The following is a 288,358-nucleotide window of genomic DNA, read 5'->3' on the forward strand; positions in this document are numbered from 1 at the left end:
TCTGCGCTCAACTCTCCAATACTCAACCATTTGTTTGACGAAAATTTGTCAACATACGTTTGGTTGAGATAATTGAAGTGTTTTGCGTGTAAAATTTTATTTGACCAGGAATCTAATAATTCCTGGTTGGGATTTATAAAAATGTTGGCATTCTCATCGTATAAATTAAGAGGTGTAATATTTCTATCTGCCTTGCAAATTATTTTGTGCTATGTTATGAGCTTTCCTATGGAAAAAAGTTCTTAGCATTTCTACCTGATTATGTTTCAAAGAAGTTATTTTAACTATACCTCTACCTCCTAAATTTCTAGGTAAATTAATTCGTTCTATTGCTGAATTTGGATGATGGCAATTAAATTTTGTTAGCGTAGTTCTAATTAATCTTTCTAAGTTATAAAAATCTGTATTAGACCATTTAATTATGCCAAATGAGTACGTTAATAGAGGTATTGCCCAAGTATTGATTGCTTTTACTAAATTTATAGCAGATAGATTGCATTTTAAAATTTTCCTGATCCTAGTTTGACATTTAATCCTAATATCATTTTTAATACTAGTATGGTCTAATCTATTTGATTGTGGGTATCCTAAATACTTATAAACCTCATCCCTTTTCATACTAGTAATTTGGAAATTTCTAAATATACTCTCGTCCCCATCTACAATTTTGCCTTTCTCTATATGGATCGTTCTACATTTATCTTAACCAAAAGTCATTATGATATCATCTGAAAAGTTTTTAACTACCTCGATCATTTTCTCTAAATTTTGTTCAGAATTCGAAAATAATTTTATATCATCCATATATAATAAATGCGAAATTGTACTACTCTCCCTTGTATTACCCTTAACTTTTATTCCAAACTTGTTTTTAATTAACATTTTAGATAGAGGATTCAATGCTAAGCAAAACCAAAGAGGACTCAATGAGTCTCCTTGAAAAATTCCTCTTTTAATTGAGATGCCCGGTATTAATATTTTCTTACCTTTTAAATTGAAAAGTAAATTGGTATTCCAAAAGGACATAATATTTTACAAAATATTTTTTTAATTTAATTATAATTATTATTACAAATTATTGGTATTTTCCATATCTTCGTCATCTGACAGAGGATACTCTGGCATACTGGCCTTATGACTTAAGATTTTGTAAAAAAAGTGCAGTGGCTCTGGTACCCACTGTAACATCTTTTGTAGATCACCAAAATTTGGTGTATTTAATGCGATTGGATTTGTATTTACCTTGGGCAATACCTCTGAGGTGCTCAAAACGGTTCCATGATAAATCAACACATCGACAATTCAACACACCTTTAAAAAGTGATATAAAGTCATTAGAAACGATGAAAAAAAATAAACCTAACATAACCTACTTAACCCAGTTAATAAAGTTTTTGTTTCATCACTTCTCATGACTTTATATAACTTTTTAAAAATGTGATGAATTATCATTTTGATGATTTATCCGGTCACCGCTCAAAACACCTCTCCTTTTTCATCTAATATTTTAAATTGAGTTTCCTGAAAACCATTTTTATACAGTAGCATCCCCGACACATTTACGTCAGCTCGTAGCCATAATATCGTTGATATTAGAAAACCCCCACCATTAATATTCTTCTTTCGATATACAAAAGGTGATTGTGAACCATTTTAAAGGGAATTTAAATATTTGAAATTTTCTAAGTTTTAATTTTTAATTTTCTGATTATTAGTTTTGCAATATCTGATGAATTGTTACGGTTAATTTTTTTTGTCGTGCGGTAAAACTATTTTGAATTGGGTAGTTTTTTTTGCCCTTTCAATCGCCGAATGGAAAGAGTCTACTTCCAGGTGAGTGTGACCACGTAATAAAAAAATATGAAAAATGATCTTGAGGTTTTTAATTTTGTTGTAAAACCAGCCATACGTAGAATATGGCTATTGTTATATTTCTATTTTGACCTGCACAGTTGTCAGACCATACGGTTATTTCTTCAACATTATCCCCCATATCGCTGTATTTCCACTTTAAGAGACAAGAAGCTACTTCATTTGCCTCTTGTTTTCCATCCCTATATAGTCCATTCAGTAGTATAATGATGAGGTAAGGTAAATGTAAGTAAATAAATAAATTAGTGACATGGTCAGGTCTTCAATAATAATATCACCACCTACAGTGGGTGGCCAAATTATTATACTCAAACAAAAAAACGTCGCAATCTGTGAAAGTGGTGGCTATAATTAATTTATTATTGGAAAAATGTTATGGTTTTTCAATTTACTGATTAGCCACTATATCTGGCAACACTTTCATCAGTGTGGCAACACATAAATGTTTTTTTTTATCAAAATGGCGGCTGCTATTATAAGTACATGTCGAAAATTTTACTGTGCTGGCTTGTGAGAAGTCTTCGAAAAACATCTTGGCTTCAGTGTTATCGACTTATTCATTATTAAGTGTTCGATTTTTTTACATTAAAATTATTCTAGTACTCGATCAATACATTGTGATCATGTTTTAGTAAGTTTTTGTTTTTTTTTGTTTTTTTATTGGTTGTCAACCGACCTAACCTAAAAATGTTTAAACAGATATGGGGAAGTGTGCTGACCTCACACTAAGGAAAAAAGCACAGATTTCGACAATGTTACGGCATTGTCAATATACCCAGCGTCAAATTGCTGATTTGTGTGATGTATCACAGTCCAGTGTGTATGCAATATCAAGCAAAAAGTGGACGCCGAAATACCGATCAAGGAGGATCGAGTCGGTAAATGCGGGCGAAAACGCATTACAACACCTCGAACTGAGCGAGAAATACGTCGCATTACACATGAAAACCGTCGAAAGCCACGGATCGTCATAAAACAAATTCATAATGATAATGGAGTACGAATATCAGAGCGGACTCTCAGGCGAAGATTTGTAGAAATGGGACTGAAATGTTGTCGGCCACTAAAAAAACCAAAACTCACTCCTGCCATGAAGGCCAAACGTCTGGCCTGGGCCAAGGAGCATCGACACTGGACACAGGAAGACTGGAGCAAGGTTTGAATAACCCTAATACAAGAATACACATGCTTAGAGTATCGTTTTTTACACATATATACAAAAACAATTTCTTGCAGGTTTGTTTCTCGGACGAGTCGTCAATACAGATTCTCCAAGATAAAACTGAGTTTGTTCGTTTGAAAATTCAATGAAGACTGCATTGTGGAACGTGTAAAGCATCCTGCTTCAGCGATGATATGGTCCGTCATCAGCAGTAAAGGGACTGGAAGGCTGTACATCGTCCAAGGAACTATGCGTCAGGATCAGTATAAGAAAGTTCTGGAGGAAAAACTGATCCCACAGGTAGCAGAATGGTTCCCTAATAGGAATTTTATATTCATGCAAGACTCTGCTCCCTGTCATAAAGCCAAATCTATCACAGAATACCTAAAAAACAAACAGATTAATACCCTGAACTGGCCTGGAAACTCACCCGACTTGAATCCTATTGAATATGTGTGGGCAGTCCTGAAAACTGAAATGTCAAGGGATAAAATTATAACAAATAAAAGAGAACTGAATGAGAATATCATTAGAGTATGGCACAACACTCCAAAACTCCAAGAAGTAGCCATATCATGCATTGAAAGCATGCCACGCCGCGTTCAAGCCGTCATAGAAGCTAAAGGCGGAGTAACCAAATACTGAATAATATGTATTTCTCTTTTAATAGACTATTCAACTTATCTACACATGTTTAATTTTTATTCCTAAATACACTTACTAGTATTAAAACAATATATACTAGTATATATTGTATATATTGTTTGTTATTTCATAACAAACTGACAAAATACAAAGAAATAGTTTTGAGTATACTAATTTGGCCTCCCACGGTATGTTTCCATCAGTCTCTTCAGACGAATTCTGTTTCTTGAGCCTTGTCATCCATTCATACATGGAAATACTCTTTTTCATCATTATTTATTGCATTCCATACTAATGTATGACAGCTCTGAGCACTGGGATTGACTGGGATTCATCTGGGATTGTTGCGATTGTTGTGTTTAGTTCCACAGAAAACATAGAAATTAGAGGCAGAAGGACGCAAAATGGACTTGAGTCTACATTCGAATGTTTACTTCCATGGAAAGCGTAGTAATGTTAGAGGCAGAAAGACACAAGTCCAATGTACATCTTTATGCTTCTACGATGTAATGGTTCTTGCATCCTTGTATATTTTTGAAAATACCATAAATATTCAAGATAGGGCTTGCATCTTTCTGCCACTAATGAACATGATAATTTACTTCATGTCTTCATCAAAAACTCATTTCTTCAAATTTTGGACTTGTATGCTTCTCGGGTACAGAAATTATGCATTGATGTTGCAGAATCAAAGTTATTTATTAGCCTTTTGTACATATTGCCTTTGAAAACCATGAAATTTTATTTGAAAGTCTTATTTAGCAAACGATCACGACAAGGATATGACAGGGAATGCGGAGAATAATTGTATTTATGCAAAGAGTCGCTAATGGTGGCAGATACTCTCATTATGGCCTTGGTGACAGTCGTGAAAGACCACCAATCGAAGCGTTGCTTTAAATGGCTTTATCCGTGTTTGGTGACCATATTTTACTAGCCAGGTACTTCCTCACCTTTCTCTTTCGCCATACTGAAATGCAATGTAGCCCAAACTCTTTTCATCACGACTAAATGGAATAATACAATTTTTTTATAATACAACATAATATTTAACACGTATTTTTTAACACGAACTCCGCACAGGAGGCCTCGAGAAAAATACATTCTTTGGGCCTATGTCATTTTTGGGGGTGCTGTGCAGACGGTATTTTTGAGAAGATGAGGTTGTGAAAACGGGTCTTGAAGAGACCCATATTGTAGGAGAGAGGAAACATGAGAGTCTTTCCTCAGCCGAACTGTAGAATTCACGAACGAATCGTAGAAACTACCCGTTCTCCTGAGATAAATAAAAAAGCCAAAACGTCAACCAAAAGGTCAACCAAACCAATAATGTCAACTAAAGTCAAGGGTTTTTATTCAAGTATTTTGGGGCTCCAGACCTACTCAATTTATGTAGTGGTCTGCCCAAACCAACATAAGTGCGTGGATAGACATACCAAAATTATATTTAATAGCTGACGTTTACCCGGTGATGCCCAGGTTAAGAATGGTTTGGAGAGTAAATAAACCGCTCACTGGATCGCTATCTTCGGGTTTTTTGGACGAAACAAATTGGTCCTAAAAATCATAGATATGCCAATATATAGACAGTACAAATATCATTCGGAGCCTACTTATTATACTATACACCAATGAAAAACTCTGAAATTTTATTCCATAGACTTTCAGAGTGTTTCATTGGTGGATATAGTTAGACAACAATATGACGTCACAATATTCACGGCTCTAATTTTCGATCGGAGTTATACCCCCCTGGTTTGGAGTAAAGTTTAGAGGTTGTTAATTCCAGTGTACATACTTGAAAGCTGGGTGCAGTTAAGTTGGAAATTATTTTAGAATTTAAAATTTTTTTTTTAAAGTATTTCTTTCACTTGGTCGCGTCCTCAACTTTTTCTACCATTCGCAAATTTGACTTTTAAAAGCATCATTTTATCGATTTTAATAAAAAATACAGTGTGTGGCAAGCCTACGCACGACGGAAGTGAAACTTTTAGTATTCTTCTCTCTCTCTTATCATTTCATTCTCTCTTTTTTTCTGTCTACTGACATATTTATAAGTGGCATGTGATAAAAAAATTAAAAGTTATAAAAAAAGAAAAAAAATAATAATTAAAGCGGGGATCGAACCTCGGTTCTTCACGATGACAGTCGGGCGCTCTGCCTCTAGACCGCGAAGCTGAGTTTGGAGAGTGACCTAAACTAGGTATATAATATTAGCTAGGCTCCTATAGCGAAATGATCACGGTTTTTCGTGACGGTCATGAGTCGGTTTTACTCCGGTCCTCGAAATTGCATGACGCGCGTAAAGAAGTTTCACTTTAAAAAAAGTAAATAAGTGCGAGGTAATTAAGTTAGACCTACCAAAAACTAATATTATATACCTATATAAGTGAAGCAGGTCGTTCCTTTAGGACTCCAACTGGTCTTCGATCTACGTCACGAGCTTGCGAGTGATGCGGTTTTATTCGAAATAATTGCTCTATGAGCCAACCTTGTAAAAAAACATTTTCTACGAACCTTGGTATATGGGCTTATAATTAATTAGGTAGGTATTTAAGTACCTACTTACAAATCTTATGATTTCAGAGGAAATTTTGGTTTTGATTTATTAAATAAGATAAAATTAGGTACATACTTTTTTAAATGCTAGGTGTACTGTTAACATAACTATTATGATTTGGTTTAGAAATTCGTTTGAATTAGGAAAACTTTAGGCTTAGGAACTTAAAATAAAATTAATAAGTATATATATTTTTAAGTGAAACTGTTTAAGAATCCCAACTGCTCCCAACCGTCTGGAGCCAGTAAAACTATGGCTTCCCCATTTACAATCTAATTCTCTACCTATGGGGTGTGTTGTGAGGCTGAAGGGCCATTTCAAGCAACGTTTCAATTCTAAATGGTAGCCTTACAACAGGGCGATACTGAGAGTATTTTCCACTCTGGAACGTGCCACTAACGTAATATATATTATATTAAAGTAGTGAATTGTGAAATAAGACAATTTTTTTTTTTGCGTACGCCGGGATTTGAAATGAGAATTTCGCTTCACTCTTTATGTGCACAAAGTATTGAAACAATATTTCGTTTAAACTTAATTACTTTGTGTGTGTGTGTGTGTGTGTGTGTGTGTGTGTGTGTGTGTGTGTGTGTGTGTGTGTGAGGGTGAGGGTGTGTGTGTGTGTGTTTGTATATTATAATGCTTGAGATAATGGGGGACTTACTTGCGAGAGGCGGAGAATCAGGACCGACGCGTTGCGACGCTTGGAGGAACCCGACGCGTCCTATGTTCTTCTGTAGCCGTCATCTGTTAGTCTCTTTTCTATAATCTCTTAGTAGGTATGTAATTGAAAAACTGTTGAAGCCGTACGGAAGAATAATATGTTGGCGGGACTCGGTGAATTATATAAATAGGCTTTCCTTCATCACACCTCAGTTGCCAGCGCCGGAAGATGTTTTCATTGTGTCGGCGATTTGTTTACAAATAGGTCTTTTTAGTCATTCAATAGTTTAACATGAAATGCTATCAATTCCGAAAATTTGAAAAATATTATTTTTCGCCCACGATAGTGGTGAAGAAAAACAGTATCTGTAATACCAATAATAATTGTTGACTTCTTAATTCACAGTATTTTTTCAGATCTTAGATTTCAACGAATACTTTTTCCAATGGCGAGCTTGGTAACGAAATGTTTCATTAGGACGTTTGTGAAGATCATCATCTGTGCCATCGGCAGAGGGCGAATGAGCGAGACCTCTCCTTACATTTTACTCTCCTGGCATTTCCAGTTTGACTTATTTTTGGTAGCCATTTTTTTATACTAGTTTCCAATATGTTAAGACAGTGTTTGTGAAATGATACTTTACATTTGTTGCAGGTAATGAAAAGGCCACTGTCCCAACACGTTTTAACTATTTTCACAGTTTATTTGAAAGTAGAAACGCTTTAAATGAACATTTAACAGAGAAAAACTTTACATCGAAGCTCTAAGCAATAAGTCAAAATATATAAGTCAGAACATTCCTAGCGGCGCACAGTGTTTCGTTTCATACAAGCTAGACGGAAAAAACTCTTATATAATAATAATGTGTTTGGAACCCTCTTAAAAATTTGGGTTGAAAGTGATTAATATAATTTTTTTTCTTAAAAAAAAGCCGTGGCGTGAGGAACTGTTATTATGTACTACAAGCAAACCATTTTAAAGAGGACAAGTTTAAATGTACTCGTAAATGTGTTATACTATCGAAAGTTTCAAAAAAGTTTTTCGCATTTGGAACACCCGCCCGCAGTACCCCTTTACCCCACAGATGCGCAAAGACTTGTATTATATAAAATTATAAATTACTTTTTTGATTCGTCAAGTTTGCCACTACACAAGCGAGGGTTTCTTTAAAATTATCTACCTGTAACGTGGTCCCGAACGTAACGTTACAAGTCAGTAACTCAGTCGCCTTAAGACATTTCGTCTCTCCTCTGGCTTGAAGATAATTTATTAACTCCCAATTTATTATAGTTTCCATAAAATATTCAGATCCAATCCCGTTCTGTATTCCCAGATGGGCTGGTAGATTGGCTCGCGTCAGTCTAACGCTGGCAGGAGCCGGGACCGTGCGTGCTATTTGTGTACCAAATATTGTAAAGTCGCGAGTGTAATGTGTTCGAGAGTGTCTCGTATTGCGTGATGTGGCCCAAGTGGCTCGTCGCCCCACGGCCCCGGGCCTGGGCCCTGCCCCTGCTGGCCCTGGCCCTGTTCGTGACGCTTCAGCCCCAGGGCTCCGACGGCTCCCTCGAAGGAGAGATGTTAGTACCGCGCAAGTGTTTAGCTTTTCTGCGCGTGCTATTTTTACGTAGCTTTATTTATACTAAAGAGAGTGATTCACGGGTTAAGCCATGTGTTTTGGGGGAAACCACTTGCATTCGATGTTTTTCTGACATCTGTATAATTTCGTACGCATTGTGTATCAAAATATTCTCTTGAATATATATTATTTTAATATTTACATATTATTTTTTATCTCTTGAGAAAGTGTTCGGAAATATGGTTAACATTTTTTAAGTTAATTTTTTACTACAATTTATTGTTTTCAATACAAGCCGGTGACTGTACCTATACACTATACATATCACTGATAGCTCCGTTGTAATATCACACTCTTCAATAGATTGGTATGCATCAGAAATACAATAGGTTACCATGGAGCTCTCAGCGACAAGAACTATAAGAATCTTATTAGATTCCAAGCAGAATAGTTTTATAAATAGTTATTAAAAGTGAGAGTCCATTTTTACTCGACAGTTTTACATTTCATCTGTCTGTAAATTTGTTTCTACTTTCTGTTTCCGGTTCAAGATGGTGGCGGTTTTAATGGTTTAGCAGAGATTATTTTTAAAAATGTGAAATTGTCGCGTTTATTTGGACTTTCTTATTCGCATTTTTTTCAATATTATGGTGCCTACCGGTCTGAAGAAAGTTTGCAAAAAAGAATTGTCATTGAGATAGTGACGTTCCTTTGGATAAAATGCATAATATATATTTTTTAATAAATGCTACATAAAATGTACCGTTTATTATTAAGTGGGTAGGTATTTAAGAAACTTCTTACAAATCTTGTTGTTTCAGAGGAAAATTTGGTTTTAATTTATCAAATAAGAGAAAATTACTACAAAAATACTAGCGAAGTTTAAAAATTGTACGAAGTAATGTTAATAATGACAGAAAACAATTGATTTAATTTAGTTATGGTTATTGTTGCTTTCTTAGAATTGGAGAGTGGGCTGAAACTTTTGGCGAGGAGCTATGGATGTTGGGACAGTGAATAACAAAAGCTCCTGATATTAAGTTGTTGTAATTGTTGCTTTCTGTGGAATTGGAGAGTGGGCTAAGACTTTTGGAGAGGAGCTGTGGATGTTGGGACAGTGAATAACAAAAGCTCCTGATATTAAGTTGTTGTTATTGTTGCTTTCTGTAGAATTGGAGACTGGGCTGAGACTTTTGGAGAGGAGCTGTGGATGTTGGGACAGAGAATAACAAAAGCTCCTGATATAAAAGCTGTGAGTTTTAAAAAATCCCGAAAGTTATTTGGTTAGTTTTATTTTCACGAACTGAATGCTTTGCGATACGCTGAAAATAGATCAGTTTTTATTTTATAAACTGACAACTGCTGTAAATTTGCGATGAAATGTCGAAAGTTGAGCTTTGTATTTTTAACTAACAGAAAGCTTTTGATTTATAGAAATGACCAAGTCAAAAGTTAAATACATGCTATTTACATAAGGAATATGCGTAGGTATTCTTATTTTGTCTATACTATCTACCCAATACCTACGTAGCAGTGGCGCTCCGAGACTTTTCAGTGAGTTAGATTTGTAAGCTTGAAAATTACGTAGCAAAAAATATTTTTTTTTTTGAAATTAGAATTTTACTATGAATATTTATTTTGATTTGAGGAAGCTGTGCTTATCTTCTTTTTCAGTAACTATTTATTTGTTTATCTATTATTGAAATAAATCTTCAATTCGTAGTCTCATCTATCTACACATTATGAGAGTTACCCTCATTATCGACTTGGTGAAAGATCACCACAATCGAAACATTCCTTAAAATAGCAAACATATTTTATGCCAACACCGCACAAAAGTCCCCTTTGCTTTCAAGATCAGATATGGTCACTAAACACGGCTAAAACCATTTCAAACAACGTTTCAAATCTGAATGGTGGTATTTTCTGAAAATATCTTCCACAAATAAACTAAGTATATAAAATTAATTAATTGTAAAATTAAATCAATAAATTCACTTGCACACGCCGGGACCCGCGAACCTCGCATTTGTATTCGAAAGCCTTACTCCTCGAGCACGGAGGATTTCACTTCCCCATCTCCCTAAAATTAAAGATTACAATCAAAACTGGCTCCGGCCAGTTAGGTACTTGATCAGTTCAACGTTTTGGTGATCTTCTTTTGCTTTTTCTGCTTTCCATTCTTCCAATTTGACTAATGACTCTTACTTTGATTACAGCGGTACAAAGCTCTCCACGTTCGTGTGGAGACAAAGAATGGGACGATGTTGCTGAAGTCCGCCGTGGAGACGGTTGGAAGGATGTTGACCAGGAAAATGGATGCCATTAAGGTATGATAACTAAATTATATTTTAAAGTACACATCGGATTATATGCACTATCAAAATGGCGAAATACGCATGTAAATATGCGCACTATTAATGCTCAAATATGCAATAACAAAGCCGAAATATCATTCTTGTATCTCTGTTTTCTATATTGGTATTTTTCATTATCATGCTTCATAATAATAATAATAATAATAATAATTGGATAATTTGTAGAGCGCCGTTTTTGTGAAAAATCACCTCAAGGGCGTAATTATTATTATTATTAAGACTTAAATATACGATACACACATGAATATATATATTTTTTTAAATGTTTGTATTTCGTTGCTTTATTTGGTAGATTTCTGAAAATTATTTCATTCCCCTCTTTTTTTGATTAAAAATTATGGTTTCCAAAAACCCAGTTCGTAAGAAAATTCAAGAATATCGAAAATTTCTAATTCAAACAGCTCATATTAATTTTGAAAAAATTTACGGCTAAAATAAGCATTTTTGAAGAAAAAAGCTCAAATATGCACGAACGACCAAAAGAGGCTCAAATATGCATAACGCGTAATATAATCCGATGTCTACTAATTTATACCTGTACGTTTTCTGTGGTGTTATGTTCATATAGCAAATTAAAAACACTCAAACAATACATAATTATTTTCTTCGTCTTTGCAGTGTATTCTCGAGGTTGCAGAGGCCCAAGCGGAACAATACGAATTCAATGAGACAGATACTAACTTGACGTACTACTCGGCCAAGTACTCTCAGGTGGAGGGGCAGGATCCTCCAGATATCCCCGAGACCCTCAAGAACAACACCTGGCTATTCAGGAACATGACCTTCAATGTGGACACACACTTCTACAATATTCCAGTTAATACCAGTTACAGCTCTGTTCATGTCCCGACCAATGTTTATGACAGAAGTAAGACCAACATATTAATATCATGATGGGTTAGTTGTAAGTCTTCGTTAGTGTAAGGTTAGATAAATTCAATTGAAAAGCGCCCTTGAGCTGATTTTTCACGAAATAGGCGCTACAGAAATAATTCATTTATTATTATAATAGACCTGTGAAATGCCTATTGCCTAATCTTATGTATAAATTATAAAATATTTATAATGACGTAACAAAATTCTGACGGAGAAAATAGTAAAGATTTTTATTTCTGGAATCTCTTGGTCAATACAGTTGCTTTTAGCTCGAATTCTCATTTCTATCGAGAACTACAATATTTCCAAAATATTCATTAAACTATTCGTATAACATCAACATTGATTGATCTACTATTGCGTTGAAATCAACCGGCAAAATACATTATCAAAATCCACCATAGTAAATAAGGTCATCATCCAATATCTATGTGATAAAATTTTCTATACATAATTAACTTTCTGGCCATTGTAGGTACCGAGATCCTGGAAACAATATCCTGGTCAGAGCAACTAGATAATGTGTTCGAACAAAATTACAACGCGGATCCAGCGCTTTCCTGGCAGTACTTCGGGAGTTCCACAGGGATCATGCGCCAGTACCCCGCCATCGGCTGGCCCAACACGGATGTGGACCTATTCGACTGTAGAACAAGGTCGTGGTTCATTGAAGCCGCCACCTGCTCCAAAGACGTGGTCATATTATTTGACAACTCCGGCTCCATGACAGGAAACAGGCAATTTATCGCAACCTTTACTGTAAAGGCAATCTTGGAGACGTTTTCGAACAACGACTTTTTGAACATTTTCACATTCTCCAATGACACGTTTGAAACAATTTCCTGCTTCAACAGTGAAATGCTGGTGCAAGCTACTCCAGACAATCTGAACACATTTAATAAAGCACTGAAGAGTTTGAAGCCGGATGGTCACGCCAATTTCACCCTTGCCTTTTCTAAGGCTTTTGAACTTTTGCAAGAAGTAAGAACAGAAAATTGGTTAATAGCATTATAACTATTTAATGTACGCGTTACATATAGAGCTATTTTGATGAATCGTGTATGTTTCAGTACCGCCTGAAAAGAGGCTGCAATGGAACCTACGTGGGTTGCAATCAAGCCATCATGCTTGTCACGGATGGAGTTCCTGGAAACCTAACCCATGTGTTTGATTACTATAATCTACAAGATAACGGAACTCATATTCCCGTCAGAATTTTCACCTATCTTATAGGCAAAGAAGTTACAAACGTACGAGAAATTCAATGGATGGCGTGCCTACATAGAGGTATTAGATTTAACAATAAAAATACATTAATATGTTTTTAAACAATCACTTAATAAATTTGTCAAAAATTATAGGGTATTACGTCCATATTCAGTCTCTTGATGAAGTAAGAGAGAAAGTGTTGAAATACATTTCTGTGATAGCTAGACCTCTGGTCTTACAAGAAGTAGAACATCCAATTACTTGGACTCATGCATATGCTGATATTACCGTAAGTTAAAAAGTACCTTTACACTAAATCGATTCCGTTATATAAACTGTTTGATATATCGCAGTTCAACATGTATTTTTTGATTAGGATGCCAAAGTTTCTACTTGGTTATGGGATGTAACTTCGAGTTTGAAAAAAAGACAGAGACTCTTTGAGCGCGTTAAAAAACGGTATCTTCCACTCGGTCCAGACGATAAAGATTTTGTTTCAAGGAGAAAGGTATTTTAGAGCCCTGCCCCCAGACTGCCCCATTTCAAGAGAATGTGTAGTGTGTCTAGATTTCCCGAGCACCGGCATTGTACCCATACTTACCTACAGGAATATCTTATTTGAAGCGACTGATCAGTGAGTTCATAATTAAATTAATGTTTTGAATATGAAAACAGTAACATATACAAATGCCTGGGAATAGGCAAAGGTTGTATTCACTTTAAAAATTTGAAAGGGATAAGAAAACTTGGTTGCTTCAGATACGGTTCTTCCAGTACCAACTTTTCTTTGGTTTTCGAAATAAAACAATTACAAACTCCTGTGCAAAGGATTAGGTACTTTAATGTATGATTTATCGTTTCCCCCTTTCCAAAAATGGTAAAGTGTGTTCCACCGTGTAACAATTTTCATTTGTTGCATTATTTTTCAAACTTTTATGTTAAAGAAGCATGTTCAATTTATCCAGAACCAAAGCATTTTAATAATACTTACCACATTATAGGTAAATAAAAAAACATTGTTCGATTTATGAATCCTTTCAAAGGTTTCAAAATAATGCCAAAATTTTAAACAACCCTTTTTTCTCAAATTTTTCTTCTTATGTATGTTTTCAGCACGGTGAAGTTGTAAAAAGTATTCAGTACGAGGAGTACAGGCTAATGACTTCAGTGGCCATTCCTTTGTATGATAGGAAAATCAACAAGAAAAACGACACGCGAACAGCCATTCTCCTGGGAGTTGCGGGAACCGACGTGCCCGTAGAGGACATTGATAAACTCACGCTGCCTTACAAGGTGAGTAATAAACAATGTCTCCCAGCCCGACCCTGAGCCAAATGGGACCTGGATTTGCTTGCGTTTTGGCAGCTTTCGATAAATAATAAGAATTGTCATAAAACCTTCGCTCTTTTCCGAGTGGAACTTTGAACAACATTTTTTAATAATAAGCCTTAAATCTAATTTATATATTTATTTTTTACAGCTGGGAGTCAACGGATATTCCTTTATTGTTAGCAACAATGGCTACCTTCTTTTACATCCAGATCTAAGGCCAGTGGTGAGAAAAATTGATAATTAATCATTTTAGGTTAATTTATTAGTAGATGTAGTACATTTTGCTCTAATTGCGTGCTGTTACAATATTCGCCCAACTATGCTCAGGCAGTGAAAAACAAAATTTAATGAACACCCAATTAAATCTTATATAATTAACATTAACCTACCAGTAGCTTAATTAATTGTTTTATTACTATGGCTCGTTTCCAAACAGATGCCATAAACACTAAAATATAAGCATTTTTATTATTACGATTACAGTACAAAGGAATTCTCAAAGAAAATTATAACAGCGTGGATTTGGTTGAAGTAGAAATGATGGACGATGATTTGGGAGTTAGAGAATTAGGCCCCACCGTGCTCAAGCTTAGAGATGCCATGGTGGGAGATTCCGAATCATCTATGGTGGGCTTAAAGGTTCGTTTCCATTACGATCATATGAGGAGGATATCAAGAGAGAAGCAAGATTATTACTTCGCCCCTCTGCCCAACACCCCATTCTCCCTTGGCATCGTTCTACCACACTCCTATGGAAACACGTGGATCAAGGTGGGAGATGAAATCAAAAGGAACCAGCACCTTGGATTGAAGGTGGTGGACTTCTTTAAAGGGAACAATTGGAAGGTGCATCCAAAATGGTGAGAAGAGAGAAACATTTTCGTAAATAGACAGGGGGTACTCAAAGGCTTGCATAATAGTCCAGGTTGTTTGATCCTAAGTGACATTGAACATTTGGCATCAAATGACTAGTAAAATTTTTACGTTTTTCAGATTTGTCACTTCAAATAACTTCCTCGTCACCATTTGGTCAAATTATTTAATCAAACAGCGGAATTAATGGGTGCGTTATTATTATTGGAGTAACCACAAACAAAAAAATTGATTTGCGTAATATTGTAATGTTTGAAGGGTTTACTGCAAGTATCACTATTTGGAAGGCCACGAGTTTGAGACTCCCGAAGACGAGTTGTTACACTTCTTGATGAAGATGGAAGACCCTGACTGGGAGTGGTCTGAGCAGTATGAGCAGGAACAAGAGCCAAAGGCAAACCAGGACCAGGGTGAGATGAATAATGAATAAAGAAAACATTATGTGTTATATACTTTTGCTCTGTAAACTAATATTATAAGAACTGTTTATTATAACATTATATTGGAACATAAACTGTGCGCTATTTTTGAAAGTTTCCAACTCCTAATTTTGATTAGATCGAAATAATTAATTTCACTTTAATGCCTGAAATTTATAAATGGTTATTGATCATATTTGATTAATGATTCTCATGAATTTTGGAGGGTTTTCATTGTTTGTTGACGTTGACTCAAGAAGATAGAGCCTAATCACGGCTCAATATCCCACAAATTCAACATTTGAAAAATTATTCTTCAGTAAATTGCGGCCGGAAAACGCACGAAGATGACGACTATTACTGCAACAAAGAGCTGGTGCAATTATTGGTGTTTGACGCGAAGGTGACGGACCCATCCTACAATACGTGGGCCTTCAAGGATGAAGCCGAGGAAGAACTGTTCTTGCGATACAACGCTTCCCTTAGATTCGCTGCTACAATGAGTGGACTTACCAGGTGGCAATTTGTCTTTGGAGAAGACGAAAGCAACACAGACTCGTGAGTATTCAGAGAAACTCCTATTCTATTCGTATCCTAAGATAACACAAATATCTTTTATGAAATCTATATTGTGTTTTGTGTATAATAGTGATGAATGAAAGAAAACGATAGAAATTCGGAAGTGTTCGAAATCTGATATAACTGTTAAAAAATGCATCGATCATTTGCAGAAGGCATTCAAATAAAAACAAAAAAAGAACTTCTAATAACATTACTTGTTCTGTTAGAACTTCTAGTAACTCACTTTCGAAGGGGATGTTGCGTTTCATTATTCACTGTCGAATATTGCCTATTTGGGTGATATCCCCGCCCATTCCAATGAGTAGTCCCAGGTGTAGGTGATACCGGTGATACCCCCTCAGCAGTCATCTGTTTGTAAACAATACTCGTACTATTAGATAGAGCCTAGGAACTCATAAATACTCTGATATGGGAGATATATTTCATCATAAAAATAATCAATATAAATATTGTTTATTTCAATTCTTTTATATATCGAGACACAAATAGACATCTATAATTTCCGCAATATATAAATATATTTTTTATTTTGAATATCTATTTATGTGAGACTTCTTATCATTTTTACTAATGTATCTTATTTTATTATATGCTTTTGTTGTAACATTTAATATTTTTTCTTTTTTCGTTGTATTATGTTTCCTTTATTGTTTTAATTTTGTAGAATTTATAATAACTGTGACACTCTACTATTAAACTTTGTAGTGTGTAAAAGCCCATTGGGGCGTGTAATAATAAATAAATAAATAATAAATTATACAGATACCTTGAGGTGATTTTTCACAAAAACGGCGCCATACAAAATGTTAAATTATTTTTATTATTATGAGAACTAACTAGTTAATGAGAACTAATAATAACTATTATAGAATTTCAGAATTACGTACCTACACATTTTGGACATGTGACAGTATTAGAATTTTTATGAACACGTGTTCCGACATCCCAATAACACATTCGTTTTTTACTGATAGTTTGTTAGGAAATCTGTCAATTCATTCGATAAATGATCGGTCGGTGGCCATGCGTAGTGTGTTCAATTCCTATGATAGCTCAAGTCCTCCATCACAACACAAATGACATTTTCCGCTTACTGTGATGACAGTAGGAGATTTTCAAATATTGGCAAGGAATGTTAAACTTTATTTAAAAAAAAAAAAAAATTAAAATGCCTGATTTCGACTAGCAAGTTGGAGGTCGCGGGTCAAAGTAAATTTTATTTGATTAATTTGTGTTTTTTCTCAAATTATTTATTAAAAATAATATAAAGTATACTTGCGGCACGTTCCAGAGTGGAAGCTACTCTCAGTATCACCCTGGTGTAAGACCACTATTCATAATTGAAAGGTTGCTTGAAATGGATTTAGACGTGTTTGGTGACCAGATTTGAATAGCCAGGTACTTCCCAACCTTCTTTTTCCCATCTCCTTCTCCTCTCCACTACATTCAACTCACAAGATACCGCAATTGGGGATGCCATAGTCTCACTGGCTCCCGACGGTTGGGAGCAGTTGGGACTCTAAAAAAAATAATACAAAATTGGGGTGGGGCTGGCACCAGGGGTATGCATTGAAGGGCTCTATTGGGACGGCGAGGGCAATTGGAAGACTTTAAAAATGTCAATTAAAATCATTTATACAGGGTGTATCGGCACTAACCCGACAAACTTTAACCAGCTATTCCTTAGCACATTTGGAGTAAAAAATGTTATGGGCACTTTGCTGTCCGGTAGCATTTTTTTTCAATTAAAAACAATTTTTTTTTTAATTTCCACACTACATCACTGTCATTGGCATTGCGTTTCGTGTTAAACAGCTGTTATAAGCAAGTATGTCAAAAAGCGTCTTCGCTCTTTCGCACACACTAAATAATAATAGTTAAAAATGAGACGAATGGTGCCGTGCTATTTCGTTGTGACTGTAAACGTGCGCCAATATAGGTATAGGTAACGCAACGAAAGAAGGAAGCAATAAAAATGCTTAGAATTGATGTATTGGTCTATCTGTGTGAACGTCAAGCGCCGCCCACTAACGCGATAAGGCTCTCTGTCTTGCTTACGCTCACTTATTGTAACTAGTTAGAAGAGAGGCAAGTTTTAACAATACCGTTACGGGGTATACTTACGGGGTGTCCTATTCATTCAGTTCGTAATTTGATTTAAACATACGTGCACCTACATATCGCAAGTGAAATAATTACCAATTTTTGAATTTGAAATAATAAATAGTTTTCATCATTTTTAATTCGAATTAGTAGATTTACAGAGTGTTTTTAAAGTGTGCAAGTGAATATTTATTACGACATCATGGAGTCCTGTTACAAAACGGGACGTGGCAAATCACTGAATGGACAAAGTCGTGAAATTTTATTCCGCGTGTTTAATTATTTTATGCATAATATAAAAAAACGGTGGTCAATTTTTAAGCATGACTGACTTATATGATTTGACGTCTAAGGCAACTGGAGTATCGCAGACTAGTATTCGACGTATCGTAACTGGAGTGGCAAAGGAAGCAGAAACACAACCGTCATCATCGTCAACTCAACGACCAACCTTCAGCACACCAGGGAAGAAACGACGCAGACTATCAACCAAATCAGATGTAGATGATTTCGATAAGGAAGTTATTAGAAGATGTGTGTATGATTTTCATTTAGTTCATAAGTCTTTGCCAACGATGAAAAAGATTCATAGAGTTCTGAAAGGGGACATCGACTACGCAGGGTGTATAACTACGTTAAGGAAAGTTGTTCACAATTTGGGTTTTCGATGGAGAAAAACAGAAACAAACCGAAAGTTGCTTATTGAAAAAAATGATATCCGACTTAAACGTACCACATATCTCACTAAATTAGAAGAATATAGGAATGACGGACGTCCAATTGTGTATTCTGATGAAACATACATTCATAGTACACATACAACACCGCGTGCGTGGACTGACAACTCCAATAAAGGAGCTAAAGTTCCTGTGTCTAAAGGCAAACGTCTAATAATACTTCATGCATGCAGTGAAAATGGTTTTGTACCCAACGCACTGTTAACATTTAAATCTGATCAGAGGACTGGCGACTACCATGGTGCTATGAATTCTGCCAATTACAGAAAATGGATCACGGAAAAGGTTTTGCCAAATCTGGAACCAAAATCTGTGCTTGTTATAGACAATGCGTCATACCACAATGAAGAATGCGAAAGGATCCCGACATCAAGTTAAAGAAAAGGAGTTATGCTGACCTGGTTGGAAAATCATGGAATACCGTATCCGATTAAAAACACAATACCAATATTGTATGATATTATTAAGCTCCACAAGATACGAGTCAAGAAATACATTCTGGACCAATTGCTGGAAAAGTATGGTCACTCAGTATTGCGTCTGCCACCATACCACCCGGAGCTGAACCCAATCGAACTCTGTTGGGGAATAATAAAAGGACGCGTAGCTGTCAGGAATGTTACTTTTACGATGGATTCCGTCCAGACTTTACTTGGAGAAGAAGTTGTCGCAATTAATGCCCAGACATTCAAAGACATTTTTAGAAAGGTCAAGGAACAAGAGGATAAATACGAAAAATTAGAACCCAAGATCGATACTTACACTGATGAATTCACAATACATCTTGGGGAATCAGATACCTCCGTTGGATCATCTTTGGGATCTTCAATCAGTGGGGAAATAAGTGGTATAGGTGAACTTTTAGATGATTCTGACTAATGTGCTAAAGGTCCAGTGGGATAGTTTTTATCGTAAATTATTGATATTATCTCACTGTTCTTAAAAATTTTGTTGCTTATATTTTCATTTCATTTATATACTTTTTATCTCCATCATAACTTTATTTATACTATTTTTTTCTCATGTTAAAGTATTTTATCATGTTAATATGTACTGCCTTTATTATTTATGTAAAAGCCCTCTGGGCGCAAAACAAAATAAATAAAGAAACAACTAACAAATTAATGTTCTCCAAAACGAGCTTGAAAAAAAAATCATTTGTCATATACTTGGTTTATAAATGTGTAAAATCTACTACTTAAGAAATTCTAAAAATTATAGTACTTTATTTAAAATTAAATATCTAGTCATATAAACATTGGGAACTCATATGTCATAAATATATTGGTTTATAAATGTGTACATTCTAATTATACAATTATAAATGTTCTCTAAAAAATGGTATGGAAAGAATCTCCTACTTATGATCTCACTGAAGAAACCACTCATTCACTCTGAATGCAATTATTGATGTTTTCCGAAATGACCCTGTAAAAAAAATCACATCTTTGCGATTCTTTCAAAGACATAAAGAAACCATCCCTTCGTTAAAATAGATAAATAAATATTCTAGGAAACGATAAAATTTTGGAAATGTGGGTTAGTTATACTTCTAGGAAATATATCAAATTAACATTAAACATGCTTTGTAAAATAAATATTTCTGGTCAGAATAATAATTATTCCCCGAAAAACAATTAGGTATAAATTCCAATTGCCGTAATTTCCGTGAATTAGGGTCATTATCGATGGAAGTTTGTTATGTACAGCATTCTTACATAAATGACTAAGAATTGTTAGCAATACCATTGTCTTTTTTAAGAATACCTACCCATTTGAATTCAATCCTGAAAATTATCACATTAGTTTAGAAAAAAAAATGATAAACTTCAATATTTCAATAACGATGTCGTAAAACAAAATAAGTTTTATGTGACCGACTTCAACACGCTTTGGCTTAGAGTTCTCAATTGTGAAATAATCATCAATTGTTTTTTTTTTCAATCTTAAATCGAAACACGCTGTATGTAAGTTTTGCATCTGTGTGAGTACTGTGATGAAGCCAACTTAACTTGCGAATACACACGTGCATTATTCAACGAAATTCGAATAAAATATTTGCCAGATGGGTTTTCAAACTTTATCAAAGGATAAAACAGTGGTGACATGTGGTGAAAATATGAATAATAAATTTTTTATTAAAAAAAAACGTTACCGGACAGCAAAGTGCACATAAGATTTTTTACTCCAAATATGCTAAGGAATAGCTGGTTAAAGTTTGTCGGGTACGTGCCGATACACCCTGTATAATATATTATAATCATCATAGCTACGAACCCGGGTAAACACGAATGCATGTGCTATTCTATTTGTCTTTGTGTATTTGATTTTGTCCAACCCACTACATGTCTAATTTCCAGGGAGTTTGGAGACCTTCACACGACCGCCATAGACGAGGTGTGGTACAAGAGCGCAGTGCTACAGCACCAGGTAGAGCCAGAGACGTTCGTGTTCTCGGTGAACTTCTCCGCGTGGCAACACTGGCGGCCCGAGGAGGTAGTGGTGACGGCCAGCCACGCCGTGTTTCCCCGGGACGGGGGGCTGCAGGCGCCCGCCGCTGTGCTGGGCTACCAATTCTCGCACCACCTGCTAGTGCGCAGATTTATGGAGATTACGTCCAAGGCCAAGGTATACAAAAGCGTTTGACGTCCGATTTCATTTTTTTCGAGAAGGCTTCTTGGATCTACCATTTACGACACGGACAGCTATATTTACAGCATTGGGTGTCATTGTGAGGAACTATTGGAAGAATTGTGTTAATACAGACCTTGGAGAGGTCCGGACTGAATGAAGAACACATTTTTTTCTTTCGTTGCCAGCTCGTACATGAAACCCGTTTAAGAAATAACAAGCCGGAGAGAGAACTCGTCCAGTTACCAGTTTAACTGTGGATGGGTGTTCTGCCAATGTTCGTACCAGGGTTAAATTTGGTCTACTTCACGATACTTATCTCCGTCAATTTCGTTCCGTAGCCATTTGCCTAGAGTTCGCAAGCCTTCCTATTCTGCTCGAAATTTCGTCTATGTTGAACGCCTTTTATTAATTGTGAGAAGTTATTACTATGTTCTACATTCTATAATTTTATTTATCCTTCCAGTGTGATGGCTGCATGAAGACTTGCGAATCTGACGAACAGGACTGCTACGTTATTGACAGCTCAGGCTACGTCATCATCTCCGAGAGCTTCAACGACACCGGCAAGTTCTTCGGAGAGGTCGAAGGAGCCATCATGGAGGCTATGGTCAACGCCGACATCTTTCAGAAGGTCAGCGTGTTTGACCTGCAGGGGGTCTGCTTCAAAGAGGTCATGGTCAGCAGCCTTGGCAGTATACTTTCTTCGGTCAGTAACACTATATTTACCTACTTGCTTTAAAATAATGAGGTGTTTATCCATCACGGTTGTTTGGTGTATGCAATAACCGCCACATTAGAGAAAATAATGTACTTAACAAGTTTGTGATACAAATACAATCTAATGATAGAGTCGTGTGCTGTGTTGAGTGGTTGCTGTACCCTTAAAACCAGCGATCTGGTGTCCCATTAGACAGGTGAATCCCCTGAATGTTGCATTTCGGTTCAAAAAGATGATTATTATGACGAGCGAAGAGTTTTAGACTGCAATAAACCAAAAAAATTGGAAACTCAATTTTTTATATTGACAGACTAGTTTATTAACGGGATCATGTTCAATTTAATGGATGTGTTCAATGGTCACATTCGTAATATTAAATTTTTCTAGTAATACAATTTTTTATATTTTCCAGCCATTCCAACTGGCCAGTGTGTTGTTGCACTGGCTTTGTGGGCAGTTGGCTTGGGTCCTGTTTCAGGCCAACCTATCCTTCCTCGGGGCAGCTATAGGAGTGTGCTCACAGCCAATGGACGACGATGATGGTAAATATAACACACACCACTTCTTGATGTTGTCAGCAATCATCAGTCAACTTGTCGAAAGGTACCAACCCTGTTTCAATCGGTGGTTTAACACCCCACACACAGGGGCAGGGACCCTCAAAAATTGTAAACAATTCCCAGGGTGGATTTATTATTTTGAAAACCGTACTTTTTATTTCCATGCCGATTTTTTTCTTATATTAGTAATTAAAACAGATTATTTAGGAGTCAACACACGTATTAGCGCATCGACAATATCACATACATTAGGTACTGGCCGATATGGGAATATAATACTAATTATTGAATAAGATTATAATACATTTAATGCCTACACAATCTAGCACAGATAATGTCGTCGTATATCATCTTTTTATACATGAATTCTGTCAAAACTGATTAAAATTACAAGTTGTTTCAATTCATACAACAATCAATTTACTGTGATTTATTATTGTCTCGTAGATCAAAAATATATTTTGTCTAAAATATTTATGTGCATTGAATGGATTAAAATAATTAATTTTATTTTTCTTTAAACAATTGTGTCCGTAAAGTGGCGTCGCAGATTGTTTGTGGATATTTCATAGTTATTAAATAATAACAATATTATTTGGGAAAAATTTAACTTTCGCAATAACACACTGACTGCCTATGGTAAATTGCACTACACTCTCTTGATATTCTACTTCTTTTCTTTCGCTTCTAAAACTATAATGAATCTGCCCAATGGGCAATGCAATATAGATCATCGCCTCGCAAAATTTATATACTCAACATGTTATTTATATTTCTCATAAATATTTGGTAATCACGAAAGTTGAAAATCTTCCAGGTATTTTAACGAGTCCAGTTCTGTTCATTTTTAGTGAAAAAATGAAGCTTTGTGATTAACAAGTAATCTTTATGTTCTTTCTCTAGAAAGGACACAATGAACAGCATTATTTAATCATCTTAAAAATATGGTCGCTAGTCCAAAAGCGCAAAGATTTGTTTTCCAATAGACTAATATCGTTACAAAAATTCAAATTATTGGAAACTTGGAATTTGGATAAATCATTGGTCTTCGCTAGTGATAAATCATTCGTCTTTTTATCTAAATATAATTATAATTACCATTAAATGTAGTTACAAATGCAAGTACGTTACCCGCCTCACTAGATGATGTCTGTTCTGAGACCCTATTACACTAGACAATGTCTATTATAATATACGAGCACATTATCCATGCCCAATTCTCATACCACACAACTTCAGGGGGTCATTATCAGAAAATTACAATGATCACACACTGTTTTGTGATACGACATAAAATGTTAAAAAAAAACATTTTGACGTTGTTTTTGAAATGTTTCATAAATTAACTGGGGGTCTAAAATTTGGAAAAAAATCTTCACTAGGAATATTCGTTGCGTTATTTTACTGATGGAATACTTATTTGCTTGTCGATGTTTTCAGCTAGATTTGTGCAGTTTCTACTTTAATCAATTTGTGATGTTCCAAATAATCAACAGGTAAAATATTTGATATTTGTGTATCTTCGTTAGTGTATGTGATTATAGTTTGCTTCTGAAAGGCGCAATAATGTAGGTAATTTTGTGGTTGTGGTGTCTTTTTAGCGATCGTCTCCAAAATAAAATTTACCCATCCTCACGCCATTGGTGGAAAAAATGAAAACCATTACAAGAGTCATGATTTTAAATTCTGCATGTTCCATTGTTGAAATTGTACTGATCTTATATTTTCACAGTCTTCCACTAGACTGAATAAATTTGCAATTGAAATATGTGCTCCAAAACACGATCTCTCTAAATAAACAATATATTTATTTGAAATAATATTTTTTTAACTAAACAAAAAGGTTGGCAATGCAAAGAAATCTTTAGTTTTATTTTTTATTTTTATACAAAACTCTCTTTGCTGATTTCCTATGAGAGTTGTGGCCACATCGTCAGGTAGTGTAAGATTTTATTGTTTTTCTATTCTTCTTTCCTTCTATAATTTCGCTTCATTTATGTAAAGGGCCTGTTAGTCAGCTCACAGACTAACGCCACTCACCAGTACGTTAGGTCTCCGTAAAATGGGATCTTTTTTAGAAGAAGCTTTATGAATCAATCAATCTTCTGTGGGTGGATATTTTAAATATTATAGTATCTTTTCGGTATTAAAAATCATTTCACGTCGTTTCATCGTTGTACTAAGCAATTTGCGATTCGGTAAAGTCATTGTCATCATCATCTACAATCCTCCACAATGGCTCCAACACCTAGCAATCTCCTCAAATCCTCAATTCTTCCCGTCCTGTTTCAATACTCTTCCACGCAGTCAGTCATATATCTTGGCATTTAGAAAAGAGTGGAGAGCTAACAAAGACCCCGCAACCAGAAGCATCCCATTTGTTGTACCGTGCTAACAATTCAGCCGGCATGGACTAACACTAACCGACTAATGGCATTAACATATGGATGTGTGCTCGCACGCTGTCTGGCAGATTACTACGACGCTTACGACTCGACAGGCGAGTACCCCGGCCCACGCATGACACCCCCGCCGAGGAAGATGCGCAAGGGTTTCGACCAGGAGGAAGAGGAATTCTTCAACCGTCCGCGCATTCCGGTTTGGGAGCAGCGCTCATTCCCCTGCGACCGCAAAGCCGACCTCTTCGTGCTGCAGCAGCACCGCTTCATACACGGGGATGGCTTCATGGCTAATGGACCCACAAACTGCTCTCGGTATCGTTACATTCCTTTTATCTGTGATATCTTTAAATGTCTATTGATTTAAATTCAACAAAATAATAGTATATTTAAGTGTAAAATAAACTAAAGCTTCTAAAGGTACCTATAACTATTACATTAGCCGCAACAAGGCTTGCCGTTTAAAAGCACCCTCACTGATGCTAAATATGTCGAAATTTGAATTGATTCTGTTCATCGGCAAGATTACCCCGCCTCTCCACCACCAGAATGACCATTGGTAAGTTAGACCTGCAGGCCCGGAGATAAAACAGTCTGCTGTTAGTGACGGAGACGGTGGTGAACCATATAGAAATGAATGCTGTCCGTGATGAGTTTTTAAATCATCCATGAATCACTTTAAAGAAATCGTAGCACTGTGTACATCCTTTCTGACCCGTAGATAGTTCATTCCGGGCACACTCAAGAGAAAGTCGAAATGATAGAGCCACAGGTAATAGCCGTACTCCCTCAGTAGAGAAAAATCAGTAATTTTCCTAAAGCGTCTTTTGATGAATATAAGTGAATTACGGTGAGGGGAATGGGAGAGGGTTATCGAGATTTATTAAACCTCCTAGAAAACTCTTTACAATAATATTTTTTTATTGTCCCTAAAAAAATAGACAACCAAACCGTTCAAACCAGCCCTTGTTTTTTTATCGATTTTGGTACTATTTCCACTCTCGTAATAACATTACTTACTTCTACCACAATTTTTATCATACCTTTTATCCGACACGCTGCAAATTCAACTTACTCACACTGTCCACCAGTCTAATATATAAGTATGTGTGCGAGTAGTGTCGCGATTCAAGTTCAGAGAAGTAATTTTCCTATTATGTAATTTATTCCAAGAAACTATTGCGTTAGTGCTGAAAGTTATTTCGACCCGCCTGAATCCAGCGATTGACTGAGTATTTGGAATAAATTATTAGGATTTTATTTTAGGTTTGAATGACGAATATAAAATAACTTAAGAGGCTTCATATTTGAATACTTTTGACATGATCAATTTCTTGATTTCCCAGGCCATACTTCGTGAAGCGAATCCCGTACAGCAACCTGGTGCTCGTGGTGGTGAACTCCATGTATCCAACGTGCTATCGGCGCATCCATGCGGCCGCCCGCCCCATCGACAACGGCATTGGGGACGGGCCCCCGTGCCACAAGTTGATGCTGGCGGGGCTGCAGAGACGCAGGCTCGAGGGTTGCTATACTGACCACCCGCTGGTAAACAAGATTATTATCCAATATTTTAAAAGTGGAATACATTACTTATTGAGTAAAATTTGGAATATTTATCTTTGAAGATAATATTACAAACGAAAAATCAGAAAAAGATTCGGTCACCTTTTCGTCCGAGAGTTGTTAATATTTATATATATATCATACGTCCTTGTAGGCTCTTACAAACATATACATAATAATTCAGTGAAACAGTAATAATTTTTATTAAATTATAAAGAGCCCATGCAAAAGAAAAGTATTATGCTAACCTTAATTGTAATTATTGCTCAGATATGTAGTTATAGCTTTCTTGTGTAGCGGGGAGGAGAAGGAGATGGGAGGTGGAAGGTGGGGAAGTACCTGACTATTCATATCTGATCACCAAACACGGTCAAATCCACTTTTCAATTCTAAATGGTGGTCTTAAACCAGGGCGATAGTAACAGTATTTTCCACTCTGGAACGTGCCGCAAATATACTACGTATTATTTCAAATGAGTAATTAGTGAAATAACACAAATTAATCTGATAAAATTTACTTGCGCACGCCGGCATTTGAACTCACAAACTCCAGCTTGCTAGTCGAGAGCCTTACCCCTCGACCACTTTTATTCTGTTACACGAAGCGATCTTTAGTAGTTCGATTTCTAATTATGCAAATTCAAAGGATTTAACTAAAAAGGTGTAGTATATGTCCTTATGTGAGTTTGGTAGATTGAGACAGGGATGCATGAATGACAGCGTGAATGTGTGGGTACCAGTTCTAATATACGGCCCATGCTATTTTGGGGTCACGCGTGACAGTTTACAGGTGTGAGTATATGACTGTGCGGCATATGATAGACGTATATAGCTGTGAGGGAGTAGTTTTTAAGGGTGGTTTTAACAAATGACGTAAAAAAAGTCTATTTAATGTGCATCAAAGTATGCTTATGATATTATATATTTGTCATTAATTCACCCTCATCTATCAAGGACAATAGAAAAGGGATCGATGATGGAGACAAAATATGTCACACGTAATCTAAGTTTATGATTTGTAATTATAAACAATTTAACAAAACGGTATAATTCGATGAAAAGGGGGGTATTGTTACCCCAATTCCCAAAGTAGGTACAGTGTCTGATAATTCCTTTTTTGATTCCAGGAAATTGAAGTCGAGGACTGTGGCAGAGCTGGTAATCTTCGTCTCTCCGTATTTGTGCTGGTATCCTCCTGGGTGGTGCTGATCTGGAAACGTTTACTGTTTTAGAGAAGTGTCCTGATGACAACACGCTTGTGTCCAAAAATTTCACTAAACAGAAATTATGTTGAAAGTAGACATGTTTTCAATCAAAGAACTCACTACGCAGAAGTTGTTGGAAACGTTGTGAATCAAATCTGTTGGAGTGACGAAGCATAATAAGTGAGGTGAAAGTAAGCTACAAATTTAACGATAATGAAGAACTCTAGCCAGCTTCACTTTTTCACAATATTCTATTATTTATTATTATTCTTTTTGCCTTGTTCGGGCACGATTCGATGAGAGCTCCATTTTGAATCAGATGACGACACAATGGTTTTCAATCTGTCCAAATTGCCACAAAATGATGCTGCGAACAGGGTAGAACAACGTCAGTGACGTTTAGATCTGTTATATTGACAAATAAATTGTCTACAACGATTTAAAATGTGCCATTATCGATTTGTCAAAACGACACGCCGGGCAGCGTTGTGTTTTCTCAGTCAGTGGCTTTCCAGCCAGTTGTGGTGTATTGGTATTAGTAGACATTAAAGTCCATTTTTCATTTGTCCGGTTTTGGATTAATAAACGTTGAAGGTTGTTGCGGAATCACAATATTTTCTTCATCTTCATCTTCATCTTCGCTATAATAAGCATATCTTCTTCTTTTAGGCGGGATAATGTTACTTCCACTATCTGAATCACTTGGATTGTAACCGACTTCTTCACAATCCCTTACAATACACACACTATCGTTGTAATTAGAATCCACATTATCAAATGTAAAAAGATCCTCATCATCACTACTATCGTTATTTTCACATTCATCATAACTGAATTTGGAAGTAAAAATTTCATTGTTTTCCATAGCGGTAAATTAATTATATCTTTTAAAACGTAATTCACTATTTATATTATTTTCAATTACATAATAATATCAATATAGCCAGCCAGTGGCTTTTTCTGCGTCATGATGACGTTGTAGCCAGTTGGAATTGTTTCGGAATGTTCGGTTTTGGATTGTTAATAATTAATAATGAAAATTACACATTTTTGAACAATGATCAGAATCAGATTTAAAAATTTTTTTTAACGATATTTGTGGCACTTTCATAATAAATAAATAATTTAAAAAACGTGTGATGGTGGCGTAAGGCCTTACGAACAAGATATAACATTCTCGTGGTTTATTTATCCCTCCTTCTCTTCCAAGTATACATTATTTTATACACAATGTATGCAATGCAAAACATACCATAATGGAAAATATCGGACTATGAATTATCATTGCAAGGATTTGTATAAAAGCCACTTTTTAACAATGTACAAATATAAAGTACTCTTGGTAGTTGTAAAACGCATTTATATTAAGTTGTTAATTTGTTCTTATTGTATATTATATTATCTTGCTTACATATCTATTTTAAATAAACAATTGGTATCAACGAGTTTGCTCCTAAATAAATTTAAAAAAACATAATCTTGCATCCTGTACCCATTTGTTTTAATTGTAGAGACTTTTTAAGACCTGTTTGTTTGTACAATGATGTTGTTATTTTTTTTATTTATTTTCTTAATAAAATATTGTGAACAAATTATTATTTTTATTTGGCTACATACTATCTTTGTTTGAAATTATTTAACTTTTGGTAAAATGGAAGAGATCAAATTTTTCTAAGGTATCACTAAACTTAAAGTAAAAAGTTCAGAGTACGAAGTTCAAAGATCAATGTTCAAAGTTGAAAGGAATAAAGATCAATGTTCAAAAGTCGATAAAAGTTCACAGGACGATGTTCAATATTCAAAAGTTTAAAGGTCAAAGTTCAAAGGATCAAAGTTTAAAGTTCAGAGCTCAAAGCTCAAATCTCAAAGCTAATACTAACCCAGGTATTGGAAAATAAACAGCTAATTCAAAAATATGCTTGGAGCATATAAAAAAATCTCCCTAGTTAAAAACCAATGCATAATTAGGCGGGATATTTTCTTCTAAACTAAACTAAAAACCCTGAATCTCATTTTCGAGGTTCCAATTTATTATGTGCAATTCAATTAAAATCTGATTTGTATTTAATAGTTAATATGTTAACGCTTGTACGGGACATGTTTGCCTGCACAAGAAAAGACTGTAAATAATAAGCACCGGCACACATCAGTCCTCAACCTGGGTAATGATTTAAGTAAAACACCGTGAGGTGTTCTATCCAAACCATCATAAAAGAAAGACGATTCGAATCAAAATTCACATTTTAATTACAAGTATTGCACTGGTATACAGAACGTACAAAGGGGCGTAGCTTATAGGTAAATCCTATTTTTTTTACAGCCAACCCAATTCACGAGAAAAAGTTATATGTATTTCAATATAACTGGGATTTAAAAAACAGATAGAAAACTGATACAACCGGAATTCTTTCAGCGATAACTTCAGATTGGAGCACATTGTGCATCATCGCGCCATACGATACAGCAAATGGAGTAGGCGACTGCTGGAGCAGTGGCCAGTTCAATTGGTAGCCAGCAGGAATCGGCCAGCCTCTAGGCTGCAGCATCAATGGCTAATTCAGTCGGTAGCCAGGAAGAATTGGCCGGCCTCTAGGTTGTCAGCATCAATGGCTAATTCAGTTGGTAGCCAGGAAGAATTGGCCGGCCTCTAGGTTGTCAGCATCAATGGCTAATTCAGTTGGTAGCCAGGAAGAATTGGCCGGCTTCTAGGTTTTCAGCATCAATGGCTAATTCAGTTGGTAGCCAGGAAGAATTGGCCGGCTTCTAGGTTTTCAGCATCAATGGCTAATTCAGTTGGTAGCCAGGAAGAATTGGCCGGCTTCTAGGTTTTCAGCATCAATGGCTAATTCAGTTGGTAGCCAGGAAGAATTGGCCGGCTTCTAGGTTTTCAGCATCAATGGCTAATTCAGTTGGTAGCCAGGAAGAATTGGCCGGCTTCTAGGTTTTCAGCATCAATGGCTAATTCAGTTGGTAGCCAGGAAGAATTGGCCGGCTTCTAGGTTTTCAGCATCAATGGTTAATTCAGTTGGTAGCCAGGAAGAATTGGCCGGCTTCTAGGTTTTCAGCATCAATGGCTAATTCAGTTGGTAGCCAGGAAGAATTGGCCGGCTTCTAGGTTTTCAACATCAATGGCTAATTCAGTTGGTAGCCAGGAATAATTGGCAGGCTTCTAGGTTTTCAGCATCAATGGCTAATTCAGTTGGTAGCCAGGAGGAATTCATCAGAATCTAGGTTGTCGGCATCAATGCAGCAGGGATTGGCCAGCCTCTAGGTGATCACCGGCAGTGGGCAGTTCAGTCGGTAGCCAGCAGGTATTCGTCAGCCTTTAGGTTGTAAGCATCTGTGGCTGGTTCAGTCGAAAAGCCAGGAGGAATTCATCAGCCTCTAGGTTGTCAGCATCAATGCAGCAGGGATTGGCCAGCCTCAAGGTGATCACCGGCAGTGGGCAGTTCAGTCGGTAGCCAGCAGGTATTCGTCAGCCTTTAGGTTGTAAGCATCTGTGCCTGGTTCAGTCGAAAAGCCAGGAGGAATTCATCAGCCTCTAGGTTGTCAGCATCAATGCAGCAGGGATTGGCCAGCCTCTAGGTGATCACCGGCAGTGGGCAGTTCAGTCGGTAGCCAGCAGGTATTCGTCAGCCTTTAGGTTGTAAGCATCTGTGCCTGGTTCAGTCGAAAAGCCAGGAGGAATTCATCAGCCTCTAGGTTGTCAGCATCAATGCAGCAGGGATTGGCCAGCCTCTAGGTGATCACCGGCAGTGGGCAGTTCAGTCGTTTGATTATAAGAGCCGGCATACGGAGACGCCCCATTATTGTAATGATTACAGATGCGTCTGATTCAGCTGATAGAGTGCCGGCCGTAAACAGTTCGTTAGAAATAGTTGTAATCTTTAAAATGATTGTGCCGTGATGGAGGATTCAGTTGACACTCAGGAATTTATAATTTTTAATTATAATTAACAGATCGCGATTTAACTGGAGGTTTTCCGTCCACTCGTGTTAATTTTTGAATTTTGACTGCCGAATATTGTAGTGTTTTTAGCTATTTATAATTTCTCTAGCAAGCCCTCTTGTGACGTCAATATCTTTACCACAACTTGTTTTCGTTTCAGACGCAGGTGTTTTTAGGTGAGAATAATAATTTCGCACAGCGACTGGTTTGTCAATATTTTGATTTTTCTCCGGCTCGATTCGCTTAGTAACCGATTATTGTGGTGCATTTTTCAACTCGTAAACATTATGGCTTAGAAAAAGGGGTCATCAAACTTGCCAGGTGTTCAACCTTAGTCGCAATCGAGTCAAATGCAGTAAATCTTGTTTTCACGTTCGATACAACGCTTTTACTTTGTAAGGAATGGAAACCTGGATACCGTGCAATCTTTGACTTGGTAGAAGCCTTTGGGATTAATACAGATGCATCCTCAGGATACGCTCACCTTGGGAACTGAGCAAATAGGATAACTAATTTAGGGGTTTTCATCGATGGCCGACAGTTACGCAATGAGCTCATCTCCTATAACAAAATTTCGAACGAAAGGGTTTTACAAATGTATCATGTTAAATAGAGCGTTCTGAGTACAGAATTATATTTTTTTGTAAAATTCTGAAGAGTACCGATGATATAAGCCGTCAAAATGTTGATTTTTGCTGTCGGTCGAAAAGCGTGTGACGTCATTCGAATTATGAATTGTAGGTACTGTATGTAACTTCATGAGATACTATTGGATACATTTTTAACAACGTTCACTTTGAAAGCTCATAGTTCCATCATTTTTTAGAGATATCGAAAACACGCGTTAACAGCTTTTTAAATATAATACATTTTAATCAAAATAAAAATAGGAGACGACCTCATTATATTAAATGTAAACAGAAGATAACTTGTCTTGGCCACACCATGAGGTGCGACGAATGAAAATGGAATGCAACATTGACTGTAAATGCAATGCAGGAAGTCGCTGTCAAGGTTTTGAAACCCACGTCACTGGTACCAGTGCATCATTTCGCTTTGTTGTTCCAGGCAACTGCTTGCAAGCTAAAGATTTATAGCAAACCACTGACAGAAGTTCAGAAAAAAGATGGAAGGAATTAAATATATTGTTTAGGTTCGATTAGGTTAGGAAAGAAGATGGAAAAAATTAAATATATTGGTAAGGTTAGATTAGGTTAGGAAAGAAGATGGAGGGAATTAAATATATTGGTTGGGTTAGATTAGGTTAGGAAAGAATATGGAAGGAATTATATATATTGGTAAGGTTAGATTAGATTAGGAAAGAAGATGGATGGAATTAAATATATTGGTTAGGTTAGATTAGGTTAGGAAAGAATATGGAAGGAATTAAATATATTGGTAAGGTTAGATTAGGTTAGGAAAGAATATGGAAGGAATTAAATATATTGGTAAGGTTAGATTACGTTAGGAAAGAAGATGGAAGGAATTAAATATATTGGTGAGGTTAGATTAGGTTAGGAAAGAATATGGAAGGAATTAAATATATTGGTAAGGTTAGATTAGGTTAGGAAAGAAGATGGAAGGAATTAAATATATTGGTTAGGTTAGATTAGGTTAGGAAAGAAGATGGACGTAATTAAATGTATTGGTTAGCAGCGAAGAGCACTCATCTAGAATATTTTAAATCAATGAGACCCAATGTCACAAAAAAACACAGACGTGCCTTGATATTTTAATCATTGCAATGTCTATTTATATACATCATTCCATTATCATTAAACAACAGTTTTAAAAGATCGATATTGAGTCACAGCAGCAAACTGCCAAACTGCTTGTACATGTAAGATAATAAGGGCAGAGTAAAACACTTTTCGCATCCCCCTCCTTATCTCCCTCTTTGTCTGAGTCCGGCGCCGCGACGCCTCACGAGGCGCCATCCAGTCTGGACACAGATTAAGCGAGGAGCCTGCTGGTTTCAGCTTTGAGCTTGTGCGTATGCGTGTGCGTGTGCAGACTTTGCTTCTGGAAAGGCTCTGATTCTCACTGCGCATGACCAGACCGACAGGCGCCGTTTTAGATTCAAAATACGAATGTTTTGTAACCCCTCCAGTCCCGATGTTGATATCTTTCTTAAATATTAAAAAAAAATTGAGAATCGATAGTCAAAATGTTTAAACAAATTTATAAAGGAAACATAAAGCACGCAAAAAATACTGTCACCACCTGATCCATACAACCGATGACATTCTACCAGAAGACTTATCGCGATTTATTATTGATCTTAATAATAAAGTTTTCACTGAAGGTTAAAGTGTTACATTTTTTTCTACACAAAATTACAGAAAAGGAAATTAAAAATATTCTGTTTGTTGGCCAATTTCCTAAATATTTGTCAAACGTTTTTGATCATGCAATTGGAAGATTATAAAACAGTAATTCAAAATGTTTTATTTGAATTTATTTTTTAATGTCCAATCCTGTGGAGCTAGTGACTCTTTGGCATCCTCAATAAATTGGGTTATGATGTGAGACTGAAGGTAGTGGGGAGCAGAAGGAGATCGCATCTAGTAGATGAAGTTGGAAAAGAACCGGGACATTCGGATTTGGTCACCAAACACGGTTAAAGTCAATTCAAGCAACGATACTCGTAAATTAAACAATTTATTATTTATCTTAGTAAATTGAAAATATTCATTGGCAAGCCGCTTTTTGTTGCTTTTATTTTAAATGTTTGCATAAAATGAAAAAATATGCGGAACTCCAAAAAAGTTGTAATACATAAATATTAATATTTTTGATACTGAAAATTCTTGGTGAAATTCCATTATAATGACATAATGAAACTATTTTAAACTTTTTTCCACTTAATCTATTTTTTGACCGTTTAGTTAAAAAAATCAAATTATAATGTTTAAAATTGTTTCAATATATTATTTAATATGTACATAAAAAAAATTTGATGTCCGAAGAGAAATATTTTTGTAGGTGTTGCTATTATTTTTTGTATCTGCAATAGTGAAAACAAAAAAAAAACTTGATAAATCTTTTCTCTCCAATATCTGCGGAATCAATGTACAAGCAATATAATAATATATATTTTTGTATAAAACTTTAATCGGTTCTGAAAGTGTTAAATGCCCCAAAATCTTGATTATTGTGAAGATCTGCAAACGAACAACGTAACTGCATGTCAGTATCGGCTTGTCGCGTCAAACGGACCGGGTCCACTCGTAGTCAACATGTCGCGATGGATTAAGTCTGACTGCTGTGATTAAGACAACATTAATTATTAACATGGAGAAGGGATTGCGAAGCTTTTTATTTTTTCTTGTTATTTTAATGGTCTTTCCTCCCCTGAAGACAACATACAGTGAAGAGGAAACTGTTAAATTTAGCCTGTGAGTATGCTTTTCAAAGTATTCTGTAAAATGTGGTAAAATTATTATTTATTTTCGATGGAATTGATCTAATGACTATTCAAATAGTTTAACAGTACATTTTTCATCCAAATAAAAATTTTTGTTTCTTTGGAAATAAATTTCTTAATATCAACCTTCTTGGTCTACGATATATTTTTTGAGAAGTGATTTTTAAATAATATTGCTGATACCTGAAAGTTTTTGTTTATTTTTAATTATTACAAAAGAAAAAAATTGGAAAACACGATCACATCGTGAATTAAATTAACTTCCTCGTTGTTTTTTTTTTATTTTCCCCGTGAATCAACGCTCATATTTCCAAACTATATCATAAAATTGTATTTTTTAACTGCATATATTCCTAAATTCTATTTCTAAAATGTATCACGGTGAATTAATACTTGATTTGCTCGTAGTAGGTACATCAATTATTATGGTATTTGATCATTTATGTATTTGAATTGTGCTAAATATGTTAACGCTTGATTAATATAAAATAATTTTTAATATTAAATTATTGAAGACGCGACTTTTTAACCAAAATTAAGTTATTCCCAAAATGAACGTTTAAATATTGTTTTTTGCCGTTCCTTGGCAATTTTTATTGGTGTTTGTATTATTAATTGAAAAATTTTTAAGTTCTCTTTTTTCTTACTTTAAGTGTTCGTTCCTGGGCAGAAAAGTTGGGGGCAGATTTATGGCACTTCGGAGATTACATCACAAGGAGAAAGGAAGTCCAAGAAGTATGTACCATCATAATATTATTAGTCATGAGTACCTACGATGTTGGGCTGGAATACGAAATAAGAAATACATTTTTTCTTTTTTGAGTACCAGATAAACCAATGTTTATCCTAAACCTCACCGCTCTGTATCCTGAAATAAATCCAGAATCTTAAAGACGTAAGTGAAGAAACCGTGCACAAAAATATGCGACGCGCGGTTTTGGTGTATTGAACAGAAATGCTGTTGAATTTGCCGTATCAAATAAGTAATTAATTCGTGTGAAAAAGCAGGCCAGGAAAATCGATATTTCAGATTCAGATCAAAATTATATTAATATTTATGCATATAACCAAAATCTCAGATGTTCCTAGAGGGAGTCATCGAGTAGTTACAAAAATAAAATGTGGCGCTCCCCGATAATTTTATAGTTAAAAAACGTTTTTTTTTTTTTTTCGTTTGGTTTTCGTTTTTTCGAACCGTTTTACATAAAATATTTTGATCGTAAGGTCCTGTTTTTATTCATCTTAAATATAAATAACTTACATCTACAGATATCCCTCTAGAAACATTTGAGATTTTAGTAATACGTTCATAAGAAATAATTCAAATGTGAGCGCTGAGCAAACCCCTGTTATTGGAGTCTTGTGTCGCCTGGACGCTTGTTAGATTGTATCATTGATCAGTCCAATCTTTAATTGCATCTCCTGAAAAACATTTTACCAGTCATCAAAACTTTCTCCTAGTTTAAGTTTTTGGTTGGTTCAGCTATGTATAACCAAAATCGCATATCTATTTATTCATTTTATTTTATCCTTTTGTGCTTCCAAGTTTACAAATGTCTAATTAATTATTATTTACATGCACACATTATTACATTATATTTTTTTTAATTGGCTCCTACAATCCAGCTTGAATCTATCGACTGGTGCAGACTTTATAGTTTCTGTCAGCGCATTGTAATATTGCATTCCTTTGTATAGTAAACTATTGTGTGTATTATATTTGTCCTTTTTTAATAGATATTTTAAGCCAAAGCTTGACAATCTGTTTTGAATGCCTCGCTTATCCTGAAGCTTTTTTTAAAATGTGAATATCGAAGTCCAAACAGCTCCCAACCGTCTGGAGCCAATGAGACTGTGGCATCCTCAATTGGGGTATGTTGTGAGGCTGAAGGTAGCGGGGAGGGGAAGGAGATGGGGAAGAGAAAGGTGGAAGGGGAAGAGTACCTGGATATTCAGTTCTGGTCACAAAAACACGGCCAAAGCCATTTCAAGCAACGTTTCATTTCTGAATGGTGGTATTACACCAGGGCGATACCGAGAGTATCTTCCACTCTGGAACGTTCCGAAAGTGTACTATATATTATTTTTAATTAAATAAAATTTACTTGCGCACGCCGGAATTTTAACCCGAGACCTTCGGCTTGTTAGTCGAGAGCCTTACCCCTCTACCACAGAGACCGCCATATGTCTATATGTCTATACAAAGCACCCTGAGCCTCTTTCGCTCCATGTATTTTAAATTTGCTCATAGCACTATTCGTCACTTACAGTGACAAATGTCAGTTGTTTCACAGAGTATGGACCCGTTGTTCCACATAACTTAAATAATAATAATAGAACTTGATTAGAACTTTCACAGAACTTGAATATTAATGAATTATTCAAGTTCTGTTCAACAAGTGGTACTAAGGGTGTACTTATATGGAAGTGATGCACAGCCTATTTAGCAGAATAAGCGGGCCACTGGTTGTGCCCCACTGGTGTACGGTATACAAACACGAACTGCTACAAGCAGTTGATAATGTTAGAAATACATGAACTGTCGTTTTGTTTCGTGTTTTTTTTTTCATAAGAATTTCACATAGCTGGGCACCTACTTGAAGATATCTGCTTGAAGCTGTCTGGTAACAACTGCTGGTCCGTGTTCCTTGACTTAAACTTAGGTACATGGACGCACGGAGAAAAATAAGTAAGAATATTGGAACACGTGTTCGTGCACCTGCATTTTTCCGGGCCTACATCCTGTTTTTAACCGGATAATGAATAATTTGAAGAGATTATTAATAAATTAGCAAATAGTTTTTTTTCATCCGCAAGTGTTCTCCGTGCAGACAATGACAGGCGTGCTAGGCTTTTCATTCACAAATTATGCCCAAAAACACATTCTTAAATAAGTATACTAGCGTGTAATCCATGACGAAATCGCAATTCGAAGCCAAAGTAAACATTATTGGCGGATAATGATGATTAATCGGCCAACATAACATATTTTGCCGTCGGCTTTAGATCGCGGTTTACGTAGATTCGTGGATTACTCGCTAGTGAAGTGCTGAATATTTTTATACATCACATAAGCCGTACATACAGCCTCAAAGCTCTTTGCAAATATATATATTATTACGTGTAAGGTCAGAATAATGAAAAACTTGGCTTACTCACCTGGCGTTTGTTTGATTAAAACGGATTTTAACCAGGCTCAAGGCCGGCTTTACCACACCAACGTTGAATGGGCGTATATGGAAGTATCTAATTGATAAGACTGTATATGTGCAAGGATTAGTTTCAAAGAATTTATTACCCTTGTCATCCGTTGATTGTTCTACACCGCATTTTCATGTATTTTTCTAATTAGACATAGGTATACTAATTTCGGTTGTCAATGAACTTTTAATTTAAGCTGATGAGCATAAATAATATCAGACAAGGGAATTAATACCATAATTATTTTTATTTGAAATGTGTATTTCTTTTGTTAAAATGTTTCACAAATGTAAATTATTAATAATATTATCTTCACAAATCCCACAATTATAATATCGCATAATGTTTATATCTAATAGTAATGTACATATATGATGCGATTTGATTAAAAAAATTTAATACATATGTTATTTCAGAGCTTTGAAATTGGAGAAATAGAGGTCCGCGATGGAAAAAAACTTGTGGAACAAATGGCAGCAGACATCAGCAACATGATGGAGCAGAAGGTCAGCGCCGTGAGGAGGATCGTGGAGGCCGCGGAGACAATGCGAGTGCCCCCCGGGGCCCCCTCCAAGTTTCACTACTGGAACAGCAAGATGATCGTGGAGCCCCACATCCCCAGCACCGCAGCCCCCGACGGGAAGACTGGCCCCAAGGAGCAGCAGATAGTGCTCACCCCACACCCGCACTTTGGGAATAAGTTGGTCAATATGAGCTTCAGCAGTGTGCATGTTCCGGTTGACGTCTATGACGAAGGTATGAAGGTGCATTATTAAAAATTAAAATAAAATAGTTTACGTGAAATACTAGTTAAATAATACTATGAGTTTTGATTTTTGTCACCTGATAGACAAACACCGTTGATTGTTCCTCAGTAACTTCTTCTCTAAGGACGGGTTGTTTCACAGAATTTGAACAATTTATCAAATTTCAAAGTTGAGTTTGAAGTTCTGTGAAGGTTCTATTCAAGTTCTTAATCCTTTTTATCAACGATGGGAGAATCACAAAGAGAGGTTACAATGTCATTTTCTACTAAAATCCCCTGTTGAATTTAGAAATTAAAATGTCCAAAAATATAGAAAATTATACAATATTTCAAAAAAATATCAGCAAGATAATATAATATAAACATTAAACTCATAAAATTGAACACTAAACATATTCAAATTACCTTCCTCTATCTTTTCAATAATCTTCCTTTAAATCTACAAATCGAAAATATTCACGAATTTCTGCTTAAATTGAAAAATTGCTTATCAAACGCAAACCTTTAAATTGCATTAAACGTAGATCTGAACAAATAGGCGCTGGATAATTATTATCTGCAGTGTTTATAATAAAGTAGGTGCACAAAGTATGCCTGTCGCCTGAAATTATTTTACAATCGTTCCCCAATGCACCTTAAATTAATTGAATTAATTAAAGTACCCACTGTTGGGCGATATTAACCCAACAACGAGTCCCACGGTCTTATGGGGAGCGAAGTTCAGCGTGTTTCTCTTACCCCATTCAAGAATTTCACGCATACCCTCTTCTGCTTTACTCTTCACTTCCTTTCTACTGTCCCCTGAGACCAAAATAAACTTATCATCAGCGTAGTCAACCGATATGAATCCTTCAGGCAAGGGTAGCCTGGAGGAGTCGTCAAAAAGGATGTTACACAGGTCAGGTCCGAGGACTGGCCCATGATGAAAACATCACCATACATCACAATAACCTTTTTGTTACGAAAATAATCACTAACAATTTTGAACAGTAAAGGCGGGCATTTACGACTTTTCAACTTAGTTAAAATCATCGGGCACCACGCACGATCCAAGGCACCTGAGATGTCCAAAAAGATTCCTATTACATACTTCTTGGTACAAACCCTCACACATTCAAGCGCATACTTGAGCGGAGCCTATGTTTGATGATTTTTCCAATATTTTACCTAAGATTGGAAGTAAAGTGATGGTTCTGTATGCCCCGATATCTGTTCTTGGCTTGTTGTTCCCCTTTGGTATAATCCGGAGCACGCCTTTCTTCCATTCTCTACGCAAGCACGTTTCCAACACTATTTGATAAAGCTCCTCTTTAGCGTGGATCCAAACATTCTCAGCTATTATGCCGTTCCATCTGTCAAAACCCGGTGTCTTCTTCGGACCCAAACCCTTATTTTGATTAGCTTTAATATTTGTTAGCTTTGTAAACAAACAAAAAATAGTAAAAAGTAGCTAGGTACCTATAAATTATTATGTATGTGTAAACTACTTAATTAAGCATATTTTTTTCCTAGCCGTCGACGTAATGGACGGGATTAGGAGGTCTGAGAGTTTGGATGCTGTGTTCAAAAGCAACTTCAGAGCTGATCCGTCGCTCTACTGGCAATACTTCGGCAGTTCCACAGGCTTCCTGAGGCACTATCCAGGTAATTTAAACTTATTCTGAAAACGCGTGATTTACCATCTATTAAAATAGATCAAACAAACAAACACGATCTTTATGATGCTGTTAAATTCATATGCGTAAGGTTCTTTAGAATTATTTACCTCCAAATATTAGTAGGGAAATATATGACCTGCTTACTGCGGCTTAAAGCCAGTGAATCCACAGAGATTTTACCGTTTATCCTATATTTTGGGTTTATAAAAATATAATAAAAAAAGATAAATTTATAAATAATTTTTATTCATCGCTCGAGTCGTTGCAACTCAAAAATAAATATAAATCCATGTTTTGCTATATTGTGTGGGAATCTAACCTCGAAAAATGTAGAATGCTTTGTAAATGTTAAAAAGGTAATCGAAAAGGCCTATTTTTCTTGTTCCGGTGTATGTAAAAATCTGAATATTTTTTTTCCGAACCTTACATGACGGTCACGTATCTCATCGGCATATTATGAATTGTTTAGAATGATATTTATTTGTTTAGCAATAATGTGGGACCAGGAACCTGCGGACCTGTATGACTGTCGGCTCCGCGAGTGGTATAACGAAGCGGCCGTTGGAGCAAAAGACGTCATAGTCCTTGTTGACATCTCTGGTTCTATGACAGGACACAGGAGGGATATTGCCAACCACATAGCGTCTAATATTCTGGACACTTTGGGGAATAATGACTTTGTCAATATCTTCACGTTCAGCAATGAATCCAAAGAAGTTGTGCCCTGCTTTGCGGACATGCTTGTACAGGTGAGAATCATGCACAACGAAATAACGGAAATACGCTTTGCCTTATCTAAAATGTTATTGAACATGAACTTACCTACTAAATTAATGATTACTTATCAGTATGTACCCACTTATCTAAGGGATTACTTATCCTTATCAGTAATCACCACTATCGATTGACTCAATAGAGAATGGACTGTCCCTTGGAATTCAATAAATTAATCACAAATTAAGCACAACGTACCTATCCTGAACGAGTTGCCCTCTGCTTGTTCTCTCAAATACATTTGAAACAAATTTTCCCTGCCAATATTAACCACATTCAGGCAGAGCGCGTAACGCGTAATATTTCATTTTAACCACATACATTTTTTCCTCTTCTTTTTTTCCCCAACCTAAAGATTAGTTACTCTATCTACACGGCATCCGGAAACTAGTGGTACAAACGGGAAACTGGTGAATCTACTTCACATCCAAAAAAAACTAACTTGAGAACTAATGAATTTAAAAAGTTTAGGAGTCGAGTCTGCGCTTCGACAAATTCAAAAAAAAAAATAAACAGCGTATATTAAAGATTATCTTTCTAGCTACCGCCTTTTTCAAATTTGACTCAAAAATATCAACTTTGGACTTACTGGAAAATGAAAGATTAAATCGAAAAACTTATACCTACCACAAAAACGACTTCAAATGTGATGTAGACATTCACCAGCTTCACTAGTTTTCAGACGCCATGTACGTTTATTTACTTCACACCATGTTGTAAACGTCAAATAAAAACATGTTTTTAAGAAATTGTCATAAAATTATCCAAATGTATTCTTTTTTATATTGGAAGATAACATTGCATAATGACATTGCAATTTCAGGCTACCATAGTAAATAAAAGAGAGTTTAAAAAGAAATTATCCAGAACCAAAATGAAGGGAGTAACCAACTTCCCGTTGGCTTTGGCCACCGCTTTCGAGCTTCTGGAGAGGTACAGGGACAAGCGGCAAGGCGCCCAGTGCAACCAGGCCATCTACCTGATCTCTGATGAAGTTCCTTACAACTTCAAAGACGTGTTTGAGACGTATAACTGGCGCGAGAGACCAAGGATACCCGTCAGAGTGTTTACCTACCTAATTGGTGGAGAGGTATGAGTTTTTTTTACTATCCCATTTTACTTTTCGTGCTTCTATCCTCCAATAATTCATTGAAAATACTGAATGTTTTTATTTAATTTCAAACATATATCATCAATTCAAAAGTCTATGGTTGTAACATAGGAAAACCATATAAATGAACTCGAATTTATTTTGAATTTAAGTGTCACTTTGAACGAATCGGAATTGATTGTCAAGAATTCAGACAAGCGTTAAAGTACCTACCTAGAATATTATATTTTAACAGAAAGTTACAGTAATTGCCATGTTCAAAATTGTTACTGAAGTAAAAAGTTTCTACATACATAATAACACATTTTTAAGCCGAACATTGTTTGAAATGTGTTTTTGTTTGCTTAAAATTTTTAGGATTAATCTTGACTAGTTAGTTTTCGTGATTTTTCAAGGTTCTGCGCTTTTTCCATTTTCTAGAAAGCCTTATTTACTAACCGAATAGATTCACTAATATCATTCTAGAATTATAAATAATACATTATTGAGTCACAGCTCCCATAAGTGTGGTCTTCATTCTGGTATCTTCTGAAACCCCATTGCTATGGCTACAAAATTGCCACCCGTAACGCTGAGCAACGGCCGAAATTTCCAGTATTTTCTATGACGGCCTAGGTACTTTAGCGCTTGGCACTGTGTACTAAGTAGTACTTGACACCGTCCGACTCGAGTAGTGGCTTACCACTACATAGCCATGAAGGAAATACATCGATCAAAAATCTTAAGGCGGTGCCATACGTAGTAATGCAAAATCATGTGTTTTTGGTTTGAAAATTTGGTCGCCTATAAATGTTTCAGATGCTTTAATTAAATACTGCGAGTAGAATATATCTTGGCTTTTGAAATAATCGAGTATTTTTTTAGATAAGTCTTTTTACAAGCCCAGAAAAAAATAATGTATCAGGCCTATGAAAACTGCTTTAAAGTTCAAAATCTCCTACTTACGAACCCATTTTCGGTTATAATTTTATTGTATAATGTGGAAAATTAAGTAATTTATAAAATGATAGGAAAGTTTTTCTAATATTTATGCTTAAACATCCACAAAATAAAATAAAATGCACTTTTTGGCCATGTTTTTTTCTTGCATAAATCAAAACAGGCGGATGGTGTTTAGCTGGAATTTAAACCTTATCGTCATCTACGTAAGGGTTGTTATTGATAGCGGTTCTATTTAAAATACTACACGACGTAGTGCATCGCCTTAAGTTGTTAATATGTTGACAAAATGTCAGGTGTATCGTATAAAACACTATTTTATTATAATATTATGTTAATCATTTTGCTACCCAATTCAGAAAATTTAAAAGTAGCCCCTACAACAATTATTGATAGACCGTAGGGAATCCTGTTGCAACTCGACCGTTTGGAATTTCAACCGTTTGAAAATTTGTTCGTTTCGTTTCCGGTTCAAGATGGTGGCCGTGTTGGATACTATCTTTTATACCGCCAGAGTTCGCACGGACTTGATTCCTACTATAAGCAACAAAATAATTATCATTGAGAAAGTGAGGTTTTTTTGGGAAAATTTTATAATTCCATAATAGAACAAAAATATTTTTTAGATTTATAATTAAGTAGGTATTTAAGTACCTCCTTATAAAGCTCATGATTTCAGAGGAAATTTTTTCTTTTGAAGGAGTCAACATAACATAACCAGTTTCAAATTAAAAAAAATCATGTAACAAACGTACCTACATGTAAAATAAAACTCTAATGCAACAAAATGTCTAGAAATTATTACATAGTTAATGACCAATAAATACGAAAAAAATACCAATAAATGCGTAATTTATAATATTAGTGGTATTCGTGGTATGGCTCCAAATATGCCTTTTGAAACCATAACATGTGTCGGAAGATTTTTTAATGTCAGTTTATTCTTACAGGAATTAGCCAACGCCAAGTATCTATTGACATAATATTATTTGTATCGTAATCATAATCATCAGGTGGCAGATATCCGCGAGGTGAAATGGATGGCTTGTGCCAATCAGGGCTTCTTTGTTCGACTGAGCTCCATGTCCGAGGTACGGGAGCAGGTCCTGAAGTATCTACCCGTGATGTCCAGACCATTGGTAACTTGGGGGGACAAACACCCAGTCACGTGGACACAGGTGTACGCTGATGCCATTGTGAGTACCCACACAACAATGTTTTTTAATGGGATATTTTAAAGCTCCACTAATTTTATTTTATTTTGTATTTTTGTTAAAAACAGTCTTTATAAGCGTTCTAAAGGAAGAATAAGATTACTGAAGGTGGTTTGAAAGCGCGATATGGAAATACGAATGATAGAGTGGGTTCCATGATAACTCAACACAGTGACAATTCAACACACCTTTAAAAAGTGATATAAAGTCATTAGAGGCGATGTAAAAAAATAAATTTTAAACCTAACCTAACCTAACATACTTAACCCAGTTAATAAAGTTTTTGTTTCATCACTTTCCATGTCTTTATATAACTTTTTAAAGATGTGATGAATTATCATTTTGATGATTTATCCGGTCACCCTTTTCTCGACACAGAATATCCTTAGTGAGACATGAACAGTAAAAATTTGTGTAAATCCTACTTATTAAATAAAATATTCAGAAACAACTTTTTCTTTTACTTATTTTGAAGGGTATACCATTCGATGTAATACATTATTGAAAAAGAATATAGTTCCAATAAATCTAAAGGAAACATGAAACATAAGATCGACAAATATGACAAAAAAAATGACGCTTAATAAATATGTCCCAATCGAGTGGTTTAAGACGCCTATCCCGGTAAGACAAAAGATCCTGAGATCGATTCCTAGTTGTGACTATTATCTTTTTATATTTCTGTAACTTGTTCTGTTTCATGTTTTGTTTAGATTTATTAGTATTATCTTCTTCTTTAATGATGACAGAACTAATGCCTGTTTTTTTCAGCCTCATTCAAGCGAGGAAATGTATTTAGTGCCAGTCAGATTTTCTTTTCCCTTCAGAGGATTTGTTAAGCTATTATTTTGATTAAGTTCAAAATATTTAACGTTTTCCTAGGATCCTCTAATGAGTGACTACCTGTGGGAAATGATGGAGTCGGATGAACAGAGAGACCTGAGTATTAGAATGGGTGTGAAGATGAACGCTACCACCTTCCATTCTTACTTTGTCAAGGATAAGAATAGGAGATATGCCATCAAGAGGAGGATGGTAAGTTTTCAATAATAGGCGCTAGTATTATTAAAAGTCATGAATTTATTATAGATACACGATTATTTACAAAATCATTTGGCGAAATAAAGAGAAGCAAACATTTTGGTACAAACAACGGAGCAAAAATCATTTTTAAAAGATAACATACAAATTATTCCAAATGCCGAGCAGGATCTCAATCTTAGGAGAAACAAAACATATTTTCAGTAATCGGCTAAGTGCCGTGTTACGCTATTTTTTATCCATGGGTATATTATTACAATTGCCATTGCATTTGTCGGTTATATTTAGATGGAGGATCAGGATTCAGGAGACTCCAAGAAATATACCATGATGACTTCCGTGTCCATGCCAGTGTTTGATAAAAGGGATTCTGTTGTAAGTTCACCATTCTGCTTTTTAAAAATACACACCTACTTACTTACTTACAAACAGCTCTTGTAGATTAGCCTCTTGGAGGTTAACATTTTCTTGTGATAATCCATTGCTCTGTGCTCACAGCCTACATTCAAATTGTTTTTTACTTACCGAATAATCTTTTTGTAAACAGTCTCCGGTCGCAAAAATACTAGGAGCGGCAGGAACCGACGTCCCTATTGATGATTTTAAAGCCCTCATGATGCCTTATCAGGTATGATTCTTCCGTTTTATAAAATCATTTCATGTAAATGTTTTCATGAGGATATTATCTAATCATTTTATTTTTTTTAGTTGGGAGTGAATGGATACGCATTCATAGTCACGAACAATGGGTTCATCTTGACTCACCCAGACCTAAGACCAGCTGTAAGTACATATTTGCCCATACAGGGATGTAGATTAGTCACCAACTGAGAAATGTTTCATTAATGTTTGATGGTTTTGTTGCAGTTCAAAGAAATACTGAAGGCTAGCTATAACAGTGTGGACATGTTGGAAGTGGAACTGATGGACGACGCTCGCGGTCCAAGAGATTTTAATCCAGAACTCGTTCAGGTAGCTAAGCTTTTTATGCATTTTAATATGTCTTTACGATACAGAACTGTACCTAACTGTATCTGTATCTAGTTGAAGTTTTCCAGTGTTCAGTCAACCGGGACTGCTATATAGCTTGTCCAAAACCCTTTAAGTGATAACTATTCCTGTTACCAAAATCTCCACCTTTCATTGACAATTTTGGTGTTTTGTCTCCTCTTTACGGAGCTCTCTTTCCTTGTAGTGTTCTTTTTTAGTACCATTCCGCAACCTCTTTAATCATCATACACGTATCAAAAAATGTATTTTATACAATGAGCTTGCATTAGACGTAAGAGTTTCTTACTAAATTTGACAAAAATAGAATTGTATTAGGTTTAATGGATGGACCGGTGGCGAAGTAATGAACTGAATGTCACGGGATCTCGTTCCTCTTTTTTTTAAGTTTCCTCAAGTTTTAAAAGTAATAAGTAATAGTTGCATTGTTTATTTCAGATCCGCAGCGATATTATCAATGAACCTACTGGTGGCAGATGGATGCAAGTGAAATATCATTTTGATAGAATGGTCAGTAAAGAGATTACCTAAACGTTAAATTTTGCAATTTCCTAAAACAAGTTAATACTGTTCAGTTGTTCTCTATTGTGTGGCCCTTTGCTTGCTTACTATAAGCCAACTTATAGAATATTAACGGTAATGAATTCTTCCAGAGACGCGTGTCACGAATCAGACGGCAATATTTCTGGACTAAGATAACGCATTCGCCCTTCAGTTTGGTGGTGGCCTTGCCGGAGCCCTACGGCCTGCAGCGCCTGACCCTGAGACCCGAAGACGATATACACCGCAGTCGGCTAAAGGGAAATAACGCAACATACTACTTCAGAGGGGAGCACTGGCGAATACATCCAGACTGGTAGGACTTTTCAATTAAATTCTCTAGATTTTAGAACGTAGTCTCAACGAGATGTGTATGGATCTGCTGAAAGAGCATGATTTGATCAGGTAGTGAGTGTGTCCTTTGCCAAATTAAGAGCTAGAGAAAGAGTTTTTTTCGTATATCACAAGTAGGTATGTAACCCTCAACTGTAATGATAAAATATTTATTCCCTCCAGGATATACTGCCGCTATCACCAGAAGTCGTTTACATCTCCAGAAAATGAGCTGTTGCATTTCCTGGAACGTCTGAGGCAACAGGGGTGGCACTGGCCTCTCAAACCTCGCCCATCTGAACACATGCACTGTGAGTATTACCTCAGACATCTAGAATACGCTAGCCAATTCTTGCAGATGCTGCCAATTGTGTTAGATCCTAGAACTGGAATGTTCCAAGCAGCACGCACGGAGAAAACTTACTGGTGTAAAATATAGCTATTTTATTAAAAATCTGGTCAAATTATACGTATTCCTGTTAAAAACGGGACTGCGAGCCGTTAACGAATGAATTGACAAATTTCATAGCAAAATCACTAGCACTAAGATGTTTTGAGTATGTCGTGTTCCTAAAAATTGTAATATTTCTACAATTCATTCATTATATTATAACCATTATATACAGTACATTCGCAGCTGCATGAACACGTATACATTGAAACTACCAAAGTTTGTTAGAAAGTGGAGTGCTATCACGTTTTTAACAGGATTTTAATAAATCAACTCGTTTTTCTCTATTCGCAACTTGAGAGACAAAAAATACTTCAGCGTAAATATTATACCCGTGTACCTCCTGAAACGTACCTTGAAGATATATTTATAATATTGGTCATAGCTTTCTGTTTATGGATGGGTTTTCGTTTGCTATTGTCGTTCACCGTTATCGCATGAACTCATAAATATTTTACCTATTATTTTTTTAAATGAAAGTTTTCCCTTTTTATAGTAATTTAAAAACTCTTGTAATTTTGTATTTAAATTGTGCTTATTTATAAGTTAATTACAGAAATTCACAAGCGTTGGCAAATCGAAGTTAATTTTGAAACAAAAAGTTTCCAAAAATTGTCACAGCCATGGAAAAGGATTCATGTTTCAGTGAGTAACAATAGATGATATGGAATGGATTTTGTACCACTTATTCATGTGCACATTAGTCTTTATGTCTTCAATGAAATGGAAAACCCATCCAAATTGGTTGCTGGCTACCAAAACCTGGAGAAAGGAAGTTTACCTGTTTTTCAAAGGAGATAAAATAAAATTCAATTAATTTCAATCATTCAATTAAATATCATTAAACAAGTCTTGGAAAACGCATGTTTCTAATGAAGACCCTTCGTTATTATTTCCCTACAAAATATAACAACACTTGACACTAATTAATTACACTGCATGTTTTTGCTTTGTAACATCTGGCTTGTACACAAAAGGTATTTTATAAAGTTAAACCATTTGCCTGGTAGTGCCTAAGAAATGTAACATATTGTTCCAAATAATAATTTGGTGAATTAGGTGTGGTGTTGGGATTATTTGCCACGTTTATTGTTTCTGCTTGTGTGATTATAATATTTTTACAGTATTACTCATAAAGAATCCCTAATAATGCGTTGTTATAGCTATACGACGAAGAGGGCAGTATACTGCTCGGGTAAAAATCTTTACACATTACACAATAATATTTACTTTGCACCACTTTGTTCCAAACCTCAAAAACACGGTCATTTTCGCCATTCGTTATCGAAATCTTTCCAAAGCCAAGCTGTTGAACTCAAGAACGAGTCGTAGAACCACCCGTTCTCATGTAACAAATATGTTGGGCGCGCGTTTGGCGTGTTTCCCGATTATGCACCGGTGCCGAAGGGTTCAATGACGCAAGTTCCTCGGAGCATCTTCATTGTAATACCAGCAGAACAAGGACAGCATACCTACCTGATGCCTGTGCTATAAAGATTGCAATTGCATCTAAATCCGACCAATTCGATTATGCATTTCGTATTTGCATTGGAAAATAGATATTTCGATTTATAATATTATTATTAAAAATGATATTCCGCGGCAGTTCCCCAATTGATCTGACCCCCTTTTCTGAGTAAGATTATAGCGAGATTAGTGTGTCACCCCAACATATAATACGTATATGCCACGTCCAAATTATGCGCGCATAATATAGCGTAATGCGTCTAAGGATTAAGTTGGTTAGTGATTGATCCTCTTGGCATTTTGTGATGACTGATTTAAGTTTTGCACGGAGTTAACTAGTAAATAAACAGACTCTCTGCAGTAAATATAATATTCTACTAAATAAATTAAAAATTATGAATGCTTTGTAGGTGATCGCAATTTAATTCAGGCCTTGGTAATGGATGCAAAGGTCACCGATTGGTTTTCTCAGAATATCACATCCAAAGGTATAAAAGGGTTGGTATTTATTTACATGAAAAAGGTAAAGTAAAACATATTATGTTAAACAAGAGTGATGTTATAACTCATTTTATTTCTGCAGGAAGGAATTTATCCATAGATATGGGATAACAGAAACATTCGTATCTACTCACAGTGGACTTACCCGATGGCAAAAATGTCCACATTCGAACGATCATTATAATTCAGAAAGGTATTTCAACATTCTTATATTATTATTTTTACTTAACACAATACACATTGAAACAATAATAACAACAAAAAACTATTCCACTGCAATCGGGATTCAAAGGCCTGCATTTACCACTATTTGGGTGACTGATTGTCAACCTTCATACCAACTGTGTTCCTCGAATTCGGTCTTTGAATATATCATTTTTAACAACGTGTTCCTAGCTCATACCGCGAAGCTTTTGGGGGTGAAAAAATGTTCAGTTTTTTTTCCATTGGCGCCCAAATAAAATAAATATGATAAATATCTTATTTTTGTGCGTTTTACAGAGCGTTCGTATAAACATACGGTTCAAAAACAAACGGGTAGTTATGAAACCAACAAATCCCAATTTAAATATTTAGCAACACGAATTCTTTCGAAATCATTTGTAAACCGTAGTTGCGACAAGTGTGCAAGTCTACCCAGCGCAAATTGCCGACCGACCCGCGAGTTAGCTGTGTAAGTTCTGTCAGAACCCGCCGACCAATCACAGGGCGTTTAGGTCTCTTGCATTTTTAATATTCATAATAATTGGATGATTTGTATAGCGCCAAGGCCGCTTTCAATCATTTTAAAATGAAGATTTATAAATTCTACGTATATTTGTAAAATATATTAAAAAACTAATAATCTGAAAAACAAAAAAACTCAGAATCTGCGTTTGTTTGTCAGAATTAATATAATCATTGAGTTGTAAATAAATAGAGTCTACATTCCTTGCAATATCAGCGTGAAATATTGTTCCCGTGCGGGAAGGGGTGTGTGGCGGCTGTCGAAGTCGCCCGAATCCTTCCTACCGCGAACGAAGTCAACGAACGCAAATGCTCCAAGAGTTTTTAATATTTGTATCAGACGTAATCGTGTGACACACAAGACTGTAAGGGGGCCGGTGATCCCAATCTGTGGAGGCGGGAGATGTCGTCCTTCAGTGGCGTGGAGGGGTAGAACGGGGCCGTCTCTGAAGCCGCTGTAGAGCTGGTCCGATTACTTGTCGCTTGTTCTTGATGCTGATTTCGGGTCTGGTCCGAAGGGGTAGGCAGTCCGTGGTCCAGGGTGAGGCGGGGGTCAGAGTGAAAGAAGGCGAGCAGAGTCAGAAGTCGGAGCGAGGTAGAGGGCAGAGCAGAGAGAGAGGTGTAGAGCTGGTGGTGGTTGCTGGCTATCTGACGTTTTTAGGGCCTGTTGCCCGCTTTATAGGCCGCCAGCGGGCGCGCGACGCGCATACGGGCCCACTTTCTCTTTGATTCCTGGAATCCGTGAGCCGTATTGCGACGCTATGGCGGCGCCCCGCCGGGCCGTCTACCGCCGCTCGGCCGGTAGTTTCGGGCCGTGGTCGAACGTGACCACGGCCTTCCTTTGTTTGGGCACGATCCTCAGAACCGCGCCCATGGGACGTAATGACGGCGTACCACCGGTCATTTGTGACGTTATGACGGCGCATGGCACACGGCACGGCTTCCCACTACGTTTTGGCACGGTTCTAACAATCGTGCCCGAATTAAATATGATTATGATTTTACCAGCTCTCACAATACTTCTCTGCCCGTGTACCTCTAGCCAAGCTCCGACGTTTCATTTATTGTATTGACATTACATATAAATTTTTACATAATTTTTCATACATTTACAGGCAGTTTATTCAATTTAAGGACAGGCAAAGTTAAGGTAAATAGCAGATTTTAATATGTGGCGACCGCGTCCGATCCTGGAGCAGTACGTCCGTTACAATATTAATAAGTTAATTTTCACGACTACTGATTACGGTAAAACCCCACACACCGATGAAAGGTTATACCACTTATACCATTGCTTTATTTATATTTTACAGTACGACTTGTACAATATCTCAGCGTGCATGTCGGCATTTTGAAGTTACCGCCAGAGACCTGTGCCCGGCGACCACTTGTAACCAACTGATGTCCGAGATATCTCACATCGGACAATGATCCTATATGCGAGGCCCATACTCTATCTATATATCTCTATCTCTTTGGAATGTAATATGTTTTAAGCCACATTTTTTTTTAAAATTGGGTTGTTTGTGATTTGTTTTCAGGTTAGAATTTGGAGAGATATACCCTCGCTCCATCGATGAGGTTTGGTACAAACGTGCGGTAGAGCAACACTATCTGGAGTCGTCCAGCTTCGTATACTCGGTGGACTACGATACAGGACAGCGCTACCCGGGACTTGATGATGATGAGGATGACGCTTCCTCTGAGACTCTGAGAAAGGATCTGCCCCTGGTGACGGCTACGCATGCTGTGTTCCACACGGTGGAGGGTAAATCTGCGCCTGCAGCTGTCGTTGGTCTGCAATTCCACCATTCCAGTCTGCATGCACTCTTTATCAATATCACTTCATCAGTAAGCAAATACTTTATTATGGCTGTATTGTTTTCATGATGATATTGATCATGTCTACATTTTATTATGTACGAACGTTATCTTTTCCAGTTTTGGAATATTTAGATTTTTTTTCAAGTTTATTTATTTATTATCTTTTCTGCACGAACTTCATAGGTATTTAGGCTCTAGCAACTTCCAAACGAAGCCCATGCCCGTATCTAGGCAGTAGTTACATAATACCACAGACATAGGAATTAATAGACGAGAAGATAATGGCGAGGGGTAAAATCAACTGTTGAAGAACGAAGGGCGTAAGGCTGACTGTGATTCGTCAATAAATCAATCTGACAGTAAATAGGCATCTCGCATTATAATATCACCATTTACTTGTTAAAAGTAAAATCTGCTTTTGAATGAATAGACATTTTTACATGGGAGCGCAAATTACTCGCCACGTTATACACAAATTTGCGAAGTCCAAATTCGGCAAAAAAATTCGGTTCTATTTTCAGAGTCGAATATTTCGTGTAAGTATTTAGTTAAGACACTTTTATAAATGTTCATAATTTACTTCCCAGCCACCAACCAGCTTTGTGTTTCGCGTCCAGACGTTTCTCGATGTGATAGTATATGTTTCTAAAGCTGATCTATATTATACGATGTGAATATGCTTAAAATAAAGTAAAATAATGCTTATATATGGAATGTAATACGACAATTGGGTTTATTCTCTTTTTCACATCTATTTTTACAAGTTTTCATAGTACAAGTCAACATTTTGCCGTGTTATTTCGTAAAATGAACCGATGATGCCTCGACCATAGTTCGCACAAGAATGATGACGTCACGTTTTCAAATTTCACTTGAGACTTTCACTTGACTCAAATACATTTTTTTTGTCATGAATATTTACTTACTGACTTGGTATCCCTGAAATAGCCATTGGGTTTGATGAGTTGAAAACATTGATAAAACATAACCACTAGACATTGGGCCCCATCTCTTATGGAGATCAAATGATTTCATAATTGACGGATGGGAGTGGAAGGGAGTGCATGGATCAGATTTTCTCATTGCGTATGGTCACTGAGAAGTTATCTGATAGTATATTTCATGTCGTATGCTGATAATGCGGTGCTGATTTGAACAGTATAGAAGATATCCAGTCTTTCGTGTCTAGAATGAATGAAGTATGTATGAAGGAGGTAATGATAAATGTAAGTAAGTCTTAAGTCATGGTGTATGGAAGAGAGAGTACGAAAACAGTGTGCAATATAGTTGTGAATGATGATTACTTGGAGCAGGTTGATGAGTTTGTATATTTGGGAAGTAAGTTTACGAGAGATGGGAAGGCTGATAGAGATATTGAAAGAAAGGTAAATGCTGGTAACTCTATTAATGGAGTATTGAAGTGGTTGGCGCTAACAAAAAACTGGCAAAAGAAGGGAAGTCCACAATGGAGGCATGGCATTGGCAGAGGAATGATGATAGTAGACTGAATGCTATAGAAAAGAAATACCTGAGGCGTATGTGTGGTAAAACCATGTATGATCGTGTGAAAATTGTGAACATCTGCAAATAATGCAGGGCTGATGTAAGCGTGGTGAGTAATTTTAAGAAAGGGACGCTCAGATGGTTTGGGCATGCAGAGCGAAAGAGTGATGAAAAGAGTGTAAGGAGAATATATGACGCAAAAATGAATGGTAGAGGTGGGCGGGGACGCCTGAGGAAGACATGGCATGATCAAGTGAATCAGATATTGGAGTCAGAATAATGGAATAGTATGTATGAGACGATGTATGAATGGTAATGAGGCAAGAAGTGTGTGCTAAGACAGAGTTGTCCTCTCTGCCTAAGTTAGTCTTAGTCCCAATTAGTCCCAGAAGTTATGTTGATTGGCGTCGTTAATAAACTCGTGACACATGTTTATCATATCGCTCCAACTCACTTTAAAATATATTTTACCTTCCAGTGTGGAGAATCAACTGCATGCATGAAGACTTGCAAATCTGATGATCTAGACTGCTACGTGGTTGATAATAACGGGTACGTGGTGGTCAGTGAGAACTTGTGGGACTCTGGCCGCTTCTTCGGGGAAGTCAGACCGCCCATCATGAGGCAGCTGGTGGCGGAGAAGATCTTTCGGCAGGTGCAGATCTCCGACTACCAAGCTATTTGCGGAGATTTTCCCGAAAAGCCCAATCCGGCCTGCAGACTTTTAACGGTAAATATGCATTTACTAACCATGTTATATTTAATTTGTTGAAATTTCTTTTTTAGTTTGTGGGAACTGGGAATCGAACCAATGATTTCTGTCTTACCGGGACAACGCCTTTAACTACTCGGCCATTGATATCTGATTATTTTTCGTATTTTTTGTTGATTTTTATATCTCAATATTAGAATAACCAATATTATCCTCAACTTATATAATATTATGTTTCCTCCTACACTCTTGGCGAAACCATCCGATGGGGTCAGATCGTGAGAATGTTGCAGATGCGTTCGCCAGTCAAAGGACGTGAGGCGAACCATCAACATGGAGGGTTGGAAGCGGCTAATGGGCAAATTTAGTCGTAAAACAACCAATAACGATTTAAGGAACCACTGAGCAATACGCTTTCTCGTTTTTTTATTTTTATTTATATTGTGAATTTATACTATATTTTTTGTTTATTTGGTTGCTATGTAGTTTTTTTTTTATATTCGAGTCCACTCATCAAGGGGGAATACAATAGAGACTGGGAATGGATAGGTGGGATTATCATCGGGACTTAAACGCCCGAGACATGCTATGCTCGGGTTTGCATGCATTTTGCATGAAATTTCGAGTAGAAGGATTTGGCTGATTCTACCATGTGGGTTTTCAGTGGGGGGATTTTCGCTCCTGAATTAATGATACTATTTAGGACAAATCAATGGCTTTTGGTGTATCTTCTAAGTGTGGCATTTTGGAATGAAGCAAGACGATTTGTGTTCCCCATGCCTCATATTCGTGAGACGTAAGACATGATGGGGCGTACCTGTGATTTTTAGATTAGAAGTTTGTTTTGAATTGAAGTTTTTGGGTTAGAGTTAAGTAGGGGATATAAAGCATTGGATGTCTTCCTAGCTTTATGTAGTGTGTTTTTTATATGAGTCGTCCATGTTAGTCGTTTGTCAAGGGTCACTCCAAGATATTTGGACTATTTTTGACACGGTATGACCTGGCCGTACATCGTTATTTCCTCTCTCGGAGTCAGGCCGCACTTTCTACGAGAGAAAAAAGAAGGCCATACTCTTTGAGGGATTCGCGTCTATACGCCATCTATCGTACCAATATTCAAGTATGTCGATATTACGTTGTAAACGGTAGGTGACCATCCTGGGTGAACAGTATCTTACCATAACTGTGGTGTCATCTGCGAACAGAGCTTTATGAGATGAATTTTCTGAGAGGGGAATGTCGTGAGTGTAGACATTGAAGAGGATGGGAAAAAGCAGAGACCCTTGCGGGACCCCTGCAGTCATGAAGCGTTTTTTAGAGAGCGCCTCCTTATTTCACTTGAAAAGTACGTACGATGCCTGGTTTGTGGAGTTTGAGAAGTAGGCCGTTTATTCATACTTTATCGAAAGCTTTGGCTATGTCCAGGAAGATGGCGCCAGTTGATCGCTTGGAATTGAAGCCTTCGATGATAATTTCTATGACTCTGAGGAGTTGATGGAGGGTGGAGCGTTTGGCTGTAAAACCGTGTTGCTCTTCAGGTAGTGTTGAAACCTCGTCAATGTGCCTGACGAGCAGTGTCAAAAAATACAAAAATATAGTATTTTAGCCCTATAAGTTGCGATAGGCAACCCACTCATCGGGTAGAAACAAAATCATCCCTCGGGTACTTACTTACCTCACCTCAATTCATAAAACATGGGGATCGATTTCCCCGAATCTCACATTGCACAATAAGATATTATTATACGCTTTCTCGTCTCATGAAGATTTGAATGAAGAGAGTAGAGAAAGCTTTTCGGATTACTTTGGAATACACAACATGTTATGCTGGCGGCGCATGATTATCAAATGAAAATATTTTTGTGTTGCAGCCACAGACATAGGAATTAATAGACGAGAAGATAAAGGCGAGGGGTAAAATCAACTGTTGAAGAACGAAGGGAGTGAAGATGACTGTGATTCGTCAATAAATCAATCTGACAGTAAATAGGCATCTCGCATTATAATATCACCATTTACTTCTTAAAAGTAAAATCTGCTTTGAATGAATAGACATTTTTACATGGGAGCGCAAATTACTCGCCACGTTATGAACAAATTTGCGAAGTCCAAATTCGGCAAAGTAAGGCAGCTTCTATATTCAGAGTCATAGTTAGTTCAGAGTATTTAGTTAAGACACTTTTATAAATGTTCATAATTTACTTCCCAGCAACCAACCAGCTTTGTGTTTCGCGTCCAGACGTTTCTCGATGTGATAGTAACAACTGATTCATATTATACGATGTGAATATGCTTAAAATAAAATAAAATAATGCTTATATATGGAATGTAATACGACAATTGGGTTTATTCTCTTTTTTCGCATCTATTTTTACCAATTTTCATAGTACAAGTAAACATTTTGCCGTGTTATTTCGTAAAATGAACCGATGATGCCTGGACCATAGTTCGCACAAGAATGATGACGTCACGTTTTCAAATATCACTTGAGGCCGTACGCGAGCCCAGCCGGCTCAATGGAACCGGTATGGGGAGTGGGGATAATACGCTTTTAATCACTTAGGGCAGGTCTACTAATATTCATATGTCTATGGTTGCAGCCTTTTATATATCTACAGCAACTATGGGGCTGGCTCGTATCGTCATTATTCTGGATGTGGCAACATTCTTCAATCCTAAGTTCCGATGCTTACAGTTATACCGAATTCAACGAGGAAGGTAAGAAGGTATTTGTTAGTAACCTGCGTAATCATCCTTCGATTATGTACCTAGTTACAGGGCCGGCTTGTGAAGGCGCGATTGGGGCAGTCACTTTCAGCAATATCCAAATTGCCCCGATTAATGTTTACACGTCTAACCACTTCCAGAAATACATACTTATTTTGTAGATTCGCCTATCCAAAGACTGTATAAACTGGAGAATTTGTATTGTTTCGAAGACGTTTTAAGATATGATAAGCCAAACAATGTATACGTGGATATTCGATATATCCACAATGATATGTATATAAACTAATCATGTCACTAATTTTTGTTGTTTTGTACATAATATCAAATTGTAAAGACTTAAAAAAATTACATTACACACATTTATATGTATACTTTAAAAGTGGAGATGCAACTGGGCTCTTGTAATAAATTATCAGTTTTTAACTGCTGTTTTTGGACCGAAGGATGACAATTAACACAATTTCATTTGTGAAGGGATTCACAATGCCATTTATTATAATACTCCAAGTTAGTTATTCAAACCATTATTTTATTATTAAAGGTGAACATATGTTTACAAGACAAGGTTTTGTGTAAACCACAAATGATAACCAATTATTATACGCAATAATTATTAGCTTGAAACACAAATATAAGTAAATTGAAAAAATCTTCCGAGAAAAAACCGGCAGTCAGAAGGTGCGGGTTCAATTCCCGTCAGCGGCATTTATTTTTTCTCGGAAAATTTTATCTGGAATATTTACTTATAATAATTTATTAAATCCAGATAAATCCGCCCATATATACCACAAACACAGTGTTGAGTCATACATGAGTGAGGTTATTAAGGAATTTACTTGGCTTGACTTCAGAGTTACCTAGTTGTAGTAATTACCCCACGAATATAATAAAAAATGCTTATGTGTACCTATGTAACATTTCCAGACATATACCCGAACTACGATATAGTCGATCCAGATGACAATGTTTTGGATCCAAATCTCAAGCGCAACGATAAACAGCAAGTCACTTATGTGGATACTAGAATAATCATCAACCGTACTGTACCCGCCCCATGCGACAAGGAGGTAAAATAACAACCAATTAATTATTTTCTATGGATAGTTCACTATGTGCAGATATATTTACCGGCAGAGACACAGTCTTAATAATCGAAATCTGCAAAACAATAATTTTACCATGCCGATATCATTATTTGCCCGACATCATTATGAAATCGAATAGACATTTTATATTGTCTGGAGCTGTGAATAATCTTCTATGTTCTGTATAAATAAAAATGTAAATATTCGTTTGTTAAAAATATTAAATATCGGAAAGTTTTTCACCGATTGCTTTGAAATTTTGACACAACTTTGCATTCAAATACGCGTGTGTTTTTATTTATCTATATTATATAGATGTCACATGTGACAGGTAAAAAAATGATTTTTTTTTCGAACAGTGCCTTTTGAACGTAAAAGAAACACGCGCTTTTGTTTATCTATCTGCATAGACAGAGTGAGTTACAGCAACGCGTGGCGAGGCACAGCTAGCATACAATAAATATTTGATATCCAACAATATTCAGTATTTCCTTTCCTCGCGGTTGGTTTAAAAAGGGTTCGTCTTGTGAATGTTATTTGATAATTTTTTAAAAACAGGTATTGCACTATAATTCCCGATTTTATTTATCGGTTTTCAGGTTTGGCTATATCAACTTCAGCAATATCCGGATAAGGAACGGGCTCCTTACAAAAATCCTGCAGATGGGTGTGAACGGTAAAAAAGAATAATTGAAATATGTATTTGTAAATTAATTCAAATTAATTGCAATTGAAAAAAAAATTGAAAGAATTGAAAAAAATTACGTTGTAAATCGGTAGATTATACTTTCTGTGCTGGTATTAAGACAAAACTGCAATTATACTTTCTGTGCTGGTATTAAGTCAAATTTGAATTATAATTCACCAGAAAAGTACGAATGATATATTCATTGTTCATATATGTACGTATTTTTTTACATTAACCCCGCACATGAGGCCCTGAGGAAAATAATTTCCCTAAGGGGCTCTCTCGTCTTTTGGGATGTTGTGTGGAGAGTCTTTTTTAAGGAAAGGAAGGAGAGGAAGTTCTGGGAAGAGTAAAATGTATGAGGGTTGGGTAGCAATCTAGGGATCAGTGTGTTCATGAGTGACGATTGACAGAGGTGCTTGTTATCAAATAAATGGTTCCCAAGGCGGCGGTAATCAAACCCGCCTCCCAAATTAAATTTAACATCATATATCATGCCAAATTATGAGATATGGGTGTATTATAATCACGATATCGAAAAACAAACAAAAAAAGCTATCTTACTGATTGCTGAGTGCTGATTGATTTAAAAAATTGCCACTGTCCTGAGATCCCCATTTACCGAATAGAGAAACTTAAAAAAATAAATGTTCTCTTAAAATTTTGACGAGGTAATTTGTTGCAATACTCAGGCCCTACGTGGTGCAGGCGGTGCCGGGTACCAACCTCGTATTGGTGGTGGTGGACGCGCTCTGCCCGGAGGATGAGCTGACTCCCCCTCTGCGCGCAGCCCCGCGGCGCCTCACTAGCATGAACACCAACCTGAGCCTGGCCTGTGACAAGGCCAGCTCGATGCCCCTAGCGAGGATGCCGCTGCAGGGGTGTGTCAACTACCATCCTAATGTGAGTCATTCTGTTGCTGAACATGGTATTGTCAAGCGAGTACAATAAAACAACTAGGTCATCTTACATCATCGAACTTTTTTTGACGTTAACTTCACACAAATGGCACCGAGGAATATAATTCCACCCAGGGCCTTTGTCTTCTTTGTGTGGAAAGTCTTTTTGAAAAGAGGGAGGAACCTTGGTCTTAAAGAGACCCGTGTTGTAGGAGAGAAGAGACACGGAGGTCAGCAAATCGTTTCAGCCGAACTATTGAACTCTAGAACGAGTCGTAGAAAGAACCCGTTTTCATGTGACTAGTATACTGTTAGGGAGATATACAAAGATGGACAGATGTACAAAATTTTAAGTAAAAAAGATTAGTAACTTTTTTAGAAATTTCAATGTTTTAAGGTATCTTTCAGGTACAAGAGTTGAATTGTATATATGGACAAAATAATATTTTTCTATGAAAAAATATTTTTGTATCAGAAAAAAAACGGAATATCGAAAAAAGTTTTTTGTCTCTTTTACTTCTACCATAATCTTTAATCGCCTCCCGAAGTTTGAGCACTTTCCCCCGGACACCCTGTATATGAAGAGTTATCTGAATAGTTTAGGTTTATGATGATAAGGCTCAATTAATTATAACGTGCTAAATAATTAAGCAAATGAATATTTATCTGTTATCACAAATTTTACGATGCCGAATCCTTTGAGGCTTATCTCGCACGATGAGTCACCTTGAAAAGATTTTAAATCACCGTACACGTGTCATATCGCCAGTTCAAGGATGAATTGACGAATTAAGAAAGACAAAACTGTGGAACCTTAGTAATTAAATATCAGCGTATTATAATATTTCTGTTTAGATATAAGAATAATTGCTCTACATTAACACGTGTAGAAACTGTTGAATTTTAACCCAATAAATACGCAAACAACTGGCCCAATTAGTCGGTTGTCCGACAACAATCGCGAAGTTGTGTTTCAATTGCAAATCCTTCCTTAAGGTACCCCCGAGAGGAAACCGGACTTTTACAGTCAATGTCAGTGGCGTAGGTGTCCAGTACATTTATGGCCTTCGAGCCGGATCTTTCTTCAAAAATTAAGAAATATGACACCGTAACTGCGCTCCTGAAATGGCGCCGCTTCAAGGAGAGGATTAGTGCCGGCACCCGAAAACTTGGGAAACAGTTAGAGCACTACATGAGGAGAATTTGGGTTTACAACGCCAATTAGAAGAGGATTCAACAGGAAGAGACTCGGTACTTACAGAGCCGAGAAAAATAGTGTACACCATCACTGCGCTTCTGGAAAGGCCACAAAGCACCTACATCCAGGGGTGGTCATTTTGAAGACAGCGATAACTCACAATTTATAGAGGAAATCGCTAGACCCTTGGGGGAAGAGCTTCGGAGACAAGAGCGGTCATTCTATCGTGGGCAAGAAGAGGCTGCACGATGCTTCCACCGCCTACTAGAAGAATCTGTTTGGCACTTCTGACTTAATCAAAATGAACAAGAAGAGTGCACAAGAGTCTACACGGCGCTTCCATAATTAACAAGACGAGGCTGCACAGAAAATGGGTGCAGTGATGGCAGCTTACCTTTGTGGCATCCCGTTGCTCCCCCACCTAGTACCATCTGAGGAAAAACAGCAGACATCGTTCTCGCCTCAGCAGATTATACCAGAGGCATCCATGGATGTGATGAAAGTTACGCAATTACCGTCGGCCTCTGAGCAGATGCTTCAAAAAAATTAATAAAATTAAAATACACAGAGTGCAACTAGTGGTTGGAAGACCACCCTCACATTACTGCCCGAGGATATACCGGGAATACCGTTCTCGCCTCAGGATCCGCCAGAAGATTCCACGGCTGTGATAGAAAAGCCACAGCTACCGTTAACCTTTGTGCAACAGCTTCATACAAATGAAGAATATTATGAAACATTGTCGCATTAATGTAAGCGAAGAGTAACGACTCGCAAGGGAAGGGGTCGAAAACCAGGCATAATATGGCGCTGATGGAAAGTGAAATTAATCCATCCGGAGGCGTATGGTGCCCTGGAAACACCATTCACGAGGACGATTTAAGATTTGTGAAATATGTAAAGTCTGTGAAAAATTAGATATTTATGAATCTGCCAAGTGATACTTACCAATTGAACTCTAGCGGCACAAGAAGTGTATCCACAAATAAGATTAATCGAATGAGAGAATGCCGATGCACGCAGCAGTTGTGCCAAGAATAAGTTTTGAAGAGAATGTGGAAGGAATCTTCCAATATAAACAATGGAGTGAGTCAACTTGGTTCCTAGATACGGAACAAAGAATTGCCATTGCTGCGAACATAAAATAAATATTGCTTCAGGTGAAAATGAAAACATATCATATAAATGAAAAAAAATATTTTTATTTATATGATTCCTTGACTTTTTAAAAGTCTGATGAATATTCAGGAACAACTTTTAATTTATTTTGAAGGTTATACTATCAATGTAATATATTGTTGAAGAAGAAGATAATACCATCAATTCTAAACGAAACATGAAACAGTACAAGACACAGAAACATAAAAAGATAACGGTCACAAGTCACAACTAGGAATTGAACCCAGGCTCTTTTGTCTTACGGGGACAGTCGTCTTAACTAACGTCTTTCTAGTCATGACCGTAATCTTTTTATTTTTTCTATGTCCTGTAGTTTTTCATGTTTCGTTTATCTTCTTCTTCAGTAATTATTTATTTATTTACGGTACATGTAGATATTTCTATAAGTAAAAGATCAATGTTTTCGTTACTTGTGTGGCACGTAGCGCCGTCTTGTTGAAAGTAAACGTTGTCCAGATCAATACCATCCATTCCGACCATAAAAAATCATTAATCATCTCTTGATAGCGATCCATTCACCGTAACTGTTGCTCCAGCCTCATTTTCGAAAAAGTAAGGTCCAATGACTCCGCCGGACCATAAACCGCACCAAACAGTCACACGTTGAGGATAGAGAGGCTTTTCAATAATAACTCGTGCGTAAAAAAACGTGAGCATAACATTTTAATATTTCTGTTCCAGGAGAGCCATGTTTACGAAGAACAATGTGGAGATGAAGAAGCTTACGAATTTGGAGTTTCTGCGACTGCGCGCAAAGTGAAAGCTGAATCCGCTTGTGAACGGAAACCAATAATACCGCCTCATGTAATACTAGTTTTAAGTATAACTGCGCTGTTTTCAGTTCACATTTAATGCGATTAATAAATAAAAAAAACCACCCTGAATTCGATTATCCATGTGAAGTGTGCACCGCATACATTGCGCGCTTCACTGCGACGCCCCTGCCGGTTTAAAGCTTTTGTAAATACTGTTAACTTTTGCCATAAAATAAAGAACACAAAGAATACCTTGTGCACGTTTTTCGTGACACAAATATTTGCCAAATCGGGGCTTCAATGTCCAATACAAAACTGTGTTTACGAAATTCAAATGGGATAGAGATGTCGGGTATATGTAAGACAGAGCGCTCGGCTGTGGGCAAAATGCAACGTTTCTTCTTTATTTATGGCTGTTACCTTCAGCCATACTCTTTATAATTTAAGTAAAGCTTTGTATATTAAAAATTGGGTGGCATTAAAAAGTTTAGTTTTTTAACAAAATATATTGGTATATCATTTATCCAATGTGAAATAGAAATTAATAATAGTAATTAACCCTCCGTCTGGTGCACCTGATCTGACAGGCACATCTCGGAATCTTTTCTTACCCCCTCCCCACCAGAGCGGCGTCAATTCCCGCCCTTCTCAGTACTTTACTGTCTTTAGGAAGGCGCATTGAATCACCCTACGCAGTTTCTCATCTATTCTGATAAATTGGAGAGTAGTACGTGACGACTGTGTTCTTGCACGCGATTTCTTTTTATTTTTAAGGCGACACAAGTCTCTAATATCGCGGGTTTGCTCAGCGCACATATTTCAATCATTTATGATGAACGCATTACTAAAATCTCAAAGGTTTCTAGAAGGATCCCAACGGATGCAAGTTATTTATATTTAAGATTAATTAAAAAAGGCCCTTTTCTTTAAAATATTTCATGTAAAACGGTTTGAAAATTTTATAAAGCGTTCTTACGTCATGTTTTCCACTTTCTTTTAGAGATTTGATAGGGCAAATTCAATCGCAGGTCTGTCCATATCGCAAGTATGCGCGTCGCATATTATTGTGCACAGCTGCTTCACTTGAGTCGTGAAGATTCTGGCTATATTTTAGGGTATTGTCTCGTATTAAGGTACTCAATCTATTAAGGTTATCAATTCTAATGAACATAAGCTGTCTGGTTCTGATTGAAGATGGTTCTAGTAACATTCAAGCGCCTAATAACATACGTTTATTTTATCTAATTTTAATGTTTGAAAATGATTTCGTTTTTGCCCGTTTCAAAATAAGATTTTTTTTTTCACCATAATATAGTTTATTTCATCAAAATTAATTTATTCTCTTAGTATACATCCCATTAAAGATCAGCGATTACTTTGTAGATCTGAAATTAATATAGGTAATAGTAAGATAGGTGAGAGTAATATAGGTAAGAACGGCCATTTTCAAACTAGTGCCTGCCAGACACATTGCGCAGGAATTCAGGTGACCCAGAGGTGCGCTGTCGGGGGGTTAAAATAAAGTTATCCTGTTGGAGCACATAATGTGGGGGGCAAAACATCCAGTGAGGCTCACATTAGCAAATAATATTTTAAAATATGTAAAGTTTTGGTTTTTAATAAAAAATAAACTAAATGTAACTAAAGCAATATTATATTTGTTCTTAAATCTTCATAAATGATTTTTTTACTGTTTTATCTAACTGTGTCTATTATGTATATTAGGATAAATAAATGCTCTTATTCACTGTTTATTATTTATTTCATTACTCACTTTAGATTTCCATGGACTTCATAATAAGACGTCACTCATAATCCAGGGTACGACACCAAAGTCAAGTCTAAAATAAATGAATAGTACCTACTACTTTTAAGAGGAACGGCTATGCGGTCTTTATCATAATAATGGTCTATATTTTATGATTTAAAACAATAATAAATAATGTATAATAAAGTAGCACATATTCGTACTAAATAGTTGCTATACTTTTGGATTAAAAAAATAATTTTTCTGTTTATTTGGGTATTTTGATTTGTAAATTTAAGTTTTGTTAACCCCCCTTTGAGGTGATTTTGCACAAAAATGGCGATATACAAATCATCCAAATATAATTATTATTTGTATGAAAAACGCTGGGCAGCTGTTCCACTTGATACACAAGCTTATCTATTTAACTCACCCTTATGAGAATAGACATAAGCCTTTGTGACAAAGTGAAAAACCATCATTCAGAAGCGAAACTTTGCAAGATGGCTATAACTGTGTTTAGTGACTAGATCTGAATAGTGAGGTACCTTCTTCCTACCTTTCTCTCCTTAATCTCCTTTTCCCACTAAGCAACCTCACAAGATTCCCCAAAAAATAACAGTCTTTACAGTCCTGGCTACGAGTAGTTGCGATTCTTGTGAAATTTATACACACTATAAGCACTTTTTAGGGAAAATATCCCTAAATAAAAATCCCACTATTTGAATTATATCAACGGCATAATATTTATATGAACGAAATTTGGAAAAATATTAACCGAACTGCCGCAGTTTTACTAAGCACATATTATGGAAATTCCTCAACAGTAAATAATTCTTTAAAAGCCTATATTTTATAATTTAAAACAAAAATAAATAAAGAAGCTCGTACCCGTTCTAGATATTTGCTATATCTTCTGATTAAAAACAATATTTTCAGTTTGGTTGGGAATTTTGGCGTCAAATTCAAATTTAAGTTTTGTATGATAAAAGTCGAACAAAAACAAACTGCGAAACTGAAAGTTTTGATCACTGTTATCATACAACTATTCAAAAGCGGCGCGCCGCGATCGATAGTAAGAAATGTGAAGCGGAAAGTACCCACCTACGTTTACGTGTCCGTACAGTGTGAACACGTAAAGCTTTGCGCATGCGCACCAGCCTGCGTGAATATGCGGCGCAATCACCCCATTACCAGCCCCAATCTGACATTTTGTCTCGTAAACTTTCTGCCACTCATTCCACGGAGTACTAATATTCAACTGAGCAATGTCGTAATAGTGGTGATTTAGAGAGGAATATGGAAAGGGGATTATACAGTTTCTTATTTTCCCTTATAATATTCATTCTCCTTCCTCCCTCGTATACAACCTACAACAATGAAGAGGAAACGATCAGATTTGGCCTGTGAGTTATCTATTCAAAATGATTTTTTTTTGGTGACGTTACACCATGTTATTTGTTATTCACCCGGATTGATATAAACTTGTACTATATTACCACAAGGGTAGCGATATTAAACGTACAGCAGTATGACAATGGTTGACATTATTTCTTTATAATATTTCATAAAGATCTGTTTCAATAATTGATCAGTCCTATATTATTGTTTTATGCCCATTAAATAGTTAAAAAAATATCTAGGTAGGTAATAAACTTGTGTATTTTTCGTATTTAGGTAAGATCGTTGGCCACACTTTACGTTTTTTTTAAATAAATCCCTTTGATTCGCCTTCATATAAAAGCCACCAATCTGCATTTGGCAATTTTTTGATTTTAACATTCTTAAGTAAAATGAAAATTGTATGGAATGACAACCTTTTCCAATAATTTCTGTCAAGTGTATGATATATTCATATGTTGGTATTATAGAAGGTTGGCTAGAATAAACATTGGACCATTTAATTCATGTATATTAGGTAGGCACTATTTTGGCGGAACACTGGAAATAAAATTAGGGTATTAAAGCGTAGCTTAATGCTTAATCACTATTTTGATTAATCTTTATAACGAATTGGTGTACATTATGTATACCAAAAAATATGCTTTAGATAAATTGAAGGTTTTACTATCGTTTTGCTTGAGTAGAATACAAATAAAAAAATAAATGACACAATAAAAAATATAAATGTAAACTACTAAAAAAAACATTTTTTCAATAGAAATGTATGAACGCGTAAAGGAAACCACTTTAAAAAAATACAATATTATAGCTAAGATTATCTTTAACAGTTTCACTTGATTAAATTTTTTGCTTTCTTATAAAATTATTTACAAAATAAATAAAAACCAGTTTTGTGCTTGAAATCGAACGTTTCTAGACTCCGTTTGTCAAGCGATTTTAATGCTTATTACCTACAATATAAGGTATACCAAGAATATACACATTTTTGGCTTGAAGCTTCTTCTTAAGGCAATTTTTTTTTTCAGTTTCACAGTTTTAAATATGTTTGTATGTAAACAACCTAGCCTAACAAAACCTATCCTTACCTGTTCTAACCTTACCTAACAAATACTAAGAAAACCCAACATAACCAAACCCAACCTAATCAAACCTATACTAACCTAACCTAACCCAACCTAACCTAACCTAGCATTTACTAACCTAACCTATACTAACCGTCAGATTTTAAGATTTCAACAACATTATAAGATTTTTTTATTATTATATAACATTTATTATTTAATCACAACAACATTATAACAATTAAAACTCAAATAAAAAGCTAGTAGATCAGAAGTAGTAACATTCTGACATCAGATACAGACTGAAACTGAATCATTTTTATTTTTTATCAATGTGAATAAAACATTACTTAATGCCAAATTACTATTTTGATAAATCTTTATAACGAATTGGTGTACATTATTAATACCAAAAAATATGCATTAGATAAATTGAAGGTTTTCCTATCGTTTCGCTTGAGTAAATAAACAAATAAAAAAATAAATTACTCAATGAAAAATATAAATGTAAACTACTAAAATAAATATTTTTCAATAGAAATGTATGAACGCATAAAGGAAACGACTTTTAAAAATTACAGTAGGTATTATAGATTATCTGTGACAGTTTCGATTGATTAACTTTTTTGCTTCTTTATAAAATTATTTACAAAATAAATAAAAACCAGTTTTGTGTTTGAAATTGAACGATTCTAGACCAGTCACCAGTATCAAAAAGATTACCCGCTTTTAACATTAATGAACACTAGAAACAAACAGTTAACTATCCAGCAGCCAAGTGGGGGAGTAGGTAGTACCCAAAATTACTATCCTCCTTATATTAGCTTAAATACTTGACATAATATTTTAGTAATTTACATATTTCTGCGCAAATACATAAGTTATTATTAATAATTGAGTGAATAATTGGGATTTCTATACTTTAAAAGCCCATAAGACAGAAAAATCATGAAGTCGTCGGAAAACCCACTTGGTTACAAACGTTTTGTTTGGCATCTTGGCCTGTCAAGAGTTAATAGCTAAAAATATCTGTATTTATTATAAATATGTGGCCTATCAACTTATTTGTGCAGAATATGAAAGGAAGAAAGAGGCTAGTGCGCAAATACGCATATATGCAGGCGTAACGTATGAAAACATGTGTGCGGACAGTTCTTAACAGTAGTCGCACACCCAAAGACTATTTTCTTTTCCTATAATGTTCCTTCATATGGAAGATTCTTCAAGTTGTGTGCGGAAGTTAAATCATGTGTGCAGACAATTATTAACAGTTGTGCGGCCGCACACCAGCACGCCTTAGAGTGAACATTTTTTTTTTTTAAATTGAAAATGTGGGTTAGTTAATCAGATTTGTCATGTTTATGATAATATTTCCACTCATTGTTTTATATTTGACAGCGTGCACGCCTGGGCAGAGAAGTTGGGAGCAGATTTGTGGCACTTCGCAGACTATATTACTAGAAGAAAGGAGGTCCAGGATGTATGTATATATATAGTTTTCTATTATGTGTAGGTACTTCATTTAGTTATTTGTATGGTGAATTGTTTAGTTATTTGTATGGGAAGTGCAATCATACCGGTTTGAAAGAATTGGATTAACTAATTCCCGGAAGTGCAATCATACCGATTTGAAATGATATCACCCATTACATAAGTTCATTTCTACTACGTTTCAGACAGATTTCTACGACACACTAGTACTCTTAGTGTAGGTATTGAACCCTTTGCCATATTCAATGTCTTTCCTTCTAGCTACCGGCTTTTGTCTTTACTCTTTCATTTAATCCGGGCCTCTTTAAGGCCCACAATAATAAATCAACTATGTTGCCCAGCCGCTGATTTAGTTCCCCTGTCTGTGCACTCTACGGACAAGGGCGCTCTTGTGAGGTGTCACAAAAAAAATTCTCCTTTAGTTTCTAATATCTGACCATGTACTATTTCAGAGCTTTGAGACGGCCCAGATAGAAGTGCGTGATGGCAAGAAGATTGTGGAGCAGATGGCCGCTGACATCAGCAACATGATGGATCTGAAGATCAGCGCCGTGAGACGGTTGATGGACGCCGCCGAGAACATGGCCGTGACACTCCAGCTGCGTGACCCCACCGCTACGGTACCCCCCTCCTTTGAGTTCTACAACAGTAAGAGGATCGAGCCGCCGGGCACCCCCACCACCCCCTCGTATGCTCCGGCGGGCGACGATGAGAACGGAGGCCCGCCACCCATCCGGGAGATGGTGCTAACGCCCAATCCACACTTCAGCAATATTCCCGTCAACACAACCTTCAGCAGTGTGCATGTGCCGACCAATGTGTATGAAAGAGGTAGGCAGTTGTTTATGTATTTATTATTTATTATATAAAAGTCACCAACACGCTGTTTCAAGTTTTGAGATATCTAAATTTGAATGTTGATTTGAATGGGACCGATCTTTTCTGTAGGTAAAGTTTGCCTGAGTTGCCTCGGATGTGGGAACTTTCACACATAATAGCCGCTCGAGTATACTCGGGCATAGTCCCCAAGCCGTTAATGTTCTTGTAACATATTTTAGTTATCAACTTTGCAGTATCTCAAAAATGTGTATTGTGGTCTGGTGACTTTTGCCTAAACAGCGACATTATGTACTTACATAATATAACATTACATAGTAGGGTGTATCGATTTTTAACTTTTTTTTTTGTTTTCAAATTCCAAGTTGAGAAAAAGTTGCTATTAGGTACCACAACTTACCACAAAAAGTTTTGGATTTTTAAAAAAATGTTTAGGTCTCCCGCACAAAGCCTAAAGTTTTAATTTTTTTCAAAAAATATCCAATTTTTTTTAAATTTTAAAAAATAAAATCGTAACGTTTGTGTTTATTCCAAGTTAAAAAACAGTAATATTAGGGCATAAAAATAAGTAAGAAACGATTTTTTTTATAAAAAAATGGATTTTAGGTCTCCCGCACAAGCCCTAAAGTTTGTTAATTTTGATGAAATTTTGTAATTTTGTATACATATATGAACCATGTTTTTTTTTAAGTTTAAACCACCGGAATTAATTTTAATTTTCTTACAGAAGGCATAAAATGAGTTCAGAACACAAAAGTTACGATTTTATTTTTTTAAATTAAAATTTTTTTTTTATATTTTTTGAAAAAAATTAAAACTTTAAGCCTTGTTCGGGAGACCTAAACATTTTTTTAAAAATCCAAAACTTTTTGTGGTAAGTTGCGGTACCTAGTAGCAACTTTTTCTCAACTTGGAATTTGAAAACAAAAAAAAAGTTAAAAATCGATACACCCTATTACATAGTAGTACAAATGTGGGATTATTGCCAGGTTATTATTGCAGATTGTCCACCAACTTGTCGACAAAAAATTATCACATGGCGGTTTCCACATTATTGAAATTTTTTTTTCATGTTCGCATCAAACCTAACCTAAGGTATATTATCTGATATCCTATTCTGAATGCCTGATTACGGAAACCGAGCAATTTACAATATGCCTAATATCACATATTTATTATTCCCTTTAAGGGGGTGATAGATTACGCTATAAGTTCAAAGTGTTTTATATAACTCCATATTGCTCTTCATACAATCCCGTACAGAACTGTCACTCCTAAAAAGATGATGTGTTATAAATGTTGGCGTTGCGACTATATGCGCTGTGATCTGCTAACCAGGCAGAAAATTATGAAAATTTGAAAATTATGCGACCCACTCTCCTACCTACGACAGGAGAAGGGGTCAGAACAATGTACGTAGCGCCGTAATTACACGGCTGTCATTTGTCAAAGTGACAGATCCCATACAAAGAAGTGATATTCCGCGGCAGTTCCCAATTCATGTGACCTCCTATCCTGAGGAAGATTATAGTGTGATGTGTCACCCCAACATATAATACGTACAAGCCACGCCTTTACGTTGAACTAGAAACTTCAGATGGAATTAAGCTATGTGAATTTAATGAAGTTAAAGCTTTCCATTCTAGAATTTTTGTTCTGGTTTTTAATAAATATTATGACATATATGTGGGTACATAATTAACAGACTAATATAATCGATTACTTTTCACAGCGGACGATGTGATAGATGCCATAAGGTGGTCAGAAAACTTGGATTCTATTTTCACGAGTAACTACAAGGCTGATCCATCTCTGTCCTGGCAGTACTTTGGGAGTTCAACTGGCTTCATGAGGCACTACCCGGGTAAGATAGTTGTAATGTTTATAGTATTAAAAGGGGTCACATTAAAACATATACTTTCCAGCCAATGATGCTACAATACATCTAGACTTGCTATTGCCTGACAAACTCAAGATAAAATGTAGCAAGTAAAAAACTTAATTCAAACGTTGTTCATGTATACACTTCAAAGAATATGTATGTATGAATGAAATAAATTATTTCATATTTGGGTTGAATACTACGTTCTACATCATGGATGTGACTGAGATAACAAGATATGCTTAATTATTATTTTTTTTGATAAATTAATGTTTTAAAGACAAGATTTTATTTATGCATAGCACAAAGGATAACAATTATTTTTATAAGCAATAATTGTTCGCCTGAAACACTCATCCACATTGAAAAAATCTCCTGATAAAAAATACATGACGCCAACGGGACTCGAACCCGTGTCCATTCGATTTCCGGTCGAAAGCTCTGACCACTGAGCTATGGGGGCTTATTTCTTACCCGAGAAAATATTCAATATATGCTAGTGTTTCATTCAACAATTACTGCTTTTTACATTTTTTCACCTGAGAACAACCAACTTTATTTTTATATGAGAAAGGCATTGTAAGTGCTAAATCTCTCACTAGATGGCGTTGATACAAATTGTATACATTTTTTAGGTGAAATACTTGGACTTGTCAAATATTAATTATTATTTTTTTTAAATATGATTTAAGATTTTCACGGCCAAAAGTATTTTTGTTATTTGTTTTTGGGGTATTATGCCGTGTTGCGCTAACTCCTTCTTTAGCCAACGTTTCGGACAGCATTGCAGTGTCCATCATCAGGGCAGATGTCTTATTATAATAAGACATCTGCCCTGATGATGGACACTGCAATGCTGTCCGAAACGTTGGCTAAAGAAGGAGTTAGCGCAACACGGCATAATACCCCAAAAACAAATAACAAAAATTATTTTTTTTGATAAATTAATGTTTTAAAGACAAGATTTTATTTATGCATAGCACAAAGGATAACAATTATTTTTATAAGCAATAATTGTTCGCCTGAAACACTCATCCACATTGAAAAAATCTCCTGATAAAAAATACATGACGCCAACGGGACTCGAACCCGTGTCCATTCGATTTCCGGTCGAAAGCTCTGACCACTGAGCTATGAGCTATAAAAAATGTATACAATTTGTATCAACGCCATCTAGTGAGAGATTTAGCACTTACAATGCCTTTCTCATATAAAAATAAAGTTGGTTGTTCTCAGGTGAAAAAATGTAAAAAGCAGTAATTGTTGAATGAAACACTAGCATATATTGAATATTTTCTCGGGTAAGAAATAAGCCCCCATAGCTCAGTGGTCAGAGCTTTCGACCGGAAATCGAATGGACACGGGTTCGAGTCCCGTTGGCGTCATGTATTTTTTATCAGGAGATTTTTTCAATGTGGATGAGTGTTTCAGGCGAACAATTATTGCTTATAAAAATAAGATATGCTTACACTATATTTGTTTTTTTTATTTTTTATTATAGATCGGAGACAGTTTACATATAGGCCCATATATTTTATTTAACCTCATTCCTTTAACAGTCACCCGGTTCCCAGTTCACCAGGGTTTTCACTGGATATGAGGCTATGTTTTCTGGTTCCACAATGTGTCTTCCCAGGTCTCATCTCTCCTCTCCACTCTTTCTTGGTTCCCTGAAGACCCCACGGGGGAAGAGTTCACTCCCCCTTGGTTTCCCGAAGGCTCCACGACGGAATAGCCCACTCCCCCTTGGTTCCCTGAGGGCTCCACGTGGGAAGAGTTCGCTCCCCTCCCATGAAGAACCTATGATGGAAGAGGGCCTCATCTCTCCTCTCCACTCCCCTTGTGGGACCTTCAGGGAACCAAAGAAGTTCATTGAGGTGGACTCAACTCTCTTCTCCTCCTTCCCTTCTCCTGCCCTCGAACCTTCGGGGAGAGCCCTACGAAGGCAGATGGCCTCATCCAAAGATATTAGAAGAACGAGATGTGCTATGAGCAGTTCATACTGTGTGGAATTGTTTTGTCCAGTGTCGCCGGTTTTGTTCACCAATACTACTGCACACCTTCGCTTACGCTAAGGTATCCGCACTAATACATAGAACAGATTTCTGTGCGTACACGTCCCGATAGTATTCAAAGTACCCTAATTAGGTAGTACTCCGCCTACGGTCCGGCGGCCAACATAGCATATCTCGTTCTTCTAATATCTTTGGCCTCATCTCTCCTCTCCACTTCCCTTTGGTTTCCAAAACATTGGCTAATGAAATGAGGTGTGCAAACACGGCATAATACCCTGAAAGTAAATTGCCATTTTTTTTAGTTTTCGCGAAATTAAAACATAATTTGGGCGACTTTAAGCAATATAATTATTTAGAATTACTGTTGTTAAAAAACCATTATACAGAAGTAGGATATGATCATGGGCAAATCGACTACCAATCACTGAAATTATGATAAAGGTATTGTAAATATTGTTATTACTCTTTGAGTAAATGTTTCTAAATGGGTACATAATGTTACTACTTATTTTCAGTAAATTTATTAGAGAAATTAAAATATTTTTACCTGTGTATACATATATAGAAATATGTTATGATTAAGGTTTTCACGGGTGTAAGATGTAGAGTAATTTTCTCAGTTTACCCGCGTAACGTAGTCCTTAAAAGGACTTTTTAACCCATGACATTTCGGAGAGATCTCACTGTCCATCTTCAGAGGCCTTATGTCTTGAGTTTTGGACAGTTTGAGTTAAAACTCAAGAGATAAGGCCTCTTAGGATGTATAGTGAGATCTGTCCGAAACATCCAGAGTTAAAAAGTCCTTTTAAGGACTTCATTACGCGCGTAAACCGAGAAAATTATTATACACATAGATATATACCTATATAATGATTTTAAAATCAAAATTGCATTTTGTTATCACACTGAATAAAATTCATAAGCATTACTGTACTACAATAGATAATAATCCATGTGTTTTGTTTGTTTTTTTTTTAGCAATGCAATGGAAGGCGTCGCCAGTGGACTTGTTTGATTGCCGCACCCGTGCATGGTACATTGAGGCTGCCGTCAGCCCCAAAGATGTCATAGTCCTGGTGGACAACTCGGGTTCCATGACAGGGCAGAGGAGGGACATCGCCCGCCACGTAGTGTCCAATATCCTAGATACGTTGGGGAACAATGACTTTGTCAACATCTTTACATTCAACGATAGTGTCATTGAAGTGGTGCCCTGCTTTGCCGATATGCTTGTTCAGGTAAAATATATAATTCTTTGATAATGTCTGAATCTGCCGATACAAATTTTTTATTCTAATAGCTCTCACAATAAAATTATGTTGACAATATTATTGATGAATTTCTGAATATTCTTAAATTCAGCGCACTCGCTCAATAATACTATTGTTACTTGGTCAGTTGCCTAGTTGGCATCGCGTTTGTGTCCCACCCAGACGTAGTGTATTCAATTCCTCGACAGGCTCCATCACAACACAATCAACATTTTCCGCTTCCTGTGATGGAAGTAGAAGATTTTCAAATATTGTCAGGTTATTCGAAACCCGGGAATGTTTGTCTTTCTTTTTAAAAATTAAAAAAAATAAAAAAAGTTAATCTTATTATTGAGTATATGCGTGCTCTAATATTGATGAATTGATGGAAGCATTGATGAAATTCTGACTTTTATGATATCCATCAATAGTTTTGTATGTAGGTACAGTGTCAGCAGTGTTATTGTTGGGCGGGCTTTATAATCTAGAAAATATAACAACTGACAAATTATTTCACCTCAAAGATTATGGTCAAGAATTGCCTAAACGTGCACTAACCTGATGAAAATCCCTTTCTTCGGCTTAAGGCTTCGTCTGGCCCATGGAATATGGGCAGCAGAATATTCTCTTATCAGGTGGCACATCAATCAATTTATTATATGGTGTTGAGGAGAAGAAGTTATTCAGTCTTGCAGTTGAATAACTCTCTCCTCAAATTTTCCACACAACAGTAGTAAGAGACAATAGAACACCGAAAAGCATGATCATAAATCAACTTCTATAGATTGATAACTTCTGGCTTTTTATATGAAACAAATTGGACCTAAAAAAACCATAGATATGCCAATATATAGACAATAAAATTCTCACTCGGAGCCTACTTATTATACCACACATCAATGAAAAACTTTGAAAGTTTATTCCATAGATTGTCAGAGTTTTTCATTGGTGGATATAGTTAGGCAAACATATGACGTCACAATATTTCAGTTCAAATTTTCGATCGGAGTTACACCCTCCTGAGCATGATGACAAATAGTTCTATTTTTGAAGTATTTTATCAAAAAAGACTAACCCATTTGTTATGCATTTGGGTAAGTACCTACCAGATGGATGTACGTTATAAATACATAGAGGCATGAAACACAATCTTTGAGGTACTTATTTAAAATACTAGGAAATTATAAACTAACTGAAAGAAATAAATAATACTATGGTGCTTAGCCAATTATTGAGTGTGTGTGAGCCACTTAATGCTACGTATACATACGCGAGCCGAACTGCCAAACTGAACCTCAACTTATGGGAAAGGAAAAAAGCAACCGCAAAAGGGCGCGAAACGCCGCTTGCAGTTGCTTCGTTACTTTTCCGTAATTCGTGGCTTGGTTTGCATTAAGGTTCGCAAATGTATGCGAACCATAACACTGTTGTTCTATCTTTATTATGATTTGCAGAAGATTTCGGCTCTATGGAATTCAAATTTGCAAAATGTATTGTCATTTATTTTACTGAGAAAAATGTTGTAGTTTCACACATTGGTGTCTTCTTAGCAATCAATTTCATTGGACATCTCATCGGATTTTATGACAAATCTGGGTTAGATAAATAATTATTATTTACTTCAAATTTTTGTGTTTCAGGCTACCTTAGCAAACGTAAGAGAACTCAAACTGGGATTAGAGACCATTGAGACAACTGGCATAGCCAACTTCTCCGCAGCCCTGACGACGGCCTTCGAACTTCTCGAGGTGTACCGGGAGCAGAAGGAGGGGGCCCGCTGCAATCAGGCTATCATGCTGGTCTCCGACGGAGTGCCCTACAACTACAAAGAGATATTCGAAATATACAACTGGCGCCAGAGACCGAAAATGCCTGTCAGAGTTTTTACATATCTTATCGGCAGAGAGGTAATTACTTAATATGTAATATTATTGTTGATTAGGGATTGTTGCCGGCCTCCGTGGTCGAGGAATAAGGCAAGCCGAAGGTTGCGGATTCAAATCCCGGCGTGCACAAGCAAATTTTTTGATTGATTTGTGTTATTTCACAATTTATTCATTTACAATAATACATAGTATACTTGCGGTACGTTCCTGAGTGGAAGATATTCTCAGTATCGCCTTGGTGTAAGACCACCATTCAGAATTGAAACTTTGTTTGAAATGGCTTCAGCCGTGTTTGTTGACCAGATCTGAATAGCCAATTACCCCCCACCTTCCTCTTCCCCATCTCATTATCCTCCCCTCAACCCTACAGCCTCACGACATTCCCCAGTTGGGAATGCCATAGTCCCACTGGCTCTAGACGGTTGGGAGCAGTTGAGACCCTTGTGCAATATTCATATAAAAAAAGAAGAAAAAAAATTCTGTATAGCTCCTGTAAGCATTCAGGCAATAGGCCCTTGTTCTTTCCTCTGTTTTGCCTTGTTCACTTGACAGTAGCTTTAATAAAGTTCTATAGGATTGATTTTGGGTATTTGTCAATGTATGTATCCTGCTTCTAAAACATATCTTCCCAGATAACTTATTCTTCTTCTGAATTGGTGATGTTTTATTCTCCATTAATTCTTTTTTCCTCCAACTATTGATGCTGTCCGCCCCTCAACAGCTGTATATGTCTTTTGCGATGGTAGTGTTCTATTGATAAAATCTGACTTCTGTCAGCGAGTTTATATCTACATAATATTATATTGAGTAATTGCCTGGTTCATTTGGAGTTAGTACTTTGGATCTTTATACAAAATAACTAGTAATTCTGTGAACAGTAGCTGATTGTCTATTATTTAATAAATCGTAACTAAATTTTCCTCTGAAATCATAGATTTGTAAATAGGTACTTAAATATCAACCTGCAAAAAACTGTTAATTTAATGTAACATTTTTTAAATTCAAATAAGGAGTTATACAATTTGTTCAAAGAAACTACATATCTCACAATCTCAATGAAAATTCCCTTTTCAAACATTCTTCAGTCCAAATAAATATGAAGATTACACATTTTGTTTATTTATTGTACAAATGGCATACTTATATGAAAAGTATTCCAGGTGGCAGACGTACGCGAGGTAAAATGGATGGCCTGTGCGAACCAGGGTTTCTATGTTCATCTTAGCACCCTGGCCGAGGTCCGAGAGCAGGTTCTGAACTACATCCCCGTGATGGCCCGGCCCCTGGTACTGTGGGGAGACGAACATCCCATTATATGGACGCCAGTTTACGCTGATATCACAGTAAGACCTCGTTTCAATTAGTTGTATCAAACTGCACTATGGGAATTAGGAGGGATTTATAGAATTATCCAAAAGTCAATTCTTATTTTTATTAAATTAAATCAAATAAACTCTCTGTTTCAATGCGGCGATGCAGTGCAAAGTAATGCAAAATTATGTGTTTTTGATTTGAAAATTTGATCGCTTAGAAATATTGTAGATTCTAATTAAATACTGCGAGTGTAATTTTTTTTTTACAATATTGAAAAATTTTACCAGTGTGGTTTTTGAAGGCGCACTTTCAGTGGCAGTATTCACTGACTGGCGATCCGAACGGACATGACGTGACAGGCTGAGCGACAAGCATTTCTGTATGCATGTCCAGAAAAACATTTCGAATGCTGTATTTTTATTGGTTCAACTATTTATTTGTCAATAGCTGGTGCATCCCCTTAAATCACTTAAAAAAATTTTTAACTCTTGATTTGTTTCGGAACAACTCTTACTTCGTCGGCATAAAAGTAACATTAGAAGCAAATACAGAAAGACTATTAAATATCTGTATGCATGTAAACATTAGCTTTGTAGGGGGAAATGGTAAAAGAAATAGGGATAGTTAAGTGGCGTTCAAGGGAAACAGATTGGTTTCATGAAAACTTTTTGAAATGTGGTTTTTATGAACATGTATTATTTTAATCTCTATTCAGGATCCCAAGATGACAGATTGGCTTTGGGAAAAGAGAGAATCTGAAGAGCAGAGGGAGAGGGTCATGAGTGTGAAGAGGAATGCATCATTCTTCCTCTCGGTGTATGAAAAGGACAGGAGGTATGCTCTCAAACAGAAGGAGGTCAGTACCTATTTTATTTTAATTTTATCTATCCTAATAACACGGACATATTAATTAACATAATTTTGAAATGTAATTCACAATGAAATTCCATTTTAATATGACTAGGGATTAAAATACCTTTATCCAGTCAAACGTAGGCTACCCAAATTTAGGTCACATCGCTTCAGTGCTTGAGCGATGCCTGCCTAAATTTAGGTAGTTGATTTTTGCTAATTTATTTAGAAATTTCTACAAACAGCCATTTAGTCGCTAGTCGGTTTCTATCGAGTTCCGAGAAATGGCGGTAGTGGTTTTTGCTGGGATTATTCATAGATTTTAACATGGTCGTTTAAAAATTCAGTGAATGTTTATTTCACTCAAATTCTGTAACATATTATATAGCAATATGTTCGTTATTGAATTCTCCGTTTAGTTAATGTTTTAAAGTTCTGGGATTAAAAACAAAGTTCAAATGTGTAGTTATTTTTTAGACAATTTTTTTGTTTATTAGCCATCGCTCGAGTGTTTATAACTTTTTTAAAGAGATTATTAAAATATTTTATTATAATTATTAAAATATTGTAATATGATCAAATATTTTATCAATAAATCTATGCCAATATACCTGTTTATCCTGTAGTTCATGTAATTAGAGGATAAAACAAGTATAAAATACATTTTGCAAACAAAACTAAGTGCTCTCAGTAAAAACCAGTAATACCCAAATTGTCAACAATAAAGCTGACATCGATGGTATTATAGACAAATATTAAAAACCAATAGATTCAGACAACCCAATACAATGACACCCATCTCCCAAAAGGTAATAAACCCATCAGAAGGGGTATTCAAATGTAATAAAGCCGCTCCGCCAAAAATAAGACAAAATAAGTAAAAAATGTGCAATATTGTATGTAGTTGCAGTGGTACGCCACTACTTGACTCGAACGTTATTCTAGAAGTTTCCAAACAAGCTTCTTGGATTTTCTTTTACTTTTTTAGTATTTGTTTCTGTAGCTACTGGAATGTTCGAGAATGTTTTATTTTCCACCTAGATAAGCGACAACGTGAACGAAATGGTCAGTACAGTACCAGCAACCGCGACATCGAAATTGTTTTATTTTGCCTATGTGACGCGCTTCGGAACATTCTCAAACCTTCCTTTCGTAAATCATTTTGTTGTGTTTTCTACGTTTATTTATTTTTTTTGGATGTACATATTATTAAAAACCGCTTCAGCCAAATTTCGTAGTTATTTATTAATAAAAAGAATAACGAACATAACTACATAGTCATTATCGCACATTCCTGATATAGTTGTTATTCAGGGTGTCCGAGGGTAAAGTGCACTAACTTCGGGGGTGATTCTAGATGATAGTACAAGTAAAAAGGGATTATTAAATTATCTGTTGATAGGGGAAAATAAAAAATTCTTTTATTAAAAAAAATATTATCTGGGAAAATAAACATAGGAATTTTGCAAAAGTTATTAATCCTTTTTCTTCTACCATCATGTAGAATCATCTTCCGAAGTTAGCGCACTTTACCCCCGTACACCCTTTATATCATCTGTATATACAGGGTGTCCGGAGGTAAAATGCACAAACTTCAAAGAAGAATATTTATTTTTCCAAACAAACAATTCAACCATACCTGAAAACTACATTAAAATATTGTAATTTCCTTAAAAAATATTTATCTTTTTTAATTTTACCATCATGTAGAATCAACTTCTGAAGTTAGCACACTTTACCCCCGAACACCTGTATATCAGTCTGAAGATGACCGTCATAAGGTGAAACCGGTCCGATCATTAAAAAAAAGTTATAAAGGTAAAACACAATAAAAAAACCATATTAATGCAGACATACTTTTGGTTGCTTCAAATAAAAAGGATTCCTTTACACGCCATGGTATTTGATGAGTGTGATGAATGTTTAGATGGAGGACCAGGAACCAGGGGACTATCAGTCCTACAAGTTGATGACCTCCGTGTCCATGCCCGTGTTCGATAGAAGGGAAAATGCTGTGAGTTCAACGATTCTTTCTTATACTTCTATCTCTTCCTAATATTCATTAATCTTACTTATTGATCTCTATCTATTGTCCATTTATTCTTTGATTTGAGAGAATTTAAGCTGTCCCATGTTTTCTTTGGCATAATTATATTACTCTCCATTTTTAGTACAATATACAGGATGTCCGGTAAGTTTTGGATATCCTTTGGGAAAATGGAATACAATGTGTAGGACAACTCCCACGGTTTTTCGAGATAGATCAAAATTAAATTGATCAAAACATTAATTTCAAGTTTAAGACTTTAAAAAAAAACTACATTGTTAACGCAATGATAGCACTACTATTCAAGAATAATGATATTTAAAAAAAAAAACAGACTGAGAAAATTTGTTTATTTGGGACGAAGAATGTCGGCAAAGATTACAATTTTATAAAACTTCAAAAAGTTCAATAAATTTGAAAACTAGAGACTTTATTTACAATATTCCATTCTTGGAATGACCTTTCACAGTTGACTACATTCTCAGTTGAAAGGTTATCCACTACTTACCGGACAGCCTGTACAATTGTACAATCTTACTGCTATATTTTCGTGAAATTAATAAAATTGTATTTCAGCAGTATTTAACATTTTATAAATTACTTTTTCCCCGTTAAATTTAATCATTCGTTGTTGCATCTTCTCTATTCCGATGCATGTTAACAGAAAGAAGAAGACTGACGAAGAAGGTTCTTGAAATTCTAGTTTTTTAATACCACCTTTACTGTTAAACCCCATAACAATGATAATTGTGAGAATATTTATAAAGCTGTATTCCTAAACCACACTAGAGCAGGTTGTTTCACAGAATTTAAACAACTGTGAAAGTCCTATTCAAGTTCTGTTATTATCTAAAAACTTGTGAAACAACCGGCCCATGGTGAAATAATAACAGAACTTGATTAGAACTTTCACAGAACTTGAATTACAACTTTGAATTTGGAACAATTCATCAATTTTCAAAGTTGATTTTCAAGTTCTGTGAAGGTTTTATTCAAGTTCTGCTATTATTTAAGTTTTGTTAAACAACTGGCCAATTATGATAAAATAACAGAACATGGATAAAACCTTCACAGAAATTTTATGAATTGTTAAAATTTTTTGAAACAAACCATCCAAAGACTTGTTCATAGTGAAGTATGATAATCCCTCATTATTTGCAATAGCTAAACCTCAGGTAATGAGACTTGAAGCCCACTCCATATCATTTGTTCAGCACAATTTCAAAATATTACCTGCTAATACAAAATTGAAAAATTTCAGTTAAATTTATGTTTATAATATGTTATCCATGTTGTAATGTGCTTTAAATGTATGGTACAACCATTATTGATTCGAGTTTAACAAGCATTAAACGTGTTTACGTAAAGTTAACATAGATTGTTTTCCTTTTCTTTCAAGATCTTTTTCATAGGGCTTCAATAACTTTGAATCCATCTTTTAAACTTCAATCCTCAATCATTGAGAGTCCAACTGTCTTGCAATTGAACTATTCAAACCTTTATCGTCTAAATAACATTATTTAGTATTTTGTTGTGAGGTTTTGGTGAATTGCTGAACCCACCTCTCGTTGGAATACTCTAGTGTGGTTTAGGAATTTGGCCAGGATTAGAATACTGTTGTAGGATATCCATGACTTGAATAAACATGTATAACTATGGATGAAGATGTGGTGCTAATACAGTGGTTGTTTCTCAGAATATCACAGAGAATGTACTGATAAATGAAGCGTACTGGGTTTCCATAACACGAGAGGTATATCATCGACCTATACTCAGTATTAAAACAGTTGCAGTTGATATTTTTTTGATGATTGACAGTATAATATTGTTTTAAATTCCCCATACATAGGTGCATATTGTCCTACTAGAACCTGTCTGTATGTGGAGACCATAGGACTTTACCTTTACCTGTAGCGCCAGCAATGGCAATAAGGCCATGACAGATAATAGATTACCGAGACTTTGTTATATTGATCAAAAACAAAAATTACTGTTGGTGTTTTAAAAATGAAAAGCTTTTCAAATTCTCAGTTAAAATATTTAAAAAATGCTATAATTTATTTACATGAAATACCAAGGGTGGTTTTTGTCAATTTAATTAAAAAATTATCATACATATTTTAATGTAGTTAATAGCAATACATATAGTATAATTTAGTTATAAATTTACAGAGTTATTCGCTAGCTGGCCATTAGGGTCGTCATATTACAAGGATTGGGAAATTTAAAAGTGATGTTTTTGCTTTTATGTAATGGTTTAGGTAATGTAAAGTTTTTTTGATAATCGAATATTGTTTTTGGATCGACTTGTTTATATAAAATGTTTGAAAGTAGGATTTATACATCAATAAGTAGTTTTTTTGCTTCGTTAGTCATAAATTTACAATCTTTGCTACGAGATGATATTTTGTAAATAGACTTTGGCATACATAGCTAGAAGAGGTGTTTTTTTATGATTATTGTTGTACAGTTACTAATAACAATAATTATGTCTAAAGTGTTTTGTAAATAGGTATTTACTACTGAGTGTTTTACAATATTGTAACATTACAATAATTAGATTTATGCTATTGAATTATCAACAATTGAGCAGTGTCTTTAAATGTTATTCCGATACCAGTAAAGAGTTCTTACAAATTTTTTTCTTGCTTTGATAAGTAATGCGTTTTTTTGATGATCGTTAATTTTAATTTTATTTATAAAAATATTATGTCAATTTTTTTATGAAAAGTTACTACTCAGTTTTGACCAAGTTTCAACACATTCTTTTCAAAACAATCTTATTTCTTGGCAATTGAATGGATGTTTCAAAACTCCATAGCTCATGATGGAAATGTTGTCGCAAGCTGAAAATTGTTGAACATATCTAAAAGTTCCAGACAGCAAAAGATGCGAAAATTTCATTTTGCCAGAACTGATAGCGAGTTTTAGTGAGACATGCTAACGAGTTTTCTACATTTTTTTATATTTTCTCAATTTACCCCCTCTTGTATAATTTACACAGTTTAATTTAGGTTATCCAAATAATACCTCTATTATATAATAGAACATAATATTATGTTCTAGTAGTAGTGATCAAAGTTAAAGATTTTTTTGGGGTGACATTATGATGTTAAGCCTTGGTTATTTTTGCCACATTAAAGGGAGGATAATTTATAAAATTCCGTTTCAAGATAAATCATTAATACCAAATATATTTTCCTTTCTGAATAGACACGAGTAGCTAACTTACTCGGAGTGGCTGGAACCGATGTCCCTATCGAAGATATTCAGGCTTTGATGATGCCCCATCAGGTAAGATTCTAATATAAATTCTTGGGAATTTATTTTACTCCAAATAATGTCAGGAATCACCGGTTTAAAGTAAGTCAAGTACTTCCCTTAACATCCTGTATGAATTGTACTGAAAACTTATGAATATTTGTTTAAAGTAAATAAAAGTGTTGTCCATAAATTGAAATTACATACACTCTCTTTTGACTTTTAATGCGTATGTGCTCACTACAGTCAAATAAAATATTTAAACTCACTTTCATACACTGTTTTTCCACATTTAGGCTCAATGAATGAATTTTCAGCTTTTGGTGAATCATTCTATGATTGTTGTACATATTTTAATTTAATGCTTCTAGTTGGGAGTAAATGGATATGCTTTCATTGTCACCAACAATGGCTTCATCTTGACTCATCCAGACCTTAGACCCGTCGTAAGTGCAAAATCATCTATGTAGGCTTTGTAGAATTTTGATGTTTTTTTCAATAATAATTTACTTCTATAATAAGGGTTGGTTTGTTACAGTTCCAAGGAATTCTAAAGCCTAGTTATAACAGCGTGGATATGTTGGAAGTAGAACTGATGGATGATACTAGAGGTCCGAGGGATTTTAATCCAGAGCTTGTACAGGTAATTATTAACATCTTATGTACTTTGTGTTATTGAAAGATTACCTCACAATAAAACTTATATCATGTAGCATAGGCTTTATTTAAAATGTATAAACTGAGATAAAAGTTTCTTACCAAGCTTTGTGTGTAATTCTAGGTTGAAATGTCTGTCATGTTATTTTCATTCCATCTCACACGAATATTAATGAAATCAAAAATAATTTTTTATTTGAAACCAATGTTTGGCTTTCATTTCAGTTTCGCAGTGATGTTATTAATCAGTCGTCTGGCAGCAAATGGATGCAAGTCAAATATCATTTTGATAACATGGTGAGAGTATTTACATACATATCGTATTACAGTATTTATTGAGGGGTGTGCAGTATTTTATAACAAAAGTATTGTCCTTGTTCAATGGATCACTTGCTGAATTAATAATAACTGTCCATAATTGGTTTTTGGTGATTGAGAATATTGGAGAGGTAACTAACAGGAACCGTCCACATTATTTGCTAAAGGAGCATGAGTAGCATGGTACATTATGCCAAACTCTCTCCCTCCTTCATGCTTTATCACACATAACAATATATCGCTTGACCACTTTAATATGTACCCCTCCCTCCTTCTGCTTTGCTTGTTTTATCACACATAGTCACTTTAACATCTACCCCTCCCCCTTCTGCTTTGGTTGCTTTATCACACATAACAATATATCGCTTTTTCACTTTAATATCTACCCCTCCCTCCTTCTTCTTTGCTTGCTTTATCACACATAGTCACTTTAACATCTATCCCCCCCTCCTGCTATTGCTTGCTTTGGCACACATAGTTGACCCCTTCCCTTTCACTTATGGCTTCAGTTTTAATAAAAATAAAAATAAATGTTTCTAGAAACGTGTGTCCCGCATTAGAAGGCAATATTTCTGGACTGGAATCCCGCGCTCCCCCTTCAGCCTGGTGGTGGCTTTGCCGGAGCCCTACGGCCTGCAACGCTTGTCACTGAGGCCCGAGGATGACATCCACCGCAGCCGGCTCAAGGGAAACAACGCCACCCACTACTTCAGGGGGCAGCACTGGCGGATACATCCAGACTGGTAGGCCTTTTTATATAAATCTAATACGTAGCCTGCTTGTGTGAAGTGTGGCAAAGAGATGAGTGTATATCTGTATCTGTGCACTTACGGCGGAGTGAGAATAGGAAGAATTCCATTCCTAAACATAACAGTGGTTACGTTAGTACAGTGTAGTTGGGTGATTAATGCAGGTGTTTCTTCCTCAGGTTATACTGCCGCCATCATGAAAAGACCTTCACAACTCCAGAGGATGAGCTGTTGTACTTCTTGGACCGAATGAGGCAGCAGGGGTGGCACTGGCCTCTCAAGCCTCGTCCCCCTGAGCACATGCACTGTAAGTACCTATAGCTGAAATGGTTTCTCAGACACACTCAGATTGTTTACAGACTTGCCGAGGTATGCAGATATGATCAAATAATCGCTTTCTTATATTATGTACCTATATTTTAGCCCTGTTAAACTTTAAGAACCTATTCCCCTTCCCCCCATTGCCTTTAACTTCATTAAGTTCTCCAATGGTAGGGCCGTAGTCCAGTGAGAATTTGAGTATTTGAGAATATAGTACTCTCTCACTAATCAAATGCAAAGGCAAGTGTCCAATTAGTGAAAGCGGCAAATGCTTAAAATGGAAACAGGTATTTCGTAAAAACAAATACAACTATTGATCTTTAATTTTTTAGTATAAGGTGTCATATTTGTACCTGAGAGAAGACAAACAAAAAATGTGGCAGAATGAAACAAACAGAAACACATGTGACAGTTGCTAGAAATGTCCTGAAACAACAATAATTAACCCCGGTATCTGGTAAAACGGTCAGCGAAAGCAAACCAGATGGCGGTATAGTAACTGAGTGCGTAAGAATAAAATAACCTAACCTGTCGGTGTACACTTTGCACGGTGTACTTTGGCTAGGCCTGGCGCTAACCTGGCACTTGAGTCTAGGCACGAGGCGGACTACTGAAATTTGGCATATGAATAGGCTAATTATCGAGCTTGATTTTGTTCTATCAACTAACAAAAATAAAAGGATTATTGTAGTTATTGTATAATCGAGTGGCGGATACTGAGAGAGTACTGTACAAGATGTAAACATTTCAAACTTCATTTGCAATGCCAAAGCGCGAGCTCTATAATATTTTAAACTACCAGCTGCTTTTACAATACTCTGTTAGGCCTTTCATTTTTTTTTCAGTCTTTATTCAAAGACGGTTATTTTGTGGTTTTATGACCTTTGAAATGCGACGTGTTATTTTAATTTTTTCAATTTGACTTTTTATTTGAACATTCAGTTTTTTTAGTCTTTTGTTGACCATAATCCATTTCATGACCTTTCATTCGCATTTTGTTATTATAACTACTGTTCTTCTAGTTAATGAAGTCTTACTTTTCTCGAACTAAGAATATTTTCAAGTGACTGTCTTATAATGTGTGCGTTGCAAAGATTTACTAAGAGGCATTTCTTTCACCTTTGATTCAATCAGTGTTCGAAGTTGAGTAATTCTTTGGTTCCGGAGTATGTTTTATTTATGGATGTTTAAAGAATGCAGAAGCAAATTTTGAGATGTAAATGATTCTCAAAATGTCCACAGCCAACACAAGCACTGGCAAGGCTGAGCCTAAAACGGAGAAGGATTCATATTTCTGTGAGTAACGACTGATGTTACGGAATGGATAGATATTTTGTACTTATTCGTGTGCACATTAGCTTTTGTCAAGTGTTCAGTTTTCTCTTAGCGACGGTTATTACATATGACCATTCCTGGAGATTTTATACAGAAATAATATTTAAGTAAATGTAGAGGAAAAGCAGAAATGACGTTTAGTATAATTTTACTATTTCTACGGTGATGTTCATCGGGAACCGCATTCGACACTTCACTGCATGTTTGTGCTTTGTGACTTTTGGTTTTTAGTGTATTATTAAATTTCTTTTAGTTTTTCTTTGATTGTTTTGCTTACAGATACAGATTATAATCATGGAATCATTTCAAATGCCGGTGGTGTGGATTTGAATGTGAACCCTGAAGGAGCGTACCAATAAACTATTCACTGTGTTGACTACCAATTTTTCTGCATGTCATGATTTTTTTGCACTGTGAATTTTAGATATAACTGAATACCTACCGAACACATTCAGAAGTCTATTGTATAGCATGTCCGTGTGAAATAAGCACAAATAATTTAACAATGGCACTTCACCTCAATTTCTAAATGGCACTTATTATAATCCCCCAAAATCTTCACTTTTCCTATTTTTTGTAAATTCCATTTTTGAACTCATATCAATAAAATGATGAATGCTTTAAAGCTACTAAAATCATGCAAATGATTTGACCACCACACAACAATTCTATGTATCATTAGAAATCAACAAGATTCATCTCATTCACATATTTTTCTCTAATATTATTTTTTCCTTATGTTTATTTTATCTTATTAAGACAGATTCTATACACTAAGGCTACCAATTTATTGTTTTCACCTGTTAACTAAGATCCACACATTATTTATTCCCCTTCTTCAAAGCAAAATTATGATAAAAGTACACATTGAGCTACATTAGCAATTTATTTATTCATTTTACAAAAATGATTTATATACACAAGCCTCTAATATAAACATTTCACTTGAGGCAACAAAGTACACAATTTTTTTAGTGTATCAAAATTTTGAATTTAGGATAAAAATGAAATACGATTTGCGATTTACCACCTAAGGCTTAAAACACATGATATTGTGGAATTAGAGTTTTATCAGAAATATGTGTAATTTAATTCTTCTACCTACATAATGAAATATTTCTACAACTGATTCATACGTCTTCAAGTACCCACCTTCTCTGGCCAAACCGAACTCTTTGTTTCAGAAGATTCCTACTGAGTTCATCAGAATGATTTGAAATAATATAATTTTTATCTAAATTATTATGTATAAGCTTTTGTATTATTGGCTATTCACCTTCCGAATTTTTGATGTGATAATAATATTGTGATCTATAGGTGACCGTAGTCTGATGCAGGCGGTGGTTTTTGATGCCCGGGTGACGGATTGGTTCTCTCAGAACATAACCGGCTCCAAAGACGAAAAAGGGTAAATATTTCGTATTTTATTTGGCATATTAATTACGTAAATCCGATTTAGATGCCTTTTTATAGCACTTCATGTTTCAACAAAAAATGTAAAAAATTTTCTGTTTTATGAGTTTTGTGTCCATGTTTTTATATTTTTGTTATGTGTTCAATTAGATAAAAATTAGTTTCAAATATAAACAAATTTTACTCAGATCAGAATAAGTGTATGAAAAGTTTATATTTGTCATATGGAAATTATATAGTTTCAAACAAAACAACAATCATTAAATGTGTACTTATGTAGTTTCAAAATAAAACATCACACAACAACAACAACAAAATTATGTTGGTGACAACAAATTTTACACTAGATAGCGATTAAATTTCGCTTTCTTCCTTTAACAAATAATTTGATGGTCTTGTGTCTCATCTTTAAACACTTGTAGATGAATCAGTAGCTTCCATATAAATGCCTCGTTACTAGCATATGGGGGGTATAAAAGCAAAACCGCCACCATCCACACTTTGTTCATTTTGATCTTAAGACTGATAAGTAATCTATATTTCACTCTCTACACCAGAGGTTCCCAACCTTTTTTGCCCCGTAGACCACTTGCCAAAAATTTTTTTTTTCATAGATCCCCTGCCTACTGAATATTGAATTTTCCTAAAACTATTAACGCCCCATGTGATAATCATTTATTTTTTTCGTTAAAAGATTCCCTTCCCTTGCCTGTCCAACAACCGGGTGGCGGTATAGTTCCTCTGTCTTTATTTACTTTGAATGAAGCAGAATAAGCAACGGTAATTTCTTTCTGTAGCTGGCCCTACAGAACTGCCCCTTAAGTTCTTTGTCAGTGCTTATTCCGGTCAGTCTTCTTGTCACATGATATCCGATTATTCAATGTTTCATTTCCATAGTAAAAATGTCCTCAAACTTAGTTTTGAAGTCTGTGTGAAGTGCATTTAAATGTTGAACATTATTATTACTCTGGACGTTTTTCAAAAACAAGTTGGGGAACTAGGAAAATTCGCGGCTTCTAATGTGCAATGTTTTGCTCTAATATATTAATTCTGACGAGAAAAGGAACGTAGACTCTATTTATATACCTCAATTAACAACTTTACGAAATATAAAAATACAAATATTAAATAAGTAATTTCTCAGTCTATTATATTTGTGTTAGATCTATTGTGTCAGTTACGGAACTCCTAAATGTTGACTTGAGGTAAATGGGGGTCCGCTCGTATGTACCCCCATTTGAATCTCGTGGACCTCCAAATTTTTTTCTCGCTGACATAGACCCCCAGCAAGCCGATATCGACCCTTGGGGGTCCATATAGACCACTTTGGGAACCTCTGCTCTACACCATGTAATCTTAAAACCAAAGCAGAAACCCCTCTAAGCCATTCTAAAACGACTCTTAAAAAGGTGGTTGAATGCATAACCGCCTACCTTCCACCTTTGAAGAGGTTCAAAAGCTCCACTTTCGAAATGCACCAATCATGAGCCAGAAAATATGTCAGTACTTTGCAAATTCAATATGGCTGCCGTGCTGGTTGAAGTGCAAAACTATAACAAATGTTCAGGTTCAAAAACGCCACTATGCTGAGTTGAACTGCAAAACCTCCACCATTCAAAATGCATTTGTTTTTAGAGCAGAAATAAACTTTATAAAATGGTTGATTTGAAAATGTGAATCTAAAACAAACATGAACAAGCTTGCAATTTTTAAAAAAAGGGAAATATGCAAATGGTTGTGGTTTAAATGCGAAAATTTTGCTTTGGTGGTTAGTGGCGATTTTGATTTTACCTTTCATATATATATATAATGTGGATATCTTGCTGGAATTTCATAATCAGTCATTATAATTTGCATTCAATCACATACAGATTCGTATCTTGTCTCATCCAAGCTCTTTGCTTTTTACAAATAATTTTAATAGTTTTTAGAATTCCTTCAGGACGGTTTATGATTTTATAAAATATTCTGCCAAATTATGGCAGATACTTATTAGAGGAACCCAAAATTGCTTTTGGATTTCGTTTAATATTTTTTACTACTGCCTAAATCTTTGTCTGATTTTTCATATATTTTCAGGGATAAGAACTGGTTAAACGCGACGTTTATTATAATCTGTGTGTTCATAGAGGGCAGAAATTAAGTTATTTTAAAATACGCTTTTCGCATGTTATGCTTTACAATATTAAGACAAATTATTTATTTGCGCCCGTACATACGTAATACGAATACGAATAAATAGTTTGTCCATATAAAAACTCAATTCTTTCAAGAGAAGCATACAAATACAAAATTGTATTTATGATTCAATCCAGTATTGTATTTGTATGCCTCCTTTCTTTTCTCCTCTCTTTTATTTGTAAGTCTGTGACAGACCACGCTGTAAGCGCGCTATATTTGCGTGGCTTGGCTGTTTCATTGCCATCGCTTATTGCATATCGCTTGCCATACATTCCCATTGGTAGTGTATGGCGAGCGATACGCTGAAATAGGCCAAGCAATGATGTGTATAGCTTAACCTTTTGAACGCGTTAATATGCTCCGTTTTATCTATACCCGTACGCGGTACATATTTTCAAATACCTATGCATGCAATTAAATGTCAAATTATAGCATTCTGGCATGATTTATTGGACTATATAGACAGAACAGATTATTCTCCACAATATGAAAACAAATCCTCGTGTGTCAACACTCTTAGATGTTTATAAAAACAAAAACATAAAATTTCATACAAAGACGTACCGTATCTTTTGAATGTGGTCCCGCCATTCACTCGGCGTCATAAATAAACCACTCTCGGTGTGTGTGTACTTAGGCCACTGTGTTTATAGACACAAGTGGGACACCATGATCACTTATCATTCTTAGTTATGAAAAGTTGTGAATGACAAACTAGTACTAACGCCATCCGTTGACAAAAATGTAAACTAAAGGACTAAAAGGCGCGAAGAGGCGCACTTGGTTATCGATCTTTTTTTATGAAATAAAATTTTATTTTTGAGAAATTCTTGTAGATGTCAGCATCGTGATAGTTCTACAAATGTCCAAGTGAGCAAGAAATACATTTATGACGAAAGAGAGCGGGAATATCGGCCGTCAAAGTTGCCGTATCAACTGTTGATACAGCCGCGTGTGAGTATAGACTTTTTGCCGCAACAACAGTTGATACGGCCGCGTGCAAAGAGTTAATGTGTCGCCTACCTTATTCATATGTTTTATTTTCAACTTAATATCATGTAATTTATTCAGATGTACACTTTTATATGGTAGACAGAGTATTGCACTTACTCACTTGTTCAGCTGAAATAAATTAACAATATTATCATATTGCGTATACAGGCGCAAACAAATAATTTTTCTTAATATTTTAAAGCATAACTTGCAAAACTAAGTGAAATAATTAATTAGAGCCATCTCGTCGCCCCAGTGCTTAATTGTCCAAACGACCATTTTAGCGAAAATGAGTTTTTAACGCAATATTGTTAAGGATAAAATTACGCGTCGTTCGATGAAGAAAAAATAGTTTTATCAGCCTGCTACAATTAATTATAAGCATTTTAAAATGTCAATGTCCACAACAATATTCTAAAAGTGAGTCCTTGTTTGGCCAATCTCCTTATTAGGCCAACCTCCTAGAGTCGAGAATTAAAATTGCGTGCTAGTTTGTTCAAACTCCACCAACCGACCAATTACAGCACGATGCGAGGATCACGTGATGTCGCCATCTTATGTTTTTACATTCCAACGGTGTTTGTTTAATGGTGTTACGCGGAAGTAAAAAAGCATTTAAATATATACCAAGGAGTTTTTGATTGACAAAACAACAGGAAAATGTCAATTACTAATTACAAAAGTGCATACATACGCAGCAGTGCGGAAATAGAGCGGTAAGTGTTAGTTTTAAAGATCTCTATCAATACCAAACTTGTTTTGTTTTTTACATTGCAATGAACTTTGTAATACAGCGTGTTCACATTTCTGTTTTCGCTCAGACTCTACTTTTTGCAAGTTTTTGCTGTCAAAATTGGTTTTTTGACTTTATTCATATTAATTCATATTAAACTAGTTAGATTAGTATTTCAATTCGAAATTTTCAGTATATCCGTATTTGTATGTAGCCGTTTGAGATTTACAAATTGATCTATAGTGATTAGGCAGTTTGTTGAAATAAATTATAGTTATATAATAAATTATTATTCTGATTTTTTCCTCATTTGCGTGTTTTGGGGTTTTGATTACGATTCTGAGTACCAACCAAATACCAACAAAAACGGTAGGATTTTAATTTTTAGCCAAAAAAACATGTATAGGTATATTATTCACTGAAATAATTTGCATAAATTTCATTTAATTTAAGTGATTTAGTTTTTTGGCCACGCGTACTGTTTAGGCGCCATTCTATGGGAGCACTCTCCCCAATAAAGAATCCATTGAAATGCTTGGAGTTAGTATATCAGACCGGCTCAAGTATCGGGGATCCATAGAAGCCCGAGTAAATCAGGCTTCCAAGAAGCTGGACGTCTTGTACACGGCTAGGATATCCTTCAACAGTGACCAGCTGCTGACCCTGTACAAGTCTCAAGTCCGCCCAACAGTTGAATTTGGGAGCCACCTCTGGGCTGGTGCCCCAAAATACTTAATTAACCTACTTGAATCTGTGCAAAGGAGGGCGATCCGTCTGATTGACAATCCGTTGTTAACAGACCGATTGCCTTCTCCAATGCATAGACGCAATGTGGGCATGCTGTGTTTGTTCTACAGGTATTTCAATGGGCCTGCTCCAAGGAACTAGCAGCATTGATCCCTGATGCACCGGTGCACGTGCGCGAAACTCGACGGACACGAGCGGAACACCCGTTTACGGTTGACGTTAGCTTCATGAGAACGGGTCGTTTTTACGACTCGTTTTTTGTAAGTCGGCTCGTATGTGGAACGAGCTACCGGCATCTCTCTCCTATAATCCGAGCCTCTTCAAGGCCCACATTAATAAATCCCTTCATACAGCCCCTACCGTAACCCGCCTCACAACGCCGCCCAACCGGGTGGTTACATAGTTCCCCTGTCTGTACACTGGCAGGGACGCTCTTGTGAGGTGTCACATAAAAAAAAAATCTGATCGTAAGAGATTCAGCCTACTGCGGTCATCTTCAGACTGGTACAGATATTCCTTAAACTGTGCTTTATTTACATTAAATTTAGGGAGGGGGATTAAAAGGGGTGGAATGCAATGATTTTATTCAAATTATATGGATATCACATTTTCGTTGCTATGTCGTAACAACGAAGATGGAAGTCTAAAGATGGTTGATAGGCTAAACCCGGTCACGGTCAGAAATAAAAAAAAAGTTGGACATTGTTCAATATATTATTATCATGGAAGTAAATTATTATAATGGAACTGTTGAGTACCTGGCAGGCGTTTCAATGCCACTCAAAGAAAGATTTGTCCCGCATCCCACGAACCCTCTCCCCTCACGGATTTCTCTCACCCTTCCCTCTTTCAGTCCCTACTGCTAAGCTACAAGAAATAATGCACACATTTTTATAACAACTCGAGCGCCACCTATTATACAATCTGAATGCAAATTTCATAACGCCAGAGTTCACCTTTACGTATGGAAAACTTCGCCGGCGTGCGCAAAGCAACTCACCAAAGTTTCATCGCAATCGGTTGAATGATATAGGAAATAATAAGAGAATCTTTACACAAATTTCACAACGCTATAGTTCAATATAATATAGGGAAACCTTCGCGGGCGTGCGCACAACTCAAAGTTACAAAGTTTTATCGCAGCCGGTAGAGTGGTATGGGAAATAAGATGTGAATTTGTATATAAATTTCATAACGCCAGAGCTCACTTTTATGTATAGAAAAAGTATATTAAATAAGAAGGAACAAACAAAGAAAAAATCACTTTTATAAATATACATATATATAGATTTCACCACGAATTGTCAGTATCCAAAATAGAAATATTGAAAATAAACTCATCCTGTATATAACTAAAGGTGGTCGTTTGAACAAACAAGCACGGAAAGTTCTACGCAAAAGTTGCCCTATCTCCAATTCCAGTTTGTTCAATCTCCTTTTACGAAATTCTGGTGGTGCGTTTTTGTTCAATCTCCATTTTAAAATGTAAAAAAAGGTATAAAAAACTATCCTTAGTCAATTTACAAAGAATTACTTAAACTGATGAGACCTTTAGCTTGACGGAAATATCTTCATCTTAAACACCTGTCATAATGTTTCATTGAAATAATTAAAGAAAACCTCCTCCTGTAAAATTTGCAAATGGTCGTTTGGACAATTAAGCACTGAGGTGACGATCTATAAAAGAGCAGATTATGAATTCTTTAAAGTTTACCCTTAAATAAATAAATAAACATACACCATGTCAGAAATTACGTTTCAACAAGATCGGCGGCCATGTTGGCTGTCAGTTTCTGGGCATTTATATAGGAAGGTGTTGATTGGATAGTTGAGAATGAGACAAAAGACCTTTGTTTTTCAAACAAATACTGCAATTGTTGCTTTCTAATAACCTTTCTCTTGCAATCATTTGTGTTAATATTATCCCCCATTGTACTGATCATTTTATTGGATTAGCCCAAGCCCCATTACAATGCTGATGGTATTATTGCCAAGGTAAAGTATTCAAGCAATAAAATTAAATAAGAGCATGGTTTGTAATAATGATGATTAGCAAACAATTGAAATTTCCTTTATAATGTCATTGTTGCGCTTGCAAGACAGGCTATGTGAGTTTTACCAAATTTTACAGGGGTAGCACAAAATGCATTCAACTGCGTCTATAAACAACGTTTGAATGAGTATTGTGCAATAATTTATGCAAGTAAAGTAGTTGGGCCCAATTTCTTAATTTTTTTTGTGTAAAAAAAACATTTTGCTGAAATCTGGCACATAGCCGTTTTTGCAAGTGCAACAACGATGTGTTTCTTCAAATAAAGTTTACTAGAAATTAGAAACTTTAAAGTCTTCGTAAAATAGCATACATGTCTTAAATATTACATATCTACAATATTGGTGTGAATGGTTTTCGTTAAATAACAATGCAATCTTCACAACAAAACACTTTGTCTTTATTTAGACTAGAAACTCTTATGACCGGGAATGAGTGTGTAGGGCGGCCTAGAGGCCAAAGTCCTCTCTATTGTGTTCTCTAAATCTCTCTGTTGATAGAAACCAAATAGCCCACCTCTGCTCTGAACATTGAGAGGCAAACCCAAACCTATTGCTATATACTATTGATAACTATCAGATAAGTCTGTAACCTATAAACTATGTACATATACACTAGAGCCATCTACGGCTTGTAGTTCAAACTCTCACAAATATTATCAATTTATGGAATTAAGAAAGATAATTTTACCATTCCCCGATGAGAATTAAAATGTAATGTCACTGTATTTCCACTTACACATCATATACTTGTATACATGAATACAACATGTGTAATATATATAAATCACAAACTCAAGCATCAGTACCTAACTACTTTGCTTTGAAAACAGAGTGTGCGGGTTCGCATTCTGTTAAAAAACATATTGTCTTATTTTATTCATTTAACCAACATTTTAACATATATTATTATATGTATTGGTATATTTTATAATTGAAAATAGTCTTTATGAATATAAGCAGAATTAAATTAAAATAATTTGAAGTATATTAGTAAAATACACAGTCGATTCCGGGTAATTGGTGCACAGGTTTATCGGGACAGCTGGTTATTTGGGTCGAAACCCAAGGAATGGAAACCAAATAAAAAATATCATTTCTTGGTAGAATCAGAAACAAAGTAAATAAAGAAACATGCCAGATAATATACAATATAATTATATCACCACACTTTAATTAGTGTTCAAGTATTCTTTTTCTCTGCAATAAAGAGAAAATGAAAAAAATGCAAATACTGCAAAATAAAGCAATGCGGATAATACTTAAGCGCAACATATACACACGGATAAGAGACATGTTAAAGGAGCTGAATATTTTGACGGTGAAGCAAACTGTGTATTTGAATGTACTTATTTTTATACATAAAATTAACTTAGGGATGATGTCTAAGGAACTGAAAAGAAAAATAAATTACAATAACGAGATACACGGACACGGGACGAGAAATTCTAAGCAAATTAGATTGCCAACAAGAAAAAAAACAAGCACCCAAAAATCTCTGATGTACCAGGCCGTTCAACTCTATAAAAAAATCCCGAAGGAAATTGCTGTGATAGAAAATATTAATAAGTTCAAAAATGAATTAAGAAAATATGTCTATCTCAATTATTAATGTTTCTTTTTTTGTGACTTTATTGAAATATTTAAAGAAAGATTATGTTTGCCAAACAATGTACATGTTTATATGTTTATAAAACTATTAGCACACACGAAGATGTGAGCTAACTTAAGATTAATAAATAAATAAATACTAATACTTATTTACTCGTCGTCTGGGACACCATTCCGTTTAATCGCGATAATTTCCTATCTGTTGTCGATGCAAAACGTGTCTCAGTAAACGAATTTTAGTTTAGAAGAGCGGTCTTGCGGTGAGGGGAGGGTATGCACCGTGATACGGAAGCGCGGAGTTCATTCGGCAGTAATTTGGTAGATTTTGTCCATGCCGGCTGTTCACTGTTCATTATTATCAAAATTTTAATAAAGTTTAAAAACACATTTGAGAGAAGTCGAATAAATGTATAACGAACACATATTAAAAAAAGCTCAATAATTACATATATTTTTTTACTAACCTTAAACTTTGCTTATTTAGGCCAGATGTATCCCAATTAGGCAGAATCGACTGTACACATTGATTGACATGGGAGGCGTAATTTGTATGCCCTGTTTCTCCAAAGCAGTGACGACCACGTGGCTTTAGGATCCCATTGTCACATTCCTTGATTTTCAAAATAAACTTTCATGTGGCAGAAAAAATTCGTACCTTTGCAATTCTTACTGGTGTTTTTTAATAAATGTTGGTAACAATATGTGTTTATAAAAATTTTTCTTGTTTTATTTTATCAATGCTGCAATTTGGATTTTATATTTCAGGGTGGAGATTTAATAAAAAATCATGTTGTCAATTTATTATTCTTGAACATGCAGCTCTGAGGATAAACAAACATAAGAGAGAAGTCAAGGAAATTTTACAACTGAACCCTTTTGAAGTCATTTCAAGAAATTACCATATATTGTCTAGAATAAAGGAAACTCTTAGTCATATTGTAAATTATTTAAATGAAAGCAAAATCATTTATTATGTATATATTATGTAAATATGTTGAAATGATTTCTATATGTATATCTTCCTGATCCTTAACTTCTCTCGATGTTTTAATTTTAATTTTACAAAATACCAACAAAATATCGTCTATAATTTGATAAATCTTATATTTACAGAAAACAATTTATCCAAAGATTTGGGATAACCGTTGCCTTTGTGTCAACGCACAGTGGACTTACTCGGTGGCAATCTTTTCCACATCCGGACGATCCTCATAATGCAGAAAGGTACTTATCACTATAGTATTATATTTATCCTTATTCAATTATTAAAACTTCTGTTTGGACTCGCAAGGCGTTCGGATTATAGTACGTTTGATAGAAAAATTAAATGAAACAACTGTTGGCTTATGAAAATTACATTATAAATTATACTTAATGAGAGTGAATTTGCATTTCTTTCAAATTACCCAATGTGGTACTCTTTTGCATTTTGGTTAAAGTTTTTTGTTTTTTGTTTTTGTTCTGGCATAGAAACCATGTTTATAATCTAAAACACCATGTGACGCAAGTGCAGCACAGAGTAGCTTGACTACGGCGCAAGAGCTCTTACTTAACTACAGAAAAACATAGCGATAGCGGCCTCGGTATGAGGAGATGAGCATATGAGGAGAGAGCGGTCATTTAGCAGTTCGGATTACAGCGACGTTTGGATTTGCCTGGATAGTGATTCATCATATGATAATCGAATTGTTGCTTGAAATGGCTATAGTGAAGATCTGAGTAGCCAGGTACTTCCCAACCTTTCTCTTCCTCATCTACTTCCCCTCCCACTTCCTTCAGCCTCAATACATATGCCAATTTTTGGATGCTATAGTCCCACTGGCTCCATGCAATCAGGATGGACTTTTTAGTGATATCCTCATAAAAATATGTGTTGATTTATTTATTTGTGTTCTCCATAAAACGGTTGTGTACCAATATATTACGAAGAAGATTACAAATTTGAGGCAGTTTTACTATTTTGTGACATACGTCAAAAGATAATTTGCTAAACTATGTGCAAGTAACGTTAAAAATATTGTTGATCAATGCAGAGTCGTTAAGCAGTTGAGTCGCTCTATTGATTGGCGAGTTCTTATAGGCAGAAGTACTCGCTTTAGGAGTATAAAGAAGTACATGGGATCTCCCACGAGTATACTAGGGCACATATAAGTTAACCTCTTTCAATATAAGTGGATTAAGTATAATTCCGGAGGTAAGTTTAAAAAAATTAACCTAAAAATATTTTTCGGCGTGCGTCTAAGTTGTTGAAATTGTGCATTCCTTCTTCAGGGGTACCCCAGGGATCCGTTTTGGGTCCACTTCTCTTCATCCTTTTTACAAATGATGTCGCCAAAATAATCGAGTCATTTGATCTCTTGTCTCACTGCTACGCTGACGATCAGCAAGTTTATTTTTACTGCGCTCCAAATGAAATCAATAGTCTCAAGATCCGTATAACTGAATGTCTAGAAGTAATAACTCGTTGGATGTCTTCAAACAAGCTGAAGCTCAATCCATCTAAGACTGAGTTCCTCTGGGTAGCCACAAACAAACGTCAACATTTCATAGACAATTCACCTATTACTATTTCCGGCAGCGATATCATCCCAAAAACAACAGTCAAACTTCTCGGTGTCAATTTAGATTCAGACTTTTCGTTTAAAAGTCAAATAAATAGGACTGTAAGCACCGGTTTTTTTCACCTAAGACAACTCAAGTCTGTCCGAAGAAACCTTCCTTCAGAAGAAACAAAACTACTTATCAACTCTTACGTAGTCTCACGTCTCGATTACTGCAACGGCATTTATGCCAGCCTTCCAAAATATCAAATTGATAAACTTCAATCAGTGTTTAATGCAGCAGCACGGCTCATAACCGGGGTTTCAAAATATTCGCACATTTCAGAACACCTTCGTAACCTTCACTGGCTCAAGTGCCCTGAAAGAATCCAGTACAAACTGTGCTGGATGGTGTTTAAATCCATCAATGAAATGGCCCCACCCTACATCTCTGAACTATGCTTCCCGGAAAACACTGGTCTGAGGCAGTCAACGCTTAGATCAGCAACATCAGCAGCTGTAGGCAGACTGATAGAACCTATGCGCAAGCCAAATACTAAGTTTGGTGATCGCGCTTTCGGAGTATCTGGGCCGAAGGCTTGGAATAAACTCCCTCCGGAACTAAGATCCATAACAAGTCCAACAGAATTCAGGTCTAAACTAAAAACTTACCTTTTTAAGTTGTCGTACCCTTAAATTAAATATACCAATCCTTAGAGAAAGTCCAGTTATATTCAATTTTTCAATTAAGTCCTAAACCCTGTATCTAAATTTCGCCAATAAACAATTAGATAATGTTAATTAAGTGTTAATCTCAAGTGACCTACCAGGTAAGTATTGTACTGTATATTTTCTCCATAAATAGTTAAGTAATAACACTGTAGAAATGTATTATAAGTTTGTACAGCGCCCTTGAGGTGTTTTTGCACAAAAACGGCGCTATAAAAGTCATCCAGGTATTATTATTATTATTCCTGTTAAGAACAAGGATGTACACAGGAATGGATAGCACATATATAGCTGATGCATAAATATTACATTTTTCTATTGTTTTCTCACAATCAAACAGTTACAAAGCCGGATTACTGGACATGCTCAATCTCTGAAGTGCCAGATTAGTGAGATTCTACTGCATTAATATGTATTAACATGGGAGAAAGGATCTAAAGAATGGTAATCATTCCATTCTTGCAAATTAAGCATATTTTATGAATTAAAAACATTGTGACTTTGACTTATTTTCGCGGTCTCACCAAACTATGGTCTAGATTGGAATTCAAGCTACTTACCATAGTTCTAAACAAATTGCCATTTATAAATTTGAAACATTGGAATTTTGTGTTGGCACTCGACCAACTATGGATTGCTTTCCATAATTCCGAACAGATCTCATTGAACTGTCTGTTTCCAGAGCGGAGTTTGGGGAGAGATATCCCCGCGCCACGGACGAAGTGTGGTACAAGCGCGCCGTGGAGCAGCACTACATGGAGTCGTCTAGCTTCGTGTACTCGGTGGACTTCGATGCGGGGCGACGCTACCCCGGGCTGGTGGATGATGAACCCCCACCCCCACCTGGAGGAGGGCGGCCCCTGGTCATAGCCACGCATGCCATCTTCCATTCCGTAGAGGGCAAGTCCGCCCCCGCTGCCGTGGTCGGCTTCCAGTTCCACCACTCCAGTCTGCATGCCCTATTCACTAACGTCACTTCATCTGTAAGTTATGACACATCTATTGAGGATCTTTCTACTTTGAACCAATCACCTTGATAAATTTATTGGATCTAATCACTAGGGAATGGATATTGCGGAAATGCCAATTTGAACAAAATGTTCTCATCAATGGTTTTACAATTTCATGATTTAGATGGTGACATGTCAGAGATTGGATATTCCAAATACTATATAAACTACAAGAAGTTTATAAAGTCACAGCTTAGTCCAATACTGGCAACGTGCAACGACAGTTTGAAGGTTTTATATAAAATAATCATTAAATTCACAAATGCAAAAAAAATTCTGATTGTTGAGTTCTGCAAACTGTATCCAACCCACACGAGCATAGTTTTGAGATGATTCAGTTTCTAGGAAAAACAGGATTAAAAAACCATGTGTAATTATTAATTGTCCTTATTTCTTTTACTTAGTAGAGGATTATGTGTTATTTCTAAATGTAATATGTAGGATTTACTAAGACGGAGGAATAAAGAGAATCATTAAAATTGGTTTGGATCTTTTTAACAAAATGCTATTTTGTGGGTTGGATCCTTTTAACAAATAGGTACAGATATACGACTGAAAGCAATTACATTTAATGTCTTTTTCATTAGAATTATTAGAAAGAAGAATTAAAAGTTATAAAAAACAACAAAATTTGCCAAATAAGTATCAAGTTCAAATCTTCATCCATCAACATTACTCTTCACCCTCAGTATCAAAATCTGAATTTCCTCAAAATCAAAAAAAATTTAAGAAATCCATACAGTTTCGGTGGTTTGCGGTTTTTTTCTAAAAAATCCATAAAATGAATTGCCCTATTCGGCCTGTAGTGTCCTGTAGCAATTCCCCCCATTTTAAATTAGCTTCATTTATAACAAAGCTCTGACGAAGCTTGGGAAAAGCGCAACCCGGTTGACCAATCTTTGTTAATTCAAAAATAGTAATTAGTAAAAAAAAAGTGGTGTATTACAAAGTGAGTTTTTACATTTAATAAATATACCTTCATTATTGTAATTTTTTGATAATTGAAAAAGAACTGTGAAAATATCCTATTCTTTCCATTTTAATATTATAAATTGTTTATTATTGTTACTCCTCGACTTATTTTCTTACTATGTACACATTCAGTGCGGGGAAGAGCAGCTGACGTGCATTAAGACTTGCAAATCCGACGAGCTGGACTGCTACGTCGTGGACAACAATGGCTTTGTGGTGGTCAGCGAGAACCTGCGGGATGCCGGCCGCTTCTTTGGGGAGGTGCGGCCGCCCGTCATGCGCCAGCTTGTGGCCGAAAAAGTGTACCGTCGGGTGCAGATCACTGACTACCAGGCCGTGTGCGCCGATCGCCTCAAGACCACCAACCCGGCCAGCAGGCTTCTCACGGTAACTCATTTTGTGGCTAGTTCACAGGACACAGTTTATTTGATCACAGGCTTCTCAATATTGTTGCTCGTTTACAGAGGACATGGTTCATTTAATTTAAAAAATCTCATTTTCATTTCCCTTCATTTTTGTTTTCTTACTAAGTACATATACCTTTTACAAATCACAATCACCGCTATCCTGCATCTACATACTGTACTTGTTGTCCCTGAGCTGGGCCCCCTAGATAAGAACCTACCTGTAAAACACTTTCGGCTCAGGATAAAACAGATTGATAGATTTCAGTATCTATGGATGAAATGCTTTAATGAACATAGGATTCCAGGTGGAAATGCTGTATTTGTTCTACTGGTATGTCTTCAGCACCAATGCATAGTCAGAAGACAAGCCAAATAAGTGTCCACCAATTGTACATGATGGACATTATCAGTTGTGGCATGAGAATGGGCTTTTTTACGACTCGTCCTTGTGCTCTACAGCTTGGTTGTAGAATGATTTACTAGATTTTTTTGTGTACTCACTCCTTCGTTTTTTTTAAATATCTTACACACAGCACCTCCATAGAATAAAATTAACTATTCTGGTTCTTCCCATAGTCTAAGCAACTCTTAACAGCACATAAAAAGTGTATTACGTATCTCTTACCTACCCCTTGTTGGTAACATAATGAATTGTTTGTTTGGTTGTTGGTTGGTTGCAGCCTTTCAGGTATATGCGGCAGCTGTGGGCCTGGCTGGTGTCGACCATCTTCTGGATGTGGCAGCACGCATCCATCCTGGGCTCCGACGCGCACGGCTACTCGTACGCCAACGAAGAGGGTGAGTTTAGTGGTGCCAACAGCCACCAGCCTCGAGCCCGTCCCCCGTAGACTGACTGCCCGTGCCTAGATATTGTGTCATGTGAATGAGAATGGACAGACTACCCCTTTTCACCCTAGATGGAAGTATCCTACTTACAGTTTCTCTGAGAGTTCCGTATTTCAGTTAGGATAATGGAGGAAATGTTGTCTCGTCTTGTTTGTTAAATGTATTTGTTATTTTTATGGGATATTCTAGACACTGTTGTTATATCACAGTAATGTCACTAATTATCTCTCACGGGGCACCAATACGCAATGTTTAAACAAATGTAACGTCCATGTCACACTCATTTCTTTTCATAACCTATCCAAATTTAGATTTATTCTTTATTGTCACAACTTCCTAAAATTGAACCAAAAAAATAAATGCTTTAATCCATTTATCACCATTGAAATACTTACATTTTCAGAACAGTAATCTAATGTTTACAAATTTTGAATACATATTTATAGAATTTAGAGTAAATATTGTATTTATTGTATTCAGAAGTACATACTTACTTATTTTGAATAAAGTCATTAACAAGTTATATTTATTATTTTTACTTGAATATCTATCTTATTATTTAGACAAATGCTTTTAATAACTTTCCTTAGTTTAACAATCAGTACATCTGGTCACTAATACTTACATAATATATTTACAAGTACTTATTTTCATTCCTGTTTATTTGTTACAATGTAGCCATACCCTATTACATTTAAATCTTGCCGATCTTTTGCCCTACATGAAACCCTTTATTTAGTTCATGGATGTGTACAATAATTGCTTCAAATATTATTTAATAGCCAACCGTTGTAGGATGTGCTGTCTGACTTTATACTAGAAACAATTATTATGTTTGGGCTCTGAGTTAGGACCTTAGTTTTCCAAAAAAACAAACATTTCCTTAAAATGCAAACCTGAATTTTGGTTTTCAGAAGTGGTTTCTCCAACCGGTAAGTTGATCAATCGGCTTTAGTAGAGAGTGCTATTTTGAATGGATTAGAAATATTTTAAATGATTTTTCAAACACCCTTTTGATATTCTTATTCTTAGTTTGTATAAAGTGAATATTCTTTCTATAGGTACTGGATGAATTATCAGAAATTAATTGTAAAAATATTACGATCGCATGAATTTTATTATAATAATCGAGGGTTGCTTTATTATCTTTTTGTTTCTGGTTTTGAACCTTTTTGTTGTATTTAAATCAGAATTCTACATAACAAAAACTTTAACATAACACGCATCAAATTTTCTATTAAATTTTTTACTGAATACACAAAAATAATTGCTTTTTATAATTTGTTTAGGACATTTCCCTTCACAGTGGCATGTTGTATTCTGCACTTAGCATTGATTTATGCTCTTTTTCATTATTAAAAATTATGTAATTTACTTTCCAAAAGTTCATTCACGGACTCAATAAAATTTGCAATGTATGGGTTATTTTATATATTGGTTTAAGTGATATGTGATTATTATACCGAAAATATTTAAGAAATTAGTGAATGTATCTGTAATAAATGTCTTTCCAGTAATTTTCCCATCCAAGTGATGCCTCTCTAATTCCTATAGTATGTACCTAATTGCCCAGCATAAATTTAACAAAAATTGTTAGGTACATAATACATATTTTTTATTTTTCGTGTAGGTATAATATTTTCTAATTTATTTGGTTTATTAAAAAATCAAAATTAAAACTACTGTAAAATTATGTAGGTACTATTAATTAATGAAGTTTTAGAACTTTAGTATTTTTTAAGGATTAATTTGCCTAAATTATTTAGTGAATGATTTCTTTGCACTCTTACTTTCTCCCACTATAGAAATCATAGATTAAACACATTTATTGTCATGTATTATAGTACATACATCCATAATTATTTCATTGCTGCACACAAGCAAATTGGAATACACACACACACAACAAATTACAATGCTTATTTTATTAGTTATTAAAGTTTTCACATTTGTCCTTATGCAACATGCACATGAAAAATCAAAATGATGTATGTAATACGTAATTATTATTAAGTATTTGCTTACTTATGTAGTACACACTACAGACATTCAAATTGATAGATCAGCCAATCAAAGAAAGGGAAACAAACCAAGTTGCGTGGAGCGGGTAGGCGGCAGCGAATCTTGCAGTATACAGGCAATTCGCATTGTAATAATCACTATTTAGTCCTCGAAAATAAAATCTGCTCGAGAATTAGGAGTTCTTTTTACAATGGCGCGCAAATTGCTGGCTGCATAAAAACTTAACCACAAAAAACATATCATATCGCAGTCAGCAGAATGCTGACTGTTCAATTAATAATTATAATAATAATAAAATCCCATATCCGGTGAACAAAACTTCAGGCTTGTTTCCAGAATTTAATATTTTGTTACACTATTTAGTTCGACATTTTTACAAATGGATATAATAATTTATCCGGTTCAGTTAAAAATGAACATTCAGATCATGCGCAGAAAAGTCCAACAATGAACTGCGTTGCCAGCCGTTGCCTTACTTTAGCGAACTTTACTTTTCTGCTCAGGGCCTGGTTATATCAATGTGCATTCTTTGGCGGTCAAATCACAACTGATATTGTAGTTTATTCTAAGCATTCTCGAACCCTTCTGGTGCCAAAAATATAGTCACATGGTTTGCCTTCGAAATGACACCCAGATTTTATGTTAGGGCAAGTCTATCAATTTCTATATCTAAGGTAGGTACACACTAACAAAATGAGTTTAATATAAGTGAACTATTCAAAAGGTCAGCCTACTCTCGACAAACGCACTGTCATTAACTTAGTTAAAATTTCGTAAACAGTTGTTAAAATTTGTTCAAAATTACTTATTTTTATCTAGCTTGTCTATTTTGTATTTAAACAATCCATTAACACATAAAACATTCTTCAATGTAATAGAACTTTTTATATCTGTCTTTACTTAAGCAGACTTCAGGTGTTGGGAACTCTTATAATTAGTAAAAGGTTCTTAATATAATACTGTTTATTTACGTTACAATAACCTGTCTGACTAGCTACAACTGTTCGTTACCCGAGGGTAGGTAAATCTCTGAGCGTGCAGATGCTTGCCTTGCCGATAATATCTATCGCTAGTACCTGCTATACACTGACGTCATCTGGCGGGCCCTGGCGTAGGCTTTATGTCTACCACCATCTACCGATTAATTACTCAACCCAATTACCATATATCACAGAACTCAAATCATTTTATTATGTAGTTTTTTCGATTATTATCCGAATGATTTATATAAGTTGCCGATTCTGATTGTAACATAACCAAAGGGCAATTTATTTCTGGATTTTTATATTTAGCTGCTATATTGTTTTTGAAAGAACTTGAGTTAATTAACCATTGGGCCAACTCAGTAAATGGACAATTTACTTGGGCAGTTTTGTATATAAACAAATTGCACGCACTCACAGGTTTGAGATATATCAGACTTCGAGTTATGCAGAATATGCAACGACCTCCCGAGGTCCATAAGTAAGGCTATGAATCCTGGGTTTGCGGGTTCAAATCCCGGCATGTGCAAGTAAATTTTATTCAATTAATTTGTGTTGTGTCACAATTATTTATTAAAAAATGTATAATATAATTACGGCACATTCCAGAGTAGAAGATACTCTCAGTATCGCCCTGAGACCACCATTTAGAATTGTAACTTGTTTGAAATTGCTTTATGACCAGTTCTGAATAGCCAGGACTTCTCCATACCTTACTCTTCCTCATTTCCTTCCTCTCCCCACAACCTTCAGCCTCACAACATACTCCAATTAGAGATGCTATAGTCTCACTGGCTCCAGATGGTTGGGAGCAGTTGATGTCAGTTATTGGTTTTCAACAATAACTCTTGGGTTTTCCGAGCCCCAGATGCGACAATTTTGCTTGTTGACGAAGCCACCGAGGTGGAAATGGGCCTCATCACTCAAGATGATTTGCATTTGATTCACTCAAGTGAATTTTAATAATTTCAATGCGTTGTTGAAGCGTGTATCATTCCATTTTTATTAATGGCGTAGTTTCTACTTGTCAAATGTCAAAAAATAACAGCTTCAAAAGTAACATCTACCGAAATAGCGGGTTATTCAAAAGTAACATCTACCGAAATAGCGGGTTATTCAAAATAACACCTCTTATTGGAAAACCCTGTATAATAAATGCGAATCGTGGAATTGGAAACAGACATTTCCAACCTAAATGAGTTTCGAGAAAAAAAGGTTGTAAAGCAAATAACTTTTCTCTGTCTAAAAAAGTTTTTTTATTTTTTAACAGGCGTAATTTAAACTAATTTATATTTAGAAACATTTTTACTGCACCGAATATCACACATGTGTGTAAAATGTGTTTTAAGTAATACTTGTGTAATATTCCAGTAATGTACCAGAACTATGAAATCGATCCGGATGCCAACAACGGGGGTGAAGGAGGCCTCAAGCGCTCCGACAGACAGCAGGACAGCTACGTTGATAAGGCCATCACTATCAACCGCACTAGGCCTGCTCCTTGTGACAAGGAGGTAACTAATCAATCATTCTCTTTACGCATCTTGTGGTATTAAAATACAATTATTGGTGGTTTATAGTAGGTAAATTAATTATTATTTTTAATATACAATATTGTATGTAGTAACATAAATTATCGGCATCTATACAGGGTGTATCGGCACGTACCTGACAAACTTTAACCAGCTATTCCTTAGCACATTTGGACTAAAAAATGGTATGGGCACTTTGCTGTCTGGTAACATTTTTTTTAAATAAAAAATTTCTTATTCATATTTTCACCACATGTCACCAATGTTTTATCATTTGTCAAAGTTTGAAAACCCATCTGGCCATATTTTATTTGAGTTTCGTTGAATAATGTACGAACGTACCTACATTGGCGCGTTTTTACAATCACAACGAAATGGGATGGCACCATTCGTCTCATTTTTAACTATTATTATTTAGTGTGTATGAAAGAGCGAGGACGCTTTTTGACACACTTGCTAATAACAGCTGTTGAACACGAGAAACAATGCCAATGTCAGTGATGGAGTGTGTATTTTTAATATTTTTTTGTTTGTTTTTAATTGAAAAACATGTTACCCCACAGCAAAGTGCCCATAACATTTTTTACTCCAAATGTGCTAAGGAATAGCTGTATAAAGTTTGTCGGGCACGTGCCGATACACCCTGTATACAGTGGAGACAATGAAATATTTTCCGCTTGGCTGTGGAACAAATTTCTGGCGGTGTTTTTCACTTTTACAAGTTGATTCTCTGTTCTAAGTCTGAATTCGACTCCAATCTTCCATATAATTTTGAAATTTGCCCACTAAACAAAATAGATATATAAATTGACCTTCCCTCTCTCCATAATTTGAAATTATGGCCTAGACCACCCTTAGAGGGTGAAAGCCAGCATTAATTGAAAAAAAAAACTTCATTCACTTCAAGGCCAAGGTTTACTTCTATATTTCCTTATAAAATGAAACTTTAGGACATTTGTCATCTTCTAATAATCTCATGTGATTGTTATTTTCAAGGTATGGCTCTACCAACTTCAGCAGTATCCGGATAAAGATCGGGCTCCTTACAAAAACCCTGCTAAAGGATGTGAAAGGTGTGATTATACAATATGCGTTTTTATTGATTATACAAGTAATTGTATTACTTTGAAATACAGCCGCCATGGTCGAGGAAGGTCCTTGACTACGAATCTGGAGGTCGGTGGTTTGAATCCCAGTGTGCGTATTTAAATTTAATTTAATTAATATATGTGTTATTTCATATAAAAATATATATCGTCGGTGTAATTCCAATACCACAGCAGAACCATTTGTAAAAATGTTCAGAAGGGGCAAAAAACTATCTAGGAATATACGCACTCTATGTTCTGGGAATTCTTCATTCGCTGTATTGACTTTAACCAAGTACAAGCAGTATATTGGTCATTTTCAAAATTTGAAAGCACCAACCAATGCAGCTCGTGCTGTTCAACTAAGTGTCGAAAAACCTATTTTGAAATAATTTGGCTCATACGCTGTATTGAACTTACATAGAGATAATAAAATAGTTTTACCTACCAATAAAACTTATATTATGTACCTAACCTCATTTAAAACCTTTATTGAGAGAAGCATTCTCAAATTCCCTTTCGCGTGGCACTTTCCCGCTCTTTTTCAGCACCTTGTGTTGGTCAAGTGGTCACCAGATGCTACACAAAAGTAAAGCGTCCCCTATGCGACTTTTGTTTACGGCATTCTTTCTCATTAGTTCTCACCAGGCAGTGATTGCCTAGGTTTTAAATGAGGTTAGGTACATAATATAAGTTTTATTGGTAGGTAAAACTATTTTATTATGTAGCCTGAACCGTCATTTAAAACCTTTATTGAGATCTGTTTGTTATCGACTGGTGACCACTAACGCTAATGTGATCTATTATAATACGTCAAAAAACTGGAATACCTACTCACGTGTTACAGTGGGTGGAATAGGGAGGCTACAGACAATGCCCTATTTACCTCTAGGGGAGTGTTAACTTCCCTTCTGTAGAATTTGGCAAAGGTGTCCCGGCTCCTCCAGTTCCCTCGAGCCAGGATGTCATCCAATCTAAAATTATCCAGCCAGTTAAGTGACGCCACTGCTGCCCGTACACTTCCCGGGGCAGCTGTGATCTTAGCTTCTTCTAGAATTGTTTTGACCCAACGGGCGATGACTGTTCTTGAAGCTGCCTTAACTGCTCCCGATGTAGTGATGAAGAGTTCTGTTAAATTCTGCTTTGTTTCCCTCCGTTCTTTGGAGGTTTCAATCAGTTTCTTAATCCAGTATGCTGGGTCTATATTTGGCTGATTTCCGTTTCTCAACCTCCAACCTGACTGTTGGTATGTAGCAGAGTCAGTTTTGGATCCGAAAACTGGCCATAACGAGACCCCTTCCTCATTTATGAATAGTTTGTCTGGCGAACACTGTAACAAGGTCAGGTCATGCACTCTTCGTCCCGAAGCTAACAAAAGTAAAGTCGCTGCCCTTCTCGAGACTTCAAAGAGACTCAACCTTTTGGGTGGGTTAGCTTCTAACCAGGTCAACACCATTCTGGGATCCCAGATAGGAGGCTTAGACAGTTTAGGATGCTTTAATGCTGCGGCTTTGAGAACTTGTCTGACTAGAGGGTGTGAGCTTAGGTTTCCTTCTTCCGGGCTACTGAAAGTTGTTACTACCGATTTATGGAGTCGAATTGTGCTGGGAGAGAAATTGTCTTCTAAACTAAGATCTGTTAAAAATCTTGCCAGGTTACTTCCTGTAGGGACATTCGGGTTTACCCCGTGATTTAATGCCCACTTTTGCCACCTAAGCCATGCCGGTTTATATGTTTTAAGTGTGGATTCTCTCCAACCTGACTTTAAAAATTCTTTCTGTTTGTCCGACCAATCTGTTAATGACTGACTCCACCCCGGCACTTCCACACCTCCAAAATAAAATCCTCTACTTGTGGAGGGGGTTTCAAGGTTCTGGTGTCTATCAGCACTTCTGTCAGGTTCATTATGGTGAAAGGAGGGCTCGTCGCTCGACTTTTCAAGTCTGGTCTCCAGAATACTTTCTTCCATCTCGGGGTTACAATCAGGTATATGCCCTTGGCCCGGTTGAGGTGTGCGAGAACTCTCGGCATGAGGCACGGAGGGGGGAACACCCAAGCTAGAGGAAAATCCCACTCTCGAGTCCAAGCGTTGACAAAACTTGCCTCTTTGTCGAATACATTTAGGGACACATAATCTTCTACAACGTGAGCTGTCTCCGATGCAAACAGGTCTATAGTTGGTCTCCCCCATTTTGCAAAAATCAATTTTGTTGCTGCTGGTAAAAGATGCCACTCCGGAGGTTCGCGTTTTCTGGAGAGTTGATCTGCCACCTCGTTGAACCTTCCTGGTAGGTAGTGAGCAGACAGTGAAATGCGATACGTGTCTGTCATCTGAAGGACTTGACGAGTCGCTTCGAGCAATGTCTTGGATCGTGTGCCGCCTTCGTTGCGAAGGTACGCAACCACCGATTTGTTGTCTGACTGGATCAGGAGACCCGAGTCTGACAGCTCTGGCCCGTGAGGAGTAAGTGCTGCCAGCACGGCGAGCATTTCCTTGACATTGCTGTGGAGAGGTTGCTGTGTTTGGGACCAAGCTCCACTCAATCTGAGGTCGTCTAGCTGCGCACCCCATCCCCAGTCCGAGGCGTCGGTCGTGAGGGTATGACGAATCACTGCTTGATGCATTGGTGACCACGTCTGCAGGGACCTGCTCCACCATCTCAGCTCCTCTATCGCTCTTCGAGGAATGGGATGGAGTCGTCTCGGTTTGAATGCAGGCAGCTTGCGACTGGCACACTGTAACATGCGAAGGTTAAGCCTGCCTCTATGAATGGCGAAACTAGCAAAATTGAGGGTACCCAAGAGGCTCTGGGCCTGCTCAAGTGACCACCTTCCTAGATTAATGTATTGTTTCAGTAAATTTGTTATTTTCGCTATTTTAGTTTGCGGGAGGCCTTTTAAGCCGTCCCTTGAATTCCATGAAATTCCCAAATATTCAATTTTCTGAACTGGACACAGAGTGGATTTACTGAATTGTATTATCCACCCAAGAGTTTGTAACATTGAAATAGTTTCGAATGTATGCATTTTCAATATATTTTCATTTTGATGTACTATCAAAAAATCATCTAGGTAAACAATTATTCTGAGACCTTTGTCTCTTAATTTTTGCGCTATCCAATTGGTAAGTGAAGCAAAAACCTTTGGAGCTGAGGCTAGTCCAAAAGGCAAACATGTCATTTGAAGCAGTTCTCCATTAAAAATCAGTCTCAAAAAACGGCGATGATTCTCATGAATTGGAAGGTGAAAGTAGGCTTGAGAAAGGTCCACTTTAACCATCCAGTCGCCTGGTTGAATAAATGTTGCAACCTTATTAACATTAATAAGTCTGAATTTGCTAATAGCTAAGAAATTGTTCAAACGACGAAGGTTGAAGACCGGCCTAAATGACCCGTCTTGCTTCGGTATGAGAAACATCCGTGACAGAAAGGAAGGCGATATTGAAGCTGATTCCAATATCTTTTCCTTTTTCATTTTGTCTATTTGTCGTGTCATTTCGTCTGTGATTTGGGTTTTATAAGTTGAGCTTACCGTGTCTGCCACTATACTTAGAGGGGGTTTCTGCCGAAAGGGTAGCTTGTACCCTCGCAACATGGTTAGCAGTGCTGGTGGTGCTTCTAATTCTTCCCATTTGCTTATGAAGTGCTGCAATTGCCCCCCCTGAAACGCCTTCTCCGGATAGTCATAGCCTATCCTTGTTGCCAAAATTCCTTCTTGGTTTGGCTGGTCCCCTCTTGTCCGCACCTCTTGCATTTTGATTAGATCGCCCTCCGCGGGGGGCTTTGTTGTCTCGGAAGGGCTTGTTGTCCCGAAACGTCCTGCTTTCCCGAAAGGGCCTGCTCTCACGAAAAGGCTTCCTCACTGGCACTTTCTTGGGCATCTGCGAGCTGGTTGATGGCTGAGGGTCGAAGCTTGAATGTGGGAAGCATTTATCCAGTCCTCCCATCCGCTGAATCTGGGATTCTAGCTTCATTGGTTCAAAAAGATAACCCGCTGCTGGAGGAATATTTTTGACTGCCTCCCGTACGTAGCGGCTCTTTATCTCGTTAAGGATTGCATCCCTACGATGCTGGATCGCATTTGCTCTCCTTCCACAGACCATCTGCAGGACATCTTTGGTCACTGTCTGATATTGCGTATCCGGGGCAAATAGCGACTCCACTTTCTTGAAGAGGGAACCTGCTGACAATTCCTTGCCTTCCTCTGCACTCCAGTTTACCAGTTCCTGAAGAGATTTCTTGAGGCACTCATTTTGCTGCAACAGGGCATGGCTTAGTGACCCGCAAAATTTGTCAAGTGACCCCGCGTATTGCTCTGCCTTATTCAAATGCAGAAACTCTCCATTAACCTCCAACTGGTTGAACATGGGGTTGGCCAGGTATTTTCTTACGACCTCCCCATACCTTACTTCGTTCCATTCAGGCGAACCGAAGTGTTGTAAATCTTCGATTTTCTTTACGCGGTTTGCGTCCGCCTTAGGAACTGTAGGTTCCTTACACGTGGTTTCCGCCATCGATAGGTTTAATTCCTTGAATTCATGATTAGGATTTACTAATCCCATCCCTAGCGAAGATCGTGAATTTCTCTCCACGTGTATCTCTTGATCTTCCGATGATGCGTCCTCGTCGGAATCCAAGTTTCTCCTATCTTCGTATGTTTTAGCCGCCATAAAATCCTGAATAAACGAGCTAATGTGCTCCACTTGAGCCGTGAGTTTATCAATGCGATGTTTTTTTCGTAGATTTGGTCGATTTCGGCAACTTTCGTTTCGGCTCATTTTGTTTTGGCAAAATGATCTTGTTAACTTCTTCTACCGTCATCTCTACCGAATCGGATGATGACATCTCGGAGCCACTCATTGTTAAATTGGACAAGAAACCAAAACACAAAACACAAGGTACACAAAACACAATGTAAATAAACAAACAACACAAAATGGCCGACGAACTGACGAACTTTTCCGTCGTGTTCACCACGTGTTTTATCTTTTTAAACAGTTAAAAATTATTTCTGTTTTAAAAATACTTCGAACAGCCTCGCTGTTATAATATAATGTATTATCTTGAAATAATTATACACTTAAAATAATTATATACGGGAAAAATCGTTATAAATTCGGAGCTACTTCGCAACGACAACGCCAGCGACGGAATTTAAAACGCTAATGAGAAAGAATGCCGTAAACAAAAGTCGCATAGGGGACGCTTTACTTTTGTGTAGCATCTGGTGACCACTTGACCAACACAAGGTGCTGAAAAAGAGCGGGAAAGTGCCACGCGAAAGGGAATTTGAGAATGCTTCTCTCAATAAAGGTTTTAAATGACGGTTCAGGCTACATAATATAGCATACGTGCAGCACGTTCCCAAGTGGAAGATAATCTCAGTATCGCCCTGGTGAAAGACCACAATTAAAACAGCGCTTGAAATGGTTTTAACCGCTTTTGGTGATCAGATCTTAAAAGTCAGCTACTTCTGCATCATCCTCTTCTCATACCCTTCAGGCTCACAATATATCCCAGTCAGTTGGGAGCATTTGGAACTCTTACAGTTCAGAAAAAATAAATAAATGTGAAAACATCTTTAAAGAACCAGATGTTTTAAAAAACCCTCTTCTCTATCATTTCATATTGTTTCTTTATCGACTTTTTACGTTTATACTTGTTACTTTCTTTATTTTGTACTATTCATATTTGTCTTAATGACATATGTATGTTGGGCTGTATACATGAATACAGGAGAATCAGAGACTGGCGAGTTGCGAAGATGATATTGAACTCAATCAATTTTTAGGGCGTACGTGGTGCAGGTAATCCCGGGCAGCAACCTGGTGCTGGTGGTGGTGGACTCGCTGTGCCCCCAGGACGAGCTAGCGCCCCCACTGCGCCCCGCCCCCGTGCCCGTGGAGCGCAACCACAGCCTGGCCTGTGAGAGGGCCTCCATGCGCCCCCTGCCTCGCCACGGCCTCAAGCCCTGCATCAACTCCCATCCCAACGTGAGACAAACATGCTCTATAATGAATCTTTCACATATAATAAATTTCCCCAGCCTTGTTTTAAATACTCGAGCGATAGCTACCCAAATTTAGGTAGCCGTATATAGGTGATTTTTATGAATTAATTTTTAACTTACTACAATCAGTTAATATGTTTAGTCGCCAGCTTGATTAAGCTCCTATGAAATACCAAACGATGTCACTAATGTCTGGGAATATTCTAGATAATGTTTTGTATCGTGTACAGTCTTCTTGTAGACGTCACGTTAAATTATAAATACTTAACATCTATATGTTAAAAATTTCATTTTTTAATATCTGTGACTACATACATTTCCAGTAGACCATAGACATGGACTTCAACTTTCATTCAATAAAATGACCGTAGAGACTCATAGACTAGATCAAGTGAGAAAGCACCATACAATACATAATTCATAAATTTTAAATTTACAAATAATTATTTTAAAACCTAAACACATGGGATAAACAGTGAAATGTAAGTGGATTAATTAAACTACAGTAAGTAGTTTATATATTATGTTTCAGTATTAATATTAATTTGGAGGTATGATTATTGGAATGAGTGCGACCGATCCCAAAACCAAAAGCCCGGAAATCTCTACGGCTAAGTGGTTGATAGCTCACACGCCTTCATCTCTATGAGCTATCTGGTTCCAACTTTGGAAGTGGTCTATTTCAAATGAGTCCTACTTTTACATTTTCCAGAAAAGCAATCTGCTCACTGTTTGATGTACCACGTATCTTTTATAAACAAACAAACAAAACATTTTCTGACAAATTGTTGCTAAATGCAATCAAAATAATTTTCCTATATTTATTCCAGAAGAATTGCAGATTTAGTGCAATGCGACACATTCCAAATGACAGTGACAATAAAAGGAAAAATTAATAAGTTGGTTGGCCAAGCCGTCCAAAGCGTTGCTTTATCCAGGCGTCGCGGGTTCAATCCTCTGCTAGCCAAGTCCTCCATCATTGCACAAGCAGCATTTTCCGCTTATTATTATGATAGTAGGAGGAAATCAAATAATATTTTCACCGGTTATTCCATAAATAAACCACTCACTTCGTAACCTGAGACTGTTTATCTTCTTTAATCCCTGTAACAATGACGCCGTACTAAATATCATTTAGGTATTCGGTATTGCTATTGTTCATTTTGGGGTTGTTATTTTAGCACCGGTTTTTTGTTGATTTAATTTATAGACATTACTTACTATAAAGAAATTGAATTTTAAATAAAAAATTTGTCGCGTAATTAAGCTCGCGAATTTCAGCAAAGAACTGTGTGTGCATTCAAATTCTGTCGCTTTACGCGCGATTTCGAGATATCGGACAGTTATTTTTGGGCCATTTTCGAAAGGAAAGAGAATACAAACAGTACTAGAATAAACTTTATTTAAAAAATGCTAATTTTGATCTCACTTAAGAAGTTTTCCCACTTAAGATGTTTTTTTTTGTCCAGTCCCTTGGAGAGAGTTTCACTGTTCACTAAAAATAGAGTTCATATTTTTGGAGTTCCTCAGCAATACATTTATGTATGGGATAAAATAATTAAAACGTATAAGCATTTATCGAATGCAACAGAAAAAAATGTTTTCCCGACAAAATCTGTATAAAAATCGTTAATATTTACATATGTCTGTGGCGTTGATAACTTGCCGGTTGGTGCGGTAGCGAGCGAGATGTACGGAGTTTCATTCAATGTGCTGTTATCAGTAATAGCCGGTGGTCTACCGGCTGCGATGAACGTATCGTGCATTTCATGCGTGGCCAATGTTTTTATCCTCATTTTCATCACTAAGGCTAGGAACGCACTAGACAGTCAAGATTTGGAGGAGTCAATGCTTGCAGCCAGTATAGCACCCAATATCACCAGTTCGGCTGGCCTGGCTGCCTAGTCTGTTAGAACCGAGGCAAGCACATACATTTTAGCTAGTAGTACTGGCTGACTAGTGCGTTAGCTTGAATACATGTTCATACAAATTTGATGATTGTGTCGGCTACGCAGCGTGGCTGCTTAGTGTGTTCCTAGCCTAATGCGTAATATTATATATACTTACATCAATAAAATGATTTAGGTACATAAATAATGTCAAGTATTCGTTTTTATCCAACATAAAAATTACCAACATAAGAATTCTGTAGACAGCACCGGAGCTAGAGGAATTTTCTAGCATAAGCAGAGGCTTAAAAAAAATAATGAAATGCATCGAAAATAATAAATGCTGCTTTACTTTCAGGAGAGCCAAATTGAACTGTGTGGCGGAGCAACTCACACTACCATAGCCTGGGAGATTCCCCTACTCTTCTCCTGTTTGGTCATCATTTTCAGTCATTTCCTTCAACATCCCACAAGATCTTGAGCTTGAAATAACAACTCTGGATTCGGTCCAGTGAAGTCCGATCATGTTATAGATTTAGCTAGAAGTCAATACATATTAATCAGAAATGTAAATTTGCTGACAACGTGACCTTTCAAATGCTGGGGTCTAGGAGATATTCTATTCCAAACATATCCAAGCACGATTTGGATCTGAAGAAACATTTACATTTCAATTTTGGTGAAAAAAGATTATTAATTGAAAATCACTAACTTTGTTGTGGAAAACAATATTGTATACCTATATAACATTATTAGAGTTTCAAGCAAAATAGTTACTAGACACTATTGTGCCTTCTTCAGGGCATACATAAACACATCTGTTCTAGGATTATGTTTGCCACAAAGAAGGCATGGTTGGGTCCAAAAGTAGTAGTTTAAAGTCAAATAACGTTTTTGTTTTTAATACCCAATGGGCATATTATTATTATTACACATTGTTAAATAACATTTAAAAACATTGACCAAAAATGTTGTGCTTATTAAATGACATTTTTGTCCCATTTAATATTAGCATTTCATAAAAAAATGTTGTGAATTTGTTTCCATTAGATTAGATTTGTTGCATAATCAAAGTGTGTTTTATTAACTTCATACTTTTTTAAAAAGGGTGTGCATTTATTTATTTTTTCTTTACTGGTTATATTTAGAGGAATTTGCCAATACTTTGATTGGCTTGTACACTCGTTGCATTCAATGTCGTTTTAAGTTGGCCGCACACGAGAGACTTTGGTTGCATTTCAACAAATGTGTGTGCATCAAAATTCATTATGGTACTTGTATATGGAGGATCGCTATGGAGACTTAGAATTTGGATGGATTTGGGAATAGTTTCTGACTCACCGCATCTAACGTCTCACGTGTGAAGGCTGCCTAAATATAATGCAGAATTATCATTCCCACTACTTAGAATGTTCTACTTCTTTGATAAAGAAATGCTAACTGATAATCTTATTTACACACCGGGGGAATTTTACAAATAAATTTATTGACATTTTTGTTCATTAGGCCTGGATTTTTTGTATGCTTCGTTTGCGCTCACCAGAATATCCAGTATATAGTAGTCCCAAAGAAAGGTCGTATGTGACATCATCGTTATAGTACCTTCTGTCTTTTTCAAACAAGACTTGTAAGAAGGAAGATTTTTCATCATTGACATATTTACGATCTCACTCTGAGACTACTATACTGCCGTGGTAAGTAAAAACACTTTTTCACACACAACACGTTTTCTTTGAGAGTTTCAAAGGAGGCACGAGTTTTTACCTACCGCGGCAGTATATAGTCTAATTTGTGGATTATTGATATTATATAATAATACAATCTGTATTTATTTCTTGAAAACTAAAATATATTCTACATATACAAACCTTACAGAGTTTTATGAAATGTTTCTAATTTTACCCACATATCTTATAAGATCACATCTGTGTGTTTATGGCCAAAGTTTAGGTTACAGAGTGTACATAGTTTGACATAAGATTTAAAGTGAATATATTATTCAATAATTCCATGTTTGTCTTCAATTTACATTGTAGTTATGCAATTTAAAATCCACTTTTATTAAATAAAAATTATATTAGATAGATGAATATTAAATGTATTTATGAATCCTGTACATCACAGAAATTTATCAATATTATCACATAACACATTTTCTTAATTTTTTTAAATCGACATATCAATTTTCTTTAGTATTTTTTAGAAAGATTTTATCACAACTGGAGTCAAATATGAAATTTAAATAAATAAATCTACTCTACACTGCTTCATGCTTAAATTGATATCTTATAAATAATTTTAGGATTTTAAAAATATTGTATAATACATATAAAAAATACTATGCTTTTCATTTGAGTTATTCATAAATCCATATTGAGATTCTATGTAATTTAAAAAGGAGACTGTATGTGGAAGTAGGCTTGTTTAATCTGACGTTTATTGGTTTTATAAAATGTTTAAATAGTGTTTTGTACAGTCTGTGTGCCTTTTTATGTATATGTTGTAAAAATAAATAATTCTATTGAATCTCAACCATTTTATAAATATGCAGAACATCCCCTCTAATATACATATTATAAAGAAAACAACTGAAGTTTGAGTTACAATACCTAACGCTCTCTATGGCTGGAAATAGTGCGACGCATGTTGTAATATGTAGGTGACGAATGAAGATTGATCGCTGCTGGCGGCCGCTTCTGATATTAGTTGTCATTAGACATTCTAACACAGCAGTGCGTGCACGCAGTCATCTTTTAACATTCCAGTTTTGAGCGTTTCAACCTTAAAAATGAGCCGTCTGGTGAAAAAAGTGTGTAAGAAGTGGGATAAAAATCATCCTGAAAAATGCGTTGATGTAGCCAAGCATTTAGGAATCGCGCCATTTTTATTTAAACACATTTTTAAACATATGTGAAATATGTATCTTTTTTTAAAACATTAAACATTGATGTTGGCCCTAGACTGCTGCGACCTATTAAAAAATAACTCTTTGATACGCTACTATAACAATTCGGCCAAGCAAATTATTTATTTCCAATACAATTCAAAAGAAGCAAAGGAGAAGGTCATTAAGGTGATGCACTAGGTCGTATAGTATTTTAAATTGAGCCGCTATTAATAACAACCCTTACGTAGATGGCGATAAGGTTTAAATTCCCACTTAACACCATCCGCCTGTTTTGATTTATGCAAGAAAAAAACATGGCCAAAAAGTGCCTTTTATTTTATTTTGTGGATGTTCATGCATAAATATTTTTTTTTTCGATCATTTTATAAATAACTTAATTTGCCACATTATACCATAAAATCATAATCGAAAATAGGTTCGTAAGTAGGAAATTTTGAACATTAACAGGTTCGCTGCCGCCTATGCACAATATAACTGATCCTAGATGCCAAGCGGCACCACGGTTGAAAATCACTTAGCAGGTGCCGGCGGTTTCGTCCGTTTAGTCGCACTCTTTTTACTCTCTTCTTATTATTTTGATAAAACAAAAATAGACATTTTTTTGTCTTTTGTACAAATAATAACTAAAATACAAGTAGCAAATCAAATAAGATAACGAAAGTAATACACATCTCATGAAGAAAAAATATTTATAATATTTGGTGGTACTCATTGACGCACTCAAGTTCATTTTCTAACTCCCTCTCAATGTCTTCAACTTGCAGGGATTTACGTAAGGGACGAGACTTTTTAGGACGAAATGGTCCAGCATCATCACTCATTATGACAATAAGAAGATTTTGACACCAAAAAATTAAAAAACACAAACTTATCGTTTACTTTTTTATGGCCCTATACAACAATAACCTATTTTTTTCTTGAAAACCAATTGCTGTAAAATGTTGGTACAATTGTCAACAACAACGCCAGCTACAGAAACAACCATTCGCCGCGAGTGCCGGCAGGAAAATGATGTTTGTGCAGACATACTACTCATGGCACCCAGTGCCAGACGCCGAATGGCTCCGACCGGAGTCGCCTGCAGCGAACCTGTTAAAGCAGTTTTCATAGGCCTTTACATTATTTTTTTCTGGGCTTATAAAAACACTTATCTAAAAATATTTCAAAGACCAAGATGTATTCTACTCGCAGTACTTGATTAAAGCATCTGAAACATTTCTAGGCGACCAAATTTTCAAACCAAAAACACATGACTTTGCATTACTACGTATAGCATCGCCTTAAACAAAAAAAAATGAAAGGAATTCTCACCCCTAAAGAAATTAAATACTCGGAGTCACCGCAGAAAAACTTCATCAATGACAAGCTAACCCCACAAAATAAGCAGCTCCCCTGGTTGGCAAAGTCGACAAAAGCTTTGGGATACATATATGTATGGACGAAGGACAGAAAAATTTTACTAAGAAAGAGCGACGACTCCCCTATAATACGAATCAAGGATGCAAACGACATACCATTACAGTAAACATGTACTGGGACATGAGGAAGAAATCTTATCACCTTGACTATTAATAATTAATGCACAACAAAAAACCAAAATATGGAAGACATAGCAGACTTAATAGATAACACATCACCAATCCTATGTACATCAACTAATGATTACGGAATAGTGTTCAACGTTGGATATTTGAAAGGGGACGAGAATTCTTTAAAGAATTTCTGAAGACTTCCTAAAACTATTTAAAAACATATATTATATATTGTCACGAAGCAGATCTCTCAAACGCATTTTAAAAAACCCCGCAAAACTAACTTGGCAGCACAGATTGACGCGCACATTCCACTGCGCACCAACGCCAAAGACCAGCGGCGACGGCCATTCCAAATCTAGCCTTGGTCTCAACAACATGTGCGGTTTGCCACTATAAAACTGGTCTCAGACGCTGAGTGCCAGACCCCGTTCCCGCAACATTACTAAAGTCTAGCACGCGCCCGTTTTGCACGTGTAGACGATCACAACCTTGATTACCACTCCACAATGACTGTGAGTAACACCTCGATGGCCTCGCAACTCCTGCATCCCCCGGGACAACTCATGTAAGCGTATACCAAACCTTTGCCCCGTCTGCCAGTCAGAGCAAATACGAGAAAGAGATTGTTGAATTCAATCAGCCAGGAAATAATTTAGAATCTATACTGTGTCCCCATTTTGTGTTATACAATGTACCTGTAGACTACACTCATTTATCATTCCCATAGGAGTTTCATTTGACGAGGGAAGTGGAGTCTAGATTGTTGAATGACCCCGTGTAAAGGCATTCCTTGCCGACCCTAACCTGAGCTGAATAATTAGATTCTCATGATTCTACCACTGACAATGCCAAAGCCGGCACTAGCGCTCTACGTGATTCTCAACACTGGCGCCCTACGTAATTCTCAACACTGGCGCATAACGTGGGGAGCTCCAAACTCAACACTGGCGCCCCACGCCAATTCTCAACAATATATATAAAATATACTAATTTTTTTTTTTTTTTTTTTTTAAACTTCCGATTTAGTTGTCCGGGTTAAGTCTTCCCCAAAGGAAAAACTTAACCCTTCCACTCACTTTTCCACAAATGATCAGCTAGTCAATCAACACTATGTAAGTGCATTATATAAGTAAAATAAATACAAAACAATACAAGAACAACAACACGTCAAATCACCAGATATCAAATGGGAAAAAAAAAAATTCACCGTCTCCAGATATTTTCATATCAGAGGGTTCGGCTCGGTAGAACTTCTAACAGGGCCTATAAATCCTACTGATCCCTCAACATAAATATTTAAAAATTAAATTAAAATCTTTAAACTCTATAAAATAAAAGAAGAAAAAAAAAAAATTTTGAATGTAGTTTAATTCTATATTTCTGCATCCACTGTTTTCCTATATTCATAATTTATTTGAATAGGAACTTTCAAAAACGATAGATAGAAGTTTCAATGAATTGGTGTTACGGGAGAGATGTGAAAAGGGATAGGAAGAACAAGGGTAAATAGGAAGAAGGGTAAACAAAGGCTGTACCAATGATTGAAATAATCTTATTTAAAAACTTACGACAAAATAAAATAACTAACTAACAGATAACACTTAAAACGTAAAACAACAAGAGTTGGTTCTTTATGTTCGAATCAGCTACTGGCTTTCTTTTTGCTATCTTTCTCGGCACTCCTGATGGCCTCAATCTCCTGCAGAACCTTCTGGGTGTGCACATACTTCCTGAGACGGTAGATGAGGTCCTGAAGGGCGGGCCCTCCCTGGAGCAGGCTGGCCAGGTCATGGACTGTTCCACCACCCCCGACTATCCGGTGGTCCGTCACCCTGTCTTGATTGTAGTTGTAGGTGCGGATCTTCTCGTTGCGAAGACCAGTACCAACCTGAACCAAAAATTAAATAAACTTTATTAAAGGTATGGACTGTGTGCTAGGGTTCCGTGGGAATTCTCACCAAAACTTAATATGTGCATCTTATGCGTGGGGCTCCACCGAAGCCAGAATTAAGTTACACTATCAGAAGATTGGCATACCGTAGAGGGCCCGCAGATACTTTAATAGTACAAAACTGTTAAGTCTGTACACATCGCAAGTGCGCCCTGATGCAGAATTTGGCAGCGAAAAGCCCTTGATATCGTGCAGAAGCGGGCTAACCGTTTAATAGATTAACGATTACAATCTTTGTAGCATAGACGTCAGGTGGGAATGCTGTGTTTGTTCCACCGGTATTTCAATAGAACAAGCTCTGACGAATTAGTGTCATTGATCCCTTGCACAGTCGCATTGGCACCGGTGCACAGTCGGGAAACGCGTCAAAGGCGCGCCCGATAGTAAGCAACTCCAGGCCTTTTTTATCAAAATATAACTTAAATATTAGCACATACTTTTTTATTGTTGTAGTAAGTTTTAGTTTTTTAAATAAACTTCAAAGTTTAAATTTATCGGGTCTCTCCAAGACGCACCAATCTGTGGTTTGTCTGCGTGACATAACCAGTCACAAAAATTATTTATTATTCATTAACTCCCTATCGGGCTTTTGCAGAGGTAACTGACAATGTATGTATGTAAGTGTAAAATAATACATGGATAATAGCATAATTATATACAAACAAACAAAAAAAAAATCAAATGCTAATACTAAGATTAACATCAAACCCAAATAATAACACCTCATATTGTAAATAAGCAAAGTTTCAAATATAAAGTAAGTATGTACATTGTACATTCGTACATGCATACAATTATTCATGTTTGTTGCAAACCAGTACGACTTAAAACAGGAAAATAATATACTGAAAACAGAAAAATAATTTAATAAAATAATATACTGATTTGTATTATAAAGCAGATGTTTAAAAAAAAAGAAAAATAATGTTGTATGTATCTATAAAAAAAAATAAGAAGTAATGGCAAAATACCAACGCTGTAATTAATATCAAATTTAAATAATAGTACTTGAAATGGTAAAATACATCAAGGTATAATATACATATCAAGTATGATCGTACATGAATACAGTCATCAATATGCGAAAAAAAAAAAAACAAATAAACTAAGGATTATGTGATTTAAACGTTGCAAGATATACAGAGAAAACTTTTATTTTTAAAGCTAATAAATAATAATACAAGTTAATAACTAGGAAATAGGTGTGAAATTTTGCCTTTTGAAATTCACAAAATTATTAACACCAAATATATCAATAAGTACACAGTGTTTAAGGTACACAGTGTTTGCAAGGTGATGAATTCTTGGAATTGGTGAATAAATAGAGTAATTAGTATTGAGGTTATTGTTACATTTAAAAGTGTCTTTGCTTTGAGTTTGTCTGGCAGGTACATTCACATAAATTAATTCCAATAATTCAGGGCTGTCAATAATTTTGAATAAAAATAATATATCAGTTAAAACTCTTCTATCTGATAGTTTGAGAAGTCTGGTTTCGGTACGTAAGTTATTATAATTTATAAGTTCGACGGGAATATTCATTTTAAAATTGATGTACCGAAGAATTTATTTTGTACCTTTTCTAAGGCTTGAGAATGGACTTTGTAGAACGGTGACCATACTGTTGAATTATATTCTAATTTACTTTGTACTAATGAGCAGTATAGATGTTTTAAAGTAAACACATTTTTAAACTTTGCCCCCATTCATAAAATAAAACCGAGCATTCTCATCGTATCGCTTGTAGTTTCATCGATGTGGAAGTTAAACTGCAGACTTTCTTTTTTATTTCAACGGTCACATGTATTATGTATGGCGGCGTCGAGAGTCGAGATATTTTTTATTCTTAAGTTTAACCGCTTTTAATATTGAAGAACAGTAGGTAAAATGTCAGCATCTCTTCAATACTGTTATTGTATTCTACTAAAGTGCAAAAGTACACCCATAGCCAAACCTGATAAACAATTTATCAGTGTTCAAAAACCTGCATTACTACGAAGAAACTAACAAATGAAAAAAAAAACTGTCATTAATTCTTATTTGTTAATTATTAATTCTTATTCATTAATTCTTTATTGTAGACGCCTAAATGACGTTTCGATTCTATCAACACTGTGAAACAACAACAATGAAATCTTTAAATACAAACAATCTCAATCTCAAAATACAAAACAAGAATGAAATGTGATTAGTGACTCTTGTCAGAATCGACATATTCAGTCGTGCCAACCGACAGGGTGATTTAATGTGTTTTATTTATTTTTAAATGACGATTTATAAATTCCCTGTATAATTATATATAATAAAACTGGTACATTCAGAATCAGCATTTGTCGATCTACATGAATATATTTTATTCAAACCCATAATATTTTTCACTGGAGTTCCTTATTGTATTGTATACGGTTGACATTTGTCACATGAGAACGATTCGCTTCTACGACTACTTCTTGTGTTCAACAGCTAGGTGCATCTGAATGAACATCATAAACTCTTAAAGCCATCTCACCTGGGACTTCCTGAGGGCCCTCTCCTCCCGTTCCTGTTTTTCCGACTGCACCTGGTACAGCAGCGCCCGCAGCTTGGACATAGCCATCTTCTTGTTCTTGTGCTGATCTCTGCCGGTCTGGCACTCGGTGGCAATGCCCGACGGGATATGGACCAGACGGACAGCGCTGTCAGTCGTGTTGACATGTTGCCCACCGGCACCGGTGGAGCGCTTCGTCTCCACGCGGATATCGCGCTCGGGGATATCTATGTCTATCTAAGGGAGAAATCATGAAACATTGATATTTATTTCTATTTAGGAGAGAACTCGTGAAACTTTGATATTTGTGTTTATCCATAGGAGATATTGTATCAAATATTGATATTTAAGTCTATCTAACAGAGAAATCATGTCAAATTATGTTGGCATGATGAGTACAAACAAAAAAATAGAATTTATTTGAGTGGAACATTAGTAAAATTGGAAGAATCTCAGTGACCAATAGAGGATTGAAAAAAAAACAAACAAGAGGAAATACGAATTAACATACTAGGAATGGAAAACTTACTTATCCCTTGAGGTTGGTTTTCACAAAAACAGCATTTCATAAAATATCCACTTATTACTATTACAATTTACTCACCTCGGTGGGTTGCAGCAAGACGGCCACGCTAACGGTGCTGGTGTGCAGACGCCCCCCCTTCTCCGTGGTTGGTACCCGCTGCACCCGGTGTACTCCGCCTTCCATCTTCAGCTCTTCAAACGTCCCAATCCCTGAGAACACTACCGAAGCCCGCCTCACTCCCCCGATGTCTGTCACATCCAGCCCTGTGTCTATACACTCCCACTTCTTGAACTTTGCATACCCCAAGTACATGTTGTATATCTCCCCCGCAAACAACATGGCTTCTTGTCCACCGACTCCAGCTGTTACTTCCAAAATAGTATCTGATGATGCATATCTCAGGTCCTCATCAAAGAGAGAATCCAACAACTTTTGATCGAGTTTTTTTAATAAATCATTATACGTATCTCTCTCTTCTTGTAATAACTCCACCATATCTTTATCATTCGATTCTTTTTCGTTCAGTTCTTCTAGATTTTTCAAGTTTTCAACTACACAAGAACGTTCTTCCAGAACTTTCACAACTGGTAATAATTCCAACAATTTTGTTTTGTCGGCTCGATCTTTTGACAGTTTTGTTTTTATATCCCAGTATTCACTTTTCAGATATTCAAAATATTTTTGCACGGCAGGATCAGATATTTCTAGTAAAGGCTTTGTTGAACAGTGTCTGCATATTAAACTAACATTTTGCAAAGGGGCAGATATCCCTCTAAGGGGTCGAATTTTATTTAACACGCGAAATAAAATCATTTTGAAAAATTACTGCAAACCCTCTACCAATATAAAATTACTATTATAACATAACCACAAAACAACAAACTTCAAAAGTTGACAGCTGACTTGAGCTGACTTACTTGCCATATAGAAAAAATGAAAGTAGGTACTACTTCTATAGGAGGATACACATTGTTATTAATCTTAAGGATATTGTAATCGTCAGTAATTGGATTTTTTTTAATCTTCCGATTCGCCGTTTTTTGTTAATCAGCGAAATTGCGTTTATTATAAATTTAAATAAGTACGTTTTAATACGACCATTTGTCATTTCGGTAAACTTCCCGGATCGCTGGCCACGCTCAATATGATTTTTTTAGATAAAACCTTTTGATTCACCTTAACTAGGTACTATAAAAGACAACTATTTGCATTTGGAGCGATAGAAAATACTGCATTTAAAATTACAACTACGGACGTAAAATGAAAATTCGTTTCTTCTTTAATTTTCAATCTATATACATAAAAATGAAAATTTTAATTTCTTCAAAATCTTATAACTCCGAAATTTCTTCACCGATTGCTTTGAAATTTTGACACACCGTTGCATTCGAATACGCGTATGTTTTTATATACCTATATAATATAGATTTCACCTGTAACGGATTAGGGCGCGCAATAGCAAAACGCGCCATTATTTTTCTATCTGCACAGACAGACTGAGCTACAGCAACGCGTGGCGGGGTGCAGATAGTTTACAATAATTTCTGTCGACGACATTTTGAAATGTTGGAATTTCTAATACTATAGGACTAGACTTTATCACAATTTTATTTTACATTTAAAAAATATTTCTTAAGTGTTCAAAATTTGGCCACTCTCGGAATAAAACCGTGTTGTTGTTTATTGTTTATTGTGTATTGTTTATTGTTTAGTTCTGTTATTGTTTATTTCTGTTATTGTTTATTTACATTGTATCATTGTTTACATTATAATTTTTTAACCTCACTAGGTAAAGCCTGTGTTGAGGTCAATAATTGAACAAAATAATAAAAATAGTAAATATTTTTATTTTCAAATGACGATACAAAAGTGCATATTAAGAAATTAATCAACGTACCAATAGAACAATCTACTATTAAATATGTGATAGTTTCCTAATATAAATTTTGCCATGCCCCTTTTGCTAGACTAGCTATTTTAGATTCCACTTAATTATGCATTTAATTTTAAAGTAAGTAATTTTATGTTGTACGTTAGTTTGAAAAACATCTAGAATATAGAAAGATAAATATTATTGTCACGTTAATTAAATTAATTGTTTTGTCAATATTCAAAAGTAAAGAGAGCAGATAAACAAACTATACGTCTCCGTATCAAACTAATAAAAAATGATAAAGTTTGTGTAATAAACAAGAACTTATTATTCTTTGCTTTCCAAACTTGTTTGGTTGGTGGTAAACAGGAACCTATGCCAATTGTCACGTGTTACAATTAAGTTATCAGAAGATGAAAATCTATCCCATATCATGGCCAAACTAGGTATCACCTCACCCATCCTTCGTCAGAATTTTTTTTAATAACAGTGGCGTAACTTAATTATTAGTCTTTTAATAATTGAATAGGTAAATTTCGTCAACTGAAAACTCGGAATACTCAACTTTCCAGAACCTGTATCGAACAGAGTGCTGCATTTTTTTTAATTTTGTGATAAATCCGACTAAAGTCGGAGAAAAAGAGTATGGCTGATTTATAAAAATTCTGTTAAAAATGTGACAGCAGGCAATTTCCCAATAAACTATTAGTACTTTCATAATATATCGGGATACGTGTTCATGCAGCTGCGTTTATTCTGTTATTATATAATGACGAAATGCGATTTTTTTTTATGAACACACGTTCCGAGATCGCCATAACACATTGGTGTTTTACTGATATTTTATTAGGAAATCTTTCAATTCATTCAAGACCTGCAGTCCTGTTTTTAACAGGATTACAAATATTTTTAATAAATTAGCAATACTGTATCAGTAAGTTTTCTCCGTGTGAATATTAGAAAAACTTTTTAATTGAGACTTTATTAGAGAAATTATGTTTATACTCCATCTTGTTGCGGGGATTTAAAGTGAGTAAACAGCCAAAATATATTTCTAGAGCAAAAAAGTTCAGGTTCGCAGTTGCAGCGCATACAGGAAAATTAGGAGAATATATTAAATTGCAAAAGAAACAACATAAAAAAAAACGAAAATCCAAATAGCTGTGCAATTGTGACCCTCTTGAATAAATTATATATCCATCTCCATTCAAAATGCACTAAACATAGGACGTTCAGCACACGGATGACGTCACGCACCCCTCCCGCTTTTTACCGCTCTGATTATGTTTTGGCGGGCTAAGCAATATTCAAACTTGGAGAATTAATTTAACCATGAAAACAAACTTTATAAAAATATATCAATGTGTAAGTTTGAATGTGGATGTTCATAAAATATTTTTTTAAATATGGAATCAAATTCTCTATAATTACGTTTATACAGTCCATCCAATGGCACAGCTCATATGATAAAGGAGAACACAGGAATGTGATGTGGGCGTGTTTAATGATCCAAAAGTCTGACCATTCTTTACTTAAATTTCGTATGTATAGAACCATATTTCTTCACCATTATGAAATTTTCAAATGGGATGGAGATATATGATGTCAGAATTGTCAGGCAAGTGTACGAGAGACAGAGCGCGTGTTAGATGCACGGAGAAAACTTACTGCTATAAAATATTGCTAATTTATTAAGAGCCTAGATATTATTCGTAATCCCGTTAAAAAAGGGTTTGCAGGCCTTCAACGAATGATTTTGCAGTTTTTCTAATAAACTTTCAGTAAACAAGAATGTATTATGACACGTGTTCATGAAGATTCTAATATTTTCGCATTTGGTCATTATATATTATCAAGACAAACGCAGGTGCATGAACGCGTATCCCGATATATTATGAATGTAGTAAAAGCTTATTAGGAAACGGCGTGCAATCCCGTTTTTAACAGGATTTTAACAAATCAGCAATAATCGTTTTTCTCCGTGTGGGCTAGAACCAAAAGTTATTGGCGACATTGGTTTTCATTCAAATCTATATGGAGGCGAATCGGGTGTGTCGAATTTATTATTATTTGATTGATGTGCGATAGGATTTCATTTTTGAACAAATTTTGATTCATTTTTTAAATTTATTTATTTACAAAACCTTCCGTTTATCTGATGCCTACTACGATACAAAGATATCCGATATAACTCGGTAATATACGTAAAATAATAATAAATACATTCATTCGGCTGCCAAATTAGCAAAAAATATCACAAGTATATGCAGGAGTCAGTGACCAGCGTCAAGTTTTTATGACAACACCGAATACCTGGAAAGCGGTTCTCGGTGAATCCCCTGGTTTGATTTAGTATGCCAAGTGACGTATGAAACAGAGTAGGAGATGGTTTCTCAACTCAACTCTTTCACATCATTAATTCTATGCATTTTATGTATCTAATTCAGTAGGTACTTTATTCAAATTACGAAGAAACCAATGATGTTAACTCAGTGGCGTGTGTGCTCTAATATAAAAAAAAAAACATGATACTGTTATTAGATACCGACTACAGTTGGTATTGTTAGCAAAAAAATGTCATTGTCAATACTTAGGTGATGTCGATATATTTAATATTAACTTTGCAAATTTTGTGGATTACGTGAAAGACTTATTTCAACACTATTCCTAAATGGAAGTTATATTTTTGTAAACCACTCAAATCGCTGTATTTTTTTATTTTATGTTTTTGTTATTTTTAATTTTGTTTCTTGCATATATTAGTTTATTAATGTAATTTTATTTTTATTATTTCTTTCTCATGTTTTAAAACTGCCATTAAAATTGTACTACCTGCATGTAAAAGCCCTCTGGGCGTTAAATAAATAAAATAAATCTTATTTATTTAGATGTTTTTTCCTGTCATGTAATAAATTCTACATTCAAACAGACGACATGGAGACAAGGGAAAATATTAAATTTTATGAGGTTTTTAATTTTCATTATCCACTCGTATTCATTGTTTAAAAGAATTACATACTAAAGTGTAAAAAGCTGTCTAATTCTGGTGTTATGAAAATTTCATACTTTTTCCTGTCTGTTTGTAATTCCGGAACATTTTGATGGGATCAGTGGTATAGTATTGTACAGTAATTGCCGGTCAATTATGTAATTATAGCACGCAAAAGAAAAATGTAGACAAATGAATATACGGTAGTTTTAATCAAGTCTATTTTCTTCTGTCCTCTTTCGTCTCCCCCCCCCGTCTATTTACCTTCTGCATTCATCCTTTTGAATAAAAATGTTATTGGTTCTATCTTCTATCTGACGCAAGCCCCGGTTCCCTTTGCTACTACCCAAACTGCCCAATTAGTTGCTACGCCCGTGGTCATATTTACTGAATTTTTGTTTGCTTTTGATAAGCTTCCACTAAACAATGTAATGTTTATTTACCAATGAATCATTTAGCAGGAAACTTAAAGTAATTAATCCGTTCACAAGAGATAATTTTAAGTAGTAGTTGTTTGTGAAGTATTTGCTTTCTAATCTGAGAAGGTAAATATCCGCTATATAAATCTGAACACCTGGAGAGGAAATGCAGTATCAGGCTTATCAACACAGAGCTAACATCGAACTAGGATTTATTTCACCGTTATCAGACAGATATCACTATCAAAGATGAAGCTATACATTGCAGTTATTGTGGTAATTATACATTTAACCATCTACTTTTTCCACTGAAATCCTTTTCACGGTATTCAATATACCTATAATAGATAAAAATATATTAAAAAATAATAAGAATAATTTAAATAGGACGTAACCTATAAGCTATACCCTTTGTACGCTGTATTTTTGTGCAATTAATATTTTTTTGAATTTTGAATAATGTTAATGTTTAAAGAAAAAAAGTTATTTTATTTTATTTTTGGAATAACTCAAATTGGAATATACGAGTACATTGAAGACAATATTATCGACTCACAAATTAAAGAGTCGCTGATATTGAATGAAAATAAAACCTACACTTTGATCTTTCAGTAAGAATTCAGAATAACATTAAAGTCCCAAAACTGAATAATAATAAATAAATAATATTTTGATGATTTGTATAGCGCCGTTTTTGTGCAAAATAACCCAGGATACATCCAGGACATCGTGATTTATTTTTGGGGTACTACGCCGTGTTACGCTACCTCCTTCTTTAGCCAACGTTTCAGACAGCGTTTCAGTGTCAATGAAATACTATCCGAAACGTTGGCTATATAAGGATGCAACATGGCATAGAACCCCAAAAATAAATCACCATAATACTTTTGGCTTTGAAGACAAATCTCAAATCATACAGACCATTCCTTTAATCTTTTCATGAATTTGTGTTTAAATTGAAAAATTACATAAAAATTATATATTTTTCTGTAATCGATAATTCTTGACCTTTTCTGAATTATTTTTTTCATATTATTATTTAGAATATTTTATTACTTTTATGTACATATTTATTATTTGAGCTTGAATTCGCTCACTAAACACGCGAGCCTTGTCTCTTTATGGTGAGGAAAATATTTAATATTTTCCTTTATAACCCTGTGTTACATGAAAAATATATTTATTGTAAAAATGCACATATTATTAAAAATTATACAAAAAATAGTTCTTCACTCGAAATTAATTTTATTTAGATTTTTTATTAGCTTTTATTATTAATAATTTAAATGCTAGCACGTTCACTGAGTACAGCTTTTTTTATCAAGATACTATTAAAATGTGACTGTATGACATTCACTGTCATTCAGAATTCAGAATATATCTGAATACGTGTTCATGCAGGTGCGCTTGTGCGAATAAACATAATCGTGAAGAACACGTGTTCAGACTTCGTCATAACGTATTCGTGCTTTACTGATAGTTTGTCATGAAATTTGCCAAATCATTCTTTATAGGCCCATTTTTACAGGAAAACAAATAATTTGACCAGATTTTTAAAAAAATAACAATATTTCATATCAGTAAGTTTTTTCCGTGTTAGAGTAAACAATTTCTGCAATAAAAGTATTTAAATTATTTTGTTTTTCATCCACATGATTTAGCTATGATAATAAAAAATAGTAACTCATTAAAAATAATTTATTACTTGCAATGAAAATGTTTGTAATTTTACAATAATGACTATCAACGGTGCGAGCGATTAACATGTTATCCTGCTTAAATATTGTCTTATTATATCCTTCTTTAACCAACTTCTCGGATAGCATTACGAGCATTTTTTACGAGCACGATAGCATTTTCGATAGATGTGAAACCTTGGATAAAGGAGTAAGGCCAACACGGCATAATTACCCAACAATAAGTCGCGATAACACGAAAAATCTCAAATCATTACTACCTAATATAATGTATAGGTGTATTGATGGTAAAAATAATAAACAACAACATAAAACTTATCAGGAATGTCACGCGTGTTTACGACTAAATTAATATTTTTTTGTTGGACTTAGATTTTTTATTGTATTCATCATAGACTGATTTAATTTCGGTTGGAGATTTTGCTTTACTTTACCTGTGACAGACCACGCTAAAAGCACGCTATATTTTCGTGGCTTAGCCTATTTCAGCATATCTCTCGCCATACATTACGCTAGTACATTACGCTAAGTAACTTCCTCTTGGAACGGCTGATACGTGGCATATAAAACTTAAATTTTGGATTTGAAAATACAACTTTATTTATTTATTTATTTATTTATTAGATACAAATAATTACATACATATTAAGGAAGCTTTGGCTGTCCAACTAGGAAATTTTCCCGTTTTAGGACAGCCAAATTGCCTGGTTTTGTTAACATTTGTACACGCTGCTGTTATGAATTATATTTCCATACTTTACATTAATAGTTATGCTAGTAATATAGTCTATATACATATATATTTATCAAAGTAATCAAAATAAAAACTTTTTCAGACATATTTGTACACCCGAATATTAGTTTTTTTTTTATGAAAACACCTGATAAATTTTATCAAGGTACATGTAATAATATGCAATTAAGGAACACTGTATCAGGGTACATGAAAACATATTGGATTAATTCAATTTATAGTTACAATATAAGAAAAATTTAAGGTGGGTTTCTTAATTTGATCGCTGTTACTGTGCTGTAAACTGATTTTTTTAAATCAGCATGTATAGCGAATATCTTGAACGGATATGTGCTACTTTACTTATTTGTTTTGTGTGTTTTTAATTGTAAAATATAGGCTATTAGGTAATTTAATTTTTCATGATTTTAAATAAAATTTTTATAGGCTGCTTTTTATCTTTGTGTGATCTTAAGATTCATCTCGAACTTCATGCAATCTAAGATAGTGTATTGAATAAATATATCCTATTTTGATTTTGAAGTGCGACATCTATTGATTGGAATAACTTAATGAGATAAACCTCAATTTATAATATTTAATTATTGAAATATACGTTAATAAAATGAAGATTATGTTGGTAGCTCTTATTCGAAGTATGATACAGTTAAAATAAGACCGAATGAAATATGGTCGGATTAGCTCAGTTGGTAGAGCAGCTCCTCGGCAAGGCGAAGTCCTAGTTTTAAAATGCTAGTATTATCTTCAATAGTTGAATATTAGTTAAAATATGAAGTTTTACTCACTATGTTATTAAATATATTTTTATTTCTCCTTGTTAGCCATAAAGTTATTCTATATATTCTGCATGTGTATATATTTTTCATGTTATTTATTTTTAATCTTCATAAAAGCAATTAAATTGGTATCTACTTGTTGAAAACCTACTAAAGTTTCAAATAGGTAGATAGGTACCTACAGATTTAAAAAAAATATATACAAAAAATACATAAAATATCAAAAAAAAATTAAGAATATAATTACATATATATTTTTTTAAACTCAATAACCGTCTTCCTCCCAGGCCCTGGCCCTGATGTCTCTGATGGGTCCGGCAGTGTCCCAGAAGGTAGGCTGCAATACCTGCAACAGCCTCAAGGTGCAGTGCGTGTCCAAGAACGCAGTCATGACCTGCCTGGGCGTGGGCACCCCCCGGCTAATCCGCTGCCCCGCGGGCACCTTCTGCGACGTCAACCAGCTGCCCTGGTGCGGAAAAACCTACACGCCACTGTGCCTAAGATAGGCAAACTCTTCACTGCATAATCTAAATAATAAAAAAATTCACCACTGAAGAGATAAACTGAAGTAAATGAAATATTATATTGCTTCAGCTGAAATTGTACAAACATTTTCAAATACCGTAATTACTTCATTTGGCTGTCTGGGACCTATGAGTAGAAAGGTTTCTATGTAAATTAGCCACATTATATTCTTTCGAATCGTAATATATTTCAGGATTATGTCCTTTGATAAGATAAAATATCATTATTATTTTTTTAATACATTCTACATATATGTACATAAATATATCAAATATCATTATTTTTCGTCTTAAAAAGTGATATTTATGCATTATTATAAGTATTTAGTATATATAGTTCCTAATGATCGCTGTAATAACCATGTTGTATTATAATCATCATCACCAGTATTATCAGGTTAGGTACCTACTACCTATGTGAAAAAATAATTTAAGAATAAAAAATTGAAAATATAAAAAAATGTTAATATTTTTATTTTGTTTTTTTGACAGGTAGTTGATATTAACTGTTTCTATTTACATTAACTCCTCAAAAAGGGGAAGGAGTGAACATGGGTACTGAAGAGACCTACGTTGTAGGAGGAAGGTAATACAGAAGCCGGCAAATTGTTCCACCGTCCAATCTGTTGAACTTAAGAACGAGTTGTAGAAACGTCCTCTTATTCTGTGATAAATATCAACGGCCCACAAAATGTTGTGTGTTTTCCGACTATGAAAAGGTGCCGATGAAATATATCTTCCGTTGAAATCATAGACTAAATACGACACATCAATGGTTGAAATATATATGGTGCAAACTCCGTAGCTCTTGATGTTGAGAATTTAAGTGGCTTAGAAATTTCAGATAGAAAAGCAAAGCAAGTTTTTTGATGGCAAAGAAAATCATTTTATAGATATTTTGTTTGGATAATCGGAAGTTTTTGCTCGCTTTGTCTCGCCTTGCCGCGTCAAACTCACCATATTATCTCAGCTTATCTCGCCTCTTATTGTCTCGCCTTGACTCGTTTTAATTCTCTAGAGACCAACGATATCTGAACTATGAACAATCTATCTGAAGGTAGGTACAACATTTTGAAAATATACCCCTGTACAAAGGGCGTACACAAGGGGGTTAGGGGTCCACCCCCCATCGACATCAGTATTCTGTAGGAAAAAAAATTATTACTCGCAGATTATATTCCTGGAAAAAGCAACAATAATAATGCTGTTAAGTGCTGGTAAGTAGAGATCTCAAAAAACTTTCTGATCATTTTTCCACACCTCCCTCTCCCCCCCCCGACAACAGAGTCGATATTCGTTGAGTCACGCTTACTGTCATGGTGAGAAAACATGCTGTTAAAGAAAACACCACGCTTTGTACTCAAATCTAAAAATTAACCACAGAAGAATTAAAATGTAGATTCAACCTATTAACCAAAGGTTCCGATCGCAATTGGAGAGAAAATTGTGGAACTTTGTGAATTTTTTATTAATTATTTTTTTATGAAATGACAAAAAAAGAGGTAGATATAATGTTCATAATAGATTATTCTAATTAAATGTATGTTTATTTTTAATTATCAGTAATTTTATTTCAGTGTTTAGACAGAAAACGTAACCCACCTTACGTTTTCTGTGACACAAAATGTTGTGTGTTTTCCGACTATGAAAAGGTGCCGATGAAATATATCTTCCGTTGAAATCATAGACTAAATACGACACATCAATGGTTGAAATATATATGGTGCAAACTCCGTAGCTCTTGATGTTGAGAATTTAAGTGGCTTAGAAATTTCAGATAGAAAAGCAAAGCAAGTTTTTTGATTGCAAAGAAAATCATTTTATAGATATTTTGTTTGGATAATCGGAAGTTTTTGCTCGCTTTGTCTCGCCTTGCCGCGTCAAACTCACCATATTATCTCAGCTTATCTCGCCTCTTATTGTCTCGCCTTGACTCGTTTTAATTCTCTAGAGACCAACGATATCTGAACTATGAACAATCTATCTGAAGGTAGGTACAACATTTTGAAAATATACCCCTGTACAAAGGGCGTACACAAGGGGGTTAGGGGTCCACCCCCCATCGACATCAGTATTCTGTAGGAAAAAAAATTATTACTCGCAGATTATATTCCTGGAAAAAGCAACAATAATAATGCTGTTAAGTGCTGGTAAGTAGAGATCTCAAAAAACTTTCTGATCATTTTTCCACACCTCCCTCTCCCCCCCCCGACAACAGAGTCGATATTCGTTGAGTCACGCTTACTGTCATGGTGAGAAAACATGCTGTTAAAGAAAACACCACGCTTTGTACTCAAATCTAAAAATTAACCACAGAAGAATTAAAATGTAGATTCAACCTATTAACCAAAGGTTCCGATCGCAATTGGAGAGAAAATTGTGGAACTTTGTGAATTTTTTATTAATTATTTTTTTATGAAATGACAAAAAAAGAGGTAGATATAATGTTCATAATAGATTATTCTAATTAAATGTATGTTTATTTTTAATTATCAGTAATTTTATTTCAGTGTTTAGACAGAAAACGTAAGGTGGGCTATTCTTAAATCTTTTTATGTTTGATTTAAAAATTATGTTTATTTATTGAATTTGCTTTGCATTTGCTCTTGGTAGGTACATTGAATGAGGTAAATATTCCTGCATGTATTCGGATGCTCGTACATTACATTCACGTAATAAATAATTTACCCATATGTATTATATATATTATTGCTTTGTGTAAGATTTAAAAAAAAGCTCGTAGATTAATTTTTGCTGATGATAATGCTCTTGTAGTATACAATGAAAATCCCTTAATAGCTATAGAATTCTCGACAGTCAACCCTTAGGTCAGCAACGTCATCAGCTATCGGAAGGTTGAAGGAACCCAAGCGCACACCAGATACAAGTTCGGTGAGCGTGCTTTCGCAGTGTCAGGACCTAAAGCCTGGAATGGACTGCCACATGATTTGAGAATGATCGCAGACTCGACAGAATTTAGGTCGAAACTTAAAACGCACCTTTTCAGACAGTCGTATCCATAATTTCAGAAACCTCCACTTTCACAGTCGACGGCAATTTAAATTAACAAAATGTAAAAAATACTAAAAATAAAATAAAATAAATAGAAATAATAATTAAAAATAAATAAATAAAAATGATAACAACTTTTTTGTAAGCTTTTTAATACAGTTAAAATACAGTTAAACTAAAATAAAAACTATAGCAGACTTAAGGTCATGCGATGACCAGTGTTTTTTGATATAGTGTCCTCTACGTGCAGTTTTATCTTGTATAAGCATAAACTTTTTAATTTAAGTGTGTTTGTCGGAAGTGACTTGCCAGGTAAGTATGTTTTGGTATCTTTTCGAAATAATAAATGTAGATCCTAGGAAATAAATTGTACAGCGCCCTTGAGGTGATTTTTCACAAAAACGGCGCTCTAAAAATTATCCAATTATTATTATTATTATTATTATTTTTACTATTACAAGAATTACAAAGAGACTGTAAAGAGCTTTTCAAATGGACCCATAATGTAGGACTATTTATAAAGTTAAAAAAAACTAAATGCATGCATATAAGATCACCGAGTTGGAAAATGTGAAATATACTTAAAATAACCGCTCTTGGTTTTGACTGTATACTTGGAGAGATTTTTAATGTTTGCGAATGAGGAAAACTTGATTTCACAAATAAATAAACTTATCTGAGAATAATTTTTGATAATAATTTGAAGTGGGATAGACAAGTGGAAAAAAATTATAACCGGCTCCGGTCCTTAGCTAGTAACTTTGACAAATTAAAATTTATTTGCCTCATTGCACACTTTAACTCATATATTTTTCTATGGTCGAATCCATCCTTAGATATGGAACTAGAACTTGGGGACACGCAAGCACAATTTACTAAATAAATTCAAAATTTACAAATAGATATAATAAAAAAAATTATGTCATCAAATATATACAACAAAGACATAACTTAAAAGTACTATATGGATCAGAGAGCCTACTTGCAATAAAAGGTCTTCGTTGGTTCACTACCATTATGGATAACATGGAGAAAGCGAATACAAACACCCACTGGTAAACAAACATACCACAAGGAAATCAGTTATAAAATCTGCTTAAAGATACATTTCTGAAAAAATCATCTTTTTTATGGGGCTAATTTGAGACTTGGTTGGGTTCGAAACTTGAAAATATTTTTTTTCTGGCTCTATGGTACCAAATAGGCTGAAATTTGGAAAAAGTCATCAGAATTGTGGTCCAAACCGAAATCAGTCACGAAATCTGCATAGTGTTGGATTTCTGGTAAATTCAAAATTCTTATAGGCGCTAATTTGAGGCTTGACTTAAAAAACCGTTTTATCTGGCTTTATGGTACCAAACGGGCTGAAATTTTGGAATCGCGATCAGAATCATGGTTCTAACTGAAATCAGTCACAAAATCTGCAAAAAGTTACATTTGAAGAAAAATCAAAAGATTAACGGGCACTATTTGAGACTTGGGTTCGGACTTTAAAAATCAGTTTTTCTGGCTCTATGGTACCAAACGGGCCAAAATTTCGGAATCGTGATGAGAATCAAAGTCTCAAGCGAAATCAGTTATAAAATCTGCAAAGAGTTGCATTTGAAGAAAAATCATAAAATTAACGGGCGCTATTTGAGACTTGGGTTCGGACTTGAAAACCGTTTTATATGGCTCCATGGTACCAAACGGGTTGAAATTTTGGAATCGCGATCAGAATCATGGTTCAAACTGAAATCAGTCACAAAATCTGCATAAAGTTGCATTTCTGAAAAAAGAATCTTTTTTATGGGGCTAATTTTAGACTTGGGTTCGAATTTAAAAAAATCAGTTATTCTGGCTCTATGGTACCAAACGGGCCGAAATTTCGGAATCGGGTTAAGAATCACAGTCTCAAGCGAAATCATTATAAAATCTGCAAAGAGTTGCATTTGAAGAAAAATATAAAATTAACGGGCGCTATTTGAGACTTGGGTTCGGACATTTAAACCGTTTTATCTGGCTCTATGGTACCAAACGGGACGAAATTTCGGAATCGTGATGAGAATCAAAGTCTCAAGCAAAATCAGCTATACAATCTACAAAGAGTCTCATTGGAAGAAAAATCATAAAATTAACGGGCGCTATTTGAGACTTGGGTTCGACCTTTAAAAATAAGTTTTTCTGGCAATATGATACCAAACGGGCCAAAATTTCGGAATCGTGATAAAAATCACAGTGTCAAGCGAAATCAGTTATAAAATCTGCAAAGAGTTGCATTTGAAGAAAATTCATAAAATTAACGGGCGCGATTTGAGACTTGGGTTCGGACTTGAAAACCGTTTTTCTGGCTCTATGGTACCAGACGGGCTGATATTTTGGAATCGCGATCAGAATCGTGGTTCAAACTGAAATCAGTCACAAAATCTGCATAAAGTTGCATTTATGAAAAAATAATCTTTTTTATGGGGCTAATTTTAGACTTGGGTTCGAATTTAAAAAATCAGTTATTCTGGCTCTATGGTACCAAACGGGCCGAAATTTCGGAATCGTGATAAGAATCACAGTCTCAAGCGAAATCATTATAAAATCTGCAAAGAGTTGCATTTGAAGAAAAATATAAAATTAACGGGCGCTATTTGAGACTTGGGTTCGGACATTTAAACCGTTTTATCTGGCTCTATGGTACCAAACAGGGCCGAAATTTCGGAATCGTGATGAGAATCACAGTCTCAAGCGAAATCAGCTATAAAATCTGCTAAGAGTTGCATTTGAAGAAAAATCATAAAATTAACGGGCGCTATTTGAGACTTGGGTTCGGACTTGAAAACCGATTTATCTGGCTCCATGGTACCAAACGGGCTGAAATTTTGGAATCGCGATCAGAATCGTAGTCCAAACTGAAATCAGTCACAAAATCTGCCTTAAGTTTAATTTCTGAAAAAACATTCTTTTTTATGGGGCTAATTTTAGACTTGGATTCGAACTTTAAAAATCAGTTTTTCTGGCTCTATGGTACCAAACGGGCCGAAATTTTGAAATCGCTATCAGAATCATGGTTCAAACTAAAATCAGTCACAAAATCTGCATAAAGTTGCATTTCTGAAAAAACAATCTTTTTTATGGGGCTAATTTGAAACGTGGGTTCGAACTTTAAAAATCAGTTTATCTGGCTCTATGGTACCAAACGAGCCGAAATTTTGGTATCGTGATGAGAATCACAGTCTCAAGCGAAATCAGCTATAAAATCTGCAAAAAGTTGCATTTGAAGAAAAATCATAAGAAAAACGGGCACTATTTGAGACTTGGATTCGGACTTAAAAAACCGTTTTTTCTGGCTTTATGGTACCAAACGGGCAGAAATTTTGAAATCGCGATCAGAATCATGGTTCAAACTAAAATCAGTCACAAATTCTGCATAAAGTTTCATTTCTGAAAAGATAAATTTTTTATGGGGCTAATTTTAGACTTGGGTTCAAACTTTAAAAATCAGTTTTTCTGGCTCTATGGTACCAAACGGGCCGAAATTTTGAAATCGCGATCAGAATCATGGAAAATCAGTCACTAAATCGGCATAAAGTTGCATTCCTGAAAAAACATTCTTTTTTATGGGGCTAATTTGAAACTTGGGTTCGAACTTTAAAAATCAGTTTTTCTGGCTCTATGGTACCAAACGGGCCGAAACTTTGGAAACGTGATGAGAATCACAGTCTCAAGCGAAATCAGCTATACAATCTGCAAAAAGTTGCATTTGAAGAAAAATCACAAGAAAAACGGGCACTATTTGAGACTTGGGTTCGAACTTTAGAAATCAGTTTTTCTGGCTCTATGGTACCAAACGGGCGGAAATTTTGGAATCGTGATGAGAATCACAGTCTCAAGCGAAATCAGCTATAAAATCTGCTAAGAGTTGCATTTGAAGAAAAATCATAAGAAAAACGGGCACTTTTTGAGACTTGGGTTCGGACTTTAAAAACCGTTTTTTCTGGCTCTATGGTACCAAACGGGCTGAAATTTTGATATCGCGATCAGAATCATGGGTCAAACTAAAATCAGTCATAAATTCTGCATAAAATGTTTCATTTCTGAAAAGATCAATTTTTTATGGGGGTAATTTTAGACTTGGGTTCAATCTTTAAAAATCAGTTTTTCTGGCTCCATGGTACCAAACGGGCTGAAATTTTGGAATCGCGATCAGAATCGTAGTCCAAACTGAAATCAGTCACAAAATCTGCCTTAAGATTAATTTCTGAAAAAACATTCTTTTTTATGGGGCTAATTTTAGACTTGGATTCGAACTTTAAAAATCAGTTTTTCTGGCTCTATGGTACCAAACGGGCCGAAATTTTGAAATCGCTATCAGAATCATGGTTCAAACTAAAATCAGTCACAAAATCTGCATAAATTTGCATTTCTGAAAAAACATTCTTTTTTATGGGGCTAATTTGAAACTTGGGTTCGAACTTTAAAAATCAGTTTTTCTGGCTCTATGGTACCAAACGGGCCGAAATTTTGGAATCGTGATCAGAATCGTGGTCCAAACTGAAATCAGTCACAAAATCTGCAAAAAGTTTAATTTCTGAAAAAATATTCTTTTTTATGGGGCTAATTTTAGATGTGGATTCGAACTTTAAAAATCAGTTTTTCTGGCTCTATGGTACCAAACGGGCCGAAATTTTGGAATCGTGATCAGAATCACAGTCTCAAGCGAAATCATTTGTAAAATCTGCAAAAAGTTGCATTTGAAGAAAAATCATAAGAAAAACGGGCACTTTTTGAGACTTGGGTTCGGACTTTAAAAACCGTTTTTTCTGGCTCTATGGTACCAAACGGGCTGAAATTTTGATATCGCGATCAGAATCATGGGTCAAACTAAAATCAGTCATAAATTCTGCATAAAATGTTTCATTTCTGAAAAGATCAATTTTTTATGGGGGTAATTTTAGACTTGGGTTCAAACTTTAAAAATCAGTTTTTCTGGCTCTATGGTACCAATCAGGCCGAAATTTTGAAATCGCTATCAGAATCATGTTTCAAACTAAAATCAGTCACAAATTCTGCATAAAGTTTCATCTCTGAAAAGATAAATTTTTTATGGGGCTAATTTTAGACTTGGGTTCAAACTTTAAAAATCAGTTTTTATGGTACCAAACGGGCCGAAATTTTGAAATCGCTATCAGAATCATGGTTCAAACTAAAATCAGTCACAAAATCTTCATAAAGTTGCATTTCTGAAAATACAATCTTTTTTATGGGGCTAATTTGAAACTTGGGTTCGAACTTTAAAAATCAGTTTTTCTGACTCTATGGTACCAAACGGGCCGAAATTTTGGGATCGTGATGAGAAACACAGCCTTAAGCGAAATCAGCTATAAAATCTGCAAAAAGTTGCATTTGAAGAAAAATCATAAGAAAAACGGGCACTATTTGAGACTTGGTTTCGGACTTTAAAACCGTTTTTTCTAGCTCTATGGTACCAAACGGGCTGAAATTTTGAAATCGCGATCAGAATCAAGGTTCAAACTAAAATCAGTCACAAATTCTGCATAAAGTAACATTTCTGAAAAGATAAATTTTCTATGGGGCTAATTTAAGACTTGGGTTCAAACTTTTAAAATCAGTTTTTCTGGCTCTATGGTACCAAACGGGCCGAAATTTTGAAATCGCTATCAGAATCATGGTTCAAACTAAAATCAGTCACAAAATCTGCATAAAGTTGTATTTCTGAAAAAACATTCTTTTTTATGGGGCTTATTTGAAACTTGGGTTCGAACTTTAAAAATCAGTTTTTCTGGCTCTATGGTACCAAACGGGCCGAAATTTCGGAATCGTGATAAAAATCACAGTGTCAAGCAAAATCAGTTATAAAATCTGCAAAGAGTTGCATTTGAAGAAAAATCATAAAATTAACGGGTGCTATTTGAGACTTGGGTTCGGACTTGAAAACCGATTTATCTGGCTCCATGGTTCCAAACGGGCTGAAATTTTGGAATCGCGATCAGAATCGTGGTCCAAACTGAAATCAGTCACAAAATCTGCATAAAGTTTAATTTCTGAAAAAATATTCTTTTTTATAGGGCTAATGTTAGACTTGGATTCGAACTTTAAAAATCAGTTTTTCTGGCTCTATGGTACCAAACGGGCCGAAATTTTGAAATCGCTTTCAGAATCATGGTTCAAACTAAAATCAGTCACAAAATCTACATAAAGTTGCATTCCTGAAAAAACATTCTTTTTTATGGGGCTAATTTGAAACTTGGGTTCGAACTTTAAAAATCAGTTTTTCTGGCTCTATGGTACCAAACGGGCCGAAATTTTGGAATCGTGATGAGAATCACAGTCTCAAGCGAAATCAGCTATAAAATCTGCAAAGAGTTGCACTTGAAGAAAAATCATAAAATTAACGGGCGCTATTTGAGACTTGGGTTTGGACTTGAAAACCGATTTATCTGGCGACATGGTACCAAACGGGATGAAATTTTGGAATCGTGGTCCAAACTGAAATCAGTCACAAAATCTGCATAAAGTTTAATTTCTGAAAAAATATTCCTTTTTATAGGGCTAATTTTAGACTTGGATTCGAACTTTAAAAATCAGTTTTTCTGGCTCTATGGCAACAAACTTGCCGAAATTTAAGGATCTTGATGAGAATCACAGTCTAGAGCGAAATCAGCTATAAAATCCGCAAAGAGTTGCATTTGGAGAAAAATCTTAAAATTAACGGGCGCTATTTGAGACTTGGGTTCGGACTTTAAAACCATTTTATCTGGCTCTATGGTACCAAACGGGCAGAAATTTTGAAATCGCGATCAGAATCATGGTTCAAACTAAAATCAGTCACAAAATTTGCATAAAGTTGCATTTCTGAAAAAATAATCTTTTTTATGGGGCTAATTTGAGACTTGGGTTTGAACTTTAAAAATAAGTTTTTCTGGCTCCATGGTACCAAACGGGCCGAAATTTTGGAATCGTGATGAAAATCACAGTCTCAAGCGAAATCAGCTATAAAATCTGCAAAAAGTTGCATTTGAAGAAAAATCATAAAATTAACGGGCGCTATTTGAGACTTGGGTTCGGACTTTAAAACCATTTTATCTGGCTCTATGGTACCAAACGGGCTGAAATTTTGAAATCGCGATCAGAATCATGGTTCAAACTAAAATCAGTCACAAATTCTGCATAAAGTTTCATTTCTGAAAAGATAAATTTTTTATGGGGCTAATTTAAGACTTGGGTTCGAACTTTAAAAATCAGTTTTTCTGGAACTATGGTACCAAACGGGCCGAAATTTTGGAATCTCGATAAGAATCACAGTTTCAAGCGATATCAGTTATAAAATCTGCAAAAAGTTACATTTGAAGAAAAATCATTAGATTAACGGGCACTATTTGAGACTTGGGTTTGGACTTGAAAACCGATTTATCTGGCTCCATGGTACCAAACGGGATGAAATTTTGGAATCGTGGTCCAAACTGAAATCAGTCACAAAATCTGCATAAAGTTTAATTTCTGTAAAAAAAATCTTTTTTATGGGGGTAATTTGAGACTTTTGTTCGAACTTTAAAAATCAGTTTTTCTTGCTCTATGGTAACAAACGGGCCGAAATTTAAGAATCGTGATGAGAATCACAGTCTAGAGCGAAATCAGCTATAAAATCTGCAAAAAGTTGCATTTGAAGAGAAATCATAAGAAAAACGGGCACTATTTGAGACTTGGGTTCGAACTTTAAAAATCAGTTTTTCTGGCTCTATGGTACCAAACGGGCCGAAATTTTGGAATCGTGATGAGAATCACAGTCTCAAGCGAAATCAGCTATAAAATCTGCAAAGAGTTGCACTTGAAGAAAAATCATAAAATTAACGGGCGCTATTTGAGACTTGGGTTTGGACTTGAAAACCGATTTATCTGGCTCAATGGTACCAAACGGGCTGAAATTTTGGAATCGTGGTCCAAACTGACATCAGTCACAAAATCTGCATAAAGTTTAATTTCTGAAAAAATAATCTTTTTTATGGGGGTAATTTGAGACTTTTGTTCGAACTTGAAAAATCAGTTTTTCTTGCTCTATGGTAACAAACGGGCCAAAATTTGAGAATCGTGATGAGAATCACAGTCTAGAGCGAAATCAGCTATAAAATCTGCAAAGAGTTGTATTTGCAGAAAAATCTTAAAATTAACGGGCGCTATTTGAGACTTGGGTTCGGACTTTAAAACCATTTTATCTGGCTCTATGGTACCAAACGGGCTGAAATTTTGAAAGCGCGATCAGAATCATGGTTCAAACTAAAATCAGTCACAAATTCTGCATAAAGTTTCATTTCTGAAAAGATAAATTTTTTAAGGGGCTTATTTAAGACTTGGGTTCAAACTTTAAAAATCTGTTTTTCTGGCTGTATGGTACCAAACGGGCCGAAATTTTGCAATCGCTAACAGAATCATGGTTTAAACAAAAATCAGTCACAAAATCTGCATAAAGTTTAATTTCTGAAAAAATATTCCTTTTTATAGGGCTAATTTTAGACTTGGATTCGAACTTTAAAAATCAGTTTTTCTGGCTCTATGGCAACAAACTTGCCGAAATTTAAGGATCTTGATGAGAATCACAGTCTAGAGCGAAATCAGCTATAAAATCCGCAAAGAGTTGCATTTGGAGAAAAATCTTAAAATTAACGGGCGCTATTTGAGACTTGGGTTCGGACTTTAAAACCATTTTATCTGGCTCTATGGTACCAAACGGGCAGAAATTTTGAAATCGCGATCAGAATCATGGTTCAAACTAAAATCAGTCACAAAATTTGCATAAAGTTGCATTTCTGAAAAAATAATCTTTTTTATGGGGCTAATTTGAGACTTGGGTTTGAACTTTAAAAATAAGTTTTTCTGGCTCCATGGTACCAAACGGGCCGAAATTTTGGAATCGTGATGAAAATCACAGTCTCAAGCGAAATCAGCTATAAAATCTGCAAAAAGTTGCATTTGAAGAAAAATCATAAAATTAACGGGCGCTATTTGAGACTTGGGTTCGGACTTTAAAACCATTTTATCTGGCTCTATGGTACCAAACGGGCTGAAATTTTGAAATCGCGATCAGAATCATGGTTCAAACTAAAATCAGTCACAAATTCTGCATAAAGTTTCATTTCTGAAAAGATAAATTTTTTATGGGGCTAATTTAAGACTTGGGTTCGAACTTTAAAAATCAGTTTTTCTGGAACTATGGTACCAAACGGGCCGAAATTTTGGAATCTCGATAAGAATCACAGTTTCAAGCGATATCAGTTATAAAATCTGCAAAAAGTTACATTTGAAGAAAAATCATTAGATTAACGGGCACTATTTGAGACTTGGGTTTGGACTTGAAAACCGATTTATCTGGCTCCATGGTACCAAACGGGATGAAATTTTGGAATCGTGGTCCAAACTGAAATCAGTCACAAAATCTGCATAAAGTTTAATTTCTGTAAAAAAAATCTTTTTTATGGGGGTAATTTGAGACTTTTGTTCGAACTTTAAAAATCAGTTTTTCTTGCTCTATGGTAACAAACGGGACGAAATTTAAGAATCGTGATGAGAATCACAGTCTAGAGCGAAATCAGCTATAAAATCTGCAAAAAGTTGCATTTGAAGAGAAATCATAAGAAAAACGGGCACTATTTGAGACTTGGGTTCGAACTTTAAAAATCAGTTTTTCTGGCTCTATGGTACCAAACGGGCCGAAATTTTGGAATCGTGATGAGAATCACAGTCTCAAGCGAAATCAGCTATAAAATCTGCAAAGAGTTGCACTTGAAGAAAAATCATAAAATTAACGGGCGCTATTTGAGACTTGGGTTTGGACTTGAAAACCGATTTATCTGGCTCAATGGTACCAAACGGGCTGAAATTTTGGAATCGTGGTCCAAACTGACATCAGTCACAAAATCTGCATAAAGTTTAATTTCTGAAAAAATAATCTTTTTTATGGGGGTAATTTGAGACTTTTGTTCGAACTTGAAAAATCAGTTTTTCTTGCTCTATGGTAACAAACGGGCCAAAATTTGAGAATCGTGATGAGAATCACAGTCTAGAGCGAAATCAGCTATAAAATCTGCAAAGAGTTGCATTTGCAGAAAAATCTTAAAATTAACGGGCGCTATTTGAGACTTGGGTTCGGACTTTAAAACCATTTTATCTGGCTCTATGGTACCAAACGGGCTGAAATTTTGATATTCACAAATTCTGCATAAAGTTTCATTTCTGAAAAGATAAATTTTTTAAGGGGCTTATTTAAGACTTGGGTTCAAACTTTAAAAATCTGTTTTTCTGGCTGTATGGTACCAAACGGGCCGAAATTTTGCAATCGCTAACAGAATCATGGTTTAAACAAAAATCAGTCACAAAATCTGCATAAAGTTACATTTCTGAAAAAACAATCTTTTTTATGGGGCTAATTTGAAACTTGGGTTCGAACTTTAAAAATCAGTTTTTCTGGCTCTATGGTACCAAACGGGCGGAAATTTTGGAATCGTGATGAGAATCACAGTCTCAAGCGAAATCAGCTATAAAATCTGCAAAAAGTTGCATTTGAAGAAAAATCATAAGAAAAACGGGCACTATTTGAGACTTGGGTTCTGACTTTAAAACCGTTTTTTCTGGCTCTATGGTACCAAACGGGCTGAAATTTTGAAATCGCGATCAGAATCATGGTTCAAACTAAAATCAGTCACTAAATCTGCATAAAGTTGCATTCCTGAAAAAACATTCTTTTTTATGGGGCTAATTTTAGACTTGTGTTCAAACTTTAAAAATGTGTTTTTCTGGCTCTATGCTACCAAACGGGCCGAAATTTTGAAATCGCTATCAGAATCATGGTTCAAACTAAAATCAGTCACAAAATCTGCATAAAGTTGCATTTCTGAAAAAACATTCTTTTTTATGGGGCTAATTTGAAACTTGGGTTCGAACTTTAAACATCAGTTTTTCTGGCTCTATGGTACCAAACGGGCCGAAATTTTGGAATCGTGATCAGAATCACAGTCTCAAGCGAAATCATTTATAAAATCTGCAAAAAGTTGCATTTGAAGAAAAATCATAAGAAAAACGGGCACTTTTTGAGACTTGGGTTCGGACTTTAAAACCGTTTTTTCTAGCTCTATGGTACCAAACGGGCTGAAATTTTGAAATCGCGATCAGAATCATGGTTCAACTTAAAATCAGTCACAAATTCTGCATAAAGTAACATTTCTGAAAAGATAAATTTTCTATGGGGCTAATTTTAGACTTGGGTTCAAACTTTAAAAATCAGTTTTTCTGGCTCTATGGTACCAAACGGGCCGAAATTTTGAAATCGCTATCAGAATCGTGGTCCAAACTGAAATCAGTCTTAAAATCTGCATAAAGTTTAATTTCTGAAAAAATATTCTTTTTTATGGGGCTTATTTGAAACTTGGGTTCGAACTTTAAAAATCAGTTTTTCTGGCTCTATGGTACCAAACGGGCCGAAATTTCGGAATCGTGATAAAAATCACAGTGTCAAGCAAAATCAGTTATAAAATCTGCAAAGAGTTGCATTTGAAGAAAAATCATAAAATTAACGGGTGCTATTTGAGACTTGGGTTCGGACTTGAAAACCGATTTATCTGGCTCCATGGTTCCAAACGGGCTGAAATTTTGGAATCGCGATCAGAATCGTGGTCCAAACTGAAATCAGTCACAAAATCTGCATAAAGTTTAATTTCTGAAAAAATATTCTTTTTTATAGGGCTAATGTTAGACTTGGATTCGAACTTTAAAAATCAGTTTTTCTGGCTCTATGGTACCAAACGGGCCGAAATTTTGAAATCGCTTTCAGAATCATGGTTCAAACTAAAATCAGTCACAAAATCTACATAAAGTTGCATTCCTGAAAAAACATTCTTTTTTATGGGGCTAATTTGAAACTTGGGTTCGAACTTTAAAAATCAGTTTTTCTGGCTCTATGGTACCAAACGGGCCGAAATTTTGGAATCGTGATGAGAATCACAGTCTCAAGCGAAATCAGCTATAAAATCTGCAAAGAGTTGCACTTGAAGAAAAATCATAAAATTAACGGGCGCTATTTGAGACTTGGGTTTGGACTTGAAAACCGATTTATCTGGCGACATGGTACCAAACGGGATGAAATTTTGGAATCGTGGTCCAAACTGAAATCAGTCACAAAATCTGCATAAAGTTTAATTTCTGAAAAAATATTCCTTTTTATAGGGCTAATTTTAGACTTGGATTCGAACTTTAAAAATCAGTTTTTCTGGCTCTATGGCAACAAACTTGCCGAAATTTAAGGATCTTGATGAGAATCACAGTCTAGAGCGAAATCAGCTATAAAATCCGCAAAGAGTTGCATTTGGAGAAAAATCTTAAAATTAACGGGCGCTATTTGAGACTTGGGTTCGGACTTTAAAACCATTTTATCTGGCTCTATGGTACCAAACGGGCAGAAATTTTGAAATCGCGATCAGAATCATGGTTCAAACTAAAATCAGTCACAAAATTTGCATAAAGTTGCATTTCTGAAAAAATAATCTTTTTTATGGGGCTAATTTGAGACTTGGGTTTGAACTTTAAAAATAAGTTTTTCTGGCTCCATGGTACCAAACGGGCCGAAATTTTGGAATCGTGATGAAAATCACAGTCTCAAGCGAAATCAGCTATAAAATCTGCAAAAAGTTGCATTTGAAGAAAAATCATAAAATTAACGGGCGCTATTTGAGACTTGGGTTCGGACTTTAAAACCATTTTATCTGGCTCTATGGTACCAAACGGGCTGAAATTTTGAAATCGCGATCAGAATCATGGTTCAAACTAAAATCAGTCACAAATTCTGCATAAAGTTTCATTTCTGAAAAGATAAATTTTTTATGGGGCTAATTTAAGACTTGGGTTCGAACTTTAAAAATCAGTTTTTCTGGAACTATGGTACCAAACGGGCCGAAATTTTGGAATCTCGATAAGAATCACAGTTTCAAGCGATATCAGTTATAAAATCTGCAAAAAGTTACATTTGAAGAAAAATCATTAGATTAACGGGCACTATTTGAGACTTGGGTTTGGACTTGAAAACCGATTTATCTGGCTCCATGGTACCAAACGGGATGAAATTTTGGAATCGTGGTCCAAACTGAAATCAGTCACAAAATCTGCATAAAGTTTAATTTCTGTAAAAAAAATCTTTTTTATGGGGGTAATTTGAGACTTTTGTTCGAACTTTAAAAATCAGTTTTTCTTGCTCTATGGTAACAAACGGGCCGAAATTTAAGAATCGTGATGAGAATCACAGTCTAGAGCGAAATCAGCTATAAAATCTGCAAAAAGTTGCATTTGAAGAGAAATCATAAGAAAAACGGGCACTATTTGAGACTTGGGTTCGAACTTTAAAAATCAGTTTTTCTGGCTCTATGGTACCAAACGGGCCGAAATTTTGGAATCGTGATGAGAATCACAGTCTCAAGCGAAATCAGCTATAAAATCTGCAAAGAGTTGCACTTGAAGAAAAATCATAAAATTAACGGGCGCTATTTGAGACTTGGGTTTGGACTTGAAAACCGATTTATCTGGCTCAATGGTACCAAACGGGCTGAAATTTTGGAATCGTGGTCCAAACTGACATCAGTCACAAAATCTGCATAAAGTTTAATTTCTGAAAAAATAATCTTTTTTATGGGGGTAATTTGAGACTTTTGTTCGAACTTGAAAAATCAGTTTTTCTTGCTCTATGGTAACAAACGGGCCAAAATTTGAGAATCGTGATGAGAATCACAGTCTAGAGCGAAATCAGCTATAAAATCTGCAAAGAGTTGTATTTGCAGAAAAATCTTAAAATTAACGGGCGCTATTTGAGACTTGGGTTCGGACTTTAAAACCATTTTATCTGGCTCTATGGTACCAAACGGGCTGAAATTTTGAAAGCGCGATCAGAATCATGGTTCAAACTAAAATCAGTCACAAATTCTGCATAAAGTTTCATTTCTGAAAAGATAAATTTTTTAAGGGGCTTATTTAAGACTTGGGTTCAAACTTTAAAAATCTGTTTTTCTGGCTGTATGGTACCAAACGGGCCGAAATTTTGCAATCGCTAACAGAATCATGGTTTAAACAAAAATCAGTCACAAAATCTGCATAAAGTTTAATTTCTGAAAAAATATTCCTTTTTATAGGGCTAATTTTAGACTTGGATTCGAACTTTAAAAATCAGTTTTTCTGGCTCTATGGCAACAAACTTGCCGAAATTTAAGGATCTTGATGAGAATCACAGTCTAGAGCGAAATCAGCTATAAAATCCGCAAAGAGTTGCATTTGGAGAAAAATCTTAAAATTAACGGGCGCTATTTGAGACTTGGGTTCGGACTTTAAAACCATTTTATCTGGCTCTATGGTACCAAACGGGCAGAAATTTTGAAATCGCGATCAGAATCATGGTTCAAACTAAAATCAGTCACAAAATTTGCATAAAGTTGCATTTCTGAAAAAATAATCTTTTTTATGGGGCTAATTTGAGACTTGGGTTTGAACTTTAAAAATAAGTTTTTCTGGCTCCATGGTACCAAACGGGCCGAAATTTTGGAATCGTGATGAAAATCACAGTCTCAAGCGAAATCAGCTATAAAATCTGCAAAAAGTTGCATTTGAAGAAAAATCATAAAATTAACGGGCGCTATTTGAGACTTGGGTTCGGACTTTAAAACCATTTTATCTGGCTCTATGGTACCAAACGGGCTGAAATTTTGAAATCGCGATCAGAATCATGGTTCAAACTAAAATCAGTCACAAATTCTGCATAAAGTTTCATTTCTGAAAAGATAAATTTTTTATGGGGCTAATTTAAGACTTGGGTTCGAACTTTAAAAATCAGTTTTTCTGGAACTATGGTACCAAACGGGCCGAAATTTTGGAATCTCGATAAGAATCACAGTTTCAAGCGATATCAGTTATAAAATCTGCAAAAAGTTACATTTGAAGAAAAATCATTAGATTAACGGGCACTATTTGAGACTTGGGTTTGGACTTGAAAACCGATTTATCTGGCTCCATGGTACCAAACGGGATGAAATTTTGGAATCGTGGTCCAAACTGAAATCAGTCACAAAATCTGCATAAAGTTTAATTTCTGTAAAAAAAATCTTTTTTATGGGGGTAATTTGAGACTTTTGTTCGAACTTTAAAAATCAGTTTTTCTTGCTCTATGGTAACAAACGGGACGAAATTTAAGAATCGTGATGAGAATCACAGTCTAGAGCGAAATCAGCTATAAAATCTGCAAAAAGTTGCATTTGAAGAGAAATCATAAGAAAAACGGGCACTATTTGAGACTTGGGTTCGAACTTTAAAAATCAGTTTTTCTGGCTCTATGGTACCAAACGGGCCGAAATTTTGGAATCGTGATGAGAATCACAGTCTCAAGCGAAATCAGCTATAAAATCTGCAAAGAGTTGCACTTGAAGAAAAATCATAAAATTAACGGGCGCTATTTGAGACTTGGGTTTGGACTTGAAAACCGATTTATCTGGCTCAATGGTACCAAACGGGCTGAAATTTTGGAATCGTGGTCCAAACTGACATCAGTCACAAAATCTGCATAAAGTTTAATTTCTGAAAAAATAATCTTTTTTATGGGGGTAATTTGAGACTTTTGTTCGAACTTGAAAAATCAGTTTTTCTTGCTCTATGGTAACAAACGGGCCAAAATTTGAGAATCGTGATGAGAATCACAGTCTAGAGCGAAATCAGCTATAAAATCTGCAAAGAGTTGCATTTGCAGAAAAATCTTAAAATTAACGGGCGCTATTTGAGACTTGGGTTCGGACTTTAAAACCATTTTATCTGGCTCTATGGTACCAAACGGGCTGAAATTTTGATATTCACAAATTCTGCATAAAGTTTCATTTCTGAAAAGATAAATTTTTTAAGGGGCTTATTTAAGACTTGGGTTCAAACTTTAAAAATCTGTTTTTCTGGCTGTATGGTACCAAACGGGCCGAAATTTTGCAATCGCTAACAGAATCATGGTTTAAACAAAAATCAGTCACAAAATCTGCATAAAGTTACATTTCTGAAAAAACAATCTTTTTTATGGGGCTAATTTGAAACTTGGGTTCGAACTTTAAAAATCAGTTTTTCTGGCTCTATGGTACCAAACGGGCGGAAATTTTGGAATCGTGATGAGAATCACAGTCTCAAGCGAAATCAGCTATAAAATCTGCAAAAAGTTGCATTTGAAGAAAAATCATAAGAAAAACGGGCACTATTTGAGACTTGGGTTCTGACTTTAAAACCGTTTTTTCTGGCTCTATGGTACCAAACGGGCTGAAATTTTGAAATCGCGATCAGAATCATGGTTCAAACTAAAATCAGTCACTAAATCTGCATAAAGTTGCATTCCTGAAAAAACATTCTTTTTTATGGGGCTAATTTTAGACTTGTGTTCAAACTTTAAAAATGTGTTTTTCTGGCTCTATGCTACCAAACGGGCCGAAATTTTGAAATCGCTATCAGAATCATGGTTCAAACTAAAATCAGTCACAAAATCTGCATAAAGTTGCATTTCTGAAAAAACATTCTTTTTTATGGGGCTAATTTGAAACTTGGGTTCGAACTTTAAACATCAGTTTTTCTGGCTCTATGGTACCAAACGGGCCGAAATTTTGGAATCGTGATCAGAATCACAGTCTCAAGCGAAATCATTTATAAAATCTGCAAAAAGTTGCATTTGAAGAAAAATCATAAGAAAAACGGGCACTTTTTGAGACTTGGGTTCGGACTTTAAAACCGTTTTTTCTAGCTCTATGGTACCAAACGGGCTGAAATTTTGAAATCGCGATCAGAATCATGGTTCAACTTAAAATCAGTCACAAATTCTGCATAAAGTAACATTTCTGAAAAGATAAATTTTCTATGGGGCTAATTTTAGACTTGGGTTCAAACTTTAAAAATCAGTTTTTCTGGCTCTATGGTACCAAACGGGCCGAAATTTTGAAATCGCTATCAGAATCGTGGTCCAAACTGAAATCAGTCTTAAAATCTGCATAAAGTTTAATTTCTGAAAAAATATTCTTTTTTATGGGGCTAATTTTAGATGTGGATTCGAACTTTAAAAATCAGTTTTTCTGGCTCTATGGTACCAAACGGGCCGAAATTTTGAAATCGCTATCAAAATCATGGTTCAAACTAAAATCAGTCACAAAATCTGCATAAAGTTGCATTTCTGAAAAAATAATCTTTTTTTTGGGGCTAATTTGAAACTTGGGTTCGAACTTTAAAAATCAGTTTTTCTGGCACTATGGTACCAAACGGGCCGAAATTTTGGAATCGTGATCAGAATCACAGTCTCAAGCGAAATCATTTATAAAATCTGCAAAAAGTTGCATTTGAAGAAAAATCATAAGAAAAACGGGCACTATTTGAGACTTGGGTTCTGACTTTAAAACCGTTTTTTCTGGCTCTATGGTACCAAACGGGCTGAAATTTTGAAATCGCGATCAGAATCATGGTTCAAACTAAAATCAGTCACTAAATCTGCATAAAGTTGCATTCCTGAAAAAACATTCTTTTTTATGGGGCTAATTTGAAACTTGGGTTCGAACTTTAAAAATCAGTTTTTCTGGCTCTATGGTACCAAACGGGCCGAAACTTTGGAATCGTGATGAGAATCACAGTCTCAAGCGAAATCAGCTATACAATCTGCAAAAAGTTGCATTTGAAGAAAAATCATAAGAAAAACGGGCACTATTTGAGACTTGGGTTCGTACTTTAAAAATCAGTTTTTCTGGCTCTATGGTACCAAACGGGCGGAAATTTTGGAATCCTGATGAAAATCACAGTCTCAAGCGAAATCAGCTATAAAATCTGCAAAAAGTTGCATTTGAAAAAAATCATAAGAAAAACGGGCAGTATTTGAGACTTGGGTTCGGACTTTAAAACCATTTTTTCTGGCTCTGAGGTACCAAACGGGCTGAAATTTTGAAATAGCGATCAGAATCATGGTTCAAACTAAAATCAGTCACAAATTCTGCATAAAGTTACATTTCTGAAAAAACAATCTTTTTTATGGGGCTAATTTGAAACTTGGGTTCGAACTTTAAAAATCAGTTTTTCTGGCTCTATGGTACCAAACGGGCGAAAAAATTTTGGAATCGTGATGAGAATCACAGTCTCAAGCGAAATCAGCTATAAAATCTGCAAAAAGTTGCATTTGAAGAAAAATCATAAGAAAAACGGGCACTATTTGAGACTTGGGTTCTGACTTTAAAACCGTTTTTTCTGGCTCTATGGTACCAAACGGGCTGAAATTTTGAAATCGCGATCAGAATCATGGTTCAAACTAAAATCAGTCACTAAATCTGCATAAAGTTGCATTCCTGAAAAAACATTCTTTTTTATGGGGCTAATTTTAGACTTGTGTTCAAACTTTAAAAATGTGTTTTTCTGGCTCTATGCTACCAAACGGGCCGAAATTTTGAAATCGCTATCAGAATCATGGTTCAAACTAAAATCAGTCACAAAATCTGCATAAAGTTGCATTTCTGAAAAAACATTCTTTTTTATGGGGCTAATTTGAAACTTGGGTTCGAACTTTAAACATCAGTTTTTCTGGCTCTATGGTACCAAACGGGCCGAAATTTTGGAATCGTGATCAGAATCACAGTCTCAAGCGAAATCATTTATAAAATCTGCAAAAAGTTGCATTTGAAGAAAAATCATAAGAAAAACGGGCACTATTTGAGACTTGGTTTCGGACTTTAAAACCGTTTTTTCTAGCTCTATGGTACCAAACGGGCTGATATTTTGATATCGCGATCAGAATCATGGGTCAAACTAAAATCAGTCATAAATTCTGCATAAAATGTTTCATTTCTGAAAAGATCAATTTTTTATGGGGGTAATTTTAGACTTGGGTTCAAACTTTAAAAATCAGTTTTTCTGGCTCTATGGTACCAATCAGGCCGAAATTTTGAAATCGCTATCAGAATCATGTTTCAAACTAAAATCAGTCACAAATTCTGCATAAATTTTCATCTCTGAAAAGATAAATTTTTTATGGGGCTAATTTTAGACTTGGGTTCAAACTTTAAAAATCAGTTTTTATGGTACCAAACGGGCCGAAATTTTGAAATCGCTATCAGAATCATGGTTCAAACTAAAATCAGTCACAAAATCTTCATAAAGTTGCATTTCTGAAAATACAATCTTTTTTATGGGGCTAATTTGAAACTTGGGTTCGAACTTTAAAAATCAGTTTTTCTGACTCTATGGTACCAAACGGGCCGAAATTTTGGGATCGTGATGAGAAACACAGCCTTAAGCGAAATCAGCTATAAAATCTGCAAAAAGTTGCATTTGAAGAAAAATCATAAGAAAAACGGGCACTATTTGAGACTTGGTTTCGGACTTTAAAACCGTTTTTTCTAGCTCTATGGTACCAAACGGGCTGAAATTTTGAAATCGCGATCAGAATCATGGTTCAAACTAAAATCAGTCACAAATTCTGCATAAAGTAACATTTCTGAAAAGATAAATTTTCTATGGGGCTAATTTTAGACTTGGGTTCAAACTTTAAAAATCAGTTTTTCTGGCTCTATGGTACCAAACGGGCCGAAATTTTGAAATCGCTATCAGAATCGTGGTCCAAACTGAAATCAGTCTTAAAATCTGCATAAAGTTTAATTTCTGAAAAAATATTCTTTTTTATGGGGCTAATTTTAGATGTGGATTCGAACTTTAAAAATCAGTTTTTCTGGCTCTATGGTACCAAACGGGCCGAAATTTTGAAATCGCTATCAAAATCATGGTTCAAACTAAAATCAGTCACAAAATCTGCATAAAGTTGCATTTCTGAAAAAATAATCTTTTTTATGGGGCTAATTTGAAACTTGGGTTCGAACTTTAAAAATCAGTTTTTCTGGCACTATGGTACCAAACGGGCCGAAATTTTGGAATCGTGATCAGAATCACAGTCTCAAGCGAAATCATTTATAAAATCTGCAAAAAGTTGCATTTGAAGAAAAATCATAAGAAAAACGGGCACTTTTTGAGACTTGGGTTCGGACTTTAAAAACCGTTTTTTCTGGCTCTATGATACCAAACGGGCTGATATTTTGATATCGCGATCAGAATCATGGGTCAAACTAAAATAAGTCATAAATTCTGCATAAAATGTTTCATTTCTGAAAAGATCAATTTTTTATGGGGGTAATTTTAGACTTGGGTTCAAACTTTAAAAATCAGTTTTTCTGGCTCTATGGTACCAATCAGGCCGAAATTTTGAAATCGCTATCAGAATCATGTTTCAAACTAAAATCAGTCACAAATTCTGCATAAATTTTCATCTCTGAAAAGATAAATTTTTTATGGGGCTAATTTTAGACTTGGGTTCAAACTTTAAAAATCAGTTTTTATGGTACCAAACGGGCCGAAATTTTGAAATCGCTATCAGAATCATGGTTCAAACTAAAATCAGTCACAAAATCTTCATAAAGTTGCATTTCTGAAAATACAATCTTTTTTATGGGGCTAATTTGAAACTTGGGTTCGAACTTTAAAAATCAGTTTTTCTGACTCTATGGTACCAAACGGGCCGAAATTTTGGGATCGTGATGAGAAACACAGCCTTAAGCGAAATCAGCTATAAAATCTGCAAAAAGTTGCATTTGAAGAAAAATCATAAGAAAAACGGGCACTATTTGAGACTTGGTTTCGGACTTTAAAACCGTTTTTTCTAGCTCTATGGTACCAAACGGGCTGAAATTTTGAAATCGCGATCAGAATCATGGTTCAAACTAAAATCAGTCACAAATTCTGCATAAAGTAACATTTCTGAAAAGATAAATTTTCTATGGGGCTAATTTTAGACTTGGGTTCAAACTTTAAAAATCAGTTTTTCTGGCTCTATGGTACCAAACGGGCCGAAATTTTGAAATCGCTATCAGAATCATGGTTCAAACTAAAATCAGTCACAAAATCTGCATAAAGTTGTATTTCTGAAAAAACATTCTTTTTTATGGGGCTTATTTGAAACTTGGGTTCGAACTTTAAAAATCAGTTTTTCTGGCTCTATGGTACCAAACGGGCCGAAATTTCGGAATCGTGATAAAAATCACAGTGTCAAGCAAAATCAGTTATAAAATCTGCAAAGAGTTGCATTTGAAGAAAAATCATAAAATTAACGGGTGCTATTTGAGACTTGGGTTCGGACTTGAAAACCGATTTATCTGGCTCCATGGTTCCAAACGGGCTGAAATTTTGGAATCGCGATCAGAATCGTGGTCCAAACTGAAATCAGTCACAAAATCTGCATAAAGTTTAATTTCTGAAAAAATATTCTTTTTATAGGGCTAATGTTAGACTTGGATTCGAACTTTAAAAATCAGTGTTTCTGACTCTATGGTACCAAACGGGCCGAAATTTTGAAATCGCTTTCAGAATCATGGTTCAAACTAAAATCAGTCACAAAATCTACATAAAGTTGCATTCCTGAAAAAACATTCTTTTTTATGGGGCTAATTTGAAACTTGGGTTCGAACTTTAAAAATCAGTTTTTCTGGCTCTATGGTACCAAACGGGCCGAAATTTTGGAATCGTGATGAGAATCACAGTCTCAAGCGAAATCAGCTATAAAATCTGCAAAGAGTTGCACTTGAAGAAAAATCATAAAATTAACGGGCGCTATTTGAGACTTGGGTTTGGACTTGAAAACCGATTTATCTGGCTCCATGGTACCAAACGGGCTGAAATTTTGGAATCGTGGTCCAAACTGACATCAGTCACAAAATCTGCATAAAGTTTAATTTCTGAAAAAATAATCTTTTTTATGGGGGTAATTTGAGACTTTTGTTCGAACTTGAAAAATCAGTTTTTCTTGCTCTATGGTAACAAACGGGCCAAAATTTGAGAATCGTGATGAGAATCACAGTCTAGAGCGAAATCAGCTATAAAATCTGCAAAGAGTTGCATTTGGAGAAAAATCTTAAAATTAACGGGCGCTATTTGAGACTTGGGTTCGGACTTTAAAACCATTTTATCTGGCTCTATGGTACCAAACGGGCTAAAATTTTGAAAGCGCGATCAGAATCATGGTTCAAACTAAAATCAGTCACAAATTCTGCATAAAGTTTCATTTCTGAAAAGATAAATTTTTTAAGGGGCTAATTTAAGACTTGGGTTCAAACTTTAAAAATCTGTTTTTCTGGCTGTATGGTACCAAACGGGCCGAAATTTTGCAATCGCTAACAGAATCATGGTTTAAACAAAAATCAGTCACAAAATCTGCATAAAGTTACATTTCTGAAAAAACAATCTTTTTTATGGGGCTAATTTGAAACTTGGGTTCGAACTTTAAAAATCAGTTTTTCTGGCTCTATGGTACCAAACGGGCCGAAATTTTGGAATCGTGATGAAAATCACAGTCTCAAGCGAAATCAGTTATAAAATCTGCAAAAAGTTGCACTTGAAGAAAAATCATAAGAAAAACGGGCACTATTTGAGACTTGGGTTCGAACTTTAAAAATCAGTTTTTCTGGCTCTATGGTACCAAACGGGCGGAAATTTTGGAATCGTGATGAAAATCACAGTCTCAAGCGAAATCAGCTATAAAATCTGCAAAAAGTTGTATTTGAAGAAAAATCATAAGAAAAACGGGCACTATTTGAGACTTGGGTTCTGACTTTAAAACCGTTTTTTCTGGCTCTATGGTACCAAACGGGCTGAAATTTTGAAATCGCGATCAGAATCATGGTTCAAACTAAAATCAGTCACTAAATCTGCATAAAGTTGCATTCCTGAAAAAACATTCTTTTTTATGGGGCTAATTTGAAACTTGGGTTCGAACTTTAAAAATCAGTTTTTCTGGCTCTATGGTACCAAACGGGCCGAAACTTTGGAATCGTGATGAGAATCACAGTCTCAAGCGAAATCAGCTATACAATCTGCAAAAAGTTGCATTTGAAGAAAAATCATAAGAAAAACGGGCACTATTTGAGACTTGGGTTCGTACTTTAAAAATCAGTTTTTCTGGCTCTATGGTACCAAACGGGCGGAAATTTTGGAATCCTGATGAAAATCACAGTCTCAAGCGAAATCAGCTATAAAATCTGCAAAAAGTTGCATTTGAAAAAAATCATAAGAAAAACGGGCAGTATTTGAGACTTGGGTTCGGACTTTAAAACCATTTTTTCTGGCTCTATGGTACCAAACGGGCTGAAATTTTGAAATAGCGATCAGAATCATGGTTCAAACTAAAATCAGTCACAAATTCTGCATAAAGTTTCATTTCTGAAAAGATCAATTTTTTATGGGGCTAATTTTAGACTTGTGTTCAAACTTTAAAAATCAGTTTTTCTGGCTCTATGGTACCAAACGGGCCGAAATTTTGGAATCGTGATGAGAATCACAGTCTCAAGCGAAATCAGCTATAAAATCTGCAAAGAGTTGCACTTGAAGAAAAATCATAAAATTAACGGGCGCTATTTGAGACTTGGGTTTGGACTTGAAAACCGATTTATCTGGCTCCATGGTACCAAACGGGCTGAAATTTTGGAATCGTGGTCCAAACTGACATCAGTCACAAAATCTGCATAAAGTTTAATTTCTGAAAAAATAATCTTTTTTATGGGGGTAATTTGAGACTTTTGTTCGAACTTGAAAAATCAGTTTTTCTTGCTCTATGGTAACAAACGGGCCAAAATTTGAGAATCGTGATGAGAATCACAGTCTAGAGCGAAATCAGCTATAAAATCTGCAAAGAGTTGCATTTGGAGAAAAATCTTAAAATTAACGGGCGCTATTTGAGACTTGGGTTCGGACTTTAAAACCATTTTATCTGGCTCTATGGTACCAAACGGGCTGAAATTTTGAAAGCGCGATCAGAATCATGGTTCAAACTAAAATCAGTCACAAATTCTGCATAAAGTTTCATTTCTGAAAAGATAAATTTTTTAAGGGGCTAATTTAAGACTTGGGTTCAAACTTTAAAAATCTGTTTTTCTGGCTGTATGGTACCAAACGGGCCGAAATTTTGCAATCGCTAACAGAATCATGGTTTAAACAAAAATCAGTCACAAAATCTGCATAAAGTTACATTTCTGAAAAAACAATCTTTTTTATGGGGCTAATTTGAAACTTGGGTTCGAACTTTAAAAATCAGTTTTTCTGGCTCTATGGTACCAAACGGGCCGAAATTTTGGAATCGTGATGAAAATCACAGTCTCAAGCGAAATCAGTTATAAAATCTGCAAAAAGTTGCACTTGAAGAAAAATCATAAGAAAAACGGGCACTATTTGAGACTTGGGTTCGAACTTTAAAAATCAGTTTTTCTGGCTCTATGGTACCAAACGGGCGGAAATTTTGGAATCGTGATGAGAATCACAGTCTCAAGCGAAATCAGTTATAAAATCTGCAAAAAGTTGCACTTGAAGAAAAATCATAAGAAAAACGGGCACTATTTGAGACTTGGGTTCGAACTTTAAAAATCAGTTTTTCTGGCTCTATGGTACCAAACGGGCCGAAATTTTGAAATCGCTATCAGAATCATGGTTCAAACTAAAATCAGTCACAAATTCTGCATAAAGTTTCATTTCTGAAAAGATCAATTTTTTATGGGGCTAATTTTAGACTTGTGTTCAAACTTTAAAAATCTGTTTTTCTGGCTCTATGCTACCAAACGGGCCGAAATTTTGAAATCGCTATCAGAATCATGGTTCAAACTAAAATCAGTCACAAAATCTGCATAAAGTTGCATTTCTGAAAAAACATTCTTTTTTATGGGGCTAATTTGAAACTTGGGTTCGAACTTTAAACATCAGTTTTTCTGGCTCTATGGTACCAAACGGGCCGAAATTTTGGAATCGTGATCAGAATCGTGGTTCAAACTGAAATCAGTCTTAAAATCTGCATAAAAGTTAATTTCTGAAAAAATATTCTTTTTTATGGGGCTAATTTTAGATGTGGATTCGAACTTTAAAAATCAGTTTTTCTGGCTCTATGGTACCAAACGGGCCGAAATTTTGAAATCGCTATCAGAATCATGGTTCAAACTAAAATCAGTCACAAAATCTTCATAAAGTTGCATTTCTGAAAATACAATCTTTTTTATGGGGCTAATTTGAAACTTGGGTTCGAACTTTAAAAATCAGTTTTTCTGACTCTATGGTACCAAACGGGCCGAAATTTTGGGATCGTGATGAGAAACACAGCCTTAAGCGAAATCAGCTATAAAATCTGCAAAAAGTTGCATTTGAAGAAAAATCATAAGAAAAACGGGCACTATTTGAGACTTGGTTTCGGACTTTAAAACCGTTTTTTCTAGCTCTATGGTACCAAACGGGCTGAAATTTTGAAATCGCAATCAGAATCATGGTTCAAACTAAAATCAGTCACAAATTCTGCATAAAGTAACATTTCTGAAAAGATAAATTTTCTATGGGGCTAATTTTAGACTTGGGTTCAAACTTTAAAAATCAGTTTTTCTGGCTCTATGGTACCAAACGGGCCGAAATTTTGAAATCGCTATCAGAATCATGGTTCAAACTAAAATCAGTCACAAAATCTGCATAAAGTTGTATTTCTGAAAAAACATTCTTTTTATGGGGCTTATTTGAAACTTGGGTTCGAACTTTAAAAATCAGTTTTTCTGGCTCTATGGTACCAAACGGGCCGAAATTTCGGAATCGTGATAAAAATCACAGTGTCAAGCAAAATCAGTTATAAAATCTGCAAAGAGTTGCATTTGAAGAAAAATCATAAAATTAACGGGTGCTATTTGAGACTTGGGTTCGGACTTGAAAACCGATTTATCTGGCTCCATGGTTCCAAACGGGCTGAAATTTTGGAATCGCGATCAGAATCGTGGTCCAAACTGAAATCAGTCACAAAATCTGCATAAAGTTTAATTTCTGAAAAAATATTCTTTTTTATAGGGCTAATGTTAGACTTGGATTCGAACTTTAAAAATCAGTGTTTCTGACTCTATGGTACCAACCGGGCCGAAATTTTGAAATCGCTTTCAGAATCATGGTTCAAACTAAAATCAGTCACAAAATCTACATAAAGTTGCATTCCTGAAAAAACATTCTTTTTTATGGGGCTAATTTGAAACTTGGGTTCGAACTTTAAAAATCAGTTTTTCTGGCTCTATGGTACCAAACGGGCCGAAATTTTGGAATCGTGATGAGAATCACAGTCTCAAGCGAAATCAGCTATAAAATCTGCAAAGAGTTGCACTTGAAGAAAAATCATAAAATTAACGGGCGCTATTTGAGACTTGGGTTTGGACTTGAAAACCGATTTATCTGGCTCCATGGTACCAAACGGGATGAAATTTTGGAATCGTGGTCCAAACTGAAATCAGTCACAAAATCTGCATAAAGTTTAATTTCTGAAAAAATATTCCTTTTTATAGGGCTAATTTTAGACTTGGAATCGAACTTTAAAAATCAGTTTTTCTGGCTCTATGGTAACAAACTTGCCGAAATTTAAGGATCGTGATGAGAATCACAGTCTAGAGCGAAATCAGCTATAAAATCCGCAAAGAGTTGCATTTGGAGAAAAATCTTAAAATTAACGGGCGCTATTTGAGACTTGGGTTCGGACTTTAAAACCATTTTATCTGGCTCTATGGTACCAAACGGGCTGAAATTTTGAAAGCGCGATCAGAATCATGGTTCAAACTAAAATTAGTCACAAATTCTGCATAAAGTTTCATTTCTGAAAAGATAAATTTTTTATGGGGCTAATTTAAGACTTGGGTTCAAACTTTAAAAATCAGTTTTTCTGGCTGTATGGTACCAAACGGGCCGAAATTTTGCAATCGCTATCAGAATCATGGTTCAAACAAAAATCAGTCACAAAATCTGCATAAAGTTACATTTCTGAAAAAAACAATCTTTTTTATTGGGCTAATTTGAAACTTGGGTTCGAACTTTAAAAATCAGTTTTTCTGGCTCTATGGTACCAAACGGGCCGAAACTTTGGAATCTGATGAGAATCACAGTCTCAAGCGAAATCAGCTATACAATCTGCAAAAAGTTGCATTTGAAGAAAAATCATAAGAAAAACGGGCACTATTTGAGACTTGGGTTCGAACTTTAAAAATCAGTTCTTCTGGCTCTATGGTACCAAACGGGCGGAAATTTTGGAATCGTGATGAAAATCACAGTCTCAAGCGAAATCAGCTATAAAAACTGCAAAAAGTTGCATTTGAAGAAAAATCATAAGAAAAACGGGCACTATTTGAGACTTGGGTTCGGACTTTAAAAACCGTTTTTTCTAGCTCTATGGTACCAAACGGGCTGAAATTTTGAAATCGCGATCAGAATCATGGTTCAAACTAAAATCAGTCACAAATTCTGAATAAAGTAACATTTCTGAAAAGATAAATTTTCTATGGGGCTAATTTTAGACTTGGGTTCAAACTTTAAAAATCAGTTTTTCTGGCTCTATGGTACCAAACGGGCCGAAATTTTGAAATCGCTATCAGAATCATGGTTCAAACTAAAATCAGTCACAAAATCTGCATAAAGTTGTATTTCTGAAAAAACATTCTTTTTTATGGGGCTTATTTGAAACTTGGGTTCGAACTTTAAAAATCAGTTTTTCTGGCTCTATGGTACCAAACGGGCCGAAATTTCGGAATCGTGATAAAAATCACAGTGTCAAGCAAAATCAGTTATAAAATCTGCAAAGAGTTGCATTTGAAGAAAAATCATAAAATTAACGGGTGCTATTTGAGACTTGGGTTCGGACTTGAAAACCGATTTATCTGGCTCCATGGTTCCAAACGGGCTGAAATTTTGAAATCGCGATCAGAATCGTGGTCCAAACTGAAATCAGTCACAAAATCTGCATAAAGTTCAATTTCTGAAAAAATATTCTTTTTTATAGGGCTAATGTTAGACTTGGATTCGAACTTTAAAAATCAGTGTTTCTGACTCTATGGTACCAAACGGGCCGAAATTTTGAAATCGCTTTCAGAATCATGGTTCAAACTCAAATCAGTCACAAAATCTACATTAAGTTGCATTCCTGAAAAAACATTCTTTTTTATGGGGCTAATTTGAAACTTGGGTTCGAACTTTAAAAATCAGTTTTTCTGGCTCTATGGTACCAAACGGGCGGAAATTTTGGAATCCTGATGAAAATCACAGTCTCAAGCGAAATCAGCTATAAAATCTGCAAAAAGTTGCATTTGAAGAAAAATCATAAGAAAAACGGGCACTATTTGAGACTTGGGTTCGTACTTTAAAAATCACTTTTTCTGGCTCTATGGTACCAAACGGGCGGAAATTTTGGAATCCTGATGAAAATCACAGTCTCAAGCGAAATCAGCTATAAAATCTGCAAAAAGTTGCATTTGAAGAAAAATCATAAGAAAAACGGGCACTATTTGAGACTTGGGTTCGGACTTTAAAACCGTTTTTTCTGGCTCTATGGTACCAAACGGGCTGAAATTTTGAAATAGCGATCAGAATCATGGTTCAAACTAAAATCAGTCACAAATTCTGCATAAAGTTTCATTTCTGAAAAGATCAATTTTTTATGGGGCTAATTTTAGACTTGTGTTCAAACTTTAAAAATCTGTTTTTCTGGCTCTATGCTACCAAACGGGCCGAAATTTTGAAATCGCTATCAGAATCATGGTTCAAACTAAAATCAGTCACAAAATCTGCATAAAGTTGCATTTCTGAAAAAACATTATTTTTTATGGGGCTTATTTGAAACTTGGGTTCGAACTTTAAAAATCAGTTTTTCTGGCTCTATGGTACCAAACGGGCCGAAATTTCGGAATCGTGATAAAAATCACAGTGTCAAGCAAAATCAGTTATAAAATCTGCAAAGAGTTGCATTTGAAGAAAAATCATAAAATTAACGGGTGCTATTTGAGACTTGGGTTCGGACTTGAAAACCGATTTATCTGGCTCCATGATTCCAAACGGGCTGAAATTTTGGAATCGCGATCAGAATCGTGGTCCAAACTGAAATCAGTCACAAAATCTGCATAAAGTTTAATTTCTGAAAAAATATTCTTTTTTATAGGGCTAATGTTAGACTTGGATTCGAACTTTAAAAATCAGTTTTTCTGGCTCTATGGTACCAAACGGGCCGAAATTTTGAAATCGCTTTCAGAATCATGGTTCAAACTAAAATCAGTCACAAAATCTACATAAAGTTGCATTCCTGAAAAAACATTCTTTTTTATGGGGCTAATTTGAAACTTGGGTTCGAACTTTAAATATCAGTTTTTCTGGCTCTATGGTACCAAACGGGCCGAAATTTTGGAATCGTGATGAGAATCACAGTCTCAAGCGAAATCAGCTATAAAATCTGCAAAGAGTTGCACTTGAAGAAAAATCATAAAATTAACGGGCGCTATTTGAGACTTGGGTTTGGACTTGAAAACCGATTTATCTGGCTCCATGGTACCAAACGGGATGAAATTTTGGAATCGTGGTCCAAACTGAAATCAGTCACAAAATCTGCATAAAGTTTAATTTCTGAAAAAATATTCTTTTTTATAGGGCTAATTTTAGACTTGGATTCGAACTTTAAAAATCAGTTTTTCTGGCTCTATGGTAACAAACTTGTCGAAATTTAAGGATCGTGATGAGAATCACAGTCTAGAGCGAAATCAGCTATAAAATCCGCAAAGAGTTGCATTTGGAGAAAAATCTTAAAATTAACGGGCGCTATTTGAGACTTGGGTTCGGACTTTAAAACCATTTTATCTGGCTCTATGGTACCAAACGGGCTGAAATTTTGAAATCGCGATCAGAATCATGGTTCAAACTAAAATCAGTCACAAATTCTGCATAAAGTTTCATTTCTGAAAAGATAAATTTTTTATGGGGCTAATTTAAGACTTGGGTTCGAACTTTAAAAATCAGTTTTTCTGGAACTATGGTACCAAACGGGCCGAAATTTTGGAATCTCGATAAGAATCACAGTTTCAAGCGATATCAGTTATAAAATCTGCAAAAAGTTACATTTGAAGAAAAATCATTAGATTAACGGGCTTTATTTGAGACTTGGGTTTGGACTTGAAAACCGATTTATCTGGCTCCATGGTACCAAACGGGATGAAATTTTGGAATCGTGGTCCAAACTGAAATCAGTCACAAAATCTGTATAAAGTTTAATTTCTGTAAAAATAATCTTTTTTATGGGGGTAATTTGAGACTTTTGTTCGAACTTTAAAAATCAGTTTTTCTTGCTCTATGGTAACAAACGGGCCGAAATTTAAGAATCGTGATGAGAATCACAGTCTAGAGCGAAATCAGCTATAAAATCTGCAAAAAGTTGCATTTGAAGAAAAATCATAAGAAAAACGGGCACTATTTGAGACTTGGGTTCGAACTTTAAAAATCAGTTTTTCTGGCTCTATGGTACCAAACGGGCCGAAATTTTGGAATCGTGATGAGAATCACAGTCTCAAGCGAAATCAGCTATAAAATCTGCAAAGAGTTGCACTTGAAGAAAAATCATAAAATTAACGGGCGCTATTTGAGACTTGGGTTTGGACTTGAAAACCGATTTATCTGGCTCCATGGTACCAAACGGGCTGAAATTTTGGAATCGTGGTCCAAACTGACATCAGTCACAAAATCTGCATAAAGTTTAATTTCTGAAAAAATAATCTTTTTTATGGGGGTAATTTGAGACTTTTGTTCGAACTTGAAAAATCAGTTTTTCTTGCTCTATGGTAACAAACGGGCCAAAATTTGAGAATCGTGATGAGAATCACAGTCTAGAGCGAAATCAGCTATAAAATCTGCAAAGAGTTGCATTTGGAGAAAAATCTTAAAATTAACGGGCGCTATTTGAGACTTGGGTTCGGACTTAAAAACCATTTTATCTGGCTCTATGGTACCAAACGGGCTGAAATTTTGAAAGCGCGATCAGAATCATGGTTCAAACTAAAATCAGTCACAAATTCTGCATAAAGTTTCATTTCTGAAAAGATAAATTTTTTATGGGGCTAATTTAAGACTTGGGTTCAAACTTTAAAAATCTGTTTTTCTGGCTGTATGGTACCAAACGGGCCGAAATTTTGCAATCGCTAACAGAATCATGGTTAAAACAAAAATCAGTCAAAAAATCTGCATAAAGTTACATTTCTGAAAAAACAATCTTTTTTATGGGGCTAATTTGAAACTTGGGTTCGAACTTTAAAAATCAGTTTTTCTGGCTCTATGGTACCAAACGGGCCGATATTTCGGAATCGTGATAAAAATCACAGTGTCAAGCGAAATCATTTATAAAATCTGCAAAAAGTTGCATTTGAAGTAAAATCATAAGAAAAACGGGCACTATTTGAGACTTGGGTTCGGACTTTAAAAATCAGTTTTTCTGGCACTTTGGTACCAAACGGGCGGAAATTTTGGAATCCTGATGAAAATCACAGTCTCAAGCGAAATCAGCTATAAAATTTGCAAAAAGTTGCATTTGAAGAAAAATCATAAGAAAAACGGGCACTTTTTGAGACTTGGGTTCGGACTTTAAAAGCGTTTTTTCTGGCTCTATGGTACCAAACGGGCTGAAATTTTGAAATAGCGATCAGAATCATGGTTCAAACTAAAATCAGTCACAAAATCTGCATAAAGTTGCATTTCTGAAAAAACATTATTTTTTATGGGGCTAATTTGAAACTTGGGTTCGAACTTTAAACATCAGTTTTTCTGGCTCTATGGTACCAAACGGGCCGAAATTTTGGAATCGTGATCAGAATCGTGGTCCAAACTGAAATCAGTCTTAAAATCTGCATAAAGTTTAATTTCTGAAAATATATTCTTTTTTATGGGGCTAATTTTAGATGTGGATTCGAACTTTAAAAATCAGTTTTTCTGGCTCTATGGTACCAAACGGGCCGAAATTTTGAAATCGCTATCAAAATCATGGTTCAAACTAAAATCAGTCACAAAATCTGCATAAAGTTGCATTTCTGAAAAAATAATCTTTTTTATGGGGCTAATTTGAAACTTGGGTTCGAACTTTAAAAATCAGTTTTTCTGGCTCTATGGTACCAAACGGGCCGAAATTTTGGAATCGTGATCAGAATCACAGTCTCAAGCGAAATCATTTATAAAATCTGCAAAAAGTTGCATTTGAAGAAAAATCATAAGAAAAACGGGCACTTTTTGAGACTTGGGTTCGGACTTTAAAAACCGTTTTTTCTGGCTCTATGGTACCAAACGCGCTGAAATTTTGATATCGCGATCAGAATCATGGGTCAAACTAAAATCAGTCATAAATTCTGCATAAAATGTTTCATTTCTGAAAAGATCAATTTTTTATGGGGGTAATTTTAGACTTGGGTTCAAACTTTAAAAATCAGTTTTTCTGGCTCTATGGTAACAATCAGGCCGAAATTTTGAAATCGCTATCAGAATCATGTTTCAAACTAAAATCAGTCACAAATTCTGCATAAAGTTTCATCTCTGAAAAGATAAATTTTTTATGGGGCTAATTTTAGACTTGGGTTCAAACTTTAAAAATCAGTTTTTATGGTACCAAACGGGCCGAAATTTTGAAATCGCTATCAGAATCATGGTTCAAACTAAAATCAGTCACAAAATCTTCATAAAGTTGCATTTCTGAAAATACATTCTTTTTTATGGGGCTAATTTGAAACTTGGGTTCGAACTTAAAAAATCAGTTTTTCTGACTCTATGGTACCAAACGGGCCGAAATTTTGGGATCGTGATGAGAAACACAGCCTTAAGCGAAATCAGCTATAAAATCTGCAAAAAGTTGCATTTGAAGAAAAATCATAAGAATAACGGGCACTATTTGAGACTTGGTTTCGGACTTTAAAACCGTTTTTTCTAGCTCTATGGTACCAAACGGGCTGAAATTTTGAAATCGCGATCAGAATCATGGTTCAAACAAAAATCAGTCACAAATTCTGCATAAAGTAACATTTCTGAAAAGATAAATTTTCTATGGGGCTAATTTTAGACTTGGGTTCAAACTTTAAAAATCAGTTTTTCTGGCTCTATGGTACCAAACGGGCCGAAATTTTGAAATCGCTATCAGAATCATGGTTCAAACTAAAATCAGTCACAAAATCTGCATAAAGTTGCATTTCTGAAAAAACATTCTTTTTTATGGGGCTTATTTGAAACTTGGGTTCGAACTTTAAAAATCAGTTTTTCTGGCTCTATGGTACCAAACGGGCCGAAATTTTGGAATCGTGATGAGAATCACAGTCTCAAGCAAAATCAGCTATAAAATCTGCAAAAAGTTGCATTTGAAGAAAAATCATAAAAAAAACGGGCACTATTTGAGACTTTGGCTCGGAACTTTAAAACCGTTTTTTCTGGCTCTATGGTACCAAACGGGCTGAAATTTTGAAATCGTGATCAGAATCATGGTTCAAACTAAAATCAGTCACAAATTCTGCATAAAGTAACATTTCTGAAAAGATAAATTTTTTATGGGGCTAATTTAAGACTTGGGTTCAAACTTTAAAAATCAGTTTTTCTGGCTCTATGGTACCAAACGGGCTGAAATTTTGAAATCGCGATCAGAATCATGGTTCAAACTTAAATCAGTCACAAAATCTGCATAAAGTTGCAATTCTGAAAAAACATTCTTTTTTATGGGGCTAATTTTAGACTTGGGTTCAAACTTTAAAAATCAGTTTTTCTGGCTCTATGGTACCAAACGGGCTGAAATTTTGAAATCGCGATCAGAATCATGGTTCAAACTAAAATCAGTCATAAATTCTGCATGAAATGTTTCATTTCTGAAAAGATCAATTTTTTATGGGGGTAATTTTAGACTTGGGTTCAAACTTTAAAAATCAGTTTTTCTGGCTCTATGGTACCAATCAGGCCGAAATTTTGAAATCGCTATCAGAATCATGGTTTAAACTAAAATCAGTCACAAATTCTGCATAAAGTTTCATCTCTGAAAAGATAAATTTTTTATGGGGCTAATTTTAGACTTGGGTTCAAACTTTAAAAATCAGTTTTTATCGTACCAAACGGGCCGAAATTTTGAAATCGCTATCAGAATCATGGTTCAAACTAAAATCAGTCACAAAATCTGCATAAAGTTTAATTTCTGTAAAAATAACCTTTTTTATGGGGGTAATTTGAGACTTTTGTTCGAACTTTAAAAATCAGTTTTTCTTGCTCTATGGTAACAAACGGGCCGAAATTTAAGAACCGTGATGAGAATCACAGTCTAGAGCGAAATCAGCTATAAAATCTGCAAAAAGTTGCATTTGAAGAAAAATCATAAGAAAAACGGGCACTATTTGAGACTTGGGTTCGAACTTTAAAAATCAGTTTTTCTGGCTCTATGGTACCAAACGGGCCGAGATTTCGGAATCGTGATGAGAATCAAAGTCTCAAGCGAAATAAGCTATAAAATCTGCAAAGAGTTGCACTTGAAGAAAAATCATAAAATTAACGGGCGCTATTTGAGACTTGGGTTTGGACTTGAAAACCGATTTATCTGGCTCCATGGTACCAAACGGGATGAAATTTTGGAATCGTGGTCCAAACTGAAATCAGTCACAAAATCTGCATAAAGTTTAATTTCTGTAAAAATAATCTTTTTTATGGGGGTAATTTGAGACTTTTGTTCGAACTTTAAAAATCAGTTTTTCTTGCTCTATGGTAACAAACGGGCCGAAATTTAAGAATCGTGATGAAAATCACAGTCTAGAGCGAAATCAGCTATAAAATCTGCAAAAAGTTGCATTTGAAGAAAAATCATAAGAAAAACGGGCACTATTTGAGACTTGGGTTCGAATTTTAAAAATCAGTTTTTCTGGCTCTATGGTACCAAACGGGCCGAAATTTTGGAATCGTGATGAGAATCACAGTCTCAAGCAAAATCAGCTATAAAATCTGCAAAGAGTTGCACTTGAAGAAAAATCATAAAATTAACGGGCGCTATTTGAGACTTGGGTTTGGACTTGAAAACCGATTTATCTGGCTCCATGGTACCAAACGGGCTGAAATTTTGGAATCGTGGTCCAAATTGACATCAGTCACAAAATCTGCATAAAGTTTAATTTCTGAAAAAATAATCTTTTTTATGGGGGTAATTTGAGACTTTTGTTCGAACTTGAAAAATCAGTTTTTCTTGCTCTATGGTAACAAACGGGCCAAAATTTGAGAATCGTGATGAGAATCACAGTCTAGAGCGAAATCAGCTATAAAATCTGCAAAGAGTTGAATTTGGAGAAAAATCTTAAAATTAACGGGCGCTATTTGAGACTTGGGTTCGGACTTTAAAACCATTTTATCTGGCTCTATGGTACCAAATGGGCTGAAATTTTGAAAGCGCGATCAGAATCATGGTTCAAACTAAAATCAGTCACAAATTCTGCATAAAGTTTCATTTCTGAATAGATCAATTTTTTATGGGGCTAATTTAAGACTTGGGTTCGAACTTGAAAAATCAGTTTTTCTTGCTCTATGGTAACAAACGGGCCAAAATTTGAGAATCGTGATGAGAATCACAGTCTAGAGCGAAATCAGCTATACAATCTGCAAAAAGTTGCATTTGAAGAAAAATCATAAGAAAAACGGGCACTATTTGAGACTTCGGTTCGAACGTTAAAAATCAGTTCTTCTGGCTCTATGGTACCAAACGGGCGGAAATTTTGGAATCGTGATGAAAATCACAGTCTCAAGCGAAATCAGCTATAAAATCTGCAAAAAGTTGCATTGGAAGAAAAATCATAAGAAAAACGGGCACTATTTGAGACTTGGGTTCGGACTTTAAAAACCGTTTTTTCTGGCTCTATGGTACCAAACGGGCTGAAATTTTGAAATCGCGGTCAGAATCATGGGTCAAACTAAAATCAGTCATAAATTCTGCATAAAATGTTTCATTTCTGAAAAGATCAATTTTTTATGGGGGTAATTTTAGACTTGGGTTCAAACTTTAAAAATCAGTTTTTCTGGCTCTATGGTACCAATCAGGCCGAAATTTTGAAATCGCTATCAGAATCATGGTTCAAACTAAAATCAGTCACAAATTCTGCATAAAGTTTCATCTCTGAAAGGATAAATTTTTTATGGGGCTAATTTTAGACTTGGGTTCAAACTTTAAAAATCAGTTTTTATGGTACCAAACGGGCCGAAATTTTGAAATCGCTATCAGAATCATGGTTCAAACTAAAATCAGTCACAAAATCTTCATAAAGTTGCATTTCTGAAAAAACAATCTTTTTTATGGGGCTAATTTGAAACTTGGGTTCGAACTTTAAAAATCAGTTTTTTTGCTCTATGGTACCAATCGGGCCGAAATTTTGGAATCGCTATCAGAATCATGGTTCAAACTAAAATCAGTCACAACATCTGCATAAAGTTACATTTCTGAAAAAACAATCTTTTTTATGGGGCTAATTTGAAACTTGGGTTCGAACTTTAAAAATCAGTTTTTCTGGCTCTATGGTACCAAACGGGCCGAAATTTTGGAATCTCGATAAGAATCACAGTTTCAAGCGATATCAGTGATAAAATCTGCAAAAAGTTACATTTGAAGAAAAATCATTAGATTAACGGGCACTATTTGAGACTTGGGTTCGGACTTTAAAACCATTTTATCTGGCTCTATGGTACCAAACGGGCTGAAATTTTGAAATCGCGATCAGAATCATGGTTCAAACTAAAATCAGTCACAAATTCTGCATAAAGTTTCATTTCTGTAAAAATAATCTTTTTTATGGGGGTAATTTGAGACTTTTGTTCGAACTTTAAAAATCAGTTTTTCTTGCTCTATGGTAACAAACGGGCCGAAATTTAAGAATCGTGATGAGAATCACAGTCTAGAGCGAAATCAGCTATAAAATCTGCAAAAAGTTGCATTTGAAGAAAAATCATGAGAAAAACGGGCACTATTTGAGACTTGGGTTCGAACTTTAAAAATCAGTTTTTCTGGCTCTATGGTACCAAACGGGCCGAAATTTTGGAATCGTGATGAGAATCAAAGTCTCAAGCGAAATCAGCTATAAAATCTGCAAAGAGTTGCACTTGAAGAAAAATCATAAAATTAACGGGCGCTATTTGAGACTTGGGTTTGGACTTGAAAACCGATTTATCTGGCTCCATGGTACCAAACGGGCTGAAATTTTGGAATCGTGGTCCAAATTGACATCAGTCACAAAATCTGCATAAAGTTTAATTTCTGAAAAAATAATCTTTTTTATGGGGGTAATTTGAGACTTTTGTTCGAACTTTAAAAATCAGTTTTTCTTGCTCTATGGTAACAAACGGGCCGAAATTTAAGAATCGTGATGAGAATCACAGTCTAGAGCGAAATCAGCTATAAAATCTGCAAAAAGTTGCATTTGAAGAAAAATCATAAGAAAAACGGGCACTATTTGAGACTTGGGTTCGAACTTTAAAAATCAGTTTTTCTGGCTCTATGGTACCAAACGGGCCTAAATTTTGGAATCGTGATGAGAATCAAAGTCTCAAGCGAAATCAGCTATAAAATCTGCAAAGAGTTGCACTTGAAGAAAAATCATAAAATTAACGGGCGCTATTTGAGACTTGGGTTTGGACTTGAAAACCGATTTATCTGGCTCCATGGTACCAAACGGGATGAAATTTTGGAATCGTGGTCCAAACTGAAATCAGTCACAAAATCTGCATAAAGTTTAATTTCTGTAAAAATAATCTTTTTTATGGGGGTAATTTGAGACTTTTGTTCGAACTTTAAAAATCAGTTTTTCTTGCTCTATGGTAACAAACGGGCCGAAATATAAGAATCGTGATGAGAATCACAGTCTAGAGCGAAATCAGCTATACAATCTGCAAAAAGTTGCATTTGAAGAAAAATCATAAGAAAAACGGGCACTATTTGAGACTTGGGTTCGAACTTTAAAAATCAGTTCTTCTGGCTCTATGGTACCAAACGGGCGGAAATTTTGGAATCGTGATGAAAATCACAGTCTCAAGCGAAATCAGCTATAAAATCTGCAAAAAGTTGCATTTGAAGAAAAATCATAAGAAAAACGGGCACTATTTGAGACTTGGGTTCGGACTTTAAAAACCGTTTTTTCTGGCTCTATGGTACCAAACGGGCTGAAATTTTGAAATCGCGGTCAGAATCATGGGTCAAACTAAAATCAGTCATAAATTCTGCATAAAATGTTTCATTTCTGAAAAGATCAATTTTTTATGGGGGTAATTTTAGACTTGGGTTCAAACTTTAAAAATCAGTTTTTCTGGCTCTATGGTACCAAACGGGCCGAAACTTTGGAATCGTGATGAGAATCACAGTCTCAAGCGAAATCAGCTATACAATCTGCAAAAAGTTGCATTTGAAGAAAAATCATAAGAAAAACGGGCACTATTTGAGACTTGGGTTCGGACTTTCAAAATTAGTTTTTATGGCTCTATGGTACCAAACGGGCCGAGATTTCGGAATCGTGATGAGAATCAAAGTCTCAAGCGAAATCAGCTATAAAATCTGCAAAGAGTTGCACTTGAAGAAAAATCATAAAATTAACGGGCGCTATTTGAGACTTGGGTTTGGACTTGAAAACCGATTTATCTGGCTCCATGGTACCAAACGGGATGAAATTTTGGAATCGTGGTCCAAACTGAAATCAGTCACAAAATCTGCATAAATTTTAATTTCTGTAAAAATAATCTTTTTTATGGGGGTAATTTGAGACTTTTGTTCGAACTTTAAAAATCAGTTTTTCTTGCTCTATGGTAACAAACGGGCCAAAATTTGAGAATCGTGATGAGAATCACAGTCTAGAGCGAAATCAGCTATACAATCTGCAAAAAGTTGCATTTGAAGAAAAATCATAAGAAAAACGGGCACTATTTGAGACTTCGGTTCGAACTTTAAAAATCAGTTCTTCTGGCTCTATGGTACCAAACGGGCGGAAATTTTGGAATCGTGATGAAAATCACAGTCTCAAGCGAAATCAGCTATAAAATCTGCAAAAAGTTGCATTGGAAGAAAAATCATAAGAAAAACGGGCACTATTTGAGACTTGGGTTCGGACTTTAAAAACCGTTTTTTCTGGCTCTATGGTACCAAACGGGCTGAAATTTTGAAATCGCGGTCAGAATCATGGGTCAAACTAAAATCAGTCATAAATTCTGCATAAAATGTTTCATTTCTGAAAAGATCAATTTTTTATGGGGGTAATTTTAGACTTGGGTTCAAACTTTAAAAATCAGTTTTTCTGGCTCTATGGTACCAATCAGGCCGAAATTTTGAAATCGCTATCAGAATCATGGTTCAAACTAAAATCAGTCACAAATTCTGCATAAAGTTTCATCTCTGAAAGGATAAATTTTTTATGGGGCTAATTTTAGACTTGGGTTCAAACTTTAAAAATCAGTTTTTATGGTACCAAACGGGCCGAAATTTTGAAATCGCTATCAGAATCATGGTTCAAACTAAAATCAGTCACAAAATCTTCATAAAGTTGCATTTCTGGAAAAACAATCTTTTTTATGGGGCTAATTTGAAACTTGGGTTCGAACTTTAAAAATCAGTTTTTTTGCTCTATGGTACCAATCGGGCCGAAATTTTGGAATCGCTATCAGAATCATGGTTCAAACTAAAATCAGTCACAACATCTGCATAAAGTTGCATTTCTGAAAAAACAATCTTTTTTATGGGGCTAATTTGAAACTTGGGTTCGAACTTTAAAAATCAGTTTTTCTGGCTCTATGGTACCAAACGGGCCGAAATTTTGGAATCTCGATAAGAATCACAGTTTCAAGCGATATCAGTGATAAAATCTGCAAAAAGTTACATTTGAAGAAAAATCATTAGATTAACGGGCACTATTTGAGACTTGGGTTCGGACTTTAAAACCATTTTATCTGGCTCTATGGTACCAAACGGGCTGAAATTTTGAAATCGCGATCAGAATCATGGTTCAAACTAAAATCAGTCACAAATTCTGCATAAAGTTTCATTTCTGTAAAAATAATCTTTTTTATGGGGGTAATTTGAGACTTTTGTTCGAACTTTAAAAATCAGTTTTTCTTGCTCTATGGTAACAAACGGGCCGAAATTTAAGAATCGTGATGAGAATCACAGTCTAGAGCGAAATCAGCTATAAAATCTGCAAAAAGTTGCATTTGAAGAAAAATCATAAGAAAAACGGGCACTATTTGAGACTTGGGTTCGAACTTTAAAAATCAGTTTTTCTGGCTCTATGGTACCAAACGGGCCTAAATTTTGGAATCGTGATGAGAATCACAGTCTCAAGCAAAATCAGCTATAAAATCTGCAAAGAGTTGCACTTGAAGAAAAATCATAAAATTAACGGGCGCTATTTGAGACTTGGGTTTGGACTTGAAAACCGATTTATCTGGCTCCATGGTACCAAACGGGATGAAATTTTGGAATCGTGGTCCAAACTGAAATCAGTCACAAAATCTGCATAAAGTTTAATTTCTGTAAAAATAATCTTTTTTATGGGGGTAATTTGAGACTTTTGTTCGAACTTTAAAAATCAGTTTTTCTTGCTCTATGGTAACAAACGGGCCGAAATTTAAGAATCGTGATGAGAATCACAGTCTAGAGCGAAATCAGCTATAAAATCTGCAAAAAGTTGCATTTGAAGAAAAATCATAAGAAAAACGGGCACTATTTGAGACTTGGGTTCGAACTTTAAAAATCAGTTTTTCTGGCTCTATGGTACCAAACGGGCCTAAATTTTGGAATCGTGATGAGAATCACAGTCTCAAGCAAAATCAGCTATAAAATTTGCAAAGAGTTGCACTTGAAGAAAAATCATAAAATTAACGGGCGCTATTTGAGACTTGGGTTTGGACTTGAAAACCGATTTATCTGGCTCCATGGTACCAAACGGGCTGAAATTTTGAAATCGCGATCAGAATCGTGGTTCAAACTTAAATCAGTCACAAATTCTGCATAAAGTTTCATTTCTGAAAAGATAAATTTTTTATGGGGCTAATTTAAGACTTGGGTTCGAACTTTAAAAATCAGTTTTTCTGGATCTATGGTACCAAACGGGCCGAAATTTTGGAATCTCGATTAGAATCACAGTTTCAAGCGATATCAGTTTTAAAATCTGCAAAAAGTTACATTTGAAGAAAAATCATAAGATTAACGGGCACTATTTGAGACTTGGGTTCGGACTTTCAAAATTAGTTTTTATGGCTCTATGGTACCAAACGGGCCGAGATTTCGGAATCGTGATGAGAATCAAAGTCTCAAGCGAAATCAGCTATAAAATCTGCAAAGAGTTGCACTTGAAGAAAAATCATAAAATTAACGGGCGCTATTTGAGACTTGGGTTTGGACTTGAAAACCGATTTATCTGGCTCCATGGTACCAAACGGGATGAAATTTTGGAATCGTGGTCCAAACTGAAATCAGTCACAAAATCTGCATAAAGTTTAATTTCTGTAAAAATAATCTTTTTTATGGGGGTAATTTGAGACTTTTGTTCGAACTTTAAAAATCAGTTTTTCTTGCTCTATGGTAACAAACGGGCCGAAATATAAGAATCGTGATGAGAATCACAGTCTAGAGCGAAATCAGCTATACAATCTGCAAAAAGTTGCATTTGAAGAAAAATCATAAGAAAAACGGGCACTATTTGAGACTTGGGTTCGAACTTTAAAAATCAGTTCTTCTGGCTCTATGGTACCAAACGGGCGGAAATTTTGGAATCGTGATGAAAATCACAGTCTCAAGCGAAATCAGCTATAAAATCTGCAAAAAGTTGCATTTGAAGAAAAATCATAAGAAAAACGGGCACTATTTGAGACTTGGGTTCGGACTTTAAAAACCGTTTTTTCTGGCTCTATGGTACCAAACGGGCTGAAATTTTGAAATCGCGGTCAGAATCATGGGTCAAACTAAAATCAGTCATAAATTCTGCATAAAATGTTTCATTTCTGAAAAGATCAATTTTTTATGGGGGTAATTTTAGACTTGGGTTCAAACTTTAAAAATCAGTTTTTCTGGCTCTATGGTACCAAACGGGCCGAAACTTTGGAATCGTGATGAGAATCACAGTCTCAAGCGAAATCAGCTATACAATCTGCAAAAAGTTGCATTTGAAGAAAAATCATAAGAAAAACGGGCACTATTTGAGACTTGGGTTCGGACTTTCAAAATTAGTTTTTATGGCTCTATGGTACCAAACGGGCCGAGATTTCGGAATCGTGATGAGAATCAAAGTCTCAAGCGAAATCAGCTATAAAATCTGCAAAGAGTTGCACTTGAAGAAAAATCATAAAATTAACGGGCGCTATTTGAGACTTGGGTTTGGACTTGAAAACCGATTTATCTGGCTCCATGGTACCAAACGGGCTGAAATTTTGAAATCGCGATCAGAATCGTGGTTCAAACTTAAATCAGTCACAAATTCTGCATAAAGTTTCATTTCTGAAAAGATAAATTTTTTATGGGGCTAATTTAAGACTTGGGTTCGAACTTTAAAAATCAGTTTTTCTGGATCTATGGTACCAAACGGGCCGAAATTTTGGAATCTCGATTAGAATCACAGTTTCAAGCGATATCAGTTTTAAAATCTGCAAAAAGTTACATTTGAAGAAAAATCATAATATTAACGGGCACTATTTGAGACTTGGGTTCGGACTTTCAAAATTAGTTTTTATGGCTCTATGGTACCAAACGGGCCGAGATTTCGGAATCGTGATGAGAATCAAAGTCTCAAGCGAAATCAGCTATAAAATCTGCAAAGAGTTGCACTTGAAGAAAAATCATAAAATTAACGGGCGCTATTTGAGACTTGGGTTTGGACTTGAAAACCGATTTATCTGGCTCCATGGTACCAATCGGGATGAAATTTTGGAATCGTGGTCCAAACTGAAATCAGTCACAAAATCTGCATAAAGTTTAATTTCTGTAAAAATAATCTTTTTTATGGGGGTAATTTGAGACTTTTGTTCGAACTTTAAAAATCAGTTTTTCTTGCTCTATGGTAACAAACGGGCCGAAATATAAGAATCGTGATGAGAATCACAGTCTAGAGCGAAATCAGCTATACAATCTGCAAAAAGTTGCATTTGAAGAAAAATCATAAGAAAAACGGGCACTATTTGAGACTTGGGTTCGAACTTTAAAAATCAGTTCTTCTGGCTCTATGGTACCAAACGGGCGGAAATTTTGGAATCGTGATGAAAATCACAGTCTCAAGCGAAATCAGCTATAAAATCTGCAAAAAGTTGCATTTGAAGAAAAATCATAAGAAAAACGGGCACTATTTGAGACTTGGGTTCGGACTTTAAAAACCGTTTTTTCTGGCTCTATGGTACCAAACGGGCTGAAATTTTGAAATCGCGGTCAGAATCATGGGTCAAACTAAAATCAGTCATAAATTCTGCATAAAATGTTTCATTTCTGAAAAGATCAATTTTTTATGGGGGTAATTTTAGACTTGGGTTCAAACTTTAAAAATCAGTTTTTCTGGCTCTATGGTACCAAACGGGCCGAAACTTTGGAATCGTGATGAGAATCACAGTCTCAAGCGAAATCAGCTATACAATCTGCAAAAAGTTGCATTTGAAGAAAAATCATAAGAAAAACGGGCACTATTTGAGACTTGGGTTCGGACTTTCAAAATTAGTTTTTATGGCTCTATGGTACCAAACGGGCCGAGATTTCGGAATCGTGATGAGAATCAAAGTCTCAAGCGAAATCAGCTATAAAATCTGCAAAGAGTTGCACTTGAAGAAAAATCATAAAATTAACGGGCGCTATTTGAGACTTGGGTTTGGACTTGAAAACCGATTTATCTGGCTCCATGGTACCAAACGGGATGAAATTTTGGAATCGTGGTCCAAACTGAAATCAGTCACAAAATCTGCATAAATTTTAATTTCTGTAAAAATAATCTTTTTTATGGGGGTAATTTGAGACTTTTGTTCGAACTTTAAAAATCAGTTTTTCTTGCTCTATGGTAACAAACGGGCCGAAATATAAGAATCGTGATGAGAATCACAGTCTAGAGCGAAATCAGCTATAAAATCTGCAAAAAGTTGCATTTGAAGAAAAATCATAAGAAAAACGGGCACTATTTGAGACTTGGGTTCGAACTTTAAAAATCAGTTTTTCTGGCTCTATGGTACCAAACGGGCCGAAATTTTGGAATCGTGATGAGAATCACAGTCTCAAGCAAAATCAGCTATAAAATCTGCAAAGAGTTGCACTTGAAGAAAAATCATAAAATTAACGGGCGCTATTTGAAACTTGGGTTTGGACTTGAAAACCGATTTATCTGGCTCCATGGTACCAAACGGGCTGAAATTTTGGAATCGTGGTCCAAATTGACATCAGTCACAAAATCTGCATAAAGTTTAATTTCTGAAAAAATAATCTTTTTTATGGGGGGTAATTTGAGACTTTTGTTCGAACTTGAAAAATCAGTTTTTCTTGCTCTATGGTAACAAACGGGCAAAAATTTGAGAATCGTGATGAGAATCACAGTCTAGAGCGAAATCAGCTATAAAATCTGCAAAGAGTTGCATTTGGAGAAAAATCTTAAAATAAACGGGCGCTATTTGAGACTTGGGTTCGGACTTTAAAACCATTTTATCTGGCTCTATGGTACCAAACGGGCTGAAATTTTGAAAGCGCGATCAGAATCATGGTTCAAACTAAAATCAGTCACAAATTCTGCATAAAGTTTCATTTCTGAAAAGATAAATTTTTTATGGGGCTAATTTAAGACTTGGGTTCAAACTTTAAAAATCAGTTTTTCTGGCTGTATGGTACCAAACGGGCCGAAATTTTGCAATCGCTATCAGAATCATGGTTCAAACAAAAATCAGTCACAAAATCTGCATAAAGTTACATTTCTGAAAAAACAATCTTTTTTATGGGGCTAATTTGAAACTTGGGTTCGAACTTTAAAAATCAGTTTTTCTGGCTGTATGGTACCAAACGGGCCGAAACTTTGGAATCGTGATGAGAATCACAGTCTCAAGCGAAATCAGCTATACAATCTGCAAAAAGTTGCATTTGAAGAAAAATCATAAGAAAAACGGGCACTATTTGAGACTTGGGTTCGAAATTTAAAAATCAGTTCTTCTGGCTCTATGGTACCAAACGGGCGGAAATTTTGGAATCGTGATGAAAATCACTGTCTCAAGCGAAATCAGCTATAAAATCTGCAAAAAGTTGCATTTGAAGAAAAATCATAAGAAAAACGGGCACTATTTGAGACTTGGGTTCGGACTTTAAAAACCGTTTTTTCTGGCTCTATGGTACCAAACGGGCTGAAATTTTGAAATCGCGGTCAGAATCATGGGTCAAACTAAAATCAGTCATAAATTCTGCAAAAAATGTTTCATTTCTGAAAAGATCAATTTTTTATGGGGGTTATTTTAGACTTGGGTTCAAACTTTAAAAATCAGTTTTTCTGGCTCTATGGTACCAATCAGGCCGAAATTTTGAAATCGCTATCAGAATCAGGGTTCAAACTAAAATCAGTCACAAATTCTGCATAAAGTTTCATCTCTGAAAGGATAAATTTTTTATGGGGCTAATTTTAGACTTGGGTTCAAACTTTAAAAATCAGTTTTTATGGTACCAAACGGGCCGAAATTTTGAAATCGCTATCAGAATCATGGTTCAAACTAAAATCAGTCACAAAATCTTCATAAAGTTGCATTTCTGAAAAAACAATCTTTTTTATGGGGCTAATTTGAAACTTGGGTTCGAACTTTAAAAATCAGTTTTTCTGGCTCTATGGTACCAATCGGGCCGAAATTTTGGAATCGCTATCAGAATCATGGTTCAAACTAAAATCAGTCACAACATCTGCATAAAGTGTCATTTCTGAAAAAACAATCTATTTTATGGGGCTAATTTGAAACTTGGGTTCGAACTTTAAAAATCAGTTTTTCTGGCTCTATGGTACCAAACGGGCCGAAATTTTGGAATCTCGATAAGAATCACAGTTTCAAGCGATATCAGTTATAAAATCTGCAAAAAGTTACATTTGAAGAAAAATCATTAGATTAACGGGCACTATTTGAGACTTGGGTTCGGACTTTAAAACCATTTTATCTGGCTCTATGGTACCAAACGGGCTGAAATTTTGAAATCGCGATCAGAATCATGGTTCAAACTAAAATCAGTCACAAATTCTGCATAAAGTTTCATTTCTGAAAAGATAAATTTTTTATGGGGCTAATTTAAGACTTGGGTTCGAACTTTAAAAATCAGTTTTTCTGGATCTATGGTACCAAACGGGCCGAAATTTCGGAATCTCGATTAGAATCACAGTTTCAAGCGATATCAGTTTTAAAATCTGCAAAAAGTTACATTTGAAGAAAAATCATAAGATTAACGGGCACTATTTGAGACTTGGGTTCGGACTTTCAAAATTAGTTTTTATGGCTCTATGGTACCAAACGGGCCGAGATTTCGGAATCGTGATGAGAATCAAAGTCTCAAGCGAAATCAGCTATAAAATCTGCAAAGAGTTGCACTTGAAGAAAAATCATAAAATTAACGGGCGCTATTTGAGACTTGGGTTTGGACTTGAAAACCGATTTATCTGGCTCCATGGTACCAAACGGGATGAAATTTTGGAATCGTGGTCCAAACTGAAATCAGTCACAAAATCTGCATAAAGTTTAATTTCTGTAAAAATAATCTTTTTTATGGGGGTAATTTGAGACTTTTGTTCGAACTTTAAAAATCAGTTTTTCTTGCTCTATGGTAACAAACGGGCCGAAATTTAAGAATCGTGATGAGAATCACAGTCTCAAGCAAAATCAGCTATAAAATCTGCAAAAAGTTGCATTTGAAGAAAAATCATAAGAAAAACGGGCACTATTTGAGACTTGGGTTCGAACTTTAAAAATCAGTTTTTCTGACTCTATGGTACCAAACGGGCCGAAATTTTGGTATGTCGATGAGAATCACAGTCTCAAGCGATATCAGTTATAAAATCTCCAAAAAGTTAGATTTTAAGAAAAATCATAAGATTAACGGGCACTATTTGAGACTTGGGTTCGGACTTTCAAAATAAGTTTTTCTGGCTCTATGGTACCAAACGGGCCGAAATTTCGGAATCGTGATGAGAATCAAAGCCCAAGCGGAATCAGCTATAAAATCTGCAAAAAGTTGCATTTGAAGAAAAATCATAAGTTTAACGGGCACTATTTGAGACCTAGGTTAAGACTTAAAAAATCCGTTTTTTTTGCTCTATGGTACCAAACGGGCCGAGATTTCGGAATCGTGATGAGAATCAAAGTCTCAAGCAAAATCAGCTATAAAAACTGCAAAAAGTTGCATTTGAAGAAAAATCTTAAGATTAACGGGCCTTTTTTGAGACTTGGGTTCGGACTTCAAAACCGTTTTTTCTGGCACTATGGTACCAAACGGGCTGAAATTTTGAAATCACGATCAGAATCATGGTTCAAACTAAAATCAGTCACAAATTCTGCATAAAGTTTCATTTCTGAAAAGATCAATTTTTTATGGGGCTAATTTTAGACTTGGGTTCAAACTTTAAAAATCAGTTTTTCTGGCTCTATGGTACCAAACGGGCCGAAATTTTGAAATCGTGATGAAAAACACAGTCTTAAGCGAAATCAGCTATAAAATCTGCAAAAAATTGCATTTGAAGAAAAATCATAAGAAAAACGGGCACTATTTGAGACTTGGGTTCGGACTTTAATAAACGTTTTTTCTGGCTCTATGGTACCAAACGGGCTGAAATTTTGAAATTGCGATCAGAATCATGATTCAAACTAAAATCAGTCACAAATTCTGCACAAAGTTTCATTTCTGAAAAAATAATCTTTTTTATGGGGCTTATTTGAAACTTGGGTTCGAACTTTAAAAATCAGTTTTTCTGGCTCTATGGAACCAACCGGGCCAAAATTTCGGAATCTTGATGAGAATCAAAGTCTCAAGCGAAATCAGCTATAAAATCTACAAAGAGTCTCATTTGAAGAAAAATCATAAAATTAACGGGCGCTATTTGAGACTTGGGTTCGACCTTTAAAAATGGGCCGAAAATGGCACTATGATACCAAATGGGCCGAAATTTCAGAATCGTGATAGAAATCACAGTGTCAAGCGAAATCAGTAATAAAATCTGCAAAAAGTTGCATTTGAAGAAAAATCATAAGAGAAACGGGCACTATTTGAGACTTGGGTTCGGACTTAAAAAATCAGTTTTTCTGGCACTTTGGTACCAAACGGGCCGAAATTTAAAAATCGTGATGAGAATCAAAGTCTCAAGCGAAATCAGCTATAAAAACTGCAAAGAGTTGCATTTGAAGAAAAATCATAAAATTTACGGGCGCTATTTGAGACTTGTGTTCGGACTTGAAAACAGTTTTATCTGGCTCCATGGCACCAAACGGGCTGAAATTTCGGAATCGCGTTCAGAATCATGGTTCAAACTGAAATCATTCTCAAAATCTGCATAAAGTTGCATTTCTGAAAAAACAATCTTTTTTATGGGGCTAATTTGAGACTTGTGTTCGAACTTTAAAAATCAGTTTTTCTGGCTCTATGGTACCAAACGGGCTGAAATTTTGGAATCGCGATCATAATCATGGTTCAAACTGAAATCATTCACAAAATCTGCATATAATTTCCTTTCTGGAAAAATAATCTTTTTTATGGGGCTAATATGAGACTTGGGTTCGAACTTCAAAAATCAGTTTTTCATGCTGTTTGGTACCAAACGGGCCGAAATTTCGGAATCGTGATGAGAATCAAAGTCTCAAGCGAATTCAGCTATAAAATCTGCAAAGAGTTGCATTTAAAGAAAAATCATAAAATTAACGGGCGCTATTTGAGACTTGAGTTCGGACTTGAACACCGTTTCATCTGGCTCCATGGTAACAAACGGGCTGAAATTTTGGAATCGCGATCAGAATCATGGTTCAAACTGAAATCAGACACAAAATCTGCATAAAGTTGCATTTCTGAAAAAATAATCTTTTTTATGGGGCTTATTTTAGACTTGGGTTCGTACTTAAAAAATCAGTGATTCTGGCTCTATGGTACCAAACGGGCCGAAATTTCGGATCGTAACGAGAATCACAGTCTCAAACAAAATCAGCTATTAAATCTGCAAAGAGTTGCATTTGAAGAAAAATCTTAAAATTAACGGGCGCTATTTGAGACTTGGGTTCGGACTTTAAAACCGTTTTAACTGGCTCTATGGTACCAAACGGGCTTAAATTTTGGAATCAGGATCAGAATAATGGTTCAAAATAATATCAGTCTAAAAATCTGCATAAAGTTGCATTTCTGAAAAAATAATCTTTTTTATGGGGCTATTTGAAATTTGGGTTCGAACTTTAAAAATCAGTTTTTCTGGCTCTATGGTACCAAAAGGGCTGAAATTTTGGAATCAGAATCAGAATAATGGTTCAAAATAAAATCAGTCTCAAAATCTGCATAAAGTTGCATTTCTGAAAAAACAATCTTTTTTATGGGGCTAATTTGAGACTTGGGTTCAAACTTTAAAAATCAGTTTTTCTGGCTCTATGGTACCAAACGGGCCAAAATTTCGGAATCGTGATGAGAATCACGGTCTTAATCGTTATCAGTTTTTAAATCTGCAAAGAGTTGCTTTTGAAGATAAATCATAAAATTAACGGCCACTATTTGAGACTTGGGTTCGGACTTTAAAAACCATTTTATCTGGCTCTATGGTCCCAAACTGGCTGATATTTGGGAATCGCGATCTGAATCATGGTTCAAACTGAAATCAGGCACAAAATCTGCATTAAGTTGCATTTCTGAAAAAATTATCTTCTTTATGGGGCTAATTTTAGACTTGGGTTCGAACTTTAAAAATCAGTGATTTCTGGCTCTATGGTACCAAACGGGCCGAAATTTCGGATCGTGACGAGAATCACAGTCTCAAGTAAAATCATCTATAAAATCTACAAAGAGTCTCATTTGAAGAAAAATCATAAAATTAACGAGCGCTATTTGAGACCCTGGTTCGACCTTTAAAAATAAGTTTTTCTGGCACTATGATACCAAACGGGCCGATATTTCGGAATCGTGATAAAAATCACAGTGTCAAGCGAAATCATTTATAAAATCTGCAAAAAGTTGCATTTGAAGTAAAATCATAAGAAAAACGGGCACTATTTGAGACTTGGGTTCGGACTTTAAAAATCAGTTTTTCTGGCACTTTGGTACCAAACGGGCCGAAATTTCCGAATCGTGATGAGAATCAAAGTCTCAAGCGAAATCAGCTATAAAATCTGCAAAGAGTTGCATTTAAAGAAAAATCATAAAATTAACGGGCGCTATTTGAGACTTGTGTTCGGACTTGAACACCGTTTTATCTGGCTCCATGGTACCAAACGGGCTGAAATTTTGGAATCGCGATCAGAATCATGGTTCAAACTGAAATCAGTCACAAAATCTGCATAAAGTTGCATTTCTGAAAAAATAATCTTTTTATGGGGCTAATTTTAGACTTGGGTTCGTACTTAAAAAATCAGTGATTCTGGCTCTATGGTACCAAACGGGCCGAAATTTCGGATTGTGACGAGAATCACAGTCTCAAACAAAATCAGCTATAAAATCTGCAAAGTGTTGCATTTGAAGAAAAATCTTAAAATTAACGGGCGCTATTTGAGACTTGGGTTCGGACTTTAAAACCGTTTTAACTGGCTCTATGGTACCAAACGGGCTTAAATTTTGGAATCAGGATCAGAATAATGGTTCATAATAAAATCAGTCTAAAAATCTGCATAAAGTTGCATTTCTGAAAAAATAATCTCTTTTATGGGGCTAATTTGAAATTTGGTTTCGAACTTTAAAAATCAGTTTTTCTGGCTCTAAGGTACCAAAAGGGCTGAAATTTTGGAATCAGAATCAGAGTAACGGTTCAAAATAAAATCATTCTCAAAATCTGCATAAAGTTGCATATCTGAAAAAACAATCTTTTTTATGGGGCTAATTTGAGACTTGTGTTCGAACTTTAAAAATCAGTTTTTCTGGCTCTATGGTACCAAACGGGCTGAAATTTTGCAATCGCGATCATAATCATGGTTCAAACTGAAATCATTCACAAAATCTGCATATAGTTTCCTTTCTGGAAAAATAATCTTTTTTATGGGGCTAATATGAGACTTGGGTTCGAACTTCAAAAATCAGTTTTTCATGCTGTATGGTACCAATCGGGCCGAAATATTGGAATCGTGATTAGAATCACAGTCTCATGCGAAATCAGTTTATTAATCTGCAAAGAATTTCATTTGAAGAAAAATCATAAAATTAACGGGCACTATTTGAGACATGGGTTCGAACATTAAAACCGTTTTATCTGGGTCTATGGTATCAAACGGGCTGATATGTTGGAATCTTGATCAGAATCGTTGTTCAAACTAAAATCAGTCACAAAATCTTCATAAAGTTGCATTTTTCAAAAAAAAAACTTTTTTATGGGGCTAATTTGAGACTTGGGTTCGAACTTTAAAAATGAAATTTTTTGGCTCTATGGTACCAAACAGGCTGAAATTTTAAATCGCGATCAGAATCATGGTTCCAACTGAAATCAGTCACAAAATCTGCATAAAGTGTCATTTTTGGAAAAATAATCTTTTTTATGGGGCTAATTTGAGACTCGGGTTCGAACTTTAAAAATCAGTTTTTCTGGCTCTATGGTACCAAACAGGCCGAAATTTCGGAATTCTGATGAGAATCACAGTCTCAAGTGAAATCAGTTATAAAATCTGCAAAAAGTTGCATTCAAGAAAAATCATTAGATTAACGGGCACTATTTGAGACTTGGGTTCGGACTTTAAAAATCAGTTTTTCTGGCACTTTGGTACCAAACGGGCCGAAATTTCCGAATCGTGATGAGAATCAAAGTCTCAAGCGAAATCAGCTATAAAATCTGCAAAGAGTTGCATTTAAAGAAAAATCATAAAATTAACGGGCGCTATTTGAGACTTGTGTTCGGACTTGAACACCGTTTTATCTGGCTCCATGGTACCAAACGGGCTGAAATTTTGGAATCGCGATCAGAATCATGGTTCAAACTGAAATCAGTCACAAAATCTGCATAAAGTTGCATTTCTGAAAAAATAATCTTTTTTATGGGGCTAATTTTAGACTTGGGTTCGTACTTAAAAAATCAGTGATTCTGGCTCTATGGTACCAAACGGGCCGAAATTTCGGATCGTGACGAGAATCACAGTCTCAAACAAAATCAGCTATAAAATCTGCAAAGAGTTGCATTTGAAGAAAAATCTTAAAATTAACGGGCGCTATTTGAGACTTGGGTTCGGACTTTAAAACCGTTTTAACTGGCTCTATGGTACCAAACGGGCTTAAATTTTGGAATCAGGATCAGAATAATGGTTCATAATAAAATCAGTCTAAAAATCTGCATAAAGTTGCATTTCTGAAAAAATAATCTCTTTTATGGGGCTAATTTGAAATTTGGTTTCGAACTTTAAAAATCAGTTTTTCTGGCTCTAAGGTACCAAAAGGGCTGAAATTTTGGAATCAGAATCAGAGTAACGGTTCAAAATAAAATCATTCTCAAAATCTGCATAAAGTTGCATATCTGAAAAAACAATCTTTTTTATGGGGCTAATTTGAGACTTGTGTTCGAACTTTAAAAATCAGTTTTTCTGGCTCTATGGTACCAAACGGGCTGAAATTTTGGAATCGCGATCATAATCATGGTTCAAACTGAAATCATTCACAAAATCTGCATATAGTTTCCTTTCTGGAAAAATAATCTTTTTTATGGGGCTAATATGAGACTTGGGTTCGAACTTCAAAAATCAGTTTTTCATGCTGTATGGTACCAATCGGGCCGAAATATTGGAATCGTGATTAGAATCACAGTCTCATGCGAAATCAGTTTATTAATCTGCAAAGAGTTTCATTTGAAGAAAAATCATAAAATTAACGGGCACTATTTGAGACATGGGTTCGAACATTAAAACCGTTTTATCTGGGTCTATGGTATCAAACGGGCTGATATGTTGGAATCTTGATCAGAATCGTTGTTCAAACTAAAATCAGTCACAAAATCTTCATAAAGTTGCATTTTTCAAAAAAAAAACTTTTTTATGGGGCTAATTTGAGACTTGGGTTCGAACTTTAAAAATGAAATTTTTTGGCTCTATGGTACCAAACAGGCTGAAATTTTAAATCGCGATCAGAATCATGGTTCCAACTGAAATCAGTCACAAAATCTGCATAAAGTGTCATTTTTGGAAAAATAATCTTTTTTATGGGGCTAATTTGAGACTCGGGTTCGAACTTTAAAAATCAGTTTTTCTGGCTCTATGGTACCAAACAGGCCGAAATTTCGGAATTCTGATGAGAATCACAGTCTCAAGTGAAATCAGTTATAAAATCTGCAAAAAGTTGCATTCAAGAAAAATCATTAGATTAACGGGCACTATTTGAGACTTGGGTTCGGACTTTAAAAATCAGTTTTTCTGGCACTTTGGTACCAAACGGGCCGAAATTTCCGAATCGTGATGAGAATCAAAGTCTCAAGCGAAATCAGCTATAAAATCTGCAAAGAGTTGCATTTAAAGAAAAATCATAAAATTAACGGGCGCTATTTGAGACTTGTGTTCGGACTTGAACACCGTTTTATCTGGCTCCATGGTACCAAACGGGCTGAAATTTTGGAATCGCGATCAGAATCATGGTTCAAACTGAAATCAGTCACAAAATCTGCATAAAGTTGCATTTCTGAAAAAATAATCTTTTTTATGGGGCTAATTTTAGACTTGGGTTCGTACTTAAAAAATCAGTGATTCTGGCTCTATGGTACCAAACGGGCCGAAATTTCGGATCGTGACGAGAATCACAGTCTCAAACAAAATCAGCTATAAAATCTGCAAAGAGTTGCATTTGAAGAAAAATCTTAAAATTAACGGGCGCTATTTGAGACTTGGGTTCGGACTTTAAAACCGTTTTAACTGGCTCTATGGTACCAAACGGGCTTAAATTTTGGAATCAGGATCAGAATAATGGTTCATAATAAAATCAGTCTAAAAATCTGCATAAAGTTGCATTTCTGAAAAAATAATCTCTTTTATGGGGCTAATTTGAAATTTGGTTTCGAACTTTAAAAATCAGTTTTTCTGGCTCTAAGGTACCAAAAGGGCTGAAATTTTGGAATCAGAATCAGAGTAACGGTTCAAAATAAAATCATTCTCAAAATCTGCATAAAGTTGCATATCTGAAAAAACAATCTTTTTTATGGGGCTAATTTGAGACTTGTGTTCGAACTTTAAAAATCAGTTTTTCTGGCTCTATGGTACCAAACGGGCTGAAATTTTGGAATCGCGATCATAATCATGGTTCAAACTGAAATCATTCACAAAATCTGCATATAGTTTCCTTTCTGGAAAAATAATCTTTTTTATGGGGCTAATATGAGACTTGGGTTCGATCTTCAAAAATCAGTTTTTCATGCTGTATGGTACCAATCGGGCCGAAATATTGGAATCGTGATTAGAATCACAGTCTCATGCGAAATCAGTTTATTAATCTGCAAAGAGTTTCATTTGAAGAAAAATCATAAAATTAACGGGCACTATTTGAGACATGGGTTCGAACATTAAAACCGTTTTATCTGGGTCTATGGTATCAAACGGGCTGATATGTTGGAATCTTGATCAGAATCGTTGTTCAAACTAAAATCAGTCACAAAATCTTCATAAAGTTGCATTTTTCAAAAAAAAAACTTTTTTATGGGGCTAATTTGAGACTTGGGTTCGAACTTTAAAAATGAAATTTTTTGGCTCTATGGTACCAAACAGGCTGAAATTTTAAATCGCGATCAGAATCATGGTTCCAACTGAAATCAGTCACAAAATCTGCATAAAGTGTCATTTTTGGAAAAATAATCTTTTTTATGGGGCTAATTTGAGACTCGGGTTCGAACTTTAAAAATCAGTTTTTCTGGCTCTATGGTACCAAACAGGCCGAAATTTCGGAATTCTGATGAGAATCACAGTCTCAAGTGAAATCAGTTATAAAATCTGCAAAAAGTTGCATTCAAGAAAAATCATTAGATTAACGGGCACTATTTGAGACTTGGGTTCGGACTTAAAAAAACGTTTTATTTTTCTCTTTGGTACCAAACGGGCTGAAATTTCGGAATCGCGATCAGAATCATGGTTCAAACTGAAATCAGTCACAAAATCTGCATAAAGTTGCACTTCTGGAAAAATAATCGTTTTTATGGGGCTAATATGAGACTTGGGTTCGAACTTTAAAAATCAGTTTTTCTGGCTCTATGGTACCAAACGGGCCGAAATTTCGGAATCGTGATGAGAATCACAGTCTTAAGCGAAATCAGTTATCAAATCTGCAAAGAGTTGCATTTGAAGATAAATCATAAAATTAACGGCCACTATTTGAGACATGGGTTCGGACTTTAAAAACCGGTTTATCTGGCTCTATGGTACCAAACTGGCTGAAATTTGGGAATTGCGATCAGAATCATGGTTCCAACTGATATCAGTCACAAAATCTGCATAAAGTTGCATTTCTGTAAAAATTATCTTTTTTATGGGGCTTATTTGAGATTTGGGTTCGAAATTTAAAAATCAGTTTTTCTGGCTCTATGGTACCTAACGGGCCGAAATTTTGGAATCGTGATAAAAATCACAGTCTCAAGCAAAATCAGTTATAAAATCTGCAAGAGTTGCATTTGAAGAAAAATCATAAAATTAACGGGCACTATTTGAGTCTTCGGTTTGGACTTTAAAACCGTTTTATCTAGCTCTATGGTACCAAACGGGCTGATATTTTGGAATTGCGATCAGAATCGTGGTCCAAACCGAAATCATTTACAAAATCTGCATAATGTTGCATTTCTGGTAAGTTTAAAATTCTTATATTCGCTAATTTGAGACTTGGGTTCGACCTTTAAAAATAACTTTTTCTGGCCCTATGGTACCAAACAGGCTGAAATTTTAAATCGCGATCAGAATCATGGTTCCAATTGAAATCAGTCACAAAATCTGCATAAAGTTGCATTTCTGGAAAAATAATGTTTTTTTATGGGGCTAATTTGAGACTTGGGTTCGAACTATAAAAATCAGGTTTTCTGGCTCTATGGTACCAAACTGGCCGAAACTTTGGAATCGTGATGAGAATCACAGTCTCAAGCGGAATCAGTTATTAAATCTGCAAAGAGTTGCATTTGAAGATAAATCATAAAATTAACGGGCACTATTTGAGACTTGGGATTGGACTTTAAACACCTTTTTATCTGGCTCTATGTTACCAAACGGGCTGAATTTTCGGAATCCTGAACAGAATCCTTGTTTTACCGAAATCAATCACAGAATCTGCATAATGTTGCATTTCTGGTAAATTCAAAATTCTTATAGGCGCTAATTTGAGACATTTGTTCGAACTTTAAAACAATATTTTCTGGCTCTATGGTACCAAACGGGCTGAAATTTCGGAATCGTGATGAGAATCACAGTCTTAAGCGAAATCAGTTATCAAATCTGCAATGAGTTGCATTTGAAGATAAATCATAAAATTAGCGGGCACTATTTGAGACATGGGTTTTGACTTAAACCGTTTTATCTAGCTCTATGGTACCAAACGGGCTGATATTTTGGAATCGCGATCAGTATCGAGGTCCAAACCGAAATCAGTCACAAAATCTGCATAATGTTGCATTTCTGGTAAATTTAAAATTTTATATTCCCTTATTTGAGACTTGGGTTCGACCTTTAAAAATAACTTTTTCTGGCCCTATGGTACCAAACAAGCTGAAATTTAAAATAGCGATCAGAATCATGGTTCAAACTGAAATCAGTCACAAAATCTGCATAAAGTTGCATTTCTGGAAAAATAATCGTTTTTATGGGGCTAATTTGAGACTTCGGTTCGAACTTTAAAAATCAGTTTTTCTGGCTCTATGGTACCAAACGGGCCAAAATTTCGGAATCGTGATGAGAATCACAGTCTTAATCGTAATCAGTTTTCAAATCTGCAAAGAGTTGCTTTTGAAGATAAATCATAAAATTAACGGCCACTATTTGAGACTTGGGTTCAGATTTTAAAAACCATTTTATCTGGCTCTATGGTCCCAAACTGGCTGATATTTGGGAATCGCGATCTGAATCTTGGTTCAAACTGAAATCAGGCACAAAATCTGCATAAAGTTGCATTTCTGAAAAAATAATCTTTTTTATGGGGCTTATTTTAGACTTGGGTTCGAACTTAAAAAATCAGTGATTTCTGGCTCTATGGTACCAAACGGGCCGAAATTTCGGATCTTGACGAGAATCACAGTCTCAAGCGAAATCATCTATAAAATCTACAAAGAGTCTCATTTGAAGAAAAATCATAAAATTAACGGGCGCTATTTGAGACTTGGGTTCGACCTTTAAAAATAAGTTTTTCTCGCACTATGATACCAAACGGGCCGAAATTTTGGAATCGTGATAAAAATCACAGTGTCAAGCGAAATCATTTATAAAATCTGCAAAAAGTTGCATTTGAAGAAAAATCATAAGAAAAACGGGCACTATTTGAGACTTGGGTTCGGACTTTAAAAATCAGTTTTTCTGGCACTTTGGTACCAAACGGGCTGAAATTTCGGAATCGTGATGAGAATCAAAGTCTCAAGCGAAATCAGCTATAAAATCTGCAAAGAGTTGCATTTAAAGAAAAATCATAAAATTAACGGGCGCTATTTGAGACTTGTGTTCGGACTTGAACACCGTTTTATCTGGCTCCATGGTACCAAACGGGCTGAAATTTTGGAATCGCGATCAGAATCATGGTTCAAACTGAAATCAGTCCCAAAATCTGCATAAAGTTGCACTTCTGGAAAATTAATCGTTTTTATGGGGCTAATTTGAGACTTGGGTTCGAACTTTAAAAATCAGTTTTTCTGGCTCTATAGTACCAAACGGGCCGAAATTTCGGAATCGTGATGAGAATCACAGTCTTTAGCGAAATCAGTTATCAAATCTGCAAAAAGTTGCATTTGAAGATAAATCATAAAATTAACGGCCACTATTTGAGACTTGGGTTCGGACTTTAAAAACCGGTTTATCTGGCTCTATGGTACCAAACTGGCTGAAATTTGGGAATTGCGATCAGAATCATGGTTCCACCTGAAATCACTCACAAATCTGCATAAATTTGCATTTCTGTAAAAATTATCTTTTTTATGGGGCTTATTTGAGATTTGGGTTCGAAATTTAAAAATCAGTTTTTCTGGCTCTATGGTACCTAACGGGCCGAAATTTTGGAATCGTGATAAATATGACAGTCTCAAGCGAAATCAATTATAAAATCTGCAAGAGTTGCATTTGAAGAAAAATCATAAAATTAACGGGCACTATTTGAGTCTTCGGTTTGGACTTTAAAACCGTTTTATCTAGCTCTATGTTACCAAACGGGCTGATATTTTGGAATTGCGATCAGAATCGTGGTCCAAACCGAAATCAGTTACAAAATCTGCATAATGTTGCATTTCTGGTAAATTTAAAATTCTTATATTCGCTAATTTGAGACTTGGGTTCGACCTTTAAAAATAAATTTTTCTGGCCCTATGGTACCAAACAGGCTGAAATTTTAAATCGCGATCAGAATCATGGTTCCAATTGAAATCAGTCACAAAATCTGCATAAAGTTGCATTTCTGGAAAAATAATGTTTTTTTATGGGGCTAATTTGAGACTTGGGTTCGAACTATAAAAATCAGTTTTTCTGGCTCTATGGTACCAAACGGGCCGAAACTTTGGAATCGTGATGAGAATCACAGTCTCAAGCGGAATCAGTTATAAAATCTGCAAAGAGTTGCATTTGAAGATAAATCATAAAATTAACGGGCACTATTTGAGACTTGGGATTGGACTTTAAACACCTTTTTATCTGGCTTTATGGTACCAAACGGGCTGAATTTTCGGAATCGCGAACAGAATCATGGTTCCAACTGAAATCAGTCACAAAATCTGCATAAAGTTGCATTTCTGTAAAAATAATATTTTTTATGGGGCTCATTTGAGATTTGGGTTCGAAATTTAAAAATCAGTTTTTCTGGCTCTATGGTACCTAACGGGCCAAAATTTTGGAATCGTGGTTAGAATCACAGTCTCAAGCGAAATCAGTTATAAAATATCTGTAAGAGATGCATTTGAAGAAAAATCATAAAATTAACGGGCACTATTTGAGACTTGGGTTCGGACGTTAAAAACCGTTTTATCTGGCTTTATGGTACCAAACGGGCTGAAATTCTGGAATCGCGATCAGAATCGTGGTTCAAACTGAAATCAGTCCCAAAATCTGCATAAAGTTGCATTTCTGGAAAAATAATGTTTTTTTATGGGGCTAATTTGAGACTTGGGTTCGAACTATAAAAATCAGTTTTTCTGGCTCTATGGTACCAAACGGGCCGAAACTTTGGAATCGTGATGAGAATCACAGTCTCAAGCGGAATCAGTTATAAAATCTGCAAAGAGTTGCATTTGAAGATAAATCATAAAATTAACGGGCACTATTTGAGACTTGGGATTGGACTTTAAACACCTTTTTATCTGGCTTTATGGTACCAAACGGGCTGAATTTTCGGAATCGCGAACAGAATCATGGTTCCAACTGAAATCAGTCACAAAATCTGCATAAAGTTGCATTTCTGTAAAAATAATATTTTTTATGGGGCTCATTTGAGATTTGGGTTCGAAATTTAAAAATCAGTTTTTCTGGCTCTATGGTACCTAACGGGCCAAAATTTTGGAATCGTGGTTAGAATCACAGTCTCAAGCGAAATCAGTTATAAAATATCTGTAAGAGATGCATTTGAAGAAAAATCATAAAATTAACGGGCACTATTTGAGACTTGGGTTCGGACGTTAAAAACCGTTTTATCTGGCTTTATGGTACCAAACGGGCTGAAATTCTGGAATCGCGATCAGAATCGTGGTTCAAACTGAAATCAGTCCCAAAATCTGCATAAAGTTGCATTTCTGGAAAAATAATGTTTTTTTATGGGGCTAATTTGAGACTTGGGTTCGAACTATAAAAATCAGTTTTTCTGGCTCTATGGTACCAAACGGGCCGAAACTTTGGAATCGTGATGAGAATCACAGTCTCAAGCGGAATCAGTTATAAAATCTGCAAAGAGTTGCATTTGAAGATAAATCATAAAATTAACGGGCACTATTTGAGACTTGGGATTGGACTTTAAACACCTTTTTATCTGGCTTTATGGTACCAAACGGGCTGAATTTTCGGAATCGCGAACAGAATCATGGTTCCAACTGAAATCAGTCACAAAATCTGCATAAAGTTGCATTTCTGTAAAAATAATATTTTTTATGGGGCTCATTTGAGATTTGGGTTCGAAATTTAAAAATCAGTTTTTCTGGCTCTATGGTACCTAACGGGCCAAAATTTTGGAATCGTGGTTAGAATCACAGTCTCAAGCGAAATCAGTTATAAAATATCTGTAAGAGATGCATTTGAAGAAAAATCATAAAATTAACGGGCACTATTTGAGACTTGGGTTCGGACGTTAAAAACCGTTTTATCTGGCTTTATGGTACCAAACGGGCTGAAATTCTGGAATCGCGATCAGAATCGTGGTTCAAACCAAAATCAGTCATAAAATCTGCATACAGTTGCATTTCTGGTAAATTCAAAATTCTTATTGGCGCTTTACTTCGAATTTAAAAGACAATTTTTTCTGGCTCTATGGTACCAAACGGGCTAAAATTTTGGAATCGCGATCAGAATCGTGGTTCAAACCGAAATCATTCACAAAATCTGCATAACGTTGCATTTCTGTTAAATTCAAAATTCTTATAGGCGCTAATTTGAGACTTTTGTTCGAACTTTAAAACAATTTTTTCTGGCGCTATGGTACCAAACGGGCCAAAATATGGAAATCACGATCAGAATCATGTTTCAAACCGAAATCAGTCACAAAATCTGATTAAATTTGCTTTTCCTAAAAAATCATCATTTTTATAGGGCTAATTTGAGACTTGGGTTCGGACTTTAAAATTTTGTTTATCACTCTCTATGGTACCAAACGGCTTGAAATTATGAAATCGCGAACAGAATCGTTGTTCAAACCGAAATCAGTCACAAAATCTGCATTGTACCGGACTGTAGGCGATGGACATAATCATTAAAATAATTTAGGAAATGAATATTTACTGTTATCACGCATCTAACGACTTTTAATCCCTTTTTGAAGGTTATCATCCGACTCGTATCATGTTTCAAATGGGATTTAACCGTAGTAATTAAAATTTCGTTATATTTTTTTTGTTTCCCTAATGCTCTCATGCATCCTGTTTAGAGATAAGAATATTTGATATACATTAACACGTGTTGAATTTGAACTCAATAAATATGCAAACAACTGCCACAATCAGTCAGTTGTCCGACGACATTCGCAAGTTGTGTTTCTTTGAAAATCCTTACCTAAGGTACTCTCGAGAGGAAACCGGCATTTACAGTCGATGTTACTGGCGTAGGTGTCCAGTACATGCATAATGTTGTATTTCTGGTAAATTCAAAATTCTTATATGCGCTAATTTGAGACATTTGTTCGAACTTTAAAAACATTTTTTTCTGGCTCTATGGTACCTGACGGGCCAAAATATGGAAATCGCGATCAGAATCATGTTTCAAACCGAAATCAGTCACAAAATCTGATTAAATTTGCATTTTTGAAAAAATCATCATTTTTATAGGGCTAATTTGAGACTTGGGTTCGGACTTTAAAAATTGTTTTATCACGCTCTATGATACCAAACGGGCTGAAATTACGGAATCGCGATCAGAATCGTTGTTCAAACCGAAATCAGTCACAAAATCTGCATAATGTTGCATTTCTGGTAAATTAAAAATTCTTATAGCCGCTAATTTGAGACATTTGTTCGAACTTTAAAAACAATTTCTTCTGGCTCTATGGAACCAAACGGGCTGAAATTTTGGAATCGTGATGAGAATTACGATCTCAAGCGATATCAGTTATAAAATCTGCAAAAAGTTGCATTTGAAGAAATATCATTAGATTAACGGGCACTATTTGAGACTTGGGTTCGGACGTTAAAAACCGTTTTATCTGGCTCTATGGTACCAAACGGGCTGAAATTTCGGAACAGTTAATTTTAAGAAAAATCTTAATATTAACGGGCACTATTTGAGACCTGGGTTCGGACTTTAAAAACCGTTTTATCTGGCTCTATGGTACCAACTTTGCTGAAATTTTGGAACCTCGATGAGAATCACGGTCTCAAGCGATATCAGTTATAAAATCGGCAAAAACTTGCATTTGAAGAAATATCATTAGATTAACGGGCACTATTTGAGACTTGGGTTCGGACGTTAAAAACCGTTTTATCTGGCTCTATGGTACCAAACGGGCTGAAATTTCGGAATAGTCATAAGAATCATTGTTCAAATCGTAATCATTCAGAAAATCTGCTTAATGTTGCATATCTGAAAAAAACATAATTTTTATAGGGCTTATTTAAGACTTGGGTTCGGACTTAAAAAACTGTGTTATCTCACTCTATCGTACCAAACGGGCTGAAATAATGGAAACGCGATCAGAATCGTGGTCCAAAACGAAATCATTCACAAAATCTGCATAATGTTGAATTTCTGGAAAAATCAAAATTCTTTTAGGCGCTATTTTGAGACTTGGGTTCGAACTTTAAAAACATTTTTTTCTTGCTCCATGGTACCAAACGGGATAAAAATAGAAACAACATCTCTCAGACAAATGAAAAATGCGAACCCAAGGCTCAAATTAGACCCATAAAAATGATGATTTATCCAGAAACGCAACTCTATAAAGATTTTAAGACTGATGTCGGATTGGACTATGATTCTGATCTCTATTCCAAATTTTTATCCCGTTTGGTACCATAGAGCAAGAAAAAATCGTTTTTTTAGTTCGAACCCAAGTCTCAAATTAGCGCCCATAAGAATTTTGAATTTTCCAGAAATGCAACATTATGCAGATTTTGTGACTGATTTCGGTTTGAACAACGATTCTGATCGCGATTCCAAAAATTCAGCCCGTTTGGTACCATAGACCCAGATAAAACGGTTTTTAAAGTCCGAACCCAAGTCTCAAATAGTGCCCGTTAATTTTATGATTTATCTTCAAATGCAACTCTTTGCAGATTTTATAACTGATTCCGCTTGAGACTGTGATTCTGATCTCGATTCCATAATTTCAGCACGTTTGGTACCATAGAGCGAGATAAAACAGTTTTTAAAGTCTCAAATTAGCCCTATAAATATGATAATTTTTTCAGAAATACATTTTTAAGCAGGTTTTGTGAATGAAGTCGGATTGGACCATTATTCTGATCTCGATTCCAAATTTTCAGCCCGTTTGGTACCATAAAGCCCGAAAAATCGGTTTTTAATGTTCGAACCCAAGGCTCAAATTAGCGCCTATAAGAATATTAAATTTACCAGAAATGCAACATTATGAAGACTGATTTCGTTTTTGTCCATCATTCTTAATACGATTCCCAAATTTCATCCCGTTTGGTACCATAGAGCCAGAAAAACTGATTTTTTTATTTCGAACCCACGTCTCAAATTAGCCCTATAGAAAAGATGATTTACTTGAAATACATTTTAAGCAGATTTTGTGACTAAATTCGGTTTGGACCATGATTTTTATGATTATTCCAAAATTTCAGCCCTTCTGGTATATAGAGCCATAAAAAATGGTTTTTAAAGTCCGAACTCAAGTCTCAATTTATCGCTAATTTGAAACATTAAGCTTCTTTTTAAGATGAAGCTAAAAGCCAAAACTGTGTTTATTCTTATTTTTTATTCTATATCCTCGTATTGTAGGTTGTTGGCATTCAAATCGCTTGAGGAGTTTAATCGGAGTCTGGAAACCCTCGATTTCAAGAATTCACAAAACTCGTGTTTATTTATTTTCAATAACGTTATAAGAAAGCAAAAAGTTAATCAAGCGAAACTGTCGCAGATAATCTTAGCCATAAAACTGTATTTTTTCCATCACGCGTTAATAAATTTCTGTTGAAATTTTTTTTTTTCATTAGTTTACATTATTTATATTTTTTGTTTAATAATTAATTTTTTGATTTGTATTCTACTGAAGCGAAACGATAGAAAAACCTTCAATTTATCTAAAGCATATTTTTTGGTATTCATAATGTACATTCATATGAATCAAAATAGTGATTTTACATTAAGCTCCGCCTTAAGATGAAGCTAAAAGCCAAAACTGTGTACCTATATTCTTGGTGTAACTCATATTGTAGGTTGTAGGCATTAAAATCGCTTAAAAACCGGAGTCTGGAAACGCTCGATTTCAAGAATTCACAAAACTTCTTTATTAATTTTCAATAATGTTATAAGAAAGCAAAAAGTTAATCAAGCGAAACTGTCGCAGATAATTTTAGCTATAAAATTGTATTTTTTTTTCCATTACGTGTTCATAATTATTTTTTTTTCCATTATTTCTGGCTTTCACCTTTCACGGGAGTTATTGGCCATCATTTAAAATTATTGAGAAATGAAAGGTGAATTTAAATATTAATTTTATTTAAATAGGCAAATTTTAAAATTATAATGAAAATTAGAGTCGAGTTTAGACTCAGAAGGTGCCACTTTTTGACAGGAAAACGGATGTTTTTAGAGAGGGGTGTGGTTGAGCTTTGATATATATGACATCGACCTTGAAAATATTCCCACCAAATGATTAGTTGAACGCACTAGCTAAACTCAAGGCTGATCAACTTGACATTTTGAGTGGTTCACAACCCTTTTATTAGCATCACATGGGACGGCGCGAGATGTGGTTGCAACAGATCTGTTACTCGAGAAAAAAGGTTTCCGATTTCTTTAAAAATTCAAGTGGAAAGATTTAACTGAATTTTTGTCTTAAGTGCTCACTCGATTTTACATGGTGGGTATAGGAGAAAAAAATCCATTAAAATTAATGGACAGAGATAAAATAAATTTATAGCTTTTTTTGTTAACATTTTCAAGTGATTTTTGGCACATTAAAACTTATTTATGTCTTTTCGTGAATGAAAGAGACAAAAAAAGATACACCCCCGAGTAAATGAAAAAAACACGCCCAAAAGAAGGAGCGTACTAGAATATTTGGCAATCAGGAAAAAATCGGAAGTTGGAGACAAAAAAATCCCGTAAGAGTGATGGGTTCACGTAGAAAAGGAAGGGAGTCATTGAAATATACCATTCCTAAGAGAAAGTCCAGTCCAGTATATTCAGTTTTCCAATCGTGTCCTAAATCCTGTACCTGAGTTTCGCTAATAAACAATTATATAATATTAATTGAGTGCTTATCTCAAGTGACCTACCAGGTAAGTGTTGTACTGTATATTGTCTCCATAAATGGTTAAATAGTGACGTGGATCACTGTAGAGATGTATTATAAGTTTGTACAGCGCCCTTGAGGAGATTTTGCACAGGAACGGCGCTGTGCAAGTCATCCAATTATTGTTATTATTTTATTATTATCAGAGGCAAATTGAAGATGATCAAAGTTAAGCTCGTGAAAGCGTTAAAAAAATCAAAGCGTACCACGTCATAAACAACTGTAGGTTGGACTGGTTAGTATAAAGAGACGTATGTCTATCAGGGTAGCAAACGGCAGTCATTAAAGCAATTTTGCGGACACAATAGCATTTTAAAATAAAAGGTCCGGAATTCACACTTCAAAAAATAACTTTCACTAAAGCATTATATAGAAAGCGCCCTATGGGGATCGGAACTAGCTTTTCCAGTCCGCGCCTGATCATTTGCTCACATGAAATAGAGTCCAGGGTATTAACCAATAACTCCACGTCAGATTTACTAACCCCCAAAAAAGATGACAAATTCTACTGAACAAAAGGCAACTTAATACAATTACAGCACAAGGAAACGGATTCCAGAAGATTTTTTTTGGTGAAATCCTTGGTCCCTATTTAAAAGATCTTCTGTGGAGGTCTAAAACAAGGGCAAAAGAAATGGGCTTCAAATATGTCTGCTACAAAGACTGTAAAATAATGATTAGGAAAAATGACGGCGACAGGCAAATACACTACATCAAACATTCGGATGATCTTAAAAAAATTGATTAGTTTCTTTGATTGAGATTCCCACTTTTACCGGTCATTCACTGGGTCGATTCCCCCAATATTGGTGAGTCATATCTTTTATGCTTATTTTTGCACTGTAACAATAATGAACTCCTGCACTAGCAATGAAAGGTTGAAACCCCCAGTGATGGCCACGGATTAGTGGAGCTCTCATTCAAAGGAATTAAACAATTCTTTTTTTGTTTAGTATAAATTTTATAATGGCTATTAACTTTAATTGCATATATGCAGAACATGGTGATCAAATCAACCCTTTTACTACTTCAGATGCCAAAATTTGCAAATATCTTATAGCAGAGGTAAAAAACACTACAATTAATAAAAACTTTAACAAACTCCAGATACAGCTTAACCACCTTAATATAGACTTTGATATAATTATTCTCACGGAATGTTGGTTGTCAAACATTTATACTCCAAAATTAATAAATCACTACTCTTCCTTCAATTCGACAAAACATGATAGCCAGAACGATGGAGTCGTGGTATACACAAAAAATGATCTTAACCCCACTGTAACGGAAATAGACATTGGCGCGAACTGTTTGCAAATAACATACAATAATGACACTTGCATTCTTGCAATATACCGCTCTCCTTTGAATCGTAATATTACACCATTTCTAAATAGTCTTAATAGCATATTATCCAATCTTTCCCATACTAAAAATTTCATAATTATGGGAGATTTAAATATCAACATACTCCTAAATAATCCACATCACCAATGTCACGACTACCTGAACATGTTAGAATTCCATGGATTAATTAGTACCATCAATACACCAACAAGAATAGTCAATGAATCAACTTCATGTATTGATCACATAATGGTCAAAACTAATAAACAAAACAAAAGCATCGTTTACAAATCAACAATTACAGATCACTACACAACAATCTTCACTTTGCAATCCGACACCACAAAAAATAGACGAGATCAGTCTCTTATATACAATAATATTAACTTTGAAAATTTAAAAGCCTCATTTAAAAATAAATCTTGGCAGGAGCTTTTCCAAATAAAACACTCAGATGATGCATGGATATATTTTGTTGACTTTCTGAAAAATGAATTAAGTTAATAATACCACAATTTAGTCAAAAAAAATTCCAAACAAAATTAAACCCTTGAAATCATGGATAAGTCATTCAATCATAAACTGCATTCGCAGAATAAATGCACTACACAAAAAAGTGAAAGACAATCCTTACGACATCATCTCATTAAACATCTATAAAAGATACAGAAATACGTGCGGGGAAGTCATTAGAAAGGCAAAAGAAATCTACTATGAAGACAAAATCAAAGGAAGCAATAACGATCCCAAAAAAATATGGCAAATTCTAAGAGAAGCCACAAATACTCAAAATTCCAAAGACAAAAAGGACAAACGAAAACTCTGCATTGATGGAAAATATATTGACACCTCAAAAAATCCTAAGCTCGTTGCGGATTACATCAATAATTTCTTTATTAATTTTGGTTCAAATCTCGCTTCTCGTCTGCCAAATTATGGGAATGTTCAACCTACTGAAGCAGGACTTCAATACTCCAACAGAAGACTCAATTTCCGAACGGTGTCAACAGAAGAGATTCTAAAAATTATCAATTCCTTAAAAATCACTTCTCCAGCCGGGGTTGATGGCATAACAACCAAGATCTTGAAAACGCTGTCTATGGAAATTGCATTGCCCCTAGAACATTTAATAAACCTTAGTATCACTCAGGGCCACTTCCCTTCAATTCCCTTCAAATCTTAAACAAGGTATCGTTATTCCTATACATAAAAAAAGAAACAAGACAGATGTAAATAATTACCGACCAATAACCCGACTAACAAGCCTATCAAAAGTATTTGAAAAAGTCATCAACTCACAGCTGGTAAGATTCCTCGTGAGCCATAAACTGATCTCAGAAAATTAATACGGGTTTCAAGAAAACAAGAGCACCTCAGACGCTATTGCCGCTGTCACAGATTTCATTGTCAAACGCCTTGATATAAGAAAAAAATGTATTTCAATCTTCTTAGATCTTTCCAAAGCCTTTGATACAATATCACACAGTAAATCAATAAACAAACTTGAACAAATCGGTATTACGGGAAACGAACTTAACTTTTTTATAAGTTACCTTAATGAGCGCAAGCAACAAGTTAAAATAAATTACATCCTTAGCAACACTTGTTCATCTAACTACGGTATACCACAAGGTAGTATATTAGGTCCGTTTTTGTTCCTGTTGTATATTAACGACTTATGTAACATTAATATACAGGGGAAAATCGTTAGTTTTGCCGATGACACCGTTTTACTGTTTGAAGCTGACACTTGGCTAGCTGTCTACAAAAAAGCTGAAACGGATATAAGCATGGTAAAAAAATGGTTGGATATAAACACGCTCACACTGAACACCGAGAAAAATAAATATGTCACACCAAGTATTAATATTACTGGTCAACCTCCTGATGATGCCTCCATCAGAATACACTCGTGTTTGATTTTCGATGAATGTTGTCAGTGCCCCTACATTGAACGCTCTACTCAGATGAAGTACCTCGGCCTCACCATTGATCCATATCTCAAATGGAACCTTCATACCCAAATAATTGCAAACAAAATAAGAAAAACCATGCACTTTTTTAGAATCATACGAAACTTTCTCGGCTTTCAACACCTGAAAATGATTTATTTTGCAGTCTGCCAATCTATTATTGAGTATGGTATCATAGCATGGGGAGGCGGCACTTCATCTGCACTAGACCCAATCACAAAGGCTCAGAAAACAATCTTAAAAATAATTCTAAGGCTACCTATAATTACAGACTCGAATCTAATTTTTAATATTATGAATGTGTTTGATGTTCGGCAGCTATATGCAAAAACTATCCTAACTCATCTATACTCAAATATACATAATTACTACGTAAAAAGTTTAAATACACGATGTACACGAAGCAACAACAAAATCTTACTACAAATTCCGATAACACATACTACGTTTGGTCAACGAAACTTTAAATACTTTGCGACAAGACTCTACAACATTCTTCCAGACAACATAAAACAATGTGATTCACAAAATAAATTTAAAGATAATGTAAAAATTTGGATTAAAAATAAGAAAAGGGCCTTTACCGGTGCATTCACCCAAATTCGCAGTTATTGAAGTCACTACATTACCACCACATTATTGAGCGAATAATTCTTAATACAAATATAGGTATGTTCAATGGTATTAGGAACTAACACTAAAAATTCTGCCTCAACACAGGCTAGCCTAGTGAGGCGGTATTTAAGAAATCACAACTGTACTTTTATTTGCTATTTACCTTCACAATATTATATTTGTATTAATAGTTCTTCATTTTTGTTAATTTAATAACCTTAATTATAAAAGTTACAAATCAATGTACACCATAATATGTATGTATAGTTGTAATGTGTAAACTTTCCTAAATAAAGATATTATTATTATTATTATTAACCTTTTTGAAATAACCGGAATGGCCTAATTAGCATGATGCGACTATGACCTAAATAGAAAAGAACATGCGAGTCGATAAAGGTTAGAATAGCATATTTTTAACGTGATTAATGAGAAAATACAGTTATAAATAGGTTGGACTTAGCGTAGAGTTTTTCGTTAATTTTTTGGGGAGTTATTGCAGAATAAATACGTCGCGGTATTTTAAATAATTAAATTCAGACTTCGAAGAGTTTTTGACAATTTTTGGGAGTAAGTGCGTCGCGAGATTTTAAACGGAAGTACTCAAATTAATTTAAACAGTTTACACAGTTTTGGAAAGCTTCGAGAGTTTTGATAATTTTTGCAGAGTAAATGCGTCGCGAGATTTTAAACAAAAGTGCTCAAATTAATTTAAACAGTTTAACACATTTTTGGAAAGCAAACGGCAGTTTTAAGGCTGGCCGCATACATACGTTTTTCGTATTCGATTTCCGAATTCGTTTTCCGTATTCGGACATCCGAATGCACGGAATCAGTAGAAAATACATTAACTGCCGCACACGTTCGTTTTAGTTCCGAACGGAACAAATTCCTTACGCACGTTCCGAATGCCAGCCGGCGCGTTCGGAGAAAACGAATGGAAAAAACCTAATGACGTCATGTGGAACGCAGCTATTGCATACAGTTTGTTTGTGCCGACGCAAACGTACGGAAATTTCCATTCGTAATTCAGTGTTGCCAACGGATCTTGACCTAATATCGCCGTTTCTCATACATAAGGTAGCGTAAAGTAGCCGAATTTGCTGTTAGGTGGGACATGTTTAAAATTGATGTTTTCACGTGAAAATAAAAAAAATTCGTGGGGGGGGTGGCTAGAGAATTTCAAAAAAATAAAATTTGTCCCCAGAAAATAAAAAAAATTCATGGGGAGGGTGGCTAGAGTAATTCTTATATCGAATACGGAAAACGTATGTATGCGGCCAGCCTAAGAAGCGAATTCGCAGAGTAAATACGTCGCGGTATTTTAAATAATTAAATTCAGACTTGGGAGAGTTGGAACTCAGTGCTAGATACCTCAAAAATCTCAAATCAAAGTAGTAAAGTATTCCGCTTAAATTTAAAGAGTTTTAGCAGTTTCGCGGAGTTTTGATCAGAACGTGTAATTACGACGCGTGGTTTCGGGCATGAATCGTTGTTTAACAAAAGAGAGTCCCGCAGTTTTTGGTTTTTGATAAAGTCACGGGTTAAGAATAAAATAAAACGCAATTGTTATGATTTAAATAAAGTCACGGATTATAAATGAATTTGTAATTAAAAATAATAAAGAGTTTTTATTATTCACAATGTACATTTGTTACGTATAATTTTTTTTTTTATAAAATAAGCGACCGGTTTCGACACGTCCGTGTCATTAACTAGCTATTTTAAAACTAATTTTTGTGTAGAAAGTGCAGAAATATGGGGTTCAAAAAAAATTTATACGTAACAAATGTACATTGTGAATAATAAAAACTCATTAAAAACAAAAAATGTCTAGAAATTGTTACATAGTGAATGCCAAAGAAATACAAAAAAAAAAAAAAAAAAAAAAAAAAATAAAAAAAAATAAAAAAAAAAAAATAAAAAAAAAAAAAAAAAATAAATAAATAAATAAAATTAAAATAAAAAATAAACCCTAAAATTCCTTCTCGAATAAAATAAAACGTCACGGATTATAAAATAAAAGACAGTCCCGCAGCTTAATTTTGATTTGATAAAGTCACGGGTTAAGAATAAAATTATGATTAAAAATTTATATACCTAAATGTCTTCTTGAACTGTATAGGAACGCGAGTGTTAGGCTCGATCAAAGCCGTATTATAACTAAATTTATGATAAACAAAATAATATCCCTGAAGTCTTCTTAAACATAATAAAAGACATAGCTGATAGATTTCAATAATTGCTAGGTTAGGGAAGAAAGTTCTAGGTACATTCATTACGGTGGGTAGTGTGGATAACACAATCAAATTAGGAAAATAAGATTGTAGATATCTCGTATTAAGATATAAAATTTTAGGTTACCATCTCAGGATAAATCTAGTAGAAATTACGGAACGCTCCACCCAAGAGCAATGGTCGTGTGATACCCGCCAGGATGTTGCTATTTAGCGGGTAGGAGCTTGGTAAGTGTTTTTCATTTCCAATTGAGGTGTTCCAGTTTAACTTAAAACGAGCGATGCTGACATCTGTCGACTAACAATTACCACTAATCCATTTTAATATGTATATAAAACCAACATGTCAATTTTTCAGGATTTCTCAACAAGTCCGATATTATCTCGGTAGTATCATTCGCAAACCTTACCTCATTCCCGAATTTAAACCTCGATTAAACTTCATATTTGGTTAATGACAGATAGTGACGCTGTAAATTCGTATCCCACGAAATGGGAACAGTCAGAAGGATTTTTTTTCTCACGCTACCATGTGATAGGGGTTGCCAACGTGGACGGAGCGGACTAACGGGATGTTGAAAACTATTCCCTCTGACGGGACCATGTTGTATGAGGGGCGCGAGAGTGGAACGAAAAATTGTGATGCCGCCTAGTAATGAAAGGGAACATGGTTCGCGGTCAGGGCATCTAGAATGACGATACCTTGAGGTGTCTGTAAAATCCACGTGGAGGGGGCGACGACGTGATATCACGTGAGAATAAGTACGCAGCGCTATCACATTATCCAATGGTGTCGACCGGGAAGCTGATTTAAGCCAACTGGAACGCTCCCTTGGCCGAATTACAACAGCTTCTTTGAGGTAGAATGTAGGTCTGACAGCACGTGGGAGTTTAAGCTTTATCAGACGAAACCTAAATGATACACTTTCCGCGTTAGCATCATGATATGGGATGCAATTACCTTCCCCATCTAGAGTCAGTACAGTAGGACTTCCGGAGGTATGGGCGTTGGAGCGATTTCGGAAATAGCGTGATGACTTAATTCGTTTTCTCTCAGACGTGAACGGATTCGATAGGTCAGGGTACCTTTATGAAATGGGTTGCCAGCTATGGGGATAGTCTAGCCACGTCGGAGTCAACGTTTGATTTCTGATCACCATTCACCGTTATCGTATTGGTCAGTGGAGGAGCCAACGTAGTTTGAAACATATTTCGATCATATAGTTTACACCTTCTCCTTCCTCCTCCCCCCCTCTCATTCCTCCCCTTTAAAAAGATTAAGTCTCGAGTAACAAAACTAACATATAAAAAATAGATGAAGGCGACCCCGGAGCTGAGATGGCAGGGAATCCCCCGAAAACCGAGCTCTATGCATGTCGGTACTATACTATACTAATTTGTGCAATAACGAAACTATTTCATGTTCTCGGATTTATTTAAGGTCGGAAAGATTTAAAAAAATATAAGTGATTACTACTGTATTAGAGTTAGGCGTACTGTAGGGGACGAGAGTAGGTTAAACGCACGGTTTTATAAGAAAAGTTTTAAAAATTTCAATGGTAAAGAGATCACTCACTCTAATTTAAACGAAACTGGATTACCACAAACATATGCATTAATAGCTCGTTCATATCTCATATGAATTTCAAAACCAAAAAAAACACAACGCTGAAAAAGAGCATTATTGCGAAAATAACTCTTAAGATCTTGTTACTGTATACTCCATACGGGGATCTAAAGGCTTAGCTAGGGTTCCTTTTAAGGTATGCCTTCTAAAGGGGGCCACCAATAGCTTAGGAAAATCGAAGGACATTGACCAGGATGTTACAACATTTTACAGATCAGACAGAAGAAATCATCATTATTTTAACGTAGGTAGAAAGGTTAGAACGGTAGGATCATCACACCTACAATATGAGGTATATCAAGAATATACACAGTTTTGGCTTGTAGCTTCATCTTAAGTCGAAGCTTAATGTTAAATCACTATTTTGAATAATCTTTATCACGAATTGGTGTAGGTACATTATGAACACCAAAAAATATGTTTTAGATAAATTGAAGGTTTTCCTATCGTTTCGCTTCAGTAGAATACAAATCAAATAATTAATTAATGAATAAAAAATATAAATGTACTCTATTAAAAAAAATATTTTTTCAATAGAAACGTATGAACGAGTGATGGAAACAAACTAAAAAAAAATACAGTTTTATAGCTAAGATTATTTGCGACAGTTTCGCTTGATTAACTTTTTGCTTTCTTATAACATTATAGACAAAATAAATAAAAACGAGTTTTGTGAATTCGAGCGTTTCCAGACTCCGTTTGTCAAGCGATTTTAATGCCTACAACCTACAATATGAGGTATACCAAGAATATACACATTTTTGGTTTGTAGCTTCATCTTAAAGCGATTCTTAATGCTAAATCACTATTTTCATTAATCTTTATAACGAATTGGTGTACATTATGAGTACCAAAAATATGCTTTAGATAAATTAAAGGTTTTCCTATCGTTTCGTTTCAGTAGAATACAAATAGTAAAATTAGTTACTGAATACAAAATATAAATGTAAACTACTAAAAAAAAATTTTTTCAATAGAAATGTATGAACGCGTAAAGGAAAAAAACTGAAAAAATATAGATTTATAGCTAAGATTATCTGCGACAGTTTCGAATGATTTACTTTTTGCTTTCTTATAACATTATTGACAAATAAATAAAAACGAGTTTTGTTATTTCGAGCGTTTCCAGACTACGTTTGTCAAGCGATTTTAATGCCTACAACCTACAATATTGTTTTTGATTTTTTGTTATTAAAATGTGACTATAAGTTCGTGACTATTATCTCGGGCCCAGAGGTCAGAGAAGTCAGAGAGGTCACTGATATAAAACTGTACTAAGGAAAATACAATTTTATGGGATTTGTTAATAAATTATATTTGAAATTTCCTCTGAAAAGTATTGTAAGTAAGTACTTATGTATACATATATTTTAAATTTCAAATAAGGAATTATAAAATTTGTCCATAGAAACAACATCTCTCAGACAGGTAGGTATCATAATATTTAAAAAAAAATGCGAATAAGAAAGACACAATGAAACACGATGTCACATTTAAAAAAAAAAATTACCATTTGAACGGCAACCATCTCGAAACGGAAACGTAATGTAAAAACAAAGTTACAGACAGACGGTCGAGTTAAAACAGGAGTGTATTATTTGACTGTCGGTAAGCACTTACAGTCCAGTAACCATGTACATCAGACAGATCCGGAGCTGTTTATGATGTTGGTCTAATGAATAATCCAAGTTTCCGACTTCACGCAAGAAAACATTCTTCCAGCGTTGAAATGTTTGTTCATATTTATCCTGCTCAAAATGTTGGCATTTTGTGTATTAACCGTGAACATAATATTATATACAAAATTCTGTTTTTCCTTCTTCATATAATACGGGTCTATCCGAGACCTGAATTAATAAATCCTTTCCTAAAGCCCTCACCTTAACCCGCCTCACAAGGCTGCCCAACCGGGTAGTGACATACCTTCCCTACCTTTACAGTGTACAAACAGGGGAGCTCTTAAAGTGAGGGAGGTGTCACTTAAAACAAATGTGTTTTGAACATCAACATGACGATGATTTATAACATCAACTTGAACACAGAATGCTACATGGAACTAAAACAGTTTTGCTGAATTAACCATTAAATTTTTATGGTTCAATCCACGTTTTGAGTAATCAAGAATATTTTATGTGTTACTTATAATCTGTCGACATTTTTTGGTATCTTTGAAAACGACATGGGAGGGAAAACGACCTCACGTTTTTTTAAATATTTTTGTATTTTTGGATCTAAAAGCCCTAGCGATTACTTTCTCACCTACCCAACTGTCGACTTGTAAAGACTCTGTAATATCTGTTGAATATTTTTCGCTATGAATACTTATTCTTTAAAATTAATAAATAAGTATTCACAATGAAGCAAAGTTGGGACTACATAATCATACACACCAAATGCTTTTTTCACTTTACCTTGATTCCTTAGCCTATCCTAATTTATCTGCTTTTTTCACTTTACCTTGATTCCTTAGCCTATCCTAATTTATCTGTTTTTATTGTTATTAAGTTTAATTTGTAGAACTCCATTTTATTTTTTTATTTTTTATATATACAATAATATTATTATTGGGTTTATAAAAACAGTTTATTTTTAAACAAGTTCTGCTGTGTAATTATTATTACGCGTGACAGCTGTTTCGCCCTCTGAAGGCATTATCAAACTGTGGGTAGCCCACTTACAGACGATACATTTATATTATTTCTAGGTAGGTATTTTAATTTCATTTACTGATTTCTTAATTGATTTCTAAGTAAAATATTAAAAATTATTAATGGTTATTACCCCAGCAAAGTTTCCCCAATTAGTGTAATGTTTAAATTTGACTGAATGTCTTTATGTTAGTTATTCCCAAACGATGACTCATAGGGTTATTTTAATAGCATAATTAAGTACTTCATAGTGCACTCATATTTGCATTAGGTTTGAAGATATCTAGTAGGGGTGAACGAATTATATTTGTTTGTTCATTAATTAGAATAGCTTTCGGATTATTAGAGTTTTTGTTAATTTCTAATTGCTCTAAAAGATTCAGTTTACGGCCTTTATTTAGTACGTGTAACGGAGTTGGTTTATTATTATCATTAAGTGAGTGATTTTCATCTAGGAGATGTTTGGCAAATTGAGATTGTATTTTATTATTATTTTTAAAAGATCTTATATGTTCTTTAAACCTAGTGTTAAAGGACCGGCCCGTTTGTCCAACATAAACAGCGTTGCATTCGTCACACTGGAGTTTATAAATGCCACTATTTTGTAATTTGAGTACCTTACTTTTTGAGTTTTTAAGAGATGATCCTAAGTTGTTATTTGTGCGGAAGGCAATATCTAAACCACACTTTTTGAGGACTTTGGCAATTTTATTAGATGTCTGTCCGATGAATTCTAAACACCCGAATTTATTATTCGTCTTATTATTAGTCGTTGGATAAATTAATTTAAGGTTATTTTTGTGTTTGTTATTATTAATTATTTTTTCAATGTCTCTACCCTTGAAGCCATTATTTTTAGCAATAGTTAGGATTGTATTTTTTTCCTTCTCGTATGCTTTCTTGTCGAGTGGGATATTAGTAAGCCTATGTACCATTGAGTGGTAGGCAGATAATTTATGTGACCATGGGTGTAAAGATTTATAATTAATGGTCGTATCTGTAAACGTAGGCTTACGGAAAATTTCAAACGTATGTTTATTATTTTCTCTACCGATAGTTAGGTCTAAAAAATTAATTTTATTATTACACTCTCTTTCAACCGTAAAGCAGATTTTACGGTTGATGGAGTTAGCAAATGTGACAAAAAGATCTAATTGTCTGTTGGTACCTTTCCAACAGACCAAAATGTCGTCAACATAACGAACATAGTATATTATGTGTTTGCTAAAGATTGAATTTAAAATTTGTTTTTCAATGTAATCCATGAATATTTCTGCAAGAAGTGGACTGAGGGGCGATCCCATTGGTAATCCGTCGTTTTGTTGATAGAATTTATCATTAAACTCAAAGTAGTTAGTTTCAACACAAATTTTAAATAGATCGAATAAGTCTTTTTTAGTAACTGGGTTTATATTAGATTCGTCTAAAATATCTTCAATGATTTTAAGGCATTCTTGAATAGGGATATTGCTAAAGAGACTGACCACGTCTAAAGATATGAACTGGCAATTATGCGGTAGATTAATGTTTTTTATTTTATTTACAAGTTCGAGAGAATTTTTAACGCTATGTTTTGGGTAGAATTTAGTATGTTGTTTGAAAAGAAAGTTAAGTTTTTTGGCGAGTATTGTCGTTGGGGCGTTTATAAAAGAAACAACGGGACGTATGGGGATATTATCCTTGTGAATTTTAGGTTGTCCGTATAATGCAGGAGCCCTTGGATTCATCACCATTGCACTTCTTCTAGCGAATTTATTTGGGAATATTGATTGGCAATTATTTATTAGGTTGCGCACGTTTACTGAAATTTTGTCCGTTGGGTCCTTTTTTAAGATTTCAAAGTCTTCTGGTTTTAGGAATGCTTCTACTTTATTTAAGTAATCAATTTTGTTTAATATAACGACGGAATTTCCCTTATCCGCTTTAGTAATTGTGAGGTCGCTATTTTTAATTTTTGGCTTTAATATCATTTAAAATTTCCGTTTCTTTTATATTGAATTTATTTTTATTTTTACTGGTTGATTTCAAAGTTTTTCTCAATATATCCGCTGTTATTTGTTTAGGTAAGCCGTTATTTTTTATTTTAGACAGAGAAATTTCTGTGTCGATTGCCAAACATTCAATTTGTTTTTTAGTGATATCCGAATTTATTTTATATTTGAAGCCTTTATCTAGTAAATTTATTTCATCCTCTTCAAAAGTTTCACCTGATAGGTTAATAGTTTTTATATAAAACTCCGTATTTGTATTACTTTGATATTCATTGACTTTTACATTTTTATTTTTAGATTCGACAAGTTTTTTAAGTTTATTTTCCTGAGTTTTGAATTTATCAGATATAATTCCGCCGATGTGTTCACGAGTATCGTAATCCAGGGTATCAAATTCCCATGGATGCAGTTTAAAAGTTAATTCCGAATGCAATACCTTGATGTAGTGAAGTATTGTGTCCCTTTTCCGACAACATTCCTTAGTCTCCTCCTTCAACCATATCCTCTGCGCTCGATGCACAGTTTTTATGGCTGCCGAGGATTTGCTTTTGGTAGAAATATGCACGTACTTGGGGATCACGTTTAACTTCAAACACTCTTGGTTAAACCAAAGGTTTTGCACTATTTTCCGATGTTTTAATTTTAATCGTCTGTAAAAAATCACTTGGGTAGCTATATCAGCAACCTTCAATTTATTTATTGTTATTAAGTTTAATTTGTAGAACTCCATTTTATTTTTTTATTTTTTATATATACAATAATATTATTATTGGGTTTATAAAAACAGTTTATTTTTAAACAAGTTCTGCTGTGTAATTATTATTACGCGTGACAGCTGTTTCGCCCTCTGAAGGCATTATCAAACTGTGGGTAGCCCACTTACAGACGATACATTTATATTATTTCTAGGTAGGTATTTTAATTTCATTTACTGATTTCTTAATTGATTTCTAAGTAAAATATTAAAAATTATTAATGGTTATTACCCCAGCAAAGTTTCCCCAATTAGTGTAATGTTTAAATTTGACTGAATGTCTTTATGTTAGTTATTCCCAAACGAACTAATTTATCTGCTTTTTTCACTTTACCTCGATTCCTTAGCCTATCTTAATTTATCTACTTTTTTCACTTTACCTTGATTCCTTAGCCTATCCCTAATTTATCTACTATGCTAACTTTACCTTGATTCCTTAGTCAATCTCTAATTTATCTACTTTGCTAACTTTACCTTGATTCCTTAGCCTATCCCTAATTTACCTACTTTGCTAACTTTACCTTGATTCCTTAGCCTATCCCTAATTAACCTGCTTTTTCACTTTTCCTTGATTCCTTAGCCTATCCCTAATTTATCTACTTTGTTAACTTTACCTTGATTCCTTAGCCTATCCCTAATTTATCTACTTTGCTAACTTTACCTTGATTCCTTAGCCTATCCCTAATTTATCTACTTTGCTAACTTTACCTTGATTCCTTAGCCTATCCCTAATTTATCTACTTTACTAACTTTACCTTGATTCCTTAGCCTATCCCTAATTTATCTGCTTTGTTAACTTTACCTTGATTCCTTAGCCTATCCCTAATTTATCTACTTTGCTAACTTTACCTTGATTCCTTAGCCTATTCCTAATTTATCTGCTTTGCTAACTTTACCTTGATTTCTTAGCCTATCCCTTATTTATCTACTTTGCTAACTTTACCTTGATTCCTTAGCCTATCCCTAATTTATCTACTTTGCTAACTTTACCTTGATTCCTTAGCCTATCCCTAATTAACCTGCTTTTTCACTTTTCCTTGATTCTTTAGCCTATCCCTAATTTATCTGCTTTGCTAACTTTACCTTGATTCCTTAGCCTATCCCTAATTTACCTGCTTTTGTCACTTTTCCTTGATTCCTTAGCCAATCTCTAATATATCCGCTTTCTTAACTATAATTATTTTTACAAACATTCATTTTTATTGTGTCTGTTGCAACGCTTCAATGTCTCTAGAAATTTTTCTTTGAATTAAGGCCTCATTTTAAAACTTGGAATCAATTGTGGGAACAATTTTCACAGGCGATAAAGTAGGTACCTACCGAAAACATAATATTTTAACAGAAAATTATTTTAATTCATTCTCTTTTCAAAATTGAAATTATAATATCCCATGATTCTTCTCTGGTCTGTGCTAGGTAATAAAAATACTAATTTACGTTGTCTTCCTGCCTGTAAATCCAGTTCAATGAACTCTAGAACTTTGCTTTGAATTTGATCTTCATTTTAAACATCTGAAATGTTTTTTGTCGACTTATAATATAACATTGTATATAACAGAAAATTGTTTAGAGGCTATTTAAAAATCGGAACTGATATGTCTTGAATTCAGACTGAATATCGTGTATGAAATTATATTTACTATCCTTAATGACCAGAAAGTACCGCATCCGGTACTGCTACTCGCGCGATAATAGTGAAGCACGTTTCAACGAAATAATAGCACGCAATATACACGCGCCTATGTGGCAATTACGGGTCTGCGCAAGTATTATATCAACGCAGAACACATCCTCAACCTTCACAACAACAAAATATATATTTTTGTAATATTTTTTTTTGTAATATTTATTATATTATATTATATTATAATTTTACTGGTTTTCCATTAAAAGCCTTAGCTTGTGGATGGAAGAAGAGTTAACATTTCACATATTATGTACAAATAAAGTCACGTGTACAGTTAATACAATGCAGTTAATACAGTTAATACATTTCATATAATTATAATTACTATTTACCATAATCATGTATTTCAATATATATGTATGTGTAGGTAATATAGCCACATGGCAATCAGACCCGTTAACTAAAATATGTAAACATATATGTATTCAGTAAGAAGAAAAACAAGTAAGATTTTTAGTGTGACATTCTCTAAAATACTTTTTGATGGAGTTCAACAATTGAATTTTGTTCCTAATGCTTCTGATTTCTATTGGTAGGTTATTGAAAAAGAATTTTCCTTGGTGAGTATAATGGTGTTGTGCAAAAGAAGTGTTTAATTTGGGGCACACAAATACATGTTTAAGTCTAGTACGATTTTCAGTTATGAATGCGTATTTATCTTTTTCTTTTATAATTTGTATAATTGAATTTTTTATAAATAAGTTTTTAAATGTTGGAACTTTGAATTCTTCGAATATGCTGTCAGTTGGGAAGTCTGGAGGTTTTTTTAGTATAATTTTTATTATTAGTTTTTGAACAATTTCTATGGGGGTCAGATTAGTTTTGTAAGCTGCTCCCCAACTGATAATGGCATACTGAAGAATAGACTGTACTAATGCGTAGTATATTGAGTATAGGTTTTTCGTTGATAAAAAGTTTCGTATCCGTAAGAATATATGAATTAACTTCCTAACTCTTTTTATTGTATGGTCGATGTGATCTTTCCATTTTAGGTTTTTATCTATGATTATTCCAAGATATGTAATTTTATCCGCTATTTTCAGAAGTGAACATTTTTGTTGGCAGTGATTAGTATCGTGTTGTGCGAGAGAATGATTATGTAAGAATATTTGAAGATTTGGAGGTACAATGTTAGTGTTAATTTCCAAAGGAATGACATATGTTTTATCACTATTTAACGACAAGAGGTTATTGTCAAACCATATTTTTAGATTATTTATGTCTTCTGTAGCTTTTAGATTAATTTTTTCCCAAGTTTTTTCTTTTATTATAAGGACTGTATCATCAGCGTAAGAGATAATTTGGCCATGCAATGGTTGAATAAATATGTCGTTTACATACAAAATGAACAATATTGGTCCAAGCACGGTGCCCTGTGGGATACCAAAATTTGATGTTTCTTGGTCGCTAGTTTGGTCATTTATTTTAACAAATTGTGCACGATTGTTCAAATAACTTTCTATCCATTGGACGGCTTTATCATTGATGTTATTTAATTTCAGTTTTTTGATAAGCTTTGCGTGTGAGATACTATCGAATGCTTTTCTTAGGTCTATGAATATTCCTGCGCATTTATTTCCTTCATCAAGTGCAGAGTATATAAATGATGTTACATTTGCTATTGCATCTTGTGTGCTTTTTGTTTTTAAGAATCCGAATTGATTGGAATGTAATATTTTATTGTTTTCTAGAAAATCAACAACCCTTTGTTTCACAATCTTTTCAAATATTTTTGCTATATTCGATATTAGTGATATCGGTCGATAATTTGAAACATTTTGCGGGTCGCCGGTTTTAAAGATAGGGGATATTATAGATTTTTTATAATTTGTTGGGAATATGCCTTTAGTCAGACTGAGATTGATAAGGTGGTTTAGTGGTTTCAGTAGATACATTTTCATTTCTTTAAGAATTTTCACAGAAATGTGGTCAAAACCTGGAGAGGATCCGTCTTTCATGTTTTCTATTACAAGTTGTATTTCAGTTTCGGTAGTTTTTTTAAAAGTGGATAGTGTATTTTGTTTTTGGGTATTAGTTGTTATAGTTTTTGGTGTGTGTACAGATTTAGTGATTTTATCAGCGAGATTGTTTCCTACTTTAGAGAAGTAAGAATTAAAAATGTTTGCTGTTAGTTTTGGGTCTTTGGATACATCTATGATATTATTTTCATGTTTTAAATATTTTATAGAATTATTTTTTTTCTTATTTTCAATTGCATAATTTACCGTTTTCCAAATAACTTTTAGATTGTTTTCTGAAGTAGAGATTATTTTTTTAAAGTAGTCGTCTTTACTTTTTTTAATTAAAGCTGTTAATTTATTTCTATATTTTTTGAGAACTATCTTAGTATTTTCATCGTGTGGATTTTTAATTGTATTTTTATATAGCCTTTCTTTTTCTCTGATAGATTTTATTAGGCCACAAGTGATCCAAGGTTTTATACGTCTGAATTTTGAATTCGTGTATAATGAGACCTCTGTTGTGGAGGTTTCAATATGATCCATAATTTGTTTTTCAAACATATTTGAGCATTGTTCGACATCGTTAGATTGTAGTATCGTACACCAAGTTTCTGCTTTCAATTTTTTCTCTAAAGTGGCAATATTTGTGGTTTTTAATAGTAATTGGAGCCTTAATTTGTGATTTTATTTCATTATCATACAATAATAAGCAAGTGTGGTGGTCAGTAATATTCGTTTGCCAAATCATTGTTTTGATTTTATATAGGTTTTGTAATTTTATGTTTATCCAAATAATATGATCTAAGCAAGACGATTTTTGTCCGTGCATTTCTCTGGTATTTTTGTTTATGCATGATTTAAAATCTAATTCAGTCATACAATTTAGGAACTCATTTTTGAAAATATTTTCTGATTTTTCGTTAATGTTAATATTAAAATCACCCGCGATAAAACAGGTTTTATTTTTAAGCGGTAGTAATATATTTTTCAGTTGAGTTATAAAATGTGAAATATTTGATTCGTGTGTTCTGTAAATGGCAATTATGTGATAAATATATTTATCGAGTTTAATTTCGATTTGAATACAGTTAGTCAGTAATATTGGTTGTTCTAAAGTCGTGACAATACTGAATTTGGTGTGAACGAATATTGCGATTCCACTATTTTTATTGATATTTATTTTAGTTGGGATGTATGTATAGTTAGGAAGTTGAAAGGCTGGTGACTCATCATTTGTAAATGTCTCTGTTAATATTATACAGTCTGGTTGTAATATTAGATTATTGATTTTATTAATAAATTCATCAAAATTTTGAAACATACTACGAATATTTTGGTGTAATATGAATAAACCGTTAAATTTGTGTGGGAAAAATTCATTACATGTCTCTGTGCTTGCACATTCGTATTCATGGATTTTGTAGAAATTTTCTATTTGGATAGCTATAAAATCATCCATTTAAAATTAATTTTAATTCATTTAGAGCAATTGATAGCACATACATCCATAAGCTTGCCAAAACTATGAAGAATTAAATTAAAAGAATTACGCTCCGTTATTATAATTATATCGGTATCGTGTCTATTAGTGAATAAAGTGTACTTATATCTGTTGCGAATGTATAACATGAGCATATAAATAATACATAACATAAGCATATAAATAATATAAAATATAAGCATAAAGAGAAAATAAAACATGAGCTTAAAGTGATTAAAAAACATAAGCATATAAAGAAAATAAAACATAAGCATATAAAGTATACCAGTGATATATGGATTTGGTTGTTGCGGATATTTAACATAAGCGTGAAAAGTATGCATAACATTGGCATAAGTATACAGAGTATGCATATAGTTATATATCACGAGCATATAAAGCATAAGCATATAAAGCATATAAAATATAAGTATATAGAGAAAATAAAACATAAGCATAAGCATGTTAAGTACATAGGTGTTATAGGGATTTAGTTGTTGTAAGTATTTTACATAATTATAGCAGGCATATAGTGTAACTATGAATTGAAGATACATAGTACAAGATTTATATTGGTTAATGCTAAAACTGAATGTAGTGTTTGGGTAAAGAGATAAAAGAAAACTAGAGAAATACAAATTAAATAATTTAAATTCCCCTGTAACCATATACCTGTGCCCTTCTGTTTCATATAATAGGTTGAGATTAATAGTTAAAATAGTGATGTTAATGAATTTTGAGTAAAGTAAAAAATATTTTATAAACATAAATACAATAGTTACAGTTCTTTTACAAGTTATTGGGTGTGTGAGATAAGATGTGTTTGTTTTTGTCATTGATAATAATGACTGGTGTTCCAATATCTCTACGGACGTACACTTGCCCTCCACGGGTCCAGGCGAATTTATATAAGTTTTCCCGTGTAGCCTTACGTGCAAGGAACCATAAGTGTTTCGCACGAAACGTCAGGTGTTCTGAGACGTATATGTGAGAGCGAGGTCCTGCAATTCCGACGAGGGTGGTGTTGAGTTTTTCCTCTCTATTGTTAGCTTGTTTGTTGAGGATATCGTTGGGAAAGAATCGAACCTATTGTCTTCCGACCCAAAGGCAAATGCTGACCGGTAGCAGTTTTACCAAAAAACCCAACAATTATATTTTCAGTCCTGTTTGTTATCAGTTAACTAATAATTGTTTATTTTTTAATCTTTGAAGGTAAGATTAGTGACTCCCAGACGAAAATGTAAAATAGAAAAATCAGAAAAAGATTCGGTCGTATCTGCCACCTATATTATAAACAAAGATCTATACATATTATGAAGTTAATTCAAAAAATTTGCTATACCAAAGATTTATTGTTGAAGTCTGGTCGTGGGGAATGTGTATAGTGTATGAGTGGGAAGAGTGCGCTTGTATTAGTGTACGTCTCGCACAAATGCCGGCCTTACCAGCCAAATCGTTGTTGCAATTTTCAGAATACATTAAATTAGTTATGTACGTACTTACCTCAAACATCAACAGGTTGTTGAACGCCACAAATACTAAAAATCAACAACGTTATTTTGGTTTGACTGAGGACTGTATCTTCCCAGGCACTGGAGTCAACCGCGCTAACAACCTTGCCAAATGCCGATCGGGTAGGACCGACATTTACTTCTGTAATGTCATCTAATTTCAGAGAAATGCTTTTGTGTAAGTGTTTGCCACCAAAAGTTGCATTGAGTGCATTGTCATCGACAACGAGTCGTCTGACGAGTTTCAGCTCGATTGGATGTCAGGAATTGGGTTTATGTGTGTTTCCAATATTTGATCCAAAGAATTTGATTCACTCTCGAAAGCAAACTTAAATAAATGTGTTTAAAAATAGAATGACTGTTTTTATCGCATTGACTTTTTGGTATTGTTATCGCATTGACTTCCTGTTATTGTAATTTGGCCAGTTATAATACTGTTAACATGATTTTACTAAATTTAATTATAATAATGAATAATGCTGGGCAATCAGGGCCGCCGCTAGCCGCTCGAACGCCCGTGTACATATCCGTCAATGCCGCCCCCACCCCCCATCCGTACTTTACTTACAATCAGGGCCGCCGCTAGCCGCTCGAACGCCGGTGTACATGTACATATCCGTCAATGCCGCCCCCACCCCCATCCGTACTTTACTTAACCAACTTTAAGAGTTTTCACCGAAAATAATTAATAATCTAATACTCACTGATTACATTTATGATTCAGAGGAACTAGTTGCAAATTACTTGAATAAATCGCATATTATAACCGTGAACAATCAACGGAAATTGCATTAGATGCCGTGTACACCGATTTCAGTAAAGCCTTCGACAAAGTTAGTCATAATCACGCTTTGAAAAAAAAAACTGGCTAGTTAGTCACAAGTTATGTAGGGCGTACCACAAGGATCGTACCTTGGACCCTTACTTTTATATTTTTTACCAACGACCACACTTCTGTAGAATTTTTCTCCATATATGCTGACAACCTTGAATTTAATATTGCAATTAAATCTATAGAAGTTTTTGAACTCTAACGATAAGACTTATCACCTGCCTAGTGTATTGATAACGAAATGGAATTATATGTAGCTAAGTGTAAAGCTATCATACTCTCTAAAAACACAAAAAAACTATACTTATATAAAAGGGATAATATTCAACAATAAATAACGTTTGTAAAAAATTCAAATAAGTTATTCAGTTAGATTGTGAGATCAACTAAACCATTCTCAGCTTTATATTTCAATTTACGGAAATCATAGTGTTTTGTATACAATAGTGAATAGTAATATTGTATTAATTATATATATATAGTTATCTAGGGAATCTGTTCAAATAAATATTTCGCAGATTTAATCTTAGATGTCAAGTGTCCACCACCTACTTGACAATTACCCACATAGACTTACATAATGTTTCAAATAAGAGAGAGAAAAACGAAGAAATATAAATGTTCTCTGTTTTATAAAAGTGAGTATAATCATGAAGAGAGTAATTTAGTCAGTCAAATCAAGTTACATATCAGGCCCATATTCACGAGAAACCCGAAAAAGTTATATACCAGGCCTATATTAATGAGAAGCCCTAACTTTTCAAGTTTTATACCTGGCCCATATCCACGCCTTAAGGGGTTATATACCAGACCCATACGCACGAGAAGCCGTAAGGGGTTATGTACTAGGTACCATATTTAAGAGAAACCCAAACAGGTTATATACCAGGCCCATATCCACGAGAAGCCTTAAGGGGTTATATATCAGGCCCATATCTAATTATGGAAAAATTGTTTGCTTAGCAATGCATGCAATAAATCCAGTGACATTCTTTATGCTGGAATGATTAATGATAACGATTTAGAACATTCCGAGTTCAGTGTATTTGCGCCCCCTGACAGTGCCGCCCGTGTGCAGTGCATGCCCTGTTCGCACGCTTACGGCGGACCTAACAGATAAAAACACTCTATAAATATGATTGCTTGGCTGTTTCCAACCATTGTAGAGGTAACGTTGTAGAGTGCGGTACATTATAGAGTTCGCTTTTTAAAAATAACTTCACTTCAAAGTATTTTTCAAAATGAGCTTCTTAGAGGAGATCGCGTTCATTGTGTTAGTAATTACATCTTTAGTTTCGGGACAGCGGCAAGGTAAGAATTATAATAATATTTTCATACTTAAAAATTAAATTTTCAATTTAAAATCTGAATAATTGTTTTTTTTTTTTTTTATATATTCAAACTGATTGATAATGCCTTCGAAAGGCGTAAAATCTGTCACGCTCGTTAATAATTACGCAGATTTATAAATAAACTTTTTTTAATAAATTGAATAATACCATTGCATATTGAGTAGATTAAAGAAAAAACTTCAAATTAAAATGCAGTTCGGCAAATCAAACTTGATAGCAATTTAAAGAATATAATGTGTTGTCTATTTTTCTGTGTTATATAGAAATTGGAAACAAGTTATATAACTAACAACTATACAATTTGTTAGCTATTAAAACTAGATTAACTGCCATTGATTGTAATATACCCATTTTTACTGAAACTCGTGATTATTATGGTCACCTAGTTTCAACATTTAAATGTATTTTAATAAATTAGAACTATTAATTGTATTTCAAGTCGACATATTTTTAATCAGAGGTTTATTAATACATTTTTTATAATAAAAAAAACAATTCGACACAAATACTTACAACACTAAACAATAGATTTACTGACATTTATTGAATGCTAATTTTTCTTACTAAAATCCGTCATTTCGACAAATGCCATTTGTTAAATAAAAAGTCCTTAGTATTTTTTTAATCGTTATCTTTTAAATAAATAAAAAAATGTGTATATTTTTAACACAAATTTACTTCATTTCCTATTTAACTTCACAAATATTGTTACGTAAATCCAATCTGGTAGAATTTTTAATATTAAATAAGTATTGGAAGATAGTTCAACAGCCAATTGAAAAATGTAAATCGGTTGTTTTTAACTTAACTACAATCACGCAGGATTTTGTCTTGTTGTGGCCTACTTTACAGAATTGAAATATGCAATACATTATTATTATTTAGAAAATTCTCAAAAATGAATAGAAATTGTTACATAGTTAATACACAAGAAATCCAAAAAACGATTGCTTAATTAGTGACTGAAATATTAATTATTTTTTAATACCGCACAATAGTCCCAACTGCTAACGTTTTATTTGAATCATCTTTTTTCGGTTTATTTTTATTTTAGGTTTATCAGGGAAACAAACGAATACATATTTTATCAAAATAATGACATGTTACATGTTTGCATGAACCAATAAAGCTTCCGCATAAAATACAAAAAACATAATTGATATAACACTTTGCGCAACGTTTTTTCAGAAATAATTTGATTTTGAATAACGAACTCCATTTTTTCATATAAAACGACTGGTGTAAAATAGAAGCACGAAAGAATTATTTTAATCCTAGCTTTTCCTTTGTGAGGTGCAATCTAATGACTTGTGATACACTAAAATATTTAACACACTTATTTGATCCTTGCGAGGCGTAGTCCGTTCCTGTACTGTTCCTGCCGCGAGGTGCAGTCCTATATATTTGTGAGAGCCTATATTTTTGTATATTTTTGTGGTGCGCCACTGGTCTCTATACAAAATCCATGCATTGATACCTGCTAAATCCTAAATGTTACAAACTGTTGCCAGCGAGATTCTGCTTTCCCGTCATATGTTTTTTCCCTCTAACCAACCAAATAAGATTACCTATAATATGAACAACCAGGTCTCCTTTTTCTGTCACAAATTGACATATTAGATGACCGTCATCTTTTCTCAATTTTAATACATACAAATGAAAACCTCATATTCGTGTGAGAATAATCTGTGAATATAATTCAACAAAAAAATAAGAAATAACATACATATAAAATAAATAAGATAATGAGATCAATAAAATATGAAATATATCTGATAGTATTATGACGCTAATGCCGGAACAGTTTCGGATTGTTGTAAACGGAATTGGCGCCCTCTGTTATTTACAAAAGGAACTGTTGAAGTTTTCAAACAGAATTCCTGATTAGAAAATGTCAAAAAGAAAAAAAAAAAATTTAAATCAAATTCTCAGTTTAAAAATTTTTTACATAATTCCCGATCCTTTTTTAGATCAAATTTCCGAGCAAAATATTTCTAATTTTTCTAATTTCTCAACATGGAAAATTCCCAAACATCACATAATATCAAAAAGATAAATGATTTTGGTTTTTTTCCCGAATGTGTTATATTTACTATATAATTAGATAAAGTGGCTTTAAGTTGTGGCGTTACTAAATAATTAACTAACTTTAAATTTTCATTTTAAATCCTTAAAGTTTTTCCTAAATAATACATATGTTGTGGTCCGCTGGGCTCATTTTTGTAATTAGTGATTTTTGAACCAAATAGTATTGATTATTTGGGAAATTTGAACTTAGTTAGTTATTTAGTAATGCCACAACTTAAAACTACTTCTGCTAATAATACAGCAAATATTTAGCATGAAAATAACTTTTTGACGCGGGTCGGGAAAATGATTATTTTATGAAAAAATTTCACAATTTTCCCGAAAGAATGTTTTTCACAAAGAATAAAAAATTTTCAACACGTAAAATTTCCAAAAATCACAAAATATCAAAAAAATGCTTATATAAAGATTTCCCCGCCAATTTTCGATTAATCAATTTCCTGGGATTTTTTTTTCCCAAAATAGAAATTTCCCAACATGGAAATTGTTACACATTTTACAAAATTTACCGAAACATTTTCCGAACTTAAATTTTCCTATTTTCTTGAAAGAATTTTATTTTGTTTCCCAAACTTCACGTTAGGTATATCAAAAATATAAATTATAATAATTCTTTTTTAAAAATTCCCGACGTTTTTTCTGACTTATTTGTCCCGACAAAATTTTTTCAGAAAAATAATGAATCCAAGATAGAAAATTTCCCTACAGAAAAAAAGTTTTCCAGGATGAAAAAGTTCCAAACTTTTCAAACTCCAATAACAAAGTAAAAAAAATAATAAAATTACATTTTCAAAATTAAAAATACATAAAATTATTTTCGAATTCGAACAAAATTTAGAGAAAATGATAGAGGTAGTTAAAAACTTTTCAGATGATATCAAAATGACTTTTGGTTTAGATAAATGTAGAACGATCTATATAGAGAAAAGCAAAATTGTAGATGAGGACGAGAGTATATTTAGAAATTTCCAAATTACTAGTATGAAAAGGGATGAGGTTTATAAGTATTTAGGATACCCACAATCAAATAGATTAGACCATACTAGTATTAAGAATGATATTAGGATTAAATTTCAAACAAGGATCTGAAAATTTTAAAATGCAATCTATCTGCTAAAAATTTAGTAAAAGCAATAAATACTTGGGCAATACCTCTATTAACGTACTCATTTGGCATAATTAAATGGTCCAATACAGATTTAGATAACTTAGAAAGATTAATTAAAACTACGCTAACAAAGTTTAATTGCCATCATCCAAATTCAGCTATAGAACGAGTTAATTTACCTAGATAATCAAAATAACTTCTTTGAAACATAATCAGGTAGAAATGCAAAGAACTTTTTTCCATAGGAAAGCTCATAGCTCAGAAATGCATAAAATAATTTGCAAGGTAGATAGAAATATTACACCTTTAAATTTATACGATGAGAATGCCAACATTTTTATAAAGCCCAACCAGGAATTATTAGATTCCTGGTCAAATAAAATTTTACACTCAAAACACTTCAATTATCTCAACCAAACGTATGTTGACAAATTTTCGTAAAACAAATGGTTGAGTATTGGAGAGTTGAGCGCAGAAATAGAAGAATTCATGCTTGCCATTCAGGATAGAGTCATTAATACTAAAAATTATAGGAAGCATATAATCAAAGATACAAATCAAATTGATGATTTGTGTAGAAAATGTTTGGCTTTTCCGGAAACTATAGAACATATAACATATTATATCGGGATATTCTATATTAGCACCGTCCGAGTATACATTAAGGCACAATCAAGTTTTAAAAATAATTCACCAAAGTTTAGTAATTATACATAACTTGATTGACTGCCGTAATATAGTACCATATTATGAATACGAACCAAATTCATTTTTCGAAAACACATTTTATAAAATATATTATGATAAAACTATACTAACAGACCGAACGATTAGTCATAATAGACCCGATATAGTTTTACATGACAAAATTAAAAAAAAATAACTTATATCATTGATGTAGCTATTCCAAATTCCTGTAATATTCAAAAATCTGTTAATGAAAAAATAAGAAAATACATAGATTTAGGAAATGAAATAAAAAGAATTTGGCATTCTCAGACTATAAACATATTACCATTCGTTATTTCGGCTACTGGCATTATACCTAGCTCTCTCATCAAAAATTTAGGCGTATTAGATCTATCAAAAATTTATATATAAAGATGCAAAAGTCGGTCATTTTGAATACATGTAGGATAACGAAAGATTTTTTAAATATTTATGTTGAGGGATCAGTAGGATTTATAGGCCCTGTTAGAAGTTCTACCGAGCCGAACCCTCTGATATGAAAATATCTGGAGTCGGTGAATTATTTTCCCATTTGATCTCTAGTGAGTTGACGTGTTGTTCTTGTATTGTTTTGTATTTATTTTGCTTATATAATGCACTTACATAATGTTGATTGACTAGATGATCATTTGTGGAAAAGTGAGTGGAAGGGTTTAGTTTTTCCTATGGGGAAGATTTAACCCGGAAATAAAATCGGAAGTAGATTTAAAATTGTACTGAAAAAATGTAACTTATGATTCCAATATCATATGAGAATATTTTCTTGGTTTTTTCCCGGTGACTTTTCTGCCACTGGATCGCTAGAGGTTACGTTTGTTGTAAGGACTGGATTTTTCATAGAATTTGAAGAAGTCATCGAATTTCAATGTTAATTTTCAAGTTCTGTGAAAGTTTTATTCAAGTTCTCTTATTACATCATTATTGACCATTTATTCATATTCATATTGCGTATGTACGGATGCAAACGAATAATTTGTTTAAATATTTAAAAGCATAACTTGCCAAAAGCGTATTCTAATTATTTTATGAAAAGAAAAAAATAATAAAATTTAATATTAAGACAAATTATTTTTTTGCAACAGATACAAACATTTACATACATCACATATTATTATTTACATATTTTCAAAATTTGAACTGATTTGTCAAGAATTCCGATTCTCCCGATCTCATGATTGTGCGCTAGTTCTATACTATTTAGATTAATGCCTAACTAATTCATAGAATGCCTATAAGACAAGTATGGTTCGACACTAAATTTCCTACAAAGATAGACAGATAGCTTATAATATGTTATTTTTCCATGGACGGAATCTTTATGTAAATAAAAATGTTAATTTTTGTTCAAAATCTTAAATCGCCGAAATTGCTTCACCGATTGCTTTAAAAAGTTGACATAACGTTGCATTCGAATATGCGTGTGTTTTAAAAAATCTATATTATAAAGATCTCACCTGTGACAGGTGTCTCCATCTGCACAGACTGGCTGCGCCATAGCAACGCGTGGCGGAAACAGCTAGTAATCAAATCATTTATGACATAAATTAGCATTATTAGCGCCCTAGCCTCTCATTTAATATTCTTAGGAACTTGAGTAGACGACAAATAGGATCCACCTCTGGTCTGGAGCCCCAAAATACAAAACTAACCTTGAATTTGTGCAAAAACGGACGGTTTCATTTGATAGATTCACTTATCTTTAGAGCACAAGCGTCAGATGAGAATGCTATCCCTTTTATACCGGTATTTCAATGGAAGATGCTCCAAAGAACTAGCGGCCCAACAGCGCTCCCAACATTTTTCATATGAGAACAGGTAGTTTTTACGACTCGTTGCTGAGTTTAACCGCTCAGCGGTGGAATGATTTCTCTCCTACAACAAAGTTTTCTTCAAGACCCAGGTTCATTCATTCAAAGATGACATATTCCCCGAGGGAAATTATTTTGTGAAATTATCCTGTGTGGAGTTAATCTAAGAGAAAGAATTATTCGCATTGAGTTGGCCAAATCAATTATTAATAAGGGATAATGTCCTTAACTACGAATCCAGAGGTCACGGGTTCTTCTCTTTTCTCTCACTTCTTCTCACTTGGTTCTGATATTATGTTGCAGGAGACTTGTGTGTAGTGGCTGAAACCGTTCAGCCTGGCGTCTGCACACATTACTTGAAGTGCCCCGTGGTTCTGGAAGCGGCCATTCAAGGAAAACCACCTCAGGTGAGTACACATGGATAGTCTTGTATAGTCCCTCTATGCTTGTCAACTTAATTCGTAAATAAAATTATCCATCAAAGTTATTATTATAGGTTTGGTATTCTTATGTGGATATTTTAAAATCAAAAACACAACAGTAAAAGTCAAAATTAATGATATTGTCACAATTTTAAATGTTTTTTTCCACTTTTTACGGTTTCCTGTTTCAACCTATCACAGCCATTTTCAGACTAGTACAATATTTTTCTTAACTTATATATAAACAATATTTAGGTAGGCGGTGTCAGGGGTGGTAAGCAATGATTTTATTAAAATTATATGGATATCATAGTTACAATATAGTGAGTGCGTCACAACTAAATGTATAATTATTTCATTTTGTTAACTGGACATGAACACACAGACAACTAGATATCTTAGCCATGGGTAGCCTGGATGTCTCCGGTGTTAGCTGAATGATAACTTCTAAATTCAATCTAGTGGATAACGCAGATATATAGGTGACATTTAACACAATTAACTGGACATGAAAACACAGACAACTAGATATCTTTCTAAAATAAATTAATACAATTAATAAATCTATCCAGTTAACAATGGAAGTGGGGGGAAATGAGTTTTTTTTCAAGATTTAAATTGAACAAAAAAAAACATGATTTTCAATGTTCAGAAAACAAACCTATGGCGATAACATCATACACAACACATCTAGACATCACATTTCACACAAATTATCAGTATCCCACTCACTCATTCACCCAAATCAACTCGTACCCTTTAAATAATGAATTAATTGTTCAAAAAACCACATCACAGAACAATGAATATACTAGCGACACTATTGACAGTTATTAAAGACAAATAATTTAAAGAACTTACATTTATTAAAAAAAAATTCACAAAGATCAATGAATACAAATAAAAAAGAGCTCACAGAATTCTGGATTAAAATTCCTTACATTGGACTAACCAATAATGATAAAAGCATTCAATTATTTTAATTCTTTTAGTGAAATATTTATTAAAAATAAGACAAGAGAGAAAAACTGTAAAATTCTGGCTTTTGTCAAGTTAACCGTTCTAATTGTCCGTCACATTACATCGGGCAAAGTGGTAGATCGTTCAAAAGCTCCTTAGGAGAACACTTCACCAATACAACAAACAACAAACACTCGTTTGAAAAAGACAGAGGTGAAAGATCTGCATACCTATAGTAAAGGATAAATCTTTACAAATATCCCGTCTAACTGTAAAGTGGACCCTAACATGCAATGGTTTTTATGAGACCTCCCCGGTGAACAAGAAAATAGTATGCTATCCCTGGGTACCAGGGCAAGAGACAGGACTGGAAGCCAGATTCCAGGCAAACACAACTACTAAAGTACAATGTGATGTGTTTTCAGATGTGCACGGAGAACAAGTTGATAGTGTGCTGTCCCTGGGTACCGGGGCAAGAGACGGGACTAGAAGCCAGACGCCAGGCAAACACAACTGCCCCTGCAGAAGGTACCTCACTTTCATTTCAAACGCTTTATTTACCATCACCGGTTGTGTTGTATAACCCTGGTATGTCTGTTTATTTGTAGGTGATAACTGCACGGTGGTGGACACGGGAAGGGCGGGAGTGTGCAGTCGATTCGCCAACTGCCAGACAGCGAAGGAGGCCGCCTTTAAAGGCATTTTGCCACAGGTACTGTTCCTCTTTTTGTGAATCTGACAAGAACAAGTTTTTAAACTTACGGCAATTTGATTGTCTACTATAATCAAAAATAAAACCAGCAATGAACTGTTAGAAAGCAATTATCTTTTCAGCTGTTTTTCCTAAATCACTTTCATAAAAAAAAGAAGTGTCAGGTGACAACAACAAAAACAATTTCATATAAATATAGTACCTTTAATAAACAAAGGTATGATAACATATACACAATGCAACAATTTTTAGCGTTAAAACGCAATCGATGTAGACATCCGAAGCGATTCGGCGAGTAAGTCCCACAGGCCGGGAGATAAAACAGTCTTTAAAGAAAAGGTATCCATCAGGAACATAGAAATTAATTCAACAACGAATGCAAGTGAAGACTCGTAATTTGTAATATTTTTTTTACCATGAGTTATTTTAACTGTTTTGGCCTCAAATCCAAATTAAAGTTTTGAAAAAAAAGACCGAGCAGCTGTTTCTTGATGCATTACTCTCGGAGCGAGGACAGGTCCCGAGTTCGATTCTCGTACGTGAGCTAATCTTTTATTTTCTGTGCCTTTTTCTCCCTCACAACAAAAACATAAAGAAGATTAATTTTAAAAAGGTAATTAAAAATAATAACAAAACTGTTTTATTTTCAGACATGCGGCGTAGAGGGCAACGTTCAGATTGTCTGCTGCCCTCTGGTAATAGTGGTTGAAGGTATAGTACCCAGAACTTCATCAACATTCATTAGAAATCCAGTAGGTGATGTTTCGTTGATTCCCTAGGCTCACTCATCACCAAAAAACCGTCATTGCAAAAGGCAGCAAATCATTGAGGCGGAGTGTGTGCAACTTTGTCACTAGGAATTCTTGATGACACATCTTACCGTAGACCGGATAGCATCAATCCACTGACGCACATTACTTGTAGATTGCGGGTAAAATATTCATCGTCATGTTGTTTTGTATTGTATAACCCTGGTTCATCTGTTTGTTTGAAGGGATGAACTGCACGATGAAGAACACGGGGACTGCGGGAGTGTGTAGACCATTCGCCAACTGCCAGACAGCGAAGGAGGCCGCCAGTAAAGGCATTTTACCACAGGTACTGTTTCTCCCTTTAAGTAAATCTGACAATAACAACATGTTTGACATTGCGCCCCTAACATGACCTTCTATGCTTACAGAAATGTGACTTAACTGATAACGAGTCGGAGTTGGTGTGCTGCGCGGAGGCTGCCTGTCCGCCGCTGCCGAAGGGACTTGTCACTCAGCAACCGATTGGTTCCAAGGCCGCAGACTGTGAGTATTGCTAAACCAGTTCAGAAATATTCTAAAATTATGTTGCATGTCTGAAAATCTGTTTCAGTTTTTTTTACAGATTTTTTGTAAATACACCTAAGACATAGTTTGAAATTTAATAATTATTATTGTATTTTCTCAAATTAAAACTATGAAATAGTAGGTTATACGATAAAATTGTGAATTTTTTGTTCAAAATTCCCTTATAAGACTTAATAATGTAGTTACTCTAACTTTAAGTAGGGCACGTCAATTTATTATTTCGAGACCTCCTACTAAACAACGCATCCGCATAATTTTAAATTTTTTTTTTTTTTTTTAAAAAGAAAGACAAACATTCCCGAGTTACGAATAACCCAACAATGTTTGAAAATCTCCTACTACCATCACAGAAAGCCGAAAATGTTGCTTGTGTTGTGATGGAGGACTTAGCCAGCCGAAGAATCGAACACGCGACGCTCGGGTGAGACCCAAGCGCTATGCCCACTCAACCACTGACCGGTCAAATTAGTTTTTATATTTTTCCTTTAGCGTAAGTGTAAAATATAACATTTTAAATTTTTTAAATCATACATCAAATTTACTTGACCGAGGTAATGAAACAAGAGGCATTATATTAATATACACATCGGATAAATTTTTTTTTTCCTCTACAGATTGCATAAAACTGTCGGAAACTCGGGGAAACCTGTGTCCTCTGCACACATCAGACTCCAACATAGAATATCACCTGACTCCCATGAGGACTGCCGCCGAGGCCCCGTACTCTGTAAGTTTCAGACATTAGGTAGCTTTATTTATTATATATTAATTAATTTCTTGTAATGATTAACTAGCCTTCACGCCGTTTCCTGGCAGGGGTAGGCAGAGAGAATAGACCGTTACAAAACTCTCGCATACACTACTTGCTTTATTCACATTCATAATTCATCTCACATACTCTTGCGTGTTCTCTTTACACTACTTTCTTGGTTTATCCGCTCTACATGCCCAAACCATCTAAGCGAAAAGATGCCGAGTTGATAAAGAAATAATATGAAATTCCCTCGATGGAAAAAAATACTCCAGTTCTATTATTTATCGTCCTGTAGGTATAAAAAAATCTGCGTCTTTTCAAAATGCTGATTAACTAACTTAATTGTAGTGGTAAAAAAATACAATTTTTAATAAAATATCTGAATTTTGCTGTATTTTAAATAGTCCTAAGCCTCTCCTAAACATACTTCCCAATTAAACAAACTCATCCTCCTGTTCCAAGTATTCATCACTCACAACTATATTACATTGCTATTAACATATGACTATTTTTACACTTTGAAACACTATGACCTTAGAGTTGAGCTGGCTGCGCACCAGGCAGCCGCCCTATAAAGTAGCAGCCAGTTGTAACTTGTAGCAGCCAATATCACCATTGAAGGTACACCCACCCTGTCCCACCCCGGTATAGGTGACTTATGGTCACCCCTTCGGAGCTCTCGCATGAATCTAATTTTTTTGAATAAACGGCTCTACAATTTATATAAATGAAGCTAGGCCTTCAATGTCCCCGCATACGGTGTTATGAAGCGGTATGCAAGCGCTTACAAGTACTAAACTAAGGACAACACAGAAAAATAAACAACAAAACAATCAAGTTCAAGTGTCAGGCAGATGGTGGAGGGGACCCACACTCCAGTACCTGTAAACACATAAAAGTAAAGTAAACAATAGAGTGACGGGGGAGTTTCGCCGAACCACGACTGGCAGTCCTGTTGAGAAATTGGTGGTGGTTGGGGCGACTGGTGCAGGTCAGGACTTCCACACCCCTTAGCCGACCACCCGGTGGTGCCCTGAAGATAAGTATTGGAAAAAGAGGGATAAAACCCTAAAGAACCTAGGGGAAAGAAGCGTCAGGAGGTCGGAGGCAGCCAATATCACCAGTTCTGCTGGCTTCCACGACAAGTGCGTGAGGACTGAGGCATCCACACACATGTACCCTAGTCACATTTGAGGCTGGCTTCCACAGCCGACGATATATGGCTTCCATAGAGCCCAAGGGCGTTAGCTTGAATACACATTGCAGATCATGTTGGCTGCCTAGTGCGTCAGTCAAGTACATATATACAAACTGCATTCATCCTAGACACGAGAGACCGTCGTTTTTGAAATAAGCAACATTCAAATAGACGCGTACTTCCATTCTATTTGCTTATTCATTGCAATACATTTATGTATTTTGGGGATGTTAAATTTCCACGTGTCATTATTTTGTCCTGTAGTTATCTCCAAACTTGGTTGGTAAAGAAGTGGTTATCAATTTGTAACGCACGTTTCTCTCCAAATCAATATTTGTTTTATCATGTTTAATAAACGAATTTTCATGCTTATTTTATAACATGTTTAGAACACATTATTTAAAAAAATTCTTATGAAGATTTTTTTAAATGTAATTATTGATTTTAAGTATATTGGAGAAAAACTAAACTTTTCAAACAAAGATGAAAGACCATTAATAGAAAGGAACTAAAAACATCGGCGGGCGGGTAAAATCCTTGGCTCTGGATTCAGTGGTCACGGGATCAAATAATAATTAATAATCATGTGTATTTAAAATATTTATATTCAATTTAAATTATTGTTTTTCAATTAATATGTATACACCCAAACTAACATGTCAATTACTTCTTTAAATAACGATGATTTCTTTTTGGGGTATTATGCCATGTTGCGCTACCTTCTTCTTTATCCAAAGTTTCGGACAGCATTACAGTTTCCATCATCAGAGTAGATGTTATTATGAGGCTGAAGGTAGTGAAGCGGGGAACAGGTGGCCACTAAAGACGGCTAAAGCCATTTCAAACAAAGTTTCCATTCTGAAGGCCTTTCACCGGGGCAATACTGAGATGTTTTACAATATTTTACTTCAAGTGATATAGCCCTACCATCTCCGGCCAGTCCGGGGCACCCGTATAGACAATTTGGTCACGTTGTGTTATTTCACAATGTATTCATTTAAAATAGTATATAATATGCAAGTACAGTTTAATCATAACTGAAACGCTGCTTGAAATGGCTTTAGTCGTGTTTGGTGACAAATTCCTTATTTTTAACACGGTCATACATGATTATATCTGGATAGGCAGGTACTTTTCTCTTCCGCATCTCGTTCCCCTTCCCACTACCTACAGCCTCACAACATACCGCAATTCGGGATGCCATAGTGTCACTGGTTCCAGATGGTTGGCAATTAAAAATGAACAAAGCAAATGAAAAAATGAAAATCAGCAAACATTTTGCGAGCAATTTAAAACAACACTTGCTTAGAGATTATATTATGAAGATGTGTTGTGTTCCCAGGGACGAATTGGGTCAGGTCGGAGAGAAGCGATCTCCTGGCAGGGGTTTCCAGTAACATTACTGAGTGACATGTGGGTGCTGTGCTCTGCATTCGTCATTACAGTGTATGGGTGAGTTTATTGTTTCTTCATTTTAAAATTCAACTAATTGTAATAATGACTGCAACGATGAATATACACACACAAATTCGTTTGATTTGAATGATCTAACCTTAAAGATTTAAGCGCATTTTAGACGATTTTTCACAAACTTGTGGTATACACGGTGTCTGGAAACTCGTGGTATAAGTGGCGAACTAGTGAATTTACCTCACATAATTGAATGTATTGAGCGTTGCGAAGCCCCGTTTTAATTCGACCATTTTGCATTTCATCTGTCTGTATGTTTAGTTTTGGGTTCAGAATGGTGGCCGTTTTAATTGTTCAGTAAAGATTACTTTTTATTTGAAATTGTCGTGTTTACTTCCTTATTTGCATTTTTTCAATATTATGGCACCTACCTGCCTGAAGAATATTTGAAAACAGAAATGTCATTCAGATAGTGACCTTTTTGTATAAGTCCTTATTTGAAATTTAAAAAACGGTACAAAAACCATATATTTGTTTTATAAGTAAACACGTATTAAATATCTACTAATAAATCTTATGACTTCAGAAGAAATTGTGCGTACTATTAGCTTCACACAGGAGGTCCGGAGAAAAATAGTTCCCCTCAAGGCCTACGTCTTCTTTGGGGATGCTGTGTGGGGCGTCTTTTTAGGAATGGAAGGATGGGAAGTTATGGCAAGGAGAAAGGTACAAGGGGTGAATAGGAATCTGGGGGTTAGTTATGAATCCATCCCTCCCACTGCGGTGCGAGGCAGTGTTCCTAGAGAGTCCTGCTGGAGAGCTCAAAAGGTCTCCGTCAACCAGTCTTTCCCGATCCGGCTGCCATGCAGTTGGTAGGCAGACACATCTGCCGCCAAGACCCTGATAAACCTGATGAACCGGGCACCCCTGCTAAGTCACCAAACGGGCGGCGGTACCCATACCCGCCTCAATTCACCGCGTATACGACTTCTTTTCCAATTCTAAGAGCTTCGTTAGTTCAACTGTTCGTTAATAAGCCAGTAATTTTGCATAACGAACAACATTATTAAAGAAGATGTGTATATTGACAGTTAAACGAAGCTTATCTGATGCTATGGAGGCCTAAAATATGTTTATCGGCCGTCGGATCATTTCTTATCAATTGTTGAACATATATGACATATGGCTTTATCGACTGACCGTGCTAGACCTCCAGTAAGTTTAAGAGATACAGATTGTTATTGGAGTGTTTCCGTTGTATTTGGGATACAAGTATTACAAGTGAGTACCGGTATTTCAATGGAAGATGCTCCGGGGAACGATCACATAGATCTATTGGCACCGGCGCATAGCCGTGAGACCAGCCAAATTTTTTTACACAGTTATCAAATTTGTCACACGAGAACATGTTGTGTCAAAGATTTATTTTTTTAATTCTGCAGCTCGGCTGTGGAATAACTTGCGGGCTTCTGTGTTTGTTCCCTCCTACGATATGGGTTTCTTGAAAACCCCCTTCAAATGACCCACCACACAGCTACCCCAAAGATGGCATAGGCCCTAAATGAAATTATTTTCCCGAGGCCTAGTTTAGTAATGTGGTTTTTTTATTGATATTTCTGATTTTGAATTATTTGAAAATATTGTTTTTGTCAATCCTTAACCATTTGCCAACCACTCTAGCTAGTTAACTGAAAAGGCACGGACCGCCACTGGTATACACTCATATAACTGTAATATACATTCAAATGATGTAAGCCTGACTGCTCTGTGCTTACCGTTAAACCTAATGTTAAATACATTGGTATTATATGAAGTGAAAATTACAAACAGTACAAAGGATATCAAAATGATTGTATGGTTTTTAAAAGAATAAGCTCGTCGTCCCACGGATCAGTAACCAAACGACACAGGGTTTTATGGCACTCGGTTTATGTCGATTCCTTACCGACCCGTGGGACAACGGGCCAAGAAACATATTTAATTTTAGAGTGGAACCATTTATTTCTCCCTGAATCAATCTTGGGGGAGGTACATTAAAAAAATTCCACAAAATATTTAATTTTTATTTATTTATTTTACGCCTATTAAGGTTTTTACGTACATATATAACAATATTTAAGAAATTATACTCATAAATAGTGCAGGAAATGACTGTTTAAAACACATATATAAAAAAAATTGTTGAATTTGATCCACACAGTATGTAGGTACAAAATACGAATATAAAAAATCCAAAATATTTTTTTCTATCAGCCGACAAAATACTGTTAACGTGCAAAATACTGTAATACTGTCAATTTAAATAGCTTTATCAAAATATTCCCTTACTTGATGAAAAAAACTTCCATAAGGTATGCTTATATAATGAAACTGATGTACTAAATATATCAACAACATCGGAGTATTTGTTTCCTAGCTGTTGAATCCGTCGCATAGGAGTGTGATATTGGGACATTGATATAGAATTGCTACAATAATATTGTAGGTACTGTCTTGTAACCGACCTGCTTGGAGTATGTAAAGAGATTACATATAATAAATCAGGGGTTTCAAACAATGAATTAATGATTTTATACGAAACAGGTTAAATCGGAAATAATTCTACGATCAGATAATTTTATTAAATTTAATGAACAAAGTACGTTATCGTAATTTAGGTTTTCTCTAGGAATGCCCATTTTAAAATTTACATATCTTAAAAATTTATTTTGGATTCTTTCAATCGCATGTGAATGAACCTCATAATTTGGGGACCAAACCGTGGAATTGTATTCTACATGACTCCTTACTAGTGACATAATTATATAATGTTTTAACAGTATTGAGATTATTGAAATCACTAGATACCCTTAAAATAAATCCCAACATTTTCAAAGCTTTATTGGTTATTATTTCAAAATGCTTGATAAAGTTATGTATCGTGTCAAACCAAATACCTAGGTCATTAATTTCCGATACAGATACTAATGACATATTGTTAACGGAATAATAGAAAAATATTGGAGTCTTTATTCGATAAAACCTCATAATTTGACATTTGCTTATGTTAAGTTGCAAGCGGTTATCACGACACCATATAATAAATCTTGACATATTAATAAAAAATATTTTTAATTACCCCATTATCAGACTAATTCAAGACTTAAAGTCCCTTCCCTGCAAATCTATCTATATAAATAAAAACTTAATGTTAGTTTGTTCAAAATCTTAAATCTCCGAAAGTTCTTCTGATTGCTTTGTTATTTCTACACAATGTTGCATTCGAATATGTACTCGTTTTTATATTTCTATAGCATATAGATGTCACCTGTGACAGGTTGTAATGATCTGCCCTTTTCAACTTTTCTTCTCTTCTTTCTACGATAAATTTTCTTTAAGTCCCATAGGTAGCTTTTCCATAAGGCTTTGGTTATGTATATATCCGGGGTAGGAATGTCCTCCCTGCCGTCTTTCAAGCCTTTGCCCCTCTCTTTATCACACACCCCTTCAAGTGTGTACATCCTAGTTTGTCTACGTGACGTACGACCTTGAACGTACTCATTTCACGTGACGGTTCAGTATAAAAAGGCTTCACCGAACGTTGTGTTGGTTTTTTTTTTGTTTCTCGGTATAGAAACCTAGTTATCTATGTATGTGTGGTATCCCTCGGTTCTTTTGAGATAGAGTGAGTTGAATCCATTACCGCTGTGTTTTAAAGCTATTTCATAAACCTTATCTTCTAAGTCGCCTGCTCCCCAACTAGCTACGCGATTCTATCTATCGTAGGGTAATGTGAATATAATAAAGTGTTAGATTTTATATTTTCTTATATACATACGATAAATTTATGGTGTTAGTTGTCGGCGCCATCCATATATATATTTTGGGAGGGGAAGGAGAGGAAAGGAAATGAATTTTTTCAAGCTAAGATTGGCTCCTCCTCTTTACCAAACAAAACCGATGGATGATAATTTGAACAAGGCAATCGATATCTGCGTGTCTGGATATCACAACCGGCTGGGTCTCCCCTTGTTCCAAATCGGCAACCGTCACGCCAGAATAAAGAAAACCAGGTCTCCTCACCAATTTCAAAATTGCCCCAACCTCATAAACCTCCAGGATAATCTACTTTACTGAGTGTAGAAGGGGAAAACCATGACATCCCTTGTCACGAATCTAGTCGCGAAAATGTGACACGTAAGGTCCTTAGTTACGCGCCACCTCCAGAAAACGTTGTAATTTCCTCGTCGTCGGGAATTTACATCCCTTTCTAGGTCAATAACATAGATAACACACTACGATCTTGTCGACATTTAGCCTGCTTTTAGCGATAGGTTGTGTGCCTACCCATTCAGCCAATTATCATGTGAGATATATGTAAGGTCTACTCGAAATGCCAAATTTAAGATGAGGACTGTCTGTATTTTAATATTTGGTTCCAGTATTTATTTTATGAGGTTACTAGCACCCTCGTGTATTAGGTATGGGTAACTTCTATTGAATACCTATCCTCTCAGGTAGGTATAAACGGATAATTGGTTTGATTTTTGCATTTAATTTAAAGAGGCTGCCTACCTCTCGAAAGGTATCTGTTAAGAAAAGTTGTTCAGTTGGTAGTTTTATTTCGGAGATTACCATCTCCCTCTTTTGACTCTAGATTTGTTTTGTGCATCCCAATTCGTAGCTTAGAAAGTCAAACAATAGATGAAAAGTATTAAATTAGAAAGTCAAATAACAGAAGAAAAGTATTCATTTTGTTCTGTCTGGATGCATCCGATCGCTTTCTATTCGGGCGGTCATACGCTAGCAAAACTTCCCCTTTGACTGACTGTACCTGCGTCTTGTCCTATATATGAAAAAGTCATTGGCCCGTCTCCCACTCACAGCTGATTTACAATTCGTCTAGCACATTCCTTTTAATGAGAACATTATTTGGGTTGCAGGCGTTGCAAACTCGGTTCCTGTACTTTGGTTGTATCCGCCTTTTTTAAAAGGGTCCTCTGGAATTTAATAAATAATATAAAAAAAACTCACCTTGTTAGTCACCTCCAAATCCTGGTGTGAAACTTACCTGGTTACACACTACATAGCTAAATCAGTTTAATTTTCGGTCCCCTCCATATCGGCTTCTTTCCTCCCTTTAGCGAAATCCTTGCAATTCGTTCACTTTTGGTCCCCTCCCTACGCCTATAAAAGGGTAATTAAATAATTCTGTAAATACAATTGTACCTCCCTAATCTCTGTTGGGATTCGAACCCGAGTTTTATGAAATCACGTTTAATTTAACACACTCCATATTACAATCGCGATCGCCCAACTCTTAGCGCCCCTGGGGTGATTTTTCACAAAACGGCGCTCTACAAATTATCCAATTGTTCCTATCTCCACTAAGTACAACCACTTTCACTTCACACAAACACCGGTTCAATAATATTTCACTTTAATTCAATATTCCACAATACTTTCTAACACCATTTGAATTCACTAATTAACTGTAATTTCACATATCACTTCTGATTTGTATTCTTTTCTCAGAGCTGTCAACGTATCCACGTTCAGAAACCGACTGTGCTGCGATCTCTTTCTTCCTTCCCGTGGGAACACGTTTACTTTAAGCCCGCCTGTCAATAAATCTTATCTGTTAGCCCAAACAAAATTTTTTGGAGTACATTCATTTCGTTTATTTATGTGATTGTTCAAACCATCACAAGGTAAAACATGCTTTTGCTTAAAACAACGCCATCTGTTGGACGTAAAAGCAACATACGCCATTGTCTCTCTATCTACACAGACAGACTGAACCACAGCAACGCGTGGCGGGGTACTGCTAGTTATTTATAAAAAAATAGCTCTTTTACAAATTCACTTGTTTTGATGATAAAAATATAAAACCACTTTCGAACAGAAATAAACTAAATATTCTTGGCTGAATAATTATCCCGCGCTATAACACAACCATAGACCAACCATTTTATAAAAATATACTCGCTGATGTACCCGGCGTTGCCCGGCTTTCCATAGAGTTTTTCGAAATCTAATTTAGACTGTAGCCTTCCTCTTGTTTTGAACGTAAAGTGTGCAAAATTTTACCGATTTTTGAATAAAACTGTAGATTTAAATAAAAATGAAAGTTCCGCCACCCACCTGGTTTCCTCCCCGCGGCCGCCCGTGATCGCCAGGTGATCACTCCTTCTTATTATTCTGTTTATATTATATGTCTGACCATAGTAGAAAAGGAGATGAGAAGATAGTTTCATGAGGATTTGTCACTTGGTGACAGATATAGCACCACATGACCCGACTGGTTTTAAGCCACGCATTCCGTATTTCCACCAATTTATAACACATTTCTCTTGAACACTTTAACATTTAGACTTCCTAAAAAATATATATTGTTTTTGAAGATAATATTTATACATTTGAGTCGAAACGGTAACTATACTAATTCCATCGATCGAAAAAAATTTCAAAGTGTGCTTCGAAAATGATAACAGACCAATTTTGTTCTGTTATTTAACATGTGGTAGGTATTAAAAAATTCACAGTGTTTCTTTAAATGCAACTTAGGCATTTGTAGAAATAATTCTTACTAAACGAATCGTGTTTCATTAAATATTTTAACAATTTTCGCAAAATTATTGTCGTTTCATATCTCCCTTCAAACAATCTTCTTCATCTTTTTGAACGCTTACTACGGAGCCTTAAGAACTCTCTCGAACTGTTCGAAGAGTAAAGTTAGCGAGATGAGTCAGTAGTTGAACAGAATCAATTCCGATATCGACATTTTATATATATATATATTTAGTTTTTAAGAAGTTGCTTTTAAACAGCATCTTTGTTGTCGCTAGTATGGTACGCAGTTATTTTATTTTTCACTCCATGTTTACAAATTATACACCATAGTGTATAGCTACACTAAATTCTGCTTTGTAATACGAGTATGTATGTACCGACTTATGTAAATGCAATTTATTTTAAGACGCATTGAAATTAACGATTTTGTAATGTTTTGAAAAGAATGGAAAATTGAATTGAATTGAATCAGCAGTTTTCCTTTGAAATATAAAACCATAACAAATATATTATGCTGGTGAATCTCAGATGACGTAATGATTGTATTAGATAATTAGACCTACTTAAGATGCACATGACAATGTTAATATAACCTGCACTTTTTTGTTTCAGCTCAGAGGATGTCAACTTCGTCGGATTGGGGGGGAACTTTACACCTCGGTACAACCCTGACGCTATATACGATGTGATAAAAACACACGCCCACCCACTATACAACCATACTTACTCATTCGTGTATAACGACATCGCCCTTCTGCAGCTTGACAGACAGTAAGCTTTTCATAATTATACAAAACATATAAATAATGTTAGTAAAAATCACAAAACAAATAATATGTTCATGAGTGCGACCGGAATTTCAAAAAAAGACCATTTGCTATTCCGGCGTTTACTCTAGCAACTGAGCTATCTCCCGAACCTTCAGACCTGCCGCATTTCTTCATTCCATTTTATACACATTTAAGTGTGTACATATTATTTTATCAACATTACCAATCTGACGGCCACCGTGGTCGAGTGGTAAGGATCTCGACTAGCAATCCGGAGGTCGGAGGTTCAAATAGTAAATCTTATTTTTGTAATTTATTATGTAGTACATTTGCAGTACTTTCTAGAGTGGAATATACTCTCAGTATCGCCCATCTGAACAGCCAGGTACTTTCCCACCTTCCTCTTCCCCATCTCAAAGGTTACTTCCGTATTACTTATTAGCAGGAATAGTTCTACCTGTATAGTGCCACCTCAGTGTAGGCCGACCAACAAACACTCCGGAGTCCTGCGGAGTTCAATTCAATCAGTTATCTTCCATTCTTGCTACATGCCCTGCTAGCGGAACAGGCCCACTGTTGCTTCACATGGTCTGATGCTCTGCAGGGAACTCGCTTGCATAGCGCGGGTGTAAACTGTGCGCCACGCTAAACAGTTTAGACTTATGTAGAAATATACCTAGCGCAGACCCTTGAAACATCACAGATAGTCTGAATTCTCGACAAATCAGTTCCAATTTTGAAAATGATGACACTTAAATTCAAAACCACAGTTCTGGATATGATTTGAAATTTTCAAAGCAAAAATTATTAAAAAGATTTATTTTTGGGGTATTATGACATGTTGCGCTACCTTCTTCTTTAGCCAACGTTTCGGACAGCATTATAGTGTCCATCATCAGGGAAGATGTGTAATCGAATGTGAAATTACATGTTTATTTGTAATTACTGTAATGCTGTCCGAAGTGGGCTAAAGAAGGGGGTAGCGCAATATGGCATAACACCCCAAAAATAAATCAAAGTTCTGGAGTTCATTGAACCAGAGCTACGGATAGAATCACAAAAGATATTAGAACCTATTTGTAATTATTATTACAATGTTACAGTCAATAATCTGTTGAAAAGTAATGTCACGATATTAATTATTTTTATAAAATTTTATAATTTATTGTTACTTTTTTAAACGCTAAACAAATTATTGCCATTATTTCCAATGTCAAATAACAGGTGACAGGGTCTCACGAGTGTCGTGCGTCATGCCGGAATATCGGCATACCGCACCTAAAGGGTTAAGGAATATTATTGCATTGCACTACCACTTCACAGTTTTACAAAAATAAATTATATCAATTTCAGGGTAACATTCACAAGCAGTATAATCCCAGTCTGTCTCCACACCGGCACAACTCTTCCTGACAGTGGCTTCCTCCTCATTGGGTGGTTTGGCTCAGTCACCACACCTCCCCAGAAGGTTAGAACACATTTCTCTGCCTTCAGAATGAACAATGACCGATGATGTGATAACGATAAGATTGACAGCTGTGGCTGGTACTAAATGTACATTTGTTTAAATAGATATCTAACCATCACGCCGTCTCCCCGCAGGGGCAGGCAGAGAGGATGGACCGCCACACAACTCTGTTTTAACACTCACATTCCTCGCTTCATGCACATTCATACATAGATTCTGTTAATCTGAATCTTGAGATGACCCAAGTACTTGCCATGTCTACCTTGGGAGTCTCAGACTTCTTCTCCTATCAATCCTTTCTCCGTAGATTCGCTCTACATGTCAAACCCATCTTAGGGTCCCTTTACAATACTTTTCCACAAAGCTTACATTATTGAATTCTTTCCCGATCTCCACATGTTTATGGTATTTCTACCACTCTGAAGAGGAGAAATGAAATGTTGATTAAAGCACACACTTATAAGTAGTTGCTTCAAATCCTCGCGTGTAAATTCACGATAAATTATTAATTTATTAAAAGCAATGTACATATATATTTGTGGCACGTTCCAGAGTGGAAGATACTCTCAGAATCGCCCTGGTGAAAGATTTTCATTCGGATCGAATGTATCTTGAATTATGGCTGTAGTCGTGTTTGGTGACCAGATCTAATTAGTCAGGTACTTCCTCACCATCCTCCACAATTGGGGATGTCATAGTCCCACTGGTTCTAGACGGTTGGGAGCAGTTGAGAGACTTGTGTAGTATTTACATTAAAACACATTTCTTTAAAACCTCACTTCACATTGTAATACTATACGGATTGTTCTCATTGCATAAAACAATTAGTTGGTACGTTTTTCAACATTTCAGACGACAATGCAGAGACTATCTCAGGAGGAGTGCTCTAGAGCATTCCCCGCTGGCAGCTATCAGCACCCTGTCGGCATAAAACATGACCTGGAGATTTGCAGCCGCCCAGTCAACACAACTGGAGGATGTCTGGTATGTAACGCTGGGATGCATTGTACACCAAGCTCATTATAACAAGGATGTTTTTTTTATTATTTAAATTGATAATAAATCATTGATATAACAAGAATTTTATAAATAACAAAAGAGTAGTCCCGCTGCCTGCCCCATGGGAGCTTGTCTACAAGGTCTACCATTTTTTTTACAATTTAATTAACATAACACATAATCATGTTGCATATAAAAATTAGTTTAAATTTCACAATAATGTCTATATTATGTAATGTAACATTCAATCTCTTAGGACGGGTTGTTTCATAGAATTTGATCAATTCATCAAGTTGATTTTCAAAATCTGTGAAGGTTCTATTCAAGTTCTGTTAGTATTTCAGCTTTGTGAAGCCCTTGACCAATAATTATATAAGTAATAATAGAACCTACACAGTGTTAGATAATGCGTTTCCACGGAATCGAACCGCGTATAGAAATGTAATATATATTCAAGGATACCTGGCTAGCTCAAGCAGGGTTCCGTGTTTTCAGTTCATTGGTATTAAGAGAGAACATACGCCTTCTAGAAGTGGATAGAATAAAAGGGCTTCTTGGAAACAAAACACTATTATTGTGGTGCTGGTAAATGTCTTCAAGAAGACCTATATTACAGCATTTGAATCTACGCGTAGGAAAAGCTTAAATCTCTTTGTGGACGGCTAAAAGAATGAAAAAATGATGTTAAATTAATGGGAAGAAAGCAGATACAGAAATTAATAGAATAAAGCATGGAACGATACCGCAGGTAGTTTTGTAGACGTCCAGGGGGCAGGCAGTAGAAAAAATGAATCGAAATATACTGGTAATTAATTGACAAACACTATTTAGCAAAGCCAGTCTTGAATTCAAAGCGGAGCACGTAACACCCTCTCGCAACCAGAGCTAAAATCCAAGAGAGCTCTACCCGCCTGGACTTTTGGGGACCCGCGGCTTTGCCCCGCCCCCCCGGAAATGGTCACACCCACTTTAAGCGCAGCCACGGGGTGGCCATATGAAAGAATTTTAATATACAAAGTACTTGATTTTAAGAAAATATTACGGGGTTGAATGTTTTAATTTTAAGAAAGTTCATTTCATAACAACAGAACATGAAAATCAACTGTGAAATTTGATGAATTGTTATTATTCCGCGAAAAAACCCGTCCTTATTATTCTTCCGATTGCTCTCTTCTCTCGGAATGTATCTACTATTAAAGAGAAACGACTTCCTCAATTAATTCCTCCCGTGGATTATCATTTGGGTAACTTTTTCATATTATATGATTAAGTAGGTAGGTATATAAGTACCTCCTTACAAATCTTAAGTTTTCAGAGGAAATTTTGACTTAATGAGAGAAAAACGAAAACATAAATTTTTTGGGTGCGAGGACTTTTATTCACAGAACTACAAGGGTTGGATTAGGTAAGGTGAGGTTAACCAAACCATTTCCATTGACCATGAATATAAACACTGACTACCTACCGGTTTTAAAGACGTGATTAATTAATTCAAATGATTTAATAATCTGCCATTTGAAGTGTGTTCACCTTATCAATTTATTTGTTCTCAGGGCTGGTACCATGGCGCCTCACTGACTATTTCCAACAGCCCCAGGGTGGCCTGTACTCACCTGCTGGTGGGGTTGAAATCCACGTATAACTCTTCACCCTGCACATACACCAATATGAGGATATCTACCTTTGTCCCCTGGATAGAGGGTATTGTGTGGCCTGAAAGCGGTGTTGTTGTTTAGGACCATGTTTTAAGCAATTTTTAAATTTTTTTTTTTTTATAACTATTTTTTTTTCATTTTGCATATAATGGTATCAATAGAATTAGTTAAGGGAGGGAAGTTGCCCTAATCCCCCCCCCCCTCCATGCTCTCTCTTTGCCAACCCTGCCGAGGACCATGATGTGTATACTCGGTCTCTAGAAACTTATACAAACTTGTACAAGGGGCAAACTGGCGCATCTACTTCACATAGAAAACCCCAAAAATACTCTGGTGTTGTTTGATCAGAGCATTTAAATTATTTTGTTACATTTTTTATATTAAAACTGTATCAGACAGGAGTGAGATACACAAGACTGTAATAGGCCGGTGATCCCAATCCGTGGAGGCGGAAGATGTCGTCCTTCAGTGGCGTAGAGGAGTAGAACGAGGCCGTCTCTGTAGCCGCTGTAGAGCTGGTCCGATCGCTTGTCGCTAATTCTTGTAGCTGATCCCGGGTCTGGTCCGAAGGGGTAGGCAAGTCCGTGGTCCAGGATGAGGCGGGGGTCAGAGTGAAAGAAGGCGAGCAGAGGCAGAAGTCGGAGCGAGGTAGAGGGCAGAGCAGAGAAAGAGGTGTAGAGCTGGTGATGGTTGCTGGCTAACTCCGCTTTCTGAGGGGCTTGTGCCCGTTTTATAGGCCGCCGGCGGTGGGCCCACTCTCCCACGGCTCTCGCTTTCTCTTTGATTCTTGGAATCTAGAGCCGTGTTGTGACGCGATGACGGCGCCCCGCCGGTCCGTTTACCGCCGCTTGGCCGGTAATTTCGGGCCATGGTTGAATAGGACCACGGCTTTCCTTTGTTTGGGCACGATCCTCAGAACCGTGCCCATGGGACGTAATGACGGCGTACCACCGGTCATTTGTGACGCTATGACGGCGCACGGCGCACGGCGCACGGCACGGCTTCTTACTACGTTTAGGCACGATTCTAACAATCGTGCCCGAATTAAATGTCAGTATCATGTTATTTCCCCAGCCCTAACACCTTATACTTCTCTGCCCGTATTCTTCTAGCCAAGCTCCGACGTTTCATTTATTATATCAACTTGACATTATTGATTTACAAATTTCTACATTTCACATATACATTTTCAGGCAGTTTATTCAATTTTAAAATAGATTTAAATATAAGGTGATCGCGGCCCAGCCCGGAGCAGTACGTCCGTTACAAAAACCCTTTTTAGCCGGGCCGACGCTTCGACTTATTTACTCATACTTCCCTCTATTCTATAACTCTATCATTTTATCAATATATCACTATTCAGTTTGGACAGTCTACACACAATTCTATAACCTTTTCTTTCTAGACAACAATACCGCATTAAGTAAGGCGGGGATGATGGGTAGATACTGCGTGGAAATGCTTCAGGAATATGTTTTAGCGTTTTGTGAACACCTCACAAAGAACAACATTATATGCTGAGGTGTTCACATGTCTTAGTTATGTACATTATTAGAATATTACTAAACATTATGTATTGTAATGAAATTTAAATGCCTGAGTTATGTTTTGTGTTATTTATGTTATATATTGTAAATTTTTTTGACTCTTGTTTAATGTTAATAAATTTTTTTGTAAATTTGTACGTCTTTTGTTTTGATTCAGATTTCTTTTCCAACTTTAGTGTTGGTGTATTCTGTATTACCGATATTGTCGATAAAAGTCTTTACGGTCAATGATGGTTGAAGGTAGACAAATTAACGAAATAAATAAAACTTAATTTAGAAAAGTTTAGCCATAAAGAAAGAGAAAAATGCGCAAATACATAACAAATATTGATAAAAGAAAAAGAAAAATAAAAGCACCCGAATTCGGCGGTCACCTCTGGTGTGGAGCCCTAACAAGCCCCTGGACTTTGTGCTGAAACTGACGGTGCGTTTGATAGATTTTCCTTTCTTAACAAATGGAAGAGCACAAGCGTCAGGTAGGAATGATCATGAGAAAACAGGTGGAGATTTTCAAAGAAAGCAATAGTGAGTAAGATTAAGAAAGGGATGCCTAGACGGTTAGCATTAACAAATCACTATAACAGAAGAATACCTTATAAAGGTTTGACGGTTAGTTTTTGGTTTAGTTTGGTTTTACGTGATATCTGCACCAAAGGCCCAGCTGCCCAGAGCCAGTGGGACTACGGTCCAATTGTGATATGTCGTTAGCAGAGATGTGCAAAAATTTCTGGTTGTGTGATTGTGTTGTCAGTGTTTTTTTATTGTATTTGTACAATAAATGTGTAAGCATAAATTTTAAAGGGAGTTGACGTATATTTAAGACTTACTCAATAATGATCAATATCTTGTCGGTTGCTTGTTGATAACACGTATTACCATTTTTGGTGCTTTTTGCAGAGGATCAATAATAGTTTGAGTACAGCCACCCCAAATGATGATACCATATTCTAATATGGATTAGCAGAGAGCATAGTATACTGATTTAATTGCTGTATTAGTAAGGATACTTCTACGGGTTGGAAACACATAAGAATGCGGGGAGTTGGCTATGTGCTGATTCCAACGTAGATATTGTCAATCAGATATTTTATATTGGTGACTTGTGCCAAGTTTGGGTAATTACAGGAAAAATTAGGTCTTGGATAGGAGTGAATTATTATTTTTTGTAGTTAGTAGGTTGAGTAGCAGAGGACAGACTAAAAGTATTAAATTTAAAAAATATATATCTTTAACACAACTTGTGGAATAACTTGCCTAAGTCGGGACTCATTTGAATTCTCCAAACAAATCATAGATACTGATTAGTACTGTGTAAATGGAATAGAGCAAGTGGATGAGGTGCTTTGTTTTACATTTTAATCCTGCCTGTCCTGGACACAGCATTAGTGCAATTTTGTATGAGTGGCATTGAAGCCAAATCTAGGATTAGGGGAAAGTGCCTGGCAGCCATCTTGTATGACAAACTTTTGAACTGATTTGTGTGCAAACTGGTGCATAATGAACTATTATAATTTTATTTTTGTATTGTTAATGCAGTTATAACACCTTATGATTTTTTGAGGTATTTTAATAGACAAGGAATGATATACGTCATTAAAAAATTAAAATAGGTGTTTGCATTTTCCATACAACTTCCCCCTCGCCGCGACTTCAAATTGCTCCGTCCAGGACTTTTTAGGTCCATGTGTAGTTTGGTATCAGTTATTTCTACAGGGAGCAACTTGATACATCTCTCATAGCGAGGACAAGGACCGACTGATATACGGGGAACATGAACTAAATATCTCTCACAACGAGGACAAGGACCGACTTATATACGGGGAACATGAACTTAATGAGATAATAGGAAGAATGTTACATAAAAAGTAATTTGATTAATAAATCTTATTTGAAAATGGATCAAACTTGGCTTGACATCATTGACTAAAAGGTCACTTTTCAGCTGCACATTCCCGACTATACCACTGTTTTACTGTTCTTCTAATTAATGGGAATAATTGGCCAGAAACAGAAGACACACTAAACAGGATCGAAAAATAGTCGATACCACTAATAATCGACTACCACTTACTTACACTTGGCAAGACTACCACTCACTTCAACTTGGCTAGACTATCACTCACTTACACTTGGCTAGACTTCCACTCACTTACACTTAATGCTAATAAAAACTGGATAAAATGTCTCTATTGAAACTTTCAGACAGAAGAATAAGCACAGATTAAATAGTGTTACAAAGAATATTACATTTTAAAATTGACTGTCCCGAATTACATCAATTTATCAATATCCATGTTCCCAAAAAATCGTGCCGATATTTCTTACCTTTTTACTTAAATAACACCAGGACACTAGCTTACCAAAATTCTCCGATTCCGAGACTTCACAGTCTTTCTGATCTGGGTGATATATTTCATCTTAAAACTAATCAGTATAAATGTTGTATATTCTATCACTTTTATTCTTCTAGACACAAATAGACCTATGTACCCATATTACGCTTCTACTATTTTGTTTTGTTGAATCTTGTAAATTTAATTATATGCGTGAGGATTCTCAGTTCCTGTTCACATTTTTAATTATGAATTTTGTTCTGTGTTTTATTCGCAAACCTTTTTGCCATTATTCTGATGTGTGTTTTATTGTTCATTCGTATTTTGTTCTGTGTTTTTTTTTTGGAACCTTTTTTGTCATTATCATTACATTTTTATTTATTGTACTAATTTTGAAGTGTTTACTTTGATACAAATAGCTTGTAATTTTTTTTAAGAAAAGCTCAATAGTGCGTCTAATAAATAAAAACCAAATTCTTTACTTTCAAAATAAAAAATACAAAAACTCTGAAGTAACTCTGGATTTCTAAATTCATAGCTCCCGTCACTTAAATGGGCATTGTAAAAATTGTCCCTCATTGGAAAACGTTGACCGTATAACGAATATAGGTTTTAAAATTGATAAAAACATGGGATGAGCAAATTAACTAAGTATTTAAATAATAAAAAAAGTTATTTTTTCAAGACCATCAGGAATGTCCTCAGTAAAAAAGACTGAAACAAGATCTACATTCCTCTTTGCCAATCACTGTTATAATACGGTATTATCGGTTGGGGCAGGGCAAATGACAATATCCTAAAATCACTAATTAATTTATACTGAAAGTCCTGTAAGAACTAGTTCTAATGAAATTGTCAATAATCCTGACATCATGTCAATTAAACAGCTCTATTCTAAAACAATAGGTACTCCATTACGTTCATAAATTCAAAACACAACAAATAACAACTTACAAATTGTATATTACAAACTATACATCTCAGGCTCATAAACATATCCAACAAGCAACTAAAACATACAACATTCCTAGGGTTGCCATCCGTCCCGATATATCGGGACTGTCACCTTTATTGAGCTATCTGTCCCGACGTCCCGACAAAAGCCTTAAATGTCCCGATTGAAATTACGCAATGCAAATTTGAATTTTCCGTGCGTCCCATAGCCCGTACGTGCCGTGAAGTGCCGTTGGACGGGCGCAGGCGGCCGGTGGGTGGCAGGTAGGGGGGAGAGAGAGAGACGAGAGAGAGGAAATCTGACAAATTTATTGGCATCCAAACCAAAATCCAAATGAACAAACTTAAAAATGAGAATCCAACACCTGAAACAAAAGTTTTGATTTCAAGATTTGAAGAGGAAGCTGTAGCATTTTATAATACAGCTTCCGAGTATCTGAAAAAGTGGTCTGTTTCGTTTGATAAATATGAAGTGTTCGATTGGATGACACTATCTGAAATCCTAGAATGGGGAAAAATCGAAAACACTATTTTATACCTGAATAGTAATGGTGTGAAGATTTTCAGCGATAATCTCTTTGAGCAACATAATTATCTTAAGAGCTTTCTAGAGGCTAAGCTTGATTCGGAAGAATGGAATTCGGTTGCAGAGAAGTGGCTTTACTTTTTCAAAAAAACTGAAAATCCGGAAAGAAAATGCCTTCTTTTGAAATTATGCGAGTATTTATTTTCTATTCATGCTCACAACGCCACAGTAGAAAGAGTTTTTTCATTAATGTCGGCCCAGTGGACTCATGAACGAAATCGCCTGCTCCCAGAGACTGTGGAGTCGATTTTACAGTGTCAAGTCAATTATAACATGACTTGTACAGAGTTCTACAATTATGTTAAAAGGTACCCAGAATTGTTGAGAAAAGCGAAATCTTCTGAAAAGTATGGCCAGTCAAGTACTTCTGCTAGTACCAATTAAAGTAAACTATAAAACAAACATATTTACTTATTATAAAATAAAGAAATTGCTTAAGTATGACAAAATTTTTATTTGCTCCATCCTGAAACGTCCCGACGAGACCCTGGCCGAATATGGCAACCCTAAACATTCCTATACTACGGTACTAAACTTAACAATCAAATAGCACTCTCATTCAAAACTCACACCAATATCATATATTGTAACTCCATGACCAATTTGTTGCTAAAAGTATTTTACACTATACAGTGTGGGGAAAAGAAAAACATTTTTTTTTTATTAAAAAAGAAAGGTAATGATGAAATTTTGAAATAAAAAAGATAATTTAGTAAAAAAAGCAAACAAAAAACATTTTTTTATATAACAAAATCTAATTTCCAAAGATTTGCAAACTTTCAATTTCAGCTTTATCAATATTATGTTTTATGGAGATATAATATTTTAACTCTAAGATAACGAAAATATACTATCACCAAATACAGACTGAAACCAAAAACAATAACTACTGCACTAAAAAAGCACAAATATATTTTTAATTTTTCAGAAAAACCACCGCATAATGATTTATAATTGCTTCATTTTATCCTTACTACAAAATTGAAATAATATGTAAATGAAATCCTCAGCTAGGGAGATCCCAGCGAGGATATCATTATGATGATTGACGCCATGTGACAACTAACCCCTAGTTTCTGTGAGTACAGCTCCCAAGTCTTGTAAATTCATGTGCAGGTCCGTCCGTAACACTTTCAATGTCCAAACCCTTTTCGCTTTACGTGTGTTCGTTCAAAACGAAGTTTAAGTTTTTGAAGCGTTATGTATTGAGATTTTAATAAAACTTCTGCATATAATTCTAAATTAATTAATAATTTTAACATATTCTAAATTTCACCAAATCTCTTGAAACGCTTTGTTCTTTAATTATTATTACTCATAGGTACCTATTTCATTAATTAAGATTAAGAAGTAGTCTCTTCCTAGACGAAGATATTGTATGGAGATACGTAATAGGTTTTTTAACAATGTAATATACCTACCTTATCACTTGTAATAAAATGTAGTGTGCAAGAATCCCAACTGCTCCGATTGGGCCATGTATGTAGTGGGTCCGGAGGTAGCTTTAAGTTTTTACCCCTTCATTGAAAACAAAACAGTGTCCTGCATACACGTGTCCGATATTGCCACAACGACCCGAGGTCAAAGTAAATCTTGCCTTACCTCTATCGGCATAGGATAGTGAATATTATATCGAACCGAAGCAAGTTACATCAAATGTACAGTTTGATCAATTGGTAGGTTAACACACAATACACGCCAAAGAGACCATTTACTTGTTCTCTCCAGACATCCAACTGCTGTATTTGAGGATACTTACTCTGGAATGAAATACCTCAACTAATATTGAAGCTTCTTGAAGCACTGCAGCGAATGCTTGCTGAGTGCGCAGTCAAACGCACAGCATTATAATTGATTCTATAAAAATTATTGTTTCTTTGTTTGTTCCCTGTAAACTAAAAACTACTGGACCGATTTCGCTGACAGTGTCAAAGTTTGTTTTTATTAGTGTCAAGAGTGTTTAGAGAGTAGTTTTAACGGTAGAAGAAGTCGGGGAAGCCCGAGGAAGACTTAAAGCATGAGATACAAAGTACCAAACCATTCATAATCCCGAGCAATGCCGGGAACATGTCAGCTAGTACCAAACCATTCATAATCCCGAGCAATGCCGGGAACATGTCAGCTAGTACCAAACTATTCATAATCCCGAGCAATGCCGGGAACATGTCAGCTAGTACCCAACCATTCATAATCCCGAGCAATGCCGGGAACATGTCAGCTAGTACCAAACCATTCATAATCCCGAGCAATGCCGGGAACATGTCAGCTAGTACCAAACTATTCATAATCCCGAGCAATGCCGGGAACATGTCAGCTAGTACCAAACCATTCATAATCCCGAGCAATGCCGGGAACATGTCAGCTAGTACCAAACCATTCATAATCCCGAGCAATGCCGGGAACATGTCAGCTAGTACCAAACCATTCATAATCCCGAGCAATGCCGGGAACATGTCAGCTAGTACCAAACTATTCATAATCCCGAGCAATGCCGGGAACATGTCAGCTAGTACCAAACCATTCATAATCCCGAGCAATGCCGGGAACATGTCAGCTAGTACCAAACCATTCATAATCCCGAGCAATGCCGGGAACATGTCAGCTAGTACCAAACTATTCATAATCCCGAGCAATGCCGGGAACATGTCAGCTAGTACCAAACCATTCATAATCCCGAGCAATGCCGGGAACATGTCAGCTAGTACCAAACCATTCATAATCCCGAGCAATGCCGGGAACATGTCAGCTAGTACCAAACCATTCATAATCCCGAGCAATGCCGGGAACATGTCAGCTAGTACCAAACCATTCATAATCCCGAGCAATGCCGGGAACATGTCAGCTAGTACCAAACCATTCATAATCCCGAGCAATGCCGGGAACATGTCAGCTAGTACCAAACCATTCATAATCCCGAGCAATGCCGGGAACATGTCAGCTAGTACCAAACCATTCATAATCCCGAGCAATGCCGGGAACATGTCAGCTAGTACCAAACCATTCATAATCCCGAGCAATGCCGGGAACATGTCATAGCTGACATGTTCCCGGCATTGCTCGGGATTATGAATGGTTTGGTACTAGCTGACATGTTCCCTATGTTGGTACTAGCGTACCAAACCATTCATAATCCCGAGCAATGCCGGGAACATGTCAGCTAGTACCAAACCATTCATAATCCCGAGCAATGCCGGGAACATGTCAGCTAGTACCAAACTATTCATAATCCCGAGCAATGCCGGGAACATGTCAGCTAGTACCAAACCATTCATAATCCCGAGCAATGCCGGGAACATGTCAGCTAGTACCAAACTATTCATAATCCCGAGCAATGCCGGGAACATGTCAGCTAGTACCAAACTATTCATAATCCCGAGCAATGCCTGGAACATGTCAGCTAGTACCAAACTATTCATAATCCCGATCAATGCCGGGAACATGTCAGCTAGTACCAAACTATTCATAATCCCGAGCAATGCCGGGAACATGTCAGCTGGTACCAAACTATTCATAATCCCGAGCAATGCCGGCAACATGTCAGCTAGTACCAAACTATTCATAATCCCGAGCAATGCCGGGAACATGTCAGCTAGTACCAAACCATTCATAATCCCGAGCAATGCCGGGAACATGTCAGCTAGTACCAAACTATTCATAATCCCGAGCAATGCCGGGAACATGTCAGCTGGTACCAAACTATTCATAATCCCGAGCAATGCCGGGAACATGTCAGCTAGTACCAAACTATTCATAATCCCGAGCAATGCCGGGAACATGTCAGCTAGTACCAAACTATTCATAATCCCGAGCAATGCCGGGAACATGTCAGCTAGTACCAAACCATTCATAATCCCGAGCAATGCCGGGAACATGTCAGCTAGTACCAAACTATTCATAATCCCGAGCAATGTCGGGAACATGTCAGCTGGTACCAAACTATTCATAATCCCGAGCAATGCCGGGAACATGTCAGCTAGTACCAAACTATTCATAATCCCGAGCAATGCCGGGAACATGTCAGCTAGTACCAAACTATTCATAATCCCGAGCAATGCTAAAACAAATATAGAATCTTAAGCTTAATAGATGCCAAAACAAATATAGAAATTATGGCAAACCACGTCAATAACTTTTTTGCAACTATAGGGAAAGTTTTAGCGAATCGTAAAAAACACAGCACAAACACACTAACACAAACAAACAGATCAAACATCGATACTCAACCAACACAACACAGATTTATATTAAAAACAACTTCGGAAATGGAAATTAACAAAATAATAAATACATTAAAAAACCGGATTGCTCCTGGATTAGATGAGATAACAACGGATTGCATTAAAATAATAAAAAATGAAATATTAAAACCTATAACACACCTAATCAACCTTAGCATAACACATGCCTGCTTTCCTAATACTCTTAAAAAAGGACTGGTAATCCCTATTTATAAATCCGGAGATAAAATGGAAATAACTAACTATAGACCAATCACTTTGTTAAACTCACTATCAAAGATTTTCGAAAGACTATTAAAAAACCAAATAATAAAATACCTGGAAGAAAACAAATTAATCTCGGACAAACAATATGGATTTAGAGAAAAAAGAAGCACAAAAGAAGCTTTGGCAAGTACAATAGATTCTATACATAGCAACATAGATCAAGGGTTTAAATGCATAGCGATATATATAGATTTGACTAAAGCCTTTGATTCAATCTACCACAAAACACTTTTTTAAAAATTAGAAAATATAGGTATAAAAGACAAAGAACTCCAACTATTTTTTATTTTTTTATTTTATTTTATTAGGAACATTAACAGGTTTATAACATAACATGCATAGAGAGAGAGAGAAAAAATAAGTAAAAGAATTAGGTTACAACCCAATAACCAATGTTCACATCATGCAAAAAAGATAAAGAAGTTTAAAAAGCAATAAACAAACAAAGAAAACAAAGAAAGGTTAAAAACAAAGAAATGTTAAAAACAAGGAAATAATAAGAGAGAATAAGAGAAAATGTATATATATATATACACGTATAAACACATACATACATATATATACATACACATGCATATACACATATAAATACATACGTACACACAAACATATACATAGTTGCATACATACATACGCATACATACATGCATACATACATACATATACACACGTACATTTGATATTAAATACAAATAATATGTAAGAGTGATAATGAATAAATGATTAATGTAATGTATTAAATTTAGAAAAGGGTTAATTATTACAATACTCTGTTAACAATTTTTTTAAAAGCTCCTAAGGTACACGACAGGATATCAGCATCAAAATAAGTTTTATTATAATGATTGCAAGTTCTTAGTAAGAAAGAATTTTGCCTGAGACTCGTTGAAGCAATTTCGATATGAAACAATGATTTGTCTCTAGTTTTCTTACTTGGGACTCTAATATTGATTGATGACAAAAGGGCTGGACAGTCAATATGACCACTCAAGACTTTGTGTAAGTAAATCATGTCCGCAGTGTCTCTCCTGCTTTTTAATGTTTTAAGTCCGTAGTGCTTGATAGAGCTTTCCATATCGTAATAACGTAATTGTCTCCTGAAGTTCAAGTGATGTACAAACTTTCTTTGAACAGCTTCAATGCGTTTTGTATGAATGTTATAAAAAGGATTCCATATGGCAGAAGCGTACTCAAGATGACTACGGACGTAGGAGTAATACAAAATTTTGAGTGTATGGATATTGTTGAATTCCTTTCCAATACGGAATAAAAATCCTAACATGCTCAATGATTTCTTGACAATCTTATCCACATGTGCCTTGAATGAAAGTTTGTCGTCAATCAGTACACCGAGATCTCGAATTTGAATGACTTTTTTGAGTGGTTGACTGTTTGTAATATGGTAATTATATTCAATTTTATTTTTATTTTTTGTAAAGGTTATTACATAACATTTGGCAGTATTCATGTGGAGATAGTTGACAGTACAATAATCATTAAGCCTATTAAGATCTTGTTGCAGTTTATAACATTCAATAATAGAGTTAATAGAAAGAAATATTTTCATGTCATCAGCAAAAAGTAAAACTTTAGCATGCTTAAAGCATTTTACAATGTCATTGATAAATATAGTAAAAAGCAACGGTCCCAGGTGAGATCCTTGAGGGACACCTGAAGGTACATTGACAATCTCAGAATTGAAACCGTTTACTGCTATTATCTGGGAGCGTCCATTTAGGTATGAAACTAGCCATCGGTACAAATTACCGTGTATTCCTAAAGCTAAAAGTTTAGACAATAATAGGCTGTGGTTGATTTTATCGAATGCTTTTGAGAAATCTGTATATATAGCATCCACTTGGATTCGTTTATCCATTGATTTTGAAATATATTCGGTGAATACTGCAAGATTGGATACAGTTGATCTTTTTTTCATAAAGCCGTGTTGATTATCAGTTATAACAGACTTAACACAGTCATAGAGTTGCTCATGAACAATCTTTTCAAGAATCTTACTGAAGATAGGTAGTTTTGAAATTGGCCGATAGTTCTGGACGTCGTTTTTAGAGCCGGATTTGAATACTGGTGTAATGAGAGCACATTTCCATCGGTCTGGGAAGATGCCTTCTTTCAGTGATGATTGAAAAAGCAGTAGGAGAGGCTTAGATAATTGCTTGCTGCACATTTTTATAAAATTATTTTTTATTGAAAAGTTACATGAGCGACAGAACACAACAAGTCAAAATTGATAACTATACTAGCAAACCACTGCCGATTACACACGGAGTTCCACAAGGAAGCATACTAGGGCCCGTTCTTTTCACAATTTACATAAATGAACTTTGCAACATGGAAATAGATGGAGAAATAATTAGTTACGCAGACGACACAGTTTTACTATTTAAATCTAAGGATTGGAATAAGGTATATAACATAGCGAATCTAGGAATCACGCAAGTGAAAAAATGGTTGGACTCAAATACACTTAACATATCGAAAACAAAATTCACAACGTACAGCATAACTAACACAAGACAGCCAAAAAACAATACAAACACCATAAAAATACACGAATGCATAAACACCAACATCTGCGATTGCCCCCCTCTAACAACAAATAACAGAACAAATAAAGTATCTAGGAATCGTAATTGATCATAATCTTAGATGGACACATCACATCAAACAAATCACAAATAAGCTCCTCAGAACAATAAACATTTTCCTAAATATAAGAAACATATATAAAATAAAACAATTGAAAACAATATATTTTGCACTATGCCAATCAATAATAGAATATGGAATAATTGCTTGGGGAGGAGCAACAAACGCAGCTATCACTCAAATAGAAATCGCACAGAAAACGATATTAAAGGTAATACTCAAAAAACATAAACTAACCGACACAGACCAAATATTTAAAAGCTGTGACGTACTTGATATACGCCAATTACATGTTAAAACACTACTAAACTACATTTTCGACCAAAAAAACAAACCCCAACAAACACAAAATATCACTAATAGACCGGTCAGACAAGCGTACAAAGAAAACATAAAAACTCCGACGGTAAACACTACCTTTAGACAAAGACACCATAAATACCACGCTATTAAAGCATTTAACAGTCTTCCACTTGAAACAAAAATTGATGAAAATAAAAATAAATTCAAACACAAAATAAAAAAAATGGATTTAAGAACAAAAAGACAATATTACCAAAATTCTATAACATAAAAGAATAAAACATATACACGCCACACAAAAAAATATATAAAACACGCAACACGCACAAACACATAAATCATTATAAATGCCGGTTTACATTTATGATTTAAGATTTTCACGGCCAAAAGTATTTTTGTTATTTGTTTTTGGGGTATTATGCCGTGTTGCGCTAACTCCTTCTTTAGCCAACGTTTCGGACAGCATTGCAGTGTCCATCATCAGGGCAAATGTCTTATTATAATAAGACATCTGCCCTGATGATGGACACTGCAATGCTGTCCGAAACGTTGGCTAAAGAAGGAGTTAGCGCAACACGGCATAATACCCCAAAAACAAATAACAAAAAAAGCCGGTTTACATTCTTTTTTAATATTTTTCTTTAAGTGTGATAATTATATTCTAATTTTTAATCTTTATTTTTAGTTTAAATTTATCTTTATTTTAATGTTGTTTTTCTTTTTTTTAATGTATAAATTCTTATATTATAAAATTGGGGCCTCAGCACGGGTAAACAACCCAGTGAGGCCAACATTACTGAATTAGAATATGAAATATTGTAAAATAATGTATCAACAATAAAAAAAAATTAAAAAAATTAAAAAAAACTATTTTATAGGTACATAAAGCCTTAACATACGTCTTAGAGGCGTACACATGTAAATGATGAAAATGTCAAAATAACACGGAATTTCAGCAATTTACAAAGTATTTTCTGAAAGATCAGTAATATGTATTGCTATGATATATATCTTATTAAAAACCTTGTTTCTTGTTTTACTCTCCAATATAAAAACATGGTCATATATATCCAGTATTAGATCTCAATTATATATAAAGCAGCGCAGCGCTTCCATTTTGACGTCGTAAAATAGATTGTCTGTTATTGTAATAATTGTAGACAGTGAAATTATCTGTCTAATTTAATACAATGTCTGTGTGTTAAATGTACAGGAGCATATTTGATCAAATGAATCTACTCCTCCTTTTGTTTGGTTGTAGAAATGAATCGTGTCTGGTTTGCCACTTAATTAATTATTGCATTTTCATCACAAGAAGATAAAAGGTAAAGCATCTTTTCAGGTTTTGGCTTGTACGATAGAAGTTTCAGAGGGCCATCAAAACAAAACAATATTACAAAAATATGTTTTTCTTCTGTAAAATGTGTTTGCAATTAAAAAAATACAACTGATTTTGATATTATTAAATCATAAAAATCTTCTTTTTATAGAAATAATATAGGTATGTACCTACATTCCATAATAAGTCATATTTAAGTACCTTTAACTAATCCCAAGTATGCCTACCCACTGGCCTTGCGTGTGTGGGATTTTTGTAATACATGTTGTCCGGAAACTCATAGTACAAAGGGGAAACTGATGAACCTATCACATAGGTATTTTTTTGTTATGTGAGTTTCCATTTTTGAGTAAATCGAGTCAGAAGTTGGAATTTATATATTTTTTAAATTGGTAGTATTTTAAAATGTGTCGAAGCGTTGGCCCGGCTACAAAAGATTTTACTAGAAAAAATGTAACAAAAGGATTGAAATGCTCTGATTGAACAAAACCAGAGTATTTTTGGGTTTTCTATGTGAGCTAATTTACCGCTTGTACTACAAGTTTCCAGACACCGTGTATACACGTCATGGGCAACGACAGGGGGGCTGAGAGAGGGCAAGGAGGGAGGGGGGATAAGGGATACTGCACCCCTTAACTAATTCTATTGATACCATTATATGCAGAATGAAAAAAATATTAAAATTATTAAAAAAAAATACAAATTGCTTAAAACACGGTCCTAAACAACAAAACCGCTTTCAGGCCACACAATACCCTCTATCCAGGGGACAAAGGGAGATAACCTCGTATTGGTCAATATGCAGGGTGAAGACTTATACCAGGATGCCAACCCCACCAGCAGGTGAGTACAGGCCACACTGGGGCTGTTGGAAATAGTCAGCGGGCTGCCGCTGTACCAGTCCTGAGAACAAATAAAGTGATAAGGTGAACACACTTCAAATGGCAGATTATTAATTGATTTTAATTAATTAATCGCTTCTTTAAAACCGGTAGGTGGTCAGTGCTTACATTCATGGTCAATGGAAATGGTTTGGTTAACCTAACCTAACCCTGGTAGTTCTGTGAATAAAAGTCCTCGCAACCAAAAAATGTATGTTTTCGTATTTCTCTCATTAAATAAAAATTTCCTCTGAAAACTTAAGATTTGTAAGTAGGTACTTAAATACCTACCTACTTAATCATATAATATGAAAAAGTTACCCAAATCATAATCCACTGGAGGAATTAATTAAGGAAGTCGTTTCTCCTTAATAGTAAATACATTCCGAGAGAAGAGAGCAATCAGAAGAAGAATAAGGACGGGTTATTTGGCGGAATAATAACAAAACATCAAATTTCAAAGTTGATTTTCATGTTCTGTGTAGGTTCTATTCACGCACTCATTCATTACACGCACAAATACAAATTGGCAACCACGATTTCTCAATAACAGTTGACCGATTTAGCTCAGATTTGTTATATAACTTCAGTAAACTGTTTTTTTTAACGTTGGTAGGAGAATAAGGTCGATAACATAGAACTTACCGGATAGAACCTTCACAGAACTTGAAAATCAACTTAATTTTGATGAATTGATCAAATTCTATGAAACAATCTATCCTAAGAGATTGAATGTTACATTACATAATATAGACATTATTGTGAAATTAAAACAAAATTTTATATGCAAAATGAATACGTAAAATGTTTAGACCTTGTAGACAAGCTGCCATGGTGCAGCGCAGCGTGACTACTCTTTTGTTATTTATAAAATTCTTGCCATATTAATGTTTTATTATCAAAATATTAAATGATAAAAAAAATTACTATTATAATGAGCTTGGTGTACAATGCATTACATACCAGACAACCTCCTCATCCTCGTCATGTTTTACGCCGGTCGCGGTAGGGTGATGATAGATGCCAGCGGAGAATGTTCTAGAGCAGTCCTCCTCAGATACTCTCTGCCTTGTCGTCTGTTTTGTGCATTGTGGTATTGGGAAAGAATTCAATAATGTAAGCTGTGGAAAAGTTTTAAAAAGAGACGCTATGATGGGTTTGACATGTAAAGCGAATGTACGGAGAAAGGATTGATATGAGAATTGAAGACGCTTCAGTGAATGATAGAAGAAGTCTGGGATTCCCAAGGTAGATATGGCAAGTAGTTGGGTCATCTCAACATTCAGATTAACAGAAGCTATGTATGAATGTGAATAAAGCAAGGAGGGTTAACTCGGTAATATACAATGTATGATGATAGGGGCTGATAAATTGAACCGTTTTCTGGTAATGGGTGACAAATATGCAACAATATGTAACGACGAAATTAACATGAAATCAAACAAAAGCTTTTGGCCTTCTATTTTTCCAATCTTCCTGCTTCTTTTTTCTAAGGTAAGACCTAAAGGTGAAAATGGAATAAAAACAAGGGAGAGTATAGTTTCACCACAGGACGTTTGAAAACACCCCGTGGCGTACGAAGTTCAAAATGCAACAAGCGATCAAATGAACAATAAAAGCTTCCATAAGCTTGTTCATGTTTCCGGATGGTTTTATAAATTTAGGAAGGCCTGTAAGGTATCGACTGAAAATAATATGAATCGATCAAATGCCTCAGTGGATAGATCCGATACTAACTCCAGCTTTGGACGATAATCTTTATATATTTTGGCGGACTTAGGACTAAAGGACCTCCATAATCAGATCCTACATTTCAAAACGGACGGATGGTAACCCATCAAGGGTGAACTACCACGTGGGTTATGACCTGGGTGAAGAAACAAACGATAGTTATGATCGATTATTAAATGTATGACACTGTTTAGGTTAAATAATAGCAACCTGTGCAAAACGAAAATAATATTCCATTTTCATCGATAAATAGATCGAGCTTCTGAAGATAAGCCACATTATGCGAAATTATATTGTCTATATCTTGTTTAAAATAAATACTTTGTACGAGTTTAATGCAACATGTCAATGATTAATGACATCGTCTTCTTTCAACGAGACTTGTGTATACTAATGTATTGAAACTGATACATAACACGTAATAATAGAATGAACGTTTTGAGATTTAACAAGCGACCGAGAGGTTGAAAGAGTTGACGACATAAGGTGAGGTAACCTTATACCACCATATTTAGGCATATATCCTTTTTATGCTATCCATATTCGTCCTATTGAGTCTGTTCAACATCGGTTCCTAAAGGGGATTGCTAGGATTAGAAAGAGGCAATTAATCGTATGTATCTCAATGACTGGAAAGGCCACGGTGGAACATTTTCCTGCTGGGGGATGTGGGCCTATAAAATACCGTGATACGCCATCTTGCAATAACATCAGCAACATTTCCAGTAAGTCCTACTCCTTAGCGTCCTAGAGTGGTCTTTATGATCCCGCGAGTCCCGGGCAATATGACCACTGACCCTAACATCATGGTCGTAGCTGATAAGGAGAGGGCGAATGGCGAGTTTCCGGCGCCATAAAACCGGATCAGCTCAGCTAAGGGAAGGTAACCCCTACAGAAAAATCCCTGGAGAAGGCAATGGGAAACCACTCCAGTATCTTTTCCCAGCATATCACTATGGAGAGAAACCAACCAATGGCCCCGAGTCCCGGGCGGCCCTTAAATGGGCCAGGGGTGCGAAGAATCTCCCGGCTCAAAATAGTGTATTCAAAAATAAGACTAGGAACATGGAATGTAAGAAGTTTATACAGCGGTAAATTGGATAATGCAATACAGGAAATGGAAAGATTAAAAGTAGATATTCTTGGAATTAGTGAACTGAGATGGACTGGCAGCGGCATACACCAACATGAGAAGGGAAATCTATACTACTCAGGAAGTGACCCACAGGACAGAAACCGTCGAAACGGAGTTGCTGTATTTGTCATGGAGAAGTATGTAAAATTTGTTAAGAATTTTGTACCCATCTCGGACAGAATAATATTATTACAATTACACTGTCAACCCATCAACATGAATATTATTCAAGTGTATGCACCAACAGCGGAAGTGAGATATGATGGTGATGTGGAATCTTTTTATGACTCACTAGCCAGTACATTTCAAAGTTTGAAAGGAGGAGAAGTCAATTTTGTCATTGGAGACTTAAATGCCAAAATTGGTGTAAGTCGCCGCTCTCATATAGTTGGTGAATATGGCTTAGGCATAAGCAATCAAAGAGGTGATAGACTATATGAATTCTGCCAGGATAAAAATATGGTTGTATTAAATACCTGGTTTAAACTCCCGAAAAGAAGGCTTTATACGTGGAGATCACCTCAGGATGGAACAATCTATGATATTGTCAGGAACCAAATTGACTATGTGTTAGTAGACCATAGATTCAGGAACTCCGTAAAGTGAGTCACCACGTACCCTGGTGCGGACATTGGTTCTGACCATGTTTTGTTAACTGCCGATATTGTTTTACGCTTAAAACTAATAAAAAAGTCCAAAACCAAAATTAAAATGAAAATCTCGAAACTCCATGAAGAAGTGGTCAGAAATAGGGTATCTCAGACTTTGAACGATAATATTAGGCTACTCCCTTGTGATCCATCGATAGAAATACAAACACAATGGGATAACCTTAAGTCAGTTATACGTGAAACTTGTGATGCAAATTTGAAAGCTGATAAGCAAATTAGAAAAAAGAATTGGATGACTGACCACATTTTGAACTTAATGGATGAGAGACGTAAACACAAACATAATGAGACACAATATAAAAACTTATAAATAACGATTAGACGTGAAATTAAAAAAGCCAAAGAAGAATGGATGAAGTCACAGTGTGAAGAACTAGAATCGTTCATTCGTAGTCACAATGCATTCAAACTTCACAAAAAATTAAAGGAAATTACAGGCACTTCTAGAAGAATTACTCCATCATGTTTAGTTGACGATTCCAATAAATTAATATTGGATGGAAAAGATATTTTACAAACATGGGAAAAGAATATTCATGATACATTCAAAGATATTAGACCTGACATTAATATTCCCAATGATCAATTGCATGGACCATCGATTTTAAAATCAGAAATTCTTCATGCGATAAAGACTTCAGACAATAGAAAAGCGTGCGGACCAGACGATATTCCAGTTGAGGTGTTGAAGCTCTTTAATGATGAAAATGTTGACTACCTGTTGAGGTTATTTAATTCTATATACGACACAGGGAATATACACCAAGATTAGCTAAAATCCACCTTCGTGACATTGCCTAAAAAACAATACCCTAAGAAGTGCAGTGACTATCGATTAATAAGCCTGATGAGTCATGTCCTTAAATTATTCCTTAAAATAATACATGCCAGGATACGCAATAAGTGCGAGCAGGACTTGGATGACACCCAGTTTGGCTTCAAAAATGCGTTTGGGACGCGTGAGGCATTATTGTCTATCGATGTACTATTGCAAAAGTGTCGTGACCAAAGAAAGGAAGTTTTTGCCTGTTTTATTGACTACGAAAAGGCATTTGACAGGGTAAAACATGCTGACCTAATGAAAATGCTTGCGGATTGCAACGTTGACACCAAAGACCAGAATTTCATAAAAAACCTGTATTGGTTCCAAACAGCAGAAATAAGACATGGGAATGAGAGATCTAATGCAATTGCCATTCAGCGTGGAGTACGACAAGGCTGTATCCTGTCGCCACTATTGTTTAATCTCTATTCCAACTATGTCTTTAAAAGAGCCCTAAGTAATACTGAGAAGGGTCTTAAGATCAACGGAGTTGTCATTAATAACATAAGATACGCAGATGATACTGTATTACTAGCTGACTGTATCGATGACCTCCAAGACCTATTAAATCTTGTTAATAATGCTGGTGAGCAACTGGGCCTAACAATCAACGTCAATAAAACAAAATGGATGACTTTTGGACGACTAGATCACTCTGAATCAGTGATACAGTTAAATGGTTGCAATGTCGAAAAGGTCGAAAGATTTAGATACCTCGGCAGTATTCTCACGGAGACTCTTGACCCAGATGTAGAGGTTAGGTGCAGAATTGAAGCAGCAAGAACTGCGTTCATTAAAATGAAATCCCTTTTCTGCAATGATAATATCAGCTTAAAACTAAGGCAGAGAATGCTAAAATGTTATGTGTGGTCGGTCTTGTTGTATGGATGTGAAACATGGACCTTGAAAGTAAATACCATGAACAGGTTAGATGCTTTTGAAATGTGGCTTCACCGGAGAATACTTAAAGTCCCATGGACCGACGTGATCACCAACACAGAAATTCTCAGGCGGGCTAGAGCAGAGAGAGAACTGCTTAGATTAATTAAAATCAGGAAAATTTCATATCTGGGTCATGTACTTCGAGGGGAGAAGTATCACTTGCTCCAGTTAATATTGAAAGGCAAGATAGAGGGTCGCAGAGGGCCTGGTAGGAGACAAATGTCTTGGCTGCGAAATATACGAGAGTGGACCGGCATTAGAAGTGTGGAGGAGCTATTCCGGGCAGCGCAAGACAAAGAGACATTTTCAAGAGTGATCGCCAACGTCGGGGGGACCTGATACGGCACATAAAGAAGAAGAAGAATTACTCGTATTATGAAATTCAACAAATTCTAAACCTTTCTCCTTTAGAAGACCGTCGGAAAAGATCTGATCTCATTTGTGTCTTTAATTATCAACAATATTATTGACTCACCTACATTACTAGAACTCATCTCATTCAATATACCTTCTCGTATACTCAGAAATAAAGAACTGCTATTCCTCAATCAACACTCGACTAATTATGTTATAATTCACCACTGTCCAGAATATGTAGAATGGTCAACTCACGTCAAGACCTTGATTTTTTTGGTTCAAGTCAGAATGTATTTTGTCGCTCACTATGCAATTTGGGATATTTTGTATCACTTTAGTTTTAGCAAGGTCTTGACTTGACTTGACACTTCTATTTTCTTATGTTTTCCCTGTGTGTCTCTGCTTTTATATACCATCCTTTACTCTTGCATTGTACATTGTCCAAAATCTCGTGTCACTTTGTAATATATTGGACGAAATTATGGGGCAAATTTAAGATTTGGGTTCGGACTTTAAAAACTGTTTTATCTCGCTCTATGGTACCAAACGGGCTGAAATTATGGAATCGCGATCAGAATCGTGATCCAAAACGAAATCATTCACTAAATCTGCATAATTTTGCATTTCTGGTAAATTCAAAATTCTTATAGGTGCTAATTTGAGACTTGGGTTCGAACTTTAAAAACAATTTTTTCTGGCTCTATGGTACCAAACGGGCTGAAAATTCGGAATCGAGATCAGAATCATGGTCCAATCCGACATCATTCATAAAATCTGCTAAAAGTTGCATTTCTGAAAAAAATCATCTTTTTGATAGGGCTAATTTGAGACTTGGGTTCGGACTTTAAAACCCGTTTTATCTGGCTCTATGGTACCAAACGGGCTGAAATCAAAATCAAAATCCCATCCGACATCAGTCACAAAATCTGCATAATTTTGCATTTCTGGTAAATTCAAAATTCTTATAGGCGCTAATTTGAGACGTGGTTTCGAACTTTAAAAACAATTTTTTCTGGCTCTATGGTACCAAACGGACTGAAATTCTGGAATCGAGATCAGAATCATAATGTTGCATTTCTGATAAATTCAAAATTCTTATAGGCGCTAATTTGAGACTTGGGTTTGAACTTTAAAAACAATTTTTTCTGGCTCTATGGTACCAAACGGGCTGAAAATTCGGAATCGAGATCAGAATCATGGTACAATCCGACATAATTCACAAAATCTGGTAAATGTTGCATTTCTGAAAAAATCATCTTTTTGATAGGGCTAATTTGAGACTCGGGTTCGGACTTCAAAAACCGTTATATCTGGCTCTATGGTACCAAACGGGCTGAAATCAAAATCAAAGTCCCATCCGACATCAGTCACAAAATCATCATAATGTTGCATTTCTGATAAATTCAAAATTCTTATAGGCGCTAATTTGAGACGTGGGTTCACTGAAAAAAATGAGTTAGCTAAAGTGTTAAGCTAATTGAAGTTGTGTAACCATCGCCTAAACTTCAGCTACTTTACCTAAAATACTTTATGTGCAGATACCGTCGTTGTTTAGTAAAATGTGCTTGAGCTATTACAACTACTTTACTTTAATAATAGCACACTAAAAGCATACTTACCTAAACAAAATAATCGGTTTGGTTAATCAAGCTAAAGTAATTTACTAAACCTATTTCACTTTAGTAACTTAAGTTTATGTGTTACTTCCCAAAGTATTTAGCTAAATTTAACTAAACATCTAGTTTGGTTAAATGTTTTGTTCAACTAGCAAAACTGAGGTTGGAATATCTAAATTTGGTATTTTTACATAACAATTAGTTGCTTTGCACAAACTTGAGCAAAGTTCAACAAAACTTTAGTTAAATCTCCCGAACTTTGGTAGATCTTATCTTCGTCGCTAGCGGTCCGCGATGACTTTGATGCGCGACGAGTTGTTTATTAACGTCGCAGTTGTCAGTGTTTTTGTCGTCGCTAGCGGTCGACGCAGGTGTTTATTTACGCAGTTCTCAGATCGCCACAGTTCGCACCATACGTGAATTGACGTTCGTTGCGCGCGTTGCGAATTTATTTTTGAATTGAATTAAATTTATGTTAACCGCTGTTCCTAGTTCCTAGTGATAATGGCAGACAAAACCATGGAGGATTATTTAATTTCTTGGAATCTGGAGGCTTACATAAAAACATTTAAAGGTGAGTTTTCTTTTTTCATTTTTTTATTGATTTAGAATTTAGATCATGGAACTATGATATTATATATTATGATAATATCCATTCTATTTGATTTAGAAACTGGCACCTTCATTATTCCATGACTCAAGTACCTACGAAATATATTTAGAAGATTTGTATTTATTATGTACCTAGTTTGAAGAGTGCGTGTGGACGCTACAACCAAGATTGTGTCAGAAGTCATGATACAAATTACAGAGAGTGGTATATAAAAAAAATAATAATAATTGGATCACTTTTATAGCGCCGTTTTTGTGCAAAATCACCTCAAGGGCGCCTTTATTTCTTTGTTCGATTCCGCCAGTATTATTTTGTATTGAACGAATGTTGTTTGAAACTGTAGTATTTTCTAAGTTACAGTTTTACCCTAGCCAGAAACTAGAACCAACCAAACTAGCTTTTAAATCGTACCGATGGATGGTCAATCATAGCAGGTTATGTTTAATTTTAATAAATGTGTATCGCAAATTATTAATTCGGACGTAACATTTTGAACATTGAATTCTGTTGATTTTTTTTGGGAGGGATATGTTTTTTTAAATACAGGGTTTTCATATAAATGAAATAATTTCATTTTTAAAACTATTTTATCTCCGCTTGATTCATGATACAGGGTGTTCGGTATCTGCTGTTGTATAAATAAACATTTTTTTAATGAATAATTTTCATTCCTTTGAAAAATAAATTTTTATTTTCTTGTTTTGAAAATTTTTGTATTTTCTCGTCGTTTTTTTTCTTTATTTCAGACTCAAGCTATAGACTCGAAAACACTCCTGATAATATCTCAAGATGATATTAAAGAATTGATTCCGACTGTAGGGCACCGGGCACTGCCTACAGCACACATTAATGCGCTCAAGGATGTTATTAATCCACCTGTCATAAGTGTAAGTTTTTAAAAGCAGTAATGATGACATATTGTATACCTAGGCCTTTTTTAGCTAACCATTTGGAAATAGTTGTACCGGACGCGATTTTGATACAAAAATAATAGTATTTAAAATTTAATTCCTGTAATTAATGAATAAATCGACTGCCGGGGGGGTCAAGCAATTCCAAAGGGATAAAAACAAAGCTTGACCCCTTCACCCTTTCTTTCCCCTTTGTGTACATACCCGCTTTTTGTTTCAGATTGAAGATAATATACCTTCACATCCAAACAAACAACGCCCATATATTATCAACACGATGACTTCGTTGAAAATGACATTTCCTTATTGGAAAATAAAAACAAATCACAAAGAATAACGCAAGAAGCTTTTGAAGAGCAAATTTCGAATGTAAGTTAAATAATTTTAGTAAGTTTCAGATACCTAAGTAACTTAGGTTAATTGTTTTATACATTCCGATATATGTGTTTTAATAGCCGTCCTGTGACTGATATTATGATGATTATAGAAGTGGTTATTAGTTATGTAATCTAATATGCAATTTAATTTTGTTTTCTAGGACTTACGCAATCATCTCCTATCAATCAATGAAGGGCAAGCACTTTTAATGCAGTTTGAGTCAAAGGGTCTGTTGGACAATTCTGCCAGACTGTGCAGTACTATTATAAGTAAGGAATTGCAGGGTAATACAGATAGATCCATTACAAGCAAGAGATTTTATGAATTTGCTTTTCAAATCACCAAAATCTTTAATAAAGAAAGCGCAGCTGTATATTTCACCCCATAGGTATGTGTGTTTTGGGCCTGCCCAAAAAATTGCTGCTAAAGGTAAATTACTAGACACATACAGGCAGCGCCGAAAAGAATTTGCCAAATCAGGACACAAACATCTTTTACTATATTTAAAAAAAAATTATAATAAAAAATGATAATATAAATGTGTGTATGATCAAACGTCTTTTCTTTTTTGAGGCTTTGCTGGTAGCTGGAAACAATATTTTGAGAGACGATTCTTAACAAAATAACTTTTATATGAATGAGGTTTTTAATAAGTACTTTCTTGTCTTACAAAACATAATATTTATTTATTTAGGTTTCATCTCTCAAAAGGGTTGTAATAAACTACCTGCAACTCAAAGTATTTAACCCATGATTCTGAATTATGGGTATAATCCTTCGAGTTGATGGTGGTTACATTTACACCCTGTATTGTTTTCAGCTAAACTGCAAAGCTGCACTTCCTATTTAATATAGATAATCTAACCAAAAAGCTAAGCTACAGTACCTAAAGCTAGCTAGCAGTATAGAGCTAAAACACCTATATCGGCAGGGCTATTCCAACCGAAGTTTAGTTAATCAACCTAACCATTTTGTAATATTAACTAAATAATAAGGTTACTACATCTAAAAAGTTAAGTTTTTCTAACCGAACACTACAAAATGGTTTAGGTATATAATTTTTAGTTTAGGTAACACAACTAAACACAAAGCTGTCTCAACCGATTAGTTTAGCAAAAATACCTGAATCGTTAAGCTGTCATAAATACAGTTTAGGTAACACAACTAAACACAGAAAGTTAGAGAGCTGTCTCAACCGATTAGTTTAGCTAGAATATCTGAATCGTTAAGCTGTCATAAATACAGTTTAGGTAAGACAACTAAACACAGAAAGCTGTCTCAACCTATTAGTTAAGCTAGAATATCTGAATCGTTAAGCTGTCATAAATAAACTGCTGTTTAGCAAACAGTAGCTAAAAGTTCGGCAGTCACCACAGCAACTAAACTGTTTAGTAGATAATTACTGAAAATTTGGTAAATCGGACCTAAACATTTCTTTCAGTGTTCGAACTTTAAAAAAAAAAAATTTGGCTCTATTGTACCAAACGGGCTGAAAATACGGAATCGAGATCAGAATCATGGTCCATTCCGACATCATTCACAAAATCTGCTTAAAGTTGCATTTATGAAAAAATCATCTTTTTTATTGGGATAATTTGAGAGATGGGTTCGAACTTTAAAAATCAGTTTTTCTGGCTCTATGGTACCAAACGGGCTGAAATTTCGGAATCGTAATGAAAATCACAGTCTCAAGCATTTCATTATAAAATCTGCAAAAAGTTGAATTGAAGAAAAGTCATAAAATTAACGGGCACTTTTTTAGACTAGGGTTCGGACTTTAAAAACCGTTTTTTCTGGCTCTGTGGTACCAAACGGGCTGAAATTTTGGAATCGAGATTAGAATCATGGTCCAATCCGACATTATTCACAAAATCTGCTTAAAGTTGCATTTCTGAAAAATTCATCTTTTTTATAGGGCTAATTTGAGACTTGGGCTCGAACTTTAAAAATATTTTTTTCTGTCTCTATTGTACCAAAATGGGCTGAAAGCTTGGAATCGAGATCAGAATCGTGGTCAAAACCGAAATCAGTCACAAAATCTGCATAATTTTGCATTTACGGTAAATTCAAAATTCTTATAGGCGCTAATTTGAGACGTGGTTTCGAACTTCAAAAACATTTTTTTCTGGCTCTGTTATACCAAAATGGTCTGAAAATTTGGAATTGCGATCAGAATCGTAGTCCGAACCGAAATCAATCACAAAATCTGCATAATTTTGCATTAACGGTAAATTCAAAATTCTTATTGGCTCTAATTTGAGACTTGAGTTCGGAGTTTAAAAACTGTTTTATCTTGCTCTATGGTACCAAACGGGCTGAAATTATGGAATCGCGATCAAAATCGTGGTCCGAAACGAAATCATTCACCAAATCTGCATAATGTTGATTTTCTGATAAATTCAAAATTCTTATAGGCGCTAAGTTGAGACTTGGGTTCTTTTTTTTTGTTTTTATTTAGGAGAAAAAACAGATACAGATATCAATTGACAAGAATATACAAAACATCAACTAAAGAATTCACTTGCATCCAAACTATTTCTCATGAATTGACTTAAACAACAGTTAAAAACATTTACAAATATTTTGACTTATAAATAGGGGAAAAATATATACATTGGAATATTATTTTACAAATAGATATATGAAAAAAATGCGCAATATCCTTACAAGAATTTACAAATTATTTTTGAAAAAATTTAGAGTGTAAAACAAAAAAATATATATATAAATAGATAAACATAAATTTAAAAAATATATATATATTTAAACGAAGTATGTCTAAGTTGTTTACTTTGAACTTTGTAGGAAAACTGTCTTCATTTTTCTACTAAAAGTAGTGCGTGTATCAAAAAATAAGTCAGAGTCCTTGAGGTTTTGATTCTGATTAAGTGATTCGCACATTCTTCTGATTGGATCCCTGACACCAGCATTTGTACCCGTCCTGTTAATGTGGAATAAGTCGTTAAGCCTTGTTACTCTGGGTGGTACTTTGAAGTTTATTAATTTCAGTAAGTCGGGACAGTCAATAACGTTGTTACAGATTTTATACAGAGTCATGAGATCAAGGTATGTTCACCGTTTAGATAAAGTGGAGACGTTATAACTCGAGAGCATATTTATGTACCCGCGTTTGGGTGCGCTCATTCTGTAATTTAGGCATCGCAGAAATTTCTTTTGAATACTTTCAATATTTTCTTTATAGATATCGTAAAGTGGATTCCATATGGAGGTGCAGTATTCAAGTTGAGAACGGGCCAGAGTGTGGTAAAGAAGAAGATATGTTTAAGGTTTTCGAAATTCACGGCTGTTTCTGATGAAAAATCCTAGCATGCTGTAAGCTTTATTCACAATATTATCAATGTGCGCATCGAAGTGGAGTTTGGAATCAAAAAGTACACCTAGATCTCTTATACAGTAAACGCGTTCGAGTAAATAATTACCAATACAATAATTGTGTTTGATAGCGTTGTGATTTTTAGTAAAACTTATTTGTTTACATTTATTGTAATTTAGGTAAATTTTGTTTTCATTGCAAAACGTTTCGAACCTTACTAAGTCGCTTTGTATGAGCAGACAATCGTTTAAATTCCGAACAATGGCAAATATTTTTATGTCATCAGCGTACAAAAGATATAAACAATGCACAAAACATTTAGTAACAGTGTTAATAAAAAGAATAAACAACAGCGGACCCAGGATTGACCCCTGAGGCACGCCAGAAGTAACTGGTTCCCAAGTAGAAGTGTGTCCTCGTAATGATACGGCTTTTTGTCTTTTTGTTAAATATGAGATAAACTAACGTAATTAATTTCCTCTAATTCCGTTGTACATAATTTTTTTAATAAGAATAAGGAGGTCAACCTTGTCGAAAGCTTTTTTGAAATCGCAATATATTGCATCTACCTGGTGGCCTCGATCCATACTAGTGAATAAGAAATTTGAGTAAATAAGTAAATTACTCATGGTAGATTTGCCTTTTACAAACCCGTATTGTTGTTCAGTAATTTTGGCAGCAAGCTGGGGATATATATTGTCATGGACAAGTCTTTCCAATAGTTTAGGGATCGCCGAGAGAATGGATATTGGCCTATAGTTTTCCACTCTTTGACGCGAGTCACCCTTGTGGACCGGTATAATATAGGCCAACTTCCACCTTTCAGGGAAAATCTCATCACTCAGGCATTTATTAAATATTATGGTAAGCGGCACACACAGTGACGACGCAGCAGATCTAAGGAAAAACGCCGGTATTTCATCGTGACCCGCACCCTTGTTTATGTCTATTGATTTTAAACTCGATTGAACTTCTTTTTTCGTTAGTTTAATTGTGTGAATGTGCGCAAGTCCAGAGTCCTGAACTTCCTCAAGTTGGTCAATGTTAATAATTTGGTCATTGATAGAGGAAGGTTCAAATGTTGACTTAAAGATTTCAGAGAACAAATCACAAATTTGTTTATTTTTAAATAGAATCGATCTACTGCTTTTTCGGCTGATAAATTTGCGATTTCAGATAACCAATCAATACAATTAATGTCCTCATTAATCTGAGCACAATTAGCTTTCCTGAAATTGCGCCTACGCTGTTTTTGTTTTTGATTTTTGGTTGAATTACGAAGGATATATCAAATTCAAGGGCTGGCTGGCTTCAACCCTCTCCTCTCAGAGGATAGACACCAGTCTATCCTCTGAGAGGAGAGGGTTGTTGCTCCGTGTAACATTTGTTTCGCGACTGTAGAATACGAGTTCTAAGTATTTTTCATTATGGTTAGGTATACAGTTATATTGGAGTAAGTCCATCAATGACATTGCTTGAAGCAAAGTTTTCGATGCAGCCGTATTTGAGGAGGCGAGACCTTGACTGCTGTCTTCGGAAAATGACCAAGTCAGAGTTGGTGGATTCATATCTCCTAGTACACAAAAAGTGTTTGTGATGAATATACAGATTCCAGGTTTTTGGAGAACGTATCATAGACCGTAGGATGTGAGGCAGGAGGTATGTATACTGCACATATGATGAGATTGAAAGACCTTACCGGAAAAAAAAATATAAGATTTGTTCGATTTGACCATTTTCCCAGTCATCGAGCATGGAAGATGCAAGCTCCTTGCGCACTACTACCAACACACCGCCTCTATCCATTTTACCAGTGAGAGTACGGTCCCTATCACGTCGGAACACCGTGTAACACGAATCTATGAATCCAGCCGTATTTATTCTTGCTACAAGCCATGTTTCAACTAGAACTATAACGTTGTAGTTATTCGATAGTACATTAATTAGTAGCTCCTGGGTTTTGGTCCTAATACCACCACAGTTCTGGTAATAAACGGATATAGATGATGATAAGATCATTTCACCAGAGTAGGAGTGCCGTTTGACATATTCCACAATCGCACGAGTGATACATTATGCAGGGCATATGAGGCTTCGAAATTACATAAAAAACACAGACTAGGGGAGGATGGGGCACAGACGACAGCTTAACATTCTATCGTTGATAAATATATTATTACTCTGATGAATGCTATAAAATTTTTACACTATGTTCTCCAAAGGGTTCAGTATAAAGTGGCAAACTCTTTTTTTAAATTTTAGGTACACATTTTTTTATAAATCAAAAAATAATCAAAATGAGAAAGTGTCCTCTGTGCCCCGCAGCTGGGGCACAGAGGACCAAGTGTGGTCCCGTGTGCCCCACAACAATTTTCAACTTAAAAAATAATAATAAGAACACAAAAAATAATTAGGTTTTATATAGGAAACGAAATTTTTATTAATAATGTACTATAAGTCAAAAGTAAGGAATAAAAAATATGAGTTATAAGAAGGAAAAAAAATATATAATGTATAATTTAAGTACAATTTATTCATGTAATATTTTTGTCATAATCTTCAGCTCCAGCACAAGAATCATGAGCCCATTTCTTGCATACTCTACATTGAATGCATCCTTCACTTGATTTTGAACCTAAGAATTTTTTTGTGCAGTAAATACAATGTGGGTTTTTCTTATCTTCAGATTTATCATCACTTTTGTCGTCTGTCGCATTAAAAATAACTTTTGCTATTTTATTTTTTTTCCCGACAACTTTTTAAATGTTTTTTTTGGCAGTTAATAGCGTTTTCCTGAGTTTTTCCTGTTCTTCTGCAAGTTTAGCATTTTTGAAAGGTGATCCAGTTAGTTCTTCTGCATACTGTGTCCTTATTTTACGTTTTCTTTCTTGGAATTTTCGTTGAGAAGTGGGTTTTGGTGATATTTGATTTAATATACTTTGGACCATCTTGATAGTTTTCGTTTCATCCTGGAAACTAGTTGATGGTTCTGAAACCGCCGAAACTGATGATATCAATGAAGTTTCTAATTGATCGGCAATCGGTTCTTTATCAATATCAATAAGTGCCGAATCAATTAATATGTCATTTGTTATGGTAGACTCAAAGACATCATTTGAAGTTAGGATTTTTGGAACTTCGTTTGGAAGTTCAGTTACGTTAGATGGTAAATAATCTTCTTCAGTAAAAATATCTGAATCATATGGGACAATTCCTGTAATTTTAAATCCTTTGATTGCCTTTTCCAGTGTAGCTGTCCGAATAAAGGCTCTCCCAAATATTTCTGAAATATCATAAATTGAAATTCTTTGTGACGGATTATTTGTTAGCCACATATCACACTCACGTGCATGCTGATTTTTCAGAGGGCCATAAAAACAGCAATCCAAAGGCTGTAGTCGATGGCTAGTATGCGGAGGTAAAAAAATCATAATCACGTTATTATTACGTGCAAAATTTATCGCCTCGAGAGTTCTATGACTGGCGTGGTTATCAATAATTAAAAGCGCTTTCCTATTTTCAGCGGTCTTTGCGTAGTTAACGAAATGTTCCAAAAATTTCACGAAATGGACCGAATCCATCCATCCTTTCCCGTTTGCATACCCAATTGATCCTGATGGACATCCCTTCATGAACGCTGGTTTCATGCGCTGACGTGGAAAGAGAAAAAACGGTGGAATGATTTGTCCAGCAGCTGACATTGCGCAAGTTACTGTTACGTTAAAGCCACGTTCCGTGCTTACTATTCGGCCAACCTGTTTGTGACCAAAATTGTGAGAAATGCTTAGATTGTCAGCAAGGTCGAATGCCAATTTTCTAACATCTCGCGGAGTCAAGCCGTAAAATCTAGTTTCCAGATCCAAAATATGTATAACTAGTTATTTTTCTTGATTTTTAGAGAATACAGGTTTGAAATGGTCATTACGAGGACCACTTCCAATTTCCCTTTTCAGTCTACGCATAAGACACTTCCTTGGAATCCCAAATTGAATCGATGCTTTTCTTACTGACAACGTCTTCAAATTCGCAGCCGAAACAGCTTTTATCATATCCGAACTGCTCCAACTTGGTTCTTCCTTCTTCTTTATATAGTTACGAACCATCTGAAACAAAATACAAACAGAAAAATAATGTATATTTGAAACACAATATAGATCATAGAATGGGGGCACAGAGGACCATTGGTTCTCTGTGCCCCGTCTAGCTTGGCCCCGTGTGCCCCATATTACCTTACTATGCTATCGGAAATTTTACGTGTAAAAGACAATGAACTCGAATATAGTAAAACTATTGAAAACACCTCAAATACATTACAAATCAGGTAAAAAATACTACTTCAACATACAGATACAGTATCTCTTCTTGAAATAAACATTAATAGGATATTTTTTTTAGAAACTTACCTTGAAAAACGATTATTTAACTTTCTTGCCGAAATTGACGTCCGCTCACGCCGCTCGCTATGACCTGACTAAAGATGGCGTCCGAACACAGCGTTTACAAGAATTAAAACTAAGATGGCGCCGCTAGTTTCGGTTTTATCGGGAATGACCCTTGTGCCCCGCTGGTCCCCTGTGCCCCACTCTCCCCTACTTATTAGATCAAGGAATGTGAAATATGTTGATATTTTAGAATGTGAATGAATATGTGAGAAACATGGTATTGGTTTAAAGTTATAGGGATATTGCGCGGTAAACAAAAATATAAAGTAGCTTTGAAAGAAACAAATTACAGGATACAGAATACTGTGAGAAAGCGGATAGCGAAGACAGCAGTAACATGTTTGTAGTCACATGTTTTGGTGATCATGTGTGATTATCTTTTGAAGGTCTCCCTCACGGCGAATGGTGAAAACCCGAGAGAGATCGTTCCTCTTTGCCAGAATACTGCCGTTCCGCACCCATATGTATTTAAAGCCGTCAGCTTTTCCGGCGGCTCGTGTTTTGGCAAATAGGATTTTATTTTTCAATGTAAGGTGCTCGTTTATATAAAAATTGGTGGTGGGAGCACCAAATCCTAATTTTTCCGTGGTAAGGCCGCGGCGAGTCCTTGCTGCAGCGATGACATCATCACGGAGTCGCTTTGTGGAGAGCTGGACGACTATATTGCGTGGACAGTTGGAGGGTGAGGAGTGGCCGGGAGCGATGCGATGCGCAGAAACCACACAGCTACTTGGAAGCGGGACGTTAATGTTGGATCCTATTTTCTCTATTAATGTCATCAAATTTTCACCCTTTGCTTCGGGAATCCCATGAATGTCTACATTGCATATTCTGCTGCGCTGCTCCATCTCATCTTGTGCATCTCGGAGTGACTGGACTTCTTGCCGGAGGTTTGAGTTTTCTTCTTGGAGAACGCTCACACATCCCAGAAATTTTGTGTATTGGTCCTTCCACTCGTTAGACAGCGCATCTAATTTAACTAAACAGCGTCAATTGCTTTCTTGTTTTCAGTGCGCATGATTTCAAGTTTCGACTCAAAAAATTTGATTAATGAGTCAGTGTCAATGTTAATCATTGACTGATGCGCCGACGGTGAATCAATAGGGCCAGAGGTGGTTGCTAAAGGTAAAGATGTATCTTTCTTTGCACTGCAAACCTTGACATTTTAGTTGATTTATTTCTTAGTTTGTAGGTAGGTTTCTAACAGTTGTTCAGAAATACCCCTAATTGAGTTAAAAATAATTTAACTCATTTGTCTATGACAAAAAAAAAACTTCTTCACAAATTCTAAAAGATTTCAAAAATTCAAAAACATAAATTGTCTGTGGTTGTAGCTTACAATGACAGTGAATTCGTAATGCGTAATTTTTCAGGGCAATATGTAAAGTTGTTTCGCACTGTCACCACGAAATATACTATTATTTTGATTAATTTTTCACTAGTTTATATGTTTCAACTTTGATTACTTGCTAAATTTGATTAAATTTCACTACTTTTGTCATTAAATATGGATCTGCCAGAATCAGCTGTTGTTTTCACTTGTCTATAGACAATGAATTCGAACTTTAAAAACAATTTTTTCTGGCTCTATGGTACCAAACGGGCTGAAAATTTGGAATCGAGATCAGAATCACGGTCCAATTCGACTTCATTCACAAAACCTGCTTAAAGTTGCATTTCTGAAAATTTCATCTTTTTAATAGGGCTCAAAATCTGCATAAATTTGCATTTCTGGTTAATTCAAAATTCTTATAGGCGCTAATTTGAGACTAGGGTTCTAACTTTAAAATCAGATTTTCTGGCTTTATGTTACCAAACGGGCTGAAATTTCGGAATCGTAATGAAAATCACAGTCTCAAGCGAAATCAGTTATAAAATCTGCAAAAAGTTGCAATTGAAGAAAAATCATAAAATTAACGGGCACTTTTTGAGACTAGGGTTCGGACTTTAAATACCGTTTTTTCAGGCTCTAGGCTTTAGGGTACCAAACGGGCTGAAATTTTGGAATCCCGATCAGAACTGTGGTCCAAACCGAAATCAGTCACAAAATCTTCATATAGTTGCATTTCTGAAAAAATCATCTTTTTTATAGTGCTAATTTGAGACTTGGGTTCGAACTTTAAAAATCAGTTTTTCTGGCTCTATGGTACCAAACGGGCTGAAAATTTGGAATCGCCATCAGAATCGTGGTCTAAACCGAAATCAGTAACAAAATCTTCAATTTGAAGCTAATTTGAGACTTGGGTTCGAACTTTATAAATCAGTTTTTCTGGCTCTATGTTACCAAACGGGCCGAAATTTCGGAATCGCGATCAGAATCATGTTAAAAAACCGAAATCAGTCACAAATTCTGCTTAAAGTTGCATTTCTGAAAAAATAATCTTTTTTATAGGGCTAATTTGAGACTTGTGTTCGGACTTTTAAAACCGTTTTTTCTGGCTTTATGTTACCAAACAGGCTGAAATTATGGAATCGTAATGAGAATCACAGTATCTAGTGAAATCAATTATAAAATCTGCAAAAAGTTGCATTTTAAGAAAAATCATAAAATCCCATTGGCCTCCGAATTGTTTGGCTAAAAAATTGTCCTTCACATCCGAATTAATTTTGTACCAAAAGTTTTAAGTGCAGTCGTGTACTAAATCTTACATAACTTTTAAACTAAACATGCAAACGACACAATCTTTTATAATTTACTTGTGCAATAAATCAAGGTACGTAAAAAATATATGCATTATTTAAAAAAAAATAATTATATGTTTAAGCGAGGATATGAATTTTTTTTTTTTTCAAAAATCAATTTTTTTTTCTTAATTTTTTTATAATTGGATTAAGAAAAGTTGTACATTTATCATACTTATTACAATAATATATATTTTTTGCCATTTGGGCTCTTGTTAGCCGCCCACCATGCGTTTTACGAACAAGCTTGTTAATTCCCGAACCACACGCCATTTTGAAAAAATTCAATGAAGCTGAAATATAACAAAATTTCAATCGTAAATATCAGGAAAATATTGTACCAACGGAGTCCTGCCAATTACTATGAAATAAATGCTTAATTATCTACAGAGCGATGGCATTTCATATTTTAAACACAAATGTCAATAATGTATCCCTTTTTCGTTTTTAAGCCGACAGACATCACACCCGTCGGGACGGCGTCGTTTGATTTTAAGACACATCGCCGTACACACTCCGACGGCGTCGTTTGAGGCCAATGGGTTAGCGGGCACTATTTGAGATATGGGTTCGGACTTTAAAATCCGTTTAATCTGGCTCTATGGCAGTGCTCCGCAACCTTTTCTCACCTACGACACACCAAATTACTTCCTAGAATTCCGCGGCACACCAAAAGCTAAAATATATAGATATTAAATTGATACAAAATTTTACAATAATTTCTTGTTTTTTTATTTGAAAAGTATACATACATACATACATATAACTATAACATATTTATTTTTACGCTATCTTAATAATTATTATAAAATAATAATAAATTAATGAGCGAATAATTGTTGAATTAACCTGCGCTTGTTTCAACGAACACAAAAGTTTTATATTCGGCTCGATGTTTGACAGCGCAACCTGAAGTTCTTGGTCAAGACCTTTTAAGCATGGCTTAACTTTGCTCACACAAATATATCATTGAAAATGTTAGTAGTGTTAAGAATGCTTTGACGGAAATGTGAGGATATTCTTTTTTAACGTAAATCCAGAAAACATCTAATGGGGAAGTGAAGTTTTAATGTCATGTCATTATTTAAATCTGTAAATTCCTCTCGCATTTGCAGAGGCAATGCTTCCGTAGAATTTATTGCATTGGTTGCAAAAGGATTTCGAATCCAATCGTATTGTTCCGTATTAATGGAATAAAAATATAGACCAAATTTCTGCTGAAGCATACTTAAATGTTGTTGGGCCAGATCCACAGTTAATTGTTTGTTTTCAATTGTACTATGGTTGATCCTTTGGTACATTTCCAAACATCCTTTTTGCAACTCTTTCTGCCAAAGTTCGTTATTAAGTTCATTCAAATGCTCGAATATATCACCCATGTATGCAAGTTTGGCTATCCAGTAACTATCATCGAGGTGCTGATATAGTTTGGGCATATTTTGATTTAAAAGAAACTCACACACCTCTTGACGAAGCTCAAACAATCTAGCCAAAACTTTGCCTCGGGATAGCCAACGAATTTCAGTATAAAACAAAAAGGATTCATATTCGGCTCCCATTTCTGTACAGAGTATTCCAAAGATTCGCGAGTTTAGGGCTCTTTATTTAATTATGTTTACGATTTTAATGCATTCATTCATCGTGTTCAAAAGTTCCTCCGGTAAATTTTTGACCATCGATGCTTGTCGATGTATGCAGCAGGGTGTAAATTGTAACGTTGGATATTTTTGTTTTATACAAGAGACAAAACCCTTTTTACTACCCGTCATTACCGCAGTGCCATCCGTGCAAACAGCAATGCAATTGCTCCATTTTATATTGTATATTTTGAAGAAATCATCGGTTACTTGAAAAAATTCTTCACCGGCTCTGGAACCTCCTTGCAAAATAAATAATGTTCTTTAATAAAGTCCTCGTCAACGAAAAGTACAATAGCTATCAACTATGCTTTATTTTTAATATCGGTTGTTTTGTTGATCTGTAGCGCAATTTTTTCAGCCAATAACAGTTTTCTAATCAGTGTTTCTAATATATTGTGAATACGTCTTTTAACAGTATCTGCAGACAATGAAATATAGACAATATTAGGAAAAATATTTTGTCATTGTGTATTAAATACACAATGAAATATTGTAAAATGTCAAATACATTGAATTTGACCGCGGCACGCCTGTGTCCGGTTCACGGCACGCCTGTGTCCGGTTCACGGCACGCCTGTGTCCGGTTCACGGCACACCAGTGTGCCACGGCACACCGGTTGCGGAGCACTGCTCTATGGTACCAAACGTGAATCATGGTCTTATCCGACATCATTCACAAAATCTGCTTAAGGTTGGATTTCTGAAAAAATCATCTTTTTTATGGGGCTACTTTGAGATTTTGGTTCGGATTTTAAATGCCAATTTTTCCTGCTCTATTGTACCAAATGGGCTGAAAGTTTGGAATCGAGATCAGAATCAGAGTCCAATCCGAGATCATTCACAAAATCTGCTTAATGTTGGATTTCTGAAAAAATCATCTTTTTTATGGGGCTACTTTGAGATTTTGGTTCGGATTTTAAATGCCAATTTTTCCTGCTCTATTGTACCAAATGGGCTGAAAGTTTGGAATCGAGATCAGAATCAGGGTCCAATCCGAGATCATTCAAAAAATCTGCTTAATGTTGCATTTCTGAAAAAAATGATTTGATTTTTTTGTTACAAATTGTTGAAAAATCAAAGGTTCCTCTGAAAATCATAAATTCCTTTCATTTTGGCCATATCAAACAGAGAAAATTACCCATAATTACGAGGCTAAACACAATGAAACACTTAACGAACATTAAAACTTATATTTATTATTGCATTGGTAAGCAAAAAAATACTTTTTAACATATTTGGCACAAGATGTGTTTCATAATCCTTTATTGCCTG

The 288,358-nt window shown here is 35.2% G+C and overlaps 5 protein-coding genes and 1 long non-coding RNA gene across 12 annotated transcripts; 5 read left to right on the forward strand and 1 right to left on the reverse strand.

The window, feature by feature from the left end:
- Nucleotides 1-8,282: 8,282 nt before the first annotated feature.
- Ca-Ma2d (Ca[2+] channel Muscle-specific alpha2/delta subunit) lies at nucleotides 8,283-29,150 on the forward strand. Of its 2 annotated transcripts, none has more exons than XM_089650411.1 (18): nucleotides 8,283-8,480; nucleotides 9,650-9,731; nucleotides 10,699-10,809; nucleotides 11,476-11,725; nucleotides 12,209-12,714; nucleotides 12,804-13,020; nucleotides 13,095-13,231; nucleotides 14,056-14,235; nucleotides 14,423-14,497; nucleotides 14,758-15,134; nucleotides 15,406-15,557; nucleotides 15,887-16,124; nucleotides 21,349-21,616; nucleotides 22,086-22,328; nucleotides 22,753-22,882; nucleotides 25,374-25,614; nucleotides 26,646-26,847; nucleotides 27,993-29,150. In XM_089650411.1, the coding sequence occupies exons 1-18, from the start codon at nucleotides 8,362-8,364 to the stop codon at nucleotides 28,095-28,097; spliced, it is 3,633 nt and encodes a 1,210-aa protein (XP_089506537.1). In that variant the 5' UTR covers nucleotides 8,283-8,361; the 3' UTR covers nucleotides 28,098-29,150. The 2 variants fall into 2 exon arrangements, with proteins under 2 accessions (XP_089506537.1, XP_089506543.1); XM_089650417.1 differs by having other exon boundaries at nucleotides 25,401-25,614.
- A 6,058-nt stretch (nucleotides 29,151-35,208) lies between these two features.
- LOC149425305 (voltage-dependent calcium channel subunit alpha-2/delta-3-like) lies at nucleotides 35,209-65,342 on the forward strand. Its single transcript, XM_089651071.1, has 24 exons — nucleotides 35,209-35,417; nucleotides 36,100-36,181; nucleotides 39,064-39,403; nucleotides 40,926-41,057; nucleotides 41,561-41,820; nucleotides 42,669-42,935; nucleotides 44,909-45,091; nucleotides 45,992-46,144; nucleotides 46,439-46,525; nucleotides 46,698-46,778; nucleotides 46,859-46,933; nucleotides 47,018-47,122; nucleotides 47,597-47,668; nucleotides 47,812-48,014; nucleotides 48,215-48,342; nucleotides 50,360-50,447; nucleotides 50,533-50,643; nucleotides 52,718-53,027; nucleotides 54,982-55,233; nucleotides 57,816-57,933; nucleotides 58,870-59,012; nucleotides 59,630-59,706; nucleotides 60,411-60,621; nucleotides 63,676-65,342. Exons 1-24 carry the CDS (start codon nucleotides 35,314-35,316, stop codon nucleotides 63,844-63,846), a joined length of 3,753 nt encoding a protein of 1,250 aa, XP_089507197.1. The 5' UTR covers nucleotides 35,209-35,313; the 3' UTR covers nucleotides 63,847-65,342.
- A 1,364-nt stretch (nucleotides 65,343-66,706) lies between these two features.
- stj (voltage-dependent calcium channel subunit straightjacket) lies at nucleotides 66,707-119,632 on the forward strand. 6 transcript variants are annotated; one of them, XM_089650423.1, is made up of 27 exons: nucleotides 66,707-66,902; nucleotides 69,360-69,441; nucleotides 69,905-70,283; nucleotides 72,022-72,153; nucleotides 75,165-75,424; nucleotides 77,077-77,343; nucleotides 78,483-78,665; nucleotides 79,352-79,492; nucleotides 81,416-81,502; nucleotides 83,232-83,288; nucleotides 84,749-84,829; nucleotides 85,168-85,242; nucleotides 85,335-85,439; nucleotides 85,679-85,750; nucleotides 86,312-86,514; nucleotides 86,700-86,827; nucleotides 88,084-88,137; nucleotides 89,494-89,584; nucleotides 99,017-99,127; nucleotides 101,855-102,155; nucleotides 103,287-103,541; nucleotides 104,242-104,359; nucleotides 105,322-105,339; nucleotides 108,784-108,926; nucleotides 109,941-110,017; nucleotides 115,823-116,024; nucleotides 118,289-119,632. In XM_089650423.1, exons 1-27 carry the CDS (start codon nucleotides 66,796-66,798, stop codon nucleotides 118,409-118,411), a joined length of 3,852 nt encoding a protein of 1,283 aa, XP_089506549.1. In that variant the 5' UTR covers nucleotides 66,707-66,795; the 3' UTR covers nucleotides 118,412-119,632. The 6 variants fall into 6 exon arrangements, with proteins under 6 accessions (XP_089506549.1, XP_089506553.1, XP_089506558.1 ...); XM_089650427.1 differs by lacking the exon at nucleotides 105,322-105,339; XM_089650432.1 differs by lacking the exon at nucleotides 88,084-88,137.
- A 4,224-nt stretch (nucleotides 119,633-123,856) lies between these two features.
- Nucleotides 123,857-128,257, reverse strand: mRF1 (mitochondrial translation release factor 1). Its single transcript, XM_089651072.1, has 3 exons — nucleotides 127,456-128,257; nucleotides 126,834-127,088; nucleotides 123,857-124,261 (listed from the first exon to the last, which is right to left on the reverse strand). Exons 1-3 carry the CDS (start codon nucleotides 128,188-128,190, stop codon nucleotides 124,016-124,018), a joined length of 1,236 nt encoding a protein of 411 aa, XP_089507198.1. The 5' UTR covers nucleotides 128,191-128,257; the 3' UTR covers nucleotides 123,857-124,015.
- Nucleotides 128,258-132,834: 4,577 nt separating this feature from the next.
- On the forward strand, nucleotides 132,835-136,791 carry LOC149425308 (uncharacterized). The gene is made up of 2 exons (XR_016305675.1): nucleotides 132,835-132,934; nucleotides 136,173-136,791. It is a non-coding gene; the product is annotated as an uncharacterized LOC149425308 (long non-coding RNA).
- An 89,755-nt stretch (nucleotides 136,792-226,546) lies between these two features.
- Nucleotides 226,547-252,341, forward strand: LOC149425309 (serine protease persephone-like). The gene is made up of 13 exons (XM_089651073.1): nucleotides 226,547-226,685; nucleotides 232,763-232,866; nucleotides 234,267-234,369; nucleotides 234,450-234,553; nucleotides 235,204-235,264; nucleotides 235,548-235,651; nucleotides 235,734-235,848; nucleotides 236,505-236,617; nucleotides 239,185-239,294; nucleotides 246,417-246,575; nucleotides 247,928-248,042; nucleotides 248,895-249,026; nucleotides 250,595-252,341. The coding sequence occupies exons 1-13, from the start codon at nucleotides 226,616-226,618 to the stop codon at nucleotides 250,775-250,777; spliced, it is 1,473 nt and encodes a 490-aa protein (XP_089507199.1). The 5' UTR covers nucleotides 226,547-226,615; the 3' UTR covers nucleotides 250,778-252,341.
- The last annotated feature ends 36,017 nt before the right edge of the window (nucleotides 252,342-288,358 follow it).

Source organism: Hesperophylax consimilis, chromosome 3 (genome assembly GCF_061612785.1).
Source record: "Hesperophylax consimilis isolate HC1 chromosome 3, BYU_Hcon_1.0, whole genome shotgun sequence".
NCBI lineage: Eukaryota > Metazoa > Arthropoda > Insecta > Trichoptera > Limnephilidae > Hesperophylax > Hesperophylax consimilis.

Bases quoted from the DNA above. Each gene is read 5' to 3' on its own strand.
- Ca-Ma2d (XM_089650411.1), top strand. From the start codon at position 8,362: ATGTGGCCCAAGTGGCTCGTCGCCCCACGGCCCCGGGCCTGGGCCCTG. The intron at 8,481-9,649 runs GTTAGTACCGCG...TGCTTTCTGTAG, and splicing joins GGCTCCCTCGAAGGAGAGAT to AATTGGAGACTGGGCTGAGA. The intron at 15,558-15,886 runs GTGAGATGAATA...ATTATTCTTCAG, and splicing joins AAAGGCAAACCAGGACCAGG to TAAATTGCGGCCGGAAAACG.
- LOC149425305 (XM_089651071.1), top strand. From the start codon at position 35,314: ATGGAGAAGGGATTGCGAAGCTTTTTATTTTTTCTTGTTATTTTAATG. The intron at 41,058-41,560 runs GTAATTTAAACT...TTATTTGTTTAG, and splicing joins CTTCCTGAGGCACTATCCAG to CAATAATGTGGGACCAGGAA. The intron at 59,013-59,629 runs GTAAAATAACAA...ATCGGTTTTCAG, and splicing joins CCGCCCCATGCGACAAGGAG to GTTTGGCTATATCAACTTCA.
- stj (XM_089650423.1), top strand. From the start codon at position 66,796: ATGGAAAGGGGATTATACAGTTTCTTATTTTCCCTTATAATATTCATT. The intron at 84,830-85,167 runs GTAAGATTCTAA...TAATGCTTCTAG, and splicing joins CTTTGATGATGCCCCATCAG to TTGGGAGTAAATGGATATGC. The intron at 85,243-85,334 runs GTAAGTGCAAAA...GGTTTGTTACAG, and splicing joins ATCCAGACCTTAGACCCGTC to TTCCAAGGAATTCTAAAGCC.
- mRF1 (XM_089651072.1), bottom strand. From the start codon at position 128,190: ATGATTTTATTTCGCGTGTTAAATAAAATTCGACCCCTTAGAGGGATA. The intron at 127,089-127,455 runs GTGAGTAAATTG...TTTCTCCCTTAG, and splicing joins TCTTGCTGCAACCCACCGAG to ATAGACATAGATATCCCCGA. The intron at 124,262-126,833 runs GTGAGATGGCTT...TTTTTGGTTCAG, and splicing joins GGGCCCTCAGGAAGTCCCAG to GTTGGTACTGGTCTTCGCAA.
- LOC149425309 (XM_089651073.1), top strand. From the start codon at position 226,616: ATGAGCTTCTTAGAGGAGATCGCGTTCATTGTGTTAGTAATTACATCT. The intron at 226,686-232,762 runs GTAAGAATTATA...ATTATGTTGCAG, and splicing joins AGTTTCGGGACAGCGGCAAG to GAGACTTGTGTGTAGTGGCT. The intron at 235,265-235,547 runs GTATAGTACCCA...GTTTGTTTGAAG, and splicing joins TCTGGTAATAGTGGTTGAAG to GGATGAACTGCACGATGAAG.